This window comes from Marmota flaviventris, chromosome 8 (genome assembly GCF_047511675.1).
Source record: "Marmota flaviventris isolate mMarFla1 chromosome 8, mMarFla1.hap1, whole genome shotgun sequence".
Classification (NCBI taxonomy): Eukaryota; Metazoa; Chordata; class Mammalia; order Rodentia; family Sciuridae; genus Marmota; species Marmota flaviventris.
The window spans coordinates 129,057,168-129,261,545 of record NC_092505.1 but is presented as its reverse complement, the minus strand read 5'-3'; the positions used below and the strand labels follow the sequence as shown (position 1 = coordinate 129,261,545).

The 204,378-nt window shown below is 37.4% G+C and overlaps 4 protein-coding genes and 1 pseudogene across 6 annotated transcripts; 3 read left to right on the top strand and 2 right to left on the bottom strand.

Moving 5' to 3' along the window:
* Nucleotides 1-26,480: 26,480 nt before the first annotated feature.
* On the bottom strand, nt 26,481-110,700 carry Acad11 (acyl-CoA dehydrogenase family member 11). Of its 2 annotated transcripts, XM_071615653.1 has the most exons (20): nt 110,444-110,699; nt 99,696-99,795; nt 98,177-98,302; nt 97,013-97,174; nt 93,980-94,144; nt 87,710-87,851; nt 87,252-87,373; nt 85,485-85,591; nt 83,957-84,083; nt 76,081-76,158; nt 75,216-75,354; nt 71,111-71,218; nt 70,041-70,139; nt 49,810-49,876; nt 48,708-48,793; nt 45,588-45,659; nt 44,543-44,697; nt 30,871-30,987; nt 29,902-30,011; nt 26,481-27,931 (listed from the first exon to the last, which is right to left on the bottom strand). In XM_071615653.1, the coding sequence occupies exons 1-20, from the start codon at nt 110,590-110,592 to the stop codon at nt 27,817-27,819; spliced, it is 2,346 nt and encodes a 781-aa protein (XP_071471754.1). In that variant the 5' UTR covers nt 110,593-110,699; the 3' UTR covers nt 26,481-27,816. The 2 variants fall into 2 exon arrangements, with proteins under 2 accessions (XP_071471754.1, XP_071471755.1); XM_071615654.1 differs by lacking the exons at nt 48,708-48,793; nt 49,810-49,876 and having other exon boundaries at nt 110,444-110,700.
* Ackr4 (atypical chemokine receptor 4) lies at nt 64,850-69,632 on the top strand. Its single transcript, XM_027933907.2, has 2 exons — nt 64,850-65,200; nt 67,613-69,632. Exon 2 carries the CDS (start codon nt 67,622-67,624, stop codon nt 68,672-68,674), a length of 1,053 nt encoding a protein of 350 aa, XP_027789708.1. The 5' UTR covers nt 64,850-65,200; nt 67,613-67,621; the 3' UTR covers nt 68,675-69,632.
* LOC114091446 (tRNA methyltransferase 10 homolog A pseudogene) lies at nt 105,892-106,897 on the top strand (annotated as a pseudogene).
* Nucleotides 110,701-110,794: 94 nt separating the features above from the next.
* Uba5 (ubiquitin like modifier activating enzyme 5) lies at nt 110,795-123,069 on the top strand. The gene is made up of 12 exons (XM_027934021.2): nt 110,795-111,509; nt 113,671-113,716; nt 113,832-113,921; nt 115,244-115,353; nt 116,065-116,151; nt 116,896-116,980; nt 117,565-117,669; nt 117,850-117,977; nt 119,468-119,603; nt 119,860-119,935; nt 120,076-120,182; nt 121,913-123,069. Exons 1-12 carry the CDS (start codon nt 111,349-111,351, stop codon nt 121,994-121,996), a joined length of 1,215 nt encoding a protein of 404 aa, XP_027789822.2. The 5' UTR covers nt 110,795-111,348; the 3' UTR covers nt 121,997-123,069.
* A 1,444-nt stretch (nt 123,070-124,513) lies between these two features.
* Nucleotides 124,514-162,020, bottom strand: Nphp3 (nephrocystin 3). Of its 2 annotated transcripts, XM_027934066.2 has the most exons (27): nt 161,625-162,020; nt 159,813-159,938; nt 159,123-159,273; nt 156,956-157,108; nt 155,848-155,981; nt 153,837-153,997; nt 149,638-149,794; nt 148,883-148,957; nt 146,909-147,082; nt 144,557-144,660; nt 143,260-143,374; nt 142,537-142,680; nt 141,963-142,060; nt 140,364-140,466; nt 139,569-139,651; nt 138,043-138,181; nt 136,101-136,265; nt 134,736-134,830; nt 134,006-134,128; nt 132,313-132,502; nt 131,902-132,143; nt 130,671-130,746; nt 129,827-129,954; nt 128,723-128,963; nt 127,614-127,739; nt 126,934-127,049; nt 124,514-126,406 (listed from the first exon to the last, which is right to left on the bottom strand). In XM_027934066.2, exons 1-27 carry the CDS (start codon nt 162,015-162,017, stop codon nt 126,226-126,228), a joined length of 3,993 nt encoding a protein of 1,330 aa, XP_027789867.2. In that variant the 5' UTR covers nt 162,018-162,020; the 3' UTR covers nt 124,514-126,225. The 2 variants fall into 2 exon arrangements, with proteins under 2 accessions (XP_027789867.2, XP_071471753.1); XM_071615652.1 differs by lacking the exons at nt 124,514-126,406; nt 126,934-127,049 and having other exon boundaries at nt 127,614-127,759.
* Between the last annotated feature and the right edge of the window lie 42,358 nt (nt 162,021-204,378).

Here is a 204,378-nt window from a genome sequence, read left to right as displayed (position 1 = left end):
TTTTAAAGTATATGTTAAATTTGGGGTATCCAGGTTATATCAGAATCACTGCTGGACGTTCAAGATGTGGATTTTAAGTAATCTGTCCTTGTTCACAACACCCTACGTGGTTGGTGGATTTGGAGTGCCCAAAGTGTCATCTTGTATCACTCGGTCTAGCTAAATGAGGACAGGAGGAGTGAGTTGTCCTGGAACCAGTATGGGCTGCAGTTCTGGCCTTCACCACATGACCTTGGGCCTCTCTAATGGAGGTTATTAACGCCAGACTCATGGCCCTACCTAGGTCAGAGAGAATGCAGTGAATCACTAAGAGCGTAGAACTGGGCTGGATGAGACTTTGTTGAAACAGATAATTTGTTCTCTTTAGGATTCTGACCTGGATTATCAATTTCTTCTACAAAATCCCTGAGTTGGTCTGGACAGAAAATATTTGACGTTAAGAATCTGATGAAACATACATGAAACCCTCCGCAAAATTACACACAGATACTTTATTTTTTTAAAAATTTCACTCGCACACCTGTTAAAAGCCCCAGACCTAATTCACTTCTCAGAATTATGATATCATTTCCCTCAAATAATTGGGCTTACCAGGAAACAGACTCTCAGTCTCCTTTATGATAGCAGGAACATCCAGGAATCTTCTGTTCCTCACTGCTTTCCCGTTGTTGGTTTTTACTGTTTGTTGTTTAATGTGTTAATTAGCATTTAAAGCAAAGAACATCACATCTGTTCAGTCCACTAATTTAAAATTCAGGGAGAAAGGGTGGGCTAGGTCAAGTATGGGCTCCAGAACCCATGAATAGAGGAAGCAGAGAGGCCAGTTTAAAATTATAGTTTTGCCTTTAAGCTCACACACAAAAAAAGATGTTTACCCAGCCATTATTTTTATAAGTCCCCCCCCCCAGGGAAATAGGGAAGTCACTTTATGAAAGGCCCAGAAATCTTAGTGGAAAGTTTCAGTAATGTATACAAATAAGAATTGTTTATCCTCATTTTTAACATTGAAAATGTACATGGTTTATATCACAGGGTTATGTGGTTATTGTGTGTAATAGGAACATTAGCCTCATCCCCTGGCCCTGCCCAATGTCCATGAGTAGAAAAAGGAACCTTGTGCCCCTGGTCTTTATTTCAGGAAAAAGTTTATGAAAATGTGGCTTGAGTCACTAAAGGAATGAGTCATTTTTCTTCAAAAGGAGAGGACATATGGAAGTAATTCTATAAATATTTGGGTTTGCATCAATTCAGGAAAGTTGCTTCAGTTCGAACTTAAACTCAAACCCCAGTCTTCCTTTACATGCCTCAAGACATGGCTTGCATGTGTCTGTCAGGATCCCCCGCATTTCAGGGCAGGAAATGGAATGTACTTTCTGACCCTAAAACCTTTAAAGGGAGTTGGGATTCTCTAAGCAGCTCTAGAGTTGGGAGCATGAAACTTTTTCAGTTGATAACAGAGCTAGATGATACCACACCCTTCCTGTGACAGGGACTTTCCTGAAGCAGTTTAGCATGATGGAAAGAAAGCTTTTGAAGTCAGATCTTGGTGGGAATGCTGATGGGTGTATTCCTCCAGGCAGGAGGGTAGAAGCCTGATGAAGGCTGAACAGGAAGGAAGAAAAAACAATTTGGAGAAAACAGACAGTGAAGGAAAAAAAAAAAAGAACATTGAAAAAATGAAACCTATCATTAACACCTCAGAAAAAAACATTGTATCTGCAGAACAACAGGATGCCCCTTTGGAAAATCCTTTTGTTCGGAGAATTAAAAATCACAGCTTACTAAAATTTAAAAATAGAAATGTCACATGAAAAACAATAGAACGAGTTGGAAAATAAGTGGAGGAAATCTCACTAAGAGATGACAAAGTAGGTACAAATATGTTCGTCACAATGGTTCCCACTATTCTGATTAATTATTATGTACCAATACAAAGTTTTTTAAAGAAGATGGCAAAACCAGACACAAAGGTTAACCACAAACACAAAAGGTAAACAAGCTCAGTCCAGGAGGCCGATTATCCCCCCCCCAAAAAAAAAATTTAGATCAAAAAGGAGATACTAGGTTTGTAAAAGGGCAGGGAAGGATATACAAAGTTCAAACACTTTCCCAGAAAGGAGTGCCCGGCTTAGTGAATGACAGTAAACTGTACCAATGCATAGTCTTGTGAAATTGTACCAAATGGAAACAGATCCTATAAGTTTCCAGGGTGTGGCAGGAGAAGGGAAGAACATTTCTGAGAAATGAAAGAGTCTGATTAGCACAGAATTGCTCTACAACACTGAAAGTCAGAGGACAAGAGGACAAAACTTCAGTTCAGAATTCTATATCCCACTAAACTGCCAATTAAATGAGGGGACAGGATTAAGACATTTTCATAACACAGAAGGTGTCAAATTTATTTCCTGCAAATGCTTTTATAAGAAGCTCCAGAAAGATGTCATGCATCAAATCAGGGTAACCAAGGAAAAAATTTAGGGCTCTCTAAATTATGGTAGAAAAAAAAAAAAAAACCTTACAGAGAGCAACAACCTGTTTCTGACTTAGGAGCCAGCTGTGTAGACTGGGCAGACTCTGGAGAAAAAGTCTTGAAGAAAGTGATATTGAGGGGCTGGAGCTATAGCTCAGTGGCAGAGCGCTTCCTGGCACTTGTAGGCAGTGGGTTCAATCCTTAGCACCACATAAAAATAAACAAATAAAATAAAGGCACGCTGTCCATCTACAACTACAAAAGAAAATGAAATTGATAGGCAACCTATGTGTTTGAATGTACTGAGAGAAAAAAGTCTCGTTCATTTTTTTCTGTAACTTTTCTGAAGAAGTTTTTCAGGATAAAAAAGTTTGGAGGTGACCAACCTTATAATTAATTGTTCGCACAAATGGACTGGACTGAACACAAATTTCACAGTTCATTTCAGCCTTTTATTCAGGAACAAAGTTTCCTGCAGGAATGGGGTGACGCCACTGGATCTACTTTCCTGGTTGAAAATGAACCATAGAACAAAGGAAGGTATTCGGCTTCTGTAGGTTATACTGAGAGGTGACTTAATTAATGAGCATGTCAACTTGGGCACTCAGGAATTTGGAGTCTGTTTTATTGGGCAAAACGGGAGGGGTGTCTGGGGTCACTAGTCAATATCTGGAATTTATCTTACTGGACTGGATTGAGGGCCTGGGGTCAGTAGTTGGTATCTGGGAAAGGATTTATTTAGGGAAGGATCAATGCTTTAGTCTCTTCCCAGAGACTGTCATTTCAGACTTGATGGCTATCTCCTCCCAGGAGCCTGTCCTGTCACTGAGAATGAATGAATTGGGAAAGGATCAATGCTGTCGATGTAGGGCTTCCTTTTTCACTCCATTTTTCTAGGCCCCACTATTTTGGGATTTATCATTTTCAATATCTAATAATAATTGCATGTATTAGAGGCAGGGAAGTAGGTAGCCATGCTTATCAATTAGCTTAATTTTTTTTGTTGTTGTTGTTGTTCTTGTTATTTGAGGTGCTGTGTATTGAACCCAGGGCCTCATGCATGCCAGGAAAGTATTCTACCCCTGAGCTACACCTCCAGCCCAGCTTAAAATCAAAACATTAACATGTGGGGAAGGCAGGAGGGACATCACTGATGTTTTTCATCACTAACTTTGGTTGGTGATTTGACAGTTCAACAAACAAATAAAGATTTGATTAAAAATAAAAACTAAAATTTGAAATCATACCAGTTTGCCAGATATGGTGACACACACTTACTGTCCTAAGCTAGTGGGGAGGCTGAGGCAGGAGGATGGCGGGAGAAACCCTGGAATTCAAAGTCAATCTGGACCCCATCTCAAAAGGAGGGGAGGGGTGGAACAATGAAACATTCAATGTGGTTATATCTTATTATGGTTTTGACTTGTGTTTGTCTAGCGATTAGTGAGACTGAGCATTTTTGTATATACTTGCTGGCCAAGTATATGCAAAAGTTCTTTAAATATTCTGGATATTATTTCCTCGTCAGATGAATATTTTCTTGAGAAAATACTTTATGATGTCTCTTAACTCTAGATTATTTCTTTTGTTGGGCTGAAGTTTCTTCATGTAATGTAACCTATTTGTCAATTTTATATCCAATTTCACTAGCCCATTATTGAAGAGACTATCCTCTCTCTTCTTTGTATTCTTGGCTCCTACGTCAAAACTCAGTTGGCTGCACACTCTTGTTATCCCAGCTACTTGGGAGACTAAAGCAAGAGGATCACAAGTTCTAGGCCATTTTTAGCAACTTAGCAAGACCCTGTTTCAAAAATTGTTTGAATATTTTAAAGGGTTGGGGATATATTTCAGCGGTAGATAGCATATGTAAGGGCCTGGGTTAAATTCTGAGTCACACACATGTTGGCTGTATTAACATGGATTAATTTCTGAGTTCTGTATTCTGTTATCTAACGGTCAATTTTTTTTAAAAAAAAGAGAGAGAATTTTTTAATATTTATTTTTTAGTTTTCGGCAGACCCAACATCTTTGTTTGTAGGTGATGCTGAGGATCGAACCCAGGTCGCACGCATGCCAGGCGAGCGCGCTACCGCTTGAGCCACATCCAAAGCCCGAAACTAACTGTCAATTTTTATGCCAGTACTTGGCTGTTCTGGTTACCACGGTTTGTAGTATGTTTTGAAGTAAGTTTTTGTGATGCCTTCGACATTTTTTATTTTTATATCTTTTTGATCAGAATTGCTTTGGCTATTCTTGATCTTCTATGCATGGTTCCGTATGACTTTTAGGATTTTCTACTTCTGAGAAGAAAGCCATTTTTTTCCCATAGATATCACATGGAATGTGTAGATTGCTTTGGCTAATATGATCATTTTAATTCTATTAATTCTTTGGATCCATAAACTCAGCATAAACTAGCCAATTTTTTTGTGTGTGTCCTCTATAATTTCTTTCATCCGTGTTTTATAATTTTCTTTGTAGAGAATTTCACTTCTTTCATTCCTAAATATTGTATCTTTTCATAAATGGAATTGCTTTCTTCATTTGTTTTTCACCAAGTTCATGATAAAACTGCTACTGATATTTTTGTAGGTTGGTTTTGTATTCTGCAACTTTACTAAATTCATTTTTCAGTTCTAAAAGCTTTTTGGTGGATTATTTAGGTTTTTATTTGTTTAAAATCATGATGTGGGGCTGGGATGATGGCTCAGCGGTAGAGCACTCGCTTCGCACAGGCAGGACCTGGGTTCCATCCTCAGCACCACATAAAAATAAAGGCATTGGGGCTGGGGATGTGGCTCAAGTGGTAGCGCGCTCTCCTGGCATGTGCGGGGTGCTGGGTTCGATCCTCAGCACCACATAAAAATAAAAAATAAAGATGTTGTGTCCACCAAAAACTAAAAAATAAATATTAAAAAAATTCTCTCTCTCTCTAAAAAAAAATAATAATAATAAAAATAAAGGCATTGTTTTGTGTCCATCTATACCAAATAAATAAATAAATAAATAAAAATCATGGTATGAACATGGATAACTTAACTTCTTCCCTTCCCCTCCCTTCCCCCACTCCCCTCCACTCCCCTCTCCTCTGCATCCCTTGTCTAATTGCCCTTACTACGACTTCCAGTACTGTATTAAAGAAGTGTCTTGTTCCTGAGTTTAGAGAAAGTACTTTCATCTTTTCCCCATCAACTGTGGGTTTTCCATATATAGCCCTTACGAGATTGAGGTATGTTCCTTCTACACCTAGTTTGTTGAGAATTTTTCTCTATCCAGATGATAACATGTTTTTTCTGTATCACATTTATTGATTTGCATGCATTGAACCATTCTTGTATCCCTGGGATACATCCCACTTAATGATGGTGTTGAATTCAGTTTGCTAGGTTTTTTTTTTTTTTTTAGTACCAGGGATTGAACTCAGGGGCACTGGACCACTGAACCACATCCCCAGCTTTATTTTGTATTTTATTTAAGGACACAGTCTCACTGAGTTGCTTAGCATCTCACCATTGCTAAGGCTGGCTTTGAACTCTCAATCCTCCTACCTCACCCTCCTGGATTACAGGTATGCGCCATCGCTAGTATTTTATTGAGAATTTTTGCATCTATGTTCATCGGGGGATATGAGTATGTAGTTTTCTTTTTTAAATGCCTAGTTTTGATATCAGGGTAATTCTGGCCCCATTGAATGAGTTTGATAGAGCTCTGCCATTTTGATTTTTTAAAAATTGTTTAAAAAGAATGGGAGCCTGGTGTAGTGGCACACGCCTCTAATCCCAGCGACTCAGGAGGCCTGAGGCTGGAGGATCATGAGTTCAAACCCTGCCTCAGCAATTTAGCAAGGCCCTAAGCAACTCAGTGAAATATTAAAAGAGGCAGGGAGTCAAGCACGGCAGCACATGAGACAGGAGGATCGCGAGTTCAAAGCCAGCCCCAGCAAAAGCGAGGTGCTAAGCAACTCAGTGAGACCCTGTCTCTAAATAGAATACAAAATAAGGCTGGGGATACGGCTCAGTGTTCAAATGCCTCTGAGTTCAATCCCTGATTGAAACCAAAATAAATATGTAATTAGTTCATTTTTCAAATATTTTGTAGAATTCAACAGTAAAGCCATCAGGTCCTGGACTTTTTTTTTTTTTTCTTTTTTTATGGAAGTTCATTATCATTTATTGGTCTTTTTAGATTTCTATTCTTTTTTTTTAAATTTTTTCTTTTTTTATAGTTGTTGATGGACAGCATGCCTTTATTTGTTTATTTTTTATGTGTTGCTAAGGATTGAACTCAGTGCCTCACACATGCTAGGCAAGTGCTCTGCCACAGAGCTACAGTCCCAACCCTCTATTTCTTCTTGATTCAGTTTTGGTTGATTGTATGTGTTCAGGAATATGTGTTCATTTCTTCTAGGTTTTATAGTGTTTTAGCATGTAGTTGCCTACAATAATCTCTTATGAATCATTGTACTTTTATGGTACCAAGTGTAATGTCTCCTTTCCATCTCTAACTTATATAGGACTTCTCTCTTTTTCTTGTTAGACTAATTAAAGCTTTGTCAATTTTGCTTATCCTTTTGAAAGACTGACTTTTATTTATCTCTTGTGTTGTTGTTTTTATTTATTTGTTTCAGTTTTATTTATTTCTCCTCTGATCCTTATTTTTCCTTCCCTTCTATTCATTTTGGGTTTGGTTTATTCTTTTCTAAGTCCTTGAGATACTTGTTAGTTTGTTTAATTGAGATCTTTCTGTTTGTTTTTTTTTTAAATCATGCATTTTTTGCCATAAACCTCCCTCTCAGTACTGTTTTTGTTTTTATCCCACAGATTTTGATATGTTGTGCTGTTATTTTTATTTATTTCTAGAAATTTTTTTTCTTTATTTTATTTTATTATTATTATTATTTTAATTTTTATTGTTGGTTGTTCAAAACATTACATAGTTCTTGATATATCATATTTCACACTTTGATTCAAGTGGGTTATGAACTCCCATTTTTACCCTGTATACAGATTGCAGAATCATATCAGTTACACATCCATTGATTTACATATTGCCATACTAGTGTCTGTTGTATTCTGCTGCCTTTCCTATCCTCTACTATCCCCCCTCCCCTCCCCTCCCCTCCCATCTTCTCTCTCTACCCCCTCTACTGTAATTCATTTCTCCCCCTTGTATTATTTTTCCCTTTCCCCTCACTTCCTCTTGTATGTAATTTTTTCAATTACCAATCAGTCATTTAGGAACATATTATTCCAGGTTCATGTACTTATATAATATTCATTCTTCTTGTTGATTTATAGTTTCATTCTATTGTGGTCTGAAATGATAGATGTATAGGATGATTTCGTTTTTTTTAATGTATTGAGATTTAGTTTGTGGCCTAACATTTGATCTACCCTGAAGAATGTCCCATGTGCTAATTAAAAGACAATATCCTTCTGCTGTTGGATGAAATATTTTGTAAAGGTCTGTTAGGTCCATTTGCTCTATACTATGGTTCATTCATATGTGTTTTTGTTGATTTTCTGTTTGGATGATCTGTCCATTGAGGAAAGGGGGATGTTGATAATAACAACTATTATTGTTATGGAGTCTATCTCTCCCTTTAGATCTAACAGTATTTACTGTAGACATTTGGATGGCCCGTTGTTAGGTGCATATATTACAATTGTTTTGTGTTCTTACTGAATTGCTCCTTTTATCAATATATAAATAATCTTCTTTGTCTCTATTTACTGTCTTTTTTTAATTTAATGTCTGCTTTATCATATATGAGTATCACTATTCTTGCCCATTTCTGGTTTTGATTTGTATGATATATCTTTTTCCAACTCTTCACTTTTAGTCTAGGTGTATTCTTATCAATGAAGTTGAGTTTCTTATAGATAGCATGTTGTTGGGTCTTGATTTTTTATATCCATTCAGCCTGACTGTATTTTGATTTATGGATTTACTCCATTTACATTCATGGCTGTTATTTTTGGTATAAACTCCTCCTGTCATTTTTTTTAATTGTAGTCTGCTTGTTTCCTATATTTCTGTTCCTTTTCATCTCAGTGTTTATTCTTGTAATCTGGTAGCTTTCTATCATGTTAAGATTGGGTTCTTTTTCTAGTTGGTATATTTGTTCTCCTAGTTTTGTACATTTGTGCATTTTTACAATGGTGGCTGTCATTCTTCTGTTTCTAGTATAGGATTCCCTCAGGTATTTTTTATAAGATTGGTCTAGTGGTGATGATTTTCCTTGGTTTCTCATCTGAGGAAAAACTTTATTTATCTTCACTTCTGAAGGATAGTTTTACTGAGTATAGTACTCTTGATTGGCACTTTCCCCTTGTCTTCTGGCTTGTAAGGTTTCTGCTGAGAAATCTGCTATAAATGTAATGGACATCCACGTATATGTGATGTGACACTTTGCTGGCCTCAGAATTCATTTTGTCTTGTGTTTTTTACCTTTTTTACTATAATGTGCCTTGTGAAAGTCTGTTTTGGTTGAATTTACATGGGGTCCTTTGGGTTTCTTATATAATGTGAACATTTGTTTGCTTAACTGTGATCCATAGGTCTTATAGTCTTTTTCCATTATTCTTAATAATTTTCTTTTTTTTTTTTTTTTTTTTTGTCTAATTAGGTTAATTCAAAAGTCCTTGCCAGGCAGGTAGCTGAGACAGGAGCATCACAATTTCAAGGCCAGCCTCAGCAACTTAGCAACAATCTAAGCAACTTAGTGAGACTCTGTCTCAAATTTTTTGAAAAGGCTGCAGATGTAGCTCAGTGCCCCTGGGTTCAATCCCAAATACCAAAAACAAACAAGCAAACAAACCCAAGTCCCCATGTTCAGAAATTGTTTCCTCTGCTTTTCTAGTCTGCTGTGGAAGCTCTCCAATGTATTCTTTATTTCACTGGTTGAAGATTTTAGCCCCAAGATTTCAGATTGGTTGTTTTTGATGACACCCATCTCTTTGGTGAATTTCTCTTTTATATTGAATTGTTTCCCTCATTTCTTTGTATTTCTCTGAGTTTCACTGGGATCATTATTTTGAATTCTTTTTCAGGCATTTCATAGATTTTATTTAATTGAGATCTACTTCTGGAGAATTATTATTTGATTAGTTGATGGCGTCTTGTCTCCTTCCATACCTCTTGAGGAAAGTGGGTGTCATCATGTTGGCATCTGTACATCTGATATCTGATATGAACACTTGCCTCTTCCGATTTTATGGAATAACTTTGGTAAAAAAAAAAAAAGATCTTTTCATTTACAGGGGATCTTTTCATTTAGGAGGGATATAGGGATAAGGGTTTTGGCTTTGGTTATAGGAGAACTCAAAAGCCTAGTCTCTGATTTCTTTGGCTTTGATTGATGCTGGTGCTGTCTATGAGTGCCTCAGTAGTCTAAATCACAATAGTCTGTGAAGGTAGCTATACAAATTTGCAGTGAATGTTGGTTTTTCAAACATGCGTGTTGCCAGCCTTCACAGAGATGAGCCCTGATGGTATTGGGGCTTGTGGCAGGAGCTGCTACAGTCAACATGGTGCAGGAAGTGGAAAGGACTGTCCCAGGTCCTGGGGCAAATACAGATGACACCAACCATGTACATTTTCAATTGTAGAACCCCAGTATCCATGGTTTCCAAGTCACAGAATGCAAAGGAGACTTTCCCCAGGATTCTAAGAATTAATGTGGGAGGTGACTGGGTCTATGGCACCAGTAGCCACAGTTTTGCAGATACAGGATGGGATGTGACTTTTCTCAGGCCCCATGGGATGAGCACAAATAATGCTGAGGTCTGTTGCACTAGTAACCATCAACTCAAGGTAGCGAGATACAAATGGGGACCTTTTTTAGGCCTCGTGGGACAATTTTAGATAGTACTAGGGCTTGTAGTGCTGGTAGTTGCTTTTTTGGGGGAAGTGGAACCAGATGGTACTATCTCCAGGTCCCAAGAGACAAATGCAAGCTATACTTGTTTTTTTTTTTTTTTTTTTTTTTTTTTTGCACCAGAAGCTATAGTCCCATTGTTTGTGGGCTCTGGAGGAGAACTTTGCTACATCCCCTAGTGCTTGTGAAACTGGACTTTTGAGATGAAACTCAATTCACTGCTTCTGCTGGCTGCCGAGAAGTGTTACAGTTCTTAATAGTGGGCCATGCCCCTCTGCATTGCCGTAGACCCCAGCATCTCATCTTCAATTTCTTCTTCCAGGGTTCTTGTGAATTCAAAGAATGAAATCCATAAACCAGATGAGTGAGTGCAAGAGTAGGATTTATTGAAGAACAGGAATGGAACTCTTTCAGTGCAGGTTTTCTCTGCCCGAGGGTGCTAGTCTATGGCTTAATATAGCACTTGGTCCACTGTTACTGGTCCAAACTTATGCTAATTGGGATTTGAAAGCTATTAGTCCAATTTTATGCTAATTAGGGCTTGAAAATTACTAATGCTAGTGGTCAATTCTTGAGTTCCAACTTTCATTCAAGTCTACCCCACTTCCATTTTCTCCTGGCGGGTCAGAAACTGGGAGACTGAGGTCGATGGATGGGGCTGCAGCACTTCATGGAGCGGATTTCTGAAGCCTCCTAACTGTGCCCAGGGCAGGCCACAGAAGGATGACAGGTCTGTGTGCCTTGGCTCTCCTGGGTGCTGGTTGTCTGTGCCTTCATGGCAGACTTCACACCTCTGTGGGTGCTGCTTACTGCCTGCGCTCTAACCCAGGCTGCTGCTGCTGCTGCTGCTTTGTGGCACTAGGTGGCTATGTAGTTTGGCAGCCATGGATCCATGTCACATGTATAGGTAATTTTGGGTTTGTGAAGCTAGAACCCATGCTTCTGAAGACAAAGAACATAAAGAAAGCCCCCCTCCCCCACTTCTACAAGGTTGAGTGTGGTTGGCACCAGGGCTTATGGTGGAAGGGAGTGGTGGGAGAAAGCAGGAGGACACAGATGAGACCTCCTGGTCCCAAAGGACAAGTTCCGTGATGATGCATGGTTGGTTTGTTTTTTGTTTTGTTTTGTTTTGTTTTTGCATCAGCAGCTACAGTTCCAAGGCCATGGCTAGAAAGGAGACCTTCCCTGCTTCCTGTGAGGTGAGAGCAATCGGTGCTGGGTTTGGGGAGATGTTAGCCACTATCATGGAATTTGCAGGGCACAGATAGAAACTTCTCCAGGACCCACAGGATAGAAGTGGGTGGTGCCAGGCTCTTGGCAGCAGTAGTGGTAGTGCCAAGGCTGTGGGTTCAGGGGAAGACTTTCTTTAATTTCCACGAATTAAGTGCAAGTGGTGCTGGGGGATTAGGTCTATCGCATTCCTGGAAATACAGGACATAGCTGGTACTTTTCCCAACTCCTGATGGACAAGCGTGAGTGATCTGGGGCTTTGCTCCAGGAGCTGCAGTCCCAAGGCCATGCGCTGGGGAGAAGACCTTATCCCATGGGGCCAATGTAGGTGGGACTTGAGCTTCTGCTCTCAGTGGTAAAGCATCTCTGTCCTAAAGGGGTGGGGGGTGGGAGAGACCTTCCTAGATGGACACCTGGATCTGTGAGCATGACTGGTCATGCTTGTCTCTTTGGTTGGAGGAACGAAACCTTCAGTGTATGCTTGTACCAGATCAACTTGAATAAAAACATAACTGACTTAAATTTCACCAAATTTGAATATCTGCCTGTTATGGAATGGATAGGTGGTGTCCCCAGGAGCTCATATGTGAGACAATGCAAGAAACTTCAGAGGTGAAATGATCAGATTATGAGAGTTGCAACCTGATCAGTGGATCCGTCTGCTGATGTGGTTTAACTGGGTGTGACTAGAGGAGGTCAGTCTCTAAGGGAAGTGCCTTTGGGGTATATATTTTGTCCCTGATGAGCAGAGTTCTCTCTCTCTGCTTCCTGATTGCCAAGTCCTGAGCTGCTTTCTCCCACCACTCCCTTCCACCACGATTTTCTGCCTCACCTTGGACCCAGAGCTATGGAGTCAGCCATCTAGAGACTGAATCTCTGAAAACATGAGCCAAAGTAAGCATTTCCTCCTTTAAGTTGTTCTTCTTGGGTCTTTTGGTCACAGCAATGTAAAAGCTGACTGCAACAGTGCCCACAACTGTTTTATGGCTAGACTGCTTAATCAAGAAGAAATATTCTGAACCCTAAATATCAAATGATTGACGCGGGACTTGATTACTTAAAAAGCTTACCTGGGAACCTGTGCTTTTCCTCCGAGGAAAATCATATATGTTGTCAGAGAGCTCAACCCTGGGTGTGTTACTCATCTTCTCTGAGAGACAAAGGGTGTACAGAATCTTGCTGACCTTTAATAAATCTGAATTTTTTTCAGTGGCATTAAGGCACAATCTCTACTCTCAGCTTCCTTGGAGTCCCCCAGACCAGAGGGGGCAGCCCTCCAGCCTTTACTCTCAGGAGAATCAACACAGGATGCAGGAAAACAAGTTATCTGGAAGCTGCCCTCCATTTCAGAAAGGCCCTTAATTTCGGTCTGTTTGATTTTTCTCTGCCATCATCCCAACAATGGTTAGCCTTTCGGTTTCTAGACTTTTCTAACCCTCCACTTTCACATGTATTGGCTCTACTTGGAACATTTTTCTCTACTCATATCCCTCGTTTCTTCAGGTGTGGAAGATTTCCTTGACTCCCTGATATTGTGGATTCTTCTTATGGAGGCCCAGGGGGAGGAAAAGACAGTCAGCGTAGGCAATAAATAATTGGGTCCCATCCAGAAGATGGGGGCTGGTTGGAAAGGAAAGGAAATGAAATGCTGATATCTGCAGTGACCTTCCCCCTCCTCCTCCACCTGTTGCCGAGGTAACCTGCCTCCAGGGATCCGTCTTCCCTGCCTGTAGGAGTTGTTAATTAATGCCTCCTGGGCTGCTCTCTTCTTACCCTGGATCATTCCAATTTTGGTCCACCTTTTGGTCACTTAGGCAGGGTAGGGGGAGGAGAGAGGTAGGATAGGGGGAGGAGAGGCCATATGAACCAAGGAACTCTAGAAAGTATAAAAGGGACAGGGTACCCCCACTTTTTCAGATTATACCCAGCTCTGGGACCCCTTCTCTGTGGAGAAGTCTATCTCTGTTCTATCCTTTAAATAAATCTTGCTTTCTACGCTTGCTTCAGTGTTTCTGAGGTGTTCAGTCTTCACATCTGGGGAAACAGAACTGGGCCCTGATTGATTCTCATGGCAGGTGGTATCATTAATAGTGCTCTTGGTTTAACAGACCATCCCCTGTAGGAAGACCATAAGTTCTGGGCTGGGGATGTGGCTCAAGCGGTAGCGCGCTCGCCTGGCATGCATGCGGCCCAGGTTCGATCCTCAGCACCACATACAAACGAAGATGTTGTGTCCGCCAAAAACTAAAAAATAAATATTAAAATTTTCTCTCTCTAAAAAAAAGAATATAAGTTCTCCTGGTTCACCTTTAGCTCCCTTGGAACTCAACTAAATATTTGGTGAATTGGTTAAACTGTGCTTGTATAAATCAGTTCTTTGTGGTTAAAAAATACGTATAGTCCAAATTCACACAATACCAACTGAACTCAAACAGGAAACAGTAACCTTTATCAGTTGACATTAAGAGTCATGGGTTGGGTCTGCGGCAGGCCTGTGTGGGCTAGTTTTGAACAACACAAATTCCTGCCCAGGACAGTTGTCAATGCCTGAGCTATGCCATTAACATAGACCAGACATATTTGTGTTTCTCCTCAATGTCAGAATTTATTGAATAGCAATAAACCCACAAGCTACATCACTTCCATTAGCTTTAATTCTTTGAAAACTCATGGTTCGCTTGGTATCAGGATCCTAGCAACCGCAGGTTCTTTTATTCCATTCCAATCTTGATTACTAATATCTGTAACATTCAAATCACACAACACACTTTACACAAGGATGCACAGGTTAGAGAACAGCTAAGAGAGGGTTCACAGTGGCCACAGAGTTTAAAAGAGACAGAACTGAAAGCAAAGATTTTGAGTTGATACAAATGCAAAGGAGTCACGGCTGGTGGCCAGATAAGCTACAACCTAGTGGGAAAATCTGAAGGCATGAAACTAGTTCAAGGTGTATAGCTTTTCAGGGAGGGCAGCTGTTCAAGGTGAGGTACAGAGCAGTTCAAGGCGAAGTGAGGGTCTGGATGGCAGGCAGTTTCAAAGTGGGCTGCATGCGGCAGAGAGATGGAGTTGAGCTGAATCCCCTGGGGACAAAGTCTAGTGCTGATCTCCTATTGGCCTCCTGGCCTCCTGGTCTGAGAGGATGATGGTCTGATGGGACAATGACTCCATGTGTGCCCCCGCACCCTGGTCTTTCTCCTTTTATGTCTTTTAGGTGAAGAGTTACATCATATGGTGGTTTGTTGTGTTTGATCATCTCACCAGCCTGGTTTCTCTGATCTGGTTTGATATGCCCATGCATCCATGGGCTTCTGAGTTAATTTGGTAAGTTCACAAGTGACCATTTTTTTTATTAGCATGATTGATTTCTCAGTTTGAGCCTTATGATTGTGCTGTGCAGCTGGGGGTTATTCTTTCTGATGAGTTCTGTGTGTCCAACATCTGGTGGTTATCTATTTGCCCAGACAAGTTACCAGGTCATTCTGCTTTAGCACTTGCACTCAAAATAGAGCAACCCAGGGCAAACTGATGCTTTATAAATGGAGTAACTCAGGGCCCGGCCCAGCCTGCTCTCCACACTGGTCTTCTTTGACTTTGAAATGTTTTCAATAATGCCAACTTCTCAGCCATTTGAGGCTGGGATTGGAGTTCTGAAATGTGCAGAAATGCCACTTGTTGTCTTTTTCTGCGTCTCACTTCCTGGATCTTCAGTTTAAATGGCTTACATACTGTATTCAAGCTTCTACAGTGACACAGGATCTTAGAAGAGAAATTTGAACATGTTTTTGCTTTGTTTTCTAGGGAGAACCCAGTTATTTTCCCAAGGTTATATGATTGTGGAAAATCCTGTCCTATCTAGTACGGATGGGTAGGGTTATTAGATTAAGGGAGTTGTCAACAGGATGAATTAACTCCTGAGGACAAGTCCAAGGACAATAGGGACTTGGTCATTCCTGTATCCCCCCCCCCCCCCAGCCCATCCCTCAAGCCTTAGCAAGGGTTTATCAAAATGCCTAGGATCCAGGTCTTCCTTAGTGCACTAAAGTTAATCTCATGCTCTCTGAATTCTACTTAGTTTAGTGTTGTTTAGCTAGAAATAAGAAATTCATCTGTTGTGAGCCAACAAAGATACCACTGAATACAGGAAGGAAATATTTCAATCCCCTCGCATTCCTGCTTCACATCTGGCAAAATGCTTAAAGCCTCTGCGAATATTGTCTCTTCTCTTCTGAGAGCTGTCTCAAACTTGGACAGCAAAAGAAAGGTTAAAAAGAGAACAAAGAAAATCATTGCCTTAGCTCACGAAGATCACAATATACTGTGGATTTGCCTGTCAAGTTACTTACTCCTATGGAATTAGAATTCTTGCTGAAAAGTTTCAACTGTGTTACTTACTGTCAGTCAAGCCAGGGAACCTACCTGGATCCCAGCTGGCTGGATCCAGTCACCTGTCCACAGAACAAATAAGCCAATGATATAAAAAGGAAAAATGAACTTAATGCAGTTTGATCAAACTGGGGAGAAATAGCTAGACTGTTTCTCCATAGGTCCAGTGCAAGTAGTTAAAATTTATAGAAACAAGTCAGGAAATAAACACATGTAGATTTAGCTAGGCTGTGCAAACCAGAGACTATATCAGACAGTTTCAGCTTCCTTGAGCCTACAGGTAGGTTTTCAGTTTCCATTCTCAGCTTGAGGAAGTTTGGGACTTTTAATTTCAAAGGGGCAGCGTTTCAAATGAATTTAGAATTCTAACTCTGATCTCAACCAAAGGAAGGTAGACTTCCCAGGAGGACAGATCCAGGTTGACCCAGCCTGAGAACTGAAGCTATGCCAAGCAGGAAGTTCCTGGTCCTCGTCCACACCCGTGTAAAGGGAGCTTGCTCTTCTGCAGGGGGATTACCTATATGGGATGGGTGGGCCATCCCTCCAGTCTTATTTCAAACTTAGTCCATTAATACCAGAACATTCGGTTAGCATCTTGGAGACCTAGACAGGAGTTAGGGTGACCCAAACTGAAAGAAATGAAGCAAGGAAGGCTTTTGAGGATAATTTCCCCTGAAGCCAAAAACCTCATTAAAAGCCATTTTCCAGAAGGTGGATCTGGAAAGAATAATGATTACACTTTTGACTTTTATTAAAATGTTTTCTCCATTTCCATGACAAGGTCATTATTAATTCCCACTGAGCCAGGAGGACTGTGGCTCGTAAGTCCAGAGGAATCTTAAGATACTGAGTTCATACACTTGAGTTTCTACGTGTTGGAGCCAATGTCTTGTTCCAGCCAGAAATCTTCATCACCAAGAACAAATACTAGTTTTCCTCCAATGATCTGGAGGAATGTCTACACCACAGGATCGTTGGTAAACAAGATGTGCTCAGTGATTCCTGTCCAGCTGAGTTTTGTTTTCTTAAATATAGTAGATGGACTGTAGTTATTATTATTTTTTCCTCACCAGACGATATCATAAAAGATAAAATTTGCCAGGAATGGTGGCCTGTAATCCCAGTGGCTCAGGAGGCTGAGGCAGGAGGATCACAAGTTCAAAGCCAGCCTCAGCAAAATCAAGGCTCTAAGCAACTCAGAGAGCTTGTCTCTAAATAAAATAGAAAATAGGGCTGGGGATATGGTTTAGTGGTTCAGTGCCCCTGAGTTTAATCCCTGTTACCAAAAAAAGAAAAAGGATGAAATTCACTCTTTTTCCCTTAGTTACACTAGTGGACAATTTTTGTTATGTGGCACTAGATAATTTTACTTTATTTTCTAACTATAGTCATTACTTATTTCTGCTCAAAAGTTTGTTATTTTTTCCTCCTACCAGTTTTGGATTTGGCTTGTTCTTGTTTTTTGAAGTCCTAGAGATGTGTCTTTAAGATGTAGATTTGGGTACATCATGTTGCCATTTTCATTTGCTTAAAGACGTTTTTAACTTTCCTTCTGATTTCCTCAGGGATCCACTGTTCATTCAGAATTGTGTTTTTCAGACTTCATGAATTGGTATTATTTCTAAAATTTATTTTGCTGTTGACTGCTATTTGTGTTTTATCATAATCAGAAAACATACAAGGTATGATTTCAATTTTTTAAAATTTATTGGCCTAATGTATCTTTAAATTTTGCAGCTTATTATATGGTCTATTCTGGAAAGAGTTCTATGTGCTGATGAAAACATTCATCATCTGTTGGATGGAATGTTCTCTATACATCTGTTAAGTCCCTTTGGGCTATAGCATAATTTAACCCTTGTGTTTCTCTATTGATTTTTTTTTTTTGTGTATAATCTGTTCCCTGATGAAGTAGGGTGTTGGAGTCCCCTACTACTAAAGTATTAAAGTCTATTTCTCCTTTTAGGTCTAATATTGTTTCTTTAATAAAACATTGCCTGCATATTGATTTTATAATTGTTGTTTCTTCTTGTTGAATTGATCCCTTGGACATTATATAGTTACCTTCTTGATCTTTTCTTTTTTTTGGGGGGGGGGGGTGCCTGGGATTGAATTCAGGGGCACTCAACCACTGAACCACATCTCCAGCCCTATTTTATATTTTATTTAGAGACAAGGTCTCACTGAGTTGCTTAGTGCCTTGCTTTTGCTGAGGCTGGCTTTGAACTTTTGATCCACCCTTTGAGGGTGCAGCCTCCAAAGCCCCTGGGATTTTAGGCATGCACCACCACACCCAGCTCTCATCTTTGTGTTTATTTTAAAGTTCATTTTTCCAGATGTAAATCCTACTCACTCTAGGTTTTATCATTTTCCCTCCTTTTATTTTTAGTTTGTGTATGTATTTACTGGTGAAGTGAATTTCTTATAGACAGCATGTTGTTGTTTTTTGTTTGGTTGGGTTTTTTAAATTGTTTTTTAATTAATTCAGTCAGTCTGTATCTTTCAGGTGGAGAATTTAGTCTCTACATCCGGGTTATCATTGATAGGTCAAGACTCATTCCTGTCATTTTGTTGAATTTCTTCTATTGTTTTGAATATTCTTTGTTCTTCCTCTCTTGTTCATGTTGGGGGTTGGATGGTTTACCACATTCATATTGGGCTGTTTTTATCTTTTTGTGTATTTTCTAGTGGGATTTAGACTTCCATGATATTTTTTTTTTCACTTCTGCATGTCTGACTTCCTTCAATGTCTCATGTATTTTCCCACTTGGGGCTTATCTTGGAAAGCCTTTATGTTTTCTTCATTTCTGAAGGATAACCTTGCTGGATGTGGAAACCTTGGTTGATGATTATTTTCTTTCAGGATGTGCCATGACATTCCTTTTCTTCCTGACCTGTGGGGTTTCTACTGAGAAATCTGCTTAGTCTAATTGGGATGCCTTTAAATGTGACATGGAACTTTTCTCTTGCAGATTTTAAAATTTTTTCTTTGTCTTACATTTTTGAGAGTTTGACTATAATATCCTGTGGTAAATGTGTTTTTGGTTATGTCTATTTGTGATCCTATTAGCTTTCTGTGCATGGATATCCCTATCTTTCTCAAGGTTAGGGAATTTTGCTGCTATTATTTATTCTGATGGGTTTTCTACATTCTTAACTTTTTTTGTCATTGCCTTTTGGTATTCTGAAAAAGTGACTGTTTGTTTAATTGATGGTGTCCCAAAGGTCTCAAATGTTCTCTTCATTCTTTCTTTTTTTTTTTTTTTTTTGGTCTGACTATGATATTAAAAAATAAATAAATAAATAAATAAAAATAAATAAAAACCTAGCCTTTAAGGTCAGATTCTTGTCAAAGTGTTCAAATATATTTTTAATTTTACTTATTAGACTTGTTATTTCCAAGATTTCTGTTTGGTTCTGTTTTAGATCTCTCTGTTGAATTTCTCACTCAAGTGCTACATCATCTTCCTGGTTTCAATGAACTGTTTATGTATTCTCTTGGATCTCATGAACTTTTGAAAATAATCACCCTTTTCAATTCTTTTTTTTTTTTTTTTTTGGTACTGAGGATTGAACCCAGGGGTGCTTAACCACTGAGCCACATCCTCATCCTTATATATATATATATATATATATATATATATATATATATATATATATATATATATATTATTTAGAGACAGAGTCTCATTGAGTTGCTAAGTACCTTGTTAAATTGCTGAGGCTGGCGTTGAACTCACAATCCTCCTGCCTCAGCCTCCCAAACTGCTGGGATTATAGGCATGCACCACCATGCCTGGCCCTTTTCAATTCTTTATCAGGTATTCCAGCCATTTCAATTTCTTTGGTAACTGTTGCTAGAGAACTATTGTTTTCGTCGGGAGGTGTCATTTTACCTTGTTGTTTTCATATTCCTTGTGCTCCTGCATTAAGATCAGGTATATCTGATTTATCAGATCAGGTAGATCAAGTATATCTATCACTTTTATGGGGTGGCCTTCTTAGTAAGCACTTTTGCCTGCAGATGTGTCCTTGGGTGTTGGTTTGTTGTGCAATGTTGACTTTGATTGTATCTGTGCACCATAGTGTAGTCTCCCTGTTGATAATTTGGCTTTGATTCTTGACTTTGCCCATAGTGCATAACATGTTGAAGTCGTCGGAGAGACTCGCTGTGTGGTCTATACAAGAATGGGTGCGCTATAGCAGTTCAGGCAGGTAGGGTACAAATGGCAGTGTGTGTGAGGTGCTCACCGTGGGGCTACTCCTGTAATGCGATTGGAGGTTCCTGGGGTAACGAGGGTGTCCACAGGCACTGTTGATGTTAGGAAGGGTCTCTGGCACTGGCTACCCCAGTGGTGGTGAGGGTCTGAAGCACTAGTCCTTGACTAGTCAGTGATATTGGTCCAGAGGCTGCACAGAAGAGGCTGTGGCTGGAATCACAGTAACCATTTGGTTTTGTGGCACTCACACCCGGTCCTGACAGCAGTGTGAGGTTAGAGTAAGTGGGTGGGGGGCAGGACTGTGCCAGAAATGGGGTAGGTGGGTCAGCAGCAGGGACCTTGGTGTTCATCTCTCTCCTGTTTCAGTGGCAGTGCCCACCTGAGAGTAAGACTTCTGCCAACGTGGGGCAAAGATCCTCCTGGGGCTCTCTTTGGCTGTGTGCACCCATTGGCAGGAAGATGTCCGGAGCTGTGGGATTACTGTCAGCCCCCTCACAATGCCCCTTTTGGGGTGCAGCTTTGGGAGCCACCCTGTAGCCTCCCTGCCCCGTCAGCAACAGATTCCTAGGGTGGCACAGGAAACAGAGGCTTCAGCACCTGTGTGGGCATTTGTCTTCAGTCGTTGCCGAAGCGTGCGTCTCCCAGCAGCTGGACACACCCTTGGTCTCAGACGGCAAGGGCCTCTAGCCTCTAGTTCTCAAGGGCACCAACCTCTACTCTCCCCCATTTTGCAACACCAGTCCCCAACAGAGCAGGGCAGCTAGTGGACTTTGTCAGTGTCACTCTGCTACACCAAGCAGCTACCTTCTGAGCCAGTGCAGTGGAATGACTGCAGAGTCCCAGAGTGGGAATGGGTAGGAGTTGCTGAGCCCTAGATGAGGAGTTTGGATTCAGACCACAGCTCCCATCTCAAGATGGCTCCTGGCCACAGCACCCTGTGGCCTCACTAGGAGACGACGTGAAACCCTTTTCCAAAGCAAGGCCACTGTGCAGATTTCAGCTTACCTTCCTAAGTGGGCTACAAGTCTGTGAGGTTATGAGCCTTTCTAGTAGCTAGGATTTCCAGCCTCTCACTGATAGTGTGCTGGGATTCTTTCACCCTGACCCCTGCAAAGGTCCTCCTCCCCTGGCTGTGGAGCCAGGTTGGTAGATACTGGGTATTTTGTTTTTCTGCCTATTCTGTTGTCCCAGGTCTCCAAATCTTCCAAGTTTCCATTCTTTGTCTCTTGCCAATTTCCTGTGTTCTCCTATGATCACTCACCTCAAAATGCACCAATTAGCCTGTTGTTTTGGTTCTTTGTGGAGGAGCCAGTGAGTACTGGCCACCTCGATTCAGCCATCTTGGAGTCCCTTGTTTTCTCTGCTCTCCACCCATCTTGTCCTCTCCTAGAGTCTTAAATTACACATGTGGCTTGCATTATATTTCTATTCATAGTACTGGAGGAGCTTTTTTTTTTTTCTTGGACAACATGGGACAGGCCCGTAAACCCAGTTTGGCCAACTACACATTCCTCAGAGTTGAGCAAGTCAGGCAAGGAAGGAGAGAACTGATGGGCAAGGCCAGATGGAGGTCACCACTGTAGGATGGCTGTCCCATCAGCCTGCTCGGGTTGCTCTCTGGTCCAGCTGCTACCTGATCTGGGTGAGACCCTCCAGACTTCCTCAGTCTCCCCCTCCCACTCCCAGTTCCACACAGGCGATTCCTTTGGCTCCCATTGGCCTTTTTCTGATGATTTCAGCCATGCACCTACCTGAAACGAAGATCAATATTTGTCAGGAAGCAAGTCTCTACCCTCAGCCCCCATGTCACTTTGAATCTTGTTATCACTGAAGTCACCATCACAAAAGCTGGGGCAGGAGCAGCTGAGGCTATGTTGACCTTCTGATGCTGAGCCAGGACAAAAACTCTGTTTTAGGACCCAGGTGCGCTTGCTAGTGTGCCCTTCTGCCAGAAGTCTGTAAGGCCCATGAGTAAGCCTGAGGCTGTGTGACCACACATTAGACGTAGAGATTAATCAGCCATCTTGGACCCCGGTCCTCCTGCAGCTGGGTGCACGACTGCGTTCAGGAAATATAGAGGAACTATTATGGATATGGCAGGCATTGTTCCAGCTACTAGTGTTGTGATCAAAACAGACAAAATCCCCTCTCTGCTAAGGTATATGTTTTCCTAGGAGAGGAGGGAATACTAAGCAAAAGAAAAATACATAGTATGTCACATGGTGGAAAATTTTGAGTAGACAACCAAAGTAGAGGAGGAGGGTTAGAGGTCTATGTGTGGGTGTTAAGAGGGTTTGAAATTTAGCTGGTGGATGGTCACAGAAGGAATCCCTAGAGAGTTACATTGGCAGGAAAGGAGTAAGCCTTAAAGATAGGGAAGGGGGTGCAGAGAGCTTTCTAGGTAAACTAACGCCTCTGCAAAGACCCCAAGGTAACAAATATGAGAAATAGAAAAGCTGATGGTCCGTTTTCAGAATATAGTATTTAGCTCTCATTGGATCCAATTGTAGCCTTTGCCTTTTGCCCACGCTAATTCTAAAATTAGCCGATTGCATCGATTGTAACCCCAAACTCCTCCAATCAGAATGAAGGACAGCGCTGAGTTAAGGTAGAGGTTTAAGCAGGTGGGCTGCCTGCCCAGGTGTGCTTGCTAGTGTGCCCTTCTGCCAGAAGTAAAGATTTGCTTTGCCCACCCACTTTTCTTAATATTTATATTTTAGTTGTAGTTGGACACAATACCTTTATTTCACTTATTTATTTATTTATTTATTTTTTTATGATGATCCAACCCAGGGTCCCGCACTTGCAAGACGAGTGCTCTACCGCTGAGCCACAACCCCAGCCCCACTTTTTTTTTTTTTTTTTTACTTACTTTCTTTTTTAATGTGGTGCTGAGGATCCTACCCAGTGCTTTACACATGCTAGGCGAGTGCTCTGCCACTGAGCCAGCACCACCCAGCCCTTGTCCACCCATGTTCAAACAGGTGTTTGATTTCTTGTGGCACCTCCTTATTTCCAACAAGAAAAACACCTGGGATATTGGAGGACTAGCTGGACAGTCAGCTGGTGTGGAGTAAGGAAAAAGAGCAGCAGAGATTAAAGGCAGAGGGAGAAGGCTGGTGGAGGGAGGGGTGTCTGCAGTCTCCTCTTTCACCATTTTTAAAACGTGAAAGAGAAGAATCATCCAGGGTGAGTCATCAGCCCAAGGGTGCAGGAGGCTGGGCAGCACTGCCTGACTGTGTAGCTATTCTCCATTTGGCCAGTGCTTATTTAGGGCGTCCCCCAAGTGAGGCATTTTCTCCAGGATAAACACACACACACACACACACACACACACACACACGGTTGTGTGAGAAAGAGGTGCTGAAAAAAAGGAACAAATAAAAATATTATGGTAGGATCATAAATCCTAAATGCTTTTTGTCCACCCTGAATTAAGGGAGGACACTTCCCAGAATTCTGCTTATTAGGAAAATTGGAAAATTCTAACAATCACCAGAAGTGGTTCTGTTTCTCTTAGGTGTCCTGACTTCCCTCTGTGCCTAGAGCGGATCACAGCCCTCTGGCTGATTAGACATCAGGATAAAATATTTAATATTTTAAATATTAAATATTTTAATATTTTATATCAAATATTAATTAAATACAATATTTTAATATTTAATATTAAATGAGTATTTAACAATCCATATTCTCCTGGATTGTTAAATACTCATTGAACTTCTATTTCACCGGTAGACTTGCTCAAACTGCTGGGCACCCCCACTCTAGGCACTGATGCTCCTCCTTAGACTTAGTTTTCCTCCAGCAGCTGATCCATTCCAGGTCTGCTGCCCAACCTGTGTTCACATGCCAAGGATCAAGCTTTGGCTCTTCGGGGGTTTATAAATGGATGCTTTGCCTCTCACCATTGCTGTGCTACAAACCAGGGATCAGCAGAGCATGCATGACCACTCTTTCACACATTCCTTCATTCTTTTTTTAAATGCCTCAGCCAGCTCTGTGAAACAGACTTTTCTCTGCATATCTTCACCCCCCCCAAAACGAGCATGAGTAAAGGGTGAAGAAGTCAGGCACGGTTTCAGGGATCAAGGAGACATTAGTGCACAGAAAAGTGACGGAAATGAAATTTGGAAGGGCCTTACGCTCTGGTGAGAAGAGAGACCATGAGTAGATAGATATGTGCAAGGTAGTGTGTGCTGTGAGAACAGAAAGGCAGGTAAGGAGGCGGAGAATGACAGCATGTGAAATATGATCAGAACAGTGGTCAAGAAAGGACACTCTGAGGTGGCTTTTGAGCAGGCGTCTGGAAACCTTCAGGAGAGGAGAGTCAGAACGAGGCTCCAGGCCTGGCTATGTTTGTGTGCTAGAACAGCAGCCAGGAGACCATGATGGAGTGGGCCATGTTGGGGAGATCAAAGAACTGTCAGGGGATAAGCTCAGATGGAACCAAAGCAAGGACTGTTAATTTATTTTGAGATAAAAGCTGCGGAAACACAAGAGGCTTGTTGCAGCTGGCAGTTCTGCTGTGAAAACAGACCAGAAGTCCAGTTAGACCTACTGCTGTAGTGCAGACCAAAGACCAAAAAAAAAAAAAGAAGAAGAAGGCTGGAGAAATAGGATATTTTTTCATGGTAGACGTTTTCACGAATACATTTCTTTTGATAATATTCTTTAAGAATTCCGTAGGAAGTCTGAGTAAAAAAAAAAGTGCCTTTCCTCTGACCTTTTCAGAGACTGTTAAATCTTGATTCAAGAACAAGGAGAAAAGTGGGTTTTGGCAAGCCTTGTGCCACTTACTGGATTCTATTTGCATGCAGTATCATCCTCCACCCTTCTCCCTTTCAATCTGCGTGTGTCATTGCTGGTGAGAGGTGAGTTTACAACTTCTCTGTTCAAAGACCTACCTGCCACTTTGGACTTGGCTGCTTGTCCCCCACTGTCATTCTCTTCAACAATGTGTGAGCATCCTTGTAGTGTGGACCACAGCTGTATGGGAACAGCTGGGATGATGGAGGCCTTTATAGATAGCCACAGGTGGATGAGGAAACCGCTTCCTCCATAGTTGTGCCTTCTCAAAGTTAAAAACTTCAAATATTGGAGATCCCTTGCTGGCTACTCCCCTGCACAATCACCCTCTCCCTTCGTGCATCCTAACTGTTTTGCCGAAGCAAAGACCATGACCTTTTTGTGTGGTGCCTCTTGTGTCTTCCCTGTCTGGCAGTCTGGAGGCTCCTCCTCTCCTGCAACCAGCCACAAGGGAAATCTTGGAGGGATCTTGATGGGGGAAGCCCTGACTGGGAAGCCCATTCTCCCTCCTCTCTTCCTGCAAAAACTTCTCATTTTAAAACCATGTGGTTCCTAACACGTGGCAAAGCCAGCACACTACCCTAAGAGGACTGTTGCTCAGTGACTCCTGGCAACAGCCTGCAGAGACAGAGCCCTCTAGAAATGGCCTGAGGCTCACAAGATTCTAGTCAGTACACTCTCCCCACCATGACCAGGGCAAAGGGACCCTTGTTCTCTTTGTTTTTATAATTTGGAGACTTTTTTCCCCTTTCAAAAACAAAACAAAACAAAACATACTGTTCTTTTTAACATGATTTTATCTAAATAAATAAAGGTACGGAAAGAGGTAAGTATTGATGACACAAAGTGATCTGCCTTAGAGTGTGGTACATACAGGACAGTCGATAACTGAAACAAATAACTAATTTAGCCAGCTTTCTTTAAAGAGAGAAAATCACAAGATTACTAGTATTGGACATAATCTTTAAAGCCAATTATTCAAAAAAATCCTGATTTCTTCTAAATTACAACTTTGCAAATTAGTAATAAGGTTACAGGATTTGCTCCACATCAAATAAGGAGACCTTATAAAGTAGTATTATGTTAACTAATTTCCAGATGTTCTATATGGCTTCAGTGTTTCTCACAATAGGCCCTTGGTAGGTGAGGGTCCTCTAGGATTAAAAACTTCATCTCAATGTGGAGAAAGAAAATGAGCTATACAGAGGGTAAGAGGGCAGATGTTGCAGAGGACCTCACCACACACAGGGGACCCCAGCCCAGGGCTGGTCAAATTCCTGCACCTCCACACTCACCCAAGGAGAAATTTAAATCATGATGGAAAGCATCTAAGGACATCATTAAATTCATGGGATGTATATGTGTTCTGATAAAACAAACTTAAAAGGTTTTAGGGGAAAAACCTTTTATTTGAAAATTTAAAACTTGATCAGTTACTATTGCAATGATATTCACACAAAAATGTAATAAGAAACAGGTGAAATAATTTTTAATAATATATTTTATTTAACTCAATATTTCCAAGTTATTATTTTGATATGTAATCAATATAAAAAGGTATTGAGATTTTTTCATGCTAAGTTTTCAAAATCTGGTGTACATTTCACACTTACTCTGTTTTCTTCTTTGGATGCCAAATTTTGATTCAAAATACTTTCTCTGTATTAAGATTTCATTAAATTTACAGTTGAAAAAGTAGATTCACATAATCAAGTCATTCTAAGCATACTTAAAAGTTTTCCCCTAATAACTAAATTTAATTTTTTTTAAAATTAACAATTCAGTTCCTCAGTTTCTTTTTCCTTTTGGTACCAGGTATTGAACTCAGGGGCACTCAGCCACTGAGCCACATCCCCAGCCCTATTTTGTGTTTTATTTAGAGACAGGGTCTCACTGAGTTGCTTGGGGCCTTACCATGGCTGAAGCTGGCTTTGAACTTGCAATCCTCCTGCCGCAGCCTCCTGAACAGCTGGGATTATAGGTGTGCACCACTGTGCCTGGGGGTTCCTCAGTTTCATTAGCTACATTTAGGGTGCTCAGAAGTCACACATGGCCGACAACTATACTGTGTGTGACAGCTGACGTAACTGCCACAAGGATGTCTGCACAGGCTGCTGCTGCGCCTGGGCCACTCAGAGCAGACTGTCTTTAACCTCTTAACAAAACAGAAGAACTTTCTTACAGCTCAATCTGTCCACTGTTCTCATTAACATTTTATAAGCAAGTAAAATGGTTCTTAGTTATATTTTCTCAAAATTTGCCGTGTTTTCTTGTAAACTATCAGCTGCATTCAGATGGAAGACAAGTGCTCCAGGCTGTATTATGAAGAAGTTAGAATTGCATGGATTCTAAACATCCCATATAGCCATGTGCAAACTTTATGGCACGATTTCAAACTAACCCCTCTAAAAATAGTGTTTAAAAGAGATCCAACTATATGTTTTTAAAAGCAGGATGAAATATTATTGAAGTTATTTACTTATATTAATTCCTAAAATTCAAAACATCAAACCATTTTTATGCCACACAGGAAATGTTTTAGAAATAATTCTCCATTATTTTATGATCTCATTATAAGTTGCACTTAAAAGCAAATACTAAACCACTTAGTTACTAGACCTAAGAACAGCTACAGATTTTCCAACTTATATCTGTGTGACCCTTGAAATTATAAAACTCACTGATCAAAATAGAGGCTAAAATCTTTACCACAAGTGAAAACTAACCCTGTTCTCAATCTGTTACAAAAATGTGAGACTCAAACGTTGGAGCTGATTAAGGAATGCGTCTACCCTGGGGATGGAGTGGTGTTGCCTTCCTCACATCTTGGCTCTCTGCGCTTTGGCTTGGTCCTGTAGCTCCATCTTGGCAATTGCTGAGAGGTGCACTTCATCGGGTCCATCTGCTAGGCGCAGAGTTCGTGTTAATGCATACCTGATAAAAACAAAAGAGCAGGGATTTGTGGGAGGTGTCAAAGAGGAACATGATAATTTAATGAAATAATAATTCTAAACCAAGATTAATTCCAATACAGCAGGAATAAGAAAAGGATTGCAATTAAAATGAAAGGAGTAAGCCAAAGGACTTCCAAGATGCTATTTTAAAGTTCCTAACTTGGGAGGATTCAAGATGGCTAAATAGAGGTGGCAGTACTCACTCACTTCTCTACAGAGAACTCTAGCAACAGGTGAACAAGTGCATTTTGAGGTGAGTGATTTTGAGAGACCACTAGAGATTGGCAAAGAGAAAATGGAACCTTGGGAAATGTAGAGACCTGGGATAAAAGCAAAAAACCCCAGTATCTACCATCCTGACTCTGCAGGGTCAGGGTGAAAGGAAGAATTCCAGCACACTCTATTAATGAGGATGCTGGCAATCCTAGCTACTAGAAAGGCTCATAACCTCACAGGCTTGAAGCCCACTTAGATAGGTAAGCTGAAATCTGCACAGTGGCCTTGCTTTGGAAAGGATTTCACATCGTCTCCTAGTGAACTCACACGGTGCTGTGGCCAGGAGCCATCTTGAGAAGGGAGCTGTGGTCTGAATTTGGACTGATCTAGGATTCAGAAACCTACACATGCCCACCCTGGGAGCCCACGGACGTTCCACTGCACTGGCTCAGAAGGTAGTTGCTTCATTAACCCCCAGCTTGGTGCAGCAGAGTGACAGTGACAAAGCCTGAGAGCTGCCCTGCTCTGCAGGGGACTGGTGCTGCAAAATGGGGAGAGTGGAGGTTGGTGCCCTTGAGAACTACAGGCTGGAGGCACTTGCCCTCTGAGTCCAAGGGTATGGCCAGCTGCTGGGAGACTCACACCATTCCAGGACTTAAGGCAGATGCCCGTGCAGTTTGCTGATGCCCTCTACCTGGGCCAGTTTCACCTGCTACTGATAGAGCAAGGAGGGAAAACTATAGTTCCTGCGACTGCTCAGACCACAGGGATGAGCTGAGGGGCCTTGGGCAAGAGTGGGTCCAGCCATTGCCTCGCCCTCACATGTGCACTGTAGATAAAGGACTTGTGAAAAAGTCATGGATCCAGCAGCCACTGTAAACCCAGGTGTGCATGGCAAAAAGGGACCAAGAGGAATTTTACCTGACTTCAGCCACCACTGCACCAAAATGGCAAAGAGGAACACTGTGGTTGGTTCCTGTTGCTACCCTGCCATCTGGCTATGCACTGCTGTCAGAACTGGATGTGAGGACCACAGAGAGGGTGCTGTAGTTCCTGCCACCTCCTTTCCCCATGCAGATTCTGGGCTTGAACCAGTGGGGTTAATCTCATTCTTGGTTTGCCACATGTTACCAGAACTTGGAAGAGCTAAGAGGTGTCTTAAGTAAGATACAGGTAGCAAATGGTATTACAGCATATGTTTTGTTCTTTCTTAAGGCTAAAAATCCATGGAAGGTGAGACCCTACTTCCAGTGCGATAGACCAGGTGCACTGTGGCCATGTGTGGGGACAGATATTGGATGGAGAATGCTTCTTCTAACCTCCCTGTAATGAGAATCTGGCTATTTCATGGCCACTGGCATTCTCTGCTGCAAGTGCAGCTGCTGGTTCCCTGTGTGGCTGGTGACTTGTCCCATACACATAGAGTTGGCTCTCGGCTGTTTGGCTCTCTCTGGTACTCCCCACCTTCGTATTTCTGGGTAGATCTCCATGCTATGTCTGTATGCCAGGAGTCCTTAGTGGGTCCTCTTGGTGTGAAATTTAACATGTCAGAATGAGCTGATGATTGTAATTATGAGTCAAATATTTCTTGGTGCTGAGGTCTATATTAAAAGTCCCAGTATCACTTCATTAAGCCTTCAATTATGCTGTAAAGTAAGTATCTTTATTTTCTTCCTAAACAATTAGTGTCAAGGTTTTGATATATTTTTAATTAAATATTCTATATCCACTCACATGTTAGCCAGAGGGAAATCCTGAGAGACGCCTGCACCTCCACACACTTGGATGGCTCGGTCAATGATCCTGCAGACGGCCCGTGGGGCAGCCACTTTGATCATTGCAATCTACAATAGCAAGATATGCAAGAATGCTTTTTTAGACCATACACACAGAGCCAGAATTTGATAAAATCTGTATTTTCCTCTGTGAATTGAAATAAGGAAAATTTCCCACAGCAAATCACCACTAAAACAAGATCTTTGGTGAAAGCCAACAATGAGATTTGTTATAATGTAGTTAGTGGCCATATTTCAATCAATGCAGACCTTCTGGAAAGAGCTATCTCTTCCAAGTCATGTTTTATTCATTTATTTATAATTTGCCTCATTTCCAAAAGGATTTCAGGCAGCTCATAAATTACACTCATCATGTTTGGGGTCATAAAAAGAGTTCAAGGGTCATCACTCCACTACTCAGTTTTCTCTTAGCGATTTTATGGGCTTTTAGAAATAAATGACATGTCCTTATCCCATATAAGCCAGAAGGAAGGCAGTGGCAAGAGGTGCCTTTGTGAAACATTACTATGTGGCAGAATTGTCCTGTGCATTCTATATGTATCACCTTGGTTACTCTCCTCAAGAACCCTGAGCCAAAGCAGAAAGATCAGTTACTTTGCCCATGGTCACAGGCTAGAGAAAGTGGCATAGTGAGTACTATTAATTCCAGGTCTATATAAAGCCTAGAATTTCCCCATTCCTTGTTACTGCATATCAAGAAAGCTGAAGATATTCTGCATCCCTCAAAATCATCCCTTAAAGCAGCCCTATGAAAACTAGCAAATAATAGATATTTATAATATTTAAACCATAATTACTGAAGGCTTCCAATATTTTGAGAGCCACTGAAGTGTCTTAAAACCTGAAATGCACAACGGATGGGAGAAAATGAAAAAGTCTCTGCAGTTAGTGGTCCAGGGAGCCTCACCTCCTTTCTGGCACCAGCGCTGCCCAGAGTATCTATGCTGTGGGCAGCTTTCAAGGTCAACAAGCGGATCTCCTCGATGGCAATTCGGCTCTCAGCAATCCAGTGAGCCACAACTTCCTGTAGGGGAGCAAAAGGAAGGAGAAGATAAGCTGGTATTTGAAGATCACATGTGACACAGCTTTATAGTTTGAAGAAAACAATTTCTAGGCCAATGATGTTTCTATATATTTCAAAATGAAAGAGTTCATTCGCTTGATATACACCACCTAGCCACTTACCTGTGGACTACTAGTTAAAATTGAAAATTTAAAAATAAACTTTATTGGTTCCGAAAAATCTTTTATTTTGGATATCTTTATGCTTAAGATGTCTGAACTGGGCAGTTTATTGCCAAACTACTCCTGAATGGCCCTCCTGAATGCAAATTACATGTTCTCATGGAAACCTGACTAGATATTTGGTGGTGGAGTTGGCCACGGTCAAAGTAGATAATTCCCAGCAAAGGGATAATTCAGCAGCACTCTTTTTTTAATTTCATAATTTTATTTATTTATTTATTATTTTTTTGTATTGTGGATTGTACCCAGGAGCACTTAGCCACTGAACCATATCACCAGACCTTTTTTGAATCTACCAGTTCTGCCTGTCCTCAAAACTCCCAAGCAATCTACAAAAAAATTTTCTATAATTTATGTTATTTCAAGATCATAGGATACAAGATAGACATACATAAATCAACTGCATATATATAATATATATGTGTATGTGTGTATATTAAAAATATAGAGACACAAAAATTAAAAATACAACACCATTTGCAATTGCTCAAAAACCAAAATACTTATGTGTAAATAGAGTTAAGTACTGCTCTATATGTAAGTAAAGTTAGGCATAGTTGTGGCATACATTCTAGGAAATGTGTTCTTAGGTGATTTTTTAATTGTGTAAACATCATAGAGTGTACCTACAAATATGAAAACAGCTATGACATCACTAGGTGATACATCTTATGGGACCACCATGTATATGCAATCCATCATTGACTAAAACATTGTTCTGTGAAGTATGACTTTGTAAAAGGACATGCATAGGATCTGTATGCTGAAAGCTACACAGAGATGATAAAAGAGACCAAAGAAAGGCTAAATAAATGGAGACACACACCATGTTCATGGAATAAAAATACAACATAGTAAAGTATCTGATAAGCCCAGCCTAATTCCCTCTTAAGTCAGGAGCCATCTTGTCAAAAGTTATAAAAGATTCATTTCTGTTTTCTGTAAAATATTAGGATTTCTATTTGGCCTGGCTGTATTTTGATGTTTTAAACTTGTTTGGAATGCCTGCCCGTGCCTTGAACTCATCCATGCCTGGCTTTCCCTAACCAGATAACAACCCTCTCTGAAACCTTAGTGGCGCCTCATAAATTCTGGCTTTCCCTGACCAGATAACAACCCTCTCTGAAACCCTAATGGTGCCTCCTAAATTCTGATGTTGGGATCTAAATTTACTCCCTAAGTACTGAACCATTTAGACCATTAACCTACTACCTGCCTTTGTATTATGCTTGACAAAATCCTGTTATCTGAAGTTCTCAAGACACCTCCCTTTTTGCAACTTTCTGTGCTATAAAGCTGCACTCCTAGAGAGCTGGAGTACTGTCTTCTATCCCACGGATTTTGGGAGAGGGACAGTTCCAGCTAGTCAGAATTACAAGCTTGCTTTAATTTGATTTAAAATTGGAGTCGGTGGTATTTTCTTTGCATCGTGGTTTAACATATTAATTCTTTCTAAACTGATGTATACATTTAACATAATTCTTATCAAAATCCCAGAAGGACTCTTTGTATAGATATGAACACGATTATTCTAAGAATTACATGGAAAGGGAAATGAATGAGAACAGCTAAAACACTTTTGAAGAGAAGTCAGTCACTAAATGACTTTTGAGAAGAGTCAGTCTAGTTTATTTCAAGAAAAGTTTTATTACTACAGTAAGCAAGATTGTGTGGTGTTTGTTGGCAGAGAGACAAACATAGATAATGAGGATATAAGACAACCAAAAATAGGCCCACATAAATATGCCTGATAGATTTTTGAAAAAGGTACAAAAGCAATTCAGTAGAGGAATTTACAACAAATTTTGCTGAAGCAATTGGACATCTGTAGGGGAAACAACCAACCAACCACCACAACAAAAAACAAACCAAACCAAACAAAAATCAAACTTAAGTCTTATATGTTATTTAAAAAATTAACTCAAGGGGCTAGGGCTTTACTTCAGTGGCAGAGTGCTTGCCTAGCATGTGTGAGGCACAGGGTTTGATCCTCAGCACCACATAAAAAAATACAGAAATTTTAAAAAAATCAACTCAAAATGTATTGCATATTCAAATTAAAAATTTTAAGGAAAAAAAATCATAGGGGAAAATCTTTAGGACATAGAGTGAGACAAAGAGACAAAGAATTCTTAGAGTTGATACCAAAACCATGACCCATAAAAGCAAAAAATGACAAGTTAGGATTCATTAAAATTAAATTTGCTCTGTGAAAGACCTTGTTAAGGATGAAAAGAGGGGGAAATATTTGCCAATTACATATCTGACAAAGGAGATTTTCTGGAATATGTATAGAACTCTCAAAATGCAACTGTAAAAAAATAAACAATTAGAACATGGGCATAATACATAAACTTAAGAGGATATAAGATGGCAAATAAGCACACAAAAGGCTCATTTATGATTAGATATTTGGGTGATGTAATTAAGGCCACTTGAGATAGCGCCATTAGTCTATCAGAATGACTGAAATTTAATAAGTTTCAAACCATAATATGCTGGTGGGAGTGAGGACAAACTGGGTCATTTATACACAGTGAGAATGAAAAACAGAGGAGAGTCTGGCAGCTTCTTTAAAAATTAAACATGGTAGGCTGGGGGTGTAGCTCAGCAATAAAGTGCTTACCTAGCATTTGTGAGGCCCTAAGTTTGATCCCTAGTACCTCAAAAAACAATAGAAAATTAAGCATGCAACTGTATATGATCTGTTGTAAGTAGTTAAGCAAACTTGTCATACAACCATACAAGTAAATGCTACCACAAGAAAAGTGATACATGCAACCTAGATAAATCTCTAAAAGATAGTGCTTGAGTAAAGAAACCGATCACAAAGGTTTACATACTGTATAATTCCATTCCTGGAATCATAGAAGTATAAAAATGAACACCTAGTTGGTTGCTAGGAGTTAATTGTAGGCCATGAAAGGGTGGTGTGAAGGACCTGGTAGGGATGGAAATGTTCTGTAGCCTAACTTTATCCATAACAACATTGTGGTTCTGATACAAGATGTTACCATTGGGGGATGTAGGGGATCTCTCTGTATTATTTCTTATACCTGTATGTCTATTTATAATTATCTCACAACAAAAAGTTTTTAAAAATTGGTAATTGCTTCTCATTTATCTTAGTGAACATCTCTTGAGATTGTCCCCTTTTGTCAAGCCTCACCATAAACCCCAGGAGCAAATGTATATTTAGAATTCAGCACAGAAGCTCAGGCAACATACTGAATGTTTCCTGTTAGCTGAAATCCGTTCTTGTTTCCCAATTGTAAACATAGAATTGGTTTTTACATTGGAGAACAATGTTTGTTAAGAAAGTTAGACTGGCAGTGCTTTCACCCAAGCCACACTCACCTGCCACAGCCATGGTTATGCACCATCATGTTTGCTTTGGGAAATTTCTTTAGCCATAGGATGTTTGGTTAGAGATTCTCTGGAGCACTTATGTTCAGAATGACAGCCACTAATCAAATGTGGCTACTAAGCATTTAAAATATGCTTAGTCTGAATTGAAATGTAATGAAAGTGTAATAGAGATGCCCAACTGTAAAGAATCAGTATTTTGGAATAATTTAAAATAGCTCCTTAATAATATTTTTATATTGATTTCAAGTTGAAATGATCATGTATTGGGTATCTTGGGAAAAATAAAATATTTTTTAAAATTAATTTCATTTATTTGTTTTTACTGTTTAAAGATGTTGCTAAAGTACTAGAAGATTTAAAATTATATATGTGCTGGTGGCATATGTCTGTAATAACAGCTACTCAGGAGCAGAAAGACTATAATTTTGAGGCCAGCCAGTGCATCTCTGTCTCAAAAAATAAAAAAGACTCAAGGAAATACCTTAATGGTAGAGTGCTCTGGGTTTACTCTCCCATACCACAAAAAATAAAATTTGTGGCTCATACTGCATTTCTACTGAATGGCACTATCTTAGAGGTTGAAACATATAGTTCTGAATTCATGATTTTAAACAAGCTGCTGGCAGTCAACAGAATTTTTTTTATGGTTGCAAAACCAAGTAATTGTAACTTCATGAGCAGAATCAAAATGCATTTACTTTTTTAGCTTCAGAATAAAAGAATGTGTTCTCAACTGGGTCATTTCAGACCCTAGATTTGCTAAAAAGCATTAAATGAATAGAACTGAGTGCTCTAGGAAACTGACAAATTTATTTACTAAGACTGAATTTTGCTTTAGAAACTGGAATTGTTTGAAGAGAGCTGGAAGGAGTCTCCAAATTCAGGGATATGGAATGTTAAACTTTCACAAATTGGGCGGCGGGTGGTGAGTAAGCTGGCCTGAATTTTTGTTTATGACATACATTTCTCTTTTTTGCCTCAGCTAGATCATCTTATTTGTACCAGATGTGAGAAGTTTCCAATAAAGAAGCATATTTTTAAAAAGCAGAAACTTCTATCTAGCGTAGCCAGGTACAGTGGCATATGCCTGTGATCCTAGCAACACTGGAAGCTGAGGTAGGAGGATCTCAAGTTCAAGATCAGTTTCAGCAATTTAGCAAGACCTTGTCTCAGAATAAAAAATGCAAATGTCTGGGGATATAGCATAGGGGTGAAGTGCCCAAAGCAAGTTTGAACAATGTATCAATTTTACTCTGTCCTCCCTTCACCCTGCTCAATGAATTGTGTGGCAAAAACTGAAAAGAGAAAAGGGGAAGAGGCCATAGTTGATGCTAGGAGCAACTCTTTCATCCCTAAATAGCAGCAGCAGGGCTGTATCCATGACCCCAAAACCTCCTCCAACAGTGCCCATCAATAGCTGAACACTTCCCCTGCTGTGTACTCTGTACTCTGAGGTTCACCACAAACTATTCTCAGTTATGCTATCATAAAGCGAGCTCTATTTTCTTCATGAGAACAGTGTTGCAACTAAGCCATGTGTAGGCTGAATGAGCATAAAGACTACAAGATACTGATCTCAGTAACCATTGCTATTCTTTTTGTGGCTCTCTCCTTCCTGCCCCTCCCCCTCGCACTACTGATGTTATTAATATTAGCATTAGTAATACTGCCATTATTACTAATATTAAACATGTTATACTTCATGGAAAGCAAACACAGTCTAAGAATTTGGATAAAAAATATACTGCAAAAATTTAAAAAAAGATCACAAGTGTACTTTACAAGGGGATTGATGTCCTAAAATATACTTGTCCAGTAAACACAAATACAGTTCTATGAATACAAATTTTACCTAATATTAGCTTGTTAGTAATAGTACATGTTAAATATTTAATAATACTTTTTCTTGATTTCTTAAAAATTAGAAAGGTTTTTTTTGGGGATGATTTCATTATCCCACTTTCTGTAGAAAGTTTTTCAAGGGAGACCGCCGCCCATGCCTGCAAGGTAGGCAGACCTGTGACTGACCGGGAGAACAGGCCCAGCGGCCCGCCGGCGTGGTAGACAGATCACCCCAATTGGAGGAAGGGCCCAGCCGCTGCCTGCAAGGTAGGCAGACCGCGCGACCCGGAGAAGGGGCCCAGCGGCCCGCCGGCCTAGTTGAAAGATCACCCCAATTGGAGGAGGGGCACAGCCGCCGCCTGCGCCTACAAGGTAGGCAGACCTGCAACCTGGAGAACAGGCCCAGCGGCCCGCCAGCGTGGTAGACATATCAACCCTATTAGAGGAGGGGCCCAGCCGCCGCCAGCAAGGTAGGCAGACCGAGCGTCCCGGAGAAGGGGCCCAGCGGCCAGCAGGCGTGATAGACAGATCACCCCAATTGGAGGAGGAGCACAGCCACTGCCCGCGCATGCAAGGTAGGCAGACCTGCGACCTGGAGAACAGGCTCAGCGGTCCCCCCCACCCCACGCGGTAGACAGATCACCCCTATTGGACGAGGGGCCCAGCCGCCACCTGCAAGGTAGGCAGGCCGTGTGGCCTGGAGAAGGGGCCCAGCGGCCAGCCGGCGTGGTAGACAGAGCACCCCAATTGGAGGAGGGGCCCAGCTGCCGCCTGCGCCTGCACGGTAGGCAGACCTGCGACCTGGAGAACAGGCCCAGCGACTCGCCTGAGCGGTAGACAGACCTCCCCAGTTGGAGGAGCCCAACCTCCCGCCGGTGAGGTAGACAGACCACTCCAACTGGAGGAGGGGCCCTGCCCCCCGCCCGTGCAGTCACCTGACCGAGCTCTTGACAAACATAAGGTTTCCCCAACACCCCCACCTCATCAAACACCTTATGAGAAAAACTGATGGAACTCATCTTAGAAAATCCCACTAACCCTTAAAACCCACCAACCGGTTGGCTGGCGTGGCTACCAGTGTGGTTCTACAGCGGATCAGGCACTGGTTTACATCTCAGAGAATAAGAGTAGAGAGGCCACAGGTGGAAGCTCAAGTCCTCTCACACTGACTACCACCACCATCCTGAACCCAGAGACTCAAGCTAGGAATAGACAATGCCACCAACTGGAAGAAATTAAAACAGAGTTCTGAGAGACATCTTTTTTTTTTCTTTTTTTCTTTCTTTTTCTCTCTTCTCTCTCTCTTTTCAGCCATTCACCCAGTCTTCTCTACCCTTCCCCCTCAGGTCTTCGCAACCTCAACATATGTGAAACCAAAAATTGTACACAAAAAAGGTCTTTAACAACTGAATCACCAGAATAATACACTATAGAGGAATTGCATATGCCCCTTCTCCCTTCCCCCTTTTTATTCCTTTTCTTTTTTCTCATATTTTCTTTTTCCCGCTCTCTTTTTTCTCTCCCTTTCCTTGTTATCTGTTTTCCTCCCTCTTACTCCCTCTGTCCCACTTGCAACCCCCTAAATTTTACTATTCATAAGTAGGGTAATCTTATAAATACTGATAGGAATTTGAATCTATACATTCTTCCATAAATTACCCATCTATTGGTTAGAGCTCTCCAAAGTTACTGATAGATTAACCCCATACCCTCACTCCTTTCCCCATAAACATAACATCCTACACGTGAAATACAGTTTTCTTCAAGCTACCAGAAATGGTATGCCTTTCATGAAACTAATGACTATATTTGTAAACGATAATCAAAACCAACATTTGTAGTCATAGAGTCTAGCTATAAATGTAGTAATAAGGAAAACTTGTGCTTAGATGATGTACTATTGATATTGAGAACTGTTAAAATTGGCTTTCTCCACAAAAGGGAGACTTTGCAGCTATACAAGAGCAATATAAATATATAGGGGGAAAATTCAATAACACAACAGTTTCACCAAGCAGAAAGAAACACGAGCAGTATGAAAAGACAAGGAAAGAAAGGACCACAAGCAATGCAGGTCAACTCAACTTTAGAAGAGGTAATATCTGCAGCAGATGGAATGTCAGATAAAGAATTCAGGATATACATGCTTCAGATGATCTGGAGTCTCAAGGAAGACATTAGACAGCAAAATCAGACAATGAAAGATCACTTCGACAATTAATTACATAAACAAATCCAAGAAGCAAAAGATCAACTATACAGGGAGATAGAGATTATAAAAAAACAAACAAACAGAAATCCTAGAAATGCAGGAAGCAATAAACCAAATTAAAAACTCAAATGAGAATACTACCAGCAGAGTAGAATACTTAGAAGATAGAACATCAGACAATGAAGACAAAGTATTTCAACTTGAAAAGAACATAGACAGCTCAGCGAGACTGTTAAGAAACCATGAGCAGAACATCCAAGAAATATGGGATAACATAAAGAGACCAAACTTAAGAGTCATTGGGATACAGGAAGGTATAGAGGTCCAAACCAAAGGAATGAGCAATCTGTTCTACGAAATAATACGAGAAAACTTCCCAGACTTGAAGAATGAGACAGAATCCCAAATCCTAGAAGCCTACAGGACACTGAATGTGCAAAATCATAAGAGATCCACACCTAGACACATTATAATGAAGATGCCCAACATACAGAATAAGGAGAGAATTTTAAAAGCTACAAGAGAAAGGAAGCAGATTACATTTAGGGGTAAGCCAATCAGGATAACAGCTGATCTTTCAACACAGACTCTGAAAGCTAGAAGATCCTGGAAAAACATATTTCAAACGCTGAAAGAAAATGGGTTCCAACCAAGAATTGTGTATCCAGCGAAATTAAGCTTTAGGATGGAAGATGAAATTAAAACCTTCCACGATAAACAAAAGTTAAAAGAATTTGCAGCTAGAAAACCATCTCTTCAAAACATCCTCGGCAAAACATTACAGGAAGAGGAAATGGAAAATAACAATGAAAACCAACAGTGGGAGGTAGTACAGTAAAGGGAAAAAATAACCAAAGAGGAAAAACAAACCATGTTAAGTAACATAAATAAACAAATATGGCTGGAAGAACAATCCATATCTCAATAATAACCCTAAATGTTAATGGCTTAAACTCACCAATTAAGAGACACAGGCTAGTAGAATGAATCAAAAAAAAAAAAAAGATCCAACAATATGCTGCCTACAGGAGACGCATTTGATAGGAAAAGACATACATAGGCTGAAGGTGAAAGGTTGGGAAAAATCATATCACTCATATGGACTTCGGAAACAAGCAGGAGTGTCCATACTCATATCAAATAAAATAGATTTCAAGCCAAAGTTAATCAAAAGGGATAAAGAGGGACACTACATACTGCTCAAGGGAACCATACACCAATAAGACATAACAATCATAAATATATATGCCCCAAACAACGGTGCAGCTATGTTCATCAAACAAACTCTTCTCAAGTTCAAGAGTCTAATAGACCACCAACCAATAATTATGGGAGACTTCAACACACCTCTCTCATCACTGAACAGATCTTCCAAACAAAAGTTGAATAAAGAAACTATAGAACTCAATAATACAATTAATAACCTAGACTTAATTGACATATATAGAATGTACCACCCAACATCAAGCAGTTACACTTTTTTCTCAGCAGAACATGGATCCTTCACAAAAATAGATCATATATTATGTCACAGGGCAACTCTTAGACATTATAAAGTAGTAGAGATAATACCATGCATCTTATCTGATCATAATGGAATGAAACTGGAAATCAATGATAAAAGAAGGAAGGAAAAATCATGCATCCCTTGGAGAATGAACAATAGGTTACTGAATGATCAATGGGTTATAGAAGACATCAAGGACGAAATTAAAAAATTCTTAGAGATAATTGAAAACACAGACACAACTTATCGGAATCTATGGGACAGAATGAAAGCAGTTCTAAGAGGAAAATTCATTGCTTGGAGTTCATTCCTTAAAAAAAGAAAAAACCAACAAATAAATGATCTCACACTTCATCTCAAAATCCTAGAAAAAGAAGAGCAAAACAACAGCAAAAGAAGTAGAAGGCAAGAAATAATTAAAATCAGAGCTGAAATCAATGAAATCGAAACAAAAGAAAAAATTGACAAAACTAAAAGTTGGTTCTTTGAAAAAATAAATAAGATCGACAGACCCTTAGGCATGCTAACGAAGAGAAGAAGAGAGAGAACTCAAATTACCAGCATATGGGATGAAAAAGGCAATATCACAACAGACACTTCAGAAATACAGAAGATAATTAGAAATTATTTTGAATCCTTATACTCCAATAAAATAGAAGGTAGTGAAGGCATCGATAAATTTCTTAAGTCATATGATCTGCCCAGATTGAGTCAGGAGGATATAGACAACCTAAACAGACCAATATCAATTGAGGAAATAGAAGAAGCCATCAAAAGACTACCAACTAAGAAAAGCCAAGGACCGGATGGGTATACAGCAGAGTTTTACAAAACCTTTAAAGAAGAACTAATACCAATACTTTTCAAGCTATTTCAGGAAACAGAAAAAGAGGGAGAACTTCCAAATTCATTCTACGAGGCCAACATCACCTTGATTCCTAAACCAGACAAAGACACTTCAAAGAAAGAAAACTACAGACCAATATCTCTAATGAACCTAGATGCAAAAATCCTCAATAAAATTCTGGCGAATCAGATACAAAAGCATATCAAAAAAATTGTGCACCATGATCAAGTAGGATTCATCCCTGGGATGCAAGGCTGGTTCAATATACGGAAATCAATAAATGTTATTCACCACATCAATAGACTTAAAGATAAGAACCATATGATCATCTCGATAGATGCAGAAAAAGCATTCGACAAAGTACAGCATCCCTTTATGTTCAAAACTCTAGAAAAACTAGGGATAACAGGAACATACCTCAATATTGTAAAAGCTATCTATGCTAAGCCTCAGGCTAGCATCATTCTGAATGGAGAAAAATTGAAGGCATTCCCTCTAAAATCTGGAACAAGACAGGGATGCCCTCTCTCACCACTTCTGTTCAACATAGTTCTCGAAACACTGGCCAGAGCAATTAGACAGACAAAAGAAATGAAAGGCATAAAAATAGGAAAAGAAGAACTTAAACTATCACTATTTGCAGTTGACATGATTCTATACCTAGCAGACCCAAAAGGGTCTACAAAGAAACTATTAGAGCTAATAAATGAATTCAGCAAAGTGGCAGGATATAAAATCAACACGCATAAATCAAAGGCATTCCTGTATATCAGCGACAAATCCTCTGAAATGGAAATGAGGACAACCACTCCATTCACAATATCCTCAAAAAAAATAAAATACTTGGGAATCAACCTAACAAAAGAGGTGAAAGAATTATACAATGAAAAATACAGAACCCTAAAGAGAGAAATAGAAGAAGATCTTAGAAGATGGAAAAATACACCCTGTTCATGGATAGGCAGAACTAACATCATCAAAATGGCGATATTACCCAAAGTTCTCTATAGGTTTAATGCAATGCCAATCAAAATCCCAATGGCATTTCTTGTAGAAATAGATAAAGCAATCATGAAATTCATATGGAAAAATAAAAGACCCAGAATAGCAAAAACAACTCTAAGCAGGAAGTGTGAATCAGGCAGTATAGCGATACCAGACTTCAAACTATACTACAGAGCAATAGTATCAAAAACAGCATGGTACTGGTACCAAAACAGGCGGGTGGACCAATGGTACAGAATAGAGGACACAGAGACCAATCCACAAAGTTACAACTATCTTATATTTGATAAAGGGGCTAAAAGCATGCAATGGAGCATCTTCAACAAATGGTGCTGGGAAAACTGGAAATCCATATGCAACAAAATGAAACTGAATCCCTTTCTCAAAAGTTAACTCAAAATGGATCAAGGAGCTTGATATCAAATCAGAGACATTGCGTCTGATAGAAGAAAAAGTTGGCTTCGATCTACATACTGTGGGGTCGGGCTCCAAATTCCTCAATAGGACACCCATAGCACAAGAGTTAATAACTAGAATCAACAAATGGGACTTACTCAAACTAAAAAGTTTTTTCTCAGCAAGAGAAACAATAAGAGAGGTAAATAGGGAGTCTACATCCTGGGAACAAATTTTTACTCCTCACACTTCAGATAGAGCCCTAATATCCAGAGTATACAAAGAACTCAAAAAATTAAACAATAAGAAAACAAATAACCCAATCAACAAATGGGCCAAGGACCTGAACAGACACTTCTCAGAGGAGGACATACAATCAATCAACAAGTACATGAAAAAATGCTCACCATCTCTAGCAGTCAGAGAAATGCAAATCAAAACCACCCTAAGATACCATCTCACTCCAGTAAGATTGGCAGCCATTGTGAAGTCAAACAACAACAAGTGCTGGCGAGGATGTGGGGAAAAGGGTACACTTGTACATTGCTGGTGGGACTGCAAATTGGTGCGGCCAATTTGGAAAGCAGTATGGAGATTCCTAGGAAAGCTGGGAATGGAACCATCATTTGACCCAGCTATTCCCCTTCTCGGTATATTCCCTAAAGACCTAAAAAGAGCATACTACAGGGACACTGCTACATCGATGTTCATAGCAGCACAATTCACAATAGCTAGACTGTGGAACCAACATAGATGTCCTTCAATAGATGAATGGATAAAAAAAATGTGGCATTTATACACAATGGAGTATTACTCTGCATTAAAAAATGACAAAATCTTGGAATTTGCAGGGAAATGGATGGCATTAGAGCAGATTATGCTAAGTGAAGCTAGCCAATCCCTAAAAAACAAATGCCAAATGTCTTCTTTGATATAAGGAGAGCAACTAAGAACAGAGTAGGGAGGAAGAGCATGAGAAGAAGATTAACATTAATCAGGTACTAGAGGTGGGAGGGAAAGGGAGAGAGAAGGGAAATTGCATGGAAATGGAAGGAGACCCATATGGTTATACAAAATTACATACAAGAGGAAGTGAGGGGAAAGGGAAAAAAAAAACAAGGGGGAGAAATGAATTACAGTAGATAGGGTAGAGAGAGAAGATGGGAGGGGAGGGGAGGGGAGGGGAGGGGGGATAGTAGAGGATAGGAAAGGCAGCAGAATACAACAGACACTAGTATGGCAATATGTAAAACAGTGGATGTGTAACCAATGTGATTCTGCAATCTGTATACGGGGTAAAAATGGGAGTTCATAACCCACTTGAATCAAAGTGTGAAATATGATATGCCAAGAACTATGTAATGTTTTGAACAACCAACAATAAAAATTAAAAAAAAAAGTTTTTCAAGGAAATCTGCAATGAGGCTTTCTATTCCCTCTCAATACTTTTTGCTGATTTTTATTATATTGCTCACATGTAACTATGTTTATAGTGCTCTGTAAATAAAAGACTCAATAGAATCTAATTTGCAGATGAAAATTCAAAATATCATGAATGGTCCACCGAATATTGGTCCCATTTTGACATACTTTCTCCACTGATAGGGAACTCACTTCCTCCTGGGAGTCCATTCACTATTCAATCTATCAGAATATTCCTCTTTTTGGGCTGGGGATGTAGCTCAGTTGGTAGAGTGCTGCCCTTGCATGCACAAGGCCCTGGTTCAATCCTCAGCACTACACACACATAAAAAGAATGTTCCTCTTTTCACTAAGTTTTGGGCTGTTTTCCATCTTTACACTAATCTGTCCTGATTTCTTCCACAAAACCAAAGATCAAGGCAGGTCCCTCTTCCAGTACAACCTCTTCATATCCACAGAGAGCTCTAATGACCAGGTTCTCTAGAAGAGTCTGAGAAATTTGAAGCCGTTGTCCACACTATGTGCTGAGGTGATGAAGCACTGAAGGAGCTCAACTTTCAAAAGATAAATATTTTTTCATCAAACTATATTTAAATAAAGAATAAATATGCTTTATGGGAAAGAATCACCTTGTTCATATAAAGTAAATTTCTCTAGCCAAGGAATGTTGTTTTTGTTCATGATTAGTGTAGTATACTGGGGTACCATAAATTCAGGGATGTAATCATCCTTACATGTTCATACAGTTTCTTCTTAAAGGCTTTCCTTTGTGCTGCCCGTTCACACATGATTTGCAAAGCACGTTCTGCTAAACCTATTGTTCTCATACAATGGTGGATTCTGCCAGGTCCAAGGCGGCCTTGGGAAATTTCGAATCCCCGCCCTTCACCTACAAGTGAAAAAGGAAAACATGAAAATGTTCCTTTTGTTATTCACAGAAATTCTAGAAAAATGATGAGCTTCCCTCAATAAAAATTACCTCTGGTGAGGAAAAATAAAAAGGAATGTTCATTATGCATTTAAGGGAATTTTGAGATCTGTTTTTTTTAAACCAACATCATTAAAGATTTCAATCAAACTTAAGCTCTGTCTCTTGAGCACTTACTATACATAAGGTAGTTTATTAGTGCTGCAGTAGTTACAAAGGTGGATTAGACAATTCCCTACCCTAGGGATTTAGAATCCAGAAGAACAGGAGAAGATAAGGGCTACAGAGAGGGCCAAAGAAAGGGAAAGGAGGGCGAGGTTGTTATCATTGTTACCATAGTACCTTTAGAGCCTGGCAAGGGTTTGTTGAGTAGATGGGGTGAGAAATACAAAAATATTCCTGAAAGGAATAACACTTGAGATATTCTTTGAAGGCTGAGTAGGATTCCAATAAGCAAGAGTCTTTCCAGGCATACAGCATACAAAACTGTTTATTCGTCTGTCTTATATATAAGACGTGAATTCAGAAAATACTAAGGTCTTCTTAAAACAAGGAGAGACCCAGAGATCATGTCTTGGGAAAAAGGGTGTTGCTTTAAATTGGATATTGAATGATTTTTGTATTTAGCTATGTTTTCAAATCATATGAAATACACAAACACATCTAACATTTAAATAAAACTTTATCATTCTACATAAGTCAAGTCACAAAATGGAAAATTTATCTTTGATAAATGGAGTAAATAAGATAGAAAAGCACCTAAATAAAGGATGACTGGATGGTTCTACAGATTTAGGTATGAAAATATTAATATACAATACTGGAGAATAATCTTTCCAAACTTATCTCACCTAGTATTAAATTTGTAGCAGGAACTCGCACTTGGTGGAAATGGATCTCAAAATGTCCTCCATGTAAGTTATCTGTAAAATAGAAAATACAAGTTTAAAGAGAAAAATTTTTTAGAAGAAAAAGAGAAAAATGAGTTGACTAAAATAAAGTTATACATAATGAATCTGCTGAAGTATAATTACTCAAAAAAAGTAGGGTTTAAAAGATCCATGTGTAATAGACATTTCTAAGTAAAATCATCCCTGAACCCCCAGCACCCAGCAGTTCAGAAAACTCATCATCTGTTCAAGTGAGAAGAGACTTTAGAAATCATTTGATCCAGAGGTTTCTCTGAGCTATGGAAAAAGAAGACTGGGCTCCATGGTGCTGGTAAGACTACATTATTATTATTTTAGTATTGTTTTTTCTTTTAATTTTTCTACATTAGGAATCCTGAAGAAAAGATCTGGTGTTTCAAAAATAGAAAATAAGTAATGTAATTCAAGATTCTATTTTGTCATTGTGGAAACCAATGCCTGAAGATACAAAGGGCCTGCTTGAGAGGACAGAGCAGGCTCAGCATTAGTGATGAAGCAGAGACCTGACCTTCATTTAGGCATGTCACTCCTGATTTGCACTTGTTCCACTATGTGTTTGCTTCTTGAAAAGGCTGGCATTACCAGCTTTCCAAGAAATCTCCATACTGCTTTCCAAATTGGCTGCACCAATCTGCAGTCCCACCAGCAATGTACAAGTGTACCCTTTTCCCCACATCCTCGCCAGCACTTGTTGTTGTTTGACTTCACAATGGCTGCCAATCTTACTGGAGTGAGATGGTATCTTAGGGTGGTTTTGATTTGCATTTCTCTGACAGCTAGAGATGGTGAGCATTTTTTCATGTACTTGTTGATTGATTGTATGTCCTCCTCTGAGAAGTGTCTGTTCAGGTCCTTGGCCCATTTGTTGATTGGGTTGTTTGTTCTCTTATTGTCTAATTTTTTGAGTTCTTTGTATACTCTGGATATTAGGGCTCTATCTGAAGTGTGAGGAGTAAAGATTTGTTCCCAGGGTGTAGGCTCCCTATTTACCTCTCTTATTGTTTCTTTTGCTGAGAAAAAACTTTTTAGTTTGAGTAAGTCCCATTTGTTGATTCTAGTTATTAACTTTTGTGCTATGGGTGTCCTATTGAGGAATTTGCATTTGACCCAGCTATTCCCCTTCTTGGTCTCTTCCCTAAAGACCTAAAAAGAGCATGCTACAGGGACACTGCTACATCGATGTTCATAGCAGCACAATTCACAATAGCAAGACTGTGGAACCAACCTAGATGCCCTTCAATAGACGAATGGATAAAAAAAATGTGGCATTTATACACAATGGAGTATTACTCTGCATTAAAAAATGACAAAATCATAGAATTTGCAGGGACATGGATGGCATTAGAGCAGATTATGCTAAGTGAAGCTAGCCAATCCCTAAAAAACAAATGCCAAATGTCTTCTTTGATATAAGGAGAGTAACTAAGATCAGAGTAGGGACGAAGAGCAGGAGAAGATTAACATTTAACAGGGATGAGAGGTGGGAGGGAAAGGGAGAGAGAAGGGAAATTGCATGGAAATGGAAGGAGACCCTCAGGGTTATACAGTGGAGGGGGTAGAGAGAGAGGAGGGGAGGGGAGGGGAGAGGTGGGGAGGGGGGAGGGTGGAGGATGGGAAAGGCAGCGGAGCACAACAGACACTAGTATGGCAATATGTAAATCAATGGATGTGTAACTGATGTGATTCTGCAATCTGTGTATGGGGTGAAGGTGGGAGTTCATAACCCACTTGAATCAAAGTGTGGAATATGATATGTCAAGAAATTTGTAATGTTTTGAACAACCAACAATAAAAAATTTAAAAAAAAAACTTACAGGAATTAAAAAAAAAAAAAAAGAAAAGGCTGGCATTAGAGTCACTGAGATTGGCAACACAATCACTCCTCCTCCCCATCAAATTATAGAAATTATCTCTAGCTAACTCCACACCCTTTTCCTGTCAGAATAGATATTAAAAATCAACATTCTGTACACTGTTTCTTTTGGCCTTGGACACAGGGAATTGGAAAGATGCTAGTGAATATTTCACAGTAAAAATTCAAAAGCAGGCTCTGCAGTCGACTGCCTTTGTACCCAACCTGTATTTAAAATTCATTTTTGGTGTCTTCATGCTGTTGCTCTGCAACCCACAACTCTGATGTGCAATTTGCTCCAGTGATCTTGTGTGCCCCATCTTGTCCCTAGACTTCACTTGTGGGTACATCCTATAGCTGCATCTACAGAAGGCTCTGATGTCAAACTTCTGTAAAACCAAGCCTTGTGTCTGCTATTCAAACATATTCGTCAGTCATCTTCAATAACAGAAAGTTAGACTCACCATAAAGCCTGAATTTCAACCAATTTTGCATGGCATTTATCCCCTGCTAACATGCTATATAACATATTTACTTATGTTTGTCATTATTGCCTGCTTCCTTCCACCACTGTGCACGCTCCAGTGGGCAAGGATCTTAGTCTTTTGTGTTCCTTTGTGTATTATAAGCACTTAGAACTGTACTCAGCACTCAATAAGCACTTGCTCAGTGGATGACCTGAGCAGCATGGACACAATGAACATATGCTCAGGATGGGTGGCAGGAAACAAAAGCAGTCTTGCTTCTTAGAAGTTTGTCCCATGAGCAGAAGGCAAAGCTTTGCACTCAAAGTCAACACTCAACTCACTGCTTATTGACAGTTGTAGTAGGTTGATTGACTAAGAAAAGTAAACTTGGAAGCAAAAAAAAAAATTAATTTTGGTGTAGATTATCTCAATTTATCTGTTTGTCTGAATCTACTTCATTAATCCATTCTCATGAATGACAGAGAAAAGACTGGTGGTTTAGAGTTGCTTTTCCTTGAACACATTCTGCATTTTCCGAAGCAGTAAATGAAATGTGGCCAAATGCTGCACTGCCTCACCTGCTGCACCTGAATTCCACATTGCCAGGGCCAAAGGCATTTCCAAGAATACCTGTCATATGTTAAGATGCTCTCTATTTTTGCCAGCGTCACTGCAGATTCAGGTCTGCATTAGCAAGCAGGGACATATGTACTGAGTACTTACCCGAGTACCCAAAAACTGACAAAGGCCTTATTATTTTTATTCCAGGTGTGTTGGTAGGAACAAGAATCATGCTGTGCTGTTTGTGCCTAGTCAAAAGAAAAATAATGTTAGGAAAAGCTTGCTAAGAGGAGAAATGAAATAGACATTAGGCAGAGTTGAAACTGTCTTGTTATCACAATCACATAAGCAAGCAATAGTGATTGGAATGGGAACTGTGTAAAAGACACACCAGCACAGTCTGATGCAGGCTATGATCTGGAACAACAACTACAAAAAAAGATTCGAAAATAGTGAAATTTGTTTGATTGAGGGTTATTATGGTTTGGATCTTAAATGTTCCTCAAAATTCATGTATTAAAGGCTTGATCTCCAGATGATGGAGTTATGGGAGCTGATTGAAAATTTCAGAAGGGGGCCTAGTTGGAGGAAGTAGGTCATGGGGGTGTGCCCTTCAAAGATATATTGGGATTCTGGATGTTCCTCTCTTTCTCTTCTTTCTGCCTACCATGAGATGAATGGTTTTGCTCTACCATGCATACTTACCACCATGATGTTCTGCCTCACTGCAGCCCAAAGTGTTGAGCCAATGACCTTGGACTGAAACCTTTGAAACTATGAGCTAAAATAAACCTTTCCTCCTTTAAGTTGATTTATCTGAGATATTTTGTTACAGCCATAGAAATCTAATTAATATACGGTTTTATGTTGTTGTTCAACAATTGTAACTGGGAAACCGATATGAAAAATTAAACATTTCAAGACTACAGCCTTTGATTATGACATCTGATCACTTCAATAATACAGACAGTTCTGAAAAATTCTATCTCTAATCATCTGATCCTAACAGCTTTCATGAATAAGTAACACTCTTGAATACCAGAAATTCCACAGTGAAGAATGTACCACAACACTCCCCAAAATATTTTTCAAATATGTCTTTTGGCAAAATACTTGTGAAATACAAACAATGAAATTTAATCTCATAATATATTTTATATTATTATGATTTGTAAGTCCAGTGTTATATTTTAAGTAAAATAAATGAATAGCAAGATTGACTTTTATTCCTATATATATTTTTCAATCAGTATTATTTTATTACCTGGACTGTGAAGTAGCTTTACTTCTTCCCAAAAGAATTAAAATTTTACACCTGGGATTCCCAGCTCCTAAAACCAGGGAGGAAATGATCAGAACTCTTTATAAAAGAAAATTTCTTATTTGGCGTTTTATCCTAAAGGTTCTAATACTCCTAAAGTTTATTTCTGGCAAAAACAAAAGGGAGAAAATCTTTTATTCATTAAAATAATAATGCTTTACACAACCCTGTTTGTCACCCAAGAGAAACAACTGAGCAAGTACTAGACTGGACTCCATCAATGAATGCTGCTGCACTAAACTAACTGAGAGTCAAAAAAGCAAGCAACAGCTGCCACCCTTGAGGCAGCCCTCCTATTCCCACCACTTCAGACACAAGCATGCTACAAAGGTGTGAAATGTCATGCCTGATATAACTGTATGTCATATATAATACAAATTTTATATCTAACATAATATTTTATATGTTCATATATAAGAGACACTGATCCAACCTTCAGAAAGCCTGGGTTCTCATTTATTAATTTGTTAAGGGTCAAAATTTGGCAATGTAAAATTATTCCTATTTTAATACTTAATATTATTTTATCACATATTTCAGGGGGTTTGAGAATTCCCCACTGGTCTTGCAAAAAGCATATTTCATGTTTACCAGTAAATCTAAGCACCTGGTTCCTCAGGGAAACTACTGAACTGGCCTTCCAGCAACCATGCCACACACACACACACACACACACACACACACACAAACTGGATCCAGACTAAGTTAAACATGTCTATACAAAGTCTCAAACAAATTATCAGATTCTATTTTCTAATTTTTTATAAAAAGAGGTTTTGACATATTTGAAATCATATAAAGATATGGTGAGAAATGGAATTATGTCAAACAATTGAATAATACCGTATAATTTCAGGAGAGATGCAAGGGTGGCTTATAGATTAATAGACTTAAAGGCACTATCAACCAACTGCAATTTTTAGACTTTACAGGGATCCCAACTGGATCAAATCAAATAAAAAGTATTAATGGCACTCATGAAACAATAAAAATTTGAACACTTATTGGATGTAATAGTATCAAGAAATTTAGGTTAGTAATAATATTGTTATATCATAAAGGAGCTCTTATTGAGATATGTACTAAAATATTCGTGAAAGAAATGATGTGATATGTGGGATTTATTTCAAAATAATATGGGGAGAGGAAGAAATGGGAGCAGGAATAAAGAAAGATTGGCCATGAGTTGAAAATTATTGAATCTCAAAACTGTTCAGAGAATTCCTAGGGAACTTCAATGTGCAGTAGGGACAGGAAGGAGAAACACGGGTGGTATACTGAAATGTCTGGAAATGACTCACATACCAGCAGGAGCAGTAAGGAAGGTGGCACCCAGAGGAAAATGCTGCTTTGCCCCTGAAGATCCAGAAGAGGTTGGGAGGAGGACAGAGTGCAGCAAAACAGTACTAGGAGAAAGATAACGAGGCGAGAAACAGACACCAAGGCAAGCAGAGGGAAAGAAAGAGTATAAACTGAAGAGTATGGTTAGAGTGAAGCCCACTGCAGACTTTAGCATTTACAATAGACATTTGAAACCTCCTGCAATTTAGTCTCTGGATCTGTGGAAGACACAGATGAATCTAATTCACAACAATTGCTCATATAGAGTTTTCAGTCCAAGGGATGCTAAATAAACAGAGAAAATTACACAATGGAAGCAATGTAAAATTCCCTGAAGTTCAGAATGGTAACTGAGCTGATGGCTTTCTGAAACAAAAAGAGATTTAAGAGAGTAGAAACATGTGTTTGCCTCCCACTGTTCCCAAGATCCCATTGAAAGAAAAATACAAAAGTACAATGAAGACATAACTGACAGAAAAGGAAGAGGAGTCTGTAAAAGCACATGATTGGGGGTGTTGGTGGCTGATGGATAAAGGATTTATTTCAGTCAATGTCTGAGAAATAGGTGGAGGCAAGTGGAAAAATGAAATTTGCAGAGAAGTTAATGTCTAGAAAATAATAATAAGAGGCTGAATATAGAGAATGTTCTTTCTGGCCTCAGGGTCAGAAAGTGTGACTCAGAAGTGAGGCTACAAAAGAGTAATAATGAGGGATTCTTAAGAGAGAAACACAGCAGCTGGTGCTTTCATAGGCAGGTATCTGACACTTAGACTGATGGGGAGAAGTATAAATCATGTTACAAGGAAGCTGAATGGAATAATTCTGATCCTGGGTGTTGAGCCCCAAAGCTGGCTTCCCGTCAGCTAGCCCTGATGGAATCACGGCCCTACGCAGCAGTTCTTACAGAATTCTTACTCAGGAAAGATGCAGGGCTGGAAAAGAGTTCTCTGTTCGTAACAAATGAAACTTTAACCAATTACTTTTCCATTCCTTCTAAGTATTAATGGAAAACCAAGGATCTGTTGTATATGTAGAGAACCTGTAGCATTCAAGAAAATGACTGGCCAAAATAAGCTGGAAAACTGACCACAAAGGAATGAAATAAAACAAGAAACAGAGAGAACCTAAGGAGCAAACACAAAACAACAAAACTGAGCTAAACCAAACACAAAACTTCTGGTTAAAGTAACATGAGAGAGCCAAATGTTTTACAGCCATAAAACCAGAAAAACATGCTTCCTGAGAAGAATAACACAAAAATGTTTAAAGATTAGCATATTATTGCTAAACATAAAATTTCATAGAAGCATTAAAAAAATAAATCAAGAAAAATTTCCATAAGTAGAAGAAAAAGCAAGAGACTGAAAATAAGAGAAAAAAGAGATAGCCAAAACATGAAGTACAGCATCAGGGTAAAAATGATGAATGAGAAAGCAAAAACTTTAAAGAGAAAGAACTTTCTGGGAGAAAAATTTCTAAAACTGAAAAAAATGAAGAGTTTTCAAATGGAAAAAGCCATTGATGAACAAGAAATAATCTATCAGATATGTGCTAAGGACATTTCAAAACATAAATGATAAACTAAAAGGTTTCAAAGAGACTAAAACAAGTCACTTGGTATCAGACTTTTCATTAGCCACAAAGGATGCTAGATGAAAGTGAATAATTCAATTTAGAATTCTATACCTATCCAAACTATCAATTTTGATGAAGGCAGAATAAAAACACATTTACTCATGCAAGAGCTGAGAATTATTTTTCCCACAGAGTTAAGAACTAACTCAGGCAAAATGAGGGAGTAAATCAAGAAAAAAAAAAAAAAGAAGAAGCCCTAATACCCTAACAGTCCAGTAAAGTAATTCATGAAAACCCCAGGATTACTGCCCTAAACTATGTCTAAAGAATAGTCAGTCCAGGATGGAAAAGACTAACATCTACAAAAGAGAGCTTCCAGAAAAGAAAGTTCAAAGAATTAATGTGGTTGAAATATAAAATGAACTGTAAATGTGAGGAATTTAAGTAATACACAAAATATAAGAAAAGCTAATTTAATTGTCCTTAATGCTAGAATCACTCCCTAGACTGGCCAGGTAATTTATAATATATCAGTTATGGAAAGACACAAAACTCTAACACAATACTTGCATAGCCTTATAAGTTAAGCATTATGTATTGGTTTTTAAAGTTTAGAGTCATCCTGTGGTCAACCATGATTTGTTACAAGACAGAATATAAATATTAGTCATCTTAACACTGTAAAAGTAGAAGCTGTAGCTGATATACAAAAAGGAAGGAAGGGATAAAATGTAGAGAAAGGGGTAAAAGAATCATATCCTTATATTATAAAGTGGAGCATGAAGAGATTCTGTCAAATGAGAATGCAGAAAGAGATTTAAAGATTAAAATCTAAAAACAATTTAAATCCTAATAAATATCTACATTAGTAAAAGGAAGACAGTTACAATACAAATGATCTAAAATTGTCACTATTCAAATTGAAGTGCCAATTATAATGTTTAAAATGAATATATTAGGAGTGAGAAAAGAGCATTTTACCTAGAATTATAGTGGAAATGAGAAAACTAATATTAATGTTCTCCAGGGCATAATACAGGTATGTGGAAGCACAGGAAATAGCATGCTCTTAGTCTCATTTGTTACCATTTCTAATTGGATAATAATAATTCTTTAAATATATTAAAGAAAAAAACTAGCGTACTATTTTGCAAATTAATCAGTAGATCCCAATTAGGAGAAGGAGAGGCTTGCTGAGTGAACTACAATGTTTTCTTTTCCTAATTTTCTTTTAATCCGAACATTTCACGTACTGGTTAAAGAGGAGTAATTTTCTGCAAACGGTGGGGTATTTCCCCACTTCTCTGTGATTAAACACAATTTCAGAAGTCCTATGAGCATTTTGTGCTTGATAAAACATTTAAATTGATCTAAAAAAAAAAACCCCACTTAAAATAGATTTCACTTGGGCTGGGGCTGGGGCTCAGTGGCAGTGCACTTGCCTGGCATGTGTGAGGCACTGAGTTTGATTCTCAGCACCACATATAAACAAATACAATAAAGGTTTATCAACAACTAAAAAAATTAAAAAAAAAAAAAAAGAATTTCACTTGGGAAAGGGAGGGAAGGACAAGAAGGCGGTGTGCCTTAAATGGGTGACTCTGCTCACCCCCAGGCTATTGATAGAATAAGGAGACACCTAAACTGATTTTAAGCTTGAATGACAAGATTGCTTTCCTTACAGGCATAGCCATCAGAATTGTATGAACATGAAATCATATGTACATATATGTGATTTTTATCTATTACTAGAAAGGGAGAGGTCTTAATTTACTGAAAAAGGAAATGTAAAAAATAAAATTAGTCAGGCTGGGGTTGTGGCTCAGAGGTAGAGCGCTCGCCTAGCACGTGCAAGGCCCTGGGTTCAATCCTCAACACCACATAAAAATAAATAAAGATATTGTGTCCAACTACAACTAAAAAAATAAATAAACATTAAAAAATTAGTCAAAATATGTCACACTGTAATCAGATAACAAATGAGCTAGGAAAATTTGTCTTATTTTTTCATAAATACTTGACTTATAGTACAGTTTTGTTCATAGTATACGTGAGAAAGAGGGAAAAAAATTCTACACTTCTGGGCATTTGTGATATAATCTTATTATTAAATCCAATAATTAGTAAATTAAGTGAAGTAAAATACAAAATTATCATAATAAAAAGGAATATTTTTTATTAAAAGAAATTTGCAAGCATTTTCATAAATACAAATAAGAAAATTATAATAGTCAAATAGAAGACTTTGCTTCAAAAAGTGTGCAAGCAGGTGCACTGACATTAGACAACAAAGGCCCTTCATTCAGGTTAAACACACTTTATATTAATCAGTATTGTAGTTTGCATGTTGAATGTCCCTGAAAGGCCCATGTGTTATAAGCTTTGTCCCTTGGTGGCACTACTGAGTGGTGATAGACCCTTTAAGAGATAAGGCCTAGGAGAAGGTCCTTATTTCATTGGGAGTGTATCCTCAAAGAGTCTGTGGTACCAAAGTCCCATTTTCTTCCTCTTTTGCTCCCTGGCCATGAGGTGAGCATTGGCTCCATCACACACTTCCCACCATTGCTATCAAGTTCCTGCACCAAGGACTTAAAAGCAATAGGTCCACCTGATCATGGACTGGAACTTCTAAAACCATGAGCAAAAAGAAATCTTTCCTCTTTGTAAGTTAATTGTCTCCGGTATTTTGTTATAGTGATAGAAAACTGTCCGACAGAGATAATAGGAAATAACAGTTTTAGAATTTCTAGAATTTGTTCTTCTTATAATGGCAACCTGACCCTCTCTTTCATTGTTGATTTTAGCTAAGACTCATTATCTGAAAATGCTCAGTTGGGGGAAATTTATTTTACCCATAATTGGCTCTAGTTGCGTAATAATATATAATTAAGCTTTAGAGAGGAAGAATCTTTTATAGAGTGGCTTACTTTTAATTTTGCAAATATATATATATATAATTTAATATATATAAATTTAAATTTATATAAATTATATAATTATATATAATTACATATATATTACAAAATTATATATAAATTTAATATATATAATTTTGCAAATATATATAATTTTTTCTTTTTACTTGGGGCTGACTTTGAGGTTTTACTTGTAGGAACCCATGGCCAGTAGCTGAAGGGTTGAGTCCCACATAATGCACTGTCTCCTTGCTGGGCATACTTCTGAAAATCAGATTAGGACATGATGACATGACTTTGGGTTAATTTTCATTTGTGATCTTTTCTTTTTCTACTTTTCATCCTGGCAATCAAGGACATTTTGGATAAATCTTTTAAGGTCTCATTAATTCTAGATAACCAGAAGCTGAAACACAGAAGTAAAATCTGTATAATTCTTTTGAACTCTTGTCCAAAGCCCTCTTTTTCTATACTCAGAATATATAATTTCCTGATATTTCCTAATGTTATTATTGCCTTGTTCTTTCTATTTTGAAGAACTTCTTGTCATATCTTTGTATAAGCCCAACAGATTTCAAATAGTATGTAAAGTCTGAAGAAACTTAAAAAACAAGGCAAATGATTCTTTAATTGTTGGCTTGCTTAAACATGAAGAATGATTCAGATTCTAAAAAATTAAACATCCAACCTGGTTCTCTTTTTTGCAAACATTAAGTAGAGGAAGTAAGGATGAATGCATGGTTTATAAAATTAAAAATATTTTTATTTAATTGTGTCAGAATATAAATATATCATCTCCTCTTAGCTACAAGCAGAATGTGGCAGGTACAGCAACTGAAACATCCTTCTATTGAAGATAATGATTACTTTAGTTAACAAGCAGGATTCAAAAAGTCAGAAACAAAATATATTAGGGGAAATATGAATAATCCAGAGAACATTTCAACATATTTGCTGTTACAGGCCTTCATGAATGAAAACAGATGGCATAGATAAAATATTTTTGTTTTTAATCCAGACTCTCTGGTATTTCAAGACTGTTCAAGTGCCAGGATTAAGTCAAGTTGAAAATTATATCTCCCTGATATTTACTGATGATTTTTTTAACTTCTTAGGCACTTAAAAATCATTTTCTAACAAAAGGAAAGATGAAAAGTGGAGGGGAAAAAAACCCATGAGTGTCATGTGTAGTGTGGTCTGAAATAATTAATAAATAATATTAAAATTACATAATATAAAATTAGTCATCCACAGTCTCAGGGCTATTTCTTCTACAAACATTGAATTTCTGAGGTTAAAAAAAATTGATTTAGGTCTAGGTCTAATAATAACAATTCACTGTAAAATAAGCAAATAAACATTTTTACAATAAAATCACTTGAAAGCAATCCCAAGGTTAAGGAAAAAATATCTCATTTGTTGGGGAAATACCCTTTGACATTCACTGAATCCATCTAAATATTAAGTATTCAATGTTACATGCTGCTGCTCTTACTGCTAAATTATAAATTATGGTTAGAGGAAAAAAAATTCCCAAGAGAGTTGAAACTTTTAAAAATTTTAAAAAGGGACTGGGGATGTGGCTCAAGCGGTAGCACGCTCGCCTGGCATGCATGCAGCCCAGGTTCGATCCTCAGCACCACATACAAACAAAGATGTTGTGTTCGCCGAAAACTGAAAAATAAATATTAAAAAATTCTGTCTCTCTCTCTCTCTCTCTCAAAAAATAAAATAAAAATTTTAAATAATTTAAGCCATAAAAATTGGTAGAAAAAATCTAATATTTATATCTCTAGATGGGAAAGAAGTTTAAGCTTTAAAACTATAAATGAAAACAAAAGGAAAAGATCAATTGGTTTGCCTATATAAAATTGTTGTACATTAAAAAACAAGGAGATTCAAGATGGCAGACTAGAGAAGATGACATTCCTAGTTGCTCAGTGGCTCAGGATTCAAGCAGCAGGAGTACTACTTCTCTGCAAGGTGGGTGAAAGAGGGGCTCAATTAGTGAAATCAATACTGGACAGTTAGACTGTCTTAGAGACTCAGAAATTTGGGTACTTTGAACAAAGAAGAAAGACTGTTGGAGCCAAGCTGGTAGTGGCAGCTGTGGTAGCAGTAGTGGTTCAGAACACAACAGACAGATTTTGTATGGAAAAACCTGAGATCAGAAAAGTGGGCTGCCCTTAGCCATCCAGAGGCTGCACTGGTGCTTGAAAAGTGCCTTAGGTTTCCCAACTGGCTGTGGAGAGTTGAGGTGGGAGTGGCCACACTGCAGCTACTGCTGTGGGAGCCAGAAGATCTGAGCAAACACAGCTACACTGTCATGGAAAGCTCCTTCCATGTAGCCTAGGATATACCTAGAAGAACTGGAGTGAAACAGGCACAGAGAGTATTTTACCCAGGAGGATTCAAGTCGGAAAACCAAAGGAGAGCCTAACTCGCTTCCTACTTTGAGTCTGGTGGCTCACCTAACCAGCTGAAGTGGGTTGTGAATCTGAACAGTGTGAACACACTTAAGAACTAAGCTGGGGAGCCTAGAAAAAGTGTGTTTGTGGGCAGCAGAGGGGTGAAGGATTGGCTTCCCTGCTCCCCAAGTGGAATCCTTGGGAGGCTTCTAGATCTAGATTCTCAGCAGAGATCAGCAACTGCCAGACCCTAGGGGTGTATTGATCTAATCTTTCCAGAGCAGAAGCCACTCAGCAAAGGCCTAATTAGACCTAAGCCTCACCTGCTGGAACTTGACTCATAAAAGTCCGCAGCAGCCCAAACCTGGGAGTGCATCCATCTGAGTCTGTATAGACAAAACTTCAACTGACAGTACTTCCCATTCCATTCCTTCTCAGAGAAGCTGAGAATAATTTGAACCAGCTTCAGTTTTAGGCATTCCAACTGCCATCTTGGTGAGCAACACTAAAAAAGGAAAGGGTTAACAACCCTCAGCCTTTGATCTTGCTATCAGTACACAGCCCAAGAAGAAATGGAAAGATAGTCACAAGATCCTGGGTTTGGTCCCTAGCATCGCATGAAAGAAAGAAATGTGGGTGATGACATCCTTTGGGCCTTGGCTGGGCTAAGAGTGCATAGCACATGAAGAACCCTGGATAAATAAAATTTTTTTTAAAAAAAAAAAGGAAAGAAAATCTAAACAGACCAATGGCTTGTAATGATATACAAGCAGTAGTAAAAAGCCTTTCAACAAAGAAAAGCCCAGGACCAGATGGATTTTCAGCTGAATTCTACCAAACCTTTAAAAAAGAACTAATGCCAATTCTCCTCAAATTATTCCATGAACTAGAAAGGGATAGAACACTTCCAAATTCACTCTATGAAGCCAGTATCACACTCATATCAAAACCAGGACACATCAAAGAAAGAAAACTACAAACCAATATCCCTGATGAACGTAGATGAGAAAGAATACAGTATTAGTAAATTATATTCAAAAACATATGTAAAAGATTATATACCAGGATCAAGTTGGATTTAGTCCAGAGATGCAAGGATGATTTAATATATAAAAATCAATAAATAAAATTTATCGAATTAACAGAATTAAGGACAAAAATCACTCAGTAATCTCAACAGATGTACAGAAGACCTTTGACAAAATTTAGCACCCATTCATGATAAAAACACTGAAGAAACTAGGGATAGAAGGAACCTCCCTCAACAACATAAAGGCTACATATGAAAAACCCAAAGCCAACCTCATAGCAAATGGGGAAAATCTGAAAGCATTTCCTTTAAAATCTGGCACAAGTCAAGGATGTCCATTCTTATCACTCCTATTTAATTCAGTAGAAAGTCTAGCCAGGGCTATTAGGCAAGAAGGAAATAAAAGAGGTAAAAAAGGAAAGGAAGACAAATTATCACTGTTTGCAGATGATATAATTCTATATCTAGAAGATCCAAGAAAAAAAAAAAACCTCTACCAAAAGACTGTTAGAGCTAATAATAAACACATTCGGAAAAGTAGAAGGTTACAAAATCAACATATAAAAAATCAATAGTTTTCCTATATAACAATAATTAATTTGCTGAAAAAGAAATCAGGAAAAATAATTCCATACACAATAGCCTCAAACAACAACAAAATACAACCTAGGAATAAATTTAACCAAGGAGGTGAAAGAGCTCTAAAATAAAAATGATTTGGTCATTAAGGAAAGAAATTGGAAAGACCCCAGAAGATGGAAAAACCTCCCATGTTCCTGGAAAGGCAGAACTAATACTGTTAAAATGGCCATACTACCAAAAGGAATATATAGATGTGTCGTACTCCCCATAAAAATACAAATGACATTCTTCACAGAACTAGAAAAAACATCTAGAATACATAAAGAGTTCAAAAACTTTTCACCAAACAAATAAAATTAATAAATGGGCAAATGAATTAAACAGACACTTCTCAAAAGAAGAAATACAAATGGCCAACAAATACAAGGAAAAATGTTCAACATCATTAGCAATTATGGAAGTGCAAATAAAAACTACATTGAGATTTTATCTCATATCAGTCAGAATGGCAGTCATCAAGAATACAAATAATTATAAATGCTGGAAAGGATTATAATGTGGGGAAACAGGAAGCTTTTCCACTGTTGGTGAGACTGTAAATTAGTACAACCACCCTAGAAATCAGCATGGAGGCTCCTCAAAAGACGAGGCATGGAACTACCATATGACCCAACTATACCACTTCTCAATATTTACCCTGAAGAATGAAAGTAATCTTACTGCAGTGATACATGCATATCCATCTTTATAGCAGTACAATTCATAATAATCAAACTATGGAACCAGCCTAGGTGTCTATCAATGGATGAATGGATAAAGAAAATGTGATATATGTACACATATATCAGTCATAAAGAAAAATGAAATTATGTCATTTGGAGGAATATGGATGGAACTAGAGACCATCATGTTTAGCAAAATAAGTCAAACTCAGAAGGTTAAGGGTCATATGTTTTCTCTCATATGTAGAAGCTATAGAAGAAAAACGAAAACAAAGTTGGGGGTGGGTCTCCTAAAAATCAAAGGGAAATCAATAGAGGAACTGGATCAAGGAAGATGGAGAGGAAGAAAGGAAGTGCTGGAGAATTATATTGTTATATTGTCATATTGTGTGCATCATGAGTATGTAACAACAAATCCCATCAGTATGTATAAGTATAATGCATCAATAAAAATGTGAAAAATAAATAAATAAATTTACCTTTGGTTATAAAAAATCAAAAAAGGAAAAATATTTCACATTTATGACAAAATATTTATAATAGCTAATACTATGATATTATATCCTTGGAATATAAATAACAACTGAAAATCAGTGTAAAGGTGAACAAAGAATAGATCTTCAAAAGGAGGAAATAAATTGTAAACAGATTATTAATTTATCATTAATTAAATAAATGTAGAAGAATGCACTAATGGAATACTATTTAGCTATTAACTGGCAAAGTTAATATTCAACAGCTGTTTACTTCACACATGGCTGGTAAGGGAATGGTAAAGTGTACTGAATTTGTTGTGAGTTATTTAGAAAGCAGAAGGTAAAATACATTCTGTAGGCTATATTTTAGGGAAATTATTGTTGGGAGACCAAAGTAATACATTCCTATGAAGTACAATTTAGAAATATTCTTCAAAATTTTAGACTGAGTCAGTCTTTAGCCCATCATTCCAACTTTTATGATTTATCCTGTAAGCATGTGAAGCAGCAGATGCAGATTATTCATTGCAGTGGTATTGTTAATATTTGCACAGAACTAGGCATTAGCTAGTGCCCGCGAGTAGGAGACTGTTGAAATATACTGTGGTATGTCCACATAATGGAACTCTTCTAAGAATAATAAACAAACTTTCTTTGCACAAATATGAAAGAACTCCAGGATTATTATTTAGTGTAAATAGTATGAACACTACCTTGGTACGGGGGAAAAGAGGATAATTATATGCATTTATTACATTCCTTAAAATTCCAGAGTGAGATTAGGTTTAAGTTCTTTCCACACAATATCCACAAATATGCTCTCCACATCATTTAGATTAACAACACACTGGAAACAATCTAGAAGTCTATAATAGGAAATGGTAAAGCAAATTATAATAATCTATACAATAAAATATTAAGCTACTGATTTGTCATTTATAGTTAATTTGCAATAACACATTTTGCTCAAGCAAAAATATGATGTAAGAAACTCATACAATATAAATTGAATATATAATAGGATACTACAGAGAAATCATAAGGTTATACTTAGTATATCTCCCAATATTGGTGATATTCTCAGTGATAATGTAGTATATAGTTTAGCCAAATGTCTATTACTGAGCAAAATAACACCACAAAAAAAGAGAGCGGAAATAGATGTGGGGAGACATTATTCAGGGGCAAGGCAGGAGTTCATTTTTATATTTCATTCATAGAAAATTGGAATCATAATGACTCAGTTCTTAGGGATATAATAAAAACTGTAAGAAAGTTATAGGAAAAAATAACAATTAAGAAACATTAAGTAAGTTCTTTGAAAACCTATCTAAGGTGAATGATGCCTTTCCTTATCTTCTAAGCTATATGATTACCTTTTACATTCTGTCAAATCTCTCTTCTTCCCACCAACCTCTTAGTTCTCTCCGAAGAATAGGAAAATACAGGAAAAAGCCAGTGGGTTGGTTTTACTACAATCCACACAACTCACTATATGATACCAGAGTTGCAGCTCAATCCTGACATCCTTTATGCCCCTAGGATTGTGTTTGAGTTCACAAAAATGATGTGCAAATTCAAAAGATGTAAAGATTAATAACATTATAACTAATTTACAAGATGGGAATGCAATTTACAAGAAAATGTGGTTGTCTGGGGTGGGGAAAACAAGGGAAAGGAAGAGAAACTTTCAAATATCTATAAAATAGTATCAAGAGTTTCTAATAGCATAATGGAATATTAAAAAAAATTTTGTAGTTGTAGATGGACAGAATGCCTTTGTTTGTTTATTTTTATGTGATGCTAAAGATCAAACCCAGTGCCTCACACATGCTAGGCAAGTGCTCTGTCACTGAGCTACAGCCTCAGCCCAGCATAATGGAATATTTAAAATGTGTTCAGATAGCATGATAAAGTGGATAAAACTGAAGACGTGAAATCAAAATTTCAGCTCAAGTGTTAAACTTATACGTTTGTGGAGGATACTATTTAAACATTGGTTGATTGATGTATGTATTTATTATTTGGTCAGTGCGTACCATAAGTAAGACACCAAGATAAATGTTGAGAATGCAGCAGGGCACAGAACATCTATAAAAGACAGGGAATTTTAATAAGTACTAACAACAGAGTAAGATGGTACTACAGGCATAAGAGCAGCTATATCTGACCTAATCTGGAAGAGTCATGGAAGGCTTCTTGGATTATTTAATGTTGTGGTCAGACTGGAATCTGAATTCTAAATAGAAATTTGAGATCTAAAATGGAGCAGGAGGGAGCTCCTCTAGGCAGGAGCAACAGAATATGCAAAGGCCCACAATTCCTGATTGCAAAATCTATATCTGGGTTGAAGAGACTATCTAATTGATACCCAAGGAGGCTGCGGTTATTGATCAGTCATTGTAGAAGTATAACATCAAGGACAAGTAAAATGGGATAATAATCAAAAGGAAAAGTAGGACTGCTATTAACCCAAAATATTTATTGAATACCTATTATGTGTCTAGAATATCTCAGGGAATAAAGCAAATAAAGAGTTTCTGTTCTGATGAAGCTTATATTCTAACACAGGGTGAGGGATGGTAGGAAGCAAACAATATGAATGATATGGTTCACCAGAACATGATAAATGATATAGGAAGTAGACTGGGAGAAGGGGAAGGGTGTTTTGAGTAGAGTAGTCAGGGACTGCCTCAGTGAGTGGGTGGTGAGTGGACAAAGACTTGCAGGGGACGAGGAAGTGAGCATTGTAAATATTAAGATAAAGCACATTCCAAACTGACAGCAGAGCCAGCACAAAAGCCATGATGAGGACTTACCTGGTATGTTCTAATCAGCAGGGACACTGATGTGGCAGGCAAAGTGGTGAGTGGTATGAAATGAGGTCAAAGAGGCAACGAGGGGTGGGAAAGGCAGACTTTTGGGATCTTGTAGGTCACTGTAAGAATTTAGTGGAGCGTTGTTTGTTCATTTCCTCCAGCCAGGGTAAAAGAAGGGAAAGACCAGATAGTCTAGCCAAGGCAGAGATAACATTAAGAGCAGTATCCTTTAGAAGGCAGCAAGAGATTAGAAAATGATCAGTCACAGGAAGAAATGATGCTGCTCTTGGAAAAACTGCTAGAGCCTGCTCAGTCCGCTAATTATGCCCATCTCTTTAGTGACTTTGGTAGTTCGAAATTGACCAAGGTGGGATATTAACACCATGGAAAGTAGCAAATGCCACAAATCTAGGTAGTGAGCCAGTTTAGCTGCATGCAGATATTTCTTCAGGGTGATGCAAAAATAAGAGAAGTTGGCTATCCCCTGTGATGTATATTAAGGGAAGGTACAGGAAAATGAAGGCAGGCCCCAATGAGCTGGTTTTGTGTGACTCAACAAGAAGGCTAGACTAAAGGCTTGAAGAAAAAAATGACTGGGGTCTAAAATAACTTCTGCAGGTGGGGACTGAGGCTGGCCTTGCATGAGAAAATAAATAAGGCAGCTGCCATGCAAATGTGAGGAGAGTTGAGTTGAAATAGACCAGAAAGGGCCACATCTGCATATACTTTTCTTCTTTCTTTAATTTTCATTTCTGTAAAAGTATGGAAAAATAAGCAGCCTCCTAAGACAGAAGGATTTTGAAGGTTTATAGTCTTTGAAGGAAAATGTTACAAGCAGGCAGGACAGTTTATAGTCTGGGGAAAGATGCACTTTGGGGCAAGGAGAAATAAAGAGTATGGGGAAGCCAGGACTCTTATAGATTAAATAAATTGCTCAATGATGTGGCATAAAAGTATTAAGTACTACTGTAAATGTATAATGATTACTCATTATTTAGTCTTCGATAATTTAGTCTTCAAAATGATAATTTTTCTGGGTCAAAATCATTTTTGTTTTCTTTCTTAAACAAAATAACTTCAGAGAGTATTTCTCCAGATGCGTCCAAAAGGAGAAGGTTGCTGCTTCTGGTGAATCTCCTGCTTTAGCATTCAGTTGCTAAGCTGCAGGCACTTTCTTGTTCTCTTCAGCGAAGTGGAAACTTTGAAGAGTCTGTAGTTTTGGAAACAAGATGGAATTCTTCCAAATTTGTATTCTGGGACATTTAAGAACTTGGATTTGACTTTATAGAATGGTTTTACATGAAAGACAAGACCAAGTCCTCATGAGTTTAAAATTTCAGGAAACTTTCGTAGATCCAAGATAAAGGCGGGGTGTAAAAACGAAAACAAAAGTAGCCAGAGTTAGAGAAGCCCTGTGATTTTTATCCTCTGCACTCAAGACTGCTCCTCTTTGCTGGCTGAAACAGGTTGGTTCATTCTTTCTTTTCTCATTCTAACTTGGATATAATTTTTTTAAAGTCCAAGGATTCTGTATTTTTACCTATGTAGAGGAAGGTTAGATAGATGCATAGCAGTTTAATATTTAAATGAACAAAAAGAACTACTTAAAACTGTATACTTTAACCTTAAAATGAGAATCTGAATATAGCAAAAATATTTTCAGTACCAGTAGTTCTATGTAAAACATTGATGATAAAATAGGTTTTGCTGTACTATTTTCTTTTGCTTTCTTTTACAAGCACTGTTTTTTTGTTCTTATAATAGTTACAAAAACTTTCTATATGTCTGCCATAAGGATAATTTCTACAAATAACTTCCATTCCTATTGCTCACCTTTTTAATAAGATTAATCATTACTTTAAAATGCCCTGCCTTAATATCTTATATTATTTGGACATATTATTCTTTATCATCAGGCTTAAGAACTCTGTGATAAAAGAGAAGAACGAAGTTCATGTTATGTTAATAATTAATTCATTAAAAAAAGACCACAGTGGTCTTCCAGACTGGAACTTTTCAAATAATCTTAGTGATAAAAATAGTAGTTTTAAATTTTGGTACTTGTTTTTTGCATAATGAAAACAATTCTTCCATGTGGTATCTTTCCCCAGGGGCCAGCTTCACTTTGCTCTACTCATTCAAAAAGGGTTAGCCGGTTTCAGATTGTTCTTTTGAAAATGTAGCATGGTTGGCAAAATGCTTTGTAAATACGATCTTTATTATTGTTTCTATATAATTACTTGGGATTCTTCAAAGGATAAAAATAACCAAAAGAAGATAGAAAGCCTAAAGAAAAAGCAAAAGAATGCTAAGCACTATAATAAAAACATTGAAAGTCATAAAATGCATTTTTAAAATTTGTGAATACTGTGTGAGCTTATCTTAGTACTATCAAGTATTATTAACCAACATAGTACAACAGCTTCATGTTGAAACAGGAGATTCCTGGCATATCCTCTATCCATTATAGAGTAACAGCTTTATACATGCCGGCAAAGCTTCAGTCTGACAAATACTCACTGAGCAGCTACAGTGTGTGCCAGGCACACTAACAAGGCTTCAATTACAATCACAAATCAAACAGGTCCAACTTTGGGGATCATAGAGCCTAAAGGGATAAGGCAGTCCAGGACATGTTTTCCTTGGGGTGGGATCAGTTCTTTCGGAGGTATGTCTTAGATCAGGAAAGTCTTCTGAGGTGGTAACATCTGATTTGATTGAGTAGGAATTGGCTCTTAAGGGAAGGGCGGGAAATAATGCTGGATAAAGGATTAGAATGAGCAATGATGCAGACGTGAGATGCAGCATGTTGCGTGTCCACCAAATTCTGGCAAAGCAGCATATTCCTACTGAAGCATGAGGATGGAGCTGGGAGTGGCACCACATTACAGTGAGAGCTTATCACGCTAGGAAGCTTGGATGTGACTTTGAGGGAAAGCAATGTGTCCTTCAGGAAAGAAGACAGCAGGGAAGTGGCAGACTGGCAATTTAGAAATATAGTACTCAAATAACAATCAGAAAAATGTTTTTGACAAGATGATGAGGAGGTATCCAGAAGGATCCCAGCTAGGATGATACTGTAGTAGGCCAAGTGAGAGTCACATTGCTCAGATCATGCAGGTGTGTGGAAAAGCGTGGACTAGATGGAAGAGACAGATTCAAGACGAAATTGGAAGATAAAACCAGAACATGTGGGCTGCTTGGAGATAAGGGATGAAGAGAGAAATCAAGGATTGTTGAGGCTTATAGCCTAAAGGATTAGGGGCTATAGGAGGGATGATAATGCTAACAAATAATAGTATACCTAAGCAAGTAGTGACTGGTTTGGGAGGGAAGTTGACTAAAGGAGTCTTGTTTTATAAAAGCCAACTATGAATCTTCAGCACAGATGCTGAGATAATTTATTTAACTTCAATTTATAAATGACATAAAAATGAGAAATGAATTTATTATTTCTTAAAATTTGTCATAGATATACATCACAAAATTGTTATATATGCAAAAATCATAACTTTTTTATTCTCTTATGTTGAAATCTGACTTAAATTTTCATGTTTTAAAAACTGTATTTATATAAAAGTCTTCAATTTTATTTTAAGATTTAATGATTAAGAACATTTCTGAAGGTATTGTTTTTCATCCCAGTGTCAATCCCAGTTCCTGCACACAGACCCATAAATTAAAAGGATGGGTAACTAATTTGGGGGATATACTCCAATGTGGCTCCCATTAAAGCTTTTTAAAGGGTGGCAGATTCAGGCTCACATGTTATAGCAACAATCTATTCTCTAGGAAAGAATAGAACATATGCTGGTCAAAAGCTTGTTTCCTTTTAAGCAATATTAAAATTAGTATCTTGTGTTCTTTTTGCCATCTAGATTGCAGTCATGGCTTTGGAGCAGAACCAGTCAACAGATTACTACTATGAGGAAAATGAGATGAATGGCACTTATGACTACAGCCAGTATGAAATGATCTGTATAAAAGAGGAGGTCAGAAATTTTGCAAAAGTTTTCCTCCCTGCCTTTTTCACAATAGCTTTCATCCTTGGACTTGCAGGCAATTCCATAGTTGTGGCAATTTATGCCTATTACAAGAAACAGAGAACCAAAACAGATGTATATATCCTGAATTTGGCTGTGGCAGATCTACTCCTCTTATTCACTCTGCCTTTTTGGGCAGTTAATGCAGTTCATGGGTGGATATTAGGGAAAATGATGTGTAAAGCAACATCAGCCTTATACACAGTAAACTTTGTCTCAGGAATGCAATTTCTGGCTTGTATCAGCATAGATAGATATTGGGCAGTAACTAAGGCTCCCAGCCAATCAGGAGTGGGAAAACCTTGCTGGATCATTTGTTTCTGTGTCTGGACAGCTGCCATCTTGCTGAGTATACCCCACCTGGTTTTTTATACAGTAAATGACAACATGAGGTGCATTACCATTTTTCCCCACCACCTAGGAAAATACATGAAAGCATCAATTCAAATACTGGAAATCTGCATTGGATTTGTCATTCCCTTTCTTATTATGGGAGTATGTTACTCTCTAACAGCAAGGACTCTCATCAAGATGCCAAACATTAAAAAAGCCCGACCCCTCAAAGTTCTGCTCACAGTTGTCATAGTTTTCATTGTAACTCAGCTGCCCTATAACATTGTCAAGTTATGCCAAGCCATAGACACCATCTTCTTTCTGATCACTGACTGTGACATGAGCAAACGCATGGATGTTGCCATCCAAATCACAGAGAGCATCGCACTCTTTCACAGCTGCCTCAACCCAATCCTGTATGTTTTTATGGGAGCCTCTTTTAAAAATTATATTATGAAAATTGCCAAGAAATATGGATCCTGGAGAAGACAGAGACAAAATGTAGAGGAGATTCCTTTTGATTCTGAGGGTCCTACAGAGCCAACCAGTTCTTTTACCATTTAAATGTAAAACTGTTCTACCTTTTGCTTGGATACATAAGAATGATGCTTTTCCTTTTGATAAAAAAAAAAATTGCAGGGAATCTGAAATTCATATCTCAAACACTGTTGCTGCAACTTATAACAAAGAAGGAGTTGGGGTCATGGTGGAGGTAGAAGCCAAAAAGAAGAGGGGACAATAAATACACAAAATATGAAAATTAAAATTGATGATATAGGAAATAGTAGTAATAGGCATAAATCAAAGCACTAACAAGAAGATCCTTATGTGATGGAATGGTTTTTATATCTTGATTATACTATTGGTTACACAAATCTATAATGTTATATATTGAAAAAGATTTCTATACGCATTGTAACAATTTCAACTTCCTGATTTTGATTTTCTACTATAATTATTATTATTGGGTTCATCTATGGGTGATGGCTACCCAAGATCACTCTGTACTATCTTTGTAACTTCTTGTGGATTTCTAATAATTTCAAAATACAAAAGGTTTAAAAAGAAAAACACACTACACTAGAAGTTTAGAAATCTAAAACTGATTAATAAAAAGGCTTATGTTAAAAAGGCATTTGTAATTATTTTTATTTATCTAAATTTTAACACAAGAACAATTTCCTCACATAACTTTAGTACCTAAATAATTGTGTAGCAAAACAATCTTTTTTGTCATTGTTGTTTCTTAACTTATAAGTAATTTTATAAAATTCCAGAAAGAATAACAATTAATAACTGAAACATCCAAAAACAACCAAAAAAACTCATAAGATTGTCTAGCCCTTTCATATACTCCTGGTAAATTCTTAAAAACACATGTTTTGCTTCCATAATGTCAACTTTCTTTAGTAATACCTGGTTATCCTAATAAATGTTGGTTTATTGTGTAGGTTTTAGAAGAATCCTCAAATTATAATCATCTATCTTCCAATTTTTATAACTTCCTAAAGAATTCATTTGTTTATGTGAGTCTGAGAGTTGAGTAACTCTATGCATAAAGTTTCTTTATAATGTATAGTTTCTCATTTTTCATTTAAACACTTGTATTTTTAAGCAATAAAAATATGTACCATAATAAATTTTTATTAGTATTATTGGTTTTTGTGCTAGGGATTGAGCCCAGGGCTTTGTGCATACTATACATGAGTTCTACCACCGAGCTATACTCCCATAATAAATTTTTTTAATAACATGCACAGATTATCTTTTATAAATTACTTTTTCTCTATCTACTATTTCTAAATTTGAAAATGCTTTCAAAGGCAGAATTTAAAGAATTTTGATCATGAAATTAGTATCTGTGAGTCATAGCATTATTATAACACAAAGGACAAATCTTTTGAGTGAAAAAATTATGTGGAACACTCACCACTGCTCCACCATTTCTTGCCATTAATTATATAGCTATCTCCATCTCGCTCGATGCTACAATCAATATTTGTGGCATCACTTGAAGCTACATCAGGCTCTGTAAACAAACAAAGATTGGATTTACAGGCAGGCAGATATCATTAGTTTGCAAAAGAGGCTTAGATAAGGGAATGCAAACTCTGAAGAACAGAAGCATCCTTGTCTCTTTCATTTTCCATTCTTCCCCAATTCCACCCTGGTCCTCCCCTCTCCTATACATTGTAGGTACTTAATAAATATGCATTGGAAACCCTGAATGAATGAAGTATTCTATTTCTAAAGCTTGAGACTCAGATTTTTGAGAGAGGGACTGTACATATTCTGTAACCCCCTGTTAGTGCATTGTAAACACTATATCATTCTGTGGGTGTTAAATAAATGCCTCTTACTCATTTAGGTGAAAATCAGTTTTGTTATTACAAATAGTTATAGAAAACAATAAAATCTGGCCTTTATTGAAAGTACTTAATTATAGACAACTGAAATTCAGTTTAACTCAATCATGAAACAATGTTTTGTCTTTTAAAGTGTTCTTAATTATTGTTTCCTATGTATAAACAGTATAAAAAGTATTTTTATTAACATTTTCCTAGTTTTAGTTTCTTGTATGATTATAATTTGAGTCATATGTCCATTTTTCTAGGTTTACAGGAGAATTGAGTACTTTGTATCAATATAAAATTATCACAAAGACAAATATTTCACACATAAGGACAAAAAAAATCTTAAATTAGAGAGCAATTTTAGAAATGAAAGTTAAAAGGTTATGAGACTAGATTTACTCTGCTACTAATGCTAAAGCAGGATGCCAAAAAATATCATCCGGTGTTCTCCCAAAGGTGAGGATAATTTTATTCTGCATATTAAAAACTGCAAAATTTAAAAGCAGGCTCAAAACAAACATATTCACATTTCTGGCCATTGGTAAATTTGACTGAAACACACAGCCACATTCCATGCTTCTTCAACTCACCCATAACAACTCCAGGATGACTGAGGACACAGGGGAGAGTGGAGATTTGCCTTTACCTGTCATACAGAAGGCAGAAGTAATGTCCCCTCGAAGAAGAGGCTCCAGCCACTGCTGCTTCTGTTCGTCACTTCCATAAAGGTGCAGTACCTCCATGTTCCCTGTGTCTACAAATAGGAATAAAAAGCATTTGTTTTACATTTAAAATTTTACTAGTATGAAATTCACAACTTTATGTAGAAAATATAGGCATGCATCTTTTAAAAGCTAATATTTTCTAACAAAAACATTTGGAAACACAATAAGTACAATTTGCAATGATGGCATGCCACTGTTGTAAGTATGTGGCATTCAGTGCATATTTATTTAATTTCTTCTGAATCAGACTCTTGCCCAGTTCATCCCAGCAACACATGGCTCCAATAAAGTCTAAATCAAGTAAGACTGAAGAAAACAATTCACTAGAATAGATCGTGCCTGCTACAATTGCAAATCATGTATGCCCTGCAGGGAGTGAATGCAATGTTTCAAGAGAACAATTAACATTACATGTCTGACTGATGTCCCAGTTCTTAAGTCTTCATACTATTCTTCAAACATGCCCTGGGCTTTCTATCTTCCACATGTTTGCTTGGACAAGCTCTTTTCTCTGAAAGTCTATCAGTCATCCGTAAATAAATTCCTGCTTATGATCTCTTTTCTCTGCAAGAACCTCCAATTACCCATTCGAAACATCTCTTTCCTCTGAACTCATATAGCAATTATTTTTATCTCTAACATCGTTTTACAGAAAAGTACTAAGTCTTCTCTCAAGCATGTGAAAGACAGAATCCCTGCCCTGGTTAAAAAGCAGCAGCAGATAACTTTCCCAACTCTTGGATGATAGTATTTGGTACATGATACACTGTGGTATCTCCCTCAGCCAAAAAAGCAATGCTTCATGTTTTCCATGAATAGAATGCTCTATGACACCTTTGTGGATTTTCCGATCAGATTTCTAAACATACTATGTAAAACATCTCCCTTTTGTGCAAATTACTCAAGATTTTGAAGAACAATTTTTCAGTATCAAGTCTTAGAACAACTTTAAGGATAATTACTTCAATGCCTATGAAAACTAAGTTAAATCTAAGTTAAGTCCTTCTAGATATGTTTGTATTCTGTTCAGATATTCCTTATATAACCAAGACGCACAAAATTCCTAGTAGATTAATTGAAGCTTCACATTAAATAAGACAGAAAATTAGTCTTGAGTTACATTAGATGAAACTCATTGTTTGCATTCTTTGCTTGTTTTAAATCCAGTGTTACTTTTTATAATTCAACTAAGATAAATATTGAATAAATATTCCAAAATTATCAGTTATTCTGAGAAGCTGTCAAAATTATCATTTATAAATTGTGAAAGTAAGCTCCATTATTTCTACAAAAAAATGTTTTCCCATTAAAAAATCATCCCAACAGCCCCCAAATCCAGCAGTAGATTTGGGATTAAAACTGCTATTTCCAACATTCCAATATACAATATTGCATGATTTATTTAAGGGTAAATATACAAATTGGAAAAACACATGTTATAATCATGGTATCTGGGAAATGATTTAGGTAACTTGGATAGAAACTGATCTTTTGTAGTTAAGAAAGTTCATAACGTATTTAACAGCATCACTTACATTCCTTTCTTCATCTGCTTTGGAAATGCTCTAAAACACAATGTTCAAGGCTTTCATGAAGATATCTCTACCACAAAAGAAAACACCTAGTTTTCTACTTCCAGTTTTATATATCTTACTTGCTGAGTAGAATTGCTAATCATTCCTTGATCAAATAACATATATTTTCCTGCCCAATTTGAAAATTTCAACAGTTTTCTGATATCATTTAAATAATACAAGTGATAGACTTATGAAATTTTAATATGAGGAAAAAATCCATGACCATCTAGTAACAAGTGAGTTCGCAGGTCAAATGGAAAATAATGGGAGAGCTGTATCTGCAAGAATGTCTCCTAGAGACTTATTTGTCATATTATGGCCATTTGTGTATCATGGAATCAGTCTGATTAAATATGGCTAGCATGCCTTAAAAAATAAAACAGAATACATTAGATTAGATTTAGTGGGAAATATCTGAATGTACTACATGTAGTAATCGAAAGTACTGTTTTATGAAACTTTTGTTTCTTGTAACATGTAGGAATATTTATCCATCCATCCATCCATCTGCCCATGCAAATGCTACATATTGGGTCACAATATAATGTATATTTCTTACCATGAATAGCAATAAAAACGTTTCAAGTTAGAAGATCACTAATTAATTTCCCTTTCTACAAACTCATGCTACCTATTGTAGTATATTGTAATAGCTTTATTCAATTGGTATAACTCTTCAGAAACTTTGCAGAAAGATTCCTTTTCATTTACAATGTATCATTATTAGATTACAATGCAGTAGAGTGATTTTTGGATCAGTATTTTGAAAAGGGAAATCATCTCAGGGCCAAGCTCTGTCATCATCAGACATCTATGAACTGTCTTAGTAATGCCAAAAAAAAAAAAAAAGAGAGAGAGAGAGAGAGAGAGAGAGAGAGAGAGAGAGAGATAAAGTCTGGAATGAAGCCACTTTGCTAAATCCAGAATATGTTTTCTCCCAGAAGTCAAATATAGTTGCATATCTCTCTCTCTCTTTTTTTTTTTTTTTTTTTTTGGCAGCTTAATACTGCTTTAACTCTTGGGGAAAGCCTTAGCCACAAGGCCATACAATGAGCATGAAACTTGTGTGGGGATACTACCATCCTATTACAAATCAAGTGAAAGTCCTTGACTAATAGCATCAGAATAACCAGAGTAACTGGGGACAGGAGAAGGGGGAGACATTCCATTCCTACTTTAGATATACTAAATTAGAATCTGTAGAGATGGAGCTTGGGAATATGAATTTCTCCAAAGCTTCTTAAGCAGTTCTACAAATTCAGGTCTGAAAATACCTCCAACAGACTACATTCTAGGTTTACCTCTCCTTCCTTCATTTGATTTTTCACAAATATCCTCAGAGGCATCCTTGACTCCTCCATTAACAACCCATATTTAATCAGGAAATCCTCTTGGTTCCCTCTTCAAAATATCCTTAGAATCTTTCCACTCACCACTCCCTCCACAACTACCCTCGTCTGAACCATCATCATCTCTCACCAGGATCACTGAAGTAGACTTCCTGCTTCCCACCTTCCCTCCTTTCATCAGTTCTCACATAGCAGCCAAAGTGATTCTTCTAGATCTGAAGTTAATCTTATCATTGCTTTGCTCCAAATTCCCAAAGGTTCCTCTTCTTCCTGAAGGTATAACCCCTTACCTGCCCAATAAGGCCCAACACATGAGGCCCTTTCCTTTCTGAACCCTTCTCCTGCTATTCTTCCTCTAGCCACATTGGCCTCCTTAGTTATTCCTGGAATACACCAATAACACTTTTGCTTTCAGGTCTTTGAATTTTCTGTTCCTTCTGCTATGAAAACTTCCCCTCCCCACCAAGTATCAGTAGAGCTAAGTCACTCAATCACCTTCTACCTCTTTATCAAATGTCATTTTCTCATAATTGTAACCTACCCCTATCCTGCTATTTATTTTTGTTACAAAGTACTTTTCATCCTCAGATTTACTGCTTAATTTGCTTATTTCTTATCATTATTATTTATTTTTGTTTCCCTTTATTAGAATTAGATCCTTAAAGGCAAGGTTCACTGACTATTTTATTCCCTATCATAAAGACCTGTGGTTGGCACATAGTAGATAATCAATAATTGGCAAATGAATGGAGAGATAGTGAGGCTAACCAAAAGATTTGGAACTTTATTCAATCTCATGAGCCGTAGAAATACCAAATCTCCAATTAGGAAATCAGGATCCTCTATAACCAATCCCTTTTGTAGCTACTTTTCTTCACCATTTCCCTTACTGTAATGATGTTTAACAAAAGAGTAGTTCAATGAGAACCTCAAGACATCAAGTCCATTTTTATATTTAAATCAAAGCATATGAAAAATAAAAGTTATAGTGAAATTTACAAATCAGTGACTATGTAGAAAAACTTTATCAATGAAAGGTAGAAATTTTAAATAATGCTCAACAGTATCCGAGAAAATTCTGTTTTGAATTAATTAGTAACCTGGTGCTTGGCAGTTAAAGACATCTGGAGCAAAAAAGCATTTTCCTGTTTCTTCAGCTATCAAGGCATAGTCCACCTGGCTCAGACCACTCACAGCTGGCAAAAACAAGTTCCAGAGGCCCTGTGCTTTGGCCATTTCCTGTCAAGGTGAAGAAAAAGCCAAAGTGAACAGAATTCATTAGGACCTAAATGATCTTATTTTTAAAAGATATTGGTGTTTATGCTTTCTGAATTAAAAATACGAAGTTTTTTTTATAAAACCAAGCAGTTATTAATTCCTTATAAATCAAGAGTTTCTTAACTATTCAAGAAATGTCTTTTCCTCAGATTTGGCAAAACAAAAACAAAAACACTAAATTTGCTTACTTTAGAGCTTATTAAATCTCCCATACTTGAGCATATTAAGCCAAATACACTATTTTACGTGTTTGAATTTCTTACACATGTTGCTAGTAAGACTTGAAAATGAGAAAGGTGGATTAAGCCCACGTGGGACAATGTCCTGTTTTATTATTTTCCTTCCAGTTCTGGGGATTGAACCCAGAGTTTTACTCATGCTGAGAAAACTCTCTACAATGAAGCTACACCCTACACTTTAATCTCCCAAGTGCCTGCTTTGACTTTGATCTTAGTTTAGTGATAGGTGATCATGAAGTTTTAATCTCATTTTTATTTGAATAGCTAAAATCACATACCATATATAGAACAATATATAGCCCAATTTATTGTTTATAGATTCTACTTTTGAGCTTTCTTCTAAAAATTACTGATGATTATCTTCTAAGTGAATAACAACAAAAACTAAGATCTCCAAAAACACTTGCATTTGCATTTTCTAGTATTAAAGATTCTCTCATTTTCTTACCTTGAGTTTATCAATCACTAAAGGTTGTTTCCACTTCTCTATGGAATTTTCATTTTGAACATAGTATTCAAATACCTCCTTAAGGTAATAAAAAAAAAATTGGCTTAAGTTAACCAAAGTAGATAATGTCACAAGTGGATAATATCAAAAGTAAACATTTTTGAGTGAAGAAACTTTTTCAGCTTCTATTAAATCAGTAATCTTTTTAAAACCAGAAACAGAATAACAAAAATTCTAAAGGTTTGCTGCTCACAAAATTATTCTGCCTCAATATTAGATAGTAAAAATCTAATAACCGAGATTTGAGTGTTTCATTTCCAGCAATACGCTAGATGGGCATAGAAATCCCTCAACTAAAAAGGTTAGGTAAAATATTAAAAACAATTTTGAAATACATTTAGTAATGCAAGGATGTGCTGGAAGGAAAATAAGAAATCCCTCAGGGCCAAGAAAAAACAGGCCTGATTTTTAAGATGTGAGAGAGTCCTAGAGCCAAGTTTGTCTGGGCCATAGAGGCTGATCTATGCTCGCTTAGGCCTTGGGTGTTAATGGGCCACATAGGCAGGTGTCCAGACAAAAAGCAAGAGGGAGGATCTGAGATCACCTCTTTCCTCCACCAAAGCCAGAGTTCTTGATGGATAAAACTTAAAAAAACAAACATTAAAGAATACATTAAAAAAACCACACAACACACACCCCTAGACTGGTGTGGTGGTACACACCTGTAATCTCAGCAACTTGGGAGGTAGAGACAGGAGGACTGCAAGTGTGAAGCCAACCTCAGCAATTTAGCAAGACCCTGTCTCAAGATAAAAAATAAATAAATAAAAAGGGGTACAGGTATAGCTCAGTGGTAGAGCACACATGGATTTAATCTTCAGTACTTAAAAAAAATAAAATCCCACCCCTCTGAGGTAGTCCATAGAAGTAGAGAATCATATGTAGGTCTTAGTTCTGAGTGGAATAGAAAAAAGAGATTCTTCTAACTTAGTCTGCCTTCAACCAAGTTTGGGATCTGAATTCAAGTCCTATGTGGTTTTAGGGAGAAAACCTCAAACCAAAAAATAAGTTTACAACATTCTTGGTGACAGTGTCCACGAGCACTTGGCAGAAACAAAAGTAAATCTTCTCTGAAAGAAAGGGCTTTAAAATAAAGGCCTTAAATAATTCCCTCAGATAAAATTACATTCCAAGGAACATGAATATACCATGAAAAATTACTAATCACTCAAGCAAACAAGCCACCATAAACAAGAACTAGCAAAAACAATAATTCAACAAAACAAGCTCATACTTCCCAAAGACTACAGATACAGATAGAGTAACAGTGAGGCACATGATATAAAATATTTGTATTCAATAGACTTCAAAAGCAAAAGCATTAAAAGTCTGTCAAAGAACTATCAAAATCAACAAGGCAAATTTAAAAATAATGAATGCAACTCGAGAAAAACATAACCTCAATAATTAATCTTAAGAACTCTGTGGCAGAGCTGGGTGTGTGGTGCACATCCATAATCCAAGTGGCTCAGGAGGCTGAGGCAGGAGGATTGCAAGTTCAAAGTCAGACTTAGCAAGACCCTCAGCAACTTGGCAAGACCCTAACTCAAAAAAAAAAAAAAAAAAAAGTGTGGGGATGTGCTCAATGGTTAGGTACTCCTGGGTTCAAACCCTGGTGTAAAAAAAAAAAAAAATCTTCCCCAAACATAAAACCTCTGTGGCAGGGATTCTCAAACTTTGGTGTTATCAGTATCACTCGGTGAACTTGGTGAAAAAACAGGGGCACAGGCCTTAACCTACTTCAATGAGCCTGGGCTTCTGTGTTCTTTAGAGGTCTCCAGGCAATTCTGACATACTCCAAAATTCGAGAACTGCTATTATATGGATGAAAAATAGACTACATACAGCTTTAAAAAAAAAAAAAAACGGAAGAAAGATCTGAAGAAATTACTCAGGATGAAGAAGAGAAATTCAAGAGAAGAAAAATATGAGTGGTTAAGGGATATAATGGATTTAGAGAGAAGTTCTAACATTATTATTATTATTATTATTATTATTATTATTATTATTATTATTATTATTTTGGTACCAGGGATTGAACTCAGGGGCACTCGACCATTCTGCCACATCCTCAGTTCTATTTTGTATTTTATTTAGAGACAGGCTCTCATTGAGTTGCTTAGTGCCTCACTTTTGCTGAGGCTGGCTTTGAACTTGTGATCCTCCTGCCTCAGCCTCCTGAGCAGCTGGGATTATAGGCGTGCACAATTAAGTCCAGCTCTAACATAAGTTTTACTGGAGCCTTAGATGAAAAGAATGTTTCCATCTTTTTTGTAGTTCCCTAAACTGCAAAAAAATTGGAAACATTTTTGGAAATTTGGAAAAATTATTCCAAGAAGTTTTCAGAACTGATAAGTCAATTCTCAAATTCAGAAAATAAAATGAAGATAAAGCATAGTAAAACTACAGAACATCAAAGAAAAAGAAAATCTCTTAAAGGGAAAAAGAGATTATTGATAATTAAAAAATTAAAATTGAAAGATGATATCCATAGTAACACATGAAGCCAAAAATCAGTGGGAAAATATCTTCAATTGCTGAGTGAAAATAACTATCGACCTATAATTCTATATAAAAAATAAAACTACCTTTCAAGTATTAGGGCAAAATAAAGGTATTACCAATAAAAAAGTCATTACCCACTCAGCATCCCCCACCCCTCAAAAAATAGGGAAAGACAAACAAGAGTTTAGCAAGCAGATTCTCCCTAACAAACTTGATTCTAGAAGAAACACTTGAGTTGCAAGAAATAATAATAAATCAATAAAGTAACAAATATGTGAGTAAATCTAAATATAAACCTAGTAAAATAAAACAGTAATAACTTCTAGTGTGTGCAACTAAAAGAAGTTAAAACATAACGAAAATATTGGACTATATAAGCATTCTGCAATGTACTGCTATTATTGTATCTCTACCTGTTTTTATTTTTTTCCACAGATAAAATTACATTCCAAGGAACATGAGCATACCATGAAAAATTACTAATCACTCAAGCAAACAAGCCACCATAAACAAGAACTAGCAAAAACAATAATTCAACAAAACAAGCTCATACTTCCCAGGCTAGTAGAATTAACTGGGTTAAAGGCTATAAACATTGTCAAAACTCTTTATCCTTATTATAAAATTATTTTCAAAATTGTTCAGACCAAAAGACACTCATATAAGCAATGTATTGAAATGTTCTTTTCATTGAAGGATGGCTACCTTGGAGTCCTGCTTTATTTGGTGATAACTTCAACAAGGCAAAGATCTGTCCTTTCAAAGGTATGAGGATAAATAGCTGTTGTCATTTCTGTCAGGAAATCAGTTAAATTGGAAAATTTCCTGTTTAAGGTTGTTTATTTTTTCTATTCCTCATGTTGCTACAGAAATAGTCAGTGCTATTGTGTTTGGTAATAAACATATTATAATTTCCTTATTTCTGACTACCTCTCTATAATACTAAAGTTCTAAGAAATTAAATCACAGCAATACTAAAGTTCTAAAGAATTAAATTATGCCAGTGTTTACTTGCATTATTTAATACTTTATATTCTAAAGTCATTTAGGGAACTGCAAAATCTATTTGTGATTCAGAATTAAATAAAATACCTCATTGTCAGGGGGCTGCCCTGAACAGGAGCTATACACACATCTTTAAGTCCTGAGTAAAGAGGTATTGGACTGGTATTGCACCCTGCAATGAAAGTGGACTTTACCTCAGCTTGGATAAGAAAGGTGCAGCTCTGGAAGTGGGTGTCACCTGATGGGGCTGAATTACACCCACTTGTTTGTTGTAATTCTACCCTTCTGCCCTTTTTTGGATAGAATGTTCCATGGATTAGTCCCCTCATTAATAAAACTCGGGTTCAAGGCGTGCTTCCTCTCTTTCTTGCCTGCTTTGCCTCCTTTTGTGGGAACTGGGTCAGAGGAGTCATAGAAACCAAAGAAAGATATTTTTCTGTCTGGGTGTCTTTAAATAGTGCCAGCCTAGTTCTTCTGCAGTGACCATGACTTAGTTGTGTGTCGCAACACCTCATTACAAAAAAAAGTCCTTCTCAGTTCTTAAAGTATGAAAAATAATTTAATAAGCCAGGTGCTGCAGGTGCTGTAATATACCTGTGTAATATACCTCTGTAGCCCCAGCTACTTGAGAGGCTAAGACAAGAGGATAGCTTGACCTCAAAGTTTGAGGCCAGCATGACAATAAAGCAAGACTCCAGCTCAAAAGGAAAAAAAAAAAAAAAAAAAAAACCAAACTGTTGGTAAAAGATAAAAGCAAAAAATATATTTTGAGCCTGGTTAATATTCTCGAAATATCAACCTTAATTTGGTACTTCTTCATCTACTAACTGAGGAATATATTAGTTTATAATCTTAAATCTGAGCATACAAATAATTTCACAGTATATGATTTTTACTTTAAACTTAAGTCTACTAGAAAGAATCAACAGTTCCATGGTTTATGTTTTACATGCTGTTTTTAGGATTCTTTATCAATTTTAAATGGGAAGAACTGACTTTTACTATTTTCACAGATAATGGATTATGTTCTCAGTTTATGCTATTCAAAGAATATCAAAAGGTCATTGCCATAGTTTTGTGAAGCTTATTTTTTCATATCATAAAAACTTGAAAACTATGTAAAAATATAAAGTCATTGAGAGTCTTAGTAGCTAAAGGTAATGCTAAAATGTTGCTGTTTTATGACACAAACTTAACTTATAAATGTGACTGTTTTGGGTTTTGTAAAACTCAGTTATATACTACTGGATATATTTTATATAGGATTTCTCCCCTTCCATTTTGAAAAAGCTATTTATTTTTCTCCAATATAATTTCAAATGTGTATGTCTCACCATCAGGGATTGGCATCATTGAGAATCATTCTACCCAATAAAACATTTTTACAGATGTTGGTACAAGTTTTTAAAAGAAGAAAAAGTGCACATTGTCAGTTATGGCACATTCCAGATTTCAAAGATTTGTAAAGACAAAATGACTGTGGGTTTCCTTGTCACATAAAACATGGAAAATCTTCTCCTTAAAGATACAGGCTAGGGGCTGGGGATGTGGCTCAAGCGGTACCGCGCTTGCCTGGCATGCGCGGGGCGCTGGGTTCGATCCTCAGCACCACATAAAAATAAAGATGTTGTGTCCATTGAAAACTGAAAAATAAATACTAAAAAATTCTCTCTCTCTCTCTCTCTCTCTCTCTCTCTCAAAAAAAAGATAAAGGCTGCCTTTTTAAAGAACTTATACAACATTTTATTTTATTGCAGATTCTTTGCAATATTTTAACTGCTGCATGATAATAATGTCAGTGGAGTATCACTGACTCTTCAGTGCTGCAGTGTCCACTGAATGCCTATTCACATTTATAAGTGAAAGAGACAACTCACAGACTGCATTTTAGGGTGAGCAGATAGGAATGAGGGAGGCTGACAGGCACACTAGAATCTCTATTCAAGCCCTACCCGCCCCCACTAAAAGCAACAAAAGCAAAACAGAAAAACAGTACATGGAGGGCCCTGCTTAATCCACTAATCCTCAGTTAAAAACCTGACTTCTTTGAAGCCCATGGTTACTTTTTTGTTTTTTTAAAAAGAATACTATTGCAGTCTGCTGTTTGGGGCAAATACCACTGCTATGCAGGGTTATGATAGACCAACCCAAGCAACCCATCTGCTAATTTCTTCAATCAATCATCGCTCTTTCTCTTCCCCTTGGCATTCTTGCTCTCCTTCTTAGCCATTCACAGAGAACTCCATTTCGGATAAATGGTTACCACCTGTGCTATAACCAGCTCTTATTTCCAAATTCTTTTGAGATGTGGCTCATACTGTAATGATTTCTTCTTGGCTATGATCTACTCTGTTTTCCAAATCTAATGTTCATTCTCTTCAAAACCTTTAGGCATCCTGCTTTCATGCTTTTATCAATATATTCCATTTTCTAGGAAAAAAAAGTTTTTTGATTCTAGGGATTAAATCCAGGGGCACTTTACCACTGAGCTACATCCCCAGCCCTTCTTATTTTTTATTTTGAGAGGGTCTCAGTAGTTTAAAGTCTAGTTGCTGAGGTTGGCCTCAAACTTGCCAACATTCTGCCTCAGCCTCCAAAACTGCTGGGATTACAGGTATGTACCACTGTGTATGGCTTCCAAAAACTTCTTATTATTGTTAATTCAATAGTCTTCTGATTACGGGAAGGGAAGAAAATGTTAAATGCAGACCACCATCTGAAAAGAAAAGTGTTGTATTTTCTTTTTAAAAACCAAAAGTTCAGAACTTTAAAACTCATAATTGGGGCTGGGGATGTGGCTCAAGCGGTAGCACGCTCGCCTGGCATGCGTGCGGCCCGGGTTCAATCCTCAGCACACATACAAACAAAAATGTTGTGTCTGCCGAAAACTAAAAAATAAATATTAAAAAATTCTCTCTCTCTCTCTCTCTTAAAAAAAACTCATAATTGAACAAATACTAACTAAAGCAGAATATATTCAGTGATAATCTTAATCTCTGGACATGAGAAATGACTATTTTTAGAAAGAAATTTCCTCATATTTAAGTATTTTTAAATAAACTATATCTCACTCTATGAGAAATGTTCATCTCAAGCTAGATATTTACTTTAAAATATGAAATTTATATAATTCAAACAGCACTACTGACTGCCCTACAAACACATACCAGCTCTGAACATTTTTGTTGAAAGAATGTTGGTCTTTTTTGTCCCTATTTGATTTGCCAGTCTAGCTCTAGACCTCTCAGAATCACAGGCAAGTAGAATAGGAATTTACTATATATCTGGTAAGACCTATTCACACTGTAGATGAGGAAACTGAGGCCACACAAGACCAACTAACAGCACACCACCTAACCGTGGAAGGGAGGGATTAGAATCAAGCACTTACATTCCTACACGAGGGTTCTACCCACACACATCCCCATCTCCTTCCATAATTTCATAAGAGGTTTTATCTTTTTTCACAGCTCTTGTCAACTCTTATTTAATGTCTGTCTTTCTTGCAAAAGTATTTAAGTGCCATAGGAGCATAAGCCCTATCTTGTTCTTTATAACTTGTTGTTATGTACCCAATCATTATTTGTTAACTGAATGAGTGAATGCATCATACCGCCTCCCTATTTACTCTCCATGAACTTAGTGTAACTTAACATCTTCACAGAGTAGCATCTCGGGGGAGAGACCGGGTAATACCTGTGAAAAGCTTGAAATGATAGGTGAAATTTTCTGGGCATTACCCTCTTGTGAAGTCTGCAGTTCTCATTAAATTCTTAAAGAGAGTCATTTTTTTTTTTTTTTAAAGCTGAATGTTACTGCTGTAGGAAAAGGTACCCAAAGGAGAGTTTTACTCCAACATATTTAGGCTCCCAACTGTTAATTCCGTGTGACTTACTTTCTATTCTACAGACTTACCTGTATAGCCCTCTGGCATGTGTGTTTGTGAGACAGTGAGTGTGAGATATACTGGGAACTGAACCTAGAGGGTCTCTACCATTGAGCCACACTCTGGTCCTTTTTATTTTATTTTGAACAGGGTCTGCTAAATTGCCCAGGCTGGCCTTGAACTTGCCGTGCTCCTGCCTCAAACAATAGAGTCCCTGGGATTACAGACATGCACTACCATACCCTGCTTCTCCCACTGTCATATTTTAGAAGCTTGGAATTTCTTAGGTTCTGTGTAAGACGAGGAGGGGAATCTGGGTAAGAATTGACTGCAAATAAAATAACACCATGGTTCTCCTACAAGCAGAAATAACACAAGTATTCAATAGTCTTTTAGCACATAACATTGTTTATAAAATACCTTTTCAGCCGGAAGAATGTGTTTTTTCATGAAATGCTTCACCTCCATAAGAACTTCCTGGCCTTTCTTAGTCTGTAGGAACAACTGTCCTGTAGTATCAACCTGTGGCAACACATTACTGAAAGTTCTTGACCAGAAAAGAAAAGAAAAAAAAAGTTATCAATATGTTCAAAATAAAAATTATCTATTTCTGAAGATAATGTGAAGTCTGCCTTCCAGCTCCCCCGAATATCCCTCAAAGAGAGTTGCCATATTTTAATTTTTGTTGTCTTTCGTATTATGGAGTAAATATAGAATCACTTTATCTTGAACATTAAACTTTAATGCTTAAAGCACTATTTGGGAAAAAATATAAGCCTAGCATGACCTCAATCAATGCTAGTTTTGAATCTTTGTTGAAGTCATCTGTCAAAGTCACTAAAAAGAAGGAAACTGAACACAAATTTAATACTTATACTAAAAGAAACACAAGTATGACTTCAAGGTTATTCTAAAGTAGACCTTTAAAGGTAAACACAAAGAACAACAGTTGGTTATCATGTTGTTTCAGATCACAAGTATCCATCTATATGATGAAATGTGGAAAACCAACTATTGTAATGCTATTCTGCAGGTACTTGTGGCTTAGGCAAAAATTTCCAGGGACAACATTATACACATATTCAGTAACAGGAGTAAAACTAGAACAGGGTGTTAGATGCCTCAAAAAGCACTCTAATGATGGAGACATGGATTTCAAATACACTTATGAAGGGGAGTTGTACGGAAGATGGAAGGAGACCCTCATTGTTATACAGAATACATGTATGATGTTGTGAGGAGAAAAAGAAAAAAAAGTGTGTCATATTAGATTGGATAGAGAGAAGTGATGGGAGGGGGAGGGGGATAGGAAGGGCAGCAGAATAGAATAGACATTATGATTGCTGTATGTATATAGGGGACTGTATGACCAATGTGATTCTGCAATCTGTACAATCAGAAAAATGAGAAATTATACCCCAATTGATTCAAATGTATGAATTGCCAAGATCATTGTAATGTCATGTGTAGCTAATAAAAAAATACACTAATGAAGTGTATGAACAAAATACTGTGGGAGAAAGTAATAAATAAGCTTATATACTACATAATTTTAAAGAGGTATAATTAAAATATTAGAAGGAACTATTAGTCAAATATTAGAAGGAAACATTTGAGTTGTACCTATATCTTTAAAAGGTTATACATTCAAATTGATAAAAATATGGTAATTTTTAAGTCATAAATATGGGAATTTTCTTTTCATTTTGGGTCAATTTATTTTTATGCATATAAGAGATTTCACCAAAATACTATCATAACTAGCAACAGAAATCCTGGCACCATCAACAAAAATAATGCCTATCTCATTAAGTTCATAACCTTCACATACCTAATTACTTCTTAATGAATGAATAGACTGTTTTTCCTCCCTACTCTCTGTGAACTTAATCAAACAGACCTAATTAAGGCTCTAATTTGAGTTACTGAAGGACTCTGTTTTCCTTACCTTTTTGAGAGTTGTAATCCAGTTTCTGCCAGAGGTTGCACAATATTGGCAAACAGAAAGCTATCCTCAGATGAATTATTTCCCAAAAGATATCTACTATATACTCCCTATAAATAAATTAACATAGGGCAATTAAAATTTATTGAAAACTGTCCTTCAGCTATCCAATCAGTCTTTCCAAAGTTTCTCAGCTATACGGGGAATTAAATTCAAAATACAAAGATGTAAATTAGTCTACCAATGCCGTAAATTCACATGTAGGAGTAATAATTATACTCCACTAAATTAAAAGGTCATACTGGTATCATGTAGTTAAAACACTCTCATCCAGGGGAAATTGTAACTGATAATCAAAACAAACTTGAAAAGGATCCTAGCAATTACCAAAGACATCAAACCTGCAATTAACATCTCTAACAATCACTACCTTCTCTTCACAGTGAGGGTAAATCTAAAGAAATCAAAATCTGTAAAGGCAAAGAGAAGGCAATGAGATGACCTCTAATATTTAATCTCATTTGTGGACCCTTAATTTAGTAATTTACTATTTACTATTACAGTAATTTACTATTACAGCTTCCTTTGAACTGTGTTAGTTGAATATTAATCAGTTTTAAAAAATAATTCTCCATTTCTGTACTTCCAATATAATAAACACCCCTTTCCATCCCTCTAAATACAAGTGACTGGATTTCATTACTATTTTCTTTATGTAATTCTTTATGCAATAAACAATGTAATGATTTTTCTATCTTTCCAATTTTACATTTCCAGTTAGAATGGAAAGTTTGTGATCACTTCTAAGGCTATTACTATGTAGTTTACAATGAATATTTTAATTTCAATCATAACTCATGTCAAATTTTTATTTGAAATGAAAATCATTTTAAATTTAAAGTCTATTTGGTATCTGATTTATAGAAACTGACAGATACTGAACACATTTCAAGAAATCCATTCATTCAACATGATCAGCTGTTAGAATATAGGATGAGACGTAATATACTATTTCCTGGAGGAGATTTCAGTTGTTCATGTATAGCATAAATTCTGAGGACAAAGAAAATTAAATGTAATTTTCTTTATTCCTTCTTTTCTCATTTAAAAAATTTCTGAAATCTCTTATTTACTGTTCTTTTTCTAAATCCTACTTTTGATGAAGCATCTCAATTTCTTAAAACCCTTAAAATTCAAGGTAGCTGGAAACTGGATAAGAAAAAAGAAGGCATTTGTTTATGTTAAAATTGGAGAAAACCTGAATTTATGCTCAATATCCTCTCAAAATTTATTACATTAAATATGACTGTTAGAAAATGCAAAATTTTTGTCATTTATTCACTCAAAAACATAATAAGCAGCTACCATATATAAGGTACTGGGATTCTTCCCTTGTCATCAGTTCTGGTTAGCTAATGACTTTTTAGTCTGAAGCAGGGAGGCTCAAAAGAGTGTAGCTTGTTTTCACATTGGATATTCAGGAAATGGCCAGTTTCCACCTACTTTTTGCTGTCATTATGTCTTTCTCTCTCTCACCCTCCTTCTCCTATGTTTATTATACAAAAAAGTGGCAAAACATTTTTCTACTCAAAATTTCCCTTACTAAAGGTCCTATTCTGTAGATTTACATTTTCTCCATAACTGATAGCTGGTCTTTAAGAAAAGCAAGATAGTCTAAGGATTAAAAAATATCAAATCCTGAAGACCAAAAAATACTGTTAACAGTACATTAGTAAATAATGTCGAAACATATTCAAAACAAATAATTACCTGTGCTATTCCAGCCAGTTTAAAATATGAAAATGCAAGAAAGAAATTCCAGTTAGGAAGAATAGGATTAATTCCCCTGTAGCGGCAATATACTGAAACCAGTTCTTCCATTGATGGTATTCCTGTACAAATAGTACACAATATAAACTTAAATAAAAAGAGAGGGTAAATATTTCAAAATGTTACAATATGACATATACATGTAAAATAATATAATAACCATTAATCCACACATCAAACATGCTCTAAATATTGATTCTCAAAAGAACATTATATACAAAGGATTATATTTTATCACAAACTACTAACATAAAATACCATATTTATAAAAATTGATAAATAAAATTAATGAGAAACATTTGGAAGAAACAAAAACTAAAATTACAATATAATTAGTTGTGAAAATAATAAAGATAATTCTATGTTAATAGCAACTTAGACAACATTATGTTTTGTACCTATGCTTTCTTGAATTTGAGAACTTTGATGCAGCATTGGAATGGTCCTTGGCCAAAAGTAGAACAGAGAAAGATAAGCTAAATCTGACAGAGGATGACCAGTGGTTGAAAGTTCCCAATCCAAAACTGCCAAAACTCGAGTCTGTAATTAAAAAATTTAAAAAAAGGTCTTTTAACATATTAAAATTCAAATCAATGAAAATAAGAAAATAGATGAAATAGAATATACTTAAAATCATGTTTTCCATCAAAAGCCAATATAGAGCTATAGTTTGCCAGTTTTTACCCCCAGTGGCACATCTATCCCATTTATGAAGTAATGAAATGAATTAGCCTTCATTAGGTAGAGCCAAGTCCTCTGGTTTCATTACTGGCCTTCAGTCCTTCTGCATTTTACTTTACTTATTTTACTAATAAGCAACACAAAAGCAGATGAAACTTCTCAACCAGGAGTAGTTGTGATAAAGAAGAAATTCCAATAGTTAATTGTATTTCAAGAAATCATGTATAATTAAGCATTAGCTCTGGTGATTAAATCTAGCTACATAACAAATCTTACACCAGTATGGCAATAATACTTTTTACAAAGGATCATTTCATGTTGTAGATATAAAACCACAATTTCTATAAAAGATGCTTTTTATGAATACAAAATCTACTATTATACAATAACATAATAAAAAGATCATTATGTAATTTGGAGCCTATAGAACAGAAAGGTTTTTTATTCTATTATGTAACATGTATGAAGGGAAAATGTCTTTTAAGAACACAGAACAATGTAAATACAAGGGAAAAAAGCAACTTATAGATTAATATGTGTAATATGGTTCTATTTTTGTTTAAAGAAAAAAGTTACAATGAATACTCCAAGTTGAAATGATATGCACCAACTGATTGCAAGGGACTGAGGCAGGAGGGAAGAGGTACAGGGAGGCATAGCAACGTCTGGGCAATGTGAGCTACTAGGCTTCACGGCTCTGTATAACAGTGCACGCTTGCACCCTCTCACTTCTCAGTGGCTCTGGGGGAAACTGTGGGCTTTGCATCAGATCTATTTTCAAATCCTAGTTCCATCATTCACTAACTGGTCAAGTTAACCTTTCAGACCTCAGTTTTCTCTCAGCTATAAAATCTACCTCTTACATGAGGTTAGTATAAAGAGGCACTAGATAAGGGCAGGTAGCATATCTGTTCTGTTTCCCAGTTCCTAACAAAGTACATATGTACCTGGCACTCAGTAGGTGGGCTAGATGTATTTATTCAATGAATAAGTACATAGTCTGACATATGGCAGGCAATCAAAAATTTGTAGTTATTACTATAGGAAACATTGATTATTCCCTTCTCCATGACTACTAGATTTCATAATATTTTTATTGTTGTGATTATATTGTATTACAAGAGGATCATTTCATGTTACTATTCTACCTAGTAATTTATAAGTAATTTTAACTGTATTAAAATGATTTGGATTCCAGAGAGATTAACTAAAGCGATTTCTACAGACCAAAAAGAAGATGACTTGGCTCAAATCCATAACAGCTGATATCCTTACATCTGCGACAGTGATTCTCCCACACCTGGAGGCTAATGAATAATGAACACCATTAAGGCCTATTTCAAATGTAAGAAACCTTGGGGCTTACTTGTGGGAATACCTTCAGACTCATATGCAAGTTACAGGAAGAAGGATGGGATATCATAAGAAGAGTCAAACCCAGGTGGTAACCAGGATGCCTTTTTCAATATCTATTTTATTATTGCCTTTTCCCACATCATGAAGTTTTATTTTATTTTTTGAGCTCATACAGACCTAGGTTAATGTTTTTCTGATCAGTTCTATTTTTTTGACTGTGGAGTTTTTAAACATTGCAATGGAGATTTCACCTGTGAAAAGCTACAAGGCCTTTACTATTATGTTATGTGTTGTATGTATTGTGTTATGTGTGCACACTTCTGTTTTGTGTTGTATGAATGTATGTGCGTATGTCCATATATCATATATGAGGAGCGCTCATGAAAAAATGGATCCAAATATTTTTTTTTATTCATGTGATTTAAATGGTTTAATTTAAATTGGGTAAACAGCTGTTGAGGATTGTTTTAATATGTGAACAAAAAAGGAGGTTAACAGATCTGTTTGTTTACTTTTACCTTTCCTTTTCATTATATTTAATAATTCTGTTCAGGATAATGTAAATTGTTTAGAAAATTGCTTTCTTTTAGTGCCTGCTGGAATGTTACATAATTATGTAAATTGTTTAGGAAATTGCTTTCTTTTAGTTCCTGCTGGAATGTTACATAATTTTTCTTAGCCATCATTGCCAGAATTCCTATCTTCATCCCAGTGCCGGTGAAGACAAAGATAAAACCAAACTACAGCTTCTGTGATAGCTATCACAACAAACTGTATAAACTGATGCATCAATGAATAATAACTCAGCAAGTGATGCTCAATCAAGGAGTCGATTTACTTTGGGAGGAAATGGACATATTAATAGATTCCTCTGCTTTGAACTGTTTGCAGAACTTGCCTGGACTATGTATCACTTGCATGCATTGTGAAGTATCTGTTGGTACAGCGAATTGTGGTAGTGCTGGGGTATCTTTACTGATGGTGTCATTGGTGGTACAATTTTTTCAAAAAGAGCCCTCATTTGGCTTGGTGCCGTGGCATTTTGCATCCTCCTCCCTTCTGCTTGTGATGGTCTAAAATTTGGGGGGCAACAGAGGTAAGGCAAAGAAACTCACCCCCCCATTGGCACCAAGGCCAAATTTGGGGGCCAACAGAGGTGAGGCAAAGAACCTCACCCACCCCAATGGTGCAAAGGCCTATCCACAAGTATGGCTGTATGCTGGACCAGTAGCCAATGACGGGTAAGATCCAATTACAATGGTACCAACCTAAGACAGGAGGCTGAAGCCTTGAGGTCAGCTCATCCGATGACGGGTAAGGACCATATGTAGTATTGGACAACCTAAGACAGGCACAGTCCCTAAGCCACATGCTTGTTGTTTAATTAAACAGAAGGGGGGAGATGTTGAGAGCCACAGTTTAGTCGGAATGATGCCTGGCATTTTGCTAGAGGGAATGGTTGAAAGGTGACCCTGCTTCGGGAATAGGGTGGCTCTGGGATTAGGGCGGATCCTGCTGCCTCAGGGCGCCTGCTACTTTGGAGTTCCCGTTGAGTTCTCAGTGGGGGTTCAGTGAGAATTGTCAGGCAGAGCCTAGTGGAGGGAGTGTGTTCCCGGGAAGTGTGTGTAGAGTGCCGGTGAGAGTTCGGGAATAAAGAGTTGCTGTTTGAACCTACAAGGCTTTGTGGTGGCTCAGTTATTTGGTGCCCAGCCAAACTGCGGCAAGTATGTAATAAGTTTCATTATCTCTGTACATTTCACTACAAGCAAAACCTGCCACAGCCCGGCTGGCTGGGCAAAATAGCGGGGGGTGGGGGGGGTGGGGGGGTGACAAGCAACCTGTGAAGGTTGATATAGCAGGAGCCGCTTTATTGTAGGAGAGTAGAGGTATATATACCCTTAACTGATTATACACAGCTTGTTTCAATTAACATCATCCAGATACAGCAATCCTCATCATCTTAACAATTATACACAGCTTAACTCAGTTACCATGTAGATACAGCAATTACCCAATAAGGAATCTCTATCATCTTAATGGCTCACTGGCATTACCTCATCTTAATAATTACACACAGCTTAACTTAATTAAAATCATCTTAATGGCTCACTGTCGTTACTTCTCAAACCACTCCTCCTAGCATACTGCCAGGCGCCATCTTGACCTGTTTGTGGCTCTCAGCAAAAACCAATTCTTTCAACATAGATTCATTCAGAATCATGTGAGCACCTGATCTATAAATATAAAAAGACCTGTAGGTATATTCATATTCTCTCTCTCTCTCACTCACTCACTCTCTCTTCATCTATTATGTAGATTCCAGAGACAAAGATAAGAAAAAAATAAAGACATAATCCTTAACCTGAATAGAAAAAAAAAGCTTTCTATCATATTTCTGTACATATATATAGGGGAGCACATGCATATACATATCTGTCATGTAATCCAGAGGATGATTTTGCAATTTGTGATCTTATGGGGAATAAAAAGTCTAATTCTCTACTGTGAAAATTTTAAAAAGAAGGAGAAAGATAAACTATTAACTGAAATGACATTTTAAATTTTTAAAGCTCTTAGTGTTAGTCCATAGTGAGTATCTTTTCTTCTTCAATTATTCTCATAGTTTGCCTTGTGTGATGTGTAGGCACATAGGTATATATTGTTCTTTTGCTAATTCCTGGGTATCTTTTCTCTACATCTCTATTTTGAGCTCATTAGGAGATACATTTCCTTTCCATCCCATGTTTCAGAGCACACAGTTAGTAATGAATAAATGCTAATTGACTTGGATTCATGGATTACATCCATGAAGAGTTAGCTACAATAGTTATTGGAGGCAGAAGCTGTTTAAGTTTGACTTAACTAGTAATTCTGAGATTGCTGAGTATAAAGTAGAAGATATTTTCCTAACTACTAAAAAATTAAAAGGTGATGATATATATATTAACAAATTAGAATTGCAGCTAAATAACTAAAATCTATGTCTTTATTGGTTGTTTCCTTTTAAGAAGAAATGTCTCTCCCAGCAATTGGATACCTTGCTTATCTGAAAATAGATGATACCTGTTCAGCTACTTTAATCCCATAAAAGATGGATTTAAAATGTGAGATTAAATATAAAAGGGAAAAACAATTGGATATTTATAATGGTTTACCATTATGTTCAGCATATTAAAATTAACCTTTAAATATCTTAGTAAAGAACATATAATCTTTTGGGAGACCTAGGTTTGTATTTTTCCTTTCTTAAGTACAGAATAGAAAACAACTATAGTTACATAACATATTAAGGGCTCTATTAAGAGTAGTCAAAGATAAGCTCCAAGATATTAATGAATCAAGTAATATTGACAAGACAAGGCAGATCCTGATGTTTTAACGAGTAAGATTTTGTAATTTTCCAGGTTATAAATTGGCACTATTTAATTTTCCTAATCTTAATATAGATAACTTAGAATCTGGAATTCATCAATGCTATTAAACAAAAGTTTATGCACACACACTTGAAGCGGTCCCCTACTTATGATTGTTAGACTTAGAATTTTCTGTCTTTATGAAATGGTGCAATGACCATATGAATTTCGATCTTTTCCTGGGCTAGCGATGTGAAGGATAGTACCCTTTTATGGTTCTAGACAGTGGCAGTGAACCACAGCTCTCCATCAGCCATGTCATCATAAAGGTAAACAACCAATACTTCCGAGCATACTGTGTAGGTAGGTCATGACATTCAGTAGGTTAGGCATGTTAAACACATATTCAATTTTTGATATTTTCAAATTACAATTAGTTTATCAGAATCTAATCCCATTACAAATTGAGAAGCATCTGTATATAATTATATATACATAATTCTAATATCCGGACTAACTTTCCTATGAAAAATTTCCTGTCCTGTGGTAAATATGCTCACATATCCTTATAAGGATACTTTGAATAATGAAAACTATGCAATGCAACTTATGTATTTTTTTCCCTGTACTCTTTTTGTAAGGAAGGAATATAAAACCCAAAAGTGTAGCATATAAGTTTACAGCAGTTTTTCCTGTTTTAAAAAAAATTTAGCATTGTGAGAAAATTAATGGACCCAGAAAATAAGAAGCAGGATTGGGGAACTGTAAATCTTTGATTTGTCTGCACCCTTTACAAAGAGTACACTGTGTACATTTACACAGGGCAAGGTTACATTAATCTCATGCAATTCTCTGAGGCCTCAAAAGAGGCTTCTGGAATTCTGCCTTCTCTGAACTTATAATAAACAAATTAAAAATTCTTAATAGCATAGGAAAAAAGAATCCAAAGAAATGTAATGAACCAGAAGAAAGAGCAAGAACATGGATGAGCCAAATATTTTAAATAATAAATGAAAAATGTCTTTGGAAACAGTGATGTACATATAAAAATTCTAAGTCCGTTTTAAGTAGTAAATTAGATACCATTTAAGATTAGAACCAGCCTTAAAGGTAGGCATCTACCTGTGCTAGAAATAATTTTTTCAAGTTTTAAGTGTGTATACATCCTGAGTTGTAGGGAAGGAGGGGAAAGCAGGGCTCCATGGGGGTGTCCAGGGGGCATCTACTTGCTTTTCAATTGAGACCTACTTTAGTTATTATAAATATGGCTTACAATACCTCCTTAGGGTGGAAAATGATGTTATCTAGCTTGAAATCTCCATGAATCAAATTGCTCTCATTGTCATTATCTGGCAGGTTTTTCATTAGCCACTCAGACAGCTGTTTCATGGCAGGGATGTCCTGATGAGCTGCAGCTTGATACTGCGATGTCCAGGTTGAAACCTAAAGATATAAATATGAAAAATGATAGAGCTGAAAGTGGAATGGAAGGTTGAGCCATTCTAAAATTAAAACAAATTCATTTATCTCAAATTTTATTTTACTCTGAAAAGCTTGAGATAATGCCTATAAATGAAAAATCACATAAGTTAAAACATTCATATCAGCCTCAAATTTTAAACACTCAGGTATTGCCTATCTTGCTTCATTTTACTCTCCTAGCATTTTGTCAAAGACAAAAAACCAAAACAAACAAACAAAAAAACACCCTGGCCTAGCTGGGCTTGGTGGCTCATGCCTGTAATCACAGTGGCTTGAGAGGCTGAGGCAGGAGGATTGCAAGTTCAAAGCCAGCCTCAGCAAAAATGAGGCACTACTCGACCCAGTGAGATCTTGTCTCTAAAAAAATACAAAACATAGTCCTCCAAAAAGTGGGACTATATTAGGTATCTGCATTTATCTTTCCATTTCCAAGTATAAGGTCCTTGCTTAGCATCTGGAAGGCTCAGTGGTCGAGTGCCCCTGAGTTCAATCCTCAGTACCAAAACAAAAAAAAACTGTCCTACGCATCATAGGTGTGATATAGTCTTTATCCAGGAACAACTTTGTGGAAAAAAAAGAATGTACACAAACACTCATACAAATAAATAGGCATAGACCATTTCTTAAAAGGGCACAAGAAATAAGTAGCCCCTGAAAAAGGAAATATGGAGGCTAGAAGAAAAAAGGAGATTTTGACTTTCAATTTTAATTGCCTTTCTTAAACTCCCAGAGTCTTCTAAATATACTTCAGGTATGAATAGTGCAAATACTTTCTATCATTCTTAGAATTAAAAACAAATCCACTTTTTCAGACTAATCCAACAAGTGGGACTATATTATGTATCTGTATTTATCTTTCCATTTCCAAGTAGTCCTTGCTTAGCATCTGGAAGGCCATCTTAAGTGAAAGCCACCATTTTAAGGAAAAAGTTTCACTTTTCCACCCAAGGGCGTTTCTGAGAAAGGCTCACCACTCCTTTACACTAACCAAACTCCTCTGATTCCTGAGCTTCCCCCATAAAAGTCCCCAGAACTCAAGCCTGTTTGCCTCTCTCTTTCCTATAGAGAAGATGCCTTTATTTGTCAGCTCTGACAAATAAACTCTTGTGTGTATCTCTGCCTGGTCTCCGTCTTTTATTTCTTACTTACCCATCTGTGGTTCCTTGCTTTCCCTTCACCAAGTGTATCTCTACTCAATTTAATGCAATAGAACAGAGATCTTTATCTTTAGAGTTTCACTAATCCAGGTTTAAATTATGTTCATGCTGCTTACTTGTGTATTACTTTGTCAGTGTAAGCCTTAGTTTCCTCATCTGCAAAATGGGAGTGAAAATACCTATGTCTTAGGGTTGTCACAAAGATAAGAAAGAGAAGGTCAATAACTCATCTGGTACAGGACCTGACACAGACTAAGTACTCTCCAAAACCTAATTCTCCCTCTCTTCAGCTTTCTCCCACCCAAATTGACATGTTTACAAAGGGAAACAGCCTCCTATATATCTGGTCTTGCTTTCCCTTGATTGAAAGGCTCACTATGTCCCCTATCACTCCAAATTTCGTCTTTCTTAAAAAACTTACTGCAAAATATCTTTCCCAGAAAGTTTTTCCCATCTAAGCAATCTCAGTGCTCTGAGTGACAGTGCTCTTGTGATAAGCACCAAACAATTTACTACTAGATTATACACTCTTTTATATAATTTTCTAGTTTCATGTATTTGAGATGTACAGGTTCATGTACAGTTCTCTCAAAAATGACAAGTTTCTTTAGAAGAACCTATTTCTCTTGTTATTTTTCACAATACTCAGAAAGAATTAAACACACAGTAAAGCTTAACAAATGCCTGCTGGCACAACTTAGAAAGGGAAAACTGTTTTCCCAGTGTGGTGCACACTTGATCCTGTAATAACCCAAGCCTGGATGCAAAATAAAACCAAGAACACTGTCCTGAGAATTAGTGCCTGGGAAAGGGAGAGTTCTCCCCTTTCTAGTCAGCTCCTCTTCTGGAAACTTGATTAGCACCATGCCCTCCTACTTTTTGGATTATAAATGACTTCTGCTAGAATATAACTACTTTCCTTTGAAGTGTAAAAGTCCCTGTACCAGTGGAGGCACTGGGCCCAAGGCCTCATAAAAGGAGCCAGTTCTTCCCCTTATCATTCTCTGCTTTGTAAACAAGCTTAAAATCTTGTACACAACTATGTATTGTTTGAACTAGAAAATTTATGACACTACATAGCCTATAAATGTTGTGACAAACTGGTAATGCATGCTGAGAATTTGGAGTTTGATCTCCTCTGGGCCTGCTGGTTTAAAATAAAGTTTGAGCTCTCCACTCTTTTAGAGTGCCATTTGCCATTTCTTGCCTGATTCCCACAATAATCCCAGTGATTCAGGAGACAAGACAGAATGATTGCAAGTTCAAGGTCAGCCGGAGGAACTAAGCAAGACCTGTATTCAAATAAAAAATGTTAAAAAGTGGGCTGGGAATTATTAGCTCAGTGATAGAGTGCTTTTGTAGCCTGAGCAAAGCCTTGGGTACAATCCCCATAAAATCCCCAGAGAGAAAGAGAGTAAGGGGGTAGGGGGGCGGGAAGAGAGAGGCCGAGAGGGAGAGGGAGGGAGGAGGGACTAGGCAGAAAATATATTGTAAGTTAAAAGAAGAATCTGAAAACAGTAGCCTAAAAATAAGTCAATCTAAAGAATTATGTAAAAATAACAAATAGCAAAGTTTCAGAAAACCATATAATGATTGGTTTTTATTTTAACAAATGAACAATATTTATTTCGAGGAACTTTAAAAAGTAGGCTTTTTATACTGACAACATTACCTGTCTTTTGCAGTACCCAGCACCTGGACCATATCCCTCCAATTGCATTGTCTGTAAATTCAAAGAATGCAGTCGAGCCAGTGTCTCTATCATGGCCACATATATGGCTGAGCGTTCTGCTGGGCTAACTCCGGGAAGTGTGAAGTCACGAAAGATTCGGCCCTATGGATGTGATTATAATGGGTAATTTAAATGCTAGAAACCAAAACTAATACTTTGTAGAATATGTCAGAAATACATTCATTTGTGAAACATTTACTATTGTAATAGTGGTCCACTTCCAACTTATTTTTAAAATGGACATGTTTCTTTCTCTTCCTCTCGCCCACTCCCTAATCTCAGGGGAAACAGTATTACCTTTCTTCCCCATTTCAGGAAGATTCATCTGTCCTAGAGTACACATCCATTTTAGGACTGAAGTAATCCAGACTTGGGGGTGGCACCAGAAGATCTCAGAAATGACTATCTCCCAAATTAACAAGTGAATTACAACTCCAACAGAGAACACAGGGAAAGTAGCTTTGAATCACCTCCTTAAAAGACCCCTGTTCCTGCTGATGGGCAGAATCACAGCTTCTGGAACAGGGGTCTCCTGTATTTTTCCTTTGCTAGCAAAGTAATAAATCTTCTTTTTTCTTTTTCTCAAACTCGCATCCTTGTTATTGAATTGGCATCAGGGACAAGGACTGAGCTTTTGGCAACAATATAAGAGTACACATTCAGAGGGAAAATATGAAGGTGTACTAAGATGAACACAAAAGTCAAACTACTCCCAACTTGAACTTTACCAGAAACAAACTAAAAAATAATTTGAATTTATTTTATTAATGGTTTGATCTTTTCTTTGGGAAATGTGCTATCCCCCCATACCTTACAGGACAATTTGCCATTTATAGATAGCTCTTTTCTGACACCTAGAGGAAGACTTAAAAATAAGTCAATATTCTCTAATTATTAAATTAGTTCTTAGTCTATTTCATCTCTCCCTCATTGTATATGCTTAAATTAAAACAAAAATTTAAGCCTTTACAAAGCAAACCGATTAACTGATTAACAGTTGAATAAACTGTCATTTATAAATATCATAATAAAATTTCATCTAATAAATCATACTTAACTTCAAAATTAAAAATAAGAACAAATGAAATAAGATTATTAACTTACCTGCACATGTTCCATCACATAAAATTCTGTTCCAATGACAGAAGTATCATTGCAGTACAGTAAAACCTTGGGAACAGGGAAGCCAACGGAAAACAAGGCTTTCTGGACTTTATATTCTCTATCAATCTAAATAGCATGATAGATTATTAAAAATTAGAAACAGAAATTTAATAACTACTTGTAAGATAACCTTAAGGAAAGAAATCAATTATAAAACAGTGTCAACAAATAATACAGAGGATAATAGAAATAATTTAATATAATCATTATAATTATAAACTAAATCAGCTCTAAAAAATTATAACTTAATTAGGATAAAAGGATGGGCACAGGGTCTAATCCTGGATCTGTTATTGTGAAGGCAATAGTTTTTCACAGGTTATATCATAAAATATTCCTTTGTTCTCAGCAGTTCCCTGCTCACTGGCTTTCTCATTCTTTCATATCTCCCAAGGGAGCTTAGGCGAATGTCCCTTCTAGTGTGCAACCATAGTCTTCTAGTGTGAAGGGACCAAGAAAGTTACAATCTGCAGTTTTTCATTACTCAGCTCACAGTGGTCTTTACCCAGTGAGCTAAGCCTGGGAAGCACCTATTAAACAAGATCATATTAACATCCTAAATATGCATAGTGTTTTCACTCTTCTCCAGTATTGTGATTTATGTCCTGGCTTATTTTCTAAATATCCATAGACAATATGTATTTATGCAAAAAGGAAAACTTAGTTGTTTTTTTAAAAATTGATTGAACATAATATTTGTACATATTTCTGAGATATAATGTGATGACTCCATTCACATATACATTGAAATGATCAACTCAGGGTAATTAGAAAAACTTAGTTTTTAACAAAAATCTTTTATAATTCTCACTGCTAAGTCTAATATTTAGAGAATACATTAAAATTCTGTTCAACTCTTTTTTTTTGTTTTTACTTGTTGATGGACCTTTATTTAACTTATTTATTTATATGTGGTTCTAAGAATCAAACCCGCATGCTAGGTGCACTCTAAAAGGCGAAAGATTTATACGATCTGAAGAGAAACCAGAGTATATAGGTGCACTCTAATACTGAGCCACAACCCCAGCCCTCAAGTCTTTTTATCACCAAAAGACTAAAGCCTTGTAGCAAGTATACTAAAATATTTCAGCAAATAGATAGTGTTATTAGATATAATATTTAAGTATATAACAAAAACAAAACATCTAAAAAATGAGCAATACTGAAAATATTCATGGGCTCATTATATTTCTTGCCAAGTACACAGGGAGGAACCAAATTCCACAAGATGATTGTTTATCAAGATGAATGGCCTGAGATAGTCTTATATTTCAATCCCAAATTCTTTTCTAAAACAAAAGGGATAAAATTCAAGTAAAATTTAATTAGAAATAAATTCATTTTTCTATTACTTATTAGCCAGAAGATAACTTTTAAAAAGCAATTTAGATTATTTTTGTGTGTATAAAAGGCATTTACTTGTCACCAAAAAATATACCATTACATTTATGTGCCATACCTTATGTGCTTTAGGAAGAAGTGAACCTGGTGGCTTTTTCCTGAGTACATATGCTTGAAAGCCCTTCTTGAGATGAAAGGTTGGATTGGACTGCCCTGATCTAGATAAAAGCAAAGAAAAGGTGAGTTACAGGATATGTTTTCCTTCTTCAAATCCTGCGGAAATGTCAGAAGAGACAGGAAGTGAAAAGGAATCCACCTGAATGTTGGAAAGGCAACAGTAGTGCTATCAGCATTTCACAGTATGTAATATACTAGTAGCTGAGAATCTATGACCCACACTAGTAGAAGAGTGGACCTCACCACCTGACTATAAATCATGTTCTGTCAGAAGTAACCCACGGCAATGTATAGATCTAAGTAAATAAAGGCTGGGAGAAGAAATTTCAGGTAATCAGTCAGAAAAGCACTAAAGGATGCTGGAACAGCTGGGTTAGTACCCTTTATTTGCCCTTGGAGAGAGAACCTCATATGTCACTAAGGCTAGCAATTAAATTCAGCTCTCTACAAAAGGAGAGATAAATGAGATCCCAGAGTGAGCAGCATCTGGGCCAGGAAAGTACAAAAGTGCCACTGGTAACTAATGGACACCAGTGCACTGGCTTTCCTCTCCAGGTGTACAATAATTCTCACATTTACTAAGGATATACACTCCAATTAACAAAACTATCCAATCTACACCTTCATTTATAACATGAGCAGTTAAGCATCACCTAACTTTTGAAGAATTTAATAGTATAAAAGAGAGACCCTGAACCAAATAAGCAAAGGAATAAATCCCAGAGGCATTAGGTAATATGAGAAATGAGGAAAAAAAAATCTAAAATTTCTCCCTAGGACTCCACCCTCAATCAGGAAAGAACAATAGTGAGCCCAGACTGAATGCAGCAGCAGCTCCATCTCCTATAAGCCAGAAACATTGTTCCCAGACTCGTATTAAAGAGCAATGATCTTGGCACCATCTAATTCTATGATTATACTAGTGGCTGCTAATAGATGGGGGAGGAGGGAATTAGGCATGAGGTTTCTTTCTGAGGTGACACAAAAATGTTCTAGATTAGTTAATGGTGATTGTGAATATACTGAATCATATACTTCAAAATTGTTAAAACTGTGAACTTTATATTATATGAATTTTATCCCCAAAACATCAATTAAAAAACTGAAAACTTTTCTTCTGAGGAAATACTTACTGTGGTTCTAACAAAGGCAAAAAAAAAATGCAGAAGCTCACCTGCACTGGAGGATTATCACTGACACTGTCAAGATAGCATGGGCTAAGTTTAACCACTGCAACCATCAGGCCTTCAGAGAATCTGTATCAGAGGTAGCCTCAATGTAAGAATGATCATCACTGAGCCAATGTTTAAGATTTGGATAAGATATCCATGCTAAAAGAAACATATTTATCTACAACCTATAAGCACTTTTGGCTTGTCCAATTTCTATTAACAAAAATGCAATCATTACATTTAGATGTGTAGCTAGAGACCTCACTGGGTTGGAGAAGATTTTGACTAGATATCAAACTAGATTCAAAAGCTCAGAAATTACTGTAGGACTTCTTCAATAGAAGAGCTGGAAAAAAGAAAGAACCAACCCTATAAGTGTTAGTTATGTTTGCAGCTACCTAGGTGGCCATCTTGTCCCATTAAATCTTATCCCTTGTCCAGAAATAAATTTGAAAATATTCAGGATTTGCAGTTTCTCTGTGTTACTCCTTATCCATTGGCATGGAAACCACTGTTGAGCCATGACATTCTGACCAAGTACAATACGGCTGTTCACACCAAGCAGCCTCAGACCTTCACCATCTACTCTCCACAATCAATTGGTTTGTTCAGTTTTATGTGATTGAGCAATGATAAAGAATAAGAACCAACTTTGAAAACTTGAACTCTTAGGCTTCCTCCTGTATCCTCTGGATTTCCATGGATTCCAGTAACTTGATACAGTTTCCAAAAGCATCTGAGACATGTTTGCTGAAGATAAAAGATCAGGAAACATGAAGATAAAAGACCACTGACATGGTGTTTGAGAATGGACAACATTAAGTATATATGGTCATTAAGACTTAAAAGTAAAAAATGTGAAATGAGAAACAAAGAGTCAAAATATTCACCAAGAAGTTGCTCAGATCTTAGATATTTAATAGGCCCCAGTGGAAGATGAATTCAAACAGAAGATTCTTGACAAGTGCAATGGAATTATCAAATGGCTGGACATGAATCAGATTACTGAGTAGAAAGAATTTAACATCAGCAGAAAGATCTGGAGAAGGTCCCAAACCCCACCATGTCTCAGTGACCAGAGAGCAGGCACCATGCTAGGTGCTCTACGAGCAATTTCCCTGGGAGTAGTTGCTTATTCTTCCAGAGGTGCTTCTTTTGGAACCATGATTACAGATACAAATTAAGCCAACCAAATCACAACGAAGTTTGAACACCGTCTTGACATTTGAAGAACACTGATTTGTAAATAGTTACTTTGATGGCATTTAAAAATCATATTTAAGGCACTATGTAACATTTCCTTAGACATTTTGAATAAATATACACCATGAAAAAATTACAGTTGCATTTTATCCTTGTGGTAAATAAAAGGAAAGTGCAATTCATGTTGGAGAACAAAATATTTTTAAATTGGCATCATAAAAACAAAAAAGTAAACCCAGAGTACTTAGCTTTAGACTGCTACTCCCAAGCTCCAACAACCTACGGAGATAGTCACGGAGCACTATGAAAAACAGGACCCCTTAGGATTAAGAGATAAACACCTGTTGGGGGAAATAAGAGCCAAGCTAGCTCTCTGTCTTATGGGGTTAACAGTCATACCAGAAAATTAGGAATTTAAAAGTGCATCCATCTTCAAGGCTATGAGAGTGAGATAACACACCAGGAGATGGGAAGCTGAGGAGTTAGCTCAGCCTTCTGAGATTATGTGGTCAGCAGAAATGTCAAGAAACTGGAGCCAAAGCAAAATCATTGGAAACAGTTCACTGAAACAGTACAATAGTTGGCTTCATTCTGAAAATGCTGTCAGACTTTCCCAGATGATAAGGGGCAAACCAGGGTAAAGGACAAATGCATGCACATGTGGATATCAGTCACTAAAGTAACCCACAGGAAACCTTCAACTCATTAGCATAGTAAAACAGAACCCCCAGGTGGAGACCTAAGGAGACATGATGTATGAAGAGGAGTACGGGTGCAACTAAAATCCCAACACTACATGTGACGACGTCAAGAGATCAGGTTCCTTCCTACTATGTAGATGCCATAAATGCTTACATATTCCCTTGTCCTTTGTTTGAGCCAGCTTGACACTGTTGGTCAGTGCTGTCTCCCTTCTGTCTTGAGCAGAAGCCCGTAATAAAATCTTGCCTGTGCTTAAATTCTTCTGGGTCCAGTTTTCATTTCAACCAGTTCTGGACACAAGAACCTGAGTGTAGTAATACTACCCTATCCCATTTCTTAACATAGTGCCATGGCATTGAGACCACCATGGTGGTCTTCCTCCCTGTTCTTATTCTGCAGACTTCCCAAGGGGCAGATTTTTTTTCCAATCAGTCATCCCCTGGGTCTGGAGATGTAGTCTGCATCCTTCTTCATTATCATTCCAGACTCTTTGCTCTCTCCAGTTTCATGTCATGAGATTCCGCTCCCACATTGGGCACTAGGACTCTGAAAAGGGGCGGGTCTCCCTACTTCACCCCTTCTCAGCAGGAAGCAGCCAGACTTGGTATTGACACCCCAATTCATTATCCTCTTTCAGAGTCTGGAATGAAGGATATGGAAAACAACAACCCCCAAGGAGAAAGGAGGACAATGGGCTCTGGACTCTGGACTTTCATCCTTTCCCAGCAACAAATGGGTTTTGAACTTTTGCAATTGTTTTCCTGATTTAGGCTTTTAACTTGCACAACTGTTCCCTCTGACTGCCCAAATGATGCACTCTGCAAATGATTCAAACCTCACTTGGTTCCACCGGGAGTGATATCTCAATAAAGCCTGTTCAGCGGCCCTTTTAAATCTGCCAACTTTGGTTGCTGCCTGCCCAGCCTGATCTGACAGTAAGCATTTCTCTCATCTATTTTTCTACTCACTTTGGCTTGTACCTTGTACCTTGATCCTACTTCTTTTCACTCACCTCCCCTCACCACATCCTTCCTTAACTAGCCTACATTTAATGGTAAATCACATAACCATTACCTTGATGCACCTTCAATACACTTGCCCTTTTCTTACTTCATGGTATTTGCTTGTAAAAATCCCCATCCTAATTAAATCCAATTATCTGCTTATACTTATAGAATTGAAAGTAGCTAGAGAAAGAAACATATGGTCATAATTATTGATTTAGGCTAAGCTTGTGAGAGGCAGACCCTGAGTAAAAACATGTGTGGCCAAATGACTTAAGGAAGGGCTTGATAAACTAATAAAGAATTGGGAGAAACTGGTCAGGGAAGGGAAGAAAGACAAGCCAGGGTATGCTCTAAGACAAAGTTCCTAAGAGGGTAGCTTCAGCCTTAAGTCCTGGGAGTGTAGGCAGGTATTGGGGCAAGGGGAGAACTCTGCAGTGTCTAATACCCTGAGAGCTGTCTTACCTTTGAAGCAAAGATGATGGAGATTTCAGACTCCTGAATCACTTGTGGTTAAGGGCCATCTTAGGCATTATAACATTCAGGACAAAGGAGGCTCAGATAGCAGAAGGACAGTTCTCCAAAAAAAGAGCCACAGCTGCTAGCTATTAAAAACCCAACAAAGCTGGTGTATACAGAAACAATAATAAAAAGAGTACCTGGGCAAAACAATAATGTCTACCAAAATAACTACTTGTCCTTCAAATTCATCACCATGAACCTCAAGGTTACCCTAATTGGCAATCATTTTTTCTTAGCTCATTTATTCTCTTATGCTCTTGAATTTCATAATTTCCTCTTCCTCAAACCTCTAGCCCCTTCTCCTCCATATTCACTCTCAGCTAATTACCTAGGTGCCTAATTCAGTGAGAAACAACAATTGGATCAGAATTTCCACAAATTTACCCTACTATACCTACTGCATACAATTATCCACACTCATATTATTGTCATCTCTCCAGAGTCTATAGAAGAATGTTCACACATATGCCTAAGGATAACCCCACCTTTTATGAATTGGACTATTCTGGTCTTCATGGTCCTTGTTCCAGATATCCCTCTTGCACAATTACAAATCTCTGCCATCAGCACACAAACATGCTGTGTGTGTGTGTATGTGTGTGTGTATATGTGTGTGTGTGTGTGTGTGTGTGTGTTTTAAAAAGACTTTTCTTAAACCCCACTTCTCCCTCCACTTAAAACATTTCTATTCCCCTTTGTGGAAATGCTCCTTGCTCCGATTTTCTTTCTTTTGTTCTTTCTTAAACCCATTTCAATCAAACTTTCATTCCCGTATTTGCACTAGAACTACTTTTTCAAGGTCACTGATACAAACCATGATTCTCCTCTCCTCTCTAGCCTCCCCCTTCTCAGATTCCTTTGTAGGTTCCTCTTAATTCTCCAACTTCTTCATATTGGGGTGCTGTGGACTCAATTTCTAAACCTTAGCTTTACAACTCATTTTCTCTGTAATTCTTCAATCTCATGGCTTAAACACCTTCTCTATGTCAATAACTCCCAAAATTATGTCTAATTCAGACCCAAACCCTGACCTCTAGACTCATAACCAGCTGCTATACATATTCACTTGAATGTCTAAAAGCCATCTTGAAACTTAACATTCCCACACTGAGTTCCTGACAGTCCTCCTCTAATCCATTTTTTATTACAGTCACCTCTAATTCAGTTCATGATAACCCCATACTTATAGCTATCATGATAAAAATAGAATAATTCTGTCTCTATCTTTTTCTTTCCTATGCCATATCTAATCAGTAAATTCTTCAAGATATACCTTCACCATGGCCACTCTTCACATATTCTACACTCCCATGCTAGTCCACGCCACTAATCTCTCTCTACTGTAACACTGTAATACAGCTGTCTTGTGTTCACCCTTGCCTCAGTCAACTCTCAATACAACAAATAGAAATTCTGTTAAAAAAAAATCACGGAAGCTTCCAAAGGAGGACTTGCCAGTGGTATCAAGAACACACCAGAGGCTTTCTGAATAAACTACCACATTCTCCATCACCTCAGTTTAAAACACCAAATAATGTCATTTAAAATGTCACCAGCATTTATTGAGACTTTTAATGTTGAAAAGAAGCAAGACTTAAGTGAAGATTAGGAAAGAGAGAAACCAAGATCAGATGAAGGGATTGAATCAGTATCTAAATGACAAAATGTAGAAGCTAATAATACAGAAACAATGGGAAGAACAATGAGAATTTCTCAAACAAAAGTGGAAAGAAACAAAACTCAATAGAAAGAAATTAGAGAAAATCAATAGAAAGAAATTAGAGAAACAGTGTCAACTGACATCAAACTCAGATGGAAATGACAGAAAACATGTTGGAAGACATGCTGTTCATAGTACACTCCGCCTTATCATCAACTGTAGTTCAGAACTACAGTTCTGATTTAATGGCATGAAAGGACATTAAGAAACTTCATGAGCATATCCAACAATGCTATGCAGAAAACCAATGAGCACTGCATCCTGTGCAGTTTTACCTGACAAGCCATGAAGGCCAACTGAAAAAGAACATGGATGTAAATGACAAAGGACAGGTCAACTGGAAGGATATCTACATCAACCAGAGCATTATAATGAACTCATAATAAAAAGAACCCAATTTTCAGATTCACCCAATATACTAAAGGAATTAGATGAATCAAAGACATAGGTGATTGGAGCATTAGTGGATCACAATCATCATAAGGGATTCACATATAAACAAGCATCAGAATTTGGAAGTGATCAGGTATGGCTCCCCCTTCAAAATTTTGTGAAGAAAAGTTTTGGCAGTTAATCATGCATTTGAGGTTATTCTGGGATACCTGGAAACAAGAAACTGGCAAGAAGCATTTTTCACTCTCTCACCCCAAAGGAAAGGAGCTTTTCCCATAGACAAGCAGTCTGCCATGGTTGAAGGTGGATCAGACAGTGATTCCAGTGAGGGAAATATAGCAAGAATGAACCAGAGTCACCACATAAAGACAAACAGCAGGATAAGGTACATAGCACTGAATGTACAATGCAATCCGCACCACACTAGCATTACCCATAATAAGGAATAATACCACAAACACCAATGTTCTCACTACCTTGAGAAAATTATCATGTCTTTGAAACCCTCTGTAAATCCTTCCTCTTTAGAATAACTACTGTCCTGAATTTTATATTTACCCTTCTTTTGAAGTTTATTTAATTAAACAATTTGCTAAATGTACTTTTATTTGTCCATGATTTTTATTCAGTGTTGTGTACAGCTACAGCTGACTCATTTTCACTGCTGTATGGTATTCCATTATATCATTATAGTACAATGTATCCATCTATTTTACTACCAATAAACTTCTTGGGTCCTGGATTTTTGCTATTACAAACTGTGTAGTGAATGGAGTATAATTTCTCATTCTTTTGGTTGTACATGATGTGGGATCTCACCAGTCATATAGTTTTATATATACAAAGGGTAATAAAATCTGATTCATTCTTCTATCCTTCCTATCCTTATGCCCCCTCCCTTCCTTCACTCCCCTCTACCTAATCTAAAGCAACTCTATTCTTCCCTAGCCTCCCCACTTATTGTGAATTAGCCATTCACATATCAGAGAAAACGTTCAATCTTTGTTTTTTGAGATTGGCTTATTTTGCTTAGTATGATATTCTCCAACTCCATCCATTTACTGCAATAATTTCATTCTTCTTTAAGGTTGAGTAATTTTCCATCATATATATATATATATATATATATATATATATATCACATTTTATTTACCTATTCATCTGTGGAAAGGTACCTAGGTTGGCTCCATAGTTCAGCTGTTGTGTGTTGAGCTGCTATAAACATTGATATGGCTGTATCACTGTAATATGTTGATTTTAAGTCTTTGGGGTACAAATGGGGAAGTGGTATAGCTGGGTCAAATGGTGGTCCCATTCCAAGTTTTCTGAGGAAGCTCCATACTGTTTTCCATAATGGTTACACCAATTTGTAATTCCCACCAGCACTGTATGGGTGTACCTTTTTCCTCACATTCTCGCTCCCCTATGTTGTTTTTTTTTAAAGAATTTCTTCTCTAATTCAAAGGTTTAAAAGGTCATGTATTCTAAATATTTAGTTTTGTCTTTAACAACCAAGTACACTGTTCACTTGGAGTGTGTGAAGTAGAATAAGGAGTCTAGTTTTAACTTTTTCATATGGATAATAACTATAATTGTCCCAGTATAATTTCGTTAAAAAGTCTCCCTCCACACTAGTTCTCAATGCCAGCACTGTCATATATCAAAGTTCTATAAATATTAAGTATTTTTGTGAAATCTCAAATTCATTGGTCTGTTTATCCAGCTCCATTAATACCATGCTATCTTATTCAAATTTCTGTTTTGTTGTTCTTTAGAAGTGTTTCTGTGATTGTTGACCTTATGCTCTTGCACACAAAATTTAGGATCAATCTTTCAACTTAGAGAAAAAAATTAGAATTTTAAAAAAGAAAAGTTTACAGTATTATATTTTTCTAATCATGTACAGACATCTCTTAATTTTAAAAATTCTTTTTACACATTAAAAAATCCCAATAAACATTTTCTCAACAAAGGTACTGCATAGTTTTACTAGGATGAATATTAATACATTAGTATTAATATTAATATATAACCCAATATTAAAATTCATACATTAACACACACACTCAAGATTGAATCCCATGTGGTCTGCCACTTAGTTACAACCCTAGATATTTATGTGTGTGTGTGGTGATGGGGATTGAACCCATGGCAAGGCAAGCACTCCACCAATTGAGCTATATCCCCAACCCTCCCCAGTCCTTTTTTATTTTTGAGATAAGGCCTAAATTATTGAGGCTGGCCTTAAACTTATAATCCTCCTGCCTTAGCCTTCCAAATAGCAGGGGTTACAGGAGTGTGCCACAATGCCTGGCTGGTAATTTATATTTTTGATGCTCTTATTAATCATAGCTTTTTGACAATTCCTTTTTAACTGTTGGTAAAGTACAGAAACACAATGCATTTGTTTACTGAACTTTCATAACTATTATCTGTGTAGATTATTACTTCTTTAATCCATGAATGTTTCTAAATATGTATTTGTTAGCTGTTTTTTTTCCGTTAAAGTTTTGGCACTTATTTTCTAAAAATGTTTTTTTTTTTTCCTTCAAAAAAAGATACTTCAGAATTATTGAGGTTTCCATTGTGGCTTAATGTGTCTTTAACTGTTATAAAATTTTTCATGTGTTCATCTGGTGTGGGATCCAGTTCCATTCGTATGTATAAAATCAAGTTCCAAAGTAATTTCTATACCACAATTAATTTTAGTTAATAAGTATGATTATGGTTTAAGATTCAATTTAATTCAGAATTAGTACTCTACAATCCTAGGTGAATATTATTATTCCTTTTAGTCAAAACAGGACTTGGTGTTCAAAGGGCAATTGATTCAAATTCTTGTGACCAATAGTAATTGAACTTTGACCCACTTTAGTTTGTTTACATCATAAATCTTCTAGGCCAGAGACTACAGCTATTCTTTATTCCACCTCTCCTTTATTTCCCAATGTCTATTAAGACATGGGGTTTTAAGTTTTTATACCCCAGACTCTCTCTGATTCATCTTCTTTATTTCCATTTTTACTGAAATCAATAGTCAAAGAATATAAACACCAATGATAAAATGCCAGTGTTATTGCAAAGTTTACACCCTTTCACCCACATTACTTCATTGTATTACCAAGGCTAACTAGAACAGGCAAATGTCACAAAAGAAAACTTGTTCTCAAGGTTATGGAATATATTTAAAATTCCCACGTAGTAAGTGGCAGATCAAGTTTTTTTTTTTGGAACTTAGGAGTCTTTCTACAGTGCCCTGTTTATAAAAATGCAATTTAAAAAAATTTTTTTTAAGTTGTAGATGAACACAATACCTTTATTTTGTTTAGTTTTTTTATGTGGTGCTGGGGATCAAACCCAATACCTCACGCATGCTAGGCTAGCACTCTACCACTGAGCCACAACCCCAGCCCTAAAAGTACAATTTTAAAATAAAGTTTTAAAAAGTTTAAAACGGTATTCTCTGGATCAGCTCTTCAAGTTTTATTTCCTGGGTTCAGAAACTAAGGCCCAAAGCGGCGCTATAACTTGCCAAGTGAAGACATTAGCAGCTGTTGTAGCCTCCAGGTGGTACCCCTAACTCTGCCCCCAAGAAATATGGCCAATTAAACGTAATTACACCGGCTTCTCAAAAAAAAAAAAAAAAAAAAAAAAAAAAGTCTTATGGTTGTGGCACAAAAGGCCAGAGAAAGTAACTAAATTTCTCACTGTACTTCCAGTGAGTAAATCCTTGAGTCACATAATTTCAATCTTGAACAAAATTTCCAGTGGGCAATGTTATGGCAAATGTTACGATGCTTCCAGTACTGCCCTCGAATTGGGACCAGCCCGAATTGGAATTCTGGAACAGACAATAAGCAGTCCCTGCCTGCAGGATGCGTCACTGCAGAAAAAGAAATCGGGATGGGGTAAATTGGAAGGGCCAAAGGAAAGAAAGCACAATGCACAGATCTGTTCCTGCTGCATCAGATACCTGTACTGAGTAATGGTCAACGTAGCTCCGGGCTGTGCCCCGAAGCCAGGTAAATGACGGTTTAGGTAAGCATCCAAGGACTTGCAGTCTAACTGGTGCTGGGGCAGCACTTCTGCGGTCTCGGGCTCGTGGGCAGCATCCGTCCCCATGACTGTCGCCGAGCTGCAAGCCACAGACCAGGCCCGGACAGGTTCTGGAGTGCCAAGGTTCCCCACAGGTTGCAGCAACTATACTTCAGGACTTGGGGGCGAGGCCGGGTGGGGCCTGGCTCTAGCCAATCACACACATTAGGGCTCCATTACGGCGCTAGGCCGGCCCGCTGAATCTGGCGACTTGAGAAATACCGAAAGCACCCATGTGTGCTCGAATTTTAAAATTCCTGTCAGTGCCAGCGTTGGAAGGGCTCGGTTTTAAAGAAAGTAAAACCGTAGTTATAGGTGCGAGCGAACAAGGATGTAGGAGTCGCTCCCAGCCGATTTACTGCACCTGCGTGCGGAAGACCTCTAGGGTCCGGTTCAGAAAAGAGACCGTCAGGTCCTCGAGCCCAGAAATAAAAGATCCGGGTGTTTTCTCCTAGCCACTTAGTTAAAAGGCAACGTCGCCGTCCTCTTGCTCTAGGTACTTATAACCCCAGTCCTGCGGCAGCTTGTTACAGCAGATGTAGCGAAGAAAGAACTCAAAAGAGGCGAGTTTTTGCTGAGGGGAGCGATGAGAGCGACGCACCGGAAGCGGTACCTTGGAAGGTCTTCGGGAGCCGCAGAGACGTGTCGGTCTTGGAAGCGCTGGGGACCCCGCGCTAGGTCTGTGGGCGTGGACGGTGACGGCAAGTTGCCCAGCCGAGCAGCGTGGGGCGGCGGCGGCGGCGAAGGCCGGGGCTGGGAGGTTTGGCCGCGGGGGTCCCAGCCATGGCCGAGTCCGTGGAGCGGCTGCAGCAGCGGGTACTGGAACTGGAGCGGGAACTTGCCCAGGAGAGAAGTCGGCGGGCCCTGGGTGACGGCGACGGAGCGGGCGGCCGGGCCCGCATTGAGAAGATGAGCTCAGAGGTGGTGGATTCCAATCCCTACAGGTGACTGCGTCGCGAGTCGGAGGAGGGCGAGGTCCCCATCTCGGTGGGGTGAGAAGGGCGCCCCATCCCGCTAGCTCGGCCTCCCGCCACCCTTTTCCTGGTCTGGGGTCCCGTTCCCAGACACGCAAGGGCACTGTTTAGGGATGGTCGGAAGACGTTGTTTCTCGGTTTTAAAAACCCAAGCGAGCCTTCCATATGGTACTGCTCCTGCTCTCGCGGCGGGCGTGCATTCGGCTTCCTGTAGCTCTTGCCTCTAATTACTCCTCCTCACCTTGCTTAGGATTAAGAACATTCAGAAGACATCAAGCGTAAAGCCCGCCTAGCCTAAACTTGGAGATTCATAAAGGCTTTGCAATGAAATTTAGATGGAGAAGGGCGAAGGAGTTCCAAGGGTATCTCAGGCCTTTCTGCTTTACAAGACCTGCTGTTCCTCTCCCTTCCTCGGGAAGCTTGTCAGTTCAGTGCAGTGGTTAAGGGTAAGAACTATACAGCCGCGCTAATGGGTTTTACCCCCATTTTATAGATGAGAGAATCGAGGCTTAGAGGGCTCTCAAGTTTTTATATATAGTATAAGGCCTGAACTGGGGCTGGGGCTGTAACCTCAGTGGTATAGCACATTCCTGAAGCCCCCCCCCCCCCCCCAAAAAAAAAAAATAATAATGCCCAAAGCCTGAACTGGCATTAGGTTTCACTTAATCCAAAATTCACATGAAACTATCTTCCCTGTAAAAATAAATAAGCCATTAAGTAGTGTGGCTAAAAACTGGGTCGTCTTAACGTGAAATAGAGAAGAGCTCTTGTTATTTTTTTTTTCCTTTAAAGAACATGAGGATTTTTGTTGTTGTTGTTTGTGACATTATAAAGCCTCAGTGGCAGTTTTAAGGTGCACTGTTTTAACTGTATTGGTAAATATTAAGGGTTAATGTTCCAAAATCTTTAGAGATTGAATAAGCATGAAACTGTTATCTCTAATCAGAATGAGTGCAAACTATTCCATTTGTCATATTTCAGTAAGTTTGAATTTTACAAATGAACACTTGGAAATTTTCCCTCGAAGATAAAATGCAAAGAAATGTGTGTCTTTTTTTTTTTGTGTGGTGCTGGGGATTTAATCCAAGGCCTTGTGTATGTGAGGGAGGCGGGCACTCTACCAACTGAGCTATATCCCCATATGGTATAGAATATGATTATAAGCACATGGAGAAACTGGAGAGGCAAGCAGAAGTGTTGATTAGAACACCTAGTTTCAAACTCAAGTTCAGAAACTCAGCTCTAAATATTGTTTGCCAGTTAGCTGACTGTGGGCAGTAAATTATTCTAATTTTTTTTTTTTGGTCTTAATTATCCTAATTTTTTTCTTGGTCTGGGGTCCAGATCAGGGAGGTGCAATGCATTTTTCTCAGAGATTATTTGTAAAATTAAAGAGAGCATGAAGATAAAGATGGCAGACCACAGGAACTGACGTTCACTTCTGCCCACTCCCACTAAACAAACAGTAAAAAATTAAAAAAAAAAAAGGTAATCCCACATTCAGAAAATAGAAGGTTTCCATTAATAATTGGGGAGAGAGGAGTGGGTTCTTATACTTGAAGATTATAGTGACATAATTTTGGAAACTTTGATGGATGAAGGATGACTGATTTAACAGATTCTAAGAAGTTGAATCTTAAATCTGCATCCCAACTTACACCGCACAATCGCCCCAAGAGGCTCAGAAATGGGTACAGGTATTTCTAGAAAGTCTTTTGAAAAAACAGAACCCAAGGACCCTTACTCCACTGGGGGTAGCTGAGCTAATGCCCCTTCCCCACCAGGAGAAGAGATTGGAGATTTATTTATTGAAGAGAGTAAAATAGAGGATTTCTACTAATAACTGGGCAGGTATTGATCTCAGCTGCACATTAGAACAGAGAAGTAGCTTTTAAATACATATATATTATTTCACAGGCTACACCAGGAGAAGGGTACATGAGTGTCTGTATTTAAAGCTACTAAGTAATTTAGTTCCACCTGGGAAAAAGCAACTGAAAGATTCCTCTTATTTTAAAAGAGGAGTAATGATTGAATTTCAGTGTTTATTTTATGTAATGATGTATGCCTGTTTATATCACTGTTAACTTATCAATTGTAGCTCTAAAACATTTTCTTTTCTTTGTTTAAGCCGCCTGATGGCCTTGAAGCGAATGGGAATTGTAAGCGACTATGAGGTATGATAACCCTTTCCAAGTTTTTGAAGACAATTTCAGGAAATGAAAATAATTTCTGGTGACAAATTAAATGAAGAACTCTTAACCAGAACATATGTAATTTTGCATTTCACAGAAAATCCGTACCTTTGCTGTAGCAATAGTAGGTGTTGGTGGAGTTGGTAGTGTGACGGCTGAAATGCTGACAAGATGTGGCATTGGTAAGGTAAAAATATTTCTCTTTGCCTGTCTCATAGGGAATTCCTCATTCTTGGAGCAAATCAGGTACAAGTTAGGACTTTTTTCCTTGCTACTAATGGTCTACTCATTTGTTGTGTATTTATTCAGATTGTTCTTTCCATCCAAAATATTGAGATATATCCCTGTCCAAACAAAAACTGATATTATTGATAATTACACAAGGACTGTTACAGGAACTTTTTTGTTTGGGGTATTACATAAACAATTTGGATTTAGGTGTTTTAGATATAGATATTTAGGAAAGGAGACTATTAAATTGATAAAGTATGAGTGAAACACTGAAACATATATAAATTATTTTATTAAACATAATTTAAATGACAAATAGGCTCTCTATTCTGTGTATTTCTTACTCTTGAATTTGTACTAGAAAATGTTCAGATTTTTTTTAATCCATATTTTTAAAATTTTGTTTTAAATATTTATTTGGATTATGTGTAGGAAAGAAAAGTAAACTTATACCAGAATTCAGTCCATCAGTCTTTGATTTATAAAACCAAGGTCTATGATGTTAGATACATAGTAATTGAATAGATAAGCTTTCCACAGTTGTATAATTGTGGAAAACCGTTTAGTTTTTCATTTTGATAAGGCAAACATTTTCCCATATAGTTTATCAATACTTTGTAATGTGTTGGTGTACCTCAAATTCTTAAAGCGGTTTCAGATTTGGTACTCATTCATCAATACAAAAACACCATCAAAATTTTGATATCTTTTAAGAGGTTTACAAAGGCAGGCCAAAAATTTCTTATAGCTGACTTAAAACATGTTTGGTGAAGATATTAGAGATCAATGGGAGAGATCCGTGGTTCACAAGTTTGTTATCAGAAGCACTTGAAAAGCTTATGAAAACACAGACTGCTAGACCCTGTATCAGTGGTTCTGATTCTGTTGGTATGAGGTACATTGTCATTTTAACACCTTCTCAGGTGATCCTAATGATGTTCAAGGGACTAACTAAACTTTGAGAATTGCTGGAGTCTTGCTAGTACTCTAAGTCTGGTCCTAAGTAGTAGCCTCAGCATCACCTGGGAGCTTGTTAGAAATGAAGATTTTCAGCCTTTGGGCAAATGCTCTAGTTGCCTCATCTTTAAGATGAGGATAATAGTACCTGTGTATTTAGCTCACATAAGTGTTCAGTGAATTCACATATGGCACCTAATGTCTTAGTTAACTAATGTCATCATCAGACTCTTAAAGCAATCAAATGTAGGTCCACTAGTTTGCTATTTGTTAATTTTAGTTTTTTGGAATGTTTTTCATTGGAATAAATTTTTATTTTAGTTACTCCTCTTTGACTATGACAAAGTAGAACTGGCCAATATGAACAGACTTTTCTTCCAGCCTCATCAAGCAGGACTGAGTAAAGTTCAAGCAGCAGAACATACTTTAAGGTAAATGGAATTACAGTTAAGGACTATATTCAGTGAAATCTTATTTTATAAATTTGGTATGAGTTAACCTAATACATAGTCCTAAATTATTCTCTATACAAATGCAGATTTTTACTTACTCTTGGACTTGGGTTGACGAATTTTTTCTATATGTGGATAGATGGTACATATTTTAGTCTTTGAGGTCCTTATGGTCTCTGCAACTGCTGAACTATGGAGTTGTAGTCTGATAAAAGCCACAGATAACACAAAGGTGAATAGGCATATCTGTGCTCCAATAAAACTTCATTTTTGGACTCTGGACTTTGAATTTCATCATTTTCATGTCATTAGGTGTTATTCCTTTGACTTTTTTCTCAAATGTTTAAAAATTGTTCTTAACTTGAAGGCTGTACAAAAACAGGTGGTACAACAGATTTGACCAATGGGACATAGTGTGTGAACCCCTATACCAAATTGAATATGTGACAAATAAGCTATTTTGTTAGGCTGAGCTGTAGCTACCAGAAGTAGTAAAGATATAATTCCCAGCACATAGATTGATCCAGGTTGGGGTGAGAATTAAAAAAAAAAAAAAAAAGGTAGAAGAGGACTTTGGATTTTCTCTGAATAGCTTGAATTCCAATTTTCTAACTTACTCTTTAGCTCTTTCTGTGTTTTCTTAGTGTAGCTACTAATAGTCTTTATAATCATTCCCTTTTTTCCTCTTAGGAACATTAATCCTGATGTTCTTTTTGAAGTACATAACTATAATATAACCACAATGGAAAACTTTCAACATTTCATGGATAGAATAAGGTAACATTTTATTTATGAGTGTTTTGTAAAAAATGCCCAGCCCAGTTAAGCAAGTATTAGACAAATCCATTGATTAATTTAGAAAATTGGCAGATTAATATGTTTTTGTGTTTATTAAAATAGTAATTTTTATATATTAAACGGCAGGAGGATTGCAAGTTTGAGGCCAGCCTCAGCAATGTAGTGTGACCCTAAGCAACTTAGCGAGACCCTGTCTCAAAATAAAAAATAAAAAGTGGTGGGGATGTGGCTCCAGGATTAAGTACTCCTGGGTTCAATCCCTGGTACCAAAAATAAACAAATAAATAAATAAACAAAATACTCTGATATTTACAATGATTTAATAAAGGACCCTCAATTTAAATTTTGTGTTCTAGATTATACTTCTCTCTGAAATAGTTTTCTTCAGAGACTGTCAGAATACCTCCAAAATAATGAATTGTATTCAATTAGTTTTTATTACATTGATATTTTAGTGAAGCATGAACAAGATTTTAAAAGCTAATATGGAAACAGTTGTGAACAGATTTCATATTTCCTTCATCCTTTTACCACAATGGTATCATTGATTTTATATTCAAATAGTTATTTAATGTTTCATATATACAGGATATTTAATATTAAATACTTATTGATGTTATACTCAAAAATTTAATGAAAGAAGAAAACTGAACAATAAAGTCTAATTAGAATATATTTTCTATCTTGATATTTTTTCAAATAAAATTTGTTTTCCTTGACTAGTAATGGTGGGTTAGAAGAAGGAAATCCTGTTGATCTAGTTCTTAGCTGTGTGGACAATTTTGAAGCTCGGATGGCAATAAATACAGTGAGTTTTTCTATTATGTAAGATGTAATACTCATGGATTTATCTATATTCTTTTATGATCCCTAGTGTATGATTAGTATACCATCCCCATCTCAAAAATAATTGTGATTTTTGAGCCCTTTTTTGTGCTTATTTGTAATGTTCTCTTTGTCTACTTTTAAAATTTATAATAGTTGTGGGAAGTGTCTCGCTTTGTTGGGCATGACAGACATTTCAAGCATCCCACTCTCTCATGCTTATCAGAAGCAAGGACTTTTAACTTTTCAATTAATATTTTAGATATTTTATTTTTGAAATTAATATAAATTTTTATATTAACCTGGCAAGATACCTAATAAACTGTGGTTTCAGTTAATAAATAGGTATTTATCAATTCTTTAATACTGATAGTTTATTCTTTAAATAAAAATGGTAATTGCCAAGGAATTCAATTATTTGCAGCTTCACTCCTTTTTTTCTTGAAAATTAATTTTTAGAAACCCTTGGTGATTCATTGAGTAAGCTATAACATTTCACAACAAGAATTTATAGTAAACTACTTGCTTCTTTGTTTTCTTCCTTGTTTTCATTTATTTCTATTTAAGGCCTGTAATGAACTTAGACAAACATGGATGGAATCTGGGGTCAGTGAAAATGCAGTTTCGGGGCATATACAGCTTATAATTCCTGGAGAATCTGCTTGTTTTGCGGTATGCATTATTTGTCTTAGATCTTTTTACATTGTTAGGCACTAGAGTCCTTAGGGGAATTGAAAATGTGTTATAATTCAAAGAAAAAACAAACTTGAATGTAATGGAATGCTGTTTGAAACATTCATATTTTTCCTTCTTTCTTTTAAAATTGTTTGCCTTTTTTCCTTTTTCATGCAGTGTGCACCACCACTTGTAGTTGCTGCAAATATTGATGAAAAGACTCTTAAACGAGAAGGCGTTTGTGCGGCCAGTCTTCCTACCACTATGGGAGTGGTGGCGGGGATCTTGGTACAAAATGTGTTAAAGTAAGTGAGGGCTAATTTTTTTGAATAGTTTTATATGCTTTTGATAAATATATTTTGTTAAGATTTCAAAAATTGAAATTATCAGCCAAGTATTTAATTTTTAAAAATTTAATTTTAAATATATTTTTATTTTATATATGTATATGTGTACTTTTAATCCATGTATATTTACATTAATTTGAATACATTAACATAACATTAATGTGTGTGTGTATGAATGTCCATTACTCTGATAAGCAAAAAATGCATATTTCATTTTAATTTTCATTCATTTGTTTAAAAAAGGGTTAGGCACATACGTTTCTGTGAGTTATCTTTAATATCCTTTACCCTGTTTTTTGTTTTGTTGTATATTGAAAACATGCATTTGCAAATATTTTTCCTTTTGTTTTATACATGATTTTTCTTCTATACAGAAGATTTTAAAGGGAATCACATTTGATGGGCAGGGGAACAGAAAAGAACTTTATGGGTTATTGGAAATATTCTGTATCTTGATCTGGTAGTATTTACATGAAGATATAAAATATTTTATTTACTATACATTCACAATTGTGTACTTCACAGTAAACTATATACAAATTTTAACTAATTATATTTAATACCATGTCTCAAGATTTTAAAAAACACTTCTCTCACATTTTACTATCTCTGAAATCAGTATGTGTCTTAAAGTTTAAAAACTATATAAAATGCCAGCATTTTTGCCGGGTTTCTGTTCTCGCGACTAAAAGGCTCAGGGGTCACTCCAGTTAAACTGGGCTAACTGGGCTTCACAAAATAACCACACAAGAGACACAAATACCTTTTTCTTCGGGGTCGCTGTGACGGCTCCTCTGACCTTAAGGGTCCGCAGAAAGAGAGAGAGAGAGGAGAAGCTATTCAAATGACGCAAGGGGTCAGGTTTCAGGGGGCTGAGTCTATCTTCATGATGTCCACTGTCAGCAGGTTGACTGACACCTGGGTAGGCCACACTCAAGGGCACAGTAAGAGAAGGGGACACACACAGGCACTTCCATGGAAGATTCTATCCTAAACAAGGCAAGGGGTTATATTACAAAGGAACAGGTGAGCATAGCTTCACCCATGGGGCTGTAGCAAGACACACCCATGCATGAGACACCGACCCTCGCACCCAAGAAGGGTGCCACATTTCTGTGACTGAGCCTCAGCACCCAGCGGGGAGTGTAACTCAGTCACGAGTAAGGTTGGCCTCGCACACATTTTATTTTTAGTAGAGGTTCAAAAACTAATAATGCATTCTTTAGGTGATGAAATGGAGTAATCTTTTCTTTCCTTCATTAATTCAGCAAATATTCAAGCATCTACTTACGAAGTAGGCTCTGTCAACAAGATAGAAAATTTCTGTTTCTGAGTTGCATGTTGGAAAAATCATTACGAACTCCAAAATAATTTCTAAAAAATTCACTTACTTTCTTTTAGTACTTTTTATGGGTTTTTCTTCCTTTAAGTCTATTTTGTTTTTCTAGGTTTCTATTAAATTTTGGTACTGTTAGTTTTTACCTTGGATACAATGCAATGCAAGATTTTTTTCCTACTATGTCCATGAAGCCAAATCCTCAATGTGATGATAAAAATTGCAGGAAGCAGCAGGAAGAATACAAGGTATATGTCAAATCTGTCAGAATGTCTGAGGGATCTTATTGCATAGAATAGTAACTTAAACAGTCAAACAAAAGGAACAGATTTGGATTCTGGAGTTTTATAGTTTTAATTTTATAATTTTAACTTATTCATCATATTTATTAAAAATAAAGATCCTTTCTTGTTTGTGATACCATAAAACCCTGTCTGAATTCTTGATTAATGCTTCAGAGAGCTGATAATGATTGAAAACACTGGTATTATTTGATTTCTACAGAAAAAGGTAGCATTATTGCCCAAACCGGAGACTGTTCAAGAAGAGGAAGAGATAATACATGAGGATAATGAGTGGGGTAGGAATTCTTTTATAAATTGAAGACATACATCCAACAAAATCTTCTGTGGTAGAGAATACAAGGTTACACACATTTTGAATAATTATTGCTCATGAAGTTTCTTCAGAACTGTTGCAGAATCTATTTTAATTCAACAGGTATTGAGCTGGTATCTGAGGTTTCAGAAGAAGAATTGAAAAATTCTTCAGGTCCAGTTCCTGACTTACCTGAAGGAATTACAGTGGCATATACAATTCCAAAAAAGGTACTTTAAAAATCTGATTTATCCATAAGTAAATATAAGATAAAATGTATACATATCTTCTTTTATCTTTATTCTATTTAGTAATGCCAATATACTAATTCCTGTTTTGGGTATTTTACACCATAGGCATTAAGATGTGAGAAAGAAGTATTTAGTGTTAAAATGGAGTTGTGTACAGTCTATGTTAAACTTTGAAAACACTGACATAAAATGGTTTCGTTCACTCATTAATAGGTCATGCATAATAGATTTTGATTAAATGAAAATATGATTTAGCCACAATACCATTTAAAAATACTTCAGTAGACAGTCTAAGTACATTTCTCTAAAGAAGACATTCAGGGGCTGGGGATGTGGCTCAAGCAGTAGCGCGCTTGCCTGGCATGCGTGCGGCCCGGGTTCGATCCTCAACACCACATACAAACAAAGATGTTGTGTCCGCCAAAAACTAAAATAAATAAATAAATATTTTTTTTAAAAAAAGAAGACATTCAAATGGCCAATATAAATATGAAAAACTGCTCAACATCATTAAACATCAGGGTAATGCAAATCAAAACCACAATGAGGTTATCACCTCATTCCAGTTAGAATGGCTGTTATCAAAAAGATAACACATGCTCAAAAGGATGTGCAGAAGATAGAATCTTTACTATTGGTGGAGATATAAATTAGTAGATGCATTATGGAAAATGGCATGAAGTTCCTCAAAAATTAAAAGTAGAACAGTTTTAAAAATTGAATGTTTGTGGAACAGCTGTTTCACTACTGGGTGTATATCTAAAGAAATGTAATCTTATGTTGAAGAGACATCTATACCTCCGTATTTATTGCAGCATTGTTGACAGTAGTTAAGAAATGAACTCCAGTTAAGTGTTTATTGACTGATTAATGGATAAAGAAAAGTAAGGGGTATATGTACTGTGGAACACTATTCAGTCATAAAAGGATATTTTGTTATTTGTGACAACATGGATAGAACTAGGGGTCATTATGTTTAGAGAAATAAACCAGGCACAGAATGACAGCTGTGTCACTCATGTAGAATCTTAAAAACTTGATCATGTATATATTGAAAATTAAATAGTGCTTATCAGAGGTTGGGGAAAAAATAGGGGAAGTTGGTTAATAGCTACTGAGTTATTGTTAGAGAGTAGAAATAAGTTCTGGTATCCTGTTTCACAGTAGCATGACTTAGATAATGTACTGAACTCTGTATTTCAGAAAGCTAAAAGAAATGATTTTTTAAATGTTTTTACCACAAAGAAATGATAAGTGTTTGATAAGATAAGTGAACCCTGATATATAGTATATACAAGTATCAAAACATCAAATGGTACTCCATAAATAAATATAATTTTTAGGTCAATTAAAATATATGCTTGAGATATCAAGAATACGAAAATTACTGCCTCATAAATCAAATGCTGGTGGGGAAAGTAAAGGACTGTCCTAAAAATTGCAAGGCATCGGTTGGAGCTATAACTCAGTGACAGAGCGCCTGCCTAGCATGTGTGAGGCACTGGGCTTGATCTTTAGCATCAGATAAAAATAAAAGCATTCTATCTAAACTACAAAAAAAAAAAAAAAAAAGATTTTTTAAAATTACAAGCCATATTTATTAGAGGAAATTAATAAACTTGTTGAGCAGGGTTAAAGCTTACTGATTCCTAAGCATAAAGAATTCAGTAAGGCTATTTTTTCACTATATTTTCCTCATTTGTTGACAGCAAGACGACTGTGTATCTGAAGTTACAGTAGAAGATTCTGGAGAAAGCTTGGAAGACCTCATGGCCAAGATGAAGAATATATAGATTATGGACTGGCATATATTTTACTTTTTCTGTGTATAAGCCTATTCTCTTGAAATTAAAAAAATTCAAAACTGATAAAACTTAGGGCAAGATTAACTGATGTTGTAATCTTCACTAAATTGTTATACTTTATTAAAATACTGTAGCTGTTGCTCTTTGCTCCTCTTTCCAACTAAATCTAATAGCTGTCCTAAAAGATTTGCCTTCAGAGTACTATTGTAGCATAGCCACCAAAATATCTTGGCCTTTTGAAGGTTGGGGAAGGACCAATCTGATTCTATAGTCTTTATTTCTTTCTAGTAATCCCTTGTGGTCTGTGAAAAGGACATAGACAATAAAGTAGTACAAACAAAAGGAGGACAGGTGCAGCCTATTGATCAGAGCTGGCAAGTGTCTGTCACTGTGTTTGGTTCAAGAAACAAAGAAACAAGAAAATTGCCCAAAATTACTATCTTGACCAACTGTGATTTTTAAATACTTAACCCATAAAATGAAATTATCCTCTCCAGTGTTTTTGGATTTAATACAAGCTGCAATGTAATCATTGGAGAAGTTTAAAAGTTGTGAATTATATACTCAAAACAAGACAAAGGCAAGTAAGTGGAACCTGTCTTTATGGGTAAGTAGATAAAGGTACTTTCAGGAAACTGAAAGTCAAATTTTATTTTATTCTGCACTGACCATGGAAAAGAAATCATTGTTATCTGTGGCATATATATCTGGAGTTTCTGCACTTTACTGGAAAACAAGGCATAAATTTAGACTGACATCCACATTACACCTACCAAATAGGCTACTTCCAAATATTTCATTTAAATTTGATACTTAAGGTAGTGAGATATTGACAAGGGTTGTCCTGGCCAGTAAATATGAAAGAAGAGTTTTAAATTACCTCCACAATGACTAATATATACTTCTTCCTTGGAGGAGGCTCATTTCCTGATTGTGACTACTAAATCGTAAATTGATATAAACTGGTTTTCTCTGGAGTTACATACAAATAGCAAAGTTTTAGCATTGGTTGGAGTAAATTCTCAATGGTTTGGAGACCAATAAACAACATGCAGGTATAACCATTGCCAGTAGGCTGTTACTATGCTAATATCTTATTTTGATAGTTGTTCTTTTGAAGATATGAATGTCCAGGTTGTATCTACAGGGGGAAAATGTTAGTAAAAAGTTAAAAGTACATTCCCTACTTGTAAAATAAAGTTCTAAAAACTGATTTCAGAAATATATTCAGTTTATTAGTTTTGCGATTCTGGAATTACACTGTGATTTTCATGTTTATAGTAAAATGAGGAAATAGGAGGATAGTTTTTAAAAAAAAAATATTTTTTAGTTATAGATGGATGCAATATCTTTATTTCGTTTATTCATTTTTTTTTTTTTTTTTTTTTTATGTGGTGCTGAGGATCGAACCCAGTGCCTCACATGTGGGAGGCAAGCGCTCTGCCACTGAGCCACTACCCAGCCCCAGGAGGATGATTTTTCTAGCCTTAAAACTTTCTTATGTTGCCTTGGTGAGTCTTTTACCGTTAAAAAAAAAAAAAAAAAAAATTAGTGCATTGAGTTATAGAATAGCTCTTCTAGTTACTAAAGATATTTTGGATTTTTAAAATGAAATGTGGTCTTTCTACAATAATTCTGCTTCAGAAACTGGTATACAAATTTGGTAAGGTCTTACTTATAAATTACTAAATTTGATTTGATAAAGTATATAGACCATCTGAAGACCTTTATCTGGTCTTATACTGGTACAGCATCACGGCTGATGTCTTGACTACACCAAATTTTATTTATCTTATTTTAATTTTTTTGGGAGGGTTCTAATATCTTTCATAAACTATTGGATTATTTTATCAGAAAAAATATGGTAATAGGTATCTTGCAACTTGGAATGAATGCTCTCTTGACAGTCTGTGTGCCATGAAAACTTGGGTTAGTAGGCAGCCAATTATGAGGAACTGATCATGACATAATTTTGCATTAAATAAACTCATAGTATTTGGTTAGACTTGAAGACACTAGAGATTCTAATGCGAAAGAGAGAAAAGAAGTACCAAAACTGCTTTAGCAGACTCTAACAATCACTTTTTAATTTTTTATTATCATCATTAATGGAAAATTAATTTATGGTCTGCTCAGATTTTTTTTATGTAGTTGAGAATATATGTATTATGGTTTTCTTATAAATACTTCCTGGATACTTAGCCCATCCAATACAGAAAGGTCTGCACTTTTTAAGAATATATTTAAGGAAGCTTTGACTCCTCAGATCATGTTTTTTTGTTTTGTTTTGTTTTGTTTTTCATATTTCATTATCATTGATGAATGAAAATGAGAAAATGAATTATGAATAGCAAAATTTGGTTCCTACCTATTCAGTTTTATGATTGAGTTGTTTGAAAGCTATCTTTTCTGCTGTCAAAGTATATGTTAATGTGAATATAATATTCCTATTGGAGAACCTCAAATACACATATGCACACACACACAAGATCTCTGTTACAGCTGTGTTTATCTTAGACATTCTCATGAAAATATATGCTTGTTAGTAATACAATAAATAGATCAAAATAGTTTTTACATTTAAACTTAATTATTTTTAAAATACATAAAGTGATCATTCTCAGCCAAAATTATAATTTTTACCATAAAGTCACTGAATAATAATAGACATTTCTAATATTTTTTTGTATGTTTTTCAAGTTCAAATTTTGGAGAAGCAAAGAATAAATATATATTAAGTTTTTTTCAAGGTTTTTCCAGAGTACTGGTCTCATTATTTCCTAAAGCAATTTTTTTTTAGGCTGGTAATATAATACTTATAATGCATTACTTATAGTACTAAATCAGATTTTAAGCTCCAGTAGCTTAATTTTAAAATTAATTTCTGACATATTTGTGAATTCAATTATTTGTACCTTTCACAGCAAGGTGAATGATATGTTACAGTCATATTTTATTTTCTTTTCCCTCTGTACCTCTTCCAAAAAGGGAAATAAGGATGCTTACTAAGATCCTGCCTAATTTATTCAAATGACCACTCTAAGGCCTCAGAGTTTTACCAATGCTTCTCACACTTAAATGCATGTAAATTACCTGGGGATCAAGCTGAAATGCAGATTATGACTTAGAAGGCAGCAGAGTCTGAATACTTAATAGGATCCCAGCATAAGCAGCAAGGCCTTAGAGAACATTAACCAAGACCCTTGTAGAATCACTGAAGTGCTTCAAGTTGACCAAACTACTAAACATTCAAGTCTTTTTATTAGCAAATTTTCAATGTATTAATCTTAAGTATACAAAATGTAGCCCTCTTATATAAACTAGAGTTGGAAAGTAAATTGCACTTTTATTTTAAACAGTGAAGTATGGTTTTTACATTTTTCCTTTACAACTAATACATATTAGAATCTCACAAATTGATGGAAGATTTTACTGAGTATAAATACATAAGTGGTATAAATAACATCCAAATGTGGCAATATATACAAAATCTATAAAAATATTTAATTTTTAGTATAAAAATGAATTTGAGTATGAGGTAAATGCGACAGGTTCAGCTGTTCAAGAAAGATGACAGAATGCTAGGTCCACTTTGGGGCAAGATCAAAGAATACTAAAGAGTTAGCCTGTTATTATTGCACAGAGGACTCCAGACACTACAGATGTATACAACACAGTCATGAAAAATGCATAAAGTAGAGAACACAGAAAGCAGGGTGATTGGCCTGTCAAGGGAAAAAGCAGAATAAAAAAGAAAAACACAGCAATCAAGAATTCCTATAATTAATTTGAAGGCAATTCAAACGTTTCATAAACATGATCCCTTTATTCGTTTTCTTTGAGGTAGAGGATTAGGCCAGACCACTACTGAAAAACAAGGAATGGCTGGAAAGGCTCAGGTGGCTCTTGAGAGATGAAAAGAATCTTGGAGTTCTTGACTCCCCCACCAGCTCTCGGTGAACAGAGACGCATCTACTCACAATCCAGTCCTCACGTAGTCTTAGAATGGATCCCATACATTAGGAAAAGTAATTATTTTAATCAACTTAAACAGACAAAATCACAACTCAAATATAGTCCAATTCCAGACAAATACCAGTTAAATCATAAGAGTAGTAAAAATAAATTTTCTTACCAACATTTTTAAAAAGTTTTAAATTCTTATGTTCCAAATGATAATTATTTTATCCTAAGGTATGTAAATATAATTGCTGCTGTCACCTTTGTCCTTGAGGAAGGAAAACATTAGGAGAATGAGTGGTTTTTAAGCTGAACGTGTCTCCACTTGATGAATGTCTTGAAGGAGCTTTTCCCCCCAAAAGTGATGTTTCTGCTTCTTTTATCTCCATGGCCCTTTTGTACAGTTCAGCAGCTTTTTCAAAATCTCCTTCTTCGTAGCTTTGAGAGAGAAAAAAAAATGAGAACATAAGCTCCTAACAATTCTAAGTGACCTTGAGATAGAGAACAAGCTGTGAACATTTGCTTCTTTTCCCCTTTTTGCAGTGTTCATGACCAGTATTCTCTCTGTTCTGTGGACTATTTGCTTCGGTGTCTCATTCACACCATTAAGACCATATTGTAGTACATTCAGTGAAAGTGCTCAAGGAAGTTCCTATCTGCATCCTGAGATAACACAATGAGCAAGCAAAACTCAGTGTGCTTAACAGTGAATGAGCTCCAGGGATAGCAATTTTTTTGTTTTTTCCCCATTGCCAGTTAGTAGCAAATGTAAACCATCCAATTTGCTCTGATACACTCTCATTTCTGGATATGACTTTAGTTTCTCGTGAGATAGACCAGCAAAAATCACCCCTCTTGTCTCCAAGGAAGAACATTCAGCAATAAATATTTTGTGCTGTTCTGTGATGAGTCAAAGCTATTCTAAAAGAATGGGTATACCTGAGGAAAGTGAAGAAGATTCTTACCTAAGCACAGCTAAGTTTTTTAATGTTTCTCCAACTCGAGGATGCATCCGACCCAGGCTATCTTCATAAATCTTTAATGCTCTTTCATATAATGGCAAAGCTTCAATGTGTTTTTTCTTATTAAAAAAAAAAAAAAAAAAAAGTAACGTACACATAAACACACTGGGTTTCTGAAATTACTCTTAATGCTTTTTACACTAAGTTGATCTATTTTGGTAAGCACTTTAAAATGAAATTATCCTTCAAAAGATATGAGTAAAAAGATTAACTTATTAATATCATAAAGAGAGATGCAGTATAACAGAAAGTCATATATATAAGTTTTCAACCTGGTCTGGTAACCATTTGACCTTAACCTAACAATATAAATGCAAACCTGTTTCTTTATTAACTAGTGGTAGATACTATAAGCTTAAAGATAATATTCTACAGACAACTGTAGGAATCTCCAGAATTTAAAAAATAAGCCTATACTAACTCTACACTCAGGGTTTTACACTCTGAAGGGCACCATCTTACAACTCCAACTTCAATAATTTCTCAAGTATTAAAAATGGAAGCATTAAGTAGAAAAATATGACCTTAAATTTTCTTTACTTTTACTGTGCCATTAGTTCATGCTTATCTATATTTTAAACCTTAAAGGCATTCATTAATAGAGTTGAAAGGTAGGAACTTACCATTTGGCAATAAAGAACTGCTAAGTTCACCAAGGCCGTTGCTACGCTAGGGTGCTTTGGGCCAAAGGATTTCTGCCGAATTTCAACAGCCAACTCATACAAAGGTACGGCTTTGTCAAGTTTCCCCTAAAAAACAAGAGTATCATCTAACAAAAATATTAAGGCAATAATACTATCTGATCAGAACTTTCTCCTCAAATACAACTGTGTTTTAAACAGTAATCCTGAGGAAAAAAGTCCCAGAAGAATTTTTCTCTGATTTTAATGGTCAAGTTTGTAGATAAGTGAAAAATCTAATAGAATATATAAGTAAAATTAGACTGAATATAAAACCACTGACAATTTGGAAAGCCCTTTAGGCTCATTTATTATTATTCATTGTTTATAGTGAAAGAAAATATTCTAAGTAGACCTTCTTACTGAACTTATTTAGAAATGGTATCAGAATAAAAACTCACTTCTAACCAAATCACTTCCAGATTTTTCTAATTATTTCCTTCTACTGGAAAGTTGGGCAGATATAGCAACAGTGTACCCTTATTACTAACCATCTATTCAGTGCTACCAGCACCAGCCAGGGTGCCACAAAGTCTAAAGTTTACGTAACTCTGCCTGTACTCATTAGAAGCAGACTTCTCTGGTGGTATTTTGGAGAACAGATATAAAAATTTCAAACTTTGCTCCTATGGCAAAGAATGGCTATGGATGTAGGTAAAGTCAAGAAAGAGTGAAATAAAATGTTTATTTAGTCAACTATCAAGATATTTCCTGCATCCTGACAGCTGGGTGATTTGCTATGTTTATGGTGTTTTATACAACAAAGATAGTAATGGTGAGATGAGATTTTAGAACTTCTGAAATGTAATCTAAGCTTCATTTAGAATAATGAATGGATCTGTATTTGGAATATGTTTTCACAAAATCAAATCAGTACCTTAAGTATTAAATAATATTTTTAAATGTATAAAACAGTTCTATAGATTAAAAATTATAATTAAAAAAACTCATATAAAATAGTCTATCTGCCAGAAGACAAAATGATTTGCTGATAGTAATTGTGGCTTCATTAGTGTATTATAAAACATGTAAGAATGGCAAGGATTACTTACTGTTTTCTTATACAAGATTGCAAGGTGCTTCACTGTATACGCCAAAGAAGGGTGATCGGGAGCCAAGGCTCGTTTCCGAATATCTAAAGCTCTTTCATAAAGCTCTTCTGCTTTTTCATACTGTTTCTTTTCATTGCACAGAGCTGCCAGATTATTCAGAGACTGGGCACAGTCTGGGTGATCTGGTCCTAGAACTCGTTCCCTCATTTCTAAGGAACGCTTCAGAAACTGGTCAGCGGTTCTATGAACAAAATCCCAAAGTGGTTTAAACAGCTTATTCTCTGGAAGTCAGAGTCCTGAGCCCTAGTGAGGTGGAAAATTGGATCTTTTTTTTTTTTTTTTTTTTAATTAGATCCAAGTTAAGGCGGAGGATTTATCTCAAAAATCCTTCCTCTCCACTCTTACTCCCCATCCCTTCCAGTCCTTTGCTTCCTGATAGTTTAAGTTCATAAAATATCTGGATGATTGCCCCGTCACTTCTGCTGAAAGACAAACTCACAAATAATTTCCATAACAATTTCTTACATCTGTACAATTATTAGACCTACATCAAATAAAATATTTTGGCATTCATTCTTTCTTTTTGGAGATTATCCTAAATATTTGTTAATAGAAGAAACTTCTATGAGATGGGTTGAATATTTGTTGCATTTTTTTTGGCATACAAAGTTTTAAATTTGTTAGATGTCTGTATCATATAAAGAAGTAAAAAAAATACTTTTTTTCAGAAATTATAAATATAAATGCCATTCAATTTTTTTATGTCCAAATAAACTAATGAATAAAACTAGCAGCTATCTACCTTCTTTGATTTGTTCTTCATTAGTTCCAAGTTTATTCTGTAAGTTCTAATGACAAATATTAAACAAACTCACTTTTCATAAATATATAAAATGCACTAAGGAAGCTACAGAATCTTTAGTTTGGAAGCAATGTGACACAGTAAAGAAAATTCAGCTTTAAGTGTGTGTATGTTCATAACCTAACATAATAAAAGAAATCTGTCATGGTTTTATCAATTTTGCCTAGCTTTGGACTTGACAGACAAAACAGCTTTGAATCAAAGAGACAAAATATTTTTAATATTAATACCATGGTACTTACTCCAGGTTATTTTGAAGATAGTAGAGAACACCCAGTTCATTGAGGGTCCGGGCATTATCAGGTGTGTCCTTACCTAAGGTAAGCTCTTCTAACTGTAGGGCCCGTCTGCGTAGAAGGGCAAATCCATACTGGGGCAAACACAAAAAATTAAGACACAATCACTAAGTGCCATCTTTGATTCTGAAACCACACACTGGGGTCCTAAAAAGTCCTTTCTCCTCCTTTTCTCTTTAATCTATCTGGCAATTATTTTAAATAGCACATAGAAGTAGTCTAGTGGTTATTGAGAATACATGTATTTCCACAGGGCATCACGGGTCTCAAATTCATTAAAAACTATTTTGTGAAAATGATTATGAGATATTTTGGGAAAGTATATCTCAAAATGCTCCAGAAAAGATCAGAAAACAGAGCTAACCTGCAGATATTTACCAACCCCTCTGCTAAACACTCGAATATCAAGTTCTTAAAAAGGCACATAGCTTTTTACAACAAATGCACCATATTTAGATTTTATTAGCAACTCAAAAAATAAAATTTTTTGTGTGCTCAAGGAGAAGAATTCCTTTGCATTTGAATCTAATATGTTAATTAAATTTCTTTAATCATGCAAAAGAATCAAAGTAGCTTTAAATTTCAACTTCCAAAGTCTAGCCTTCAATTGAAGCTTCCACTTTAAAAATCTACTGAGCTGTAATATTTAAATAAATTTAAAAAATTTAAGAGCTTTTCTGGAAATCCCTTTAAAAATCTAAAACTCTTAAAATGTGAGGTTTATGCACTTATGATATTCAGAGATCTTTTCCTTTGGTTCAAAATACAACGTAAAGAAATATCTCATTACCAAGTTGCCTTTCCTCCTTGTAGCTTTCTGACGAATCTTAAAGGATTTTTTCCTAAAATGTTCAGCTTGTTCATATCTTTAAAAAGAAAAAAGTATGGTAAGTCCAAAGACGTATACTCAAAGTATTCTATTTCAGTGAAACGAAAGCACTCCTTAGATAGTGTGAGACCTTTTTGGGAGATTAAATATAACAACATTCTAGTGATAGTCATATTTAGTTAGGGAAACGTAACTAAATAAAAAGCCCAAATAACACCTTTTTCGGCACAGGCTATTTTTTGGTTAAATATAAATAAAATTCACATAGATTTGCGTGAATATTACTTGTAGAAGTGAAAAGAAAAACTTCCAATATGTTTCACATATCATGGAGCAACAGAAGTAATTTCTGATAGATGAAGAGATGTCACTCTGGGTGCCTAATTGATAGGAAAGTTTTTGTTTGTTTGTTTGTTTTTTGTCAGTTCTGGGAATTGCACCCTGGGATGCCCTACCACTGAACTACATTCCAGCCCTTTTTATTTATTATTTAAATTTTGAGACAGGGTCTTGCTAAGCTGCTGAGGCTGGCCTTGAACTTGCCATCCTCCTGCCTTACCCTTTAGAGTTGCTGAAATAACAAGCTTGTGCCACTGCACCTGACGGAAAGCTTTTAAAAATCTTTGTTTTGTTTTCCCAGTGCTGGGGATGGAATGATGGTCCTCACATAGCCTAGGCAAGCACTTTACCACTGAGCTCTACCCCAAGCCCTGAAACCTCTTTATCATACCAGGGATTGCAAACTTTTTCTATAAAGGGTTTGATAGTGTTTTAGGCTTTGTGGGTCCCTGGTCTCTGTTGCAAATAAGGAATTCTGCCACTGAGGAATGAAAAACACACGTAAATGAAAAATGTGGCTGCATTCCAATTCCAATAAACCTTATTCACAAAACTGGACTTGGGCTGTGGTCAACAGTTTCTGCCCTTGAGTTAGTAATGCACTCAAAGAGCCTAAATCCAGGATTTGAACCCAAGATCATGACTCCAAAACCCATGCTTTATTCTTCATACATCTTCAATTAGAGATGAACCTGTAGTCTAAGCTTCTCTGTCTACCCCATGATGTTCCAGACCAAGAAATATTATTTGACATGACGCACACAGGGTAAGGAAATGTACACAGCAAAGCAGACCACGTAAGTACATTAAAACACTGTAGTTCTCTTTATGACATCAGAGAACTACATCTTACTTGTTTTGCTTCTGGTACAAAGTTGCAAGTGCCTCCAGTTCACGAGCAGTGTGAGGATGATCTGCACCATAAGCATTTTCTGAGATTTCCAAAGCCTGTTTATACAGTTGCTCTGCATTGCCGAACTTCTTCCATTGCACGTACACACTTGCCAGTTGGTGGAGGGACTGGGCTACTCTTGGGTGATCCGGGTCTAAAGCTGTCTCTCGAATTTCCAGAGACCTCTGCAAAGGCACCACAGCCTGGGGAGAAAGGTGAGAGGCTCATGTTGGTGAGGGAAAGGCTGCCAGACAGAGCTGTCACCTGATTCAACATTAAAGAGCTCAGCCCCACAGGGAAAACTGCTTCACCTCCTCGGAAGGAGAGAGTGAACATGAAAACTGCCCACGTCTGACTTCCTGGGGAGGTTACCTGACTGAGAAGGCCAAGATCCTTGAGAAATCGCCCCAGGGTTTCATAGAGATCTGCAAGGCAAATCATGTTCTCCTCTCCTTCGCAGTTTTTCTCATATTGCTTTAAGGAGTCAAAGTATTCTGTTGCCATTGCGCTTTTGTCTTTGCCAACAAACTGCCAGTAACTCAGCAACTCAGCAAAATGTCCTCTGTTCCAACAAATAACAGGGATTTAATGAAAAAGCAACCTTAAAAGTCCCCTCTAGAGTGAAAATACCAGAATTCATGCCACACTTCTGACAATTCACAAGCACAGTGTAGTGAGGTCAGATCTGTCCGCAGGTGTGTGCTCTTGAGCAGGCTAGCTGACCTCTCACGTCCCATTCTCTCATTATCTGCCCTGGCTGTTGCCCTAAGGACATGACTGGCACTCTATGGTGTTGGCTGTCATCATGAATTCATCATGGTTACTCACAAGGGAAATTCATTTGGATTTCTTTTAGACATTTTATGTTATGCAGTTAACTGAATTCACTCCAAAAATTATTTTAAATGATGAAAATTGGAACAGAAGAAACTAACAAAACCATTAAGCAAACTGCCACAGAGTATCCACTTTGTATTTTTGACAAGCTACTGAGTAATAAATATAATCTTATTCATTTGCAGATTGCCGTAGTCCGGCTGCAGCAAAATAACCGGGGGTGGGGGGGTGGGGGGGTGACAAGGAACTTGTGTACATTGATACAGCAGGAGTGGGAGCCGTTTATTGTAGGACAGGAGGGGTATATATACATTACACACAGCTTATCTTAATTAACATAAACTAGATACAGCAGTCAACCAATAAGGAATCTCCACACTTAATGGCTCCCTGGCGTTACTTCACAAACCACTCCCTCTGGCAAAATGCCAGGCGCCATCTTGACTCGTTTACAGACCCTAACAGCAGATATTCAGAAGAATGGAAGAGCTGGAGAGCTAAGGAATGAATCTGATTTCAAGGGAACTTTGAGAAGTGGGCATGCAGATCAACAAAGCAATTTAAGAGAGCTCACTTAGGAGCAAAACAAATTATGCTATTTTATGAAAATGTTTACATTTCTAAGTGAGGTAGAAAAACCTTCCTGAGGCTTATAAGTCAGAACTCTGGCTCATAAAAAGGTAGTTATGCCACTGACCAACTCAAACATATCAAAAGAAACAAGCAGGATACACTTATGAATAAATTCAACACAAGTTAGATGTGAGTTGGGGCCAGGTCTGGTTTGAAGGCCACACCTTTGAGATACCTGAAGGGCCTGAGAAGGACACATCTTGATTGACTTCTCTGGGTGATGTAAATAATATTAAGAATAAGATACAAAATTGTCCCATGATCCTTCCAGATTTGATTTTCCAAAGCAGCCATACTAAAGTGTTTCCCTCCCAAAGAAAGCAGATCTCACAGCAATCTGCAAACTGTCTCAAATTTTCTCCCATGCTATTTGTTTTTCAGGTACCACTGAAACTGGACTGATTTTTATTGACTGATTTGTGGTGCTAGGGATGGAACCCAGAGCCTTGTGCATGCCAGGCAAGCACTCTACCACTGAGCCACCTCCCCAGTCCACAGACTGATTTTTAAATTAAAAATGCCTTTTTTTTCTTTTTTAAATGGAAGGGCTGTTTAAATCTATCCTTCTGGGAGAGATGTTCTAGAAGCTTCTCACCTTTTGTAAAGGTTCTGAGACACGAAGAGGTTGAGGAGGCAACCATGCAGCTTCTGTTTACTTCCCTGCTGCTGCAAAAGCCAAGGGAGCTCATCTGCACTCCTCCAGGTCACTCTGTCCTGGCTGTCGGGAGAGAGGAGACAAGGCTGGACAACAGCTTTCACAAGGAGAGTGCTTCAAAAGGCTTCAGGCAAATGTTCAAGGAAGAAAAATACATTAAACATCTATCTCTAAGTATGGCCTAATCCTGAGACTGGTCAAATTCAGAAACTTCACCAACATAATTATGCAAACAAACATGAGGTATTCAGGACCATCCACCAAATTCTTCCTTGGACCTCTGGGGGGAAGGAGATAAAACATCATTGAAAGGCATTAAGAGAAGTCAAAACCCCAAGTCTATAAAACCCTATATTCTAAAGGTATTTTCCTAAAACTGAACTATTTTTAAAAACCTTCAATAGACCCAAATATACACAGAGAGATACATACACATGTATTTTAAATAATGAATGTGAACAAAATTAAATAAAATGACCCTGCACTGATTTTACTTAAGTTGAAACCTTTAGCATGATATTAAAAGATCTCCTTACAAGATCATCTTTTATCCTTTTTGTAATAACTACATTTTTATACTTGAAGTTATATGCTAAGAAAGAGAAATAAGGAGACAAAGAAAGAGTGTGTTGCCAAAGTTACAAAAAAACAATATGGACATTCACAATACCTTAGCTGTGAGGTGAAAAAGCTAATTAGCTTTTGCCTATATGAAGAAATGGTAGCAGGACCGTCCATGTACTCCAGTCTCACTGTTTCCCAGGCCTAGGCAGAAAATGCTGCATTTTAAGTTAAGTAACTATATATCTAATAATTAATTTGTAAAAGGAATATACTTTTATCATTGTATAATAGAAATGGCAGTAGAATATTTTTAAATTCAGGGTATATTTATGTGACAAATTTAGAGTAAAAATTCCTATACAACTATTTAAGAACTCCAAACATGGGCTGGGGATGTGGCTCAAGCAGTAATGTGCTCGCCTGGCATGCATGGGGCTCTGGGTTCGATCCTCAGCACCACATAAAAATAAAATAAAGATGTTGTGTCCACTGAAAACTAAAAAATAAATATTAAAGAATTCTCTCTCTCTCTCCCCCTGTCTTAAAAAAATAAAAAAAGAACTCCAAAAAATCTAGTTCAAACTTTTAGTTAATATCTTAAAAATCCCAAAAAAGTGGATGGAAAGTTACTAAAAAGAGTTAAATTATATTCAAGGGATACATAATAAAGGAGAAAGGCTCTGAAATTACAAACATTTCACATCTATAAACATAGTACACTCAGAAGAAAGACTTCATTTGCATTTGCACACATATACAAATCAGGTGTGGCGCTGCATATTGATAAGAATATGAATCCACAGTTCCTAAAGATTTACTATGATGTGCTAGACATCAAATCTACCACCTCTCAAGGACCAAGGACCATCTACTTCTCCTTATAACTCTGTGATAAAGTGGAAGTCTCCCAAGGGCTTAGGATTTGCCCAGAGTCAGACAGCCACTAAGCCTTGAAGAGCTGGGTTAGGAAGGGAGTCTGACTCTGAGACCCAGCTCGTGACACATATATAACCATACCAGCAATTCAACAAAATACAAAATTGAAAAAAAAAAAAAAAAACCTTTTTTCATTTCCAGAAAGAAACCTCCTTTTTGTTTTGTTTTGATTTTTGGTCTTTTGTGACTTGTTTTCTTTCTTTCTAGTTTAAAAATTTTTATTTTTATCATGGTAAAAACACTTAACATGAGATCTATCTTCTTAATAAATTTTAAGTATATAATACAGTGTCATTAACTTTATGGACAATATTGTACAGTGAATCTCTAGAAATTAATGCATCTTGAGATATGACCCTTCAAAATATGAGTTGCCTCATAATATTGGATAATTTTTAACCTAAAGTTATTGTAAAAAATAATTTTATTTTATAACTGAAACATCAAACTAACCCAGTATAATATAAAATAGAGCGACATATTGACATCTATGTGTAAAAAAATACTATTAAAAGATGTTTGAAATAACACTTACTTGGAGATGTTGAAACCTGAGCAAGCCACAACCATATGTCAACAAACACATTTTGTGTAAACTGTGAATAAGGGAGGTCAAGACAGCCCAGGACATCTCAGGATAGAGTTCCATCAATTCTGATTCACTCACGCCATTGTGACTAACATTGACAAGGCAGAGAATCTAGATAGAAAAACAAACAATAATCACTTTATAAGTAACTAACAGTCATATTTTCTCTAATTCCTCTAAGCTTATTAACATTTCACCCATACTTACAAATGATTTAATAAATCAAGAAGCAGAGTTCTTACAATAAAACATGCTGCCCAAAAGGCATTAATTAAGGACAAGGTAATATATGTATATAAAGGTGTATAAAATCTGGCATCCAAAGATCACACATATATAGAAAAAAGTCAGTGAAAATTGGAAGTACATGAAATAGATTATTAAAACTAATGACAGAATTCTAATTTGAGAAGACAGCAGGAAAAATAACCCTGCTCCTACAAATGCCTATGAACATCAGACAATATATAATAGGAAACCAAATCAGAAGGGCAGGTGCTGAGATGCTGCCCTGGAGGAAGAGGAGACAGAAGCAGCAGTCTCAGTGACTTAGAGCTTGGGGGTCACACCACCCTGGGGTGTGACAAGGAATGGGAACTAGAATGCCTATCAATTCTAGGACCTACTCTCTGTGTGAAAGGGTACTAGAGGAAAATATGAGACATGGAAAGAATACAAGGAAGCTCAATGGTAAAATGAGAAGTCAAAACCCCAGGAGCCACCAGGCTGGGAAATTCACACACACAAAAAATGGATCCAGTTTTGAATTATAAGAGCTCAGCAAGGTGGTTAGATATAAAATAAATTTCCAAAAAATCAAAATTGAATGTATTAACAAACAGTAAAATACTATTTTAATTATAAAGTATTTATAAACAAATCTTAATAGATTTGTAGGATCTTTATGCAGAGGAAGATAAAACATTGAAAGGCATTAAAGAAGATGACTAAATAATGGAGAGTCATCTTTCCATGCAAGGGAAGACTTTTATAATCATATTCCCCAAGGTAGTCTCTACATTCAATGCCATTCTAGTTAACATCCCAAAATGAGTTTCCATGGAGTCAATTCTAAAAATATATAGCAGCAAATTAGCTAAGACCATTGTAAAGAAGAATAACAAAAGGGGATTTACCCAACTAAGTATCAAAGCTTAAAGTTCTAATAATTAAGACAGTGTCATAACGGCAAAGAATAGGCAAATATGGCCCAGAAGAGCCTAGAAACAGATTGACATTCATACATGAGCTTGATTTTTGTCAGGGAGTATTCCAAATCAGCAGAAAAGATGTACTAGTTAGCCATCTCTATGACAAAAGATTAAAAAATAACTCACACAATAAACAAAAATAAATCCACATGAGATAAGGATTTACACAAGAACTATAAAACCTTTTCAAGGAAATTACACACACACACATGCTTTAATAATAGCAAAGCATTTTTTTAAAAAGATACAAAAAGCCTAAATAAACCATAATGGAAACTGTAGGTAAATTTGATTTTATCAAAATAAAACTTTCAATGAATAACATCCTAAAGTTGAAAGACAAAAGACACTAACAGGAAAAAGGCATTTATTTAGAACTCCTACAGACCAATAAGAGAATGACAAAAAAAAAAAAAAAAACCAACTAAAACATTGGTAAAGTACAGGAACTGGAAATTCATATAAGAAGAAAGAAGGATAATAAATAAATGTGAAAAGATGAGAAACCCCAAAGATAATCGGGGAAATGGAAATTTCGGCAAGCCTGCATGGCTGCCAGCATTTCTGGATATGCTTCAAACATATGTAAGTACAAATTAGAAAAGAATTATCTACTTCAGTTTGATTATAAATAAGACCAACTAGCCTTCTTTTTTTCCAAGCTGACCACACTCTACCTGTCTCATTAGCTCTTTGTCCGTGTCATCTGTCATGGACTCCTTGATGGAGCGCAGAACCAGCCTGTACAATGAAACAGTGTCCTGGCACCGGAGACACTCATGAAGGATCTTATCTACACCACCTGCTCTCCCAGCACTGTTGGAATGGAGAAGAGATTTTATTCTTTACAGACAGCCAACATCTGTGAAAAATCTGGGGTGAAGACAATGGGATCTCTCTCTCTTTTTTTTTTTTTTTGTATTGTAATTGATAAGAGGAACTGAATAAAATACAATACAGAAAATGCTAATTTTATGAAGCTACTAGAATCACCAAGTTTATTTTAGCATACCACTTAATTCAGTCCAGTAGACATAGGTTGAGACTCCCCACATTTCAAGAAATTTCTATGCGCTGTGCAATATAAAACTGAATAAGACAGGTTCTTATTGTCCAGAAGCTACCTACATACAAGATGCAGGGAAGGAAACAAAAGTACTGCTAGTAAGTTAGCCATGCAAATGAAATTTATGTAGATCCAGAATTTTTAAAACATCAGGCTAATAAACTGAGGAAAATCAGTAAAGAGAGGGGTTTGTTTTAAAATACCAATAATTCTTTTTCAGAAAGGAAGATGTATGAAGGAAAGAAAAACATGGTCCCTAGTTCCTATTGAAGTATATTCTAATAAATACCATGAGATCTGTGTGAGAAGACTTATACTCTGAACTGCACTCACTGTACTGCTGATGTTCATGGAAGCAGATTTCCTGCTGTACTTGAACCATGGGAAGGACGGTGGAAATGTCATGCAAGATTTAAAGCTTCAGAAGATTTTTTTTTTTTCATTCAAATTTGGTGCTTAAGATGAGAATGTGGAATTAAGAGACAAGAGTACTAGATTCAGTGTTTGAAAATAAGAGTTGTACTAGAATTATGATATATTGTGATGAATGCCAAAAAAGTTATTTTTTAAAAAAATCTCTGGCTGAGGACAGACAAGGTAGAGGCTATCCTGAAGAAGAAACAAAAGTAGTAAAATGTTGTAATGGTTACCTACAGCTAGATTCCTAATGGACACTAGAACAGAAGAACTACTGTATGACAACATGTTTATCAGGATTTGAGAACCAAGACAATAAAAATTCCTGCCTGCATACTGACCTCCTGATATTCCAGGAAACCTGAAACAATTCTTATACCTCAGATGTCTGTGCCACTTTCCCAAAGCTAGGGGCCTCTGCAGGTGGCACAGAGCACTGATGGCTCTAAATGAGGGTGAAGAGGGCCTCATTTTTAAAACCCAGTGGGGAAAGGGTTAGGGTGATAAAAATTAGATAAATCTATCATTGAGTTCTGATAATTCACAGGCTACTCAATCTTTAGCAGTCAGCCACATTGTCACAGAGTGTTAGTGTCACCATTAGAATAAGCAGAAATCTGGCCCAGGAAATTGTTTAAGGAGCAGCCATCAGTTCACAGGGTGAGGAAATGCTCTGCAGCAAACACAAAACACACAGACTGGGACACGGCCACCACTTACCGTGCCATCATTTTGCCAAAAAGGGTGATGTAAAGGGCATTGCAAGTTGTAGCAGAACGACAATGTCGTTCTAGTTTCTTCTCCTGCACCAGTTTCCCCAAAAAAACAAAACAAAAATACAATAATCACCCTGGAATTCATCGGTCATCACTACTGAGCAGGTATCCCAGCAGAAATAGCACTTTTCTGCCATCTCCTTGGGGACATCACTGCAGGCAGCAGAAGATCCCTGGCTATGGTCAGGATGCAGCCAATGTGAAAACATGTTTTTGCTTTTCAAATACTTGCTTAATATTATACAGTACTCCTTAATACCAGAATCTTTTCATCACTTCTTCTCTGTCACTAAAGAATCAGTGCATTTACCAAAGTAATTACTAGATTTCAATTCTCTATAACAGTGAGCCCGATATTGAATTTTTTTTCTAAATTTTTCTTCTTAGTTGTAGATGGACACAATATCTTTTGTTTTATTTATTTATTTTTATGTGGTGCTGAGGATCAAATCCAGGGTCTCACACTTCTAGGCAAGCGCTGTACCACTGAGCTACAAACCTCTCCTCATATTGAATTATTTATTTATTTATTTTTAGTTTTTGGTGGACACAACACCTTTATTTTTTAATTTTTATGTGGTGCTGAGGATGGAACCCAGCGCCCTGTTCATGCCAGGTGAGTGCGCTACCGCTTGAGTCACATCCCCAGCCCCCCATATTGAATTTTAAGTCTCATATAAGATATTTTATAGGAAGGCTGACACAGAGTGAAAACAGTATCAAAATTAAAAATACATACCTGCTCTTTGCTCAGTTTAATGTCTACAGAGTGGCATTCTGCAATTATAATAGATTTTGCATCTTTTGGATTTAAAGGATCAAGATGAAGTGTAGGCCACAACCTTTGGTTTGAAGAAAAGTAAAATTCAAATCATTCAACAAGAACAGTAATCTACCCACAGCACAATTAAAAACCATGAAGGAAATTGATTTTTTTATTCTGCTTTTATAAAATAAGTGAAGTTAATCTCTGTTAATCACATCAAGGAAAACTATCACTTTGATTTATTCTAACATGTATATCATTACAGCAATTAATCACCACAGAATGCTGTAAATAGTATATATATTAGACAACTAAGTGGTAAAACATCTCTAGTTCTATGTTCTGTACCTTTGGTAAAACTAAGCAGAGGCATTGGTACTTATGGGAGCAGTACAAAACACAGTCTTTGTCCACAAGTACTTATAAAGTGACTGGAATTTAACTGCTACAATATTCATTTTCAATATGATAGCAAAAATTGTTTTTTGGGTGTGAGAAAAATCTCATTGTTTTGTACAAAGCACAAATACATATACATATCTGCTTATATATAAAAACAGATAGTGTATGTGTAATACACAGTATTTTCTTAGGGAGCAGAGATTAGAAAAAAAATTTCTATGAGATTTCTTAGGGGGGAAAATAGGTTGAGAAACACTACTCCACAAAATTCAATTTCTGTGTCATTTGTTATTTTTTATTTTTTAGGGCTGCTAAAGCCAGCTTGCATTTCCAGATAACAGGAGTCTAGACTACTATTGCTGGTCTGCTGCCCATTTTTCCTTTCCCATAAATTAAACTGCCTACTAGACATCATTACTTGGATCTACAAGTGGTAACTCAAACTAGCTGTGTCTAAAAACTGAATTCAATGCCTTTCCCCCACAAACTTGCCTGTACTTTGTGTTTTCTGTTTTAGTTCATAAAATCACCATCAATTGATATGCGTGTGTGTGTGTGTGTGTGTGTGTATGTGTGTGTGCAGTACTGGGGATTAAACCCAGGTGTACCATACAACTGAGCCACATCCTCAGCCCTTTTTGATTTTTGAGACAGTGTCTCTCTAAATTGCTGAGGCTGGCCTTGAACACCTCCTGACTCAGCCTCCGGAGTCATTGGGATTATAATTGAACCACCAGGTTCAGCTGTTTAATTTCTTTTTTCTTTTTTTTTAGAGAGAGAGAGAGAGAGAGAGAGAGAGAGAGAGAGAATTTTTTAATATTTATTTTTTAGTTCTCGGCGGACACAGCATCTTTGTTTGTATGTGGTGCTGAGGATCGAACCCGGGCCGCACGCATGCCAGGCGAGCGCGCTACCGCTTGAGCCACATCCCCAGCCCAGCTGTTTAATTTCTTGAATAAGAAATTTAGAGTCACCAAGTTTTCTCCTTTCCCTTTACATCCCAAATCTCACCTCCCTCCAAATCCTATAAATAGGATCTTTGTCTTTTTCCTGAACTCATCCTGCTATTTACATAAAAATCATGAAAAACACAAATACATATCAAAAATCATTCCTTGTTTGCCCTTAAAACATTTCATGTAATCTGAAAAACTAAAGATAGCATCATACCTCCATGCTGCAGGGCAAGTTTCCACGTTCACGGAAACTATGACTCTTACGTTCACTGGCAGCGGGTCTATCAGCCATTTCATGTGTTTCTCAACTTGCTTAAAAATACAAAAACAAGATTCAATCTATTAACCAAGATATTTCAAACAATCCAATAACTCCCCAATATAGTGAAATTCTCATTAAGTTTCTCTTATTATTAAGGACAAAAGTCTTATATTTGGATGATTTAAGATTTTTTTAAAGAACAAGTGGCAGAATACTATTATCACTGATCTGAATTTTGGACACTTAAGAAAATGTCAAGGCCCTGAAAATATGGTAAAACAAACAGTTTTTGCTAATTATTTAAATTCAGTTGGTCCTTCCCAATAAGATAGTAGTGTCTATTGGCACTCATACTTTTATTTATTTATTTTTAAATTCAAGTGCTTTCTTTCTAGAAATGAAGCAGGAATAAAAGGAACAGCATTATTTTCATATCACAAACACAGAATTTAAACACTGGCTCGGGCCATCACTGGTATTTTTGTCTTTAAGCTCATATAACTAGGTAACAAAGTGAAAACAGTACCTGAACTTGATCTATGGAATCAATAACGATGATGATGCTGCCCTGATGACGAGCGGAGAGTTTCTCTAGCCAACGTGGAAATTCTTCCAGGAGCTTAGCGGGATCCAAAGTTAGTGCTGACACAGACCAAGAGTGCTGCATCAACTACAGGGCGAAGACAGGTACAAACAAGGTGTTCACACCGATCGCAGCTGGTGGAAATGTTCCTGTGCCTACGTTTCATATCACAACTGAGTCACCAAGAGGACCTGATTAAATATTATTTTTAACCTTGGACAAAACCAAAACTGGCTCCAGGTTGCCTATCCCTTATCAGAAGTACTTGGTATCAGAAGTGCTTCAGATTTCAGTGTTTTTCAGATTTTGGAACATTTACATAAGCACAGTGACATTTACATATCTTAGGAATGGGACCCATATCTAAAGACAAATGTGTTTCTGTTTTATATACACTTTCTACACACAGCCCGAAGGGGGTTCTGTACAAATTTTTAGTGCATCTGTTTTGTGACTGTGACCACTGGTCACATGAGGTCAGGTTTGGAATTTTCCATTGACGGTGTCATGTTGGTGCTCAAAAAGTGTCCAATTTTGGTGTTTCAGATTTCAGATTAGGAATGCTCATATTGTAATGCTGAAAAGTTATTCATCATCATCTCCTTAGTCCTGACGATTTCTGAATCTAAATAATATTCTGAGAATTCCAAAGGTGGCACGCTATACCTTTAGCGTCAGGCGTTTAATGATCAAGGAGGACTCTGAACTGGTGGACATGGGCCTCCCCACAAAATGAGAAAGGATCAGTGTGTTCGGGGAATTCTTCTGCTGCAACTGAATCCTGAAAGAAAAACAGGACTGTTAAAAAACTGACCAGTGCCTCTGCTTCAACAAAAGAAGAATTCACAGCAAACTAGACAGTAAATGCTGACTATCAGCAATTGCATAGTTAGTCAATTGTACATAAATACATAGCATTCTGATTTTACCTCATTTTTACAAAATTTTAAATATACTTGAAAAAATTATTGGTTAATTTTAGTCACAAATTGATATTTACATTAGAGGTTAAGGTATTAGTAAAGGAAGCATTAAAATAGTTTAATTTGAAGTTAGAAAAGTAACATTTTTTAATTTGAAATATGCTATTTGAGGAAAATTTATTCGGTACAAAAATACTATATTTCAAAGATAACTTTAAATAATAGAGCAATAAACAAGAATCAACCATATGCTAACTCTTCAATATAAATAATAATTATGAATAAAAGAAAATATTCTTAATACTTGTTTAAAAATAATACAATGAAATTTAGAAGCTTATTAGTTTATATGAACCTTCGTCTATAATTTGAAGACTAAATTGCATTCACAGTAAAGATTATCCTTAGTTTTGATGCTTTTTAGAATTCATCTTGCTTTTAATAATCTATCTTCAAAGGACTGGAGATTTATCCCAGGGGTACTTTACCACTGAGCTCCATTTCCAGCCCTTTTTAAAGAAATTTTGTGATGGGGTTTCACCTAGTTGTACAGGGCCTTGCTAAGTTGCCAAAGCTGGTCTTGAACTTGAGATCCTCTTGCATTAGCCTCCTGAGCTGCTAGAATTACTGGCATGACCCACTGTACCTGGCTATAGTCTTAGTCTTCACTCAAATATTTTCAAGTCCTATGGAACTTTTAAGATGAAGCCAATAACTGAAAAATAAAGATGCATCCCTCTTTAATTTACCTAGTTCCCCACCATACTGACACACCTTACTCCTGTACTTCTTTATCTCTCACCAATGTAATTTGTGTTCACAATCACGAATGCTCACACTTCCTACTTGTTTTTCCTTCTGTATTTTCTCTCTGACATCCAAATTCTCTACACTGCATAAAGCTATCATTTCACTCCTCTGTGCTTTGTTAGTGGTTAGTATTGGCCATGCAGCAAGGCAGACATGCAGTGCGTTCTGTTGAAGGACCTCCGTAATTCAAGTGATGAAGATAAGTACGATTTAACTGGACTGTATCATACCACTTTGATAAAAGAAGGGACTTTCCAGAACCTGGTCCTCCAGACACCAGAAGGGGTGGAATCGGGGCTGGTGCTGCCACCAGATCATTGAGGCGTTGATAATACTAGAAACAATAATGAATTTAAATTGTGAGGAAGTGCATGCCTCTGAGAATTCCAGTCAACTTCTAATTATCAATGAAAATACTGGAACAAGCTGCCATCAGAAAACTCCACTGTCAGTTGAGGCACCCTCACAATGGCTTATTTTTATTCCCAAAATACACTTAAAGTAGCAAACTAAGAATGGGCCCCAATTTCTCCTCCCATAATGTTGCTGTCAATTGATGAGTGAAGGACAAAAAAAAAAAAAAAAAAAAATTCAATCCATGTGGGTTTTGCAATTCAGATGCTTTGCAGAACACTGCAGGGAGGTCACTCTGTCACACTGGATCCCTGAACCATACAAGGTGCCACAGAAGGCCTTGAAGGCCCGTCAGGCATGTTGGATCTCTTCATCATAAAAATCAACACCTGCTTTACAGGATGACTATCCCTTATCTTAAATAGTTGGCACCAGCAATGTGCTGGAGACCTTCTTAGTTTCCAGGGACTGGTGAGAATAGCTCTATACAAGAGCAGGTTTCTTCTGGGGCCTTTTTGGGTCTCCTAATTTGCCCCAGGGAATCAGGTTAGCGTAGGATGCTGCAGAGCTTTCTGAAATTGAGTTTCTCTCAGACACTCAAAACTGGTACAGAGCTTAAAGGATGCACTCAGCAAACCAAATTATTACAGTACTTATCAAAGTGCTTGGGTAGTTTCCAAAGTTATCTTGGGGTTTGGATTTTCATTAAGTGGCCTAAATGATAGCTGATGAAATTTTTTAAAATCTGCAATAAGAGCATATGGCTTTAGGCTACAAAGTTTCTCTAGGAAGTACAAGAAAGGATTACTTGGAATAGCTTTACAATTAATTTTTCTGCTTGTCTATCTAGATATAGAATACATTGAATCAAATAATTCTGCTAGTAATGATGCATCTGAAGGAAGAAAGGAAGGACTTCATAGATTTACTATCTCATAAATCCTAACCACTTAGCTAAGGTTCCACAGAAAGCTCAATTATAGAGCCATGGTTCTCAAGTTAAGATCCCTTGTTGTAGAAGAAAAAACAAAGGATTTGGAGCCAGAAGACCCAGGTTCAAATCCCAGATCTGCAATATACTCCCTGTGCACTCTTGGTCAAACCATAATCAGAACCTCAGTTTGTATATAATTAACAACAGCAGTACCTGTCTTATAAAATACTAATTTAACATTTGTCGTATGCCTGGTATTATGCTAAGTGCTTTATGGGCATCATCTGGCTTAATAACTTTACAACTGCCCAATGAAGTAGATACTAGTAGTTATTCTCATTGTACAGACAAATCATGTCTAGTGCGGTCAGGTGATTGACCAAATAAATTCCAGTTAGGAAATGATGGAACAGGACATAAATACAGATAGTACAAATTTAAAGAAGATAATGCTAAGTGAAGTTAGCCAATCCTCCCTAAAACAAATGCTGAATGTTTTCTCTGATATAAGGAGGCTGATTCATCATGGGGTAGGGAGGGGATGCATGGGAGGAATAGACGAACTCTAGATAGGGCAGAGGGGTGGGAGGGGAAGGGAGGGGACATGGGGTTAGAAATGATGGTGGAATGTGATGGACATTATTATCCAAAGTACATGTATAAAGACATGAATTGGTGTGAATATACTTTGTATACAACCAGAGATATGAAAAATTGTGCTCTATATGTGTAGTAAGAATTGTAATGCATTCCACTGTCATATATAAATAAAAAATAATAAAAATACTGATGTTAATATTAGCTTCCATCATATTCTTTAACATATTATTCTAACATTAATTTTAAATATTAAGTATTTTTTTAACTTAGACACCTTTGTTTGTACACATGAAATTCTATTAATTTTTTAGATATTTAGGATGCTGATTAGATCACTAAAGGACTGATCTACCTATTGCATGAACAACTGCACTCTGCTTTCTGAATGTCTAATACTCTCATTCCTTTAAATTGGAAGAAGAGCCTTACTATTCTAATCAAGTTTCCTAGCTATGCTACACCCAGCCCAGGTGAGTTGTAGATGGTGATACCATGAATTCATAAATTCTAATATATAACCAGAATTGCTTGGTGCTTATAAGTTTACTTGAATCTCACACATCTTTCATAATCACGCTATGACGGCAGACTACTAACCAATCACAAACCTTGATTATATTTAGATGAAATATAATGATAACACAGCCTTTTAGTGGTGACTAATCTTTGCTGGAACAATACTCCAAATGCTTACTTTTTCAAATCCTAACTCATGGGCTGAATTAGAAGCCTGCTGAAAGGTTTCCATTTGCTCTTGTTCATCATGTATGTCCCACAGAACATCCCCAAAATCATCTTCTTCTGGAAGGGAATCATCACTTCCCAAATCCTTAGTCTCCAGGTCTGTGTTCTCAAAGCCCAGTATATCCTGAACACAAGGAACAAGCACACAGAAACAAAGGAGAAAATGAATGAGAGGCAAAGACCTTGCAGCAGGAGTGAGCACACAGGCCCCAAGTGGTCTTAAGCTTCTGAGGAGGGATGTCCAAACTTACGGCTTTAATATAATACCTGTGAGCATAAAGTTATAACCATAAATGATAATTTAAAAATAAGGAAGACAAATAAAAATATTAAAATAACAAAAACAAAGATCTCTTCTTCCTAAAAATAAAGCTAGAGGGATATTGGACTCTGATGAAATTTGCTTTCTGAAAAATGCTACTTTTTTGTGGTTATATCTGCTAGTGAACAATTTTAAAGGTTGTGCTATCACTTAATAAATATGCCATAAACATTTAATTACTGCCGGCTGCGGTAGTGCACACCTGTAATTTTAGTGGCTTGGGAGGCTGAGGCAGGAGGATTGGGAGATCAAAGCCAGCCTCAGCAAAGTCGAGGTACTAAGCAACTCAGTGAGATCCTGTCTCTAAATAAAATACAAAATAGGTCTGGGGATATGGCTCAGTGGTTGAGTGTCCCTGAGTACCTCTCTCCCCCAAATTTAATTACCTAGATGGAGTTTTTTGATATCAAGTATCTGTGCTGTCATATCTTTATATTAGATCACTGAAAACATATTGTTCTTCAATCATTAAAGATAGTAAATATGGCCAGGTTCATTTTGCTCAATTCATTTTTTCATCTGTCCTAAAATTTGCAAGATTGTTGAAAATATAAAAATTTATAATGACAATCTTTATATTAGATGACATCATGCAAAATAGGTTTGAGCTCACTCTTTCTCTGATAATAAATTTTCATATCTGTAATGCAAATTAATTAGAAAAGGTATTCTAACCTCTTACTTCTCAAATAGACTCTCTAGTTCCCTAGAGGTGTCTAGAGGGATGGATAACTACACACTAAACATGGTACATCTTCCTCTTGTGTTCATTTTACTTGAAGATGGGGCATCTTTTATTATATATTTATTGGTACTTTGTTAATAAGTAATTTTGACAATATTTTTAATATTAAAAATAAACAGGTATACTATCAAACAGACTATATAAGGCAAATATATTTTTAAGATGATACATGAAATTTCATAAAAACCTTAAGCTCCAGACACCTCTCTGGTCCATGTTCTCAGCTTCCTTAAGGGATACTTGAACCTCTCTCTGCTGTTAGGGATAATGTGGTGGGAAAATTTGAGGACTTTTCTAATATGTAAAAATCCAAAGTGCACACAGAATCTAAGGAGCCTCTCTATTGAGTAAATTGCACATTTTACTTCAAACACCTATTTTATTTATTTATTTTTTGGTACGGGGGATCTAACCAAAGGGTGCTTTACCACTAAGCTACATCCCCAGCCCTTTTAATTATTTATTTCTTAAATTTTGAGACAGGGTCTCAGTAAGTTACTGAGGCTGACTTCGAACTTACAATCTTCCAATTTCAGCTTCCCGAATCTCTGGGATTACAGGTTTGTGCCACCATGCCCATCTCAAATATGTACCTTTTAACTTGCACTTTTGTAATATGTTTTCTACTTAACAGGTATGAACTGTCAATCATCTGTGAGACCGATGAGTGGTAAGAGCATCTGGTCCTAAGTAACGCCATGATCACACCACAGGATGTACTCCCAACAAAACAACAGTGCTTTCCTTGGGGTCTGTTCTCAGAAGAACAAACAGGTGGTTTTCTCTGGAAAACGCAACTTTATGGAAAACAGTCTTAAAATATTTTAGGTGAAATCTTACAGAAGATGCATATTTACCTGTTTAATGATCTTTTCCACACAAATATAAGTTTTATATACTCCCTCTGCAGGATCTCCTGAGTGATCAATGAACTGGGAAAAAGAAAAAAGTTCACAGTAACAACAAACACAGCAACAGCAGGAAGAGGTGGTGGTGCTGTGTCAGGAAATATTCTAGGCCTTAACATATCTGTCCTCGCTTATCCTCAATAACATTATAAGGGAGAAACTATTATTATCCTCATTTTACAGATGAGGAAACTAAGGCATTTAAAAAAAAAAAAAAACTTGTCTAAAGTCACACAAGGGATTTAGTGTGACCAGTGGTGTGATAAAACCCAAAGTACACAGGTTTGCCCGCCTCATCACCTCTCTAACACCACTCTGGTCTGAGCCACTAGCACCTCTCACCTGGATGGTACCACAGCTCTCAGACTCTGCCCACTATGCTCCAAACTACTGTCTATTTTCCACAAAGTGGCCAAAGAGATTACTTGTCCAGGATCGCATCAGGCCCTGATATTCTTCTTAAAATCTTCCAGTGGCTCCCCGTCTTATTTCAAGGGAACAAAACCAAGCTCTTAAAATGGTGGTCAGGACTCTTGAGGATCAACTGGGCCATCTCTCCTGCTCCCCGCCCCCTTACTCTGCTCTGGCCTAGCTGGCTTCCTCCCGGTCTTCAGACACTCCAGGCTCACGCCCACCTCATGACCTTTGCTCTGGCTCTTCCCTCTGTCAAGCATTTTCTGAAAAAGAAACCCTGTGACTTTTACCTTGGCTTTGTTGGCCTTGTTGAGGTTAGAAACTTGGTGGATCAATCGCTGGACTGAGTCGGAACTGATTTTCCCATCCTCCAGACGGTGATAAATTAACCGTGGTTTTCCTTCAGGGTTTTTCAGAAAGGCTTCTTCACAGTCTTCCAATAAAAGGCTAGATGGGAAATTGGCATTTCTGGTGCTACACTGCACGGTGGCAGCAAACAGTAAAACAACCTACTCCAGTGACAAGTGGCCAGAGAAGCTGCAGCCCAGTGAAGCTTCTAAAAGCTACTCTAAGTCCTTAATTCTCTGATGAAACTCTGTTATAGCTTGTTCTTAAAATACAATGTGTTCCTTAGCCAACAATTAGAGTCAGTATGATAGATTATGAATTAAATTGTAAAGCTTAAGCAACTTTATTTTTTAAACCTCACAAAATTCTCAAAAATTCTGTTAAACATGGCTCAAAATGGTGGAACCAGACTCATGAGACTTTGCAAATACATGGAAAACAAAATTCCATTGACTAATTTATATTTTCTAAGTTTAAACACAAATATTATCATCTCTAAAGGCTCAAGATATTTTTTCTTCTGCAGTCCTTTAGCCTTTTCTCATTTAATAAGTGGCCTCAATATGTCCAATACCTACTATGAGAAAGACCTAGGGGTAGATGGGTGAGGAAAAATGACTAGCAAAAACCTTGACTATGGGAAAGTTGTTTTATTTTTTTAAAATAAACTTTGCTACAGGGAACCATAATTATATTGTTTACAAAAGTTACTAAAAAATTCTAGAACTAATGAAACAACTAGTGTTTTATACGCCACAGGAACATTGCAGCGAATTCCCCTTTCTAAAAGTTTTAAAGTTGTCTAGAGAGGCATATTGGTGTGTGTGTGTGTGTGTGTGTGTGTGTGTATGTAGGGCATGGGAGCTAGTAAAAGATTCAGAATTTGCAAATGCAGAAACTAGTCTCAAAGATAAAACAGAAAAAAATAATATCCTACTAGATGTTTCTGGGCCAACCCAATGTACCAATCCACAGAAATTTTCATTGTTGAAATCATTCTGGCCATGTTTTACAGAAGTTTGGAATTTAAATGGCCCATTTCTTTTTGTTTTTGGTTAAAAAAAAAAATCTGTGGCCCAGATGAATGCCAAAGAGTGGGCCTTCTGTTCAGATGCATGTTTGTATTTGAAAAGCAGGCCCCACAAAATTGATACAGGGGTTTAGGTAAAATGCTATGGTCTCTGGGATTTGGTGGCATCTGGTGGAAGGGAAGTAGATGGTACAGATGAAAATAAACAGATCATGTGCTGAAGTCAGAGAGTATGGAAGGCCAGCTGACATGCTGATAATCTTCATTGCAGGATCCAGTAAGAAAGTGGGTTGTACAGACAGACGCAGAGGGAAGGAGCTGAGAGAGGAGATGCCACTACGTGAGGCCATTAGGAGTTGGAAGTGGGGACCACGAGGAATGAAGAAAGCTCAATCACAAGAGTGGAGCTCCCACTTCACTAAATTCTGTAAGAAAAACTCTACAGGCAAATTGTTACTAAGAACTGAGTGAAACCAAGAGTAGAGCCTAAGAAGTCGTGAAAGGTGATGTGATTACCCTGAAGGCTCCCAAGAGGGAGCTCCTCTCCCTTGAGAGATAATGATGCACTGAAGAAAACCAGGTGCAGTAGTCCCTCTGTGCCACCAGGACCAGAGGCTGCTTCCAAAAGGAAAAGCGGCCTTCTCTTCCACTTATGATCAAGAATTCTTCATTAGCCTAGCTGCCCAACAAGGGTTTTGCCACAATGAAGGAGGGCAAAGAATCAAGAGCAAAGAATATCCTAGACCTTTATCTAAAATATTCCTATTGGCCAGTCCCTCCTGGAGTCTCCCTTTTTCAGTTCACATCCTTCACGTTAGGAGATTTCTCCTATGATTCTGCCACAGAGGAAAGCAGGTCAAATTAATGAAAGAAGAAACACATGGATCAGCAGTGTCAGAAGTCTGACCATTTCCCTTCTCTGGAGAGGGACAATGGAAAGGCATGGCTCCTGTGTTCCTCACTAGACAGACTTTTATTTATTTATTTTTTTAATGATGACTGAATGTTGTGAGAAGCCACTGAACAGTATCTTTAAGTAACTCTGTGGGTACCATCTGGACACAAGATATAATTATTGGTTAGAAAAGCATTTCTCCATCAAGATTCCAAGTGGTTCAGGAGTAGTATTTCTAGATTTACCTTTTGGGAAGGAGGAAGGATCCATAGGGAGAGGTGAATGAGCAATCTGAGAGAAATGAAGGCCTCAAGAGTCCCTGCTTGTGGTGTGGATCTCATCTTGACTGCCACACTTGGTGACAGCCTTGGAAGAAACAAATGATGAAATAAAATAATAAACAAACAGAGTAAGAAAAAAATCTAAGTAAAATAAAGGTGAAGCAGAGGCTAAGAAAAGACTAAGAAATTAAAAATTCTTGTTCTTTGACAAGAATAACGTTTTAAAATGTAAATAAATGTAATTTTAGTTAAAGGAGATATATGAATCTGCCAAGCAGAAATAATAAAATATGAAAGAAATGGGGGACATTAAGAAGAGTTTAAGATTAGAAAGATAAAGATAAATGTTCAAAGTATCAAAATAACGTACAATATTCTATTAACAAATTCCTTTAGGTAAAGAAAAAACAATATATACAAAGATATGAAATATTGTGCTCTATATGTGTAATAAGAATTGTAATGCATTCCGCTGTCATGTATTTTAAAAAATAATATCAATTTTAAAAAAATCTCTAAAAAAAGAAAAGAAAAATAAGATGGTTTCAAGGATTAAAGATAGGAATTAAAGAAAAATAATGTAAAACAAATGACACAGCACCAATAAGATAAAATATTACTCAATATTAAGTAAGGAAACATGATAGAACCTTAGTAAATTTGAAAACAGGGAAGAAAAGGGAAAGGGGTAGATAGTAATAAAACTCACTGAAGGCAATCAAGTGGAAGGACTCCTAACATACTCCAGGTGAAGGCTCATTGACCAGCCAGCTGCCATCTGCCTGGCCACTAAGCAGGCAGTCTTTTTTTTTTGGTACTAGGGATTAAATCCAGAGGTGCTCAACCACTGAGCCACATCCCCAGCCCTTTTTTTTTTTTTTTAACTTTTTATTTTGAGACAGGGTCTGACTAAATTTCTTAGGGCCTTGTTAAGTTGCTGAGGCTGGCCTTGAACTTGTGATCCGCCTGCTTCAGACTCCCAAGTCATTGAGATTACAGGCATGTGCCACCACCCTTGACCCACTTAACAGAGTCTTAGGACTAATGATGAGTTAGTTATACAGCAGGGAAACTCTTGTCAAACTTTAGATCCCACATATTTCTGTACACAGTAAAAAAAGTCAGAGTTTGTCCTCAGTCAAAAAAGAGAAATCCTTTGAAGGGTTAAATTCAATCAGACAACAAATCTAGAAATAAAAATTATTAATCTCTCAGTAAGCTTATTTGTCTTTTATCTACATATCTAACTGATAAAAAATCTTTATTTGCAGGCAAGATTCATTAGCATGCTTACATTCACATTATAAGGAGACTGTTCACTTTGCTGGATTTATTCAAGTAATAAAGCTCCTCAATGCATTTCAATTATCATTCAACAAGTACACCATTGTTCAAGGTGTGTGTATCATATAAAATCCATAAACTTCTGAAATAGTATCCAAAGAAAGAAAGGTTAATAATGATTACTGAAATCACGGATCACCAACTTTTTCTGTAAAAGGCCATAAAGTCAACATGTCATACTTTGTAGGACATAAATTTTCTGTTACAACTACTGAACTTTCCTGTTACAGTAGAAAAGCAGCCACAGAAAGTATATAGTGAAAAAAACATGGCTGTGTTCCAATAAAACTTTGTTTTCAAGGGCAGGCACCCAGCTGAATTTGGCCACCAGGATGTAACTTACTAAGTCCTGATTAAAATGATCTTTATATTAAAGATGTTGTTCATACAACCTATTAGAAAAGTCTAATAGTCTAAAAATTTTAATTCTTTATTTTAGGTAAGTGTGAAATAGTTTTGGAACTTATTAAATTTCATATATTATTTTTGATTTTAAAGAATGTAATTACAACCTATCTTTGAAGTTCATTTGCAATTTCAATCCTATATACAACTAATGCATATAGTAAATTACAGATTTTTCCATCTTACCTTGGTAAAGTTGAGTGAATGAATAAAATAACTAAGGAACTCTTCTCAATTTCCCATTTTCTTATAGTGAGGTACTGATTTTCAACGTCTATTGGAAAATAAACAGCATGGAAAAAATATCCCATTGTCTCACACATTCTTTTAAGTTTAGGTGAATAGTCCTAAAAACAAATTATGATATATATAAAATCATAATGTATTTAACTTAACTTAAAATATAGTAAGAGTCATATGGCTTTAAATATAATGCTCTGTAACAGGTTATGGCAGGTATTTTCTATCACAAAATTCTAGGAGTAATAATGAATCACATTTAAAAAAAAAATCCTAAAGAGAAAAAGCCAATTTCTCTCTAAAACATAAATAATAATAGCTTAACCACCAAGCTATTCTCTAGCTTAGAAAATGATTTATTTCATGATCATAACAGGAGAAAGCATTAGGCTATTTTGCGTCGGTGCTTCTTTCTTTTTGTGATTATTATCGTGAACAATTTTGGTTTTATTGTTCTAAAGAATACAAAATATTGATCAACAGATCTATATAACACAAAGTCTCAAGCTTGATATATTAGAACACCAAAGCAAACAGAAATATGCTAGAAACATGTTGGTCTTTAATAAATTAGGTAACTAAGTAAAGATGATTATCATGGAAAAAATCAGTAACACCCTCAGAAACGTCCTTGGGAATAACCTATATGCAATTTACTGAATGGAAACTCTGAGCTTTAAAATATTTTTACCAAAATTGAGTAATACTACAAAGGAAAGCTAAATGTATTTATTAACGAACAATCTGGGGGATGTAAATACAGTAGGTTTGGTCTGTGGATTTACTTAAAATTCACTTGGAATAGTGGCAGACAAAACTTTTTCTACAGAGTCACGATGGCAAACAGTTTTACAAAAATAATTATAGCTTGACAACTTGGCATTTTAGCAGGGATCTTTGCAGCCTATTTGGTTCTTGTCACAATTTGCTCTGCCATTGAAATGTCCTTGTAGTGCAGCTAGAGATGGCATATATATGAATAAGTCTCATAATGTACAATAAAACTTTATTTATAGACATTAAAATTTGGATTTCATATAACTTTCAAGTCATGAAATATTACTCTTCCTATGATTTTTTTAAAGCAATTTAAAAATGTGAAAACCAATCTTAGCTCTGGATTATGTGAAAACAGGCAGAAGGCCAGATTTGGCCTACAGGGTACAGTTTGCAGATCCCTGTCTTAGAAAAACTCCAAGGGCTGCCTTGAAAAATTAAAAACGATGTCAAGAATTAAATTTGTTACTACCTGCAAGAGATTCAAAAGATAGAGCTGGCAGATGTAACTAAAGTAGGTGTGATCTATGAAGGTCTTAAACATTGTGGAGAATAGCAAGGATGGTGGAATGTGATGGACATCATTGTCCAAAATACATGTATGAAGACACAAATTGGGTGTCAATCTACTTTATATACAGAGATATAAAAAATTGTGGTATATATGTGTAATAAGAATTATAATGCAAAAAAGTACATGTATTGGCGTGAACACACTTTATTACAAAGATATGAAAAATTGTGCTCTATATGTGTAATAAGAATTGTAATGCATTCTGCTGTTGTGTATTTAAAAAAAATAAAATCAATTAAGTAAAAAAAAAAAGAGAAAATACACAATAAAATGTAGAACAACATAAAGCTCCAACACCTTAACATGGTATTCAAAACTAATTATAGCTAATTATAATCCTCCTTTCCTGTCTTAGTTCCTTCCCTAAGAAAGTCACTCCCGGAAGGCTAAAAATCAAAACCCTTAATTCAACAGCTATCTTTCTTTGCATCTAATATAGAACAATGTTTTCTCTGAAGAAAAGTCCAAGAGGCTTCCAGTTCTTTAAGACATACTATCTAATATCCAGCAAGGCATGTGGTTCAGAGGCAACAGTATCCTAAATAGGGTATAATATCAACGTGTGTTTTAAAGCAGTGTATACAGAGTTTTTATAGGTATCCTCACCTTCAGGAAAAGATCCATTTCAGGCTGGGTTTCTTCTGTGTAAATGAGGTAACATCTGACAGTGTTACTCCATAGAGAATGTGAAAATAAGGGAGTCACCTGTAATAAACTAGCTACAGCGATATCCCAGTCATCTGAAAAGAAAATTTCCACAAGTTCAAGCAAAAATTAACAGAAGGCATAACAGGCACATAGAATGGAATCTGATCTCACAAGTTGAGACTGAGATGGCTTGTAGAATGACATAAAAGGCAATTAGTTCTCGAACTTCAAATTCCTTCCTGGGACTTGAAGCAATAAATGTCACTAGTGGTCTTCCCTGGTGTACGGGGATTCTAGTCAGATTTTCCAGAACTTCCTTACGGAGCTGTCTGATTACTCCACTACTTGAGGGGAGCCTGCACTCCCAGGATGACCTATTATTGGACTTTCTTATTCTCATTCTATTGAGTCATAAAGAACATTTAAGAATAATATAAAATGAAAAGTAATTTATGTTATTGAGTGAGAATGAAAATTTTGAGACATATTTGGATAATTCAAAAAGCACAATTTAAAAAAATGATTTTCATTTTGCAAATAGAGAAAAAATTTTATAGTTTTTAGAAAAAAAAGAGTGGAGCTACTTACAAACCTTCTTAAGTCTGCTCTGATACTGAAATTGTAAATAGACTTTATAGACTTTTTGGACATTAGATTATATGAAAACAATAAGCACGTTCTCCTGACTAAGAATACTATATGACCTAGTAGGGCTTTGTGTATTTTGTTCCAGGCTCTAACTTTCTACATCATCAAAGAAACAGAGGGAAAGACTAAATCCTATTGTTTCTCAGTTAATAAGCATCAGACTCTTGCTATTAAACAAATCACCTGAGCATTCAGACCAGAAGCATAGTAACTAGAAGCTGGTTAGCCTGGCTGGCTGCAGCATCATCTGATCCCAATATGAATTATGTAACCTCATCACCCTGGTTAGGTACAGTGTCAATGGAAGGTACTCAGAACACAAATTTCATGCTCTGTTGGTGGCAGTGGTCTTAGCACAAGATTACAGAATATGAAATCAACGCCACTAGGCAAGAAATTGGCAAGCAGTGTGTGTTACCTCTGTTGACGTTTGCAAAGGGTCCCTCCACATCTATGGAACTGTGGGCGAACTCCGGCCCTCTGAAGGACTGTTGAAGCTGGATCAGGCTCCCTATGGAGGGCTCACTGCCCAAGGCCCCACCACTCCAGTATTCACACTGGGTTCCAGCAGCTGTCATGGCAAGAGATCTTTAGGTTGTACAGTCCAAGTTACCTACTGTTCAAAAACTCAGCACATACATTCAACAGGATTTGTAACTTTAAATACACTACAAAATTCCATATACAATAAATATTCAAATGATTTTGAAAGTACTTTGCTACCAACTTTTGACATAGTCCTAAGGTTCTGGTTATCATCTCAAATTCAAGGAGGAGATTAGAAAGGAAAGAAGAAATAAGAATACAATAAACAAAGGAATTTTAATAAAAGGGCAGTTAACTCCATACAAAATTCTATAAATCATTCTTTTAACTGTACATCATAGATATGAGCTAAAATGTAAAAGAAAGAACTGCAGAGGCAGGCTGCTATTTGTGCACTAATAACTAATCTTTGTGATTTTTTTAGGACATAAATTCTAACCTCCAAGAACAACAGAATTAATGTCTGAGTCAACAGTTACTTGTGAACATGTGGATGATTTTCTAATAAACCATGTGGCCAGAATATCTACATAGCATCCTTGACTAACTGTAAATAAACTGATGTTTGGCCTAAATCTCTAGGCTGGGTGTGGTGACACACACCACAATCCCAGTGACTCCTGAGTTTGAGGCAGGAGTATCTCAAGTTTGAAGCCAGCCTCAGCAATTTAGCAGGACTCTGTCTAAAAATAAAAAGGGTTGGGGATGTAGCTCAGTGGTAGAGTGCCCCTGGGTTCAACCCCTAGAACCCCGCCCCCCCCCCAAAAGACCTAAAATAAATATTACATTGTTTTTGTTAACTTCCCAAGACAATTATAAGAGTTTTGAAATGCTGTGCATTTGAACATGCTGATACTGAAACAATCACTCAACTAATGTGACAGCAAAAGTTATTTTCTCAGTTGTTCTTGGCCAGTTAGAATCACTTCATCTTTTTCTCAAAAGTTAATAATAAAAGTCCCAGGGTGCTGGTCAGATTGGAATTATCAGCCGGGTGCAGTGGCACATGCCTGTAATCCCAGCAGCTCTGGAGGCTGAGGCAGGAGTTCAAAGCCAGCCTCAGCTAAAGCAAGGCACTAAGCAATTCAGTGAGACCCTACCTCTAAATAAAATACAAAAAATAAAACTGGGGCTATGGCCTAGGTTGAGTGCCCCTGAGTTCAATCCCTGATAGTACCCCCTTCAAAAAAATAAATAATAAAAAGGAATTGTTGGTTACTATATTTTACTCCAAAATGCATCAGTTTGTAAGAATATAATTTTATAGTCCTTTATAAGTGGGAGAGTGACTACATTTAAAATAGAATCTTTCCCTTTTTTCAATATTAGTCAAAATTTATTAATATTTGCTTGGAACATGGTGCACTCTTTCATTCTGTGATTTTAGGCCTTATTGCCAGAAATATATATTTTATATGTTTAATTATAAAACAAAAACTTTTTAATAGCTTCCCACCTAGGGACATATAATACAGGTATTCTAAATGATAATTGTGAAGAATATATCGTCATATGGGAAAATAATGTTTCAGAGAATACTAGTTCCAATAGCCACTCTCCCCTTCTGCCTTTAGTAACAGAGCCTCACACTTGAGTGGGACACGTCTGCCTGGCTGTCAATTACATTTTCCAATCCTTCTAGGTGTAGTTCTGCCCAATGGGACTTGAGCAGAAGTGATGTGTGCATCTTTCAGATTGTCTTCAAAAAAATAGGAATGTGTTCTCCCTTTCCTTCATTCCTTGGCTAAAACACAGATGTGATGGAGGACATGCAGCAGCTATCTCAGACCAGAAAAGAAACAGGTATGGGGTAGAGCTGGCAAAGCAGCATGGCAGAAGGAACTCAGCCCCTGACTTCATGTATTTCAAGAAGGGGAGAGAGACACATTGACGCAGGAAAAAGTGCAACTCTATTTGTAACAGTGATCTAAGCTAATATAGACAAATAAAAGGAATATAGCAGAATTCAAAGTTTGCTCTATAATACCACTCTAGCTATGATGAACGCTCAACATATTATTAATAGGAATTGAATTTACCAGTAATATCTGTACAGTTGTCATCTGAATCAGACTCCCCAGGATCAAATACTTGGATCCCCTGAGCCTGTAGCCTCTGAAGTTTGCTCTCCAGCTCTCGCTTGGCCCTCAATAAGTCCTGAATTTCATTTTCTTTGGTCTCTCTAAAAATCTTTAAAAAGGAGAATTTTAATTTTGAAATCTTTTTCATAATCCAAAGGTTGTACCATCAACTTTTAAGGGGAAAAAAAGGTTTCATTCATAAAATCAATATTCACTTGGTCCCCCATCTCCTGTTTTAGGGTAAATGCCCCAGGAGCTTGCCCTGTTTCACAACTGGAGCCCACTGAAATTCTGGAAGAAAGGATGTGTGTGGTGTGGGCCTTTCATGTACCCTGCATGATGTTCAGCAAATCTGTCTTCCTGCCACTAAATACCAGTAATGTCTTCCTACACACAACATCCCCCCAATTTTCCTTTCTCCAAAAAGAAATGCTTTCCTTTTAAAAAATCTCTATTACAATGTTCATTTTTATACCTTTTCTTTGTTATACCACGTGCAACCCAAAAATGAAAAAGTGCTCAACACTAGTTCTTATGAAAATTCTACATAATTTATTTCTGTTTATTCATTGCAGTATTCTAGAAACTTTTAAAAATACATTGTTTTTATTCTGTGTCATTCTGAGATTAAAAATGTAGGGAATTTACCTTGAATTGCCGCTTAACTTTATCTCTGTCATGTTCAAATGTAGCTGCTCTCTCCATTGCTTGGTATTTTGCTTCTAAAGCACTTTCTTTTTCCCGAAGTATCTTCTGATAAGTTTTCTGGAGTGCCTGGAATAATTTACCTTGTTATTTCTTCTCAAAAATAATCTCTCTCCCAAATTTTATATTTGTACGTTTATATTACATAGCTTAAAGTTTAATAATTTACTATTTTTTCAGTTATCAAGAATTTCATGTTGCCATTTTATTCAAATACATAATTAACAAATGCAAACATGCCTGAACTATAATAAGACACTTCAACAATGGAAATTAATACTTAAAAAAAATACTGCTCTGGCTCTTAAATTCCCTATCGCTCAGTTTTTCTATCTTTAAAAAAATTACACCTTGTAAGGCTTAACTTGAACGACAGTTAATTCTGGGAGTCTATGCACTCCTTGGCACTATATCTTAGTCATTATTATACCCTGAGCCCTTCATAGTGCCTGATATACTGCAGGCTCCCAGTAAAAATGTCTGACTGACTGACTGACTAAAATAAATATGAAAGAGTTTTTCATGCCTACATAGGTGAGAAAGGAACCAAATGGGTTACACAAGGAATCAGGATTGGTAACAGGAGTAATCTGGAACTGTGACATTTGTCAACCCTCTCCACACTCTGCCCTGTTTAGTTTGGCCTTCTTTTCTACCTGTCAACTCACAGTGATTTTCAACATGCAGTATCCACTGGGCAGTGGCCTGGACACATGAAATCGGATATCTGAAATAAACAAGTTCACTTTATGTACTCAAGTGCATTAAATCCATCCAGTGGGAAACTGATACAGACTAATGCCAAGTATATCTTCACAGATAACATGCTAACTCTATAACATATAATGGCTAATGAAGGGGTGAAATAAGAAAACCCGATGAAGAATACCCAGACTAGAAAAGGGGCTTCCTTCTTTTACATAAATGAATCTGAGGTATTTATTTAATTCCTGCTGTGATAAGCTCAGGATCTCTGTAGCTGCCTAGAAGTCTCAATCACAGTAGAGTAAATAAACAACACAATAACCTTCAGAGGAGTCCAAAAGAGATGGCATAATGTCTCAGAATTCTGCTCAGGCAATAATCTCTTGCTTTATATACTATCAATGAATTAAAATGTATCTGTTTCAAAGGAGGCTGCAAAAACTGCTCTGAGCAAATTAATAATCATATGGACTAAGGGGCTCCAATTACATTCAGGTAAGATTTGCAACCACAGCAGTTGGATGGTGAAAATCAGGAGGCGTCCAGAATAATTCACGTCAAGATCATTAAAACCCAGCAGCTCTGGAACTTCACAAATGGGCCATCAGCCCACCTTGGCAGTATGTAAAACTGGCGGCAGGGCAGCACGACCAGGAGGAATGTGTAGTTTCTCCAACATATGCCACCAGTCTTGGTGTGCACGCTTCAGAGCCTACTTCCTGGGGATTGGCATTTGAGGCTTCAGGGCACTCCCTAGCTAATTACTTTAAGGTGTCTGAATGAATGAACCACAAATCGAAAGGGGGGAAGCACAACTGAAAAGAAATCATTTTGGACTCACGAAAAGAATGCCCCTTCGAAATGAAGGAAAGTTTCTGTTACACTTTTTAAATAATTTCATTCGGAGAGGGGACACGGTGGACAAGGGACGGGTCAGGCGTCCAGGGTGCAACCTAGCAGTGCCATCAATCTGCTGCACAGCGTGGGCAGGTCGCTCTGGGTCTCAGTTTCCCCAGCGTCACGGCCGCCTCGGGTGCGCGCCCGCGTTACCTGCAGCTCGGCCCGCAGCCGCTTGTTCTCGGTGTCCAGCTTGGCCTCGCGGCGGCCCATGGACAACAACTCCTGGTTCTTGCTGACCCGGAAGATCTCGTACTCTTTCTTGAGCCGCTCGTACTCGGCCGCTGAGTACTCCAGCTCCGGCACCGACGAGCCGGTGGACTTGAAGCTGGCGCCCAGTAGCCCGCCGCTGCCCGCCGCGCGGGGCAGCGACCCGGGCCCGGCCGCCGCCGCCACCCCCGCGCCCCGGCGGAACGAGTTGCGCAGCAGGCGGGCCTTGGGCTTCACCTCTACCGGGATCTCGCAGGCCTCGCCGCCGCCCGCCCCGTAAGTGTCCTCGATCACTTCTCCGCCCGCGGGACTCACAAGGGACGAGGCTGTCCCCATGGCGCCAGGGTCCACCGCAGCGCGTCTGCTGGGTACCAGGAGGGGGCGGGACAGGAGGAGCGGGGCGGGGCGGGGCGGGGCTGGACAGAGGGGCGGGGCTGGACAGCGGGGCGGGGCTGGACAGCAGGGCGGGGCGGGGCGGGACAGGAGGAGCGGGGCGGGGCTGGACAGCGGGGCGGGGCGGGACAGGAGGAGCGGGGCGGGGCGGGGCAGGGCGGGGCGGGGCTGGACAGCGGGGCGGGGCTGGACAGTGGGGCGGGGTTGGACAGCGGGGCTGGGCAGCAGGGCGGGGCGGAGCTGGACAGTGGGGCGGGGCGGGGCAGGACAGTGGGGCGGGGCTGGACAGCGGGGAGGGCTGGACAGCGGGGCGGGGCTGGACAACAGGATGGGGCGGGGCATCCGCAAGGGCGGGGCAGCGGGGCGGGGTCAGCAGGAAACCAGGCTGTTCCGCAGGAGACGCGAGGGGCTAAGGCAGCAGGGCGTGGCAGCAGGATTGCGCACAGAAGGGAATGATTTTTCGGAGAGTGGTATCAGGCGGTGGCGAGACAGGGAGAAGGACAGGGCGAGCAGCGGCGAACAGCTAGCTTCTTGGCTGCCAAATCTGACCAGTACTGTTACAGGGCCCAGCTGGACCGGCCAGCGGGACGTCGGGGCTGCTCTCTGATTCCTCTGCCCAAATTGAGGCTCCGTGGCAGGCGGACCCGCACAGTGAGCACCCACCTGGATCTAGCTGCTTCACATCCGATGTTACTATTTCTGTCGCTGCCGTTGTCCCTCCTGACCATGGACTCCTTTCTGCAGGCATTTGGGAAATCTGAGAAATGGACTGAGCATCTATTATGTACCTCTTGTGATGCCACCCCCCCCCCCCCACACACACACCTTTTTTTTTTTTTTTAAATTAGGGATTGAACCAAAGGTGCTTTACCATTGAGCCACATCACGATGTGTGTGTCTCAGGATGCATGTGGATAGAATGCCCAGGAATACAGAGTACCAGCCAAGAAATAACTTTTAGGTTTTAAAACCGGAGACCATTGGGGAAAACCTTAGAGAAGGCCAGATTTTATAACTGTGGCAAAAAGACATTGGGGACCGTACACCAAAGGAACTGTGAGGCAACTCACCAATTAAAGAGATAAGAGTATCATAGAATTTGCAGGAAGGGTTGGATTTAAGGAGAGAGAGAGAGAGAGAGAGAGAGAGAGAGAGAGAGAGAGAGAGAGAGAGAGAGAGACTGCATTAGGTTGCTCAGAGAGAGGTTTGATCCTATCTTCCTTGTTATTCTGTTTTGTGATTTTGCCCCTCTTCCTGCTAAACTCTGCAGATTGGAACTTAGGATACAAGGGACCAGATGAGGGCAGGAAAGGTGGTATTTTTCACTTGTGAGCTGGATGTTGTTGCTTTTTGGACTGGGTAACAAAGCTGGCTCTTTCTTTCTTAGGCAATTTTGTAAATTCTTCAAAATACCAGCCCCGCTCCCCAGCCTGCCACCTCTCTCCCATTGCTTGAAGTCTTTAATTTTTTATTCCGTTGACCAGGGCTGATGCAATTTTATTCCAGCCATAAGGAATCCAGTAATACTTTAAGCATCCTCTCCATTAATGTCTGATCATTGGTCTTGGGTCCTCCTTGAACAACTTTTAAGATAATCCATGCTGGTTCAACTATGGTACCCACCTGTGATCCACAGGTGTTGTGGGTCTGGTTTTCTGAAAAGCAGATTCTGAGATGGAGACAATTGTGCAAGGTGTTTGTTAGGGTGTGCCCTTGGGATCAATGCTTGTGGAATGGAAAAGAAAGAAGCAAGACTGGTCAGAAGGAAAAGTCGAAGCTGTCCTATGGTCTCAATGGGGACCTCAGCCAATCCTGTAGAAAGTTTTGAAACTGGGCTGGCCATGCAGAATTGTCCTAATTTAGGAGAGGAGGTCTGGAACTTTTTATCTCCAAATAGGCCAGTCTCCTCTCTCTGTAGCTGATGAACATTGACAGCTGAGAGTTGTCTGATGGCAGGACTTCCAGTGGCTAGAGGTCAAATCCTTCAGACATCACATCTACCCCAAAGTAAACAACAGCCTTTTCCTCAAAGGATTCTGGGAATGCAGACCAATTCTAATTCCCAAACAACCTCTCCTTCACTCCCTCCTTCAAAGTAGTTGGTCCTCCTTTCTTTGGCTGTTTAGATTTTCTTCAGGCCATTGTGTTCTTCAAAATTCAAGGAAAACATAGTAATTTCTTCAGGTAGTCTCCTGAGAGAAAGGGAAATTTTCCATCATCATAAAACCTTAAGAACCTTCTACCTTTTCAAATCCTTTCTGATCTCTAACTTCCAATGTCTGTACCCTCAATGTGGATCAGAGATTTAAGGACCATCCTGTAGGTTTCTGACCAATTCCTTTAAAATTTCTTGCATCTTAGTACTGCACCGCCTTTGGAAAGTGTCTCAGCTGAAGACTTCTATAATTACTTTTGCATAATAAAATAGGGTTCACCTGTTTCCCCTAACAAAAAGGGATAAACTGCACCAACTACCCACAGTTTGTGGGGTAAATTCAGATTTTGCAGTGGGACTGAGTGCTCTGAAGCAATCATCTCTTCTTTCCTCACCTCTTATCAATCTAGTAACATCTCTCTACACATGTTTCTTCACCTCTGTCAGGCTAATTTTCCATGCCAATGTGGTTGGTTTCTATTTCAGTTCTCTCTGCCAACCCTCCGTTCTTTCTCTAAAAAATTTTCCTTAATAATCAGACCATTTGAAAGTTTATCACATCAATAGTTGCAATTCAATAACCATTGCATACTCTGTGCTCAGCACTGTACTTGTTTCCTGACTCCGTTTTCCATTCATTGCACCTACCTTCTACGAATTTGGGGTTTGGGGTAGCTCCTGTTATTGTTGTTATGCCATTTGTTGCTTTTGAGTATTTTTTGAGTACAAAATGTAGATCAAATGACTGATGTGTCTAAAGAGAGCAGTGTGGCCCCCATTGTCAAACAAAAAAGAAAAAAGAAAAACACATATGAACTGGTTGTCACAGACGTCTTTAATTTTTAAATGGCTCGGCAGACGCCCCAAAGCACAAATCTAGGTTTATCAAGAACCTGGAGATGTACCCCTATATAGTGATTACTGGTCGTCTTTCTTATCAGGTACCCTATGTATGATCCTGGATAACCACTGGTCAGTGTTGAAGTGATCAAATCTGTGAGTGATCTCAAAGGTTTTAGCTAACTGAAACTGCCAGCTAGTAAACTCTTTAATAGGATGGTTGGTTTTCAGTGTGTTTTGTAATCCTGAAACATGACAGAGTTTAGTCTAATTTTAATTTCATTATCTGTTTTCCTTCTTTATGATGAATTTAACCAACCTCCCTCACTTAGCTTTTTGAAAGGGTAACTTTGAACACAGAGATACAGTAAGGAATAAAATCTCTGGCAGGTGGTTTGTGACTGATTAAAAAATGACTATAATTTTTTTTTTTAACATTCCTCCAATTGAAAGGTGAAGTTTATGTCTAGGACAGGCTACAATGTTTGGGACATGGTACCAAATGAAAATGTAATGGCCCAAGTGTGGGACCCTGTGAGGTTGCATGTGGCATTCTTCCTAGGGTTACATGCCCACAAGACCAGTTTGTTTATGATTCCTTCTTGAATCTGAGCTTGTAGTGGCTTTGACCATAGACTATGGCAAAATTGACACTGTTTCTGAGGCCAGATCCTGGGAGAATGGCAGCTTCATTTCTAGTACCTTGGAACACTGGGAGCCTTGAGCCACCATGTAAAGAAACCTATAATCCTGAGCCTACCAGATTGGAGGGGTCATGTACGGGCATCCCCTAGTGACAGTCTCAGATGACCCCAATCTTCCAGACACACTTACCAAGACACATGAAAAAAAGCCATCTTGGACTCTTTAGACTGGCCCATTCACTAGCTGGATGATGAATGACATCAGTATACACCACAGGGAACAGAATCATTTAGCCAACCTCTACCTGAACACCTGATCCACAACATCTTGAGATATCATAAAATTGCCATTGGTCTAAGCCACTGTACTTTGGAGTAATATTTTCTCATACCTGGAACAAGAAAAAACTTTTCCTACATTTAATCTGGGTAGCTTGTAAAATTAATGAACAGTGCTGTTGCAGAAGAAGTTTCACTTGTGTGTTTGGTCCTCGGGCTATGAATATCAAAATTATTCGGGACACTCATTAAAAATTGAGATACAGTGAATTTTAATTTCTGAGACCGGAGCTTTCAAGTTTGCTTTCAAGTGATACTTATGTACTTTCAGATCTCAGAACCACTGGAATTGCATCAAAATTGTGGCCAGGAATGATCTAATTCTTTGCTACTGAAAGTGTGGTCCACAAAGGCGTGATCAAGCATCATCTTGATGCTTGTTAGGCATCAGATTCTCAGATGCCATCCCAGACCTACTCAGTTACCACTTGCAGATTAAAATGGTGCCCCCCCATCCAGTGATTTGAATAGATATGAAAATTTGAGAGACACTGCTGGAGAATGATTCTTAACCTTGGTTGTACACAACAGTCACCTGGAGTACTTAAGAAAATGAAGACACCTGCCTGGGCCTCATCCCAGATCATTTAGATCAGAATCTCCAGGGGCTGGGGTCTGGCTATCATTTTTTGTTTTTGTTTGTTTTAAAGCTCCACAGAAAATTTTAATCAGTAATCAAGGTTGCAAACCAATGATCTCATCTCTGTCATCTGTCTCCTTACCAACGTGTGTGTGTGGTCCCCCTTGGTAAGTATCCGGGAGTGGGTTTTTTGGTGTGTGTGCACCCAGATTCCTGTTTAACTTTTTTCATTTCATTATAGTTCACCTTAGGAAAGGTATGTGTGATTTTGACCTTATCAAGAGCATTGCATTTCAACTTTAGAAATAGAAATGGCATCACAAATGATCATCATTTCCACTGAAAATCAAGCACCTTGAAATAAATGATTTAATTGGAAATGCTATGTTGGGTAATAGTCTTCAAAGATAAAGGAGCTCAGCAGAGGGTGGGATCCTAGACCCCTTAAAACTGCTGACCTTCTTACAGGTCATTAGTCCTTGTTACTTCTATGAATTGAATTTTCACTTCTAGAGTTCCTTACTACAAAGTCCATAAGTATGACTCTAATTTCAAGAGTCAATCAACAATAGAGGACTGTAGATTAGTGGATTAGGACAAATTAGTTTAAGCACCTGTGATTTAACACTTCTACCAGTAGGTGTCAGTATAACTCAGGAAAATTTAATTTGACCGGTAATTTGTATAAAATGATGGTAGAAATGAATTCAGCACAGGTGTTATTTTCATTAATGATTATATACAGTCTCTTAGTTCCCATCACAAATAATAACAAGACTCTAAAAATTAGTCATAAACAGAAAAGAGTAGGGTTCTGCAAGCTTTCTCTAAGGAAATAAATATTTTAGTCATTGTGGCCCATAGGGTCTCTGCCATAATTATTCAACTCTGCCATTATAGCACCAAGTCAGCCCTACATAATACACAATAACATGTCTGAATTCCAAAAAACTTTATTTACAAAAATAGGTGGTGAGCCGGATTTGGCTTGGGGGCATAGACCCCTGAACTAGAAGGCTAGTCCTTAAACCTGGACCATTTTCAGAATTACCTGTGAAGTCTGTTAAACATGTAGAGTTTTATAACACACATCAAATCCACTGAATCAAAATATTTGTGAGTGGGGTTCATGCATCTGAATTTTTTAAAATCCCCATCTGATTCTGAAGTGATTGCTAATTAAGAATCATTAGGTCAAAATAATGTTAACTGTCCCCTTTAGGGAACCATTAAAAAAGGTCTTCCTTGGCATATTTTCAGTGTTTGAATAACTATTCATGGTGTAAAAAATACAAATGTAAGGCATAGGCTCAGATCATCTCTATAGATACTCTCAAAGTTTGTCAATGAAGGGCTCTTTCCTCTATAAATGTTTGTATTAAATCATGTTGTTGGGACTGTTTTGTGTTGCAGCACAACCTACCCTATACTGACTGATAGAGGGGCATATTGAATTAGTTTGCTTAGGGAAGGGGAGAACATCAAAGAAAGCAGTAAAGGAGAAGTAAAAGGGAACAGGTACTGTTTTACAGTACCTTCCCCCAAAGCTCTCAAATCTTCAATAAATTTACAAACTCAGAAAAGCTTGCTGTGATTGGATATATATTTGCATAAATTGGAGAAGAAAAGCAATTTAGTGTCCAGGTGGGTGGGAGGATAAAACAAAGATGTACTGGGCCAAGAAGTGGAGTGAGAATATTTTTTAATTGGTTCTTTGTAGTTACATATAACAATAGAATTCATTTTGACATAATTATAAAAGCATAGAATATCATTAGCTCTTATTCAGTCCTCAGTACTTCCCCTTTCCCTCCCCTCCTTCTTCTCTCTGTTTTTTCCCTCTACTGATCTTTCTTTCTTTCTTCTTCTTCTTTTTTTTTTTTAATTAGTGTGTTGTGTGTGTACACAATGGTGAGATTCACTGTGCTATATTCACATACATACATAAGAAAGTTAGGTCAGATTCATTCCACTGTCTTTCCCTATCCCATCTCCTCCTTTCCCTTCATTCCCCTTTGTCTACTCCACTGATCTTTCTTCTATCTTTTTTATTCCCCCTGCCTAATTTTGGATTAGGTTTTGCATATCAGAGAAAACTTTTAACTTTTGACTTTTGGGGATTGGCTTATTTCACTTAGCATGATAGTCTTCAATTCTACTTACTGGCAAATGCCATAATTTCATCCTTTTTTTTAAAAAAAAAAAGACTGAGTAATATTCCATTGTGTATATATACACCACATTTTCTTCATCCATTCATCTGTTGAAGGGCACATAGGCTGGCTGCACAGCCTGGCTTTTGTGAATTGAGCTGCTACAAACATTGATGTGGCTGTGTCACTGTAGTATGCTGATTTAAAATCCTTTGGATAGGATTGGCATTGGGATAGCTGGGTCATATGGTAGTTCCATTCCTGATTTTCTAAGGAATCTCCATACTGCTTTTTAAAGTGGTTGCACCAATTTGCAGTCCCACCAGCAATGTATGAATGTACCTTTTCCCTATATCCTCACCAATATTTATTGTTACTTGCATTCTCGATTATTACCATTCTGACTGGAGTGAGATGAAATCTCAATGTAGTTTTGATCTGCATTTCTCTAATTGCTAGAGATGTTGAGTATTTTAAAAATATATTGGCTGAACATTTGTATTTCATCTTTTGAGAAGTGTCTGTTTAGTTCCTTTGCCCATTTGTTGATTGGGTTATTTGTTTGTTTGATTTTTGGTGTTTTTTTTTTTTTTGAGTTCTTTGAATATCCTGGATATTAATGCCTTATCTGAGGAGCAGGTGGCAAAGATTTTCTCCCATTCTGTAGATTCTCTCTTCATGCTCTTGGTTGTTTCTTTTGCTGTGAAGAACCTTTTTAGTTTGATGCCATCCCATTTATTGCTTTCTGATTTTACTTCTTGCTCTTGAGGAGTCTTGTTAAGGAAGTCAGTTCCTGAGCTGATATGTTGGAGTGCTAGGCTTACATTTTATTCTATAGGCGCAGGGGTTCTGGTCTAATTTCTAGGTCTTTGATCCACTTTCAGTTGACTTTTGTGCAGGGTAGAAATAGGGGTTCAACTGCTCTCTACTACATATGGATTTCTAGTTTTCCCACCACTATTTGTTAAGAAGACTATCTTTTCTCCAACATTTGTTTTGGCACCTTTGTCTAGTGTCAGATAACTCTATTTATGTGGGTTTGTCTCTGTCTCCTAAAGAGTATTTTAATTATGGAGTGTCCATGCCTCATGAAGTATGTTCTCTAAAGCTAGGATTGTCCTACACTGTTTCACCTTGGGTTATGTAAATGTGTAGACTAAGCTTTAAAAAGGGTTTTGTTAAGAATATGACAGTAAATATATTCACCCATGGTTGCATATAAAGCATACTGAATATATAGGATATCTGTTGCATATAAAGCATACTGAATATATAGGATATCTGTTTGACAAATGAAGCAATTCTGTCTTTCTGGAGCAGAATCAGCCCTCAGCTGCAAGAAACTATTTCTTCCTTGTTGAAGAGTTTTCCTTGGTTTCTCAAATTCAGGACTGTTATCTCACCTCCCTCGACCTCCGCCCTGTGTTCAGCTATGAAGTTGAATATAAGTTTAATTTCTTCTGTGGAACCACCCATCCTGAATCTGGTAACCAGTACCCACTTCAGGGTTCCATGAGTGATGGTCATTCTTCTTATCTGCACTGAATGCCCATATGCCAGGAAGCAGGTGAGGAGCTGGACTTACTCAGTTCCTACACAGGATGATGAAGTTCTCTTTGATACTGTATACACTGGAGAAAGAATGAGCCTTTTTCTGACTTAAATCAGCCAGAGAAGAGAATCAGCTGACATCTGCAGTTGGGGGCGGGAGGAGCATACCTCCTCACAAGTCATGCATGGGCTAATGTGGGGTTGGATTTAACTTTAAAAACAGGACAGTTTCTCTTTTAGATCAGATTTATTCATGCCTACAAAATTTAATGATTCTTTTAACATAGATAGGACTTTTTAAAAGATGAGTTTTAGCCCCAATTTATGAATGAGTTATGTTCCAGCAGTAGATTTAAGAAACTTTTATTTAGGATTTGAAGCATAGTTTCCCAAGAAACAAGATTAAAGCAACTTTGGTTGTTGGTCCAAATTCACAAATGACTGAGTACTACTTTATGATAAGTGCTGAATAAAAACTACCAAAACACCCTTTTATTGTGTATTCTAGGGGGACATACTGCCAGCATATTAACTCAGATTATCCAGCAACACATCCATCCTTGGTTATAAGATCTTAGCTGTCACCCCTGCCTGGGTCTGTGCCTGCTAGGCACTGTGAAGAGTAAATCTATAGCCAAATCTACAGGTCAAAGGAGGCGTATCCCATTGGTCTGGTATAGCAGGGTGGGGATCTAGAGAATCTAGAGGATCTAGAGGCATTAAGTTGTCATATAGTTTCCATTGCTTGGATTCTAGCAAAATCTTTGTAAGTTCTTTGACGTCTTGAACTTTAGTTTCCTAATCTGAAAAGGGAGATAATAGTAGTTCACTTCAAAGCAATTGTGGACAACCAAGTCAGTAAACTGGAATTGACTGATTTGTTCCTTGGGGATTCAAAAACACACTATTTCAGTTAGCTAAATTCTCTTCTTTAAGGAACCTAGTAGGTTGACTCCAAAGAAAATTTGTCAAACCTCAGAAGTCTGAAAGGTGGTTTGATTGACTATCCAGCAAGATGGCCCTCTCTCACCCTCTCTGTGTCATAGAAATCTCTGGGATATCTGCATCCTTAAGTACATGCCATTGTCCTAAAAATAGCGTCACTTCACCGGTTTTCTGGCTATTCCATTTTGAACCAGAGCCAAACCACTTCACAGAGATGGTAGATGATCTGTTAGATTCTAAGATCAGAGGCAAGAAATGCCAAACATTTTTTTAAGTAAAAAATTAATTATTTAGCTGACAAAAATTGTGTATCTTTATGGTGTTGGTTCAATATATGTATGAATTGCACAACGGCTAAGTCAATATAATTAACACATGTATTATTTTGTATACTTACATTTGTGTGTGTGTGTGTGTGTGTTTGTGTGTGTGTGTATGGGTGTGTTGTATGAAGACTAAAAAACCCTTAGCAATTTTCTAGACTGTAATACGTTGTTATTAACTATAAGTACCATGCTCTACAATAGGTCCCTTGGACTTATTCCTCCTGTTTAACTGAAATTTGTGTTCTTTGACCAACATCTCTCTACTTCTCCCACATCCTTGCCTCTAGCCCTAATGACCACTGTTCTACTCTCTGCTTCTGTGACTTCTTTTTTTAGATCCCAATTTAAGTGAGATGTTGTGTTTATCTTTCTGCATTTACCTTATTTCACTTAGCATAATGACCTCTAGTTTCATCCATGTTGTCACAAATGACAGAATTTCCCTCTTTTAAAAAACTGAGTAGTGTGTGTGTGGGCATGCGCGCATGTGTGTATATGTGTAAATATAAGTAGTATGTATAAGTCAATATAAAGGTGATCATATACACATTTGTATCCATTCATCGTCGATGGACATTTTGATTCCATTTCATAGCTTTGGTGAATAATGCTGCAGATGTCTTAAGATACTGATTTTCATTTCCTTTGGCTGTATACCCTGTAGTGGCATTTCTGGATCATAGGGTAGTTCTGTTTTTAATTTTTGGAGGAGCCTCCACACTGCTTTCCCTACGGGCTATACTAATTTACATCCCCGTCAATTGTATGCTAGGATTCCCTTTTCTTCACATCCTTACCAACCCCTACCTTTCATCTCTTTAATAACAGCAGTCTAACAAGCGCAAAGTGGTATCTCATTGTGATTTATTTTTTATTTTTTATTGTTGGTTGTTCAAAACATTACATAGTTCTTGACATATCATGTTTCACACTTTGATTCAAGTGGGTTATGAACATTGTGATTTTGACTGGCGTTTTCCTGATGAATAGTGACATTGAACTCCCCCAGCCCTGTACTTGTTGACTATTTATGTGTCTTCTCTTGAGAAATGTCTATTCAGATAGGCTGCCCATTTTACAAATCACGTTCTTTGTTATCTTGCTATTGAGTTGTCTGAGTTTCTTATATATTTGGGACATTAACCCCTTTTCAGATACTCATTTGTAAATGTACCCCCTTCTATTAGGTTGTCACTTCACTCTATTGGTTTGTTTCTTTCTCTATTGCAGAAGCTTTGTAGTTTGATGTAATCCCATTATTGCCTGTGCTTTGGCCCCCACCACCCCAAATCATTACCCAGACCAGTGTTCGGGAGCTTCTCCTCTATGTTTCCTTCTAGTAGTTCTATAGTTTCAGGTTTTATATTTAAGCATTTAATCCATTTTGAGTTGATTTTTGTATACGGGATGAGATCAGATCCCGTTTTATTCTTTCTGCAGGTGGATACTCAGTTTTCCCAGCACCATTTATTCCCTATCTGTTCTGGAGCAGCTTTGTGAAAAGCCAGTTGGCTGTAAACTTGTAGATTTATTTCTGGTCTCTCCATTCTTTCCATTGGTCTCTGCTGCTGTTTTTATACAGTGCCATTCTGTCTGGATTACTATAGCTTCGTAACAGATTTTGAAATAGGTTAGTTTTGTCCTTTTTAAGATGACCATAGCTATTCCAGGTCTTTTGGAGTCCTGTGCAGATCTTAATATTGTTTTCTTCTATTTCTGTGAGAAATGTCATTGGAATTTTGATAGGGATTGCACTGTATATATAGATAGCTTTGGGTAGTATGGATATTTTGACAATATCAATTCCCGTGAAAAAAGGAGAGCTTTCCTTTTATTTGTGTCTTCTTCAGTTTATTTTTAGCAACATCTGATTGTTTCCTACACATCAGTTTATTAGATGATAACAGACTCACTAACCAAATTGAGTCAAAACAAAAGCCACAAAAATCCCACAACCTCAAAAGTGAAAGGAAGGGTTATTTTTCATGATGGAGGGGAAAAAAAAAAAAACCACACTAGAGAACTATTGTAGTCTTGACAAAGCATTAACTGGTAGCACAAAATAACAGGGTATAGCACATAGGGACTAGTTTTCTTAATCACTTTTTATTCCCTATAATTAATGTTTTCTCCACTCCTGTGGGACTCAGGAGTCACCCCACAAACCACGTCCTCTGCTTTTCTTCCAGTGTTTCTGGGTTTTGAGTGGCTCTATCCTTAGCCCTGAGGTCTGTGCACAAGTGATATTTGAATTCATTGTCCCACCTTGAACCTCACCCCTCTGCCTATTTTATGTTGCCCTTTGTCCAATGCTACTGGACATTCTTTTTTTTTATTGGTTGTTCAAAACATTACAAAGCTCTTGACATATCATATTTCATACATTAGATTCAAGTTATGGACATTCTTTTATAGCTCAAATTATACCTAGTGAAAGCCCTTCTTCGCATTTTCCCAGAGGAGGATAGCTGTGGTCTTTTTCCTTATACTCTCCAGGTCAGATAATGAAGTCACCCTGCGACTTACCAATAAGGTCTCACCAGCGCCACCAAACCAGCTTATGCAAATTACTTGATTCCCAGTCAGTAGAAAGTTTCCAGAGACTCAAGTCCCCTGCCTCTGCTTCACCCTGTGTCTCACACAGGATAATTTTGATCCTTGACAGTTACCCACCATTTCCCTTTAGGGAAGTTTAAAAATATCACCGAGGTAGAAACTTCAGATTCATCTAAAAAAATTTTTCTTCTTGCTCTGTCTCTTATATATGCCATCTATCACTGAGGATGGTTCACTCTTTCTTTGGGGAATTTTAAGTCTTTATGCCTCCGTTTGGAGCTGTCTCCACCACAGCTATATGGGATGAGATCAGATCCCATTTTATTCTTTCTGCAGGTGATATTCAGTTTTAACTGAATACCACTGGTTTGACACAGTGGGAGGAAATAAGGAGACACACCAGGGTTTGTCTGCTATTTTTTCTAGTGTGACTTTTGACAAGTTTCTTGCACTTCTCTGCTTTCTCTGGATTTCTTCTGTCAGTCTTCTCCTCCTTAGCTGTAAAATGGAGTTGACATTGTGCCCCTTGGACCAGCTCTGAGAATTTAAATGAGGTGGCACAGCAGTGACTCCACTTTATCCAGCTGGATCCTCAAGAGCGGCTCAGCCAGTGGTTGCTCCTTTCTGCCTCTATCCCCACCCGATCCCATTTGCATCTGAGAATGAAATCGGACTAATATCCTGATAGAGTGGAAGTGTCAGGGTTGTGACAGAAGTAGGTTCTGAGATGGGCGCCTTGGCGCATGCCTGTAATCCCCGCAGCTCTGGAGGCTGAGGCAGGAGGATCACGAGTTCAAAGCCAGCCTCAGCAATGGTGAGGGTCTAGGCAACTCAGTGAGACCCCGTCTCTAAATAAAACACAAAATAGGGCTGGGGATGTGGCTCAGTGGTTGAGTGCCCCTGAGTTCAATCCCTGGTACAAAAAAAAGAAGAAGAAGAAGGAGGAGGAGGAGGAGGAGGTTCTGATATTACATGCATCCGGACTAAAAACCAGCAAGCATGGTTCCACTGCCCTGCAGTTCACTTATAAGGAAACTTCAGCTGTGTTAAGTACCACCCGAAGAAGAAGGAGAGAAGTGATTTCATGAATAGTTCAAGCACTTTGTGTGGCCAACATTCACCTAAGAGTCAAAGGTCTCCCTGAAGATGACAGGCACTGTGTGTTGCCTGTTGGCTTCTGATTAGAAAAGGCTGCACAGGGCGAAGCACTGGCAGGAGGGACAGTGGCAGCTGTGGCCTGCACCTGAGGGAGGGGGAACAGGCAAGCTATAAAAATCAGACAGGAAAATTAAATAATAATAATGATGATGATGATGATGATGATGATGATGATGATGTAGTAGCCCAGCCCCTTCTGTATGCCTGATGTCCCGGAGAACATGCAAGACAGTGTAACAATCCATGCAATACTGATTCCTTAGTTGTCAGCAAATGTAGAAACGATGCTGTCTGTAGTTGGTTTAAGTATATGGAGAACTATACTGATCTTTAAAAATTCACATCCAAAAATGTTAGTATGTTTTCTTAAAAAAATATATTAGTGGCTCTTGATCAGACAAATTTCGATTACCTTGAATTTCAATAGGTGAGGCATTTAGTGATTAGTCGGTTACTCCCACTCCTGACAGTGTGTGTGTGTGTGTGTGTGTGTACATACAGACAGCTAAACCTCTTTAAGACATTTTGCTGTAGTTATATTCAGGTACAAACCTCTCTTTGAACTTCCCATGGGCAATTTGGTTAATAAAGGTATCAAAATTCTTGATTCCAGTGTGGTTTTACAGAGCATTGGTAGGTTGAGGCCTGAGAGGATAAAACCACATCTATCAAATACGACTTCCCTGTGTAGGAACAAACATCCTCTGAGTACATAAGATCCTTCTTCACCTCGAGACATAAAACTTCAGGCTTCCTATCATCTCCTAAAAAGCAATTTTGTCTTTTTCCCTCTGCTTTAAATTATCCTGAATGTTTCAGCTTCTTACAGCCAATTGGCTTGCCGAGCACTAGCTATGTTTTTGAAATTACTTTTCTTTCCTTAGAAATAATTTCCATGTATTATTGAACTCTATCACTGGGTAATTTTTCCTCTGTGACTTCATGAATTTAAATACAATAGTTACATGAGCTACGTAAGTTCCTTATTATCAATACTTTTGTCTTATAGCCAAACAGATGTTGGAGTTCTGCTTCCATTTAAAAGGAAGACAGAAAAAAAATATGTATCTGACCTTCATTTAGATTAATCAAGAATTTAAAAATATCATTTCACCTCTCCATGTGAGCTTGTTACACATTTATGTTTTAATCCTTCCTTAGTTCCTCTAAGTCATTCCACCTGTGTCCTTGGTTTACTAACATTTAGCATGAATTAAGACTTTTAGCACTTCTCAGATAATATATTTAAAACCAAACTTTGTTTACCCTAACCCTTCAACTTTTGTTACACATTTCTATACTGTAAGGTCCTTGCTTACCATCTGGATGGCCATCTTAAGCGACGGCTGCCATTTTAAGAAAAATTTCACTTTCCCATCCAAGGGCCTTTCTGAGAAAGGCTCACCACTCCCTCATACCAACCCCACCCTTAACTGCCTGCATGCTGACTCGCCCAGCTCTAATTCCTGAGCCTGCCCCGTAAAAGTCCCAAACCCCAAGCCTGCATTGCCTCTCTTTATCTAAGGAGAGATGGCCTTTATTTGTTAGCTCTGACAAATCAACTCTCGTGTGTGTCTCTGCCTGGTCTCCGTCTTTCATTTCTCGCTCCTCTGTCTCCCAGTTCCTTGCTTTCCTTTCAAATACTATCCTTGTTTTCTAACCCTTTAAGACATGATTATCTTAATATAATCAATATTCTATTGATGCCCATTTCACCCTTTCTGTGGCTGTTTCATTCCTTGCTGGATTTCCCTGGTCCCATGGGGTCATTCTTATTTACCCGAAAATTTCCCTATAGCATTTTCTTTCAGTAGAAGTCGACTTGCCCATTTTTTTTAAAAAAAAATTGTCTGAATTAAAAAATATATATATATATATATATATATATATATATATGTGTGTGTGTGTGTGTGTGTGTATTCCTGAAAGGTATTTTTGCTGACTGTGGGATTCTGGTCTGGCAGTTTTTTCTTTCAACATTACAAACTTGCCACGCCATTGATTCTATTGCTTTTATTGCTCCTGTTTAATAGTCAACTATCGGTCCCGTTGCCCAGTGTTGGAAGATAATGTTGCACTTGGTCTTTTGGCTGCTGTTTGATTTGCCCTTTATCTTTCACCTTAAGCAGTTTGACTATGATATTTTCATCCTTTGCTTGAGATTTTAGAATTTCTTCAGCCTAAGGCTTGATGTCTTGGGTGGATCATTTTTGCAAGTTCTTAGCCATCCCCTCTTCAAATATTGTTTTGGCCCAATTTATAAAATCTCTTCCTGATCTGGTTCTTTGATTAAAAGTATGTTTGACATTTTCCCTTTATTATATACATCTCATCTGTTTTCTGCATTTTCTATTCTCACTGTACTTTGGTATATGAATATTTTATTACGAAATATCTTCACTTTCACTAATACGTATTTGAGTTTGCCTTTAGCATCATTTATTGACTTCTCATATTGAATTTGTTCATTTGGTAATATTTGCCTATTTATACTGGAATTTTAATTTAGCTCCTTGAAATACAGCTCTTTCTTTTCATAAACTTTTCCATATTGCCATCTATTTTCTTAAACATGTTGATCTTTTAGAAGTCTCAGTAGTCAAAAGACTTTAGTAGAAAATAAATTTGCTGAAAAACGATACTGCCTGACCTGTTGAACTTTTTCTCCACGATTAGGGACAACAAATCCCAGATATAGAGGTAAAAAGTCATGACCATTGTATATAGCAAAAGATAAGGTGACCTGTGTTGATGACCTAAAACTGATAATAGAGTTTGCATGCTAAATAGGACTTTGGTGATCATGTAAGCTAAACCCACCATGGTGCCTAGCATCTTGTACCTGAAGAGCACTTCATATATGTATCTACATAATGAATACATTCCATAGATGAGTCTATTTGTCAGTTTTCTGTCACTATGACTGAATACCTGAGAAAAACAACTTAAGGCAGAAAAGATTTACTTTGGCTCATGATTTCAGAGGTTTCAGTGCATGGCTGTCTGGCCCCATCACTGTGGGTTTGTGGTAAGGCAGAGCATCATGGTGGGCAGCACATGGTCGAACAAAACTTCTTATCTCCTGGTGGCCAGGAAGCAGAAAGAGGAAAAGGGAGAGGGAGAGGAGAGAGTATGCCCCTAATGATCTATTTCCTTCCACTGGCCTTTACTTCCTATAATTTCTACCAGTTCCTAGTGGTACCACAGGCTGGTGACCTACTCATTACCACAAGGCCTTGGAGGGGCATTTCAGATCCAGATCATAACCATGAGTAAATTAAGCCCAGAATGTGACCCACTTAAGACACACAATACAAACAGTTCTGAGACAGAGTTCAATTCTGAAGAATGCCACACAGACTTTTTAATGTGTACAAGTATTGTTCAGTGACACATGCCATTTTTCTTTGATTAACAGACATTTCATTATGTAAAAAAAACTTTCAGACATTTACAAAGTAAATAGAATGACTTACATACACAAAGGTAGTTAGAATAATGAATCTGCATGTACATATCACCCAAGTTCAAAATCATTCAATACTGCAATGATTATTTCAACTGATTACTATTTATGCCTCTACCATTCTCTAATCATCAACTTATTATCTTTCAACAGAAATTTCAAGGTAAAATTTATAAACCTTGAAAAGACAAATCTTAACTACACCATGTCAGCAAATGGACCTATTTATATAACCATGTTATTATGGACTAAACTGTGTCTCTCCCAAACTCACATACTGAAACTTTAATTCCCAGCATGACTGTCTTTGGAGACAGAGCCTACAGGGAGGTAATTAAGTATAAGTGCGGTCATAAGGACAGAGCCTTAATCTGATATTGAATAAGAAGAGATAGTAAAATGGTCAGGCAGTCAGGGTAATGGACCCCAATTAAGGTTTTTTTTTTTTTCCTCCAAATGTAAAAACCACTCCATGAGGGCTAACCTATACAAACTTTCCAAACATTTCGGTCAATTCCTTTGTTCCAGAGCTTTGGGAAAATGGAAATGAGTGCAGACTGGAATAGACCAGGGAAGTTCGAACTCAAGGGCTAAAGGGCACAGCAGTTAGAAGGTTGCAGACTATGCCAATAGCGTGGGTACTTTTTCAATACCTGTTTAACATAGGGTGTTTTTTTCTTTTTTTCGTTTTTCTTTGGAGTTTATTAAAATTGAGCAATAACTATAGTAATTATAAAAAATCACATAGGAATGGTTTTCTGCACATAGATTGTCAAACTGTACATAAATTGCCCTTAACAAAAATTTATAGCCCTGTACAGTAGTTCCCTGATAGAGCTATGCTAATGAGGATAAGGTCACGAGTTTGCTCCCAGGGAGCCTGCTGTCCCATTATGCTCCAAGGCTACTGACAGATAACAGGCTTTTAACCAGTAGCCTTAACATTTTCCCAGTACTTGTCTAGCATGGGTTTTGATCAATGCCTCTACCCAGAAAGCTGTATAAGCCCTTAGACTAGTACATTTAAGTGGGAAAGTCTGCTGTCACATCCCCTCTCACATGTCTTAAGCTAAGAGAAGCTAAGAGAAGAGACCTTAGAGTGAAACCTGCCTTCCCAGCATCTTCATCTTGAACTTTTAGCTTCCAACACTATGAGAAATGAATTTCTGTTGCTTAAGCCACCTGGTCTGTGGTATTTTGTTATGGCAGCTCCAGAGTCTAATCCACGCACACCGTTATGAGAGGGAACATTTTAATCTAATCAGAAAATTCTTGCCTCTTCTCAGATATCCTAATCCTCTTCTTCCCACCTTTGAGGCAACCACCTGTTGTTTTATTTATTTTTTTACGTTATGTTAATGCTGTCTGTTTTAGAAACTCATGTAAATGAAAAAATTCAGCATGTCTGTTTTGTTTCTTTCACTCCACATCATATCTTTGAGGCCTTTGCATATTGTTATATGGGTAAGTAGTCCCTTCCTTTTCAGTGCTCGGTAGTATTCCAGGGTATGAATAGATCATAATTTGTTCATTCTCATGATGAATTTATTCCAGTTTTTGACTGTTGTGACTCGTAGCGCTATGAACGTTCTTGTGCAATCTTTTTTTTTTTTTTTTTTTTTGTAGAAATAGTTTTGATTTCTCTTGGGCAAATGTCTAGGAGTGAAGTTGCTGGGTCAAAGAGTTCTTGTATGTTTTAGCCATTCTTGTGGTTGTGTCCTATCTCATTTGGAATTTTAGCTGACATTTCTCTGATGACTAATGATATGGATCATTTTAAAAATGTACTTATTAGTCATTTATATATCTTCCTCTGTGAAGGTGTCTGCTGCATCTTTGTCTATTTTCAATTGATTATTATTTTTATTGTTAGGTTGTAGCAATTCGTTATGTGTTCTGGATATAAGTTCTTTGTCAGATTTATGATTTATGACATTTTCCATATGTCTGTGGCTTGCCTATTCTTTTTCATAATGCTTTCTCTTGATGAGCACAAATTTTACGTTTTGACAATGTCTAATTTATCCAAATTTTCTTCTATGATAATCATTGTCTACGTTCTGCCTATGGAATCTCTGACCATGTAGGTCTCTTGTGAAAACGCTCCCCTATGTCTTCTTTGAAAAGATTTATGGCTTTAGTTTTTATGTTTAGATCTATGATCTATTTTCATATCGACCTACTGAAGATCAGATTGTGTACACAGCTTTGTAACTTGCTCCCATCTCCAGTACTACTGCATCAATCTTTTCATGTGTCTTTGAAAACACTTCATAAATAATGTTGGCGACTGGGTGACTTTCAGGGCTATGGATGTGCCATCATTTATTTATTTAATTATTCTTTTGTTTTTTTGGACCTTTAAGCTTCCCCCCTCCCTCTGCTGCTATAAATCATATTTGTAATGAAAACGTTTGCGCATAATATATATATATACACACACACATTTTGGATGCATTCCTAAAATGGGAATTACTGGGCCAAAGAATATGAAACATATTTTAAGACACATCATATCCACAAATGCTTTCCAGAAAAGAATTTAATCACTTTAATTCCCTCCATCTTGGGCTGGGGGTGCAGCTCAGTGGGAGAGTATGTGCTTAGCATATGTAAGGAACTGGGTTCAATCCCTGGTAAAAGAAAGACAGACAGATAGAGAGAGGAAGAGATAAAGAATGAGCGTTCCCTCCAGCAGAATATGATGATGACTATCTCATTATGTCCTCCCATTGGGTTCCATCCTTCTATAAAGTCTTTTCTTCTTTGACATGTTAAGGAAGGTGTCTGTCACAGTGTCGGTTTGTATTTCTTTTACTATTCATGGGTTTGAGCTATTAAAATGGATTTATGAGAGTTGTTTTCCTCATCTTTGAACAGATCATTAATAAGCTCTGTTACTTATCCTTTACTGATCTGTAGGGGTCCTCCCTTTATTTCCTTTGAATTTATTCCAGAAATGCTATATGAAGGATATTATAATATGCCACATGTCTTATTTTATACCCATGTTATTCTCAGGTTTTGCTTGCAATGTTCGACTATCATATTTTAATGTTCAGTGTTTCTAGTCAAGATTGTTGTTACTGTTATTGAGGTAGGATAGAATGAATAAGAAATGGAAAGAGGATATACAGGAAGCACAGTGGGAAAAAAAAAGGATTTTAATCAAAAAATTCTGCATACTTTTCCAGGTCTATTACTCTCTAACCCTGTCTCCTTCCAAGGCCTACTATTTCCAAATGAATGGGAAATCTGTAAACCTACCTGTGCACTGTTATCCCCCCAATAAATAGATGAAGAGAGATGTGCTATCTTGAGGAACCTATAATTTCAGGGTCTTTCCTGTACTATCTACTGAGCAGGTAATGAAGATGTCAGTCTGAGGATCCTGAGTTTGATTAGATCATCAGAAACTGTTGGGAGTCACCCCAGCTCCAAAGACTAACTTCCCCATCTCCCTAAAAGAGCAGTCCAATGGTGAGCCCTGCTGGCTCACATGATCCTGCCATCCAATCAGACTAGCCCTGCTGGCTCACATGATCCTGCCATCCAATCAGACTAGCCCTGCTGGCTCACATGATCCTGCCATCCAATCAGACTAGCCCTGCTGGCTCACCTGATCCTTACCCACCAATCAGATTAGCCCTGCTGGCTCACCTGATCCTTACCCACCAATCAAAAAGCACCCCATGCCAACTGTCAAACCACCCCCAGCTCTATAAATATGCAGAGCTGTTCCTCAATAAACAGGCATTTTTCTCCAAAGGCAAGCCTTGGTCTTTCTTTCAGAAACCATCTTGAGATCCTAGGACTGGTATTCCTACATACCTTTCCATTCCTGCCCCTCACCAAGTTTCCTTTCAAACAAGAGTTGGGAGTTCTCAAAATGGCATCTCTCACGCCTGCATTCTCCCTTGAGTGCAAGTTTCTTGCTTTACCTACAAAGGAGTCTGTGTCTTGAGTTTGCCCTTATTCTCCCTTGAATATGCATCTACTTTCTTATATAAACCTCTGTTAATGTCTGACTGGCATGTGCCAGAATTCTTTTTGTTACACAAGCCAACAACCCCAAGAACTTGGTCCCGAGTCAAGTTCCCGCTTCTCTCTGGGAATTCCTCAGACCTTTCTTCTTACACTCCTCTTCTCCTGTGACACTAACAATGTTTAGAAGTACAGCATAGTAAAATTTTAAGAGATAGGGAAGGTAGTAGTAGTGGTGGGCTTTCACTAAAAAGTAGAGGAAGGAATTTCATCTTTGATCTGCTCATCAATGACTGTGTATTCATAAGTTGATCCTGTGGTTATTCTATGCCTGATTCCCTATGCCTAGAAACAAACATTAAAAATGTTGAGACTCCTGAATGATAGTATAATTAAATGCAAAGTATTATGCCTATAAGTGATTTTAGCGTACATATTGGTGGTAGGTAGAGACCCATGTGTTTTCATTTCACAAAAGTTTTAGGAGATAAAATGTAATAAAAATGCAATAAAAATGCAAGTATCATTTTACATTTTTTTTTAGTAAAAGTAACTTTATTGTATTTAAGAACAAAAACAGTTCCCAAAGAGAAAGGATATATCATTGAAAATAAATCCAATTGCCATTGTATGTAATCCCCTGGGGAAATTAAGGAAGAAAGATAAGTCTTAATTAATGAAGACATATTCTAAAGACATCCTTTACCGTCAGGTGCAGCTATGCTTTCTTAGACTGTATCATGAGCAGTCATTCCTCCTGGTGGTTAGTAATAACTCTAGAATATTTTTTATGAATTGAAACCATCTTAGCATATCAGGTTATTTCCTTTGAATTACGAAATCGTAGATTCATTGTAGACTTAGAAGATTTGAAGACTATCTTATTTAGTTTTATAGTTGTGAGAATTGGGACCAAAAGAGTTTAAATATTTTCTCAAAAACTAGTTATTTCTTAGAAATTAATGATAGAGTCCAGACCAGAAACTAGTGTCTCTTGATGTTATAAGGCTGGGGTCTTCCAGAAAACTGAGGCAGCATGAAGCCCCCCCTCCACTCTTCAAACCCTGATTCTTGGGAAAGATTTCAGACATGTTGCCCAGAGTAACAGCAGGAGTTTTTAGGAGGGATAGGACAGGGGAAGGGGACACTCTCAGGGGAGAGAGTGCATCCTCTCAGAGAGAAGAGGGACCATGCACTTTTCCTGCCCTCCAGTTTTATTAGGGTTGCCAGGGAAGTTTCCAGAGAGTTCCACCCAGGTCCACCTCTTGACTTTTGACTGACAGCAGGATGATATCACTTTTGAATCCCCACTGCCTTAGCAACTCTAGTTCACTTTGGCCCATGCTGATGTTCTAAGTGGAACTTGTCTTACAGATTTATCCTTATCTCCCTGAGGTTTTGGGATCTGGTCTATGTCAGGGTCACAAAAATTGTCCCTTTCAGGGTAACCTGTGTTCTTTTTTTTGGGGGGGGGGAGGGATACCAGGGATTGAACTCAGGGGCACTAAACCACTAAGCCACATCCCCAGCCCTATTTTTTTTTTTTTTTTGTATTTTATTTAGAGACAGGATCTCACTTGAGTTGCTTAGTGCCTTGCTTTTGCTGAGTCTGGCTTTGAACTCGAGATCATCCTGCCTCAGCCTTCCAAGCAGCTGGGGGATTAGAGGTGTGCACTAGCCTGGCTACTTGTATGCTTCTTGTCAGCATTTTGGAGCCTGCATTTCTGCTGCAGATAACAGGAAGTTTGCAGAGGAATGTAACATATCCTGTGAACTTAAGCCAGGCAGGGTTGCAGGTAAATTGCTTTTCCAAAGAGAAAACCTTTGGCGGTCAGCACAGTGGGCCCAGTTTATAGAATCATTCCCTTAACCTCCTGTTCCCATCATTCATGTCTATCTGACCTCCCCTACTGCCATCTATTTTGTAGTTCTTCTGAGTTGGTAAGTAAATTCCAAATACAGATAAGTCAAAATTAAAAGTAGGCCACTTCAAAATTAGTACCTTTAGCATAAAATTCATCAGTTCAAAAGCTAACATGCTTTCTAGTTTTAAAACAATGACTTGATTGTTCTTTCAATGGGACAGGAAAGAAGTCCCCAAATCCTAACATCTGAAAAATTATACACTTAGAAAAGGATATAAATTATGACTTTCAGAGAGTTTGTCCATTGCATATGGAATAGATCTGATCTTTCTACTAGATGTCAGAAGGTAAAACTTTGAGGGATATTTTACTTTTGTTACTTAAGAAAAAATATACCAGTAGCTCCGGAGGCTGAGGCAAGAGGATTTCAAGTTCAAAGCCACCCCCAGCAACTTAGTAAGGCCCTCAGCAAATTAATGAGACCCTGTCTCAAACTGAAAAAATGAAAAAGGGCTGGGAATGTGGCTCAGTGGTTATGTGCCCCTGGGTGCCATCCCTGGTACCAAAGAAAAAGTATAACTACACCTCAAACATCTTTTAAAATTTACTTCAAAGGAAAAAAAACCATATTTGCTGCAAAGACTCCTTAGCCTATCTATGAAAAATGAATTGTTGTTTCATTTTAGAACAAGGTAAACAAAGCCATAAAAAGCATTGCTCAAAAATTGACAGAGATGCATACAGCTTTTAAATCAGAAGGGAGAGCCAGTGCTGCATTTTGTTATGCCAAACTAAGTAAGTAGTTGAAATGATGGATGAAGAAAGCAACATTCTAGCATTTGCCGTGATGAACACACTATCTACCCTCTTGTTAACTCCTACAGGGCATGACTGATGGAACCCATCCACTGACCTTTTTGGAATAAACTGCTTTCTGTAAACTGCGTGCAAAGCTTGTTATTATCTAGATTTATTTTAAATTAGATGAACTGTTGTTTGGATAAAATATAGTTCTAGTAGCTATCAATAAAATAAAAGGACACAACTAAATGCTATGAATTTAATAACAGCATGTTTCACCCACACGGAAGAAGTACCTGTGTAGACATGTCGGAAGGTGAGGGAGTCTAAAACCTTTTGTTTTTCTTTCTGAAAATGAATCAGGAAGTCAGATATTAAATGAAAGATTTAAAAAATACAGCCATTATATTTAACTCAGAAAGCCCAGCTTTGCAAAGCTGCCCATTTTTTTCTGTTATGTTTCTCTTACTGAAAATTTAAGTATTCCAATTAGATTCTCATGAAATGAACTCTAGAGTCACTACTGAAAGCTGCTTTTTTCCCATCTTATTAAATTAAGTGTCTATTTGTTTTTAAACTTGGACCAATGACTATTTGTGCAGATGATATAAACGAGTTGGTATAGGCTTTCTACTCTGAGCCCATTTGAAAGGTAAATAAGCTCAGAACCAGTTCCATCTACGGAAGCACTAGGCAAGGTGTAAGACTGGATGTTTTCATTTTACCACATTTTTTCTCAATGAAAATGGAAATACAGATGTTGTTAAATAATTAAATTTACCAGAGAGTTCTTTTTGGGGGAAGTGAATTCATCAGGAAACCTATTATCGTTTTCTCTTTCTGGGTCAAGAGAAAAATATTCCAATAGCACTCAGGGGATTTTAAAGTACTCGCAGAGGAGAATTATAAAAGCAGGGATATGATTGCTTAACTGATGATTAAAGAAATGCAGACTGCAATCTAGCTTCTAGCACATTGGGAGTCTAGCTTTGATTTCAGCTGCGTCAGTTGGAGTTGATCCTGTTGCCCAGTATACTGCCTGTGCCAACAAGCAGGATTTCCACTGGGCCCTAATCCTGCTCATCCTTGAAGACAGGATGCTGGAAGGAAGGTCAGAAGTTCCTCTCCAGGTGGATTAACCCAAATTGGCTGGGTCTAGGATGGTTACTGACCTTTGGACCACCTCTAACCATATAGGGACCTAAATTCTATACAAGTGACACATCTATCAGCCCCATGACCAGAAGCACCAGACCACATATAAGGAGTGAAAAGGGGTTGTGCCTGAGTTGGGGGAGGCACCTCCAACTATTCCAGGAGAAGACATGTATATTCCTCCCTCTATTAGCTACCCACCCCCCCCAGCCCACACACACTGCCTTTACCCTTTGTCTAAAACCTCCCAACCCCCAACAGGATGAGAGGCTGACTTGAGAGCTGGGCTCCCACTTCTCCATTCTTTGGCCGTTGAATAAACTTGTCTCCGACAAATATTGAAATCATGCACCCACTCTACGATGATTACCTTGCAAACTCTGACCCTAAAGGGAGAGGCTTGTTAAATTGGGAAAGACAGATCTATTTAAACACAAGACCATTTAAGAATTTAATTAAAACTTCAGCAGGGAATAGAAATAACATAGAGGATAACTGGCCATCCAGAATGGAGACTCATGCCCAATGGCCTGATGATTTACATCTATACATATTGAACTTGAGATTTTCATACCTTGAAATTCAGCATCTGGGGAAAAAAATAATTCCACTGGAATTAATTCAAGTGTTTCCAGAATTAATATTCAGTGACCAAGTCAGAATTTATTCATAGAAAACTATTAATTAATATTTTCTTTTTTTGAGCTTTTAAATTGTATGAGTGATATAAAATATTATGGTTTACTTCTGGAGTGTCTCCAAAGCTCAATTATTGAAAGCATGGTCCCCTATACAGCATGGTTCAGAGTAAGGCTTTTAGGCAATGATTAGATTTTGAGGGCCTCTGACCTCATCAGTTCATTAATCCAAATCCATGTGGATTAATCCATTATTAGCTTAATGGACTACTAGGAGGTGGGATCCAGGTGGAGGAAGTAGGTCACTGAGGAAAATGCCCTTGAAGGCCCACCGCCATGGATTTGAGCAACTTTCTTCACTCATGCCCTTCCTCCGTGACATTCCTGTCTTGGAGCTAGCTGACCACAGACTAAATCCTCTGAAACCATGAGCCAAAATAGATCTTTCCTTCTCTAAGTTGTTCTTGTCAGGTATTTTGGTCTCAGCGACAAAAAGCTGACTAACACATAAATGGAAATCTTTATTTGGGAAGGAAAGGATGATGTGTTAATCAGCATCTTGTTTGTTCTGTGGTTATTTCCTTCTCCCAGTCCTTGGTATTTTAGGTCACCATGCATATGTGTGGATGGTAAAGCCAAGCCCTCAGCAACTCCGCAAAAATCAATTGACAAGCAACGATTTAGTTTGTTCACGTACTAATTGTTGCATTTCAGACTGTTTTCTTTAACCAAGGCTATTAACCTTAGTGGATATGACCTTGAATAATTTAACACTTTTAAGCCTTAATATTTTGTTGGAATTATAAAAAGGATGATAAAATGGGAACAGAAATAGAATCTGCTTCACAAAGTTGTAGTTGGTAGTAGGATATTCATGAAGTCACTGTCCAACACAGGCTGGCACATAGTAAGCACTCAATAAATGAGTTCTCTTAGGATGATTAATGATATATTAAAGCTGTGAGGATGAGTGTGTGTTTTCACTATAAAAGCTTGTCTTTTGTGTGCTCTTTCGGAATTTCTAAAAACACCTAGCAAGAGCAGACTGCATTAGCCGGGCACAGTGGCACATGCCTGTAATCATTGTGGCTTGGGAGGCAGAGGCAGGAGGATTGTGAGTTCAAGGCCAGCCTCAGCAAATGTGAGACCCTAAGCAACTCAGTGAGACCCTGTCTCCAAATAGAATACAAAATTGGGCTGGGGATGTGGCTCAGTGGCTGAGTGCCTCTGAGTTCTATCCCTGGTATCAAAATACAACAACAACAAAAAGACCCAGACTGCATTATAACAAACAAATATTGGCTTTAGAAGCAAAGTAGTGTGAATGGATATTATAAATATTTATTGTGGATTATTTAAAAATTATGTATTAGATCTGAGAACTTTGGTAGAAATAGAGAGTTTTAGTCTGATACATTAGAAGAGAGGTGAATTAGAGCAATCACACACAATTCCTCACTTTATCTTTTATGAGTTGTTAATATGGAAACTTTAAAAAGAGAGTTTCTACTCCTGCAGAAAATTAAACATTTCCTTTTTTTAAATAATGACTCTTCTAGATTATCTCATTAAGATCTTTAAAATAATCTTTTTTTAAAAAAATTTTTTTATTGTTGGTTGTTCAAAACATTACAAATTTCTTGACATATCATATTCCACACTTTGATTCAAGTGGGTTATGAACTCCCACCTTCACCCCATACACAGATTGCAGAATCACATCAGTTACACATCCATTGATTTACATATTGCCATACTAGTGTCTGTTGTGCTCCGCTGCCTTTCCCATCCTCCACCATCCCCCCTCATAAAATAATCTTTTTATTTTCCATTTCTAGCCTAAAATGAAAAAAAAATCGTAAGAATTTTTCTCCATTATATTAGATTTCAAAATGTTTATACTCTCTGTATCTCAAAAATGACCTGTCATTAAAATTGCACTTATATTACAAAGAGGAAATAAAGGTCCTCATTTCATTGATGAGACCTAAGGATCCTGGACAGCCAGTACCCAAACCTCATTTACTGATTGGCTGATAACCAGGAACCTGACCCAAATCTTAGGTCGTTCACCAAGCAGCTCATAGGCTAGGAAGACAGTTCATGACAAAATAATTCACATTATTTTTTTATTCATTTCTAGTCCTATAGAAGAGAGACCAGAAACAGGAAGATGGGGGCTCCCTGCCCATCTTTTTGGCTTCTACCTCATTCATGCGACTATCGCCCCATGAATTACATAAGAAATAAGGTGTGATATTTCCCATTAGATATATGAGGAAACTGAGTCATAGAGCAGTGAAATGTATATCAAAGATCAGCCTAATGGCAGTGGCTACAGAAACTAATAAATTCTTAGGGAGGAAATAAAATAGTGCAAATGAATGCATCTGCCTCCGATGCATTCATTTGAGTTTCCTTTACACACTAAAACATAGTCATTCTCATATTGATTATTTTTAGTTCATTTTTTTGCAGTACTGGGGATTGAAACTAGGGGTTCAATCACTGAGCTATCTCCCCAGCAACCCCCCCCCCTCTTTTTTTTTTAAATTTTGAGACAGTCTCGCTCAATTGCTGAAGCTGGCTTTGAACTTGGGATCCTCTTGCCTCCGCCTCCCTAGTAGCCAGGATTACAGGCTTGAACCACTATGCCTGGCTACTGTATGATTTACATAAAGTCTTAAAAATGCAAATTAATTTCTAGTGGCAGGTAGCACTGTGTGTGGGTGCCTGGGGTCCAGAGTGGAGGGAGTGATAGAACTGTTGTATATATTGTTTGTGTCAGTAGTTTCTCAGGTGTGCACATGTGTCCAAATGCATCAAATTGTAACCCTTTGAAGGGATTCAGTTTGTTTTTCATAAATTATAGCTCCATGAAGTTGATGAAAATTAATGTGTATATAAATTAAGTATACTCAAGGTCTTGGGCTTGACCAGTAAAGCCTAGAAAGCAACTAGTTAGATAAACTTCCAGTTTCTTCCTAGGACTCCACACCCCAAGTAAAAATTAAGGTTAACCAGAGCAGGATGTATCAGTGGGAAAGAGGGTCCTACTCACTCTAAAGAGGGTCCTACTCACTCTGCCTTGGTCTTGGAGGACATGGGCAGGAGCCAAATGGGTGGAACAGGAAGGACATGTGAGTCAGGGTCTAAGAACAGACACTACACCAGTTATTTGTCTTTATTATTTGTTCTTTTTAGTTGTACCTGACAATAGAGTATATTTTGACATATTTACAAAAACTTGGAGTATATATTATTCTAATTAGGATCCCATTCTTGTGGTTGTACATGATGTGAGTTTCATTGGTCGTATATTCATACATGAACATAGGAAAGAGATGTCCAATTCATTCTACTGTCTTTCCTATTCCTGTACCCCTTCCCTTCCCTTCATTCCCCTTTGTCTAATCCAATGAACTTCTATTCTTCCCTCCCCACCATGTGTGTTAGCATCCACATGTCGGAGAGAACATTGGGCCTCTGTACACCAGTTAATTGAACTGGGGGGATTTAATGTAAAAACTTGTTCACTACATACTTGAAAAAACTGAAAAGAGAACAACGAGGTATCAGGGAGGTAGCAATTGTTGATGCAGCTTCCATCCTCAGGGTAGCAGGGACAGGTGGAAGAGGTTAGAATATTAAAATATTTAGTCACTCAAGTCTAATCCTGGGTGCTGGGACCTAGACCTCTAGGGAGGAGGTCCAGGTTGGCTGGAGCTGGTGTCTCTGAGTGGGCATGAGGCTAGCTTTACAAATGTTGGAGAAACTGCACATGAATTCCCCAGAGCTGGGTTGAAGAGCCCTTGCTATGGTGAGGCTCACAGGAAGAGGAAACAAACAGGAAAAAGCACATCTTTTTCCTTCCATCAGATCCTGATCTTCCTCTAGTGGCCAGAGCCCAACAGCTGGAAGAAACAAGGTGTTTTGTAGTGACTCACTCCGGCATCATGAAGCATAATATGGAAAGATGTGAGAGGCAGTTTGAAGTCAGGAATTGGACCTCAAACTGTTTTGTGTTTAAATCTGGGTTTGGCTTCTCACTCATTTTCAGAACTCAGGAATACTTCTTCACCTCTGAGCCTCAGATCCACCACAGTAAAATAAAGGTTATATTCCCTTATAAGCTTGTGTTCATGAGCTTGCAATAAAAGGGCTCTAATATTCATTGCTTTGCTCAGGTAGTACTGGTTTTCCCCTCCTTTGTTTCTCTGAATCACTGCCAGCATCAGGGCCCTTGGGATGGCTCTGCTTAGAGGTACTTTCCAGTCCCCCCATGAGAGCCCCCAGTGACTGGATATTCAGCCCGGCATGGTGGGGTTGAATGGTGGCCCACAACGAGTTTCAATCCTGAGAGGCTAGGATGAGCAGCTAGGGGTGATCCATTTCTCCCCTTTCACTGGGACACTCCTGGGGAAAAAAAGAAACCAGTATTTCACTGTAATTTCCTTATAAACTTGTGATAATTAATCTCCTGGTAAACAAACTAATGAGATTTTCTAGAGGAGAATCTTCACCTATGGAAAGCTTTTAGCAGGAATAACCCTGAGTTAGGATTGCTTTTGCAAAATTAACCAGTAGAATCTATGGATTTGTGACACAGGGTCCCCTGGAGAATTTTAAGTCCTATAATAATCTGGATAGAAAATGGAAATGAGTCATAATCTAAAATCAGAATTCTCTAACTGATCCTGATACCTAAAATTCCCCAATTCATTTATTTTTAAAATACATTTTTATTTAAGAATTCACTCTATTTTATAAAACCACAGTCTAAACTCATTTGACATATGCACAACACCTGTGTAACCCAAAGGTGTATCAAGATAAGGAACACTTCTGTCACCCCAGAAGGATCCCATGTGCCACCTGCTAGTGCATCATACCTTTCAGAAATAACCATTTTCTCCTGATATTATTGATGCATATTAGTTTGGCCTGTTCTAGAACTTCATATTCTCTTGTGTTTGGCTTCTTTCACTCACTATAACATTTTTGAAATTTAACCCTATTGCTGTGGATAAATTAATAATTAGCAACTTTTTAAACATTTATGTTTCTTTGGTGCATTGTAATTTTACATAACTGTAGGGCTCAGTAAATAGCACTTTTAGCATTTTTTTCCTCTACAGGATTTCAGTTTGTGAATGTATCACCATACTTGTATGTGTACACATACATGTATGCTTCTGATGCTGGACATTTGGGTCATTTTGAGTTTTTGGCTGTCAAGAAAACGGTTCAGGGTCATCTTATATAAGTCTTTGTTAAACATATGTTTTTATTCTTTTGCATCAATGCCTAGGAATGAAATCAATGACTCATAATATAGATGATGTATGTTTAACTTTTTAAGAAACTAAGCAGTTTCCTAGAGTATATGAAAGTTCTGTTTTTTTCTATATCCTTGCCAGTATTTGATATTGTCAGAATTTTTTCATTTTAGCCTGGTATGTCCTGATATATCTGGCTCTTTAAAAAAGTTTTCTTGGATTCTTAACCTGGTATCTATAGAATCCCCTTAGGATATGATCATGAAGTTCTATGCAAGAACTATTTCCTACTTACATTTTTATGAGGATAGAGTCTATAAATTTTTGCTTCTCAAAGCAGTCCCTCATCACTTCAAATATTAAAATTATGCAAAGAACAGTCTCTAAAGATGTGATTTCTGGTCAATCTCATATGGTAGGCCATAATAAACTAGCAGGAATCAGCTATTTATGTTCTCACTTCTTAAAAATTTTATTTTACTGTACCATACAGTTAAATATAATACAAATTCTTACTAGCTCTTGATGTCTTAAAATACTATTTGGCCTAGATTTATAGAATGTTCTCATGCATCCACAGTCTTTTCTCTAATGAAAATCATATCCTCTGGCCTTGTGCTATTAGGGAAGGAAATTTGCATTTCTGATTTGATTAAGGAAAAATTAGTCATGGGGCCTTTCACAATAAATGTCTTTGGTCTACCTGAAGCTTGAGCAAATAAAACAGGTAGGGATGATTGTTGCAGACATCCGACATGCTCTTTAAGGCCCAATTTATAATTGTAATTAGCCTCATCATTGTAATCTTTTAGAAATTTGCTCCAAGATTATTGTTTATTTTCATGTGCATAATTTAGCAAAAAATTTCAAAGCATTATATATATATATATATATATGTGTGTGTGTGTGTGTGTGTGTGTGTGTGTGTGTGTGTAATTTTAAAAAACAATGAGCCTCAGAAGAGATGAAGGGGGTTTTTTTGGTTGATTTTCCTTTCTTTCTTTCTTGCTTTTTTTTTTCAAAGCTTTGCATTCACTTTTAGAATTCATACTGAATAAATTCAAGGATTAAAGAAAGAATTGAAAGATATTTTCTCATTCTGTGGATATATCTGTTTATGCTTAATCCATAGGGGACAATTAAATGGAAATGGTCATTTTTTAGCATAAGCTTTAAGAAAAAGTCAACTTAGTAATTGTCCTTTGTTAGGAGTTTGGGTTTGACTTAAAAAAAAACCATAGAATTTTATGTGTTGGCCAATCTACATGGCATCCAAATTGCTTGAGTCATATAATAATGAATGAGATGCATGAGGATAACTGTATCATCCTAGACTACAGGCAATTCTACAGCCTTTCCAGTCCTAGATAACCATGAGCCTATTTTCTGTCTCTATGAATTTTTATGGATTTACCTATTCTGGACATTTTGTATACATGGGATCATATACTATGTAGTCTTTTCAGACTACATATTAAAGTTAGCATAATAGTTTGGAGGTTCTTCCATATTATAGCATGTGTCTGTATTTCATCCTTTTTTATTATTATTTCTTCCTTTTTATTCTTCAATATTCCAATTTTTGGAATATTCCACATATCACATTTTGTTTATTTTAATTGTTTCAACTTTTTGGTTACTGTGAACAATGCTGCTATGAATATTTGAATAGAACCTTTTGTGACATGTTTTTGACACTCTTGGGTAAATGCCTAGGAGAATTGTTAGGTTAAATGGAAAGTTTGTACTTAACTGTTAAACAATTTGCCAAACTGTTTTCCAAAGAGCTGGACCATTTTGCATTTCTACCAGCTGTATACCAGGGTTCTGATTTCTATGCATCCTTGCCAATCCTTGCTACTGTCCAGCTTTTTCTACTTCAGTCATTAGAATGGGTGTGAAGTAGTATTGTGGTTTTGAATTGCTTGATGTCTAAGGCTGTTGAACGTCTTTTATAGGCTTATTGTTCACTAGTATTTTTTTTTTTTTGAGAAATGTCTACTCAGATCCTTTGCTCAATTTTTAATTGCACTGTCTTATTGAGTCAAAAGAGATTCTTGTTATGCTTTTGAATAATAATACAGAATAAAAAAGAAATATTGACATAAGCACCTCAAGATGATGATACATATGAATTGACATGCTTGGAATCCTAGAACTGAAGAGGTAGAAGTCATCATAGAAATCACCAAGGCAAAACCTTCCTTTCACAGGAAACAAATGCTCATGAAGATTAAGTGACTTTGCAAGAAGCTGCAGCTGGAAGGCCAAAGAGCAGGCCTAAAGGCAGTAAGTTCTTTGTGCAGAATTTGCTACTCTGGCCGAGTTGTTTATTGCCTGAAAATTCAGCAAGATGCTCTGTGCTGTTGAGAATTCTTAGATTTTTGACTCTTGTTCTTTAAAGGTAAGTACGGCATTTCCATTTATTGCTATGAATTAGACCAGGTTTCTGTTTTAGAGCAGGACTAATGCAAAATGAGTTAGAGCAGTGCTTCTCAAATCTGAGAGTGCTTCAGAATCACCTAATGAGCTTGTGAAAATGCAGTTGTGCCCAACATACATAATATGTTATATCATGCAAGTTTATTCTTTTAAATGACTATATGTGATGCACAAGTGCCATTGGCAAAGTTTGAATAATGTGCAGCACTTACCACATGACTCTAAGTAAATATTTACTGAATGAAAATTGAAAAACATAGTTTAGTATGTAATCATGGTGCTGAAACTTGAGCATGCATCAAAATTACCTGGAGGGCTTGCTAACACACATCTTGCTGTGCCCCCAACCCCTGTGTTTCTCAGTAAATCTAGAAAGAGACCCAATAATTTGCATTTCTAACAAGTTCCCAGGTGATGTTGATGCCCGCTAGTGTGGGGACCACACCCTGAGAACCACAGAACTAGCGGACATTTTAGTGTCTGGGGAAGGAATAATGTAGTGGATGCCAGACAGAATAATATAATGCCATACACAGTGATAAATTTTTCCAGATGTTCTTAAATAATTTCAGTCTTTTTCAGTGTATACTTAGGAATATACAACTTGCCTTTTCTTATGATAACTTGAAAAGGAAAAGGTAACAAAAACAATAATATTTTTGATTTAAATATAAATCTCTACACATAACTGGCAGAATATTATACCATCCCAAACTTTGATATTAATTTTATATACACAAAAAATATTTGACTAGAATACTTGGCTTCACAAGTGATGCAGAATGGTTGCTTGCTTATTTTAGAAATAAGGCAGCAAGAGGATTCTATTATAATGCAACTAGAAAGATCACCAAATTTCTCTGCAAGATTTAAGTCGTGGCTGGGTGGTATTTACAAAACATAACACTGGTCCTTGCACCCCACAGGTCCTCTGTAATATTTGCTGACTAGGTAAATACTCTGCCACAGGTCTTACTTTGGCTTAGTCATGACAATTTTCCAGTTGAATTACATGGCTGATAGATTTTTAGCTCCACTTTTCAGACTTCCATATCAAGATGTGGGGCATATACATTTCACTAAGGCTTTCTGGGTTTAATTCCTGCACTTCTTTTTCTTTTGGGGTTCCAAACCAACACCTATTTTTAACCAGTAGGCTGTAGGTGATCAAAAATATTTAAACATGAGTACCACACGTCTGACAAAAGTTATGTTACTCAATTGTTCCTGATTTCTAAAATGAAGCATCTGGAAGCTAGCTAATGAAGAATATATTTTAAGTCTCAGGATGCTAATCTTTCTGATTTGAATCTAGTTTTAGAAATAAGGATATTTTTGTGGGTAACCTTACAAAAAGTATACATTACTTTTTTAAAAAATGGATAATAGATTCAAAGTTGAATTAGCTACATAAAATTGGAAAAGTCTCCTGATGTCAAGATACCAGGCTCGATTTCCAGAACCAGCATGCAAACTATTTTTCATTTTTACCATTTTCTAAAATTGTTAAATGTATAGTCACCCAATTTCCTGGTTGCCTCCTGGAGCAAAGTGAGTAGAAATGAACTGTACTTTATCATATATATGGCTATACCTATTATAAGTTCAAGTAGGTTGCATTATGAAGTCCATACGGGTTTTGGTGTCAGGACTGTGTTTATAATCCAAATTAGTTATTCCCAAGCTGGTTGACTATGACAAAGTCATAGTGTGTTGCTCTGATACTTATTCAGGATTGAATAACTTATTTTATCCAGCTGCTGCAACTGCTGTAGACTGCTTCCCATTCATTGACATGGAAGTATAAAATTCTGGCCCCCTCATCCCAACTTGGGACAGCCTTGAATGGCCATGACAGCTCTGGAGCTCCCGGTCAGAGCATCTGAGGCCTTACTGAGACTACAGTGAAGGCCAACTTCTCCCTTTGCCCACTCCATTTCCTGACCTTCCCTTCCAGATACTGATCCTTAAAATACTTCCTAAGAAATTTTCTGAACACAGAGACCCGGATTCTGCATCTAAGAAATCCAATGTGCAACAGTGATCTTTTATAATTAATTTCACATCTTTGACCCTAAAAAAATTCTATGATAATGTTTATCTTGCTTAAGGTTATTATCAGAACTAAATTAGATAATGTCTTTGGCTGGAGCACAATATGAGACACAGAATAGATGCCCAACAATGTTAGAATCCTTTGTAGTTCCCAACTGGAGTCTCTTCCTGTTTCTGAATAAGCCTCTTTTCCCCAGACTACCCACCTCATGCAGGCACAAATAACATAGAGAATCTGGAATTTGAGAGACTGTGAATCTTTTCAGTTGGTTTTCCCAATCTCAGGCAAAAACAGATCGATTCTGGGACAAGTTATAAAGAAAGATGGATTACAAAATATTACCGCATATCTGGGTAGGCCCAGCTATGGTTCCCAATGGCTGCTTTTGCATGAGATTTCCTCTGGCTGCCAAGGAAATGGATGATAAACATTTTTTTAGTTAATGGCCTCATGTTTGATTTAAATTTTCAGCTTGGGAGAACATTACCCTGCATCGAGAGCTAATTTTTGAAAAGACATTACTCTTTTTTTCTTAAAAAAAAATACCACATTAAGAACATGTGGATTTCATTATGCAACCTACTGGAACTTATAATAGGTATAGCCTTAGATATGATAAAGTGCAGTTCATTAAAATATGGAAAGTCTACAATCTGCATATTCCTAAAGGAGTTTAACCCAGTCAAGGGCTCTAGGAGTGACCATAATTGTTCATTTTGACAAAGATTGACTAAAAATAATTTTGTTTTAGCTTCTGGAGATTTATGGATGAATAAGATATGGTCCTTTGTCCTCAAAGATTTAATCTAGTCCTTGAAGTTGCTGCCTATGTGACTTCTAGGCCTATAGGAAAGGGGATATCAGAAATAAAATGTCAAGTATTTTTTTTTTTTTTGGCAGTAATGTTAATTTATGTAATAGTGAGAGAGTAGCTAATGTAAATTGCTCATTATTCCCAAATAGTAATTTTCTCTTTCTTTGTTTTAGTAATAGACCACTTCTCTTACAATTTTATCTGGTCATTTGGCCCTCCATATAGAGACTACATTTCCCAGCCTGCCTTGCTGCTAGATGTTGTGCAACCACATTCTGGCCAATGGGACATAGGCAAGATGATCGGGTGGTTTTTAGATCCTGTTTTAAAAAAGGAAGGTATTTACCCCCATTGTCACTTTCTTCCATGGTGCTGGCTCAAAAAGATAATCCATCTTCAAATGAAAGCCACAGTTTAGGAATGTACAGGCACCCATCATTCCACAATTGCTGACTGCTTCTAAAATATTACACAAGTAATAGACTTTTATCTTCCTTAAGCCATTTTTTAGGTTGTTTTTGTTATAGTTACTTTTTTCTTGATATTGCCATTTATATATGAAGAAACTGATTTAGAGTTTAATTTACCCAATGTCATTAAGCTAGCAAGTGAGAAGCTAGAATTCAAGTGCAGATAATCTGTATTCAAGTCTAATTCTTTTTTCCAAATGAATTTTTTTTTTCCAGGAGAAAACTAAAACATTTCCAAGTCTATATAGTAAAAGGCCATGGAGACATGACCAAAAGTTCATAAAATCAAAGGCGGATAATTTGAACAATTTTTAAATCAAAGCTTGACTATTAGAACTGGGGATCTTCTGTGAAAGTCAAAACTGGAATAACAGAAATAGAAAGAAAAATTGTCCTATTGTGTATAGAAAGTCAACTAAGAGAAATCACTGTCCCAAGAAGTGAAGGTGAAGTATAAATTGGCTAAAGGTGATTTAGTCTGTTTAATCAATGTAGACTCAGGGAAGTTTTGTGGGTGTTTGGGTACATCCTTTATTTAAAGATCTCTGCCATCTCCACAAAATTCCCCTTGAGACTTCTCCCAGCCAGAAATCTCAGATGGACTGACTGGCACCACATGACATTCCTTAAATTCTCCTGCTATTGCTAACACGGCACACCAAGCTGTGAGCAGCTATGTTGCCAACAATTTCAATGAGGAAGAAGCAGACCATATGCTAAGATGTGACCTCTATAAATGTCCATAAATTCACAGTGAGGAACAGGCCAGTGTTTAATAATCTTGTTTTTCAATTATGTCACGGTTTGGGTTTTGGAAGAGCATCAACTCATCTTGTACCCATCACCAGAAGGCTACAGAATTGTGTTTGAGTTGTTTGCTCTTGATAGTTGCTTTTGGATCCTCAGAATGAAAGGTGACACAAGTCAGGTGACACAGGTCTTTGAGAGGAGCGCTGTCCTCCCTTATGGGTGCTCTCCAGTTCTCTGGCCCCTTGTCTTTTCTTGCAATGAGTGTGTTTTGGTACAATTTACATCACTCCCTTCCAACTCCAGACCTGCCCTCCTTTTCTTTCTTTCCTTGCTTCTTTCTATTTATGCTAGAGCAAGGAAGTTTTATTAAACCAGTGGTTTCTAAACATGAATGAATGCCAGAATCACATGGAGAGTGATTGATTAGGCTCTGCCCACAATTTCTGACTCAGTTTCTGACTAAGTAAGCATTGGGTAAGGACTGAGAATTTACATTTCAAACAAGTTTCCAGCAGATGCTGATGCTATTGGTTTAGGTTTCACGACTTTGAGAATATGCACATTCCACACACACACAAATTTCATTTTGCTCACTGTAGGAGTTGCTATATAAAATTTCCTCTCTTCTTCTTAGACTATCAATCCTCTTAGGTCTCATACTTTTTATATGCACAGAGTTTGGCAATGTGCCTAACCAAGTAGATAGCTTGTGAGTGTTTGTCAATTCCCTGCTGATATTGACTGAATATTTATGTCCCCCTAAAATTTATACATTGAAATCCAACCGGTGATGTAATGGTTTTTGGAAGTGGGACTTTTGGGAGGTAATTAGGTCACGAGGGTGGAGCCCTTAAGAGTAGGGATTCTTGCCCTCTTTTTGACATGTGGTGATACAAGGAGAAGTTGGCAGTCTGCAACTTGGAGAAAGGCCGTCCTTACCAGATACCCTGATTTTAGACTTCCAGCTTCCAGAACTGCAAGACGTAAATGTTTGTTGCAGAAGCCATCCAGTCTATGGTATTTGATTATAAAATCCCAAATTGATGAAGACACCTGTGTAGTCCTGCCCCACTTCCCTTTTCTAACAGAACTCATCTCCTTTCAGCAAAAAATTCTATTGCACAAAGCTTTCTTTAAGATGCAGAATTGTTCCTAACCTTAGCAAATTTCATTGGCATAGGAGCAGTTGGATACTATTTCCAATGACTTGCACATAGTACACTCTCTCATGTGTCTGGAAGACTAAGCTAATTATGTTTTGGTTGCTGGCAACTTTCCAATAAGAGATCTGTCAAGTGTAATATCACAAGACATTTGGCAACATAAAGAAGAGTAAACTATATACACAGAATAAACATTTTTCCCCAGTAGGGTAAGGAAGGGAAGTGAAGAGAAGATTATCATGTTAGTAGTTTAAAGTACTCTTTTCTCATGAGAACATTCCGGAACCACAATATTGGTTTATACTAGTTAACATTGCGTTCCTAGAAGTTGTGCAATTCTGTATCTATGCACCCTCTTCCTGATAGCTCAAAGCTTGGCTGAGGCTCAGAACCATTTTCCAGCCCAATGCGATTCCCCCATAGAGCTCTGAAGGGAAGAGCCTTTCAAAGAAGGTTTTGAATCTTTCATGATGTTTTTAGAACTTTTGTGTTAAGGTGTCTAGAGGCTCTCGAACACCATATTCTTTAAATAATATTCTTTCTAGTTAATTGGTCTGAAAAATATAGCCAGTCATTAGAATGTGAATATGATATCTTAGTCTGTTTGGGTTTCTATCACAAAGTTCCACAGACTGAGTGGCTTACAAACAAAAATGAATTTCACACAGTTCTGGAAGTGACTCCAGTCAAGGCATTAGTCCAAAAGACCTCTTTGAATCCTAATTACCTTCCAAAGTCCCCATGTGTTAATACTGTCACATTGTGGGCAGGGTTCCCACTTGTGAATTTTGGCTATACAGAAACATTTAGCCCGTAAAAATATCCTATAAAGTTATAAAACACAATTATAAATTCCTTTTTTTTTTCTAAATTTGATGCAATCCATAGCAATTTCTCATTTAAAAACAAGGCATCAGGATTCTAAGGCACTCACTTTACAGTAAGGCAGCTAGTAAGAACACCTACTTTCATTTAAACGGGATCTATATATTTTGGACGCATCCTCTACTGGTACAGAGGTGGCAAGTTTATGTCTTGCCAGACCGCACCTGACTTTGCCCGGATGAGGCCAAGTGCCTCTTTAGAATGACTGATTTCTAAGCTTTAGTAAAGAGGGGTGATAATCGTACCTATCTTACAGAGCTCTAATAAGCTTAAATGAGAATGCACACCCATTCCTTAGCACAGAGCCCGGCCCAGGCTCTCCATCCTGTTTCCTATTCTTCTTGTTATTAATTATAACTAATAAAAATTGGCCAAGGGTGAAATTATTTGAGCACCACCTCTTTCCCATAGTTCTTAGATCAGGACTGGGGAAGCCCTTATTTGTTAGGTTTCAAAGTTGCTTCACTTATCCTACTCTACTCTCTCTGGCATGACGGTGCATTGGTGCAAGCAGTCGCTTATCCAGTCGGGTTACACTTTAGTCACCTTTGGAGTCACTGTGGCCAAAATACCCAACAGGAACAACTTAGAGGAGGAAAAGTTTATGTGGGGCTCACAGTTTCAGAGGTCTCAGTCCATAGATCGCTGATTCCACTGCTCTGGGCCCAGGATGAGGCAGCACATCATGAGGGAAGAGCCCAGCGGAGGAAAGCTGCTCAGGTCACAGCAAGGTCAGAAACAGAGCATGTGTGAAAGACAGAGAGAGATAGAGGAGGAAGAGGAGTGTCCGGGGCACACCCCTAGTGACCCTTCCCTCTGCCATACCCCCACCTGCCTATATACCCAGTCCTAGTTTGGACAGACTGATTAGGTTACAGCTGTCACAATCCAATCACTTTATGCCTGAATATTCCTGCACTAATAGAAGCTTTTGGGGGACCCTTCATATGCAAACCATAAGTCCAGCTTCCCTGCAACCTCAAATCTTCGCCAAATCTTTCTGTTCAAATGGTGGTTATTGTGACCTAAGTGTCAGTGCCATTACTATTGTGTGCCAAGTCCTTTCAACCCTTAGTGGGCCCAGCCTAGAACAGAGTCCCATACAACTTCTCACTTGCTCTCCTCTCTTAGTAGAATTTAGAGATGTTGAACATGAGAGCTGGGATTCCATTCGACTCCTCAAGCTATCTTAAACCCATCCATTCTTCCCCTGTGTGCTGTTGCCACACCCCTAATTCAATCAGAATGTATTGTGGTATATTCATACATACACCTAGTATAATGTGGTCACATTCATTCCCCAGTTATTCTCCTTTCCCTCCCTTCATCCCCTCTCCCACTTGGTCCTTCACTTCTATACTGATATTCCTTTTATTTTCATGAAATCCCCCTTTTATTCTGTTTTTTTTTTCCTCTGTAGTTTCCATGTATGAAAGAAAATATTCAGCCCTTGACTTCCTGAGTCTGGCTCATTTCACTTAGAACAATCTTCTCCAGTTCCACCCATTTATAAGCAAATAACATGATTTCATTATTCTTTGTGACTGAGTAGAACTCCGTTGTGTATATATATATATCACATTTCCTTTATCCATTCTTCTGTTGATGGACATCTAAGCTGGCTTTATAACTTGGCTATTGTGGATTGTGCTGTTGTAAATATTAGTTTTCATGTATCACTGTATGTTTTAGTCAGCTTTTCTTCTGCTGTGACCAAAAAAAAAAACAACAACAAAAAAAAAAAAACCAACAAGAACAATTGTAGAGAGGGAAAAGTTTATTTGGCACTCAGTTTCAGAAGTCTTGATCCAGGTCCAAGGTAAGACAGGACGTCATGGCTGAGTAGTGTGGTGGAAGAAAGCAACTCAGGACATGACCCACAGGAAGGAGAGAGGGAGAGGGAGGGAGAAAATGCCACACACCAAGGAGGACAAAAAACATAATGCAAAGGCACACTCCCCGTGACTACTTCCTCCAAGCACACTGTACCTTCCTACAGTTACTCCCTAGTCAATCCCTATCAAGGGATCAATGCACGGATTAGGTTAAGATTCTCATAACCCAATCACTTCACCTCTAAATTTTCTTACATTGAAATTTTGGGGGACACCTCATATCTAAACCATAACGTTCTACCCCTGGGTCCCAAAAGCTCATGCTCATATCATAATGAAAAATACACTTAGTCCATATTCAAGAGTCTCCATAGTCTTAATGTTTCAGCATTATGCAAAAGTCCAAGTTTAAAATCTCATCCGAGACTCAAGGCAAATTGTGAGCCCCTATAAAAATCAAAAGTAAATTACATGCATCCAATATATAAAGGCACAGAGTATACATTTCCATTCCAAAAAGAAAGAATAGGGGCATATAAAGAAGGGATTGTACCAAAGCAAGACCAAAATCCAGGTGGGCAAACAAGTCCTGTAGCTCCATGAATAGCATGTGAGGCACGTGTCACTGTGATGTTCTGTCCAAAGGGTTTATGAAACTCTGTTCGTATGGCCTTGCTGCTTGCACTCACAGGTCCTCTCTCTGGCCTTTCTTGTGCTCAATTCCTGAAACTTTTCTTGACAGATGTTCCATGGTACTGGCATTTGTTAATTTCAGGGGTCTCCACTGCAGCTTCGGCTTCCTCCTCACATCTCCATGCATCCACCTCTCAGGGGCAGCCTTCAGGATAAGAGCCGCCAGCAACGTCCATGCTACTGCCCGAATTCTATGCTGCCTTGAATTTTTCTATCAGATTAATTAGTCCTTCACCTTTAAATTCAGCCTTACAAAAAATCTCAGGACATGAGAAAAATGTATATAACTTCTTAGCCAGAATGCAACATGATGGTCTCTAGTTCAGTTTCCAGTGGAGTCCTGCTTTTCCTCTGAAACCTCATGAGCCCAGTCTTTGCTATCTGCGGTCCTATTACAATTCTTATTTTCTGAGCTCCCACTGGATTTTCCCACTAAGCTGTATTTATAACAATCTAAGCTTTCCCAGCTTGCATCTCTAAACACCTAAAAATTTCTTGTGTAATTCTCAAAAGCTCCCAAAACTCTTGAACCACAAGGTCAGGTGAGTCACATCAGTGACCCCACTCCTGGTACCAATTTCTGTTTTTGACAGATTTTTTTTGCTTCTATGACCAAAAGACCTGACAAGAACAATTTTAAAAAATGAAATGTTATTTGGCACTCATGGTTTCAGAGATCTCAGTCTGTAGCCAGCTTCATTGCTGTGAGCCTGAGGAGTAGCAGAACATCATGGTGGAAGAGTATGTTTTAGGAAAGCAGT

Bases quoted from the DNA above. Each gene is read 5' to 3' on its own strand.
- Ackr4 (XM_027933907.2), top strand. From the start codon at position 67,622: ATGGCTTTGGAGCAGAACCAGTCAACAGATTACTACTATGAGGAAAAT.
- Acad11 (XM_071615653.1), bottom strand. From the start codon at position 110,592: ATGGGGACGGATGCTGCCCACGAGCCCGAGACCGCAGAAGTGCTGCCC. The intron at 87,852-93,979 runs GTATTGTAAGCC...TTTTAATTACAG, and splicing joins TCATTTTCCACCCTAAGGAG to ACTCGAGTTTTGGCAGTTTT. The intron at 45,660-48,707 runs GTAAGTACTCAG...TCTATTTTACAG, and splicing joins GTCAGTTTTTGGGTACTCGG to ATAACTTACATGGAGGACAT.
- Uba5 (XM_027934021.2), top strand. From the start codon at position 111,349: ATGGCCGAGTCCGTGGAGCGGCTGCAGCAGCGGGTACTGGAACTGGAG. The intron at 111,510-113,670 runs GTGACTGCGTCG...TCTTTGTTTAAG, and splicing joins GTGGATTCCAATCCCTACAG to CCGCCTGATGGCCTTGAAGC. The intron at 119,604-119,859 runs GTATATGTCAAA...TGATTTCTACAG, and splicing joins AGCAGCAGGAAGAATACAAG to AAAAAGGTAGCATTATTGCC.
- Nphp3 (XM_027934066.2), bottom strand. From the start codon at position 162,017: ATGGGGACAGCCTCGTCCCTTGTGAGTCCCGCGGGCGGAGAAGTGATC. The intron at 159,939-161,624 runs GTAACGCGGGCG...AAATTATTCCAG, and splicing joins GGCTGCGGGCCGAGCTGCAG to GCACTCCAGAAAACTTATCA. The intron at 159,274-159,812 runs GTAAATTCCCTA...TCCTTTTTAAAG, and splicing joins AAGTTAAGCGGCAATTCAAG to ATTTTTAGAGAGACCAAAGA.